The sequence below is a fragment of the Cnephaeus nilssonii genome (assembly GCF_951640355.1).
Source record: "Cnephaeus nilssonii genome assembly, chromosome: 18".
Taxonomy (NCBI): Eukaryota; Metazoa; Chordata; class Mammalia; order Chiroptera; family Vespertilionidae; genus Cnephaeus; species Cnephaeus nilssonii.
In genome coordinates this window covers 28,685,922-28,974,279 of record NC_137089.1, presented here as the reverse complement: position 1 = coordinate 28,974,279, position 288,358 = coordinate 28,685,922, and the positions used below count along the sequence as shown (strand labels likewise).

The 288,358-nt window shown below is 40.1% G+C and overlaps 4 protein-coding genes and 1 long non-coding RNA gene across 16 annotated transcripts; 2 read left to right on the top strand and 3 right to left on the bottom strand.

Moving 5' to 3' along the window:
• Positions 1-30,179: 30,179 nt before the first annotated feature.
• On the bottom strand, positions 30,180-37,846 carry MRPL15 (mitochondrial ribosomal protein L15). The gene is made up of 5 exons (XM_079795907.1): positions 37,665-37,846; positions 36,463-36,617; positions 35,721-35,886; positions 31,653-31,776; positions 30,180-30,959 (listed from the first exon to the last, which is right to left on the bottom strand). Exons 1-5 carry the CDS (start codon positions 37,770-37,772, stop codon positions 30,622-30,624), a joined length of 891 nt encoding a protein of 296 aa, XP_079652033.1. The 5' UTR covers positions 37,773-37,846; the 3' UTR covers positions 30,180-30,621.
• An 8,787-nt stretch (positions 37,847-46,633) lies between these two features.
• LOC307113874 lies at positions 46,634-81,972 on the bottom strand. 4 transcript variants are annotated; one of them, XR_013814910.1, is made up of 5 exons: positions 81,868-81,890; positions 72,504-72,585; positions 66,914-66,998; positions 65,629-65,745; positions 46,634-47,105 (listed from the first exon to the last, which is right to left on the bottom strand). It is a non-coding gene; the product is annotated as an uncharacterized lncRNA (long non-coding RNA). The 4 variants fall into 4 exon arrangements; XR_013814909.1 differs by lacking the exon at positions 72,504-72,585 and having other exon boundaries at positions 81,868-81,972; XR_013814911.1 differs by lacking the exon at positions 81,868-81,890 and having other exon boundaries at positions 72,504-74,263.
• LOC307113872 (transcription elongation factor A protein 1) lies at positions 51,167-115,119 on the top strand. 5 transcript variants are annotated; one of them, XM_079795859.1, is made up of 17 exons: positions 51,167-51,681; positions 52,589-52,620; positions 63,510-63,575; positions 64,948-64,995; positions 66,955-67,025; positions 68,409-68,482; positions 69,694-69,795; positions 71,463-71,639; positions 93,259-93,321; positions 93,416-93,521; positions 98,593-98,680; positions 101,523-101,668; positions 103,018-103,074; positions 104,252-104,406; positions 106,597-106,743; positions 110,747-110,818; positions 113,586-115,119. In XM_079795859.1, the coding sequence occupies exons 1-17, from the start codon at positions 51,625-51,627 to the stop codon at positions 113,592-113,594; spliced, it is 1,470 nt and encodes a 489-aa protein (XP_079651985.1). In that variant the 5' UTR covers positions 51,167-51,624; the 3' UTR covers positions 113,595-115,119. The 5 variants fall into 5 exon arrangements, with proteins under 5 accessions (XP_079651985.1, XP_079651983.1, XP_079651984.1 ...); XM_079795856.1 differs by lacking the exons at positions 51,167-51,681; positions 52,589-52,620; positions 63,510-63,575; ... (3 more) ...; positions 69,694-69,795; positions 71,463-71,639 and adding an exon at positions 82,169-82,413; XM_079795855.1 differs by lacking the exons at positions 51,167-51,681; positions 52,589-52,620; positions 63,510-63,575; ... (3 more) ...; positions 69,694-69,795; positions 71,463-71,639 and adding an exon at positions 82,219-82,413 and having other exon boundaries at positions 101,526-101,668.
• Positions 115,120-116,560: 1,441 nt separating this feature from the next.
• RGS20 (regulator of G protein signaling 20) lies at positions 116,561-163,694 on the bottom strand (the record flags this gene model as incomplete). Of its 5 annotated transcripts, none has more annotated exons than XM_079795914.1 (6): positions 116,561-117,552; positions 119,977-120,211; positions 122,857-122,940; positions 127,909-128,057; positions 149,471-149,770; positions 163,530-163,694. In XM_079795914.1, the coding sequence occupies 6 exons, from the start codon at positions 163,692-163,694 to the stop codon at positions 117,364-117,366; spliced, it is 1,122 nt and encodes a 373-aa protein (XP_079652040.1). In that variant the 3' UTR covers positions 116,561-117,363. The 5 variants fall into 5 exon arrangements, with proteins under 5 accessions (XP_079652040.1, XP_079652041.1, XP_079652042.1 ...); XM_079795915.1 differs by lacking the exons at positions 149,471-149,770; positions 163,530-163,694 and adding exons at positions 146,410-146,482; positions 147,989-148,153; XM_079795916.1 differs by lacking the exons at positions 149,471-149,770; positions 163,530-163,694 and adding an exon at positions 147,989-148,153.
• Positions 163,695-166,224: 2,530 nt separating this feature from the next.
• On the top strand, positions 166,225-244,394 carry ATP6V1H (ATPase H+ transporting V1 subunit H). The gene is made up of 14 exons (XM_079796392.1): positions 166,225-166,433; positions 167,777-167,927; positions 175,973-176,075; positions 177,381-177,470; positions 180,907-181,020; positions 183,564-183,668; positions 187,172-187,225; positions 196,400-196,497; positions 201,268-201,460; positions 207,193-207,371; positions 210,970-211,095; positions 216,336-216,437; positions 223,470-223,583; positions 244,057-244,394. Exons 2-14 carry the CDS (start codon positions 167,815-167,817, stop codon positions 244,115-244,117), a joined length of 1,452 nt encoding a protein of 483 aa, XP_079652518.1. The 5' UTR covers positions 166,225-166,433; positions 167,777-167,814; the 3' UTR covers positions 244,118-244,394.
• Positions 244,395-288,358: the final 43,964 nt, after the last annotated feature.

Here is a 288,358-nt window from a genome sequence, read left to right as displayed (position 1 = left end):
AATAGGTTTATGCTAGAAAATCCTGTAAGTATAATCTCCATAATCATCTATTGCATGTATTCTACACTTGGTACAAAATGATTTTGAAAATGTTCACCAAAAACGAGGACATTCGCACAGAAAGAGTAATAAGCTTTCGTAAGCATCAATCTTCTAAAGTCATTCTCGAATCTATGCAAAGTTGTTTCGAGAGAGAAAGGAGAAACCAAGAAATAAAGAAATTTCCAGAAATGACAAAAATAAAATCCTTTGATTATGTCCACAGAAAAAAAGTACTTTGAATTATGAAAGGAAGCTATGAGAAAGAAACTGAGCTCCATGATAGCAAATTTAAGTATTTAGCATTCAAGTCATTCTTAGATTGATTTCAGTTAAGGGCACCAATAAGTTACAGTGTGAACAAAGACTGCCGAATGGAGCTCAGGGTCCCAGCCTGGAGGTGCCCTCACACTTTCTGGGGGACCCCAGGAGCCCCTCCTTTCTGGCCCTCAGATGCCACATCTGCCTAGTGAGCCATTGAAATAAGTGTTCCTCCATCCTGCCACCCATTGGAATCACCTAGAGAGATGTTAAAACCCTAGAAGTTTCCAGAATTATTAAATTGGACTCAGGTCGTGGGTCTTTGGCATCAATCTTTTTAAAACTCCCCAAGTGATTCTTCTGCATTGCCAGAGTTGAGAGTTACTGGATGAGCTAAATGACTTCTGTGTTCACTTTAAAGAATTAGGTTTTTATTTCATGGGACACTTCTCCCTCATATTCCCATTCCAAAAAAGAAAATCCAGAATAGCACAAGCTTCCTTTTGGTTTCAGCTGTGATGCATACACACGCCAAAACACCACACACTGAGGTCAAAACCAACATTTCAAAGGGGAAATGCTTTCAGACTTTTAAGTCTGACTCTCAATATCATAATGGTTTGGCTTGTTTTAAGGAGAAATTCTAAATTGCTCCTATAAGGTATTTGGTGCTTTTAGCTCAAAGACAATGACGATGGGACAGAGTCCTTTGCCAGGAGTGAGTGTGATGCTGTGAAGCCAGCACTCACGTGGGAAACTGGCTCTCGGTGGTGGCGTTCCTGCTACTAACCTTTATGCCAGTGGAGTGAGCAGTTTCTCTAAATACAATGGAACCTCTGCCACTTTGAAGATAAGCTTGCACAGGCTGCTTAAAACAATAATTCTGTACTTTCTTTCCTGTTTCTAGATTTATTTTAAGTATTAGTATAAAATGTCAGAGCAGCTGATAGCAGCCAGATCAGTTTGTATAAAACTCAACTGCCTGTTTGTAGTATATTACAGCTATATTTGACACAGGAAAGCACTTAATCATGCCTGCTATCAGCACACCACACCCACCTTTGTGAGACCCTTGGAGGCTTCGAGATTTATCACTGTGAACTTGAACTGGATGGACAGGCCCTAATGGATAATGCAGGCTTGCTTCTGAGAAGTTAGGGCTAAAAGTGTACCATCCACAACCCAACTGCCAAGAGAAAGGTCAGGAATGCAAGCCACCTCCCAGGAATGGCCCGAGGGTGTTCCCCCTCTGCCCTGACTTTTATCTCAAGATGTTGAAATTTTATGAGTATAAATCTGATGACATTGTAAGAACCTTTCTATGCCCCATTTGGTGCCCAAAACTGCCTTTTCTGAAGTTCCCTTTACCACACTCTCCTCTTCATGCCAACTGATAAGGGATATAGCTTAAACAGAAAAGGCTTGCAAGTGGCTGGCGTTTCTGCAGTTAACCAACTCCTTTTCCCTTGCATCATTTTATTGGCACCGGAGAGTGCGGGCAGGGAATTCTCTCCATTTTACATATTGGACATCGGAGGCCCTTAGAGATAAGCTATTTGACTATGTTTGTAATATCATAAAAATTTTACCAGTTATTAGGTGATAAATCATTCTGAAAATGCACTAGGAAAATTATTTAAGTAGTCAGGTTGATATATGTCAATCATATATATATATATATATAATTCTGAAATATATATATATTTCAGAAAGGAAGGGAGAGAGAGAGATAGAAACATCAATGATGAGAGAGAATCATTGATCGCCTACCTCCTGCACGCCCCCGCTACTGGGGGGTCGAGCCTGCAACCTGATCCGGAATTGAACTGGGAATTGAACTGTGTAACACCCAACCACTGAGCCACGCCAGCCGGGCTCAATCTTCTTTTATACCACTATCCTCTTCCCTTTGGTTTATCCCTAGTTTTGTTTTGTTTGTTTCAAGTTCATGGACCCTTTTTACTTTCTCTTTACAAGTGAGCAATTTCTACTCTCAGTGTTGTTTGTGGTTCTTTCTTTCTTGTGTCTTAAGCCTCTAACCAATTATTTTCTTTGTCTTTCTTTCCTATTTTCTCATCACTAAGCACTCCCACCGCACTTGTTTTCTCTTTTATTCTCCTCCTTGGTACATTTTCTTTTTTTTCTTGTTCATTTCTTTCTTCTCTAATCTAGATGAAAGATCCAAAATTCCTGGGTACAACGATAGAATCACTTACAACATCCCAAAGCGATTTCATTCTGAAAAATCTCGGCTTAGCTTTTTCAGGCAAGAGCAGTAACATAGAAAGTTGCCTGGCTGGGAATGAAGACACAGGAGCTCAGCCTAGAACCACAGCTTTGCAGGTCTTTCCACATGCCCAGATTCTCTGCCTCACATCCGACAGAAAGCCATTTCTCCTCTGCTGGAATATTTCTGTCTGAGGGACAACTCTACTTGGCAGCTTGGCTAACAGGTGCATACACTGCCCGGGAAGGATGGTTGATGGTGGTGGTATTAAGTCAGGAGGAGATGCTGACGTGCAGGCCAGGAGAAAATGCAGCCTTTCATGACGTTGAGCATTGTGAGAAGAGTGATAATATACTTTCAGATCACCAGACACAGTTACTAATTGGGAAAAAATAAAGCCTGGAGTCTACCAAGTGTTCTTAATGTCTTCACGTTACTATTGCCGTAGTGAGAGGGGCTGAGGGCAGCTGCACTGGGAACGTGGGCAGAAGGAGAGACACTGAGCCTCCAGCAGTGGGGGGCATAGGGGCTGCCCAGGCCAGGGGACTGGAGATACTGGGCCATTGCTATGGCACCTTTAATTTCAGTTCCCATCCATCTGCTAGGTAGTCTTTCGATCTTGATTTAGCTTCCCTAGTAGACTTCTCTCCTGAAAAGACACAATTCCTTTTAGAAAAAAAGTACATGGCCTTCCTGTCTCAGACCAATGTTATTAGCTTGGACACTATAAGCCAGTTTTCCCATAGAACCTGATTACCCTGGATAGGCTGAAAAGACAAAGTAATATGACCAGAGCTTGGCAACTGTTCAGCTATGAGGGTTAGCAATGAGAGAGAATTTAAGACAATATCAAATATCTAAGTCAGAGTTCCTAGGAGGATGATATGTCACATATAGAATAGGAAGCGCTGCAGGACGGGGGCAATGAAAGCTTTGTGACAGAGGTGAAAGCCAGCCCAGTCCCATTTCAGATCAAAGCCCCTTCTCTTCCAGGATACATCTCTACTGCATACTTCCTGAGACAAACGTGTAGGAGCAGAGACTTTGGGTCTGTGTATGACAGAGGGTGGGGGAGGATAGTTTTATGCCCTCCCACAGGAACTGTACTGCTACATACTATGAGGCTTAAAGTTGGGGCAAAAGAAGCCCTAGAGAGCTTGTCCAGGGGAAGATGCTAGCATTTGAGGACCATCTGGCAATCAGGAGTTAGAGTGGATAGGGACTTCCTTCTCTTTCTGCCCAAGAAAGGTGAATGCGTGTCACACTGATTATAATGGGAGAAATGGGGCTGACTTGTAAAACTATCAGACAGATATGCCAAAAGAGACAGATTATTTCATGAAAGTTTCCTTTAGGAAATCTGGAATCTACTCTGCATCCATCCAAATTACAAGTCAAGGCTAATGACTTGTGGTGCACTTCAGAGTGTACAAAGTGCCCAAGTGCACCATCTCATCTGATATCTGAGGTTACTTCCCAGTCAGGTGATGAAGCTAAGCCTGTAGACCAGGGCAGTCCTAGAGAACTTTCCACAGGGATAGAAATGTTCTGTATCTTCCTGTCCAGTCCAGTAGCCACAAGCCATAGCTGTCGAGCACATGAAAGGTGAGTAGTATGGCTGAGGAACTGAATTTTTAGTTTATACTAATTGTTTAAAGAGCCAGAGCCACATGTGGCTAGTGGCTACTGTAGTGACATTGCAGTTGTAGATACTGAGTGACTTACTCAAGTTTATTGCTTTAGTAAGTTTCACCCCTCTGTTTGTGGTAACAGATTGCAACAGGAATTCTTCCTGGGTTCCTCAAGTTAATCAACAACTTGATTTAAATGCTGGGAATTAAATTCCATTGTGAAAACTTCTTAAGTATGAATTTAAGAAGGGAAAGAAACCAAAAACAGTGGAAATAAACTTTCCCTTATATCAATTAGGTTTGAATGGGTTGGGCAATGGAGGCATAATGTATATCCCATCACCTGAGTGAAATTTTCCATTCAGGCTGTGGGTAAAAGAATGAGCTTCTGAACTCAGTAATGCAGGCAATAGCATAAAATAGCTTATTCACTGAGGGGCGTGGCCATAACTGTCCTTTACCTTCTGGGAGAAAAAAAGAGTATGAAAGTCTCTCTTGTGAGTCACTCTCATAACCATAAATTCTGGAAGGTTCTAGGCACCAAACAGAAATTATTATCTGACACTATTCCTTCTTGCCAACACTAGTTGGGCCTCATGAGGGGACATTGAGAGAGCAGGAGAAGGAGTACAGGAAGGATGAGCCTTCGCAGCTTATGTTTTAATATAAAAGGGGGACAAAGGGATAAAAATGTATAGAAATTCCCAGGGAAAACATTTCATCTTTTTGAGGGTGTAAGTATAGTCCTCTATTCACTTAAACAAATACTTCATCCTGCAATGGATGAGGACTGTCGTCCCACTCTGTAAGGCCTCGGGTACTGTGCCTTTATCTGCACTCTTTGCCTACTAAGGGCTTTTGGAAATGGTTGGGAAAATCTGCCAATGACAACATTCACAGCTCCCGCCCAACCACGACCTTTAGGAGGCTTGGGTTGCCCTATCGCGTGAAGCTGAGGGATTCTCAGCTGTACATTCCTATCTTCACAGCCTGCCCTCAGATAGGTCCCTTCCTTCCTGCATAGATAGCAGGATAGGTTAGCCGGACAGGTGACCCTCACCTCCACCCCGGATTTAGTCAGAAACTTCATTTCATCATCATTATTAATAGCTGGGCGTGCTAATGTTTCCTGAAGGACATGATAAGAACCACAGAATCAGAAGGAAACAAATCCATGACTCAGCACTTTTCCCTCCTGTCCGACAGCCATGGAAGGTTCCTGTTTGACCTAAAGATATCTGTGAGGACTGGGACTCTTGCCCAATGTCTGCTTGAAGACCTAATATTGTGAAGGACACTGGTGTGCAGCCACCGAAATTCAGAAGAATAATAGATAGTCTCTGTCTAGCCACTCTAGCTCTCCGGCTACCTGAAGTCGATGAGCTGAACTGCCTCCTTAACGTCATTCCAGTGCTAGTTTCTGTTTCCTCATTTCCAAATAGTTTGCGAAAGGGAGGGGGCCTAAAGTTTACTGAGAATTGTGTTCAAGGTTTTTTATATTATCTCAGATTAGCCTCTTCATCTCCCTGTGTACTATTGACCTATGTTATTGATGGGGAGGCTGAGGTTCAGAGACAGTACGTAATTACCCAAGATCACAAAGCTCATTAGAGAGAGAACCAAAATCCATACGCTAATTCTCAGTGTTCTGGTACCAAGCTGTCATCAGGCAGCATGAGCTGAATAGAAGAGGGGTACCCACTGTTATGGACTCAATTGTGTCCCTCAAGATTCATATGTTGAAGCCTTAACCCTCAATGTGACTGTTTTTCAAGACATGGCCTTTAATGAGGTAAGTAAGGGTAAATGAGGTCACAAGGTTGGGGCCCTGACCCTATAGAACTGATATTCTTATATGAAGAAGAAGCGACACCAGAGATCTCTCTCTTGCCAGGTGACAACACAGAGAAGAAGCCATGTGAAAACACAGAGAGAAGACAGTTATCCACAAGCCAAGAGCCTCACCAGTGGGCACCTTGAACTCATATGCCTCCAGAACTGTGAGAAAATAAACGTTTGTAGTTTAAGGCACCCAGTCTGTGGAACTTTTCTTTGTTATAATAGCCCTTAATAACGAATACACCCAGCTTGGAGCCTTTAAGACTTTCTCTTCAAAGCTCCTCATGTAACACTCAAAAAAATGTCATGCCCCACACCCACATCCCTCAACACCTCACCTACCTGCCTCTCCAGCAGGGCCAGGGCAAGGGTGAGGTTGGTGAGGCAATTTCCCAGAGAACAAAGAACATAGCAATTTCCCAAGGACACCAAAAAACTCAGTAATTAAGATAAATAACATTATAACTAAAAATTTTTAAAAATCAAAATCAAGGCAAAAAGTCCAGGAGTTTTTGGCTACTTTGCAATTTTGCCCACAACTAACTATGGTTGAGAGCTATTCCTCCATGGCTTTTAAATATAAGTGGGGCCCTAGCCGGTTTGGCTCAGTGGATAGAGCATTGGCCTGCAGACTAAAGGGTCCCGGATTCTATTCCGGTCAAGGGCACGTTGCAGGCTCTTCCCCTGCCCCAGCCCCGGTCAAGGCTTGTGCAGGAGACAACCAATCGATGTGTTTCTCTCACATCAATGTTTCTCTGTCTTTCCCTTTCTCTTCCACACTCTCTCTAAAAATCAACAGAAAAATATCCTCGGGTGAGGATTTATTTTTTTAATGCTAAAAACAATGATAGATAGATAGATAGATAGATAGATAGATAGATAGATAGATAGATAGATGTAAGTGGAATCCCAGCGAATGAACCCAAACTCCATACTTGAGATGAAGGAACTTGTCCTTTTTCCCATGACAAATTATTATCAAGCAGTTAATAAGAAGGAACAGGTGTGGCCAAAACCGGTTTGGCTCAGTGGATAGAGCGTCGGCCTGCGGACTGAAAGGTCCCAGGTTCGATTCCGGTCAAGGGCATGTACCTTGGTTGCGGGCACATCCCCAGTAGGGGGTGTGCAAGAGGCAGCTGATCGATGTTTCTCTCTCATCGATGTTTCTAACTCTATCCCTCTCTCTTCCTCACTGTAAAAAATCAATAAAATATATTTAAAAATAAATAAATAAATAAAAAGAAGGAACAGGTGTGGGCTGAATGCCAGCTGTGTTGCAGACTTTGTCCTGGGTGCAGAGTATTCAATAATGAACAAGGGGGTGAAGCCCGCCTCCTGGAGAGGGCAGTCTGCAGAGGGACAGGAACAAGTAAGAGCGCTCAGGTTGCAGTGTGCATGTGCAAAGGAGGATGGGTGATGGAGGCACCTAAAAGACACTTAAGCCTGACCAAGAACATCAGGAAAGGATCCTCGGGAAAGTGGCACCTCAGTTTATCAAATGACAGGAGCAGGAAAACACGGCTGCAGGCAGAAGATAAGTGTGTGCAAATCCGAAGTTTACTCTTTACTGAGTTCTTACTATTAGTTGGCAAATCACAAGTGGTGTGGCATTAAAACTCTATGATATCCTGTAAGGAAGATGTGGTACTGTCTCACATTCGAAAGAGAGAGGCCAACTACCTCTTGACAAGTCCATTCCTACCCCCAGTCTGCTGGATTCCTCCTTGCTCTCTTCAGTCATTTCTCAATGCTGGTGCCAGAGTTAACCTATTAAATCATACATCTGACCATGCCACTTCTCTGGCCCAAACTTTTCAATTGCTTCTTATTCTTGCTCAGAGTAAAGTCAAATAAGTCAAATAATCTGCCCTGTAAAACCCCCTTCCCATTAGCTCTCACCACATCTCTTTATAACAACTCTACACTTACTTATCTTGTTTATTGTTTATATCCTCCCTTGACTGCCCAAACAACTACTAGAAAAACCTATTGATCGAGGAAAGCTGACTGTATTAGGTTTACTGCAATAAGGGAGAAAGCTATCTTGACAGAATCTTAGTATTATCTAAAAATGAGAACTTAGAGCACAGTGTTTATAGGAGTTTGGGGCTTGGGCTAGATGTTAAGGAAGATTTTGCAAGGTGGGAAATGGGCTAGAATTGGACAGTTTATAACATACCAGCTTAGGATTGGTGGGAAAACTGAGATGAGGCGCTGCAGGACTTGATAAATAAACTATTAGTCCTGATAAACAAGCACATAAATTGGGAATCATTTCTGTTTCAGTTCTCACATGACTAGAATGTAAGCTCCATGAGGGTATGGGTTTATTTTTCTGTGTTGTTCACTGATCCCATCTTACAGAAGAATGCCTGTGAGTTCAGAGTAGGTGTCAATAAATGCTTGTTGTACAAAAGAATGAATGCTACTATTCTAAATAGGGAAACTGAAGCTCAAATAACTTCCCTCAGTAACAACCCAACAGCAAGACATCTGAGATTTGGACACACGGCTATTTGATTCTAAAGCCAAACTCTTTCTCCTGTGCCACCTGGATTATGGTAATCAATATTTATTGAGGCTCTGTGCTGAGTGCTGTGAATACATTTTGTCATTTAACTCAATAACTCTACAATGCAGGTACCATCATTATCCCCCTTTTAAGGACGAGGAAACTAAAGTTTAAAGAAATTAAGTTACACAAGTTCAAAAAGTGTGCAGGTGCAGAGACAGTTCTCAAAGTTAGGTTACTGTGATTCAAAACACTAAGCTAGATAGCCCATGGGTGGGAGCAACCCAGGTGCGCATCGATGGATGAATGGATAAGCAAAGCATGGTATATACATACAATGGAATATCGTTCGGACTTAAAATGGGATGAAATTCTGGCACATGCTACAACATGAACTAACCTTAAAAACATATGCTACATGAAATAAGCCAGACACAAAAGAACAAATATTGTGTAATTCCACTTATACAAGATCCCTAGAATAGGCAAATTAATAGAGAGAGAAAGTAGAATGGTGTTTACCAGGAACTGGGGGAGGGGAGAATAGGGGATTATGGTTTAATGGATATACAGTTTCTCTGTAGGATGAAGAAAAAGTTCTGGAAATTGATAGTGGTGATGGCTTCACAACATTATGAATGTATTAGATGCCTCTGAATTGTACACTCAAAAGTGGTTGAAATGGTAAATTTTATGTTACGTATATATTACCATAATAAAATAACATTAAGAAGACCCTCTGGGTGAAAAATGTGAAGGCATTAAAAAGCAAAAATTGGTTGTTACAAAATTAGTCACAGGGATGTAAAGCACAGGATAGGGAATAGAGTCAATGATATTGTAATAACTATGTATGGCGTCAGGTGGGTACTAGACTTTTCAGGGGGATGACTTTTTTTCCAAATATTCCCCTATGTACACCAAGACCTTTCTCTTCAAGTACAAGAAGGACAAGGGCACTTTAAAAAAATGTATATAGAATGAGTCTGCTGAGGTTGCCATAACAAAATATTATGGACAGGGTGGTTTATACAATAGCCATCTATTTTCTCACCATTTTTGAAGCTGGGAAGTCCACAACCAAGGTGCCTAGGTTGGTTCCTGGCTTGCAGACATCCACCTTCTCAATATGTCTTTACATGGCATTCCCTCTGCATTGGAGGGAAGGGGAGGAGATTTGCTTTCTCTTTCTCTTCTTATAAGTATACCAGTCCTATTGATTAGGACCTACCCTTATAACCTTATTTAACCTTAATGATCTCCCTAAAGGCTCCATTTTCAAATACAGTTACATAGGGGGTTAGTACTTCAACATATGAATTAGTGTCGGGGATACAACTCAGTCCATCACAACACTATTCCCTCACTTTGGCCTGTGTGGGTCACTGCAGGAGGACTTGGCAAGCAATTTACTCAACCATGTGATCACTAGCTCTATGATCTAGGGCAGTGGTCGGCAAACTCATTAGTCAACAGAGCCAAATATCAACAGTACAACAATTGAAATTTCTTTTGAGAGCCAAATTTTTTAAACTTAAACTTCTTCTAATGCCACTTCTTCAAAATAGACTCGCCCAGGCCGTGGTATTTTGTGGAAGAGCCACACTCAAGGGGCCAAAGAGCCGCATGTGGCTCGCGAGCCACAGTTTGCCGACCATGAATGTAGGGCCATATTAACCCAACAAGAAAATCCAGGTAGCTGAACAAGAATTAAGTTTTAATTCCCTGTTGCCTGGGGTGCCCCCAGAGAGCTTACCACAGGCCAGCCTAGAACTGCTGTTAGGTGACAGAAAGGAGCTTCATGTCCATTTATCATAAGGGCAGGTCCCAAGTTTTCAAAATAGGTCCATGTAATTATTGGGAGACAATTTCCCAGGGTCTCTCTACACACCTTGTGAGCAAAAGCACTGGCTCTTTTTGTTCTGGACACTTTTTTTCCAGAGTGTTTGTCTAGCCTACAGACTTGGAAGATAACTATAATGTCTCCCTCCAGAACAAAGGGCATTATTAACTTTCCAGGTAATAATGTGTTTCTCTCAAAGATCAGGCAGGCTCATTGTCCACTATTAAAGGTGTGGGCTCCTTAAATTTGGGGCTCCTTTCCTGCATGCCACCCATTGCATGCACAGATTTAACCTTCCCTTCATCCTATTACCATGTGGGAACTGGGCTTGGGAACTCTGGCTACTGCTATTGCCTTGAGTGGCAAAGTCCCTTGTCTCTGACCCAGGAGTCTTGTGTCTTCTGCCAGCATCACTGAAATGATGACAGGCTAACTTGTTAGTATGCAAGTAGGACAAACCCTTCACAATTCTTGATGATCACCCCCACTTCTTTTGTCCTGATCGTTCCCCAAGAAGATGCTGAAAGAAGGCAGTTCCTTTCTGGGGACCTCCAAATTCAGTGACCAAACTGTCTCACTAATATGTACGGACTAGGAAAAGGTGAAGGAGTAGAGTCAGAATTTTTTGGTCAGTCAATTTTTGAGTAGGCTGTTTCCATAGACAACAACACAGAATGTCTGTGAATGGCAGAAAGCACGAAAACTCCATCAGATACTTGACTAGCAGCACATTGTTGAGAGCCTTTTGCAATAAAAGGCTCACCATTGTCAGAACGCAAATGGGCCAGAAAGCCAAACACAGTTGGCTTTGGATCAGTTTCACAAGCCACAATACTCTGGCAGGGGTTGCTGATCAGACTAGAACAACATGAAAAAGTATCAACGGCAGTGAGGCATCACCAACAGCCCCGAGGGAGGTCAGGGATCCAGTGTAGTTCACCTGCCAGGAGCAATGTCCCTCGTCACACGGTCCCCCACTTTGTGAGGAAAGGAAGGTTTGACAATTGAAGGATGAGAGACTGCAATGTAGTTCTGGAAAGGCTTCATTAAGGCTGACAAGGAGTACTAGAGCCAAAGTAATCTGTCACAGGCATCCCCGGAACAGGCCTCAGAATCCCTGGTGTGCTCAGCCATTGGCTGGGAGCAGCCATGAGCAGTATATCAATGGAGAGATAGACAGCAGAGCTCAGCAAATGCAGCCGTATCCAGCCACACTCTTTGCAAACAGAAAACCTATCAGGTACATTTAATGACCACCATAACCAACTGTGGTTAACAAAAAAAAACAACACCATGATAAATCATACTAAAAGGGACTAAGACTCTGGGATAGAAAAAATGGAATAGCAAAAATGTTAATATTCAAATATACATATATTATAAATATATAAAAGGAAAAGGATTAGACTGTCATATATAGTGTCAATTTGTAATATGTAAATATTTATACTTTTAAAAGATTCTATAAGAAACTAAAAACCATTTTTAAAGCTCTGGAGAGAGAGGTATACTAGTCAGTACAGATAGACCATATTTTTTTCCTCAATAACCAAAAACAGCCTGAGGGCTTTCTTTGGGTCTTTTCTCTCTCTGGGACTCAGCCAATTAGAAGGAGGCAGTAGAAAACACTGCTACCTCCCTTCTCACAGCCCAGCTGGGAAAGGCCTCCCTTTGGCTATCTGGGTCGAGGTTCTGGTGAGGGGAGAAGGGGATCATGGGGAGTAGCAGGCCTAGAGAGTGCAGCCACATCATAATGTCTTATCACCTACTTACCTACATGTCAGTTTTAAGGAGTCACTGAAATATAATTCACATATTGTAAAAGTCACCTGCGTGTGCCCTAACCTAGCCGATTTGGCTTAGTAGATAAGAGTGTCAGCCCACAAACTGAAGGGTCCTGGATTCAGTTCCAATCAAGGGCACATGCATTGGTTGCAGGCTCAGTCAGGAGGCAACCAATTAATGTGTCTCTCTCACATCAATGTTTTTTTCTCTCTTTCTCTGTCTCTCCCCACCCTTTCCACTCTCTCTAAAAAATAAAAATAAAAAAAAAGGAAAAAATATCACTGGGTGAGGATTAACAAAAAGATTCACCTGCATAACATATACAATTCAATGGTTTTAGTATCTATACAGACATGTACAACCATCTCCATGATATGAATTTAGGATAGTAATATCATCCCAAACAAAAAACCCATTAGCAGTCCTTCAGCCAACTCCCTCCTTCTCCCTCCTCCCTACCTACAGTCCTAGAAAACCACTATCTACTTCCTGTCTCTATAGATTTGTCCATTCTGAACACTCCATATAATGGAATCACATAATGTATGGTCTTTTGTACCTGGCTTTTTCACTTAGCACAATGTTTTCAAGGTTCATTCATGGTACACGTGTATTAGTACATTTTTCAATTTTATAGCTGAATAATATTGTAGGACTATATTACATTGTGTTTATCTATTCATTATATAATGGATACTTGGGTGGTTTTCATGTTTTTGGCTATATTATGAATAATGGTGCTTTGAACATTTATGTACAAGTTTATGTGTGAGGACATATGTTTTCAATTTTCTTGGGCATATACCTAGGACTGGAATTGATGACTCATATGGTAATTCTATGTTTAATGTTTTGAGAAGCTACAAAACTGCTTTCACACCAGCTATACAAATTTACCTTCCCACCTGCAATACATGAGAGTTCTAATGTCTCAATATTCTGGCCAACACTTGTTACTGTTGTCTTTTTTATTACAGTTACCCTAGTGGGCTTGAAGTTGTATTTCATTGCGATTTTGATTTGCATTTCTCTACTGTCTAATGAAGGTGAACATCTTTTCATGTGCTTATTTGGCCATCTATAAAGCTTATTTGGAGAAATATCTATTCAAATCCTTTGCACATTTTTTAAATTGGGTTGCTTGACTTTTTGTTTTTGACTTGTCAGAGTTCTTTATATATTCTCAACATCAGTTTCTTATTTGATATGTGATTTCCCAAAACTTTCACCCATTCTGTGGGTTGTCTTTTTATTTTTTTTTTAAATAAATTTGTATTGACTTTAGAGAGTGGAGAAGGGAGAAGGATAGAGAAATGGAAACATTGATGAGAGGGAAACATCGATTGGTTGCCTCCTGCACACCCCCCTACTTGGGTTTGAGCCCACAACCCAGGCATGTGCCCCTGCAGGGAATCAAACCAGTGACCTCTTGGTTCATGGGCTGATGCCCAACCACTGAGCCACACCAGCCTGGCATCTTTTTACTTTCTTGATATATCGTTTGTAGTACAAAAGGTTTAAATTTTGATGTAGTAAAATTTATCTATTTTTTCTTTGATTGCTTAGGCTTCTGGTGTCATATCTAAGCAACCACTGACTAATTAAAGGTCACAGAGATTTACTCTTATGTTTTCTTCTAAAAACGTAATAGTTTTAGCTCTTACATATAGGTCTATGATCTATTGTGAGTTAATTTTGTGTATGATGTAAGAAAAGGTTCAATTTAATCTTTTGCATGTGGATATCTACTTCATCCAGCACCATTTGTTGAAGACTATTCTTACCCCCATTGAACAGCACGTCAATTTTAAGCAAAAATGATGGTTTTTAAGACCCCAGTCTGAGAGGACAATCAGACTCATTAATTCAGTCTTCTCATATTCCAAAATTTCTACTTGGTATTTTGTGACACAAACCTCCTCTAAACACATGTGTTAACTAAACAAATACAAGGACCATGCTGAACCTTGCTGAACTATCTACAAACTTGAACCACTTCTGTTTGCTATAAATACTCAGTGCTGTGAAAGAGGTTGCTGGTTTCTATTGAAACTCGATCCCAAAGTATTTATCTGGGAAGCTGGGGGACTGATTTTCCTGTGTTATCCATGACCTCTCCCAATAAATGCATTTATTAATTTCCATGAATTGTTATGGCTGGTGGGAGGTGTGTAGCAGCCGCCAGTTGTGTGGTTAGAAACTGCAGGCTGCCAACAGAAGGCCACAAAGACTATTGAATCAGTCCTTCCCGACTTCATCATTGCCTTGGCTCCTATGAATTTCTGCCACTCCTTGGCCTTCCATCTTACTGCACGGAGAATCATGCAGACATTTAAATATTCTTCAGGCCAGTTCTATTGCAACAGTCCAAAAACATCAAATGAGATTTTTGCCTTTAAGGTGGAACAATTCAAGCAAGCCACTTGGTACATTGAAGGCACTCAAAACACATTGGTACAGAAGATTAAGGGTTTAATGCAAAACTTACATTGTTCTATGGGACTTCAGAAAAAAATAGCTATTGACGTGGCCTTCAAAGAGCCCAGACACAATCCCAAATGAAGGGTCATAATTATCTTAGAGAAGTCAATCCCTAATTCACCTGTACTGTTGTTTACTTTAGGCTGGTGTTGCTTATTCTAATTCTTACACCACAGTCAGAGCGAGAGATCTTCCAAGAAAAGGACACTTGCACCAAATCATGGGCATGACCCACAGTTCAGCTCCTCATCCATTGAGAGCAACAGATGGTGCCTGCTCCTTCCCCGAGGCAGGGACATGGAAAGGCTTTGAATATAGGACCTCAAATCTGGAAGAGCCCTTAGAGATTCATGACACTCCCCACTTACAGATGAGACAACTAAGGCCCAGAAAATGAAGGGATTTGGATTGTGTCACACAGTTGAGGTTGGTGAGGAAAAATCTGTAAGGTATTTAAAGCATGTTAATGTTCTGAGTCAAAATCACTGATGTAAGGCCGTTTTTCATTCAAAATCTGCTGCTTCAAGCATGCCACTGTCTTACCTTTCTTTTTCTTAAGATTTTTTTTTTTCTCTTTTTAGAGAGAAAAGAAAGGAGAGGGAGAGAGAAACATGGGTGTGAAAGTGAAACATACATCCATTGCCTCCTGCACACCCCCTTCCAGGAATCAAGCCCCAAACCCAGGCATGGGCCCTGACGGGGAATGGAACCAGCAACCTTTCCGTGCACAGGCGACGCCCAACCAGCTGAGCCACACCGGCCAGGGCTTACCTACACTTTCAAGCCGAGGTTTGACAATCAGCATCAGGTGATGGGAAAAAATGGGGCAGTGGGGCAGTTACGACAGCTTCAAGGAAACCAAAGTCAATATAACTCCTCACTACCTTGTTGGGCTACAAAAGACATCCTCTAGTACCTTCTTCTCAGCATTAAATGCATTACAATGAGAGGTCAGTTGACCTCTGTTCCTTGGATTATTGTGACATTGTTCAGAGTCTCCCAGTTTGCATTTCACTGAGCCCAGGTGCCGGCCACCCCTGCACACGGGTCCCCAGACTTACTGTCAAATCCAGCAGTAATTTTCTCTCTCTGCAGCTGCACTCCGAAGACTGCTTTTGTGGACCACCAGGAATTTCCTGTGATAGAATATCAGAAAGCTACTGGTGACTCGGAGGAGGTGACTTCACAGGGCAAAAGTTCCCTTTCTACAATAAACATTCTCAGTGTGGCCATGTCGGAGACTTCCTACACAGACCCCACACCTATGAGCCACTTGTCATCTTGACACCAAATAGCCAGAGAAAGAAATATAACCATTTGTAAGAGATTATCTTTTTTTAAAGTGACCTTGCGTCTGGCGTCTGAATATGTTAACATCATCATAAAAACCAATGAAGCAAAAGCTTACCTAAAAAAAAACACGATGTTAAGAGAACGTGCAGGTTTTATAAAGCAAGTAGGCAAGCCATTTCCCACCTCCTAAGTGAGGGGCGGAGGCTGGCAAATGACTAAAAGTCCCACAGGAGGCCTGGGAGCCTCAGGTTGTCATGTTCCAGGAGGCTTTACCTCTCCAACAGCCATTCCGAACGCCACCACTCAGAAGTGACTAAGAAGCCAGGCTGCTAGGTCATCAGCAGCGAGAGCTGACATACGCTTAAGAGGCATCCTGAAGGGGGCAGCCAGCACACTGGGCCCCTGCTTCCTCAGTGCCCAGGCACCTACCAGCTGCGAGAGGCGGCACCACAAGCCAGACTTCTTTGACGTTTCCTCTTCTATCCTCCAAATATTGCACCGGACTCTTGAACTTAGCCTTTATGTCTCAATAATGTGATGGATTCTCACCCTCAAACTCTCATTTTTAGAAGCTGCTAGTATTATTTGTAAATAAGAAAAACTATAATGGATGAGCTAACTTGCTAGCATGATAGAGGATGAATCCATCAAAAGCCGAAGGTGAGCTTCCACTCTTTTTGAGGATGTTAATAATAATCCGGATTCTTTGCAAGGACTCTTGCCAATACACTTGGCTGCCCCTTCCACCTAGTTTATAGCTTTGACCTCCCAATGTTCCTTGTTTCCATTGGTTAATGTTTCTCATTAGTAGGCTTAGTCTCCTTGGGTAGTTAATAAGCTCCTCTCTCCTTTTTGTTAAACAGGATCTAATTGTTTGATTAGGCTCACATTTTCCTAGGCTAGTGGTCGGCAAACTCATTAGTCAACAGAGCCAAATATCAACAGTACAACGACTGAAATTTCTTTTGAGAGCCAAATTTTTTAAACTTAAACTTCTTCTAACCCCACTTCTTCAAAATAGACTCGCCCAGGCCATGGTATTTTGTTGGAGAGCCACACTCAAGGGGCCAAAGAGCCACATGTGGCTCGCGAGCCGCGGTTTGCCGACCACTGTCCTAGGCTCTTGTAACTCAAGATCTCTCGATATCGCGCTCTCTCTCTCTCTCTCTCTCTCTCTCTCTCTCTCTCTCTCTCACACACACACACACACACACACACACACACACACACACACACACACACCTGCAGGAGGCCTAAGCTCCTTACCAGGCTTTCTGTAAAAAAGTGATAGCAGCTGGGTTGAGCTGCAGGTGGATTGGGCAGCTGTCCTCCCACATCCCCTAGCCAGTGGTCGGCAAACCGCGGCTCGTGAGCCACATGCGGCTCTTTGGCCCCTAGAGTGTGGCTCTTCCACAAAATACCACATGCAGGCGCACACGTACAGTGCGATTGAAACTTTGTGGCCCATGCGCAGAAGTCGGTTTTCAGCCTGGGCGAGTCTATTTTGAAGAAGTGGAGTTAGAATACTCAAGGGGCCAAAGAACCGCATGTGGCTCGCGAGCCGCGGTTTGCCGACCACTGCCCTAGACCCTATCTACCTTAGGGTCACACAGAAGGCCAGTAGGACAGCAGCTGAGTTATAAGCCTCTTCAGTACAGTTCCTTTATCTTCATGGAGCTGGAGGAATCATAGTTCTGAAGGGCTCCAAGTGTAAGAGAAGCACCTCAACCATCTCTAGCCTCTATCCCTGTTTCTCTGTGAATGGGGATTACAGGCAGAACTTTGTAGCCACATGTTGGCACCTCTTTCACCTTTTCTGAGGCATTTGCCAGTGACTCCTTTCTAGACTAGGGTGTGGGTGACCCATTCCAGGGCACTCTTGTCAAGCCTGTCATCATTTGCAGTGCGGCACCTCGCCTAAGGGTGGTGACTCTAAGGGGCAATGTTTAGAAAAGGGAATTAATCCCTCACATGATGGGATCTCAGACTCCATTCTTATCGGAACAGCAGCTTAAATCTTCAGAGATGTCTTCGTGTTTGAGCTCTCCACTCAGTAACCAGCCTAGGACTCGCCGCCCAGGCAAAACTCTGTCTCATATTGTAAGGTTTAGGGGAGAGGGCGAAGAGGCAGGCCAGTCTCCCCACTTCTCACAAGCCTACCCCTCCCATTCTGAGGGGTGGCCCCACTCTTGAACTGCAGCTCCGTTTTCTTGTTACCCACTATTTCTCCTTTCCCAGGATTCTGGGTTCAACCTTGACTTTCATCCATTGTTTAGCTTCCTCCTAGCCAGTCAATCTCCTAACCCATGACTGAACCATTACAAATTAACATTTACAAACACATTTGTTTGGGTATAATAAACTGGCACTGACTTCTTCTCTATAGAATATTCAGGAAGGATATATACAATGGGACCCAAACAGAAACCAAGGCCTAGAGGACAGAACTAAGACCTAAGAGTGAAGCAGTCTGGGTCCCAGAGCCGACCGCCCCTCCTCTGTGACAAAGAACAAGGTACAGCATCTCACCAGACCTCAGCCTGCTCCCTCATTTGTAAGCAAACAGGATATAATCAGAGGATCTCTGAGGCCCCCAGGCTCTAAATATGTGAAGGCATTAAGATGATTTCTGAGTACTTATCTAGTACCAGACACAAAACAGCCCAGATCCCTGCCCCATAAACATAGCATAATGGGGAAGGCAGATATCAAACAAATAATTATAAACAATAAACTTAGAAGTGTCTAAATTACTACAGAGGAAAACTCAAAGTGCTCTAAAGGCAAGTAATCCATTCCAAGTACTGTGATGGTATTAACTTTAACAACTACCCAGCAGCACTCACTTGTTTAAGGAAATGGTATCAATGTACATCGGAAGAAAACGTATAGAAAAGGTATGGATTTCATTTCAGTGGCAAATATGGAAGGCCCAATGGTGTCATCAAGATTGCAGAGCTTAAGAAAAAGGAAACTAAAGCATAGGATCCCATGTTGTCCCGTCCCCCCCCACCTCCCATGGTTCTTACTGCCCATGCCCACAGAGCTCATTCATTCACAACCAACCGAAGACCCCTCATAGGCACAGTCACTCCTGGTGAAATCTATGGCAGCAATCATTTGATGGTTTCGTCAGCAAAAGAAACTGACCTGGCTGATTCAAACAGAAAAGCCTGCACTAAACTTCTCAGGCTACCTGGGGAAGCTGGAAACTGGGTTCAGAAAATGGGCAGGAACAAAGGCAAGGCAGGGAGAAGGCCAGCCAAAATCACAGCACGGAAAACCAAGGTGGGTAATGAGCACACGCCTCAGTAGTTCAGAGTATATGCCCTCAAAGCAGCCTGTTTGGTTGATATCCTATCACCAACTAGCTGTGCAACCTTGAGCAAGTTGTTTAACCTCTCTGTGCTTCAATTCCTCATCTGTAAAATCAACCTTTTAAAATGCCATATTTTGCCCAGCCAGCATGGCTCAGTTGTTGAACATCGATCTGTGAACCAGTTCATGGTTCGATTCCCAGTCAGGGCACATGCCCGGGTTGCAGGCTAGATCCCCAATGTGGGGCGTGCAGGAGGCAGCCGATCAATAATTCTCTCTCATCATTGATGTTTCAGTCTCTCTCTCCCTTTCCCTTCCTCTCTGAAATCAATAAAAATATTTTAAATGCCATATTTCAAAACAAGTCTAAAATGTTTTCAGTTGCAAGATATATTGATATTTTATGAGCCACTAGGAAAAGAAAAAACGCTGCCAATTAAACTATGACACGGTCCTATCACTTCAACTTTTTATTTTATATGCCATAAAAAATCCTTATTAGATCTAGTTAAATACAGGTTTTATCGTGTCACTCATACATAAAAATAAATTAGTTACGATACTTCTAGATCTTTCTCAATTCAAAGCCCAACCCTCCCTACTGGCTTGTCAGCCAGGTCATTGTTGTCCACATGTCAACACACAGTGGCTGCTGTTCTCTGAACTATCGTAACTCACTGGGCAGCATTTCCTCAAAGATGGCTCCACTCTTCTCTTAGACTTTCATCAAACTTTGGACACCCCTTCTCCAAGGTCTAGTGCTTCTGCTTTCTTGGTCTTGCCAGAGGTATCAAGAAGCTTTCAGAACACAGCCATAGTCCTTTGCAGATGATCCTCAAGGGGTTTGTTGCCTGAAACAGGAAGGCCTATGGGTATCCTCTTATGCCATCAGGAAGACGGGGATGACGACTCTGGCAGGCAGTCATCATTCATTCAAGATGCCCGGGGGAGAGCAGTGTCTCAGAACCCGTGAACGTCGTTTCTATCAGCCCCCACGAGATTGCGGTGAGGCTTGCGTTGGCTTACACTATAAAGAACTTAGACCTAGGCCTGCACATTGTCAGTGCTCAATATGTGTCAGTTATTTGGTTTTGCTTTTAAGAAATACTTGTAGTAAATTATGAGTGTTTCATAAAGTTGTGCCTTTTTAGATTCGTTTTGTAGACTGAGCAGGGTACCTGGAAAACAAGGTAAAATGAGCTGAACTACTCTACCATTTACAGGCTTTGCAAAGACATTTGTAATGTAGGGGGGTATCCGGGAGGAGAAGCGAAACGATTTCTCTTTAGTTCTGCCTGGAAGCCTGAGATCTTGATGGCACTTAACATACATAACCACATAGCTAGGCTTCAGACCAGCGCAAAGGAGTCGCGGCAAGTGGAGGCATTCTTTACGGCTCAGTGCAAGTGACTAAAAAACGTTCCCCCCCTTTTTTTCATCTCTGATTATTTCAACTTGGCTCAGTTATCATGTAGTGTCCTTGGGGACCCCAAGGAGCCGCACTGGTTTTGTGTTCTGATAGGACCTGGAGCGCTGAATTCTATTTTGGACCATGACACCTCACACACCTTCCTCGCCCAGGGAGAGCTCCGTGGGAGACAGGAAGGGTTTCGCTGTGGAGGAGCTCCCAGAATAGGGGGTGGAACGAGGACCAGGACGCCCTCTTCCAGTTCCACCTGTGGGAGTAACCAGAGAGCGGGCAGGAGGCGATGGGGGCCAGCTGGCTGACCGGCACTCTGCCCAACTGGAAAAACCTCTATTTCACAATCCTTTAAAAAACTCTAAGACATTTTTAACCTTTAAATACCACCAGTCCCTTTCCATCACATTTGCTTTTGGTGCAATTTATTATTTCTAAGGGAGATATATGAAGCATATTTTGAAATCTTGATTTGACGACTCATTGGCTACACGGACCAAAGTTTTGTTCTCTTTGGTTTGATCTATGAGAACAGATACCATAGACCAGGGGTCCTCAAACTTTTTAAACAGGGGGCCAGTTCACTGTCCCTCAGACCGTTGGAGGGCCGGACTATAGTTTTTAAAAAAATATATGAACAAATTGCTATGCACGCTGCACATATCTTATTTTGAAGTAAAAAAAACAAAACGGCAAAAACACCCGCATGTGGCCCGCGGGCCGTAGTTTGAGGACGCCTGCCATAGACCCAAGTGGCAGGCACACAGGAAAACAAAAGGATGTGGCCACTGGCCTTCTCTCTGCATTTGCAGGCCAGTTTGTTGGGCTTCTAGGGTTCGAACACCACTTCTAGCTTAGAATATGGCTTTGAGCCAGAAAATATGAGTATTTTTTATTTGGGCAACTACTACCAAGCTGAACTCTAAAAGGCTGAACCAAAATCCATTCCCAACAATGGTGTCCTAGAGAACTCAGTTCTACACATTCTCCCCAACACTGAATTCTTTCATTATGACTTCGCCACCGGTAAGGCTGCGCAGATTCTGTACGCTATGACCTACTTCTCTGAATTTCCCATTTCTCTGTGGGGTTGTTTCATCCATCTATAGTCATGTGCGTCTTACAACCGTAACCTAAGTGATGAATATCCATGCTATCTGAAGGAGGACCATGAGCTGATAAACCGGTGCCATAGAAAAGATTCCTTTAATTCTCCAAGTACATTTAGGCACAACACATGCTGGAAAACTCTCTCCAAAAAGCCGGATCCGAAAACCTGGAGGTGGAGAAGATAAAAGTGCTACAAGGAGCTACTACATAAAAAGACTGGAGACGTGAGAAGCCAGAGAAGTGTGGCCCGTGGGAAAGGCTGTGGCCCAGGAGTGCAGAGCAACAAGCTGTTGTAAGTTCTCTCTTTTGTCATTTGGCGGAGCCTTACAGTTCCCTGTAGCTGGTAAGCCTGAAGTCTCAATTTATATATTTTTGTTTATTCTAAAGGAAAGAAGCAGGAAGTTCATTCTTAGCAGATGGCCTTGACTAGATGTCTTTGATGATGAGGTTTAATGGATTAAGGTTCATCGTAGTTTATTTATAGCATTATGAAATGACGCCATCCTTGTTTTTGTATTTTTTCATATTTCTTTAATGAGTCCACTTCTTAAAATAAAAAAATAAAAAATTATACGCACAAACACACACATCCATGTTTTAAAGCAAAAATTTTCCATTTATTTTACTTATTTTTGTTGTAGCTCCATCCCAACCTATAATACAAATATCATATCATTTTCAAATATATACCTGGATTTTTAAAATAATAATTGTTTTAGTCTTTCTAAAATGTTTTAGACTTTAAAAGAGAAATTTAAAAACATTTCTTTTCCACAACCATTCATTAATTACAACTTGTGTATCATACATAACATTTTGGTATTACCTTTATTTTCTCTTCATTCAAAGAACAAAATGTTATTCCAATGGAAAAAAATTTGATTGCAAAAAAAATGATTTAATGCAGTGGTTCAAAATGCACCCTTAAAAAGTACTATAGGAAATTTGATGAAATGGCTCCTCTTAGTGTTCTGGGTGTGGTACTGCAGTATGCAAGCACTGTAACTTGTCTCAGGCTCCTCAAACTTGAATGTGCACAGAAATGATCTGGGGTTCTTGTTAAAATGCAAATTCTTATTCAGAAGCTGATTCTGCATTACTAACAAGCTCCCATATCCATGGGTTCATGGAATTTCAATGAGTTTACCTACAAGTACAGTTGTCCAAATAGAATTAGTAAGTTGTAATTATATGTATAGATCTTTTTAAATGTTAAAAATTCCTAAGTCAAACTCCTTTTCTACAAGGGCAATACCTTAGTTTAAACAAACGGATGATGTTAAGTGACTAATTGCAGAAAAACAAATTGCCCTAAATAAATTTCCTTTCATGTTCAGCCCTTCTTTTGTAACTACAACATCCAAAAATATGCCCACTTACTTTTTCGCCCACTGCCTTACTGTGAAAGCAATTCTACGAGCAACAGTTCCCTGTTCTATTTTTGTCTCTCTAGTGGCTGGCACAGGGAGATGAATCTTCCAGGTGAGAGAAAGCAGGTGGCTACGAAATGACTTACCTTTGGCCAAAACAGTGGCATGGACACAAACCCAAGTAGTGTTTACTCCAAGATCCTGATGCATAAGGAAAGAAGTCTGTGTCATTAGAGACTGTCTCTCTTCAAGTGGTCCATATAATTTCCTCATAAGAATAGTGAGTGCCGAAACCGGTTTGGCTCGGTGCATAGAGCATCGGCCTGCGGACTGAAAGGTCCCAGGTTCGATTCCGGTCAAGGGCATGTACATTGGTTGCGGGCACATCCCCGGTAGGGGGTGTGCAGGAGGCAGCTGGTGGATGTTTCTCTCTCATCGATGTTTCTAGCTCTCTATCCCTCTCCCTTCCTCTCTGTAAAAAAATCAATAAAATATATTTATAAAAAAAAAAAAGAATAGTGAGTGTTCTTGCTTATTGGACCTTCACTCCACCCAGCACTTGCTAAATGAATTCTATACCTTCTTATATTCAGCACCACAGCCCAATGAAGAAGGTGTTACTGCTCTTGCCATTGTGCAGGGAAGGCTGTTGAGGCTTCGAGCTTTACTAGCCCTCCTGGGTAAGCAGCTGACTCTGCAAGTACAGGATCATCTATCCAAAAACCCAAGCTGAGCTGTAGACCACTTTGCCACCACATTTAACACTAGCTTGTGAGTGTACTAGCTTCTGGGGTGTCCTTTCTTAAACAGTTTGCTGATAACTTTCAAATGTGTATGTATAATATATACTCTCAAAAAGCAAGAGTTTGTTAAACAGTGAGTGGCCAGATTGTTATGATCTCTGAATGCATCATCTGGCCACTCAGTGTATATCCTATATAATAAAAGGTTAATATGCAAATTATCCCCTCAACCAGGAGTTAGTTCTACCAGCAGGCAGGCTGGCCAACCGCCCATGTCCCCTCCCCCTGGCCAGGCTGGACGGACCCCACCCATGCACGAATTCATGTACCGGGCCTCTAAAATATATATATTATACACACACACACACACACACACACACACACACACACACACATATATACTGAGTGACCATATTATTATACATTCATAGATCATAATAATCTGGCTACTCAGTGTATATGCTTTACCCTTAAGATGCAAGGAGATATTATAAATATAAGTTTAGGAAACTTAGTAAAGTTGACTTCTAAACAACTTTATAGTGTTTCTGAGAGTTAAATGAAAATAAATGTAAAAGTCATGTTGCTACCTTGGATTTGATTTCCTTTCTTCTTCTTTTTGTCACCAACTACAACCAATGAAGGACTTGGGTTTGCCATGCTCAACTCCTGTTCCAATGCCTTTAAACTTAAAGGTGGATCTGTGTTGGGAGTAGGTTACATATAGTATTTACCACAGGGTAATTTAATTATTCCTTTATTTAGTTATCTGATTCCATTTACTGGGTGTGTGCACCTGCAGGGCAGAACTCTGCCTTTCTGATTTTAGTATCTCCATTACCCAGCATTGTGTCTGGTGTATAAGCACTTCATGTTTGTTAAATTTATAAATCATGAATAATTAATGACCCTAATTAAGTCGGACTAAGATCAAACCTAGAAATTCCCTAAGAAATTTGCACATTTGGTCACTAGGTGGCGGTCTTGCCTAGTTTTAGATGGCTAGGGAGCACATGCCTTGACTATTGTCAATATTACTGCAACATGGGGGTGCATATATCTTTTTGACTTTTAAATACACAGAAGTGAAAATTCTGGGTCATATGGTAGCTCTACTTTTAATTTTTTGAGGAATTTCTATACTGGTTTTTCTTGGCGGTTGCACCAATTCATAAACCTAGCAACCAGTGTATGACGGTTCCCTTTTCTCCACATCCTCACCAGCACTTTTTACTTGCTGACTTACAGATAATAGCCACTCTGACAGGTGTGAAGTGATATTTCATTATGGTTTAATCTGCATTTCCCTCGTGATTTGTGATATGGAGCATCTTTTTATATATCTATTGGCCATCTGTATCTCCTCTTTGGAGAAACAAACATCTATTCAGGTCCTCTGCCCAATTTTTAAATTGGATTGGTTGTTTTTTGGGTGTTAGGTTGTATGAGTTCCTTATGTATTTTGGATATTAGCACCTTGTGTGAAGTATCATTTGAGAATATCTTCTCCCATATATTTGTTGTCTTTAATTTTGGTGATGGTTACCTTCACTATGCAGAAGCTTTTTAGTTTAATGTGGTCCCATTTACGTAATTTTTCCTTTGTTTCCCATGCCCAAGATGATCTATCCAAAAAGATTTCTAAGAGCAATGCCAGTTTACTGCCTATATTTTCCTTGCAGGAGTTTTATGATTTCGAGTCTTAGTTACGTCTTTGAGTTTATCTTTGTATATGGTATAAGAAAGAGGGTAGTTTCTTTTTTGGCATGTATCTGTCCAGTTTTCCATCATCACATTTTTTTGTTTGTTTGTTGTTGTTAATCCTCACTGGAGAGTATGTTTTCCATTGATTTTTTAGAGAGTGGAAAAGACAGAGAGAAGTATCAGTGTGATAAAGTCACATCGATTGGTTGCCTTGACCAGGGCTGGGGATCGAAACCTGCAATCGAGGTACATGCCCTTGACTGGAATCGAACCCATGACCCTTCAGTCCATGGGATGATGCTCTAACCACTGAGTCAAAGAGGCTAGGGTCCCATCACCACTTATTAAGAGACTGCCTTTACTCTATTGTATATCACTGTCTCCTTCATCGTAGATTAACTGTAAGCAAGGAATTCTTTCTGGGTGCTCTATTTTATTCTACTGATCAATTAATCTGTCTTTATACCAATACCATACTGTTTAGTTATTGCAGCTTTATAGTCTAGTTTGAAATTGGATGGTTGTTTGGGGCATATGATATCTCCCACTTTGTCCTTTCTCAAGATTGCTGTGCCTATTCAGGGTCTTTTGGGGTTCCATATAAATTAAAACTTCTTTGCATCAAAGGACACTATCAAAAAAAAGTGAAAAAGACAACCCACAGAATGTAAGGAAATACTTGCAAATCATATATGTAGTAAAGGTTAGTATCTTGAATATGTAAGGAACTATTACAACTCAACAATAAAAAGACAAGCACACATAAACTGGTGAACATAATAGAATCAGAGGCATAGAATGGGAGTGGATTGATAATTCTCAGGGGGAAAGGGGTGTCTGTGTGGGGGGTACGGGAAGAGACTGAACAAAAATCATACACCTATGGATAAGGACAACGGGGGGGAGGTAAGGGCAGAGGGGAGGGTGGGAACCGGGTGGTGGGGAGATATGGGGGGGGGGGGAAGGAGAAACAATTGTAATAATCTGAACAATAAAGATTTATTAAAAAAAAAAAAGATAAGCACACAGGCACTGTTATGTGCCAGGTGTTCTGGCAAGTGCTTACAAAACCTGACTTTTTTCAATCCTCGTCAAAACCATATGCATTAGGATCTATCATTATCCCTAATTTTCAAATGGTGAAACTGAGGCACAGAGTTTAAATAATGTGCCAAAATCACACGGCTAGTACTAGGACCTAAGCCCAAGTAAACCACTCTGGACAGCTCTGCAAACTGGTTCTCTATGTCTGATGCCTCTCCACAGGCATCGCTGAGTCCCCAACTACAGGACAAGGCAGATATTATCCCCACCTCACAGGAGACAACTGGGCGCACAGTGGGTAAATGCCCAAGGTCATTCACTTACTTTCATAGCCTGGATAAAACCCAAGTTTATGACATATAAGGCTGAGCTACTTCCATCATACTATGTTTCTCCAGCAAAGCATCTAGAGACACAGCCATTCTGGGATTTATATTAACTTTATATAACACAAACTAAATTTGGTTGCACTGCTGTTATCTGATATTTTTCTCTACTATTGAATAGCCACTCCATTTCCCAAAGAATAGAGTAACATTAAATAAACCCAGGAACTCAATAAACAGGTAATCCCTAGTAATTATTTCTCAGGTGTTAAAGAATCTTCTTAAATGTATATCAGCAGCTCAAACTTTTCTGGTTTTGGACACAAACAGAACATGCACACTGAAAACAGACTGAAGCCACACACCAGGAAAGGACTTCAATCTAGATTGAAGGTTTCTTGCTTTTATACACAGATTTCCAAGTGATGTGAGCAAGATAAAGCTACTGTCTACCCTTGTGTTCTCTTCCTCATTATCCTTGTAAATGACCAGCAGTACAAGCAGCACCTTAGAGTCCGGTGTTGTTACATAATGAAAACAAACTTGAATCTCCCTGCTATACAACAACTTAAGGATTGCCTTTATAAAACAAAATGTACAGATTCTGTGGAATGTGCCTGTTTTGGCTGAGAATTGCCTGCACAATTATAATATTAAGACCAGGATACAGCTGTTTGTGACTAAGCCCATGCTTAGTGAGTAAGTGCTATCGAGCATTCCAAGTCACCAGACATCTGTTTCCTGTTTTCATTCTTCCCTTGGTCATTCTATCACAATTTCCTTACACCTACAGACCACCTAAGACAGCAATTAAGCAACTCTGGTGTTTGCCTGTCTCCTTTCCCATCTTTAACTGTTGCTGGGGTAGCTTAATCATTCTGCTTGGAGGGGTAGGAGGAAGGGAACCTAAGATCCCTCAAAAGTACATTCTGAGATTAGAGGACTATTGCCCATGTACTCTACCTTGACCTAACTTCCTCCCTCGTTTCCAATTAAGAACTTTCGTGTTGAGGCAATACCAGCCCCTCCAAAACGACAATCGTAAACTGAATCACAAAAGGAAAACCTCCAGCAGCAAAAATAAATCAAGCCCTAACCAGTTTGACTCAGTAGATAGAGCATCGAGCCTGCGGACTGAAAAGTCCCAGGTTCGATTCCAGTCAAAGGCATGTACCTTGGTTGCGGGCACATCTCCAGTACGAGGTGTGCAGGAAGTAGCTGATCGATGTTTCTAACTCTCTATCCTTTTCTCTTCCTCTCTGTAAAAAATCAATAAAATATATATTTAAAAAAATAATAAAAGTAAATCAAGGCAATAACTTACCTGTAACAGTGGGGAACTGTAACCCACTCCACCATTCTTTTGACATTATTTCTGTAACTGCTGACTCTTATATGTAGCTTATAGATAAACAACATGTGTGTTTAAGAATCCTAGGAACTAACTTCAGAAGATAGATGCCGACCTTCAGGCATTCCAGCTCTGAAGATTTGCTGACCTTCAAACAAAAACCAGATGCACACTACACTATCCTTATCAGAACAGACTGTGCTGGCCTGTACATAAGAGAACTTTTCAACCCTCCCCCCTTGAATTCTTTGTTCTGTTTTCTCGCTCCTTCCCTATAAAAACCTCTGCCTGCACTGAGGTAGGGAGATGGACTTTGGGACAAGAGTCCCCCATTTTCTCAGGTTGCTGTCACTTGAATAAACCTCTTTTTCCTTTCTCACCCGCGCCTATCTCACGAGTCCGGCTTTCATTGCGGCTGGCAGCCAAACCTGGGTTTTCAGGTAAGCTACTTTATGCCAGAATACAGAACAAGATGTATTTACATTTAAGGCAGTTCATATCTATGCAAATAGATTGATGTTGAGGTTTTCTTCAGGCCAAAGTAGCATCTTTATCATCTTCCTTAGGAAAAGCTGACTCCTTGTTGATTTCTATTTGGATCATGAAGATATGCATCTCACTCTAGAGATGAGAAAGCTAAACAGGGAGAAACCACGGGCTCTGAGACTTTGTGGAGCAGAGCCAGCAATCAGCCCTGAACTGGTCTCTGTACTTTATCTCATTCAAGCAACTGTGATTTGGGGTACCTATCAATGGAGCCAAAACTAATTCAAACACCCCAACTCTGTCACTTGGGGTCCATAAAAAATAAAAACATGTTTTTAAATTTTCTAGGTGGCTATCATAGAAGATGGTCCTAATAGTGATTCTCCCAAGTTCTGTATTAAGGAATCTACCTAATAAAAGAGTAACATGCTAATTGGCTGTACCTTCGCGACACCCACCAGCCAATCAGGAGTGAGTATGCAAATCAACCCAACAAAGATGGTGGGTTAATTTGCATACACAGGCCCCGAGCAGCCAGGGGCAGGGCGGGATGCTTGCGTCATTGCCATGGCAACGACACAGTCGTTCCGCACCACCCCAGTTGCTCCAGGCCTCTGGGCAGCATGGGAAGGTGGAAAGGCGGCTCCAGGCTAGAGCGGAAAGGCAAATCCAGGCCAGAGTGTAAAGGGGGCTCTGGGCCGGAGTGGAAAGGCAGCTCTGGGCCAGAGCGAAGGCGGTGCCGGCAGCCAGGGGAAGGAAGGCCCATTCTTGCACGAATCTTCGTGCATTGGGCTTCTATTAGTTTAATAACAAGCCAAACTATACAATCTTAAATAAAAACTGAGATATATTATTGGTACATAGATTACTTTATAAATTGAAACTCAGGTCAGTAGTATATGACGTAAATAAGTTAACAAAACAAAATATTGCATCATTTAGATTTTTAAATTTTTTATTTTAAGAAAATACAGAGCTGGGAATCATTTTACTTCTACTGTGGTAGATATAACATATCTTTGAAAACCTAAATAATCTTACTGATTGCTGAATCTTTCACATTAATTAACTGTGCTTAATTTTCATATTACCAATTGTTTTTATGGCTTATATTCACACTGAACAATTTTTTTACATCATTTAAAATGACTGAAAGACAAAGATCTCCAATATCTATGAAATAAGTAAATGCATATTAATAAGAATTAGAACACTTACTTTCTTCAAGAAAAAAACATTAGTAACTTATTCCTTAATTGTCTATGCATCACTTAAGAAAATTCACTTGGAATTTTTGTTTCAATTTTGATAGCAAATATCATACTACTTAGAAGCCATTCACCAGTCTTAAACCTTAAACTCACATCCCATATCGTAATCTCCTTGAGTTGGAGGCTTACCATTTTAACCCTGGGTAGCAGGGCTTCTTCAGGGCTACTGATTAAGAGGGGCCATCAACTCACTAGTTCTAACCGTGACTGAGCAGGCCTGCAAATCAATACCATCCCACTTGCAAGTTCATTCTGATTTACAATAATAATACCTAGATGAAAAGATCATGAAAAAAATCGAGAAATACTCTAAATATTATAATCTTCCTTTGGCAGACCACCAGGGCATTTGTATCTTTGAGACAGAATCCATGTCATTTCAGTACCTCTATACAGTTCTAGTTTAGAACATTTTAATTTTAGATTAAAAAAAAAGATATGATCACACTGAAAACATTTTTTAAAAGGGCATCTGGAGAATCACAAATTAAGGAAATGCAAGGAGAAATATGTATGTTTCATTCCCCTTTCCAGTACTCTTTCAACTCTGCTTTCTTGGAAGGGAATTCATGAGCTATAATACTTGAGCAGATTCTCATCTGTAGGTTTTAAAATTTTCTTATCTGCCATATTCACCACCCACCCAGGAGCAAGACCAAAGAAAATCTGCCTTGGATCCTTTCGAGTACTGAGCATTTTGAAGAGTTCATCTTTAGTGATATCAGGTAAAATATAACCATACTTCTTGGCAAGTTCCAGTCTTGCTTCAGGAAATTTGGCAGGATCCGCCAGGTAACCACGATTCTTTGCATCAGTGTAATACGGGACCAAGGCTTCGGGTGGAAGCATTCTTTTTGGGATGGGTTGTCCCCGCAGAAAGAATGGAACAGGTTTGCATAGAATGTCTAAAAAACATTTTTAAATAAAAAAAGAAAGATGCAAATATTGGCTATATGCATAACGATCTTCTTTAATAATTATTTTCATTATTAAATTTTAAATATTACTAAGATCAGAACTTAATTCTAAGGACTTGTTTATAAATACACTTGTCTTAAGTAGTAAGCAAATGGAAACACTTCATTTTCAAAAGTTTGCATCTTAAAAATCAAAGTTACTCCTGGGTTACCAACGAATAATGAGTTTCTTACACAAAGGCAACATCATATTTAAGCCTCATGTTTAAAAACAAAAACTAAACCTCTTTATGATATACTGCAGGCGTCCTCAAACTACGGCCCGCGGGCCACATGCGGGTGTTTTTGCCGTTTTGTTTTTTTACTTCAAAATAAGATATGTGCAGTGTGCATAGGAATTTGTTCACAGTTTTTTTTAAACTATAGTCCAGCCCTCCAACGGTCTGAGGGACAGTGAACTGGCCCCCTGTTTAAAAAGTTTGAGGACCCCTGATACACTGGCTCAAGTAATTAAAAGAAGATGGAGCCTCACTAGCCACACCACTAATAAGAAATCCTAAAACAGAAAACCAAGGTGCCTGAACTGCAAGTCAAATAATCATGAGGATTTTTAAAATCCTCATATGGCAGCCAGGATTAGACAAAGAGGAAGAGAAGAAAATGACTGCAGAACAAGCTTACCTAGACTTCTTGGATCATAGAATGCTGTAGTAACAACACCACCATTTTTTTCAATTGCAGCAATGGCTAGTTCTGAAGCCAACTGTACTTCAATATTAATTTTTGCCTTAAAGATGTCAGCACCCTATAACATGTCAAAACAAAGTCTGTTAGTAGATATTTTGAATAAAAGTTAATATAGCAAACTTCCTTTTTATAGTATTTTCTCCTCCAAAGTGCCTACAATGTAACAGTCATTCCTACTTTTTTAAAAAAAATATGTTCTTTTTGACTTTAGAGAGGGAGAAGGGAGAGAGAGAAACATTGACTGGCTGCCTCCTGCACGCCCCCCATCAGAGATCCAGCCTGCAACCCAGGCATGTGTCCTGACCAGGAATTGAACTGGTAACTTCTCAGTGCATGGGATGATAATCAACTGAGCCATACCCAATAGGCCATTTCCTACTTTATTTTTTAATTTTATTTTTTTAGTCATTCCTACTTTAAATACCTCTGCTTTGACATCCTATCAACATCATCATCTTGTCTTACCAATTTTCATTTCCTATAAGTGGGGATGACTACATTTTCATTTGATGTATTTAGTGACACCAATATAACTACTCATTCCCCGTACTTCATTAATTATAGACTGTATTAAAAATCCTAACAACTCTATGACAGAATTACTGTTAAACCAATGTCATAGATCGGTACACTGAAGCAGAGAAGTAACTTGTCCAAGATCACAAAGCTAGGGTTAATCCAGGAGCTTAGTCACAAGTGTCTGTGTTCTGAACCACACTATGCCATCTATACATAAAAAAGGCTAAGCGACCGGCCAGTATGACACGCACTGACGACCAGGGGGCAGACACTCAAGAAGCTGCCAAGCGACAGCAACTTTGCAGAGTGCCCTCTCCCACTCCAGGACACCTCAGGGGATGTCAGAGAGCCACTTTCGGCCTGATCCCCGCAGGCCAGGCCGAAGAACCCCACCTGCCGGAGGGACCCTGCTCACTCCATAGACGCCCTTCGAGCCTCAGTGCCACCCCAGGTGCAGCCAGCCAGAGAGGGACCGCAGGAGGTTGGCTCCAGGGCGTGTCCAGACCCTCCCACCCCAACGGCCAACTTCTAATTAATTTCCTTTCAATGTGCACGAATCTGTGCACCAGGCCACTAGTATGATATAAAAACTTAACTTCCTTACCCCTAAATAAGCAAGAGGCTAAGAAATGGTTAAAGAGGGGGATGAGTGGGCTGGAACCAGCAAAAGAACAAAAGATCTGACAACCATATCTGAGCTTTGGAGGGGTCAGTCCCCTCTAGGGAAAAAGACAAAAGAGGATAACAGAAATTTACTTTGATTCACTACTGATTTTACTATAGTCTCTAAACTGATGATGATAATAATAATAATAGTCTATCTTTCCTGAGAATGGTCAACACTAAAAAATGCAGTACTAAAACTTTAAAGCTCTGTTTTGGGTCACTTTAGTTAGGATATACTATATTTTACTTTAATTTCAAAACATTATGACAAAATAAAAATATGGTAGCGTTACCTTTCTTTTTGTGGTGACAAAAATATTTAGCTAATTTGGTGTGGTTGAAATAAGCTGGCTCCCAATCAAGTTCCTTTCCTTAATTATAAATGTTTAATATATTTCAAAAATATTCCATCAATTTCAAGACATATTTTCTCACATTCTTTCCATGTATAATTCCGGTCTGCATTTGTATAATCACTGGCATCTTTGACTCAGTAAAACAACATTTTATCATATTATCTGTGAGTCTGTATTACTATGCCGTAAGTGCTGAACCATTTCCCTATCCTTGGGCATTGGGGTTAGCTCCATTGTTTCCAGTGATATATAAAGCATTTTTTTTAAAAATATATTTTTATTGATTTTTTAGAGAGGAAGGGAGAGGGATAGAGAGGCAGAAACATTGATGAGAGAGAAACATCGATCAGCTGCCTCCTGCACACTCCCTACTGGGTATGTGCCCGCAACCAAGGTACATGCCCTTGACCGGAATCGAACCTGGGACCCTTGAGTCCGCAGGCTGACGCTCTATTCACTGAGCCAAACCGGTTAGGGCTATAAAGCATTTTTAGGAATATCTTTGTTATCAATTAGGGTTTTTTTTGCTTTTCCTTTAGAATAGTGATTTTTAACCAGTGTGCTGTGGCACACTGGTGTGCCTCAAGAATTTTTAAAACATGCAATACCTAACTAGTTGGGGGAACCGACCTCTTTTCCCTTAGATTGTTAAATTAAAAAATAACAACAGCCAACACATTATCTGTCCATTGTGAATGAATCAAAATTATACCTATTTTTTGTGTGTGTCAGAGCGGCAAAAAATTTATTTTTCAGTGTGCAACAGAATTTTAGTAATTAGTTCATGTGTGCCATGAGATGAAAAAGGTTGAAAACTGCTGCTATAGAGCAGTGGTCGCCAACCAGCGGTCCGTGGACCACTGGTGGTCTGTGAGGACCAAAAGGTTGGCAACTGCTGCTTTAGAACATATATTCCCCAATTCATATTTTTGTGCTGAAGGTTAACAAGAGTCTTAATAGCTACTATCTATTCCAAATCTGAAGGTCAAACAATTTACAAAGCTGTAAATGATGTGTAATTGTGCTTATTCAACCACTGCACTGGTGCAGTTTTCAGAATTATTTCTGCTAGATTAATAGACACATGCTTAAAAGCTGTAGGGATTTGCAGTTTAATGGCTGATGAGGTCATGAATTTTTCCACAGGTTAATTACGCTCAGAGTAGAATACTGAAGCTTAATCATGTATTTGGTGTTCTCTTTTCAGATCATTTTATTTGGAACTAGAGGCCCAGTGCACGAAATCCGTACACTCGGGGGGGGGGGGGTGTCCCTCAGCCTGGCCTGCACCCTCACAGTCCGGGAGCCCTCAGGGGACGTCCGACTGCCTTAGCGCTGCCGTGGAGGTGGGAGAGGCTCCTGCCAGCGCTGCTGCCCTCGCCAGCCATGAGCCCAGCTTCTGGCTGAGCAGTGCTCCTCCTGTGGGAGCGCACTGACCACCAGGGGGCAGCTCCTGCGTTAAGCGTCTGCCCCCTGGTGGTCAGTGTGCATCATAGCGACCGGTCATTCTGCCGTTTGGTCAATTTGCATATTAGCCGTTTATTATATAGGATGCTTTTATCCATAAGGTTTACTTTTTCAAAGGAATCTTAAAAGGTTTTTCCATAAACATATGCTTCCCTCTAGTGAACACAGCCATGTTACTGACATATATATAAGAAACAGGAATAGTTGATTAATAACGTACAAGGGGGCGAGGTGGGATGTGTGAGTGCTCCCTCATGAAAGAATGCCAAGAAAGATCTTCCTGGTATGATGACATCTGAACAGAGAACCAAAGGAAGTGACGGAGCAAGCTGAATGGATAGATACACAGAACATGCCAGGAACAGGGGCCCCTCAATAAAAAATGCTGGCTTTCTAAATCACTACTACATACTGGTTATGACAACTCAAAGGGATAAAAGTAAAAGAAGGCAAAGTGTTGCCCTAACCGGTTTGGCTTGGTGGATAGAGCCTTGGCCTGCGAACTGAAAGGTCCCAGGTTCGATTTCGGTCAAGGGAATGTACCTTGGTTTCGGGCACATCCCCAGTAGGGGGTGTGCAGGAGGCAGCTGATCAATGTTTCTCTCTCATCGATGTTTCTAACTCTCTATCCCTCTCCCTTCCTCTCTGTAAAAAGTCAATAAAATATTTTTTAAAAAATAAGAAGGCGCAGAAACCGGTTTGGCTCAGTGGATAGAGCATCGGCCTGCAGACTCAAGGGTCCCAGGTTCGATTCCAGTCAAGGGCATGTACCTTGGTTGCGGGCACATCCCCAGTAGGGGGTGTGCAAGAGGCAGCTGATCGATGTTTCTCTCTCATCGATGTTTCTAACTCTCTTTCCCTCTCTCTTCCTCTCTGTAAAAAGTCAATAAAATATATTTAAAAAAATAAATAAATAAGAAGGCAAAGTGTTGATTAAATGGAAATCAGAAATAGTCTTCTATGTAACTCCAAAATAAATCGAATCCAGATTTACCTCCTCTACCAGCTGGACACCATAATCCCTTTTAAATGGCTGAATGTTCACACCTCTTCCATTGACAAGCTGGGTTAAGTCAATAGGTTGAGTAGGATCAACTCGACCCAAATCAATAAGATACTGCAGTCTGTTGAGACTCAAAGGCTGATATTGACGTCTGAAGCTACAAAACAAGAAAGTAACAATTGAAAAACTCAGTCAAACTTATTTTTTGTAAGTTCTCCATATCAACTCAAAGCTCTGTCCTATTTTCCTCCATCAATTCAGATGGTTTAACAAAATAAAACCCTCCGGAATACAACAAAAATATGTAATACTACTTGATTTTTGGTAATGAAACAAAACCAGTACTTTCTTTTTTCACTAAAAATAATTTACCTCTCTAAACATTTATTTCACTCATTTACACAAATAAATAACTTTGTGGAAAATGTAACCCATTATCTGAATTATGCATTAATTATTGTGTTATTACTATGGGCCACATGTTTATATATATTTTGCTAAGCCTCTGAACAACTACAAAAGCAGGCATTATCACCTCCATTTTGCAGGTCTGAGTGCAACGTCTGGGTTTTTGTTCCTACTAATCCAGGCTAAATTTCATTACCAAAAATGGTTCAGAGAAACAGTAGCAAAAGTTGGTTTCAAAGTGAATTTACATACCAAGCTATTTTTTTTTAGGTGATTCTCAGTGAAAACTAGTGATTTTTATTTTACAAAGCAAAAGGCACCTTACCTATGTCCTTCATTAAACCCATATTTGGGGATTCGGATGTAAAACGGGGTCTGGCCTCCCTCGAAGCCCAGTCGGGGCCGGGTTCCCCTCTGCCGTTCTCCTTTATGGCCTCGGCCACATTTTCTACCTCTTCTCCGACCTCTTGGTCGTCTTTCCTAAAACGAAAAGAGTTTTATAATCCACAGATGCATTTTTTAAATTTTTATTTTACCTTTTCACTGTATAGTTTGTATGCCATTTATTCATCCAAACAACCAGTACTAGCTACAATTCTAGCTGCTCTAATGTCTACACACTCTAAAGCAGTATCTTTGCTTCTGAAGTGCAGCTGATTCTTCTGAAGTCCAAGCTGTGTCTCAAAGGCAACGACCCCAGGATGGAACAGGGATAAGGATTCTATGACAATCTGGTATTGAAAAAAGCCTGGAATTAAACATCCACAACAATGATACAGGATATTCAAGAAAATTTATATTGCAACTAATTGTAAATATATCATTGTTACCTATGTTATTTTACTTAAAGGCTAACTTATAAAGAAAATATTATTGCCCTGACCAGTTTGGCTCAGTGGATGGAGCTTCGGCCTGCAGACTGAAAGGTCCCAGGTTCGCAAGGGCATGTACCCTGGTTGCGGGCGCATCCCCAGTAGGGGGTGTGCAGGAGGCAGCTGATGGATGATTCTAACTCTCTATCCCTCTCCCTTCCTCTCTGTAAAAAAATCAATAAAATAATTTTTTTAAATAGAAAATATTATTTCCTGTCACCTCACAAAAGCAAGTATTGATTTTCGAAATGGCAGTGTCAACTAAGAACTATTCAGAGCGGTATTCAGGGGTTTTCAAAAAAGACATTTAATGTAACAAATCAATTCAAATCTTCCCCGTGAAGACCAGACTATATTGGAAAAAAGCACTTCCATTTTAAATCCAATTCTGAATAAAGCAATCGTTTTTGCAGTTCTCGGGACTGCGCTCCTCCTCCTTAATCCACGCAATTATGCTTTTAAATGTAAACCTTAAGAAGAGTCGGGGCCCCGTGGGAAGACTTTCCTCTGAGCAATGAAGGACTGCAGGGGCTCCGCAACCCTACGTTCAGCCCAGCGCCCTTCGGGAAAGGAGTCTCCCGGCGCGACCCGCAGGGAGAGGCCGCTCTCCTCGCCCCGGCCGCAGCGCTCCCCCGCGCCGTCACCAGCCATTTACCGGTTTCTTGGAGCCCGGATTCGGCCTGAGGTTGGCCAGACTCACGCGGGGCAGGGCCCGGACCAAGTCCAGAGCCCCGACCCCGCCGACTCGCACGGGACCAGCCATGACCCGCCGGCCGGGAACCAGCACAGGGGCCCTCGGCCACCTCCGCGCCCACGTGATCTCAGGGCGCTGCTTTACGGCCGGGGCCCCGCCTCTGTCGTACTGCAGCGTCCGCTGAGCTGTCCGCCCCCGTCGCGCGTTGAAGCTGGAGTCCGGCTTTTGGGGGGGCGGGGAGGCGTGGACATGTGATCTTAGGTGGAGAGTTGGATCCTTAAGGTCGGACTTTTAACTTGGGTCCTCTTGCGCCACCCACTACAGACGCTGTCGTGAGAGAATCTCTGAGTTGGTGTTGGGTCTGGTAGTCCTTTTGGAGGGGGTCTTCTCTGAGCTCAACCTGGAGCCTGGAATAAAATAACGCTCTTCTAAATCCGTGGTGGGCAAACGGCGGCTCGCGAGCCACATGCGGCTCTTTGGCCCCTTGAGTGTGGGCTCTTCCACAAAATACCACGGCCTGGGCGAGACTATTTTGAAGAAGTGGCGTTAGAAGAAGTTTAAGTTTAAAAAATGTGGCTCTCAAAAGAAATTTCTATCGTTGTACTGTTGATATTTGGCTCTGTGGACGAATGAGTTTGCCGACCACTGATTGATGGTCTAAATGATTAGCTTTGAGCTTGGGTAATCACATTTGGTAAGATAAGAAAATAAAACTGACTATGTGCAAATAGGTACGGACAATTGTATGTTTTTAATATTTTTGGTCATTTTTATATGTTTTTGATGTTGTTTTTTTAATTTAAGTGAAAGACTCGGGGTCCGGCTATTAACATGCCTGGCTAATACCAGCCTGTGAATAAGATTCAAACTAAGCGTTCTCTTCCCGTATGCATCTGTATTGCTTTGACTGAGACACTGGGATACTAGCTTCACTTACTATGAAGAATGATAGGAGCATCCCGAGGCTTGGTAAATACATGTAGGACACTGTGTTAAATTGGTCTTATTCGATTATCTGACGAAACAGCCATTGGTAAATGTCACAGGATTCCAGGGCAGGAGGAATTGAGAAACTGAGACAGGAACGTTAAAACAAGGCCAAACAGTGTGGGCAATTTGCAGCAATTTATAACTAGCAAGCCATTATTTTCCCCAGCCAGGGACACCTGAGAGCAAATGGTTAAAAACCTCCCTACCAAGAGAATGCAGAAAGGGAGGGGGAAAGGAGAAAAGAAAAAAGGGCAGTTTTACTCCCTAAACAGAGAAGCCAGCAGTCTCAGGCTTGACAAGATAAAGTTACCAGGTGCTTCTCGGGAATTCTGGGGAGACCACAACAAAATGAAAAGAGACCTTGAGAATTAATCTGTACCAAAATAATTCAGCAAAGGAATTCTGAAACCTATAGACAGGAGGGTCTATAACGCCTCAGTCCCCCACCCAACTCGCTCTTCAGATTAGCTGAGAGCCTGTCTGTGCTTCATAAACCTGGTGTATAGGTTTGCTTGCATTGCTTTTTCAGTAAAGGTACATGTTTTAATAAACTGGTTTTTCACAACACAGCCAAGGTCTCTCGTATAAATTCATTTCTATGAGAAGACAAGGATTGAGATTGGGAACAGCCTTCTCCCACTGGCTATCTGGTAACACCTCTCTGGTGTCAGTGAGAGGTGCCTCTAACAGGAAAGGTAGATGTTAATACCTTTTAAGGCTTGGAAAGGTTGGTTGGGTAGCTTGACCAAAGCCTCTCAACCATCAGCAGAGCCAGGATTCAAACTTCCACTGCCTCCTATTATAAAACTAGTATTTTTATAATATAAAAATGGAATAGATGCAGCACAAAATACCTAACATTTTTACTCTAAAAATGTCAGCTTCTCAATGTTTGTCTTAGGTGAGGGTAATATAGAAGAACACCTTTTTCTTTCTTTTTGTGGATCTTTTTATATTTCACCATCTTCCTAGGGAGTTTTTCCTGCTGATCCCTATTAGTGATCACAAAGAGTAAAAGTGAGAAATAAATTTTTGGAGGGCAGTATTGACAGAAGAAACATCCAAATCTGTAGAGAATTTGTATAAGTTTGAGCCAAACTGATGACAATTGCCAGGAAGCAAAATCTCAACGGATTCAGAAAATGCTCCATAGAATGGCAGTTTTACAGCTTATTTTATACATTAGAATCAAAGGAAGTACGTGAAATTCATTGCTGGTAGATTAGGGAGGCAGGGGAAAGCAAAGTGGGGGGGGAATCTCTGACTTCGGATAAAGAGTAAAATGCAGAGACACATACTTCTTTTACATTGATGGATAGTTAACAATTTTTAATCTAATTTACAGCACGTAGAGATGGTATTTAGGAAACAAGATAACAATGAAGGGTTCTATAGTCTTGGGCTCTGGTGTGTGGGTGTGCCCTGAGGCATCTTGAAAAGATTTCTCTGAATTCCAAGGGTATGTTATCTTAAATGCAAAAGGACAATAAAATAAACAGGCTTATTTAAGGTAAAGATTGGCCTTTGTCAAGGCCAGGATTGTACCTTCAACCTGGGTATGGGCCCTGCCTGGGAATTGAATCTGAGACCCTTCAGTGCATGAGACAACGCTCCAACCAACTGAGCCACACGGGCCAGGGCTAATTGTTTTATCAATTTTTAAAAATATATATTTTATTGATTTTTTACAGAGAGGAAAGGAGAGGGATAGAGAGTTAAAAACATCGATCAGCTGCCTCCTGCACACCTCCTGCTGGGGATGTGCCTGAAACCAAGGTACATGCCCTTGACCGGAATCAAATCCGGGACCTTTCAGTCCACAGGCCAATGCTTTATCCACTGAGCCAAACCGGTTAGGGCTGTTTTATCAATTTTTGATGTTTATTTACTTATGATGGATGAAGATTTAGATAATTTGAACTATTTATTCCTAGTATTTTAGTTCTCTCATGGTAAACAATGCAATTTAAATAATGTAAGTACTTTAAATATACATTTATAGGGTTTTTCAACTTCCTTTGTTTTAAATTTTATTTTATTTTTTCCATCACCACTTATCCTCTATGCACTCTTCCACCTCCACCCTTACCCCCCAGTCACCACACTGTTGTCCATGTCAAATCATACAAACTATAATGTCTGACCACAATGGAATTAAATTAAAAAAGAATAACAGGAAGATATCAGAAAAATCCCTATATACATGAGATCTAAACATATTACTAAATAACTTGTGGATCAAATAAGAAATCACAGAAGAAATTTTAAAATATTTTGAACAGAATAAAAATGAAAGCATGACATATCAAAATTTGTGGCATGGAGCTAAATAGATCTTAGAGGGAAATTTATAGCATAAACACTCATATTGGGGGGGAGAAAAATCTCAAATCAGTGGTTAAAGCTAAGAAGCTAGAAAAAGAACAAAATAAATCCAAATAAGCAGAAAAAGGAGAAAAATGACAAATCAATGAAAATAACAAAAAAGAGAAAATCTGTTAAACAAAAAATGGTTGGTTTGAGGTCAAGGTAAATGATAAAGCTCAAGCAAGGCCAACCAGGATAAAAAGAGAAAAAAACATAAACTGCTAATATCAGGTAAGAGAGGAAGCATCACTACAGATCCTTCAAACATTGAAAGAGATGTAGGAATATAGTGGACACATTTATGCCAGTAAATTCAGCAACTTAAATAAACAAATTCTTTGAAAGCCACAAGAAGCAAGAGACAGGACTTCTGGGATGATGGTGTAAGGATTTGGCAAAACATTTCACCAGTGAAACAATCACTTCAGTGGTGAAAATGAATCTTTTTTAATATTTAATTTCTTTGTAAATAGTTCTGACATACAGCAAATGAAGAAACATTTATTCAAGAACATCTAATAAGTCTTGGTAAGAACAGCAAGAGTCTGTGCCGTTTGAGCCATGTCCCACTCCTAACATCAGCCCTCCCGCAACTTGGAAAGATATGAACTCTTCTTTTGGCAGCTATGAACAAGAAGATGGGATTTCCTCTCTCCTCCTAGCTCCCAGACTAGGTGACAGTTTTTTCCTGGGAAAGTAGGCTACAGGTATCTCTAATACTCTCAGCTTTGGGTTACAGAAGCTCTATTCCAGGCAAGTGCAGCCAAAAGAACTGAAGCCCTTTTACCCCAATTCGCCCTGACTCTTAGAGTGCTTCCATGGTTAGTGCCAGGTTGAAAATATTGGGCCAGCTTGCTAATAGGATGCAGGTTTCATGCCAAGAAGGATTGTTATGAGCTGAACTGTGTCCTGCAAAATTTGTATGTTGAAATCTTAACTCCCAGTACCTCATAAAGTGATTGTATTTGGAGAAAGTGTCTTTCATAAGGTAAGTTAAAATGGGGGCATTAGGGTGGGCCATAATGCACAATTACTCGTGTCCTGATAAGAAAATGATATTTGAACAAAAACCTGGATAAAGGAAAGACACTGTACCAGAAACACCAATCAGAAAGAATATATGCACCCCTATGTTCATAGCAGCACAATTTACAATAGCTAAGATTTGGAAACAGCCTAAGTGCCCATCAGCAGATGAGTGGATTAAAAAACTGTGGTACATCTACACAATGGAATACTATGCCGCTATAAAAAAGAAGGAACTTTTACCATTTGCAACAGCATAGGTGGAACTGGAGAGCATTATGCTAAGCGAAATAAGCCAGTCAGAGAAAGATAAATATCACATGATCTCACTCATTTGTGGGATATAATGATCAACATAATTTGATGAACGAGAATAGATGAATCTAGACATAAATGGTAGGGGAGGAGGGGGGGTTAGAGAGCAACCAAAGGACTTGTATACATACATATTAGCATAACCAATGGACACAGACACCGGGGCGGTGGGGGCTTGCCCGGGATGGGAATGGCTGGGGGAGGGCGGTCAACTGGGGGAAAAGGAGACTTATGTAAAACTTTAGATAATAAAAAAATAAAAATAAAGGAAAGACATTGTGAAAACACAGGAAGAAGAATAGTAATCCACAAGCCAAAACGAAAGGCCTCAGAAGAAACCAACCATGCTAACACCCTGTTCTCAGACTTCTCACTGTCAGAATTGTGAAAAAATAATAATTTATGTTGTTTAAGCCACCCAGTCTGTGGTTCTTTGTTATGGCAGCCTAAAAAACGAATAGATTTTGGTACCAAGAAGTAGGGTGTTGCTGTAAAAAATTCCTGAAATTGCAGAACTGGGTAATGAATTAGAAAAAGAAACCAAAACTAAAGTTTGGAAAATTCTCAGCATATCCATATTGCGAAGGTTTGAGAAAGCATGTTCTGGAAAGAACATCAAGGGTATGGCTGGATAATCATTCACAAGGGGAGCCCACCAGTAAATTTGAACTGAAAGATGGAAGAATCAGAAAATAGTAAATATAGATTGATAGAGATTATGAAATATGGGGAATGGAGAGAAAAAATAATGAATAAATATGAACAGAGCCTTAGAGAGTTGAGGGACACCATTAGGCACGAAAACATATGTGTAATGGGAGTAACAGAAGGAGAGGAGAGAGAAAAGCAGAAAACTATTGACTACTGGCTGAAAACTTCTGAAATATGATGAAATCATTACGTATACAAGAAGTTTCATACAATCTAAGTGGGATAAATTAAAGGAAGTCTACACCCAGACACATCATAATCAAGTATTGAAAGCTCAAGGTTTATATCAAAAGGAATTAAAAGCAGGGACTCAATAATTGTATGCCAATGTTCATTGCAGCATTGTTCACAAAAACCAAAAGGTTGAAATAACCCAAGTGTCCATCAAGAGATGAATGGATAAACAAAATGTAGTGTATAATGTAGTGTATAATACAAATGTAATCCTAAAAGGAAATGAAGATCTGCTACATGCTACAACATGGATGAATCTTGAAAACATGCTAAATGAAATAAGACAGATACAAAAGGACAAATATTGTATGTATCCACTTACATGAAGTTCCTAAAATAGGCAAATGTATACAGACAGAAAGTAGATTAGACATCGATGTGAGAGAGAAACATTGGTTGCTTCCCATACATGCCCCAGTGCCCCAGTGCCCCAACCGGGGATCAAACCAGCAACCCAGTTTTGTGCCCTGACCAGGAATCGAACTGGCAACCTTTTTGCGCACAGGACAACACTTAACCTACTGAGCCACTCTGGCCAGGCAAGCCAGCACTATCCTGATACCAAAACCAGATAAAAGCATTACAAGAAAAAAAAAAAAAAACACCTATAACCTAATACCCCTGTTGAAAATAGATTTAAAAATTCTTACCTTTTAACAAATTGACTCCAACTAGTTATACAAAGAAAAATATATCATAACTAACTGGGGTTTATCCCAGGAATGCAAGTTTGATTTAATATTAAAAATCAATCAATATAATTCACTACGTTAACCAACTACAAAAAAATCCTTTTAATAAATATAAAATTGTTTTGACATGATCAAAGGTTCATTCAGTACAACTCTCAGCAAATAAGGAATAAAAGGGAATTCTTTCGACCTGATAAAGACTAATTACAAAAACCCCACAGCTAACATTAAATATCAGGACAAAATACTGAATGCTTTTACCTTAAGATCTGGAATGAAGCAACAATGTTTATTTACCATTTATATTGGAGACTGTAGACAGTACCATAAGGCAAAAGGAAAAAAAATCAAAAATACTGATTGGAAAAGAAGTAAAACTATCTTTTTTTCAAGTATATAATCGTCTAGGGAAATCTTAAGGAATCTACAAAAAAGTTACTAGAACTTTTAAGTCAGTGTGGCAAGGTTGCAGATACAAGATCAATATGCAAAAATTACTTATACATATTTATATATCTAGCAATACATAGTCCAATTGAAATGTAATATACCATTAACAATAGCATAAGATATGGATTTTCTAGGGATAACTTTGACAAAAGATAGGCAGGCCTATACACTGAAAAGTATAGAGCATTGCTGACAGAAGTACAAGATTACTTAAATAAATGGAGAGATATATTGGTTCATGGATCAGAAGACTCATTTGTTAGTTTTCTTCACGTTGGTCTGTAGATTAAAGAGAATCTCAATGAAAATCACAAGAGGCTTTTTTGGAGAAATAGACAAGTCAATTCTAAAATGAATATGGAAATATAAAGCACACAGAATAGCCAAAACAACTTTGAAATAGAAAAGCAAGGTAGGGGGATTAACACTACTTGATTTCAAGCTTATTGTAAAGCTACAGTAACCCAGACATTATGGTATTAGAATAGGCACAGATCAGTGGAACATCATAGAGAATTTAAAAGTAGACTCATAAATTTAAAGACAATTGATTTTTGAAAATACAATTTACATACCACACAGTTACCATATTTCTTGATGTACATTTAAATGTTTTGTAGTATATTCGGACAGTTGTGCAACCATCATCACCCGCCAATTTTTGAAAATTTAGATCACCCACAAAGGAAACTCTGTATCCATTGGTAGTTGCTCTCCCTTTCTTCCTAAATTCCCTCACCCCCAGGCCCTAACGAACCATCCATTTGCTTTTTGTCTCTATGGACTTATCTATTCTGGTCATTTTACATAAATGGTGTTATGCAATGTGTGGCTTCTTCACTTAACACAATGTTTTCAATGTTACAGCATGTATCATTTCTTTTCATTTCTCAGTTATATTCCATTATATAGATATGCCACATTTTGTTTATTCATTCATTAGTAAAAAACCAATAAAATATATTTTTTAAAAAATATAAAAAATATGTACTTGACAAAGCACTCATATGTAGAATAAATATAAAATTTTTATAACTCAATAATAATGACAGCCCAGTTAAAACATAGACAAAAGATCTGATCAGATATACTAGCTTTCACTATAGTAGCTTTCTTCATAATATTCCCAAAATGGAAATAACTACAAAGTCCAGGAGCAGGTAAACAGGTCTACAAAATATACATAATGGAATGCTACCTGGCAATAATAAGTGAACAACTGATACAACAATATGGATGAGTCTCTAAACAATGATGCTGAATGAAAGAACTGCTAGAAAACACAAATGAATCTATTATGACAAAATAATCAGAGGTTTCCTTAGGATGTGTCTCTTCCCCACAGAGGAAAGAAGCAAGGATAAATAACAAAGGAGCCCAAGAAAACTTTTGTGTGTGATGTTCATTATTTTGACTGTGGTGATAGTTTTAGGAGTATATAGTAAGACAAAACTTATCAAATTGTATACTTTATGTGCAGTTCATTGTATGCCACATACCTAAATAAAACTGCAGAAAGAGATAAAATATTACTAATGTTTTTAAACTTCTTGTAAAGGTGTTTTTATAATTTGTTTATACATATTCACCTTTGTATAATAATAACTCATATGACTGTGACACAGTGAATTTATCCATTTTCCTGTGGATGAATGTTTAGGTTGCTCTGGGTTTTTCACTTTACAAAGAGCGCTGCTGTTAATATACCTATATGTTTCTCTGTGCACACATATGGGAGGGTTTCCAAAGTAGACCCCCAGAGTAGAGTTGTTGGGTCGTAGCTACACAGACCTGCAACTTTACTGGATCTTCCCTAATTGTTCTTTCACAGTCATTCAGTTTTGTACTCCCTTTAGCAGTGTATGCAATTTAACCTTGTTTTGTTCTGTCCAATGTCATGGGCCTGATACTGGTGAGATGATGAGACCTAGGTTCTTATCTTCTTAAAGGAAAGATTTCTATCAAGAGACAAAGTGCCCTTGACTGGCCACATGCGTCTCTCTCACATCGATGTTTTTCTCTCTCTCTTCCTTCCAGTCTCTCTAAAAAAAATAAAATTAATGGGGGGAGGGAGGGGAAGAGACAAAGTGCAGCAAAGCAAGCAAGAATTTATTGGCCACAGCAAAAACACACTCAGGACAGTGATCCAAGGAAGGACTTAGAAGTAACAACAGGAGAGCCTCGGCTGGGCTTCTTTGCTCGCTGGGCAGTTAGAGAAAAGGGGGCCTTGGAGACAGGTCCTGGGGTTAGCCCGAGATGAGCTGCCGCTGCTCATCATGGCTCCCCTGGTTGCAAGTCTCCTGGGGTCCCTTAGAGGGAAGAAGGGGGAAGGGAATGGAACGGGGGTCCTCTCCTTAGGGAGAGCACTCTCTGGGTGGGTATCTGTGTTCAGGGTATTCATCTCTCTCTTGCAGGTAGAAATTTTAGGGGAGGTTTCAGGAAAGGGTCTCAATAGAATATTCACCAGCTTTCCACGTGTGCTCTTTCAGGGCCGTGGTCTCCACCGATGGGTCAGTGCCAGGGCAGGGGGTCCTTAGTCCATGCGCTTGGTCCTGAATCAGCCACTGCGTCACTTGTCTGGTTTTGCTCCTTTTTTGGGCTAAGAGCTGAAAAACAACTGAGGCCTAGATGTTATCTTTAGGGAGGAAAAGGTCAGAGGGTTTAAACTGATGACCAGTGATATGCTAGGGGAGGAAAGGTTACCCTGGGCTCAAGGTCTTTGTCTTCCCGTTTCTGCCCCTTGCTAGGCACTCAGGTCTTTCCACTCTGGTGACCTCTGTACCTGGACCATCATCTTTGCGCTGCTCATGCCTGTCTAACTCAGTGGTCGGCAAACTCATTAGTCAACAGAGCCAAATATCAACAGTACAACGATTGAAATTTCTTTTGAGAGCCAAATTTTTTAAACTTAAACTTCTAACGCCACTTCTTCAAAATAGACTCGCCCAGGCCGTGGTATTTTGTGGAAGAGCCACACTCAAGGGGCCAAAGAGCCCTCACAGAAATGACATGAAAAGCCAGTCAGACATGGACACTTATGTACCATTTCAACAAAGGGAAATACATTTACAGAGAAATGACAAGACAAAAGAAAAGGGTTTTTAGCTTCTAATTCTCCCATGTTTATGAAGTTTAGAATTATTTTATTTTTAAAATATATTTTTATTTATTTCAGAGAGGAAGAGAGAGATAGAAACATCTATGATGAGAGAGAATCATTGATCGGCTGCCTCCTTCCGGCACGCCCGCTTCTGGGTATCGAGCCCACCACCCGGGCATGTGCCCAGGACCTTTCAGTCCGCAAGCCCATACTCTATCCACTGAGCCAAACCAGCTAGGGCTAGAGTTATTTTATAAAATTAAAAAAATCTTATTAGGATATTCAGAACAATTTTTATTAAAGTATAAGTTATTGAGGTTTTAATTGGGAGAAAATTGTATTGGTCAATTAGTTCTGAGGAAACTGATAACCTTATAATATTGCATCTTCCTATCCAATTACTTGTCTTTTCTGTATCTTGGCAGCTTCATACTTTTCCTTATATATGTCTGGTACATTCTTAAGTTTTGTCAAAATGTATATTTAAAAATTTCTACTGTGAATATTTTTTTCTTCCGTTAGATAGTCTCACCAGACTTTGTTTGTAGCTAGAAAAAAACATTCTTTTTTTCTATATTGATTTAGTAATTGGCTATATTTCTGAATTTTCTTGTTAGTAATTTTAAAATTACTTTTATTAAACTTTCCCTTTGTATAATCATCTGAAAATAATGGTAATTTTGTATTTTTTCAATTATTATATTTATTTCATTCTCTTACCTGGGAAAGAAAGAAAGAAATTATAGTTGACCCTTGAACAACACAGAGGTTGGGGGCATCCCCCTCCCCCACAGTAGAAAATCCACACATAACAATTGACTCTCCCCAAATTTAACAGAATCTCTCATCCATCAGTATCCAAGGGGATTAGTTCCAGAACCCCTGCGGATACCAAAATTCCAATCCTCAAGTTCTTTATATAAGATGGTGTAGATCAATGCATAAGGCCAGGCCGCCTCATATGTAGTTTCCTGAACAGTATTTTCCATCCCTAGCTAGTTGAATCCCCAGACGCTAAACTTGGAAGCACAGAGAGCCAATACTATGTTTATTGGGGGGAAAAAATCTGTGATAAGTAGACCCACCAGAGCAAACCTGTGTTGTTCAGTGGTCAACTGTAATTAAAACACTAAGGTTGCTTAAAGAATGTAGAACTTAGATGACCCTTGCAGGAATAGTAGTATTTGGACTTGGAAAGATGGGAGGATGACGGAAATACATCAACCTGAGCTGTCCTACTTCCCATTAATGGAAGTTAACTGATAGAACCAATTGGTGGCTCTTGATATTACATTATAGAAAAATTCACATTCTAGTGATTTGGAACGTCCTGTGTTCATAGTAAGAACTAAAGATAGTATTATTTTCTCTATTAACATCACAACTGTCACCTAAGACTGTCATCACCAACATTCAATGCCTACAGAAGTCCCCAATTTGCGATGCAGTGAGGGGAGAGAGACTTTATTTGGTGCAAACAGGTCGGTCAGTTGTGAGACATCACAGTTGGGGAACATCACAGCTGTGCTATATGCAGAAAAGGACATCTAGTCCCACGCTTAAATCAGCTCTATCTCATTATCCACCATTCATTCTGAGGGTCAACACAACCAAATACTTAAAAGTCAAAATATACACTTGGATGTGAAATGTGAGCCACATTATCATTGTCAATAAATCAGTATAAACTTTAAAATCTCTGAGAGCCCACAAAATTCTCAAATCCAAGCACTCAAATCCAAGACAAGAATAATACGACACAAATGAGACACCCTTCCCCTCACCCTCAATCCTCCAGCACTCTGGTTATCATGTGAATTAAAGTGAAGTGGCCTTTGTGTTGTCGTTGTTGTTCTTATGTTCACCAGCTTCCTTTCCTATCTTACACTGTACTACCTGAGGATTGTATATATCCTTTAAGTTTCTCTAGGGAATTGTAAACTCCTAAAGGTCAGAGCGATACCATTATAATTAGCAAGTTATTGATAACAGGAAAGGAGCGAAGGGAAGGCCAGGCATGATAGGCTTGTCATTTGGGCAGCTTCACCAGGAAGCTGCAACTTTGCTCTCCTCGGGAAACCATGGGCCTAGTCCTTGCAAAACACTGGGGAAAGGGATCCAACAAAGGGAAGATGGACTCATGCCCAGTAAAGTTGGGGTGACATAGGGAAGGTACTTGTCTGTCAGTCACACCTGGGAACAAAGATCATTTGCCAGAATGAGTGTGGCCACACAGCAAGTGCACAAAAACTTGGGAAGACATCATCTCCTAAACAAGGAGTTCACTCTCTTGGCTCTCTCTGTGCACTTGGCTCTCTTGCTGCTCTTGTGCTCTTGACTCACTCTTAGATTCCTTGAATTTGCCCATATGGCCCACGGCAATATGGACCTCACACGCATTGGACTAATGGATTGCAGCAGGAAACACAAGCTAAACTCGTCTGATGATGGACTGGACTCAGCTCCAACGTGGAAAGGAAACTCTGGACACTGGCTCTGATTTTAGCTCCACTGAAGCCCCAGCTACACATCTCCTATGAGGGAAATGGGACTTTGGAAACTCAGGGATTTGATTTCTGGGAAATAAAAATCACTTGTCCTCCCACGAGTCTCAGAAAATTATTTTTCTTGGGATATTGCAAGAATTCCACTCCCACTAGCAACTAGGGAGGGGCCCTCGTCCTTCCGTTAACAAGCATTTGCCTTTAGGTGCTTCTGTCTCAGACCCTGGCCTACCGTGTATTTGATATGCATTGAGATACCCATGCAGAAAAGGGACATCTGGTCTCACACTTGAATCAGCACTATCTCGTTACCCACCGATCATTAAGTGTGCATTCCCAGTGACAACTGAATGTTTTCCTTTCCAGCTTCAGTTAGATTATTAAAAAAATGTTTTTATTTATTTATTTTTTACAGGAGTAGCTATCTTTTTTTAAACAAAAAAACATTTTTATTGATTTCAGAGAGGGAGAGGGAGAAACGTCAATGATTAATCATTGATTGGTGGCCTCCTCACACACCACACTGGGGGATCTAGCCTGCAACCTGGGCACGTGCCCTTGGCTGGAATTGAACCCAAGCCCCTTCAGTCCGCAGGCCCACGCTTTATCCACTGAGCCAAACCAGCTAGGGCAAAAAAAAAGTATGTTTTTATTGATTTTAGAGCGCGGAAAGGCGAGGCGGGAGGGAGGAGAGAGAGAGAGAGAGAGAGAGAGAGAGAGAGAGAGAGAGAGAGAGAGAGACGGATTGCTTGCCTGTGGACCTAGACCAAACCCACATCCTGGAAATGTGCCCTGACCCGGAGTCAAACTGGCCATCTTTGGGTGCACAGGCCAATGCTCAACCCACTGAGCCACACTGGCCTGGGCTTCAGCTTGTTTTTAAAAGAGGCGGCCGGTCAACTTCAAAACTGCACCTGGGTGTAGCCCCCAGTGGAAATAAGCAAAAGTTGGACCCATCTCACTTGTACGAATGAGTACACCCTGGCTTTAGGAAACAAAGGAGTATCTGCGGTGGGGTCGGGGTGGCTTTGGGGCTCATTCTTTTCAGTTCGCTACAGCGCCCCAAGAGAGGAAGGCAAAGCCAGGCTCCAGGGACCACGCTCCCAGCCGGGGCCGGAGAGCGGCTTCCCCGCGGAGTCCCGGGCGCCCCGCGGGGAGAAGTGCCCGGGGGCCGGGCGCACCGCGCCAGTGGACGCGGGGAGCGGAGGGAGGTGCAGCGGGGAGGAGGGGATGAGAAGGTCAGTTCAGGCACCGGTTCCGTCACAGCCAATCGGGCGGGCAGAGAAGCAGGACATTGTGACGCGCCGAGGCGGGGAGAGCGGCGGGGGAGGGGCGGGACGACAGGTCCCTCGGACCCGGGGGCGCAGAGCTGGCGGAGGGCGGCGCGGCGCCTCGGGGGCGCGCACGCGCCTGAGCGCGCGCTCGGTGGGGCGGGCGGGACTCGCCGTTCTCACGCCCTTGGGCCGCTCCCCGGGCGCTGGCTTTATATTCCGCTTCCGACGCGCGCTCGGTCGGTGGAGCGGAGCCGGTGAATGTGCGGCAATAACATGTCTGCCTCGCTTCCCGCCGCCCGGAAGGCCACCGCTGCGGTGAGTGGCGGCGGCCGGAGCTCGGAGGGTCCCGCTCGGCCCGCTGTCGGCGACCGCCCCTCTGCCCCGGTGACTTCGCCGGCGGGTCGGCGACCCGTGCGTGGGGACGCTCCGCCCTGACGGGGTGAGGTGGAAGGGTCGGCACGTCCCGGGCCCCAGCTGTGTGGGGAGAGCACTGGGTTCGCGGCCCGGGCCCGGGGGTCAGCCCGCCACCCCTTCCCGGACCGCGACACCCCTTCCCCAGCCCCGAGCCCGAGCCCTCCGCATTGCGTAGCGAGTGCGGCGCGCGGGACCCCGGGACCCCGGGACCATCCCCGGGACCATCCCCGGGACCCCCGGCCGCCCGGCCCCAGCCTGGAATGACCTGCGTTAGTGCAGAGGCGCTCTCACTCGAGGTGGCTTTTTGGCATGTTTCTGTCTTGTTTGTGGATGCGGAAGACTTTATGTTCTTCCCTTGCATTCTCATCCTAAATTAAAGAAGTTCGGAGATTTCGTGTCTTATAAGATCAGAGGTGCTGGGTTTTTTTTTAGGAAACTTTACTTAAGGAGCTCAAACTTGTTTTTACCTCCGGAAGTTCCTTTTTTTGTGATGGAAAAGTTCTGCAGTATAAAGGAGATCTTTCATGGTTTGACTTGAAAGAGACTTTGTCTTAGAAAGGGATCATTTGCACTTAAAAATGTCTAAGTGGGACCTCTCTCTGTGCTGAAGCCCCACATGAATCACCTTAGGAACCACCAGGAGAGAAGTCAAGTATTTTTGCCGTGGAAGAGATGTCTGTCGAGATGAATTAACTTGCTGAAGGTGTTCTGTAATTCTGGCTTCTACCTTAACCAGAGTTGCAGTGTGTAACAGTGACGTGTGGATTTACCTAGGCATTGCTTATTCATTTTTCCTCTTTTCCTCCAGGTGATTTTCCTTCATGGATTGGGAGATACAGGGTAGGTACCATTATTTTAGCAACAGTAATAAAGTGGGGTTATGCAATCTACCTGAGCGATCAAAGGTTTCATATTTATGAACTCTAAGATTGTATAAAAGAAGATGGCTAGTAGTACTGTATTTCTTACAGTCCAGTAAGAAGACACAATCTTTTCATTTTTGAAAACCCTCCAGAATTTCCCCTCATCATCTTGAATTTGTCATTTTTCAACTCTTGTTTTTGGAACATACTTAAATTGCAAACTCCTCCTTGAGTTGCTATGGGTATTGGGTAGCAGAGAAGGATGGAATGTTTGAGCTTTCCAGAGGGTTAAAATTTCAGGGCAGGTTCAGAAGAACTGGTTGGTTTTGATAAGAGAGACAATAGCAATGTGCAGTCTACAGCATTCTGAATGAGAAGTTAGATGTTCCCTTAAGAGAAAAAAATCAGGTGAAGGGCAAGGGAGGCAACTTAAAGATTTATTTGGAGGCTTATCAAACCAGTTTTGTTGTGCTAACTTTAGATAAATGATTTATCTTTCACTTAGGCTTTTTCTACATTGAAAGATTTTGTTTTTAACTTAAATCAGTGAAACTTGGGTGTAAAGTTGTTACAATATTGTAGAATTCGCAAAAATCTGAAGGTAAATTTTGATAAAGTAGCTAAAAATTTTAAATCTTTACAGAGAGGTGTTGGGTTAAAATAATTTTTTTCTCATTTTTAGATTAAATTTTAAATGTTATTCCTAATAGTTTTTTTAATTTTAATTTAATTTTTTTCTTTATTGATAAAGGTATTACCTATGTGACCTTATCCTCCATTACCCCCCCCCTCCCCGCTCATGCCATCACCCCCCCTAGTGTCTGTGTCCATTGGTTATGCTTATATGCGTGCATAGAAGTCCTTTGGTTATCTCTCCCCCCTTCCCCCACCCTCCCCTGCCTTCCCTCTGCCTAATATTCTTTTATGCTTATTAAGTAGAGGTAACATGACATATACTTTGTATGGAGTAATAGAAAAGGTTGTAGCAACCAGGTGTGTTCTGGCAACCAGGTAGTCCTATGAAAATGACATTTATTTTACTAAAAAGAGGTGTAGAGAAATTTTTTAAAAATGTCTTTTGAAAATATGTCACCTTTTTTTTGGTGTGTATTATTCTTTCTCACTTTTAAGAAAATGTTTATTGTTGAGATTACAGATGTCCTCCCTTTTCCCCCCCATTGTCCCCTCCAACTGGTTCCCGCTCCACCAGACCTTCACTACCCTATTGTCTGTGTCCATAGGTAACGCATATCCTCCTTCCTATATAATAAAAGCCTAATATGCAAATCAACCAAACGGTGGAACGATCGGTGGAATGACCGGTTGCTAGGATGCACACTGACCACCAGGGGGCAGACACTTAACACAGGAGCTGCCCCCAGGCCAGCCAAGGCAGGTGCCAGTGGGTCCCCCCACCCCCCTGCAAATGGCATCACCGGGCCCTAACCGGTTTGGCTCAGTGAATAGAGCATCGGCCTGCGGACTGAAGGGTCCCAGGTTCGATTCCGGTCAAGGGCACATACCTTGGTTGCAGGCACATCCCCAGTAGGGGGTGTGCAGGAGGCAGCTGATAGATGTTTCTCTCTCATCGATGTTTCTAACTCTCTATCCCTCTCCTTTCCTCTATGTAAAAAAAATCAATAAAGTATTTTTTTAAAAATCGCATCACTGGTCTCCTCCTGCAGAAGGAGGCAACCAGCTGCAGTGGTGGAGGGGGCGGAGGGGGGTGGTGAGCAGGCAGTGCCAGGCCGGCCAAGGTGATTGCCCCGCCGGTCGCCCCACAGATCAACCCTGATCGCCAGCCAGGCTTAGGGACTGTAGCCATGCATGAATTTCGTGCACCGTGCCTCTAGTAAGCATATAAGATCTTTGGTTAATCTCTTCCCACCCCCTCCCAGCCTTCCCTCGGAGATTCATCAGTCTGTTTCATGTTTCTATGTCTCTGGTTCTGATTTATTTATCAGTTTATTTTGTGCATTAGATTCCTTGTTTATTTTGATTGTTGATAGATATGTATTTATTGTTTATATTTTTGATATTTTTTTTCATTTTCCTCTTCTTAAAGAATACCCTTCAACATTTCATGTAATACTGGTGATGAACTTCCTTAACTTTTTCTTGTCTGTGAAGCTCTTTATCTGACCTTCAATTCTAAATGAGTAATCTTGGTTGTAGGTCCTTGCTATCCATCACTTTGAATATTTCTTGCCACTCCCTTCCGCCCTGCAAAGTTTCTGTTGAGAAATCAGCTAACAGTCGTATGGGTACTTCCTTGTAGGTAACCAACTGCTTTTCTCTTGATGCTTTTAAGATTCTCTCTTTGTCTTTAACCCTTGGCATTTCAACTATGATGTGTCTTGGTGTGGGCCTCTTTGGGTTCCTCTGGTTTGGGACTCCGCGCTTCCTGGACTTGGAAGTCTATTTCTTTTGCGAGGTAGAAGTTTCTGTCATTATTTATTCAAATAGATTTTCAGTATCTTGCTCTCTCTCAAATGTTGGTACCCTTGAAGTTGTCCCAAAGGCTCTTTACATTATCTTCATATTTTTGGATTCTTTTTGCTCTTCTGATTGGGTGTTTTTTGCTTCCTCATATCCCAAATCATTGATTTGATTCTTGAAATCCTCTACTGTTGAATCTGTAAATTATTCTTCATTTCAGTTAGTGTATGCTTAATTTCTGACTGGTCCTTTTTCATGTCTTTGACATTCTCACTAAGTCCCTTGAAGCTCTCATTGAGTCTCTTGAAGCTCTCATTAAGATCCTTGAGCAACCTTATAACCTTTGTTTTGAAATCTATATCCAGTAGTCAAACCTCGATTCTCAAATGTCTCCCATCTTGAGCAACTTGCTTCTCAACCTGACAACCCTTTCATGCTGATAACTGATCAGTCGCAAGTCTCTCAGGCAACAAAGAAGTGAATGTGCGAGTATGCATCAGTTTACCACTGTTAAAATCTCTGGATATTGTACTGTGAATATTTTCGTGTTTTTCTGCTTTTGTTGTTATTAATTATTATTAAATTTTCATTTTTTATTGTATATTTTCTTTCCTTTTTGTTAAATTTTCATGTCCTTTTTGTTTTTAAAGTGTTTATAGATTAGACAGTACATTAGACATGTACTATAAGAAAGGTTAAAACAGAATTATTTGGGGGTCTGGAACAGATTAATTCAATTTACATTGTTTCTAATCGGAAAAAATGATTCGGTTTTTGAACAGACTTCTGGAATGAATTAAGTTTGAGAAACGAAGTTCCACTGTAGTTTGCTTGCTTCCATTTCATTTAATTCTTTTTCTGGAGATTTCTTCACTTGTTTCATTTGTGACATGTTTCTTCGTCTCCGTATTTTGACTGCTTCCCTGTGTTTGTTTATGTATTAGGTAGAGCTGCTATATCTCCTGGAATTGGTAGAGTGGCCTCGTGTAGCAGGTGTCCTGTAGGGCCCAGTGGTTCAGCCTTCCTAGTCCCCTGAACCTGGACACTTTAGGTGCGCCCCTGTGTAGGCTGTGTGCACAGTCTTGTTGTAGTTGAGCCTTGATTGCTGTTAGTGTCACTGGGAGGACTTGACCTCCAGGCCAATTGCTGTGAGAACCAGCTGCATCTACAGGGGAAGAGCCGCTGTGTAGGAGACACCACTATAGAGCAGGACTTACTTCAGTGGGGCTTTGATGCTCATTGAGTCTACCCCTTGAGGCGTCACTTGTGGATATGGAGGGTTGTAATCTGGTATGGTCTGAAGCTGTCCATCAGGTGCACTGGCTCTGGGGCCTCCTGGGAGATGCAAAGTCAGCCACTGCCTGGGGCCATAACAAATAACTACAAAATAGATGGCTTAAAAACAATAGGAATGTATTCCGGTAGTTCAAGAGGCTAGAAGTCCAAAATCAAAGTATCAGAAGGACTGTATACATTCCCTCCGAGAGCTCTAAGGAAGAATCCTTTGCCTTGTTGTTTGTGATGGCTCCTGGCATTCCTTGGCTTGTAGCAACGTATTTCTAATTTCCGCCTCTCTCTTTACATCAGCTTTTCAAATGCTGTTTATAAGTGTTCTCTGTTCTTGATAAGGACACTGTTTACTAGATTTAGAACCCACCCTACCTCACTATGATCTCATATTAACCAAATTACCTGTGTGAACAGCCTGTTTCCGAATAAGGTCGTATTCTGAGGTTCCTGGTGAATATGAATTTTGGGGTTATTGTTCAACCAACTACACAAAGGTATTCTCACTGCCTTTTGTGGCCTTGTGGTTTCTCACGTCTCCTTCTTTCTGTATTATTTGCACAATTTTCTCCCCTGACACACATTTTTAAGGTCTGTAATTTTCTTTCCTTGTAATGTCTTTGTCTGGCTCTAGTACAAGAGTAATGCTGGCCTCAAAGAATGAGTTAGATAGTGTTCCTTCCTCTCAAACTTTTTTGGAAGAGTTTCAGAAGGATTGGTATTCTTTAAATGTTTGGTAGAATTCACAAGTGAAGCCATCAGGTCCCTTTTCTTTTGGGGGAGAGTTTTGATTACTGATTCAATTTCCTTAATGGTTATAGGTCTTCAGATTTTATACTTTTTCATGATTTAGTCTCAGTAGGTTTTGTGTTTATAATATTTTATCCATTTTATCTAGGTTATCCAGTTCTTTGGCACACAATTGTTCATAATACTCTTATAATCATTTTTATTTCTGTTGAACCAGTAAAAACGTACTCACTGTTATTAATGATTTTAATAACTTGAGTCTTCTCATTATTTTGTCCATCTAATTAAAAGTTTGTCAATTTTGTTGATATTTTTGAAGAACCAATTTTTGGTTGCATTCATTTTCTCCATTGTTTTTCTATTCTCTATTTCGTATTATCTCAGCCCTAATTTTAAAGTATTTCCTTCCTTCTGCTGGCTTTGGATTTAGTTTTTGTTTTTTTTTCTATTTCCTTAAGTTGTAAATTTTAAATTGTTGGTTTGAGATACTTCTTTTTAACTAAAAAAAAATGAACTAATAACTGACAACACAGAAATACAAAGAATTATAAGAAAATGTTACAAACAACTATATGCGAACAAATCGGACAATCTGGAAGAAATGGATAAACACCTAGAAACATACAATCTTCTAAAACAATCAAGAAAATCTGAACACACTGATTACAACTAATGAAATCAAAGCAGTAATAAAAAGAAAAAATTCCCAACAAATGAAAGTCCTGGACCAGAAGGCTTCACAGGTGAATTTTACCAAACATTCCAAGAACTGACACCTATCTTTCTCAAATTATTGCAAAAAATTCAGGAGGTGGGAAGACTCCCAAGCATACTTTATAAGGCCAGCATTATCCTAATTTCACAACCAGATAAAAATACTACAAAGAAAAATATTATAGGCCTATATCCCTGATAAACATAGATGCAAAAATCCTCAGCAAACTATTGGCAAACCTATTCCAGCAATATATTAAAAATATCATACACCATGATCAAATAAGATTTATTATTGGGGTGTAAGGTTGGTACAATATCTGCAAACCAATTAACATAATACAAAATGAAGGATATAAACCACATGATCATGTTAGTAGATGCAGAAAAACATTTGACAAAGCCCAAAACCTATTTATGATAAAAACTCAGCATAGTGGGAATAGAGAGAATATACCTCCACATAATACAGGCCATATATGATGAACCCACAGCTAATATCATACTCAAAGGGGACAAACTAAAAGCATTTCCCTTAAGATTGGGAACAAGACTGGGAGGTCTGCTTTCACCACTCTTAATCAACATAGTACTGGAAGTCCTGGCCAAAATAATCAGACAAGAAGAAGAAATAAAAGGCACTCAAATTGGAATAGAAGTAAAACTCATTATTTGCAGATGACAATACTATATATAGAGAACCATAAAGATACCACAAAAAACCTACTAGATCTGATAAACTCAGTAAATTAGCAGGATACAAAATAAATATTCAGAAATCTGTTATATTTTTATAAACCAATAATGGACTATTAGGCAAACTGAGAAAATAATCCCATTTACAATTATATCAAAAAATAAAAAAAGTCCAGCCTGGTGGCTCAGTTAGTTGAGCGTCATCCAAACACCAAAAAGGTTGTGAGTTCAATTGCAGGTTAGGACAAATAGTTTGGTTGTGGGTTTGATCCCAAGTTAGGGTGCTTAGGGGAGGCAGCCGAGTGATGTTTCTCTTGCACATTGATGTTTCTCTTCCTCTCCCTCTCCCTTCCTCTCTCTCTCAAATCAATAAAAAAAAAATCCTCAAGTGAGGATTTAAAAAAAACAACTTAGGAATAAATTTAACCAAGGAGGTAAAAGACCTATACTCAGAAATTTATAAGACACTGAAAAAAGCAACTGAAGAAGATACAAATAAATGAAAGCATATACTATGCTCTTGCTCATGGATAGGAAGAATTAACATTGTTAAAATATCCAGATGACCCAAAGCAATTTATAGATGTAATGCAGTTCCTATCAAAATATAATTGGCGTATTTCACAGAACTAGAACAAATAATCCAAACATTTATATGGAACCACAAAAGACCTCGAATAGCCACTGCATTCTTGAGAAAAAACAAAGTTGGAGGTATCACACTACCTGATATGAAACTATATTATGAGGCTATCATAATCAAAACAGCATGATACTGGCATAAAAACAGACATATAGATCAATGGATCAGAATAGAGAGCCCAGAAATAAACCCATGCCTATATGGGCAATTAATATTTGACAAATGAGGCAAGAATATACAAGGGGGTAAAGACAGTCTATTCAGTAAATGGTGTTGGGAAAATTGGACAGAAACATGAGGGGGAAAAAAACACTAGTCCACCTTTTTACACTAGATTTTGATATCCATGTTGAGTTTATTATACAAGAGTAAACTCAAAATGGATTAAAGACTTAAATGTAAGACTTGATACCATAAAACTAGAAGAAAACAGGCAGTAAAATCTCAGACATTTCTCTTAGAAATATTGTTTGTTTATATATATATATATATATATATATTTCAGAGAGGAAGGAAGAGGGAGAGATAGAAACATCAATGATGAGAGGGAATCATTGATTGGCTGCCTCCTGCACGCCCCTTACTGGGGATCGATCCCACAACCCAGGCATGTGCCCGTGGCTGGAATCGAACCTGGGACCCTTCAGTCCACAGGCCGACGCTCTATCCACTGAGCCAAACTGGCTAGGGCAGAAATAATTGTTTTTTATATATCACCTAGGGCTGTGGTCGGCAAACTGCGGCTCACGAGCCACATGCAGCTCTTTGGCCCCTTGAGTGTGGCTCTTCCACAAAATACCACGGCCTGGGCGAGTCTATTTTGAAGAAGTGGCGTTAGAAGAAGTTTAAGTTTAAAAAATTTGGCTCTCAAAAGAAATTTCAATCGTTGTACTGTTGATATTTGGCTCTGTTAACGAATGAGTTTGCCAACCACTGACTTAGGGCAAGGGAAACAAGAAATTTTTAAAAAATGGGACTATATCAAACTAAAAAGGTTTTACACAGCAAACGATCAACAAAACAGAAAGCCTCCTGAATGGAAGAAGATAGTCACCAATGATACAGCTGATAAGGGTTTAATATCCAAAATTTCTAAAGAACTCCTATAACTCAATGCTAAAAAAAAAACCATCCAAATAAAAATTGGGCAGAGGATCTGAATGGATATTTCTTCAAAGAGAGCATACATATGGCCAATAGACATATGAAAAGATCAATGTCAGTAATCATCAGAGAATTGCAAATTAAAACCACAATGAGATAGCACCTCACACCTGTCAGAATGCCAATCAAATCCACCAACAAGAGTTGGTAAGGATATGGAAAAGGGGAACCCTTGCATACTGGCCTGCGCCCTCTCACAATCCAGGACACCTTGGGGGATGTTGGAAGCCCAGTGCATGGATTCAGCCTGATCCCCACAGGCCAGGCCGAGGGACCCCACCGGTGCACAGACCCGTGTACCGGGCCTCTAGTATGCATGTAAGATCTTTGATTAATATCTTCCTGCCCTCCCTCATCCCCCCTTCCCTCTGAGATTCATCAGTCTGTTCTATGTTTCCATGCCTGTACATTGAGCGCCTGCCGCCTGGTGGTGTGTGCGCGTCATAGCTACCAGTCGAATGGTTGAACAGTTGCTTAGGCTTTTATATATAGACTAGAGGCCCGGTGCATGAAATTCATGGGGGGGTCCCCTAAGCCCAGCCTGCACCTCTCCAATCCTGGACCGCTGGCTCCTAATCGTTCACCTGCTTGCCTGGTCGCCCCTCACTGCCTCTGCGTGCCGGCCTGATCACCACTAACTACCCCCCACCCCCTGCCGGCCTGGTCACCCCCAACTGCCTCCCCTGCTAGCCTGGTCTCCCCCAACTGTCCCCCTCTGCTGGCCTGGTCGCCCCCAACTGCCCCCTCTGCCGGCCTGGTCACCCCTCATGGCCCCCCCGCCAGCCTGGTCGCCCCATGCAGCCTGCTGTTCAGTTGTTTGGTCGTTCCTCACCCCTCTGCTGGCCTGGTCATAGGCAGCCATCTTGTGAGGGCGTGAGGGTTAATTTGCATATCACCTCTTTATTATATAGGATTACCAAGACATGGAAACCACCTAATTGTCCATCAGTGGATGAAGGAATAAAGAAATGCACACACACATGGGATATTATTCTGCTGTAAAGAGAAGGAAACCCTGCCATTTGGAACAACATGGGTGGAACTTAAGTCAGACAGGAAAGACAAATACTACATTATCTCACATGTGGAATCTAAGAAAACAGAATTGTGGTTGCCACAGGCAGCTGTTGGGGGTATGGGTGAAATAGGAGAAGGTGTTCCATTAGTCTAGTGTTGGCCAAAGACTATGTGTATAGCACAAAATAGAGATGAGTAATTCATACCAATAATTGTGAGATTCCAATTTTGGACACAAATAGTGGGTAGAATCACAAATAGTTAAGGTTTAATGTGACATATTGCTTCACTACATATTTGTGTTGCATAATTGAAAAGAAACTCATTAACAGCATCACCTCATACAGGAATCTACCTATATATATAAAAGCCTAAGCGACCGTTACCTGAATGACCGGTCGACCAGTCGCTAAGGTGTACACTGACCACCAGGGGGGGGCAGACGCTTAACGCAGGAGCTGCCCCCTGGTGGTCAGTGTGCTCCCACAGCCAACCTCTCGTGGCCAGCCAACCTCTCCCAGCCGCTCTCCCTGGCCGGCCAGCCAACCTCCCGTGGCCCCGATTAGGACTGGGCAAGACGTGCCGATCAGCCCAGATTGCTGGCTAGGCCGAGGGACCCCACCTGTGCATGAATTCGTGCACCGGGTCTCTAGTGTATGTATATAAAAACCTAATAGGTAAAGTGTCCCCTCAGGAGTTCAACTGACCAGGAGTTCAATTGCTCTCTATGATGTGTGCTTACCACCAGGGGGCGGTGCGGAATGAAGGGAGGCCCCGGCTGGCAGCCAGCCTGCAGCTGACAGGCACTAGGGACCCTACCTGTGCAGAAATTTCATGCACTGGGCCTCTAGTTAGTGAATAAACCAGATCTTTGAACTGTAGAGTCTATATCCTAAAGCTCTTATACTTTACCACACTGGACTCTAGCTTTTTTATTTTTAGCCAAATGTATGCATATATACATATGAGAGCTACATAATGGCATGAGTATTTAAAAAGTCAGCCTTAAGAACCCTTTGGTGTGGAAAAATAGCTGAGATTTTACTGTTTTAAGAAATTCTAAAATTAACATACAAAATTTAAAATTTTATTTTATTCTGTTTCTGTAGTCACCATTAACTTGTCTTTACTTCCTAATAAACTTTTAAAGTGGCTTTACTTTATAAAATATAAATGTGTGAGGATGTCAGCCTCGTTAAATCAAGCTTTTATTATATTGAGTAATGCTTTGAGGTACATAATTGCAACTATTCCAGTTTGGACTCTAATAGGTGGGAAATGGTGTTTTATAAGTGTTATCTTTAGTGACTACACATTCTCAAAGCTGTAATGAGCTAAAATAATAAAATGATGTTTAGGGCTTATTTAGTTTCCCCCAGTTATTGGCACAAAGCCTGAAATAGAAAACACAATAAACAAAAACAAAAGAGAGAAATTGAAACAGCATACATAAAATTAGTATTGACAATGACCAGGATGGCACATTTTATAATGTGCTATACTGTTATCTTTTGCAGGGGTAGTAGATAGGTTTTGTATTTTAAATGCTTGGAGTACCATGTTGAAAAGGTCTCTGAGTGGCACAGAGTGTGGTAAATTTCTGGTCTGGACCCAGAATCTGGTAGTGGCAGTTCATAAACCAGGTATTTATCATTGCTGCATAATATTGCTGCTTTTGTACATTAAAATCCAAGTATACTATTTGCAAAGCTAGTTAAGTTTATTTTTAATAGTGTAGTAACCATAGAGAGATACCAGACAACTGATTTACTTTACTCCTATGAGGCTTTTTTAAAAATGTAAAATGTGAATTATGTCTTGCCTAACTTGTTAGGCACATTATGAAGTTATAAAGAGATAAAATATATGTTTTATAAATTCTAAAGACCTGTGGAAATACATAAAAGAAAACAATTCTTTTCAAAAATCACAAGAAATTACCTTTATCCATAGATAAAGTTGAAACAATAGTCTTTGGGTTGTTTCTAGGTTGGTGCTGGTATTTTAATAGCATCGATGGCCCACACTTTTAAGATATTTTAAGGGGTTAACATTTATTTTCACAAACTTTTTAATAATACTGTTCTGATACTAGTTTATTAGGGCATTAACAAAAACAGTATCTAATGGCATTGTTCAAATAATTTCTCTACCAGGCATGGATGGGAAGAAGCCTTTGCACGTATCAGAAGATCACATATCAAATATATCTGCCCGCATGCGTAAGTGTTTTTAATCTTTAGGCTTGTGATTCAGAATCTGGAGAGGAATAATTATAATAGCTTTACTTTTCTAGAAAAGCATTTGAATATAATTAATTTTTATCTTTTAAATATTCAGTTTAAAAGTAACGATTAGAGTACACCTGAACTTAATACAAAGTAATAGTGAATGTAAACTGTAATTGAAAAATAAAATTTAAAAATGGTAAAAAAAAAAAAAAAAGATTAATGCCCAGCTGGGGTGGCTTAGTTAGAGCATTGTCCTGTACACCAAAAAGGCTGTGTTTTTTATTCCTGGTCAGGGCACATACCTAGGTTGCAGAGTCGATCAAGTCTACAATTGGGCATGTGCCCTGACCGGGAATGGAACGGTGACCTCCTGGTTAATGGGTCGACGCTCAACCACTGAGCCACACCGGTGGGGCAAGTCTGTAGATCAAAGGCTGCTGAGAAGACAAATGGGATTATATACATGTCAGTAGCTTAGTAATTAATTCTCAGAAGTAGTAGTAGCAGTCAAGGTGATAAATATGAAAGTGGAAATGGTAAGAGGAAAAATACCTGAGATTAGGTAAGAAAACAGTCCTGTTTCCAAGAAATAGAATTGTTGATTATATTGGAAATTTTGCTATATTGTTACTGCCCCAAGAATTGGATTTGGTTTAAGGCTGTTTCCCAACCTAGGAAAGTTTTATTTCTCCAAGAAATGTTGATAAGATTTTATAATCTCTAAGCTATACTTGTTTCATGACTCAGGAAAATAGCGGTGAGATGTAGTCCTAGTATATTTATTTTTCTTTTCTTTTGTACCTAGTTACATTCAGGTTGTCCAGCAAATTTTTCATCATAAAGTTGAATTGGGTGTAAAGAACACTTAGGCAAAAATTATATTTATCTTATTTAATGATCTCTTAAACAAGCAGATATATATCTAAGAACTAGAAAACAAGCAAAAAATTGTAATCTGAGCATATGGGAATTGATGCTCTAGTACCTGTTCAACAAATTGGTCATATCTTTAGCCCCTTAGCCAGAGTTTCATATTTTATTCATTTCCAACTGTCCTGGTTACTGGTTTTCCTTCTCATGTTGGGTTTGAAAGTACTAAGTGAGGGTGTTAAGAAAGGAAAAAGATTTTTTATTTGTCAAACTTAGATCTTTCCAGCTGCTGCTCTGTTTTCAGAACACACTTGAAGACTACTGGTATGCAAAACCGAACTGTACAGGTGTGGATGCAGTGAAACACCTCAGATGTTAAAATCGTAGCAGTTTTACATAAGCCTCAAGTAATTATCTTTAATTGATGGAATTTTATGAGGTTTTATGCTTTGTAAGTTACTCTAATTTTGCTATTTTTTTTCTTTCCATGTAGACCAGTTATGCCTGTGACATTAAATATGAACATGGCCATGACTTCTTGGTAAGTAAGAACTAACTTATTCAATAAGAACTTTTTATTTATTCTTAATTTTCTTGATCAGAGGTACTTTTGTGTATAGCAAATTTAAGTGGCAAAGTTGTATAATTCACTTTAAATTCAACCTTTATTTTATTACTTAAAGTTTTTATATTTTAGATTCAGGGGTAAACTTCAGGGACTGCACCAATAGGTAGAGAAACAGGAGAGAATGGGTGAATAGAAATACTGCTTAATAAACCTTTGTTGATTTCAGTAACCAAACATTGAATGACCCCAGGTAGCAATTACTCTGGTTAAGCAACAGCTTCCTTACACTTCTATTTCTTCCCTTTTTGGGAAGATTGATGAATTTTTTAAGGAAGCCATTTCCTCTTGGGCCCTCTTTCAATATTTTTGCTATTCCCCATAGTAGGTAGAGTCAGTTCTTTATTCCTCTGAACCACTTCTAAACTTTGATTTTGTTTCCTGCAGTTCTCTGAGACTCCTGCCACAGGTCTTTTAAAAAATGATGACTTTGACACCTGATTAGTATTTTCCTTTCCACTCTATTTCATGCCACCATTTTATCTTTTGAGTGACTACAGGATCCAGTGTAAATGACTCGTTCACAACCTTGACTGGCTTGTTACTTACTTCGTTGGCTCTTCTCTTCTACGATAACATTTTCTTCTCTCACTGTTGGTCATCCACAGTCATCCTTGGGCCTTGTCATCTGGAACTGTGCCATCTCTGAAGTCTCTTAATTCAAACCTGATATTAAGAATAATTACTCATCTCTTGAGTTTGCTTCCCTGTTCCCACAGCATTTTTTCTTAGACCTCATCAGGACTTCCAGTTTGCTGTCCTCCTCTCTGCTTGTTCCCACCCATCTCTGCTCTTTCTTTTTTATGAACTTTAGATTCTGTAGGGAGCAGTTATAGGGTTAAGCCTCGGACTGACCTGCTGGCAAAGCTGCAAACAAGTCCCAGCTTAGAGGGCACAGCCCTCTTAGCATAATTAAGCTTGATCTTGTGACTGCTCCCTAGATCTTTCCTGGGTAGCTAATGGGCTGGGGGAGGTGCAGCAAATGCTGCCAAAACAAGTAAAACTTACAACATTGTAAATTACCTTGTTTACCTCTGACTATAAAATAAAGCATCAGCTTGCAGTCTGGATCTGTTCTGTGGTCTCAGCCAGGCACAGAAGATCCACCTAGACCCAGCTTATTCTCTTTGTCTTTTTTTTTTTTTTCCTTCGCTGGCCCTCCCTCAGGCTCTCCGAACCCTTGGCTGTGCTGGCGTGGCACAGATTCCTTGGCGACTTTTACAGGTTCCTGCCTACCTTGGCCTTTGGTTTTTTTAAATCTTCTCTTTCTGGCAAAATTCCTGTCTAGAACCAGAATTTCTACCTAATGTCTCTAGAGACCATAATAAAAGCACATAATCTGATAGAGAAGTAGAAAGGGCCAAAGGAAAGCTTCTCTTGGTCTCTGGTTTGAAGTATCTACAATACGTAATGAAAAAGTTTTGCAGAGTATGGATAAAGATCAGTATAAATAACTATGTTCAAAAGGTATGAGGTAGTGCATGCAAAAGTGACATAATAAAGTAGGTCTATTCCATGGGGTTGACTTATACAATAGAAGAGGAAATGAGTAGCTGAAATTTATTGAAAACTTCTTAGGAGTATGGGTTGAGATTCCTGCTTGGGTGCAAGATTGGACTAGATTATCTCTTAGATATTCTTATCCTAAAATTATGTAGCACTGTGACTTAACATTAGAATCTATATCTAGTTGGATGAAAGGAACGATAGAATGTTAGTCATGCATTTAATTGTTTCACCTCTGAAGACATTTTAATTGAGTTTCATGTTCTAGAGAATATGTTTGCCAGCCCTTTTTATCCCAACTACCACGAGTTTAGTAAAACGCACTTACCATGAGTAGATATTCTTTTAAGATTTTGCCTTATTTTCCAGGTTTGATATTATTGGACTTTCACCAGATTCACAGGAGGATGAACCTGGAATTAAACATGCAGCAGAATATGGTAAGTACAGAGTAGTTTTATAAATAAGAGCATTCTTATATTTTTTTAGTAGACAATAGTTTTATTGATGTTGATGAATTATTACACAATTATGTGTACTTGGGGAGGTGGTGCTGTTTACTTCCTTTCTGATCACACTCTAACTTGTTTGCCATGATGGCCACATGGACTCAACTATGCTCAGTGAAGGTGAGGCGGACAGGGAGGAATGGCAGTTATTAAACTTTAACTGTTGGATAATTAATTTTGCTTTGGTTTACATATCAAATGGAGAAAAATAACAAAATGTTTAATAGCTGTGGCCAGTTATCTTCATTAAGGAGACTTGAAATAAGGATGAAAATAATGATATAATGATATATATAATGAAAATTATATAATGGTTAATTTTAGTGTGGTAATATTAAAAAAAGCTAGGTGATTCTTATAAATTATCTCATTTAACACTCCTATGAAACAAGTATTAGAATCTCCAAAGTCTGTTCTCTGGTTAGTATTCCATGCTGCCTTATGAATGTCTTAATTTTGCTTATTTTTTTGCATAACAAACACGGACTGCCCAGCTAGTGTGGCTCAGTGGTTGAGCATCGACCCATGAACCAGGAGGTCACAGGAAATTTTAGTCTTAAAAAAATGAAAGTCTTACATATATGTAAAAAATGAAAGAAGACAGTGGTTAAGGACAACAGGAGGGTGGGGGCATGCGTGGGGAGGGGTGTGGGATGGGAATGGGGAGATGAGGACAAATATGTGATACCTTAATCAATAAAGAAATTTAAACAAAAAAAAAAGAAAGAAGATAAATTTGTTAAAGGTGCAGTTATTCCCAAAATTCAGGACTGATTATAAAGAAAAGGACATTTGAGGAGGTATCAAGTCATATATTTAATGATGTGTGCCAACACAAATGTATTTTGCAGAAAGAAAAACTCATTTGTTTCTTTTACTGGCTATAGGAAAATATAATACTGTCTTTTAAAAAAAATAAACACTATAAATCACAAACCATGCAATCTGCTTAATTACTTAAAATTTTAAATTATAACTTTTAGGTACAAATGCCTATGGTCCCTTGAAGAGAGAAATATAAAACATATATGAGCAGAATTGGCCATGCATAAAAGAATATTCATATATTGATGAAATAACTGTTTTACAAATTATGTAACAAGAAACAATTGACCAGTGTAAGCACCACATGCAAAATCTGAGTTTTATCATGAAAATGCATTCTAATTTTCTATTTTAATAGAATGCTTCAAGTTTTTCACTTGTTCTGACCTTTAATATACTTTGTATTTTTCTGTCATTAAATCTTTTTTCTATTTAAATTGTATCAATGACCTGAAAGTTTTAGTAATATCACTTTCATGTTGTTTTTAGTAAAAACTTTGATAGACCAAGAGGTGAAGAATGGCATTCCTTCAGACAGAATTATTTTAGGAGGATTTTCTCAGGTAAGATAAAGTTTGGGTGGTATGTCAGTACTATCAGTATATTTATCTAGAAATCAGTGGCTTCAATCCTTTTCTATAACATCTCCTTTTTTTTAGATGTTATAAAAACTGATATACTACTTACCTTTAATGCTGGATTAAGTTCGAATGGACTAGAAATAACTATTAATTGAGAGAATACTTCATACTCTTTTGCTTTTCTGGTTTTCTCTTTTCAGCAATAGTTTTACTGTATGCAACAGTTGCCAACCGGTGGTCTGTGGACCACTGGTGGTCCGTGAGGTCCGAAAGGTTGGCAACTGCTGCTATAGAATATGTCTTGAAAATAGATTAATTGATTGGAATCTGGAATGTTAACTCTCTATAGCTCTTTAAACAAAACTCTAAATAGAGGTATAAGGCCCCTGTCTAGGAGAGACTACTGATAGGAACAGTAAGGTAGAAGACAAGAGAATTTCTTCCCTCTTTTTGTCGCAGATTCTCCTGCTATTACTGTGGAATTTTTGAGTTTATATATTTCAGTTCCAGCCACACTGACAGACTTGACAGTCACTGAGTCCCAATTTCAGAATCCTGGGAGAAAGAACATAGCTATCTCAGATGAGAAAGGATCTCACGTTTTCATGTGGCCTAGTGACTCGTGGGCGTGGCATCATCTAGATGACTGATGGGAATGCAGTTCCTAGAATGTAGGGTGTTGTGAGCTGGGTAGGCAGATACTTTTAACCTTTTGCACTCGGATGTCGAGTGTGACTCGACACGGTTAGCATTAGAATAAAGGAATCGAGAAAAAAGCAAGCGAGTGCAAAGGGTTAAAGGTGTCTGCTACATAGTCTTCATTATCTTGAATTACAGTTTTGGAAAATAAACTAGTTTAAGATGAGATTTGATTTTATACGAAGACTTTTCAGAGGAGAAAATAGTAACTATGAATCTATAATGCTTCTAAGGCAGTTGTAAGTTCAGCAGTTAACTCTGATTAACTGTGTCTTGACTGACTGGGTAGTTGCTAAGTTCTCACAGTGGTCTTCAGTGTAGGAATCGTGTGCTTTAGGACACAGTGGGGTGTATATGTATTTCTACTTGTTTGCCTGATTTGACATCAGCCACCCAGTTTGATTTGTTTATGTACATTATTAATAACAAGAAACTTCTTAAGTTGCTTTTAACAAAGGATGTGTTCCATTGACTTTCCCTGCTTGTTTTTCTAGGGAGGAGCTTTATCTTTGTACACTGCTCTGACCTCACAGCAGAAACTGGCAGGTGTCACTGCACTCAGTTGCTGGCTTCCACTTCGGTCTTCATTTCCACAGGTAGTCTGATTGCTTCATGCAACGTTAGATGACTGAGCTAAGAGATAGCAGATAACATTGGGGAGAGGGTCATTTTTTTAAATAAACTTTAGTTTTTTAGAGCAGTGTTAGGTTCACAGCAAAATCGAGTGGAAAGTACAGAAAGTTCCCACATACCCACTGTCTCTGTACATGCACAGCCAGCACAGTGACACATTGATTACAATCAATGAACCTACATTGATACATCATCACTCAAAATCCATAGTTTATATTATCATACTTTTTTAAAAATAATTTTCTTAAACTTTTAATAATATATATTTTTAATTGATTTCAGAGAGGAAGGGACAGGGAGAAAGAGAGAAACATCAGTGATGAGGGAGAATCCTTCATCGGCTGTCTCCTGCACGCCCCCTACTGGGGATTGAGCCGCAACCTGGTCATGTGCCCTGACTAGGAATCAAACTGTGACCTCCTGGTTTATAGGTCAATGTTCAACCACTGAGCCATGCTGCCCTGGCAGAATTTTCTTAGACTTTTGTGATGTATTACTAGGCTTTATGGGTACATTACATTGTCTTCATTGTGGATTACATAGAATGGAATAAGAAATAAGTCCTACTGTCCTAAATCTTATATTTAAAGTGGTTGAGCCCTAGCTGGTTTGGCTCAGTGGATAAAGCGTTGGCCTGCAGACTGAAAGGGTTCCAGGTTCAATTCCAGTCAAGGGCACATGCCCGGGTTGCGGGCTCGATCCCCTGTGGGGCGCAAGCAGGAGGCAGCCGATCAATGATTCTCTCTCATCATTGATGTTTCTATCTCTCTCTCCCTCTCCCTTCCTCTCTGAAATCAATAAAATATATTTAAAATAAATAAATAAAGTGGTTGATACATTTTAAGATATATAAAAATTAGGGCTATTTTTTATACATAGAAATATTTTTGAATGTGCAATATGCTCACTGATAGCAGATTTTGCAAAATAAAATATAATTACTAAATACCCAACAGGGTAGAGCAGTATATAGTATACATGAGTGGTGTAGACTATTTTATTTTCAAATTTGTCTTTAAATATAAGGTTTTTTTCTTGTCATTCTGTAGTAACTCTTTGGTTACATATTAAGTGCTATTTATTAACTTTGTTTATTTTATTTATTTATTGGAAAGGAGAGAGAGAGAGAAACATTAATTTGTTGTTCTACTTACTTATGCATTCATTGGTTGATTCTTGTGTGTGCTCTGACCTGGGGTTGAACCGGCAACCTTGGCTTATTGGGATGATGCTCTAACCAACTGAGCTACCTGGCCAGGGCTTAACCATCTTACTTAAGTCAATTAAATAAGAACTGAGAACAACATGGGTCAGCTAAAACATATCTCATGTCAGGACAGTATGAACAGATAAAGAATAGAATCTGCTTCAAGGAACCAATTTATTGGGAAAACATAAAATATATGACAGGGTGATCCATATGTCCTATAACAGTTTAAATAAAGAGATGTGGAGATTATAAGGATGGCAGGAATTTTATTTCTATGGCCAAATATAACCTATAAAATAAGTAATAACATGTTGTATGGACAGATCTATAGTTTTAAATGCCTGGCTTAATGTTCTATATATTTGAATAAATAATACTAGTTTTATTTTGTGGGTTTGTTTGTTTGTTTTGTTTTTGCAGGGTCCTATCAGTGGTGTTAATAGAGATATTCCTATTCTTCAGTGCCATGGAGATGCTGATCCTTTAGTTCCTCTAATGTTTGGTTCTCTTACTGCTGAAAAGCTAAAAACATTGGTAAATCCAGCCAATGTAACCTTCAAAGTCTATGAAGGCATGATGCATAGTTCATGTCCACAGGTAAATGTCTGGAAACAGTGACTATAGAGACGTAATTTGCTTCTTTTTCCATGTGATATTTCAAGATAAATAATATTGGACCATTTGGGGCTTTAAAAGAGTTAATGAATTCACTCTGAGTCATAGGTTAGCAGGACTTAGATAAAAGCTTCTTCAATTTAATTCAACAAACACTCACTGATTTCCTATTACATGCAAGCATTGTACATAATTCTAAGACCAAAAAAAAAAAATTCCTTTTATTAAAATTTAGAAAGGATTCATTAACATTAAAAATTTAATAGGGGAAAAGGATATCTATCTAAGTAACTGTATAGAAAGCATATGTGGTATGTGTTCTACTGGAAGTTTTAAAAAGTTACTTAAAAACTGAAGAGATTGAGATTAACTTTATCTTAGGAGACACTGGATCATGATGGAAGAGCTAGATTTTGAACAGGGTAGGATTTAGATAGTAAGTGTGCAGAGAAAAGACTGTAGGACAGGAGAAGCAAGCTGTCCCATTAGGCTGTAGACTCATGGAAAGCTACGTGTCATAGAATAGAGACAGAGAGGAAAGACTTGATTGTACAGAGCTTTTATGTTGTGTTGAGAATGGACTTGTTCTCTAAACAGCAGAAAGCCATTGACTTTTTTTTTTTAAGTTTTTTTTTTTAATATATTTTTTTTAAATCAAAGCAAGATATAATGTATATTCTGGAAACAAGTGAAGCAGAATCCATTAGGATTCAGTGATTAAGTCTATGGAATAGGAAAGTATCAACGAGGCCTTATATTTCTAGCTCAGATGATGAAGATGATGCCATTCATAAAGTATGTAGCACAAGGAACAGTTTTAGGGTAACAGGAAGGAGATATACTTACTGAGTTTAATGACCATATAGAGATTGGTGTGCTCCCATGATATCAGGATGGGATATTGGAAATACTTGTCTGAAGCTCAAGCCTGTAATTGAGGTTTAGAATAATTACCAATATTATTGGTCAATGAAGAATCACCATGGGAGGATATCATGAGAAAAAAATTCAAGGGATAGAACTTTGGGGGAGTTCAAAGGAGTTAAGTGTTGAGTTAGAGTACCGGAAGAGAGAATTTTTGAGTGGATGGGAACAATAACTGATGATTCAGAGAATGATGAAGGAGAAATAGGCCAGGAAGAAACTATCCAGTAAGAAGGCACCTCAGATGTTTGGGGAGATAGAGCCAAACTGCAATAGATTATGTGAAGTAGACAGGGAAATGAGGAAGTAGAGGCAACATGTATAATCCTTAAAAAAAAAAAATTTTGGTAAAATTGGAAAAGAGTAGGAAGGTTCTTTATTTAACAGGATGGAAGAAAGAGACCCTGATAGGTTGGGAACTGATAGTGGGAAGTCTTAGAGGGATGATATAATTAAGTCCTGAAATGGGTAGTGGTTGCCTTAAAAGAGGAGAAAAACCCTTTGGAATCAAGATAGAAGGGGATGGATGAACATGAATGGATTGTTGAGATATGGTAGAAAGTAGTTTCGAGCCTCTCAATCTTTTCAGTAAAATAGGGGAGAGATGGTGGTCACTTAATAAGAACGAAGGAGGCCTGGATAGATTTTGAGGCTTAGGGAGGCCTATACTAAAAATTGGTGGCTAAACATTGAGGCAGTTTATGTTACCATGGTTTGCAACTAACTGCTCAACCTGGCTAAATCATTTGCTTTAGGGCAGAGACAGCAGGTAGTAATAGGATTTATCCAGAAAGACAAGGGGCCTGAGATGCTAGGGTATTATTAAGGACATAGTTGAAACTGTCATAGTGGTTCTTTGCTTTTGTACTTGTGGGTCTCTAGGCTTTCTGTAATTAGAGTTATCAAACAGATGTCATACCCACAATTTTCTAGAAGTTCTTTTAACATAACCTTTTGTTTTTATAGAATCAATAACATAAAAAAAAAAAAAAAAAGAAAGGAACTGTCGTGAAGTATTGAATCCAGAAAGGAAGGTGGCACTGTGAGCATCCAGGAGGGACTGAGGATCTAGAGCAGTGGTTTTCCAAGTAGACTTTGTATCACAAGGACCCCAGAGCTTAATAAACATACAGACCTCCAAACTCCAAGTTCAGTGATTCGGATTCAGCACATTGGGGATTTGGGGTTGAACTCAGGCATCTGTGTTTGTATGGAGATGTTTTTTTAAATAAAAGCTCCTTAGATGATTTTTTTATGCGATCACATTGGAGAACACTGGATGAATAATTAGGAGCAGAAAGTGAGAAGAGTTAGAAAAGTAGGAGATGGTGTCACAGGAAACTTTTAAAGGACTTTTGAGTGTTGTAAAATAGATCACTTTCGTGCTGTGGCTTTTTTTTTCTGAGTAATTAAGGTATCAGGTTGAAGGCTCTCTGCATTGCTGATTTGTGGGGGCTAAGCCTTGAAATACTAGAGTTGATTGGAGGAAATGAAATGTGCTTGGGGGAAGTGAGACAACTGAGACAGATGCAGGGGTCTTTTATTACCCAGTTTGCTATAATATTTATATTTGGGTTATATGAATTTTCATATCTTTCCAGGCTTATCTTAGGTGCTTGCTATCTTTCTAATGGTTGATTATATCAAAATCCTGAGGCAAGGCCAAAAATATTTTATGCTGTGGATTTAGCATTTCATTCTCACGAGAGAATGTTAAAAGCTAGGCTTTTCCACGTATATGTAGTTGGCAGTCATTGTATACTTCTTAATACTTCTCGGTATAGGCTGTCACTTCTAAGCCCCCTTCATCCCTCCTCACCCCCATGTTTTATTTGTTCAAGTATAGCAAAATTCAGTCCATTTTCATGGGAGTAGATATTAGTGTGAGCCATATTGAATGTACAATAATCCGAAAATGATCTGAAATTTCTATTGGAGCCTCCTTTCTCTGTTACAACTTTTTATTTCATCGGATATTGGAAATACTTGTCTGAAGCTCAAGCCTGTAGTCGAGGTTTAGAATAATTATCAATATTATTGATCGGTGTTAAGTGAAATAAGTCAGTCAATGAAAGAAAAATACATGATCTCACTCATTTATGGATAATAAAGAACATTATAAACTTGAACAAAAAGATAGATACAGAGACAGTAACGCATCAAACAGACTGTCAAATTACAAGGGGAAGGTTAGGGAGAGATGGGGGAGATAAGAGATCAATCAAAGGACTTGTATGCATGCATATAAGCATAACCAATGGATGCAAAACTCTGGGGGGTGGGGGCATATATGGGAGTGGGGTGTGGGGAGGGCAATGGTAAGATATGTACACATATAATACCTTAATAAAAAAATTGAAAAAAAAAATATTGATCAGTGAAGAATCACCATGGGAGGGTATCATGAGGAAAAAATCCAAGGGACAGTAGTAGTAAAAATGTTGTTTCACCTTATGTACACACACCATGGATTTAGTTAGTGGTATTTTAGTGGGGATTTAATTTCTGATTTGTGTAACTGCTTATTAAATCACTTTGTTCCAAACAGGAAATGCTGGATATCAGGCAATTCATCGATAAAATCCTACCTCCAGTTGATTGACATCACTAAGGCGCCTTGTGTAGAAGTACACACCAGCATCATTGTAGTAGAGTATAAACCTCTTCCTGTGCCGGATCTTGAAAGTTATAATGTTTGCAATGTTAAAATCTTTTGCAATTACACACCAATGACACAGTCTAAATAATATCTCCTTGTGGAAAATTTATGATCTTTAAAGTTTCAATACATGAATTTGTATAACATGATCCAGAATATACTAGCATTAGCATAAGTGAAGCAGCTAGCTTCTTTCTCCCCTAATGTAATTCGGCAAAATAATAAAATACTACATCTAGATTTTTCTATTACATCATTTGAAAATTGTTAGTCTGCTTAATGAAAACTTGTTCGGGGGTAAATGAGCAGTTAAGATACAAACTATTTATGAATGCTGTGACTTAGTCTGTGGACTTATTCCAAAATTACTTAGTCATCATGCAGTATGTGTATTTTTTATATTTGTATTCAGATATACTTAATGATTATAATACATAAAAAGAATGAGGTGTTACTACATTATTCCTAATAATAGGGATATTGCTTTTAAGTGTCAATAAAGAGTAACATTACTCTCTTCAATGAATGGCCCTTTTATTTTGGGGACCAGGCTTTTCTTTCCCTATTACAATTTCTTTAAAATTGTATTTATTTATTGAATTTAGAGAGAGAGAGAGGAGGGGAGAAAGAGAGAGAGAGGGAGAAACATTGATTTGTTGTTCCATTTATTTATACATTTATTGGTTGATTCTTGTATGTGCCCTGATGGGATCAAAACCACAACCTTGGCATATCGGGACGATGCTCTCACCAACTGAGTTACCCAGCCGGAGCACAATTTCTTAATATTCTATTTTCCTCTCTAGAAAAAGAAATGTATTCTTTCCTTTTATCCTTCATAACAGACCAAATATTGCCTCCTTGCCATAGACATCTGCTATCAATATATGCTGTAATTTGACATTCTGAATCACAAACATGGTGGTATTTAAAATGTATTTACACTTATATAAAGAAACCAAACATCACTTCAGACTTCCTATATTACTTATTTTTTAAATTGTACCTTAGTCCAAAGTTAGACTTATATAGTTAATAGAATCTTCAGTCTAGGTAAGGAATAATTCTGTGGTTGTATTTTTCTGTAATTAACTCAAATAAAATAATTACTAGGTCATAGTCTAGTATGTTTTGGAAATTTTAAGACTGATCTTAAAAACTGTATTTCTAAGATGATTTGCTCTAAGATGATTCTCCTTGTAGCAGAAAATTTGAGTTTGCATATTTTGTACATACGTTTGAAATCAGCTACTGTAGGAAATGAACAGTCCATTAGAAAAATTTGCTTTACTTTCATCTGCCAATGAATTTATTTGAAATTTTCACTTTAGTCAGATGATTTAAAAAAAAACTTTGTGCAAACATAAAAGTAGCAATTATTTGATTTTAAATAGTTGGGAATTTTTAGATTATTGGTAAAAACTATTTGAAAACAAATTGATCGGCTATGAAGGTTAGTCAGAACTCAATGCATATGGTTAACACACAGTTTAATGTGTAACAAAAATGTATGCTTCATATTTCTGGACTGTTATAATTTTTCTTCTGTATTCCAACTGACTAAAACAATGTTAGGAGTGCAGCTTTATTATAATTTAGTAATGGACTATATAGAATGTTAATAATGAAGCCATATGTTTATGTCTGGATTTAAAATTTTTAAACAATCATTTAATAAGTCATTTTTATTTACCTTGAAAAATATAAATTTGTTTCAGTTATACAGATCAGCAAGATACGACTTATAGTAAGAGATAATATTCCGTTGAAATGTGCTGTAATGTGGGAAAAATGTAAATCTTTTCCACTGTTTCTATTAATGTGAAATAAAATGTAATTCTCACTTTTTTGTGACTGCTTTTTTGAAGATTGCTTTTAACATTTGGGTTTGCCTTGGAATGACTGTCTATAATGAAAAGGAGGAAAATGTCAATGTAATCACAAGAATATACATTCAGAGAGAAATGGAACCAGGCATGAGAAAAGCTCTTGCTATGCAATTTTAATAAGCTAAAAAAAAAATTCTTTATTTTTTAGCATTCCTAAACTAAGAAGTTTTGTTTGGTGTTTTCTTTTATCATCCTTTTATATAATACTAGAAACCCGTTGCACGAAGTTTCGTGCAATAGACTTTCACCTGGCTGCCGGCAGCAGTTTTCCGCCAGCACCAGTTTTCCTCTGGCCACCCGCCGATCAGAGCGCCTCCCACCAGCGCGATCGGCTACCCCGAGAGGAACTCCGATCCGGGGAGGCGCTCCGATCGGCGGGTGGCCAGAGGAAAACTGGTGCTGGCGGAAAACTGCTGCCAGCAGCCACGCAATCGGCCACCACCAGCGTCTTCCGCCGGCCCCATGGGTCCTTCCGCAGCATTGGCCTAACGGCCGGTGGGAGGAGCAGGAGTCGGGGACTCGCGAGTCCCCGCCCCCCGCTCCTACCGCCAGCCAATCGGCCACCCTGAGTCCCGCCCCCCGCGCCTCCAGCCGGCCCAATCGTGGGCGTAGCGGAGTGATGCAATTTGCATATTGCCTTTTTATTATGTAGGACTAGAGGCCCAGTGCACGAAATTCATGCACGGGGGGGGGGGGAGGTGTCCCACAGCCCAGCCTGCACCCTCTCCAATCTGGGACTCCTCGAGGGATGTCCAACTGCCCACAGGGATTGGGCCTAAACTGGCAGTCGGACATCCCTCTCACAATCCAGGACTGCTGGCTCCCAATCATTCACCTGCCTGATTGCCCCTAACTGCTTCTGCCTGCCAGCCTGATCACCCCCTAACCACTCCCCTGCCAGCCTGAATGACGCCTAACTGCTTCCCTGCTGGCCCAATTGCCCCTAATTGCCCTCCCCTGCCGGCCTAGTCGCCCCCAACTGCCCTCCCCTGCAGACCTGGTTTTCCCCAACTGCCCTCCCCTGCAGGCCTGGTTCCCCCAACTGCCCTCCCCTGCTGACCATCTTTTGGTGGCCAACTTGTGTCCACATGGGTGTGGCCATCTTTGACCACATGGGGCAGCCATCTTGTGTGTTTGGAGTGATGGTCAATTTGCATATTACCTCTTTATTATAAAGGATTCGTGGGATTTTTTAAATTGGTGTCATAAATCAGTTATTCAAATATTTTTTTCTCTTTTTAAAGAATTTTTTTCTTTTTCAATTACTGTTGACATTCAATATTGTATCAGTTTGAGGTATATAATATAGTGGTTAGACCTTTATATAACGCAGTGGTCAGCAAACTCATTAATCAACAGAGCCAAATATCAATAGTACAGTGATTGAAATTTCTTTTGAGAGCTGAAAACAGACTTCTGCGCATGGGCCACGAAGTTTCAATCACACTGTATGTGTGCGCCCGCACATGGTATTTTGTGGAAGAGCCACACTCAAGGGACCAAAGAGCGCATGTGGCTCGCGAGCCGCAGTTTGCCGACCACTGATATAACGTGTGAAATGATGCCCCCAATAAGTCTTGCACCCACCTGACATCATACATATAGTTATGACATCATTGACTATATTCCCTAAACTGTACTTTACATCACCATGACTATTTTGTAACTGCAAATTTGTATTTATTAATCCTTTCAATTTTTCCCACACAGCCTCCCAGTCCCCCTCCCATCTGGCAACCCATGTTTGTTCTCTGTACTTATGAGTTTATTTCTGTTTTGTTTGTTCATTTATTGTTTTTTATATTCCACAAGTAGATGAAATTATATGTTTGTCTTTCTCTTATTTCACTTACTATAATAGCCTCTAGATCCACCCATGTTGTTGCAAATGGTACGTTTTCGTTATTTTTTATGGCTGAATAATATTCCATTGTATATATGTACCACAACTTCTTAATTGAGCTGATATTGGTTAATAAAATTATATAGGTTTCAAGTATACAACCCTATAATACATAATTTATATATTGCATTGTGTGTTCACCATCCAAAGTCAAATCTCCTTCAGTCACCATATATATATATATATATATATATATATATATATACACACACACACACACACACACATATATATATATACATACACACACACACACACAATATATATATATATATATATATATATATATATATATATATATATATATATATATTTTTTTTTTTGGTAACAGCTTTGAGATATAATGAACATACCATGCAGTTCGCTCATTTAAAGTGTACAATTCAGTGGCTTTTTCTATATTCAAAATTATAGTCATCACAATCAATTTTAGAACATTTTCATCACCCTATAAAGTAGCCCTGTGCCCTTTAGCAACTATCCTGTGCCAGTTTCTACTTCCCCACCTTTCCAAGCCCTAGGAAACCACTACTGTACTTTTGGTCTCTATATTTGTCTATCCTAGACGTTTCATATCAATGGAATCATTCGTGACTGCCTTTTTTATTTAGCAAGATGTTTTCAAGGTACATAATATTTTGTAGCATGTATCATAAGTACTTCATTTCTGTTTATTGCTGAATTAACATTTCACTGTATGGAGTGACCACATTTTTTAATCTATTCATCATTTGGGTTGTTTCCACTTTTGGCATTAATAATGCTACAATGAACATTCATATCCAAGTGAACATGTTTTCATTCTCTTGGTAATATATTTATAAATAGAATTGCTGGATCTTATCTTTAGCCTTTTAAAAAACTGCCAGACTGTTTTACAAAGTGGTTGCACCATTTTGCATTTTCAGTCACAGTGTATGAGGGTTCCAATTTCTCCACATTCTTGCCAACACTTATCACCTGTCTTTTAAATTTTAATTTATTTTTATGTTCAGGGTATTACAGATGTCCCTCCCCCCCCGCCTTTATCCCCTACCAACCTGTTCCCACCCCACCACAGGAATTCACCACACTATTGCTACCCCAGCTTTTTTTCATTTGCATGAAATACTTTTTTCTGTCCCTTTACTTTTAGTCTGGGTGTATCTTTACTTCTGAGGTGGGTCTGTTGTAGGCAGTATATATATGGTTCTATATGGTTCTCGTTTTCTCATCCATTCAGCTACTATATTCTTTTTTGATTGGTGCATTTAAGCCATTTACATTTATTTTTTTATTTTTAATATATATTTTATTGACTTTTTACAGAGAGGAAGAGAAAGGGATAGAGAGTTAGAAACATCGATGAGAGAGAATCATTGATCAGCTGCCTCTTGCACACCCCCTATTGGGGATGTGCCCGCAACCAAGGTACATGCCCTTGACCGGAATCGAACCTGGGACCTTTCAGTCCGCAGGCCGACGCTCTATCCACTGAGCCAAACCGGTTTTGGCAAGCCATTTACATTTAAAGTGATTACTGATAGGTACATATATTTTGCCATTTTATTTTTTCACCTATTCATCTTTTCCTCTTCTTCTCTTTCTTCTTTTTTCCTCCTCCTGCATCTTCAAGAAGGTCTTATAACACTTCTTGTAGTACTACCTTAGTGGTAATGAAATCTGGCAAGATCTTTATTTCTCCTTCAATTTTATTTTAATTATTATTTTTTCAATTAGCAATAATCATGCCTTGGGTAAACCTCATTGGCCAAGATACTGCCACTGCGCAAAGCTTCTCCTTCAATTTTATTAAAATTTTTTTTTTCTCCTTCAATTTTAAAATGATAGCATCGTTGGGTAAAGTAATCTTGGTTCTAGGTCCTCAATTTTCATGACTGAATATTTCAAACTATTCCCTTCTGGCCTGAAATACTTCTGTGAAGATAAATATCAGCTGACAGTCTTATGGGAGCTCCCTTGTAGGTAACTGTCTTTCTCTGGTTGTTAAGACTGCCTCTTGCTCGGCCAGAGTGGCTCAGTGGTTAAGTGTCTATCAACAAGATCACAGATGGATTCCGGTCAGGGCACATGCTTGGGTTGCAATCTCCATTCCCAGTGTGGGACATGCAGGAGGCAGCCAATCAATGATTCTCAACATGGATGTTTCTCTCTGTCTTTAAACTCTGCCATTTTAATTATGATGTGTCTTGGTGTGGGCCTCTTTGTGTTCATCTTGATTGGGAGTTTCTTCCTGGCCTTATGTGTCTTTTTTTCTTCACCAAGTTGTGGAATTTTTTTGTTATTATTTCTTCCTAGGTTCTTCATCCCTTGTTCTCCCTCTTCTCCTCCCATTGCCACGATGCGGGTGTTGTTGTGCTTCATTTTGTTTGAAAGGTCCCTGAAACTATCCTAGGTGTTTCTGGGGCCTCTTGGGAGGGACTCTGGTGCAGGCCGCTGTCAGACACTACCTGTGAGTGCCCCTGGGCAATGTGTTTGTAGCTGCAAGAGATCCACAGTTTATGGTTGCCTCTCCCGGAGGATGGTGTGCACAGGAAGGACCAAAGCTGTGCACCAGGCAGGCTTTTGCCAGCCCCAGCCCCAGCCCCAGGGGATGACCTAGGGGGTGGGGGTGGGTAAGAGCTGGGAGGAAAATGGGAGATAATCTGTTAATACTATCAACAACAAGAAAAATGTTTAAAAACACGAAGGGAAAACTTAAGAGGATTAAACCCAGATGATAAACGGCTCTAGGGCTATAGGGAGGGGTGTCTGTTTTCCCAGGTCGTCTACGGAGAAGAGGCTTGGGTTTCACCGGTTTTAGAAAAAAAAACCAGTTCCATTCTGCAAACCCACCTCAGTTCAGAGCTCCGCGGGCCTCCGCAGGTTCCAGACCTTCGGGCTCCTCGGGAGACCAGCCCGGGGGGAAGCTTCCCTCTGCGAGGAGGCGGGCCCGGGAGGAACGCGCGCCAAAAGTCCGCCTCGCAGCCCGTAGGCTTTCCCGGCGGCCTGGCGGGAAACGCCGACGCCGGGCTCGCTCGCCGCCCCGCCGACGCGGCGCCGGCCGGCGCCCCGGCCCGCCCCTCCGCATCGATCCCCTGTCGATTGGTAGCGCCTGCACGGAGCGCGCGGAGCTTGATTGGCGCTGCCTGTGGGGGCGGAGCCGCCGCCGCCGCCGCCGCCGCCGCCGCCGGCTGGGTTCTGGGGGAAGGGCCTAGGCCGGGCCTGCCTTGTTGGGCTCGCCGAGCGCCCGAGCTCGCGTCCCGCCGACGTCCCTGCCCCAGTTTCACCCGCTCCCCGTCCCAAACGGGCCGGGCACGGCGAAGACCCGCCGGAGCCATGGAGGACGAGGTGGTCCGCATTGCCAAGAAGATGGACAAGATGGTGCAGAAGAAGAACGCGGTGAGCGCGGCGGGCGGCGGGCGGCGGGCGGCGCGGGCCGGCTGGGAGGTCGAAGGGAGGCCGGGCGGCGAGCGGAGGCCGCGGGGACGGGACGCGGTGGGTCCCCGGCCGGCCCGAGGAGGGTCCCCGGCCGGCCGACGGCAGCCCTCCTGGCGTGGGAAGCCGGCGTGGACGGCGCCCGCGTCCGGGAGAAGCGTCCCGGGGGAGGTCCCGCGGCCCCGCGGCTGCGGGCTTTGGGACCGGTTCTGGGTACTTGCAAGTCCCTCGTTGTTACTGCCGCGGATTTAAACCTAACCGAGGCAGTCTCCCCTTTTGTTGTAGGTTTTCATGGTAGTAAACCCTCACTAAGCTAGCTTAAGAATTGCACAGTACAGAAAGTCCTCACTTTGAAGACTTCATTCTCTTTCCCGTGATTGTGGGCCGACAGCTAGAACCGACATCCCACAGAGGTTCGTGATCTGCTTTAGAAACATCAAGCTGATCGAGTGTGAAATCCCGGGGATCTTCCAAAGGAGATCCCGGAACTTGTCAGGTGGTATAGTGTGTGCAGAGGAGCTGGGACTAACGCGTTAAAACTAGGGTGTGCGGGTCGGTGGATTTGGACAGATGGCATGGCTGGGCGTTAACGAAGTGGTTTACAGTTAATACCAGGGGGCGTTATCTTAATTTGTTTTTGATCATGTGTTTATGTGAACATGTTCTCTTGTGGCTCGTTTGAGGCTTGTCATCCAGTTCCTGCACTTTTGTCCACTTGTCTGTGCCACTTTCGATTCCTGGCTTCCGAGTCCCTACGTTTTCTTTGCTAAACTTCCACGGTTGTGGTTCCACCGGGCTCGGCGCATTTTCGTTATCAGCATACCTGAAATAACTCATTCCCACCTGTGAAATGAGTTCCATGTCAGACTAACGGGAAGTAGGAAAGGGATGCTGATTTGTACAGCACTGCGGAGCTGCCAACCAGATGTGCAAAAGGTATCTTTTTTTTTTACAGAAGAAGAAACTGAGTCAGAGCTAAGTAGCTAAGCAGTTTGGAGTTAGCCAGCATCCCATCCCGGCTTCCTACCGGACAGCATGCCAGAGCAGGAAGTAGTGTTTACACTGAATGCTTAAGACCCCATAGTCTGTTCCTCTTTTCCTTGAACAGGTGCATCACCCAGTATTTAATTTTGTGCTCTGTTCATCTGTATTTGCAATTTGGCCTTTTAAAGTATTTCCTGTTTGTTTTCTGTTCTAGACATGATTTCTGCTAGGTACGTTTCCTGTTGATTTCCCTTTCATTCCCTGCTGCAGGTTGTGAGTTCTGGTTATTTGATAGGCTGAACATTTCTGGAAAGTTTTTCTGCTTTCCTGGAGTTCTTCAGACACCCAAGGTAGAAGGTCCCAGGGAAAAAGACAGTTTGTTGTTTTGTGTTTTTTTTTTCTCTAACTCAGGCTATAATGTGTAACCTTTAATCATCTAACACCGTGGTCGGCAAACTGCTGCTCGCGATGCAGCTCTTTGGCCCCTTGAGTGTGGCTCTTCCACAAAATACCACGGCCTGGGCAAGTCTATTTTGAAGAAGTGGCGTTAGAAGAAGTTTAAGTTTAAAAAATTTGGCTCTCAAAAGAAATTTCAATCGTTGTACTGTTGATATTTGGCTCTGTTGACTAATGAGTTTGCCGACCACTGATCTAACACATTATTTTTTTATTGAGAGAGATGGAAGAGACCCCGTTGTTCCACCTACCCATTCATTCATTCATTGATTCCTGTGTGTGTGTGTGTGTGTGTGTGTGTGTGAGCGAGAGAGAGACCCAAACCCGAAGCCTTGGTATATTGGGAGGACACTCTAACCAACTGAGCTACCAGGCTAGGGCTCGATAGTTTTACCTGCAGTTCACAAGTTATAAATGCATTTTGAGATCTGTGAGAGAATGAGGATCAACTGTACAGATAATCCTCAAATCTCATTTTTCTAATAATTCAAAACTTTTAACAGTATGAAAACTTTAATTGCTTAAGACCTCATAGTCTGTTCCCAAAGGAAGGCAAAATTGAGTGGGTGTCTTACATTTTATTTTCTCCCTTTTTTATATTACAGAAATTCAACTAGGCAAATAAAATAAAGAGAAAGGGAAATGGTCTGACTACCACCCGCCCTCCCAAAGCAAGTGTTCATAGTTTAACACAGGCGTCCTCAAACTACGGCCCGCGGGCCACATGCGGGTGTTTTTGCCGTTTTGTTTTTTTACTTCAAAATAAGATATGTGCAGTGTGCATAGAATTTGTTCATAGTTTTTTTTAAAACTATAGTCCGGCCCTCCAACGGTCTGAGGGACAGTGAACTGGCCCCCTGTTTAAAAAGTTTGAGGACCTCTGGTTTAACAAGTTGTTCTGGGGGTTGTTGGATTATGATTATTTGTTTCTTTTCTTGTGGTTTCCAGCTTTTCTCTGTGAGTTATTTTTATATTATGGAAAAGTAAATCTTGCTTGAAAAATAATAGTCTTACTGACATGTGTAAGTGCTGTTACTGGATATTGTGTGTTTCTTTAAAATACGTTTTTATTGATTTCAGAGAGAGAAGAGAAAGAAATAGAAACATCAATGATGAGAAAATCATTGATTGGCTGCCTCCTGCACGCCCCACACTGGGGATCAAGCCTGCAACCCTGGGCATGTGCCCTGATCAGGAATCAAATCGTGACTTCCTGGATCATACATAGGTTGATACTCAACCACTGAACCACACCGGCTGGGCTGGATATTGTTTTATTTATTTATGAAATATATTTTTATTGATTTCAGAGAGGAAGGAAGAGGTAGAGAGAGAGAAACATCAACGATGAGAGAGAATCATGGATCACCTGCTTCCTGCATGCCCCCCATTGGGGATTGAGCCTGCAACCTGGGCATGTGCCCTTGGCTGGAATTGAACCCAGGATCCCTTAGCCACAGGCCAACGCTCTTTTAATCCACTGATCCAAAACAGTCAAGGCTGGATATTGTTTTAATAAAACTAGATGTCATATTTTAGTAATAATAAAAACAGCTATCATTTATTGAGCTATTACTCTGAGCCAGCATTCTACTAAGTACTTACCTACTATATCTCATTTATTCCTCTGACAGTTTTGCAAAATGAGGGTTATCCCCATTTTAAAAATGAGGAAACTAGCCCTGGCTGTGTAGGCCAGTAGATTAGAACATTGTCCCGATATGCCATGGTTGCAGGTTTGATCCCTGGTCAGGGCACATAAAGGAAACAACCAATGAAGGCATAAAAAGTGGAACAACAAATGGATTTTCCTCCATCTCCCTTCCCCTCTCTCTCAAATCAATCAATAAAAATTTTAAAAAGACTGCTAACTAAAAAATAAAAGAAAAATGAGGAAACTAAATATTTAGAGAGTTAAGATAGTGGCCAAATGAAGATGTGAATTGAAATATGTTTTGCTCCAACGCCAATACTTCTCTGTTAAGCTTCAATGCCTTTCTACAAGACCCTTGCATCTCTCTTTGAACTCGGCATGGTGTCAAAAAGTTTGTTGCCACCAGTGCAATGCCAACAGAATTCCCAATTTGTGGTGCTGTGAAGGGAGAAACTTGATTCAAGTGAAGCTGCTCCAGTGAAACAGCTCAGTTGACACAGTTTGAAAACCCTGGAAATGCAGTAGAAACTGAAAATGCCCTCCTGGAGACAAAGGGGAGGCTGTCTTATATAGAGAAAAATGCCCGCGCCCTGTTCCTGATAGGTCTAATTTCATGCAAATGAAGACTCCCAAGTTCTCCCTGTTCTGATTGGTAATTCTGGAGCTGCTCTGGTTGGTTGGTAAATATGCACGTGAGGATATAGCTGCCAGCTTTTGATTGGATGGGGAAGGTCTCAGTCCATTAAGTTAAAATGCAATAGCAGGAGTTTATAAGGGTCTGCTCAGTTGACAGGAACACAATGCAGGAGGTTTGGCTGCTCAGGCTATGGCTTTCCCCTGAGGTATAGCTAGTGTGAGAGGTCTCTAAACAATGGCTGTTAGACTTTTTATGAATTTGGGCCCAATTAACCACAGGAGTCCTCTGGACAGGTATATTCTTTCTTGGGGTTGACAATGGGTATAATTAAGTGAATTTAAGACTGGGAAGTAAGGGTATTTACTCTTCTGGGGCAGATAGGTTTCTCTAAATACCTAATCAATATCCTGACCTGTACTACCCAGAATATTGCCCCCTGGGTATACTTGATCAGTATTAGCAATTTTACAAGTGTCCTCTCCTGAGGCCATGATGAACCACATAAGTTATTGACATTTTCACATATTGGTTATTTTTATTTTTTAAAATATATTTTATTGATTTTTTACAGAGAGGAAGGGAGAGGGATAGAGAGTTAGAAACATCGATGAGAGAGAAACATCGATCAGCTGCCTCCTGCACACCCCTGACTGGGGATGTGCCCGCAAGCAAGGTACATGCCCTTGACCGGAATCGAACCTGGGACCCATGAGTCCTCAGGCCGACGCTCTATCCACTGAGCCAAACTGGTCAGGGCCATATTGGTTATTTTTCACTTAGCTTTCTTCTTGTAATTATGACTTCATGCCATTATGCAAGTCTAATTCTATGTGGGTTCAAATTCTGGTTCTTCTGAATGTTAGCTGTGTGTGATCTTAGTTAATTTCCTTAACATCTCTAAAATGTTTTTCTTGATGGTAAATTGGAGACAATTTAGTGAAGATTAGATGAATATAAAATTCTTACCAGTGCATAAGATACGGTAATAGCTAAAAAACTTGGATTGTCTTTGTAAGGGATTTATGGCGCTACATTGTAGAAGCAGTCAGGTAAGAACTTAGAATTTTCAAGTTCATGGAGAGATTTTGTGAGTTGTGTTGAGGTTAATTTTTAAATTTAGGCACAGGGCAGAGTGGGATTAAATTTCAGGGAGAGAAATTGAAATTAGATGTTAGAATTTCATAGGAGCTGAGATTCCTGAAATGTGTAGGTTTCTAAGTCTTAACATATCCCGTTGAAAAAAGAAGCTTTGGTTTCCATATTAGGGTTAGAGTGATTAGCATAAATCAAAATTTAGAATGACTACAGAATCTTTTATAACAGTTTTCTTGAGATATAAAGTAAAATTCACTCTTTTCAAGTGTTCAATTCAGTGGATTTTAGTATATTCACAGATTTGTGCAACTATCACCACTATCTAAATTTGGAACATTTTCATGGCTCCAAAAAAAGAAACCAGTACCCATAAAGTAACCCATGAAGAAGTCACCATGTCTCCCCACCTTCCCAGCCACCAATCTACTTCTATCTCTATGGATACCTGTTCTGGCATTTCATATAAATGAAACCATACAATATGTGGTCTGTGACTTGCTTTCTTCATTTAGTATTTTCAAGGCTCTCTCATGTTAATAGTATATATCAGTACTTCATTCCTTTGTATTGCTGAATAGCGCTCCAGTGTACTAGTGGTTTTATCACATTTTAAGCTCTTTCCATTTTGACTATTATGAGTAATGCTGCTAAGAACGTTCTTGTACAAGTTTTTGTGTGGACATAAGTTTTCATTTTTGTTCCGTATGTACCCAGGAGTCGAATTGTTGGGTCATATAACTATGGATAACCTTTTGAGAAACTGCTAGACTATTTTCCATAATTGCTGTACCATTTTACGTCCTCACCAGCAGTGTAGTGAGGGTTCCAATTTCACCACATTTTCAATACATGTTATTAGCTGTCTTTTTTATTATGATCATTGTAGTGACTGTAAAGTAGTATCTCACTGTGGTTTTGATTTGCATTTCTCTGATCACTAATGATTATGAACATTTTTCATTGTTGGCCATATCTTTGGAGAAATGTCTGCTCAAATCCTTTGCCTATTTTTAAATTGTGTATTTATATTTTTGAGTTGTAAGAATTCTTTATATTTTGAATACTAGACCCTTATCAGAGATGGGATTTGCATATATAGTCTCCCATTCTCTTGATACTTTTGATAGTATCTTTTGAGATAGAGAAACTTTTAATTTTGAAGGCAAATTTATATATTTTTTCTTTTGTCATTTGTGCTTTCAGTGTGGAGTAATTACAAATTTGAGATCACATAGTAAAATAAAAATTCCTGTTTATAGTGATGTTGAGCAGTAACTCAAATATTTATAATTGTGTTTCCTTTTTAAAAAATACGTTTTTATTGATTTCAAAGAGAAGAAGATGGAAGGGGAGAGAGATGGAAACATCAATGATGAGAGAATCATTGATCAGCTGCCTGCTGCTGCACATCCCCTACTGGGGATCGAGCCCGCAACCTGGGCATGTGCCCTGACTGACAATTGAACCATGACCTACTGGTTCATTGGTCGATGTTCAATCACTGAGCCACACTAGCCAGGCTATAATTGTGTATCCTTTTTAAAAAAATCTTAATTTTTAAATTTTTGAAATCTCATAATTCTTACTAAGAAGTGTTTGAGTTGATTGAGCTTCAATATTGCTCACTTCTTAAAATGCTGGCTTATGGTTCTTTGAGAATTATTATTATGGTAGAAATAGATAATTCTTGTTATATTTTTGTATTCCTTATCATCCATCTCCTGTGTCTCAGGCACTCTATTTTGATATTTCATATGTGTTTATTACCTTATATGACCATTTTAACTATTTGATGTCAGTGTATTGTCTCACCTACATATAGGAAACTGAAGCCTAAAAAGGACAAATAACATTCGCAAGGTCTTATAATTAGGAAATGATAGTATGTGGATTTGAATCTAGATCTGTCTTTTATATAGCCCATATTCTTAACTGTATATTCTATTTTGCTCCCTTCTTAATATCTCCCGGAGAAGGATGTTTGTATCCTATGTAGTCTTGTATATACTGGATGCTCAGTACAAGTTTGAATACCATATTTTGTAAAAGTACTTACTTCTATTGACAAATGGGAGTACCAATGATGTAATAAAGTAGTGTAAGAGCGGCTGTTTATTTTTCAGGCAGTACTGTGAACTAAATTTGACTCTGGAAGGTAAGGTAGAATCTTTCTTTCTCTTGCATCATTATCTCTAGGAGATGCTGCAATCTAATAGACTTGACCTTTAGAGGCAGGTGATGATTAAGAAAATCTAGGCTATGCTATTGACTTCTAGTTCACAGGGCAGAACTACCACCTGTGGACCTGTGCAAACACTTCTTAGTAAGAATTATGAGATTTCAAAAATTTAAAAATTAAGATTTTAAAGGTCAGGAGACAGTAGTTCTTGTCCTTTTGTATTACCCATCAGTATGATCTTGGGCAAGTCACTTTCTTTTTCTGAGTTGTTTCTTTCTTTGTATAATTGAGGGTTTAAAGAAGACGCTCAAAGATTTCTGTTTTAAAATTTCCTAAAGTCAAGAAGGGTTTCTGTCTTGCTCACAGTTTTATCTTCCAACACAGAGCAGAACTTGAGTATTTGTTGAGAGGCAATAGAGTGTAATTTGACACAACTACATAGATCTCACTTTTTCTAGTTAGTAATCATGTGACCTTGTACAGACTTCTTAATTTATTTGGACTTTAATTTCATCATCTGTAAAATGGGGATAATTAAAGTACTATAGGGTTTATTGTGAAGATGAAATAATATATGCAAAATATTTAACAATACTTGGCACATATTAACACAGATTTTTGTCACTGAATTAATATATGATAATCTGTTCTTTGTCTTTTCTTAATTTTGATCATAGTTGTTTATTTCTTAAAGAAGCTTAATTGAAATATTCATCTTATTTTGTTAGAATACAGTGTAATTATGATAAAGGTCATAGTTTTATCCCACGAGTATTATTTAGCTTTTTCTTCCTTCCATAGTCTGTATCTCTAACGCCATTGTCACCAAAGAGATCTGAGTGAAAAGAGAGAGTGTGATGAAATTAATGCAAAGCTATTGCTTCTACTTGGAAAACAATTTAAACCTTATGCCACATTGCTGATGTATTGAAAGTATCACCTTTATATGTGACAGGCAGCATTATGGAAGCCTAAGGAGGGAGATTGTGCTTTTTAAGGGATTCCTAGAAGTGTGATTTTTAAAAATCTTTTTTTTTCTAATTCATCCTTAATCAGAAATGGATCAGAAAGTCCATGGAGACATGGGTAGAAGAAAAATGTCCATGGTAAATATAGGATATAGGTCCACAATCTCTTAAAACCTTTAGAGTCTGATATATTTGAGAATTCCAAATTTTTCAGATTTGGTAAAGCTAATTTTGTACACATAGTGTATTATTACATAATATCCTCATTGAGGTCTGGGCAGTTTCCAGTAATCAGACATCATTTCTATAATGAAATGCAATTTAAGTGGGATAAGTAGAGCATAAATAGCTTTATATCTGTCATATCTACATGTTACTGTCAAATGAGTTTATTGAAAACCTATGAGATATTTTTTGGTTTTCAAAGGGTTTTTTGATTTGGGGATTTATAGATATGAAATTGAAGATCTTATTAACTCATAAGAATGCCAAGACTATAGAAATGCTTGGTAAGTGTAAATATAAAGCCAATGTTAGCTTTTTAAAAATATACATATTTTTATTGATTTCAGAGAGGAAGGAAGAGGGAGAAAGAGATAGAAACATGAATGATGAGAGAGAATCTTTGATCGGCTGCCTCCTGCACGCCCACTATTGGGGATTGAGCCCACAACCCTGGCATGTGCCCTTGACTGGAATCAGTCCAAGCCAATGCTCTATCCACTGAACCAAACCGGCTAGGGCGAAAGTCAATGATAGCTTTATTTAACAACTACAATGTTCCCCTTTTTTAGTTGCCTGCAATAAAAAAATATATATATAGAATTTTAAAGTCAGAAGCGAATCATTAAAATCCTTTATAATAACCTATATCATAGTTTCTATTAAACTTAAGTTTTTATTTGTGAAGTACTGGGTTAAATTTAAATGATGTGATCTGTTTGTTGCTAGAAGAAAAGTTAACACTGTTTTATTCTCCACAGCCAAGTCCAAGATCTGTCAACTTTAAATGGAAAAATTATGTAACTGGAAGCCTTTACTTGATTTTATGTTTAAGAAATAATGATGCCATGAGATTCCGTGCTTGTTTCTTCCTGTGGGTGCATAATGAGGGACATGCTCTGCGGCTTTCTGTTTTCCTGGGGTATCTGTATTTCACTGACCCATAGGGTACCTCGTTTTCACATTTCAGAAAACAAAATGAGTAACATATATCTTTGGCCAGATAGATGTTAGAATATACTTTCACAGGCAGAACATCAAACCCAGCGTCAACATTTGCATAATAAGTGTCATCATGGGCTTGGAATAAAATCTGGGAGACATTAGTGAAGTGCTCTTTGAACTTCAAGGAACCAAATGGTTAAAAAACAGGGGGAATGAAAACGGCTAGCTCCACACAATACAAAGCCAGCTAAGAGCTAAGAGCTTTTGATTCTTTTATGGATTCTTTTATGAAATGCTGCATTACTGGTATTTTTGATACAACTTTTTGTAGGATAAAAACATAAATGTGATTACCAATAGAGCAGAATTCCTTCCCCACGCCCTGCTCTATCCTCCCCTTCCTTCTTCTCCCACCCTCACTGGTGTGGATGCTTGTTTTTAAAGTCATGTTAATAAAAATGTAAAAGCAAAGAAATAAATATTAAAATCTGAGTCATAAAGTGATTCATAAGCATTGGACTCTGAATGCAAAGTAGTTTTAGAAGCACCAAAGGCACTTTGTTTTGTTTATGTTTTTCTCTTTATATATGTGAAAGGTTAATAGAAAAATTCCAAGTCTAAAAGAATCCTATCCTATATAATAAAAGCCTAATATGCAAATCGACTGAACAGTGGAATGACTGGTCAGCGGGGGACGCAGCTGGCAAGTGGCCGGCACCAGGCCAGCCAAGGCAGGTGCCAGTGGGCAGAGGGAGAGGACAGCAATGGGGGGTACAGCAGCAACCAGCGGCTGCGGAGGGGCGATCAGGAGGCGGGGCCAGCTGCCCGTCAGCCGGCGCTGTCCCCCCCCCAACACCCCGCCCGCCAGTCACCTCCCACAGAGGGCGGTGGGGCGATGAGGGGGGGTGGGACTGAAGCTGCCCCCTGGTGGTCAGTGCTGATGGCTGGCGAGCACAGTGGAGGTGGTGGGAGCCTCTCACGCCTCCGTGGCAGCGCCAAGGATGCCTGGCTACGGCTTAGGCTCACTCCCCTAAGCCATCAGTCAGACATCCCCCGAGGGCTCCCGGACTGCGTGAGGGCGCAGGCCGGGCTGAGGGACCCCCCCTCCCCCCAATATTTGGAAAACTTTCTTTTTCTCTTCCTCTCTTATTATACACACACTAGAAGCCCGTTGCACGAAGTTTCGTGCAATAGACCTTCCTTCACCTGGCTGCCGGCACCAGTTTTCCGCCAGCACCAGTTTTCCTCTGGCCACCCGCCGATCGGAGTGCCTCCCGCCAGCGTGAGTTCCGCCACCAGCGCCTTCTGCTGGCCCCATGGGTCCTCCCGCAGCGCCGGCCGTTAGGGCCGACGGGAGGAACGGGGGGTGGGGACTCGTGAGTCCCCGCCTCCCGCTTCTCCCATCAGCCCAATCAGCCACCCCGAGTCCCGCCCCCAGCCTCCCACCGGCCCAATCATGGGCGTAGCGGAGTGATGGTTATTTGCATACTTCCCTTTTATTAGGTAGGATGTGTGTACACATATACATATATATGTGTGTGTGTTTACCTTTCTCATATGAATAACTGAGCTATAATGAGTTGTGAATAGTAAACCATAAATTTAAATTTCTAGTTAGTTTTTGCTTTACTGTCTGGGAAATTCAATATGAAATTATTTTACTTTATAGGCTGGAGCATTGGATTTGCTGAAGGAGCTTAAGAATATTCCCATGACCCTGGAATTATTACAGGTATATACTGCTATGTGTCATAATTTTTTAATAGGTAATTGTCATAACGTACTCAAATGTCTTCAATACCAATTTTTTTGTCATTTCCTTGCAGTCCACAAGAATTGGAATGTCAGTAAATGCTATTCGCAAGCAGAGTACAGATGAAGAAGTTACATCTTTAGCAAAGTCTCTCATCAAGTCTTGGAAAAAGTTATTAGGTATAATTGATCTTCCCTTATGTATATTTATGATGTTCTGGTTTATTCAAACATTTGGTTGAATAAGTGTGAAGGGGTGCTTGTTTGAACTCTTGGAGGGTTTTGCTTTTTAAGTTAGCCAAATTTAGTTTTCTTGTCTTTCAATATTTATAACTAGATTTCCTCTTTAAATAAGAAGACAATTTCTCCACAAAGGGAAGGTTGCCATACTTAAAAAAAAAATTGTCATATTTATTTTGTCATGTTCTCTTTTTCTCTATATGTACTCAAACACAAATTATTTTTTCTGAAATATGTTGCATCTATCATGCTTTACCCTTTAATACTTATATGTCTTTTTCCTTATAACAAGTTTATTTTCTTATGTAATCATAATACAGCAAATTCAGGAAATGTAACATAAGAATAGTACTTTAATCTACAGGGAATACTCTATTTTTGTCAGTTGACCCAATGTCCTTTATATCTTTTATGACGTTGACATGAAGAATACAAGCATGCTGTGCCCTTGGGGTTTATCTGCAATTTTCTCATGATTAGATCAGACTATGCATCCACAGTTACAATGCTACTTAAGTGTGTTGGTTCCTTCTTGGGGTTTGAGACCCAGAGGCATTGATGATGTAAATTTTGATTATCCAGTCAAGGTATGCACTGTATCGTTTATTATTTTTCCTCTTGTATCTAATAGGCATTCTGTGGGAGATACTTTAAGATCTTGAAACTATCTTGCTCCTCATCAGACCTCCCTACCCTTCCCCCCAAACTGTTTTTCATAGTGACAGTTGCAAAATAGTGATTTTCTCTGTCACTTCCTTAATACCTATAAATCATCATTCTGCTATGAGAAAGAACCTTCCTTTTATACCTCCCAGTTATTTATCTACTAGAGGCCTGGTGCACGGATTCATGCACAGGTGGGGTCCCTCAGCCTGGCCTGCACCCTCGCACAATCCTCCTGGGAGGGCCGCGGGAGGTTGGCCAGCCGGGGAGGGACCGCGGGAGGTCTCCAGGGCTTGTCCGGCCCGTCTTGCCCAGTCCCGATCGGCTGGACCCCAGCAACAAGCTAACTTACCAGTTTGAGCGTCTGCTCCCTAGTGGTCAGTGCATGTCATTGCGACTGGTGGAACTATCAAACGGTCAGACACTTGGCATATTATGCTTTTACTAGAGGCCCAGTGCATGAAATTTGTGCGCACGGGGGAGCGGGGGCGGTTCCCTCAGCCCAGCCTGCACACTCTCCAATCTGGGACCCTTCAGGGGATGTCCAACTGCTGGTTTAGGCCCGATCCCTGTGGGCCTAAACCGCCAGTTGGACATCCCACTCACAATCGGGGACCACTGGCTCCTAACTGCTCGCCTGCATGCCTGCCTGATCACCCCTAACTGCCCCCCTGATGGCCTGGTCACCCCCAACTGTCCCCCCCCCTTCCTGGCCTGGTTGCCCCTAAACCACCCCCCCTGCCGGCCTGGTCGCCCCTTACTCCCCCCCCCCCCCCCCCGGCCAGCCTGGTTGCCCCCACTGTACCCCCTGCCAACCTGGTCGCCCCTCACTGCCCCCCTCTGCTGGTCTGGTTGCCCCACACAGCCTGCTGCTCAGTTGTTTGGTCGTCTCTCACTAACCCCCCTGCCGGCCTGGTCGCCCCACGCAGCCTGCTTGTTCAGTTGTTGGTCGGCCCGCACTAACCCCCCTGCCGGCCTGGTCACCCCACGCAGCATGTTCGGTCGTCCATTCGGTTGTTTCGGTTGTGACAGTTGCTTAGGCTTTTATATATATAGATTATATAGGATTCTTGGTGTGGACACATGCCTTCCTTTTCTATATAATGGACATACAATGGATTATAATCCATTATTCCTATTTATATTGATATATACATTGTCCCAAATTTGACCAGCGGGCAGTTCTTTAAGCTGGCTCCTTTGTCCCTTTGACGAGCCCTCTTCAATTTTTTTTTTTTTACTCTCACATTTTGGTACACAAAATGTATTGGTCTCATTCATCTTCCTTGTCCAAGCCCTGGAATTAGTCATTTCTCTGATCAGTTATTGGCCTTACATGGAAGAGAAAATAGCTGAACCTTTTAAAATTTCCGAGGCCACAATAGTAATAACAAAAAACATAAGAACTTGGTAACTAGAAACTAAAAATTGTTAAGCCTATAAAATTTTTTTTTGCCTATAAAATTTGTCTGTTCTTAGGATAACAAAATGTAATATAAGATTCTGTGAATATATTAGTGCTTTTTGGCTTTTGCTGCTGCTTATAATTATTAAATTCTCATTTTTATTCTATATTTTATTTACTTTTATTAAATTTTCCTTTATATTTCATGTCCTTTTTTAAAAAAGTGTTTAATTAAATTAGTACATTAGACATGTATATAAGAAAAGTTAAAACAAGGGATCTGGAATGGATTACTTCAATTTACATTATTTTTAATGAAAAATAATGGTTCAGTTTCAAGCAGCCTTTCGGAATGAATTAAGTTCTAGAACCGAGGTTCCACTGTATTTATATTGTATTTTTAATGAAAAAAAATTGTATTTTTAAATCATAACTCATTTTTATTGATTTCCGAATAATCAATCCATTGTGTGACTATACAACAATTTAATCCCTTGCCTGTTAGATTTGTTGTTTTTAACTTCATGGCTATTATAAATAATGTCTTGGTGAATATCTTTCTGACTAAAGCTTTTTCTTTAGGATGTTATTAGATTTCTAGAAGGTTTACTACTGCTGCTACTAGGTAGCACAATTTTGAATACTTAAGATGTGCCAAGCGTTGATCTTTATTAGTGCATTTAATCCTCCCAACAATCCAGTGTGCTAGGTACTATAATAATCCTCATTTTATGATGAGGAAATTGAGGCACTGAGAGATTAAGCACTTTATGCACAGTTGGATTGGGACCAGTAGGCAGATCTGTTCACAGAAAGTCTGAGACCAGAGCTGGAGCACTTCCTGCAGCTATGTTGTATTACCCACAGCACTATTCAGATAGTGGGAATGTTTTTAAGGCTGTTCATACTTCTTATTGCTCTGCTTTCTGATTTACACTGTGCTAATTTATACTGTGCTGGAGCAGCTTGTACGATCAGTTTTATTGCTCTTCTGAGAGCTTTGGATCGTTGGTAGATAATATTGCATTGTTATATCACCTTTCAAATGCTTTCTACACTATTAATTTTTTTTAATCCTCACATGATATTTTTCTCCATTGATTTTTTTTTTTTTTTGAGAGAATGGGAGGGAGCAGAGGGGGAGAGGGAGAGAGAGAGAGAGAGAAACACCCATGTGAAAGAGACACATGATTGGTTGCTTTCCGCATGTGCCCCAACTGGCCAGGAGTCAATCCTGCAACCCAGGTATGTGCTCTTGACCGGAAATTGCAGGCCAGTGCTCTAATCAGCGAGCACACTGGCCAGGGCTCTAACCTTTTACTTTTGAAATATTTCTTTTTTTTATATATATATTTTATTGATTTTTTACAGAGAGGAAGGGAGAGAGAGAGTTAGAAACATTGATGAGAGAGAAACATCAATCAGCTGCCTCCTGCACACCCCCTACTGAGAATGTGCCTACAACCAAGGTACATGCCCTGGACCGGAATCGAACCTGGGACCCTTCAGTCCGAAGGCCGATGCTCCTCTATCCATCAAACCAAAACTGGCTAGGGCTTGAAATGTTTCTTAATCTTTGCTGTATTCTTTAATGTCATTATTGATCTTTGTTTTCTTCATAACACTATAGCATCTTTTATGTTTGGGTTTTTTTTAGGTGAATTTTAGAGAACAATGGGGCAGTAAAATAAGTATGTGAAAACTAAAGCATACACTTAGCATAGGATATTTGAATTCAGGTTTGGTAACCCTAACCTTTATGAGATAAATTCTAGAATTGAGATTTGGACCAAACTCTTTCAGTTACTCATCCAGAATAGCTATTAGAATCATCTGAGGGACTTCAAAATTTTGATGCTCATGTCTCACTGCCAGAGATTTGGGTTGAATGGCTCGGGATGGGAGGATGATGAGGATATGCTTAAAAGTTGCCTCGGTGGTGCTAATATACAGCTGAATGTATGTTCTTCTGTATTTTCTACAGAGATGTGGAGAATCGAATTATTTGTATATTTCTTATTACTTAGGTAGAGATAAAAAATTATTCAGTAGATCCAAACATTTTCTGAACCCAGTTTCGAGGCTGTTTTGGTTGATTTAAAACCTGAGTGTTTCTTTTCTTTTTTTAAAAATATATTTTATTGATTTTTTACAGAGAGGAAGGGAGAGGGACAGAGAGTCAGAAACATTGATCAGCTGCCTCCTGCACACTCCCCACTGGGGATGTGCCCGCAACCAAGGCACATGACCCTGACCGGAATCGAACCCGGGACTCTTCAGTCGGCAGGCCGACGCTCTATCCACTGAGCCAAACCAGTCAGGGCTGAGTGTTTCTTTTCAGTTCTTAAATATTGCATTGGCCCAATCTATTTTATGTGCTTTATTACCCAGTTTTAATTGTTCACCTCCTTAAGTCTTAAAGCCAGAGCACTCTGTATTACCTTACATATTACTTAAGATTGAGGAAGTGCTGGGTAGGCTTTACTAATCATGAAAGACTTTCTATGAAAATGTTTTTGTTACTACCCCTGAAACCTTTATTTATGTTTTGGTACCACCTTAAATTTTTTGCCTTCATGAAAAATTATTAAAACAATATTGCTATATATACTTTGTATTTTCATTGTTATGACAGTGCTGCTATTTTTTTCCATATTTTCCTTCCCTTTGTATACTTTTCCTCTCTTTTAGGGTCCATTGACATACAAATATACAGTTTCCACCAGATGAGGGAGTTTATTTGGGAATGCTGACAAGCATTCATTGTAACAAATAAATACCCAAGTACATATGATAAAAGAATAGCTTACATAAATTTTATTTACTTGTTGAAAACTTAGGATTTTAGTTTTTTTGTTTCGTAAATAGCCTGATAACATGTAGTAGTTCAGTTTTGTTTTGTTTAACAAATGCTAACAACTTAAGGATTTCATAAATTTTTAGATGGACCATCAACTGATAAAGATCCTGAGGAAAAGAAAAAAGATACTACAATTACATCACAGAATAGCCCTGAAGCAAGAGAAGAAAGGTATTTTGCTCCATGGGAATTCATTTATGTTGAAAGTCATAGTTTTACGTCGTCCCACTTCCTTGGTCTTATGACCCCATATCTGTACTCCTTTGTTTTCTAATCTATTGGAATTAGCCATATATTTTGAAATTTCTTAGAAAACTTCTTGGAAGTTTAAAGAGAGTTAGAAGATCCTATATAACTAGAAGAAATTATTTGCATTGTACTCAACAAGTTTAATTGAATGGAATCTCTTGGGTAGTAGTACTACCAGAATTGGCAGTGAAGGTACTGATGAGGGATTCAAATGGTTTCATCCTCTATTTACCACATTTCTGTTTCAGATTTTTAAATTTTTTGTTCCTGGATCTAATTTTCCTTTTTATTATTTTATTTCTCTTTCCAGCTTAGCTATTTGTCATAAGAACTGAAAATGTGACGTTCAGTAATGAAGGATTAAAATTGTTTTGCAGATCTTAGGAGCCCTTTGCATTTATTCTTTCTTCTCACAGATATGAACTGTGATATCCAACACATTGACGTAAAATGTGATATGCCTCGTAGATTAAAAACAGTTCCTCTGTTCTTGGAAAGCTTATACTTAGTTCCACACCTGACACTGATTTTTAGGCAATAGTTCTCAAAGTGTGGTCCCTGGAAGAGCAGGGAACCTGGCAACTTCAGCAAAGCAAATTCTTGGGCGTTACCCTAGAACAGTGGTCGGCAAACTGTGGCTCGCGAGCCGCAGTTTGCCGCTCTATTGACTAATAAGTTTGCCGACCACTGCCCTAGAACTACTGAATTGGGAATTCTGGAAGTAGGGCCTAGAAATATGGTTTTGTTTTTGTTTTTGTTTTTGTTTTTTAAATATATTTTTATTGATTTCAGAAAGGATGGGAGAGAGAGATAGAAACATCAGTGATAAGAGCCAATCATTGATCGACTGCCTCCTGCACGCCCCCTACTGGGGATGGAGCCTGCAAATTGGGTATGTGTCCTGACTGGGAATTGAACCCATGACTTCCTGGTTCATAGGTTGACGCTCAACCACTGAGCCACGCCAGCCAGGCTAGAAATATGTTTTTAACAAACTTTTCAAGTGATTCTGATGCACTCAAATTTCAGGCTACCTTTTTAACTTCATTTATTTCTCAATATTTTCCCAAAATTGATAATGTACTCATTTTTTTTAGTAGCTAAAAATATATATCCCATACACTGCTATTTTACATATTAATACTAACTAAACTTGATAATAAAAGAGGTAAGCTAAGGGTAGGATTAAACACCAGTTAATAAAATTTATTAGTTTTTCTAATTATTTTGAGATAATTTTAAACTTTTAGAAAATTTGTAAGAGTAATACTGAGAACTACTAATTGCCCCAATATTTACACTGAGTGGCCAGATTATTATGATCTCTGAATGCATAATAATCTGGCCACTCAGTGTATGTGTGTGTGTATTAGAGGGGCCCGGTGCATGAATTTGTGCATGAGTGGGGTCCGGCCATCCTGGCCAGGGAGGGGACATGGGCGGTTGGCCGGCCTGCCTGCTGGTCGAATTCCTGGTCAAACTCCTGGTCGAGGGGACAATTTGCATATTAGCCTTTTATTATATAGGACTAGAAGCCCGGTGCACAAAATTTGTGCATGGGGGCAGGGGGTGTCCCTCAGCCTAGTTTGTACCCTCTACAATCTAGGACCCCTTGAGGGATGTCCGACTGCCCATTTGGCCTAAACGGGCAGTCGGACATCCCTCTCACAATCCAGGAGTGCTGGCTCCCAACTGCTCGCTTGCCTGCCTTCCTGATTGCCCCTAACCGCTTCTGCCTGCCAGGCTGATCACCCCCTAACCACTCCCCTGCCAGCCTGATTGATGCCTAACTGCTCCCCTGCCAGCCTGATTGCCCCTAACTTCCCTCCCCTGCTGGCCTGGTCACCCCTAACTGCCCTCCCCTGCAGGCCTGGTCACCCCCAACTGCTCTTCCCTGCAGGCCTGGGTCCCCCCAACTGCCCTTTACAGGCCCGGTTGCCCCCAACTTCCCTCCTCTCCTGGCCTGGTCACCCCCAACTGCCCTTCCTTGCAGGCCTGGTCCCTCCCAACTGCCCTCCCCTGCTGGCCATCTTGTGGCGGCCATCTTGTGTCCACATGGGGGCAGCCATCTTGTGTGTGGGAGTGACAGTCAATTTGCATATTACTCTTTTATTAGATAGGATATACACTGAGTGGCCAGATTATTAAGTGTTCAGAGATCATAATAATCTGGCCACTCAGTGTATATGCGTATGATACACACACACACACAAACTGGTGTTATTTTGAATAAAATAAGTCATTTGTAGGCATATGCTCTTTATGCCCCTAAATGCTAGCTACAGCAATGTGTGTTTTCTAAGATCAGGGACATTTTCTCACATGTAACCACAATAAAGCTATATATATCCAGAAATTAACATTGATACCTTTTTTTAATCCAAATACCTTATTCATATTTCAACAATGTCTTTTATTGCAAGAGAAAAAGATATCATATTCTCTGGAGCTGTCATATTCCCTTCAACCCTTTCCCAATAAGATCTTTGTTTTTCATTTATTGTATTGAACTATGTGTATTTTCTATATTAAAATATTGTTTAATTTTTAAAAGAATCAAGGTCAAATGTTTAGTTGGTTAAAAAAAGCAATGACTTCTCTTATCTTTACTAAAATTTTAACTTTTTAATTGATATGCAGGCAATTTTTGTAATGCAAGAGTCACTATCTCATTTATTTAGGCCAAAAAATTATTTTTAGAGAGTGATAGTAATGATGTTAATTTGAGTTTTATTTTTATTTATTGTGTGTGTGTGGATGTTAGTAGCTCCAGTGGCAATGTAAGCAGCAGAAAGGATGAGAGGAATGCTCGAGATACTTACGTGTCATCATTTCCTCGGGCACCAAGCACTTCCGACTCTGTACGGTTAAAGTGTAGGGAAATGCTTGCTGCAGCTCTTCGGACAGGAGGTAAGTTTCGTATATGTTATTTCAGTGCTCAGTCCTTTGATCATCATCACTACCAATGCCATGTGCACCTCCATATTTCTCTTTTACAAGCGGCATCCCATTGATAGCTGACCACCACTACTTAGCTTAGCTCAGGGAGTAGTAGTTGTTAGTAGGGGTTGCTAAAGGCAGAGAAGTAGGTATAGACATACTGAGGCCTTTCCCTATCACTTTATAATTCCAAGAAATGGATTCCTTCCAATGTATGGATGTTTCCTGATTCATAGTAATTGAAACTTTTTTTATAAATATTTCCCCCTCACGTTTTAGTCTACAGACTATTTCCCCCTTCCCCATAGACAGTTAATGATACTGTATTTTGGTGACATTGTTAAATGTTGGTATGACATATAGTATATCAGTTTTGTATTCATAATTTTATTTTCTACTTTTTTTTAATTTTTTTAATTTTTTTTATTGAGGTATTATATGTGTACATATCTTACCATTACCCCACCCCCCACCCCGCACCCATACATGCCCTCACCCCCCAGAGTTTTGCGTCCATTGTTTATGCTTATATGCATGCATACAAGTCCTTCGTTTGATTTCTTATCTCCCCCGCCTCTCCCTAACTTTCCCCCTGTAATTTGAAAGTCTGTTTGTTGCTTTACTGTCTCTGTATCTATCTATTTTCTACTTTTTTTAAAAAGGAAATGAATCTTGATTTATATATGAGAGCTCAAATTTAGTTTAAAGGTATTTTTATTATGTAAAAATTTGGCTTTAAAATGTCATATACAAGAATATTTACTTACCATCTTAAAGAAATTCTTTTTTTTTCTATTATACTGAGCCATAGTTAGTATGACCTACTTTTCTCCTTTCTCTGCCCTTTCTACATTGATTCCCTTATTTTTTATATATTTTTCTCTTTGTATTTCCTCCTATTCTTTTTAATATTTGCATAGAATTCTTCTGAGGGTGAACATATATGTGCGTGGCAGATGAAATGAATGGCTTCTTTTCATTGAAGCCTGAACCACAGGACATGAGACAGTTTTTTCTATAACTTTTTTCTACTCTTTGCTGGAGCCAGCCAGACTGTATGGAGTTATGAAATGAGGAATTACCTTCTAGATCACTTACCCACTCGTGCGGGATAAGGAGCACTGTGGACATTAGGTGAATCCAGAGGCGTCATTTAGTGGATAAAGAGACCAGATTCTAATGAAACTAAACTAAAAGGATTCTTTATAGACGGCAAATGGGTTGAAGAAATAGGAATGCAGTTTAATTTACTCTGTATTGATTTTTAAAAAATATGTTACAGTCACTTATTCTTGATAATTCTTTGTGTCTTCGTTTAGATGACTACATTGCTATTGGAGCTGATGAAGAAGAATTAGGATCTCAAATTGAGGAAGATATCCTTTGTGTCTATATGCATAATTGTTTAATCTGTTAGATGAATTATAAATTTTTCTTTCTGTATAAAATTTTTTATTTTTATTTTATTTGTGTTCTTGAGTTTCTATGTTGATTGTATTGTTTTGATCGCAAAGGTGAGGGTCATCCATGTCCTTTTTATTCTTTTTGTTTTCCTGTCATTCAAAAGTAAAGCACATAGTATTGATAGCGTTTTTATTTTTCTGCCATGCAAATGAAGTTGTGCAAAAGGGCAAGGAAACCACACACTACCTGTGTGAAATAGGATTTCACATTTTGGGGGAACTCAGTAAAGATACACAATCTCCTGAGCTCACTTTCCCAGGGAAAGGGCTCTGAGAGAGGAGCTTTCCATGTAAGTGCGGGAAGCAGGGGACATCTAGGTGACAGTGGTGGAAATAGCCTCGTTAGAAAGGGGCCTCCTTGGGCTCAGCCTCTGCTGTGGCCTAGTCTTTTGTTTTTTTAAATCCTCATCCAAGGATTTTCCATTGATTTTTAGAGAGAGTGGAAGAGAGAGAAACATCAATGCGAGAGTGGCACATTGATTGGTTGCCTCCTGCACACAGGATCGAGCCTTGCAATGGTGGTACGTGCTCTTGACCAGAATGAAACTCGGGACCCTTCAGTCCGCAGGCTGACAGTCTATCCATTAAGCCAGATCGGGTAAGGCTGTGGCCTGTTCTTGTGAGAACAATCTGCTAACCTAGCTTTTTGCTAAGCTGGGGGAGGAAATGAACCTTCAGGGCCACCATGAATGGTCTCTTATATGGTCCTCAAGAGAACTGTAGTGCTTAACACTTTTAGGATCCTCGGTAGAATTCATATTTGGGCAAGTTAAAGCTTGTATTAAGTTCAAGCTCTTTTTCAAAAGTTTTCTAAGATTGAATACTTGAGTTTCTTTTTGAAACAATTTTAATTTGTGTGCTTGTGGCAATAAACATTAAGAAGAAAGCATTGCTCATTCATAGCCTAAAGGTATAATCACTATTATTTGTCAGTTACAAATCGAGGAATCTGGTAGAAACAGCCTTGTTATTAACCTAATAGAAATTTGAAACGGATATTTGTAAACTTAAAAATTTCAGAAATTTTGGCAAAATAGGAAAAATTAATTTTACCTTTATAATTTAACATTTTTTCCTTAATGGTCTATACCTATATATCAAGAAATAAGGAATACAGACATGAAATACAAAAATAGAGTACGAAGTAGAATATCAAATCTTAAGGATGCGAAGAATCCAAATTTAAGGAAAAATGTGCTGTGTGGTAATATCTCTCCTGACTTATTTGCTAGAATGACGGCAGAGGTGAGTGTATCTGTATATAACGTTTCCATGATGCCAAGTGTAAAGTCTGTTTAATCATAAAGTGCTACATGAATACTGCCTGTACAAGAAATCATTAGCTATTCTGATGAACTTATTTATACAGTATATTAGACAAATACTTAAGGACATTGAATCTCTTGTCATCAATACTTTATCCTTTCCATGACTGTACCATGATTTTGCCTTAAATTATTGTCTGAAGACAAAGTGTTATAATTTATTATGGATTCATATAGAATCGGAAGTTGAATTTCTAATTGCAAACAGACTTTGAAATCACTAAGTTCTTTCTATGGTTAAACCCTACAAAATTGGTGACATCTTACTGACTTTTCTTTAAATTTCTATAGAGAATGATGGGGAAAATGAAATTTATAGTTGGCTATTTATAGACATAGCTATTCATAGATAAAAGCTGTAGTGTTTCTATAATCTCATTAAGCATTCAAGAGTGAATTTTTTTCTGTATAGCTAATAAAAATTGCTACATATTTTAATTGTATTAAAAACTCATTAAAAGTTATTTTAAACTTTCACAAAATAGGGAACATAGTGTAATGAAATCCCATATACCTGTCATCCAGGCTTCAAGTATTTTCAAGAATTTGTACCCTTTCATCTATCCTTTTTCTTCTTTTCTCCTGAATTATTTTCAAGCAGCTCTCAGACATGTTCTTTTACCTCTACATGCTTGAGAGGTATCTTTAAAAATATGATATTTTTCTTACATAGTGTCATCACCACTTCCAACAAAGCTATCGCTAATTCTTTGATATTACCTAATACCTAGTTCATATCCTATTTTTTCTGTATTAGGATCCAAAGTCTGCACATTACCTTTAGTTTATGAGTGTGTGTGTATGTGTGTGTGTGTTTGTGTATATCTAAAACAATTTCTTCTATCCCTGCCCCTGCTTTTTTCTTCATGACATTGACCTGTTGAAAAACCCAGTTTATTTCTTCTGTATCCTACAGTATGAATTGTCTGTTCTTCCTCATGAGGTTATTTAACTTTTCTGTCACACTTTCTGCTAAACAGGAAGCTAGTTCTATAGGCTTGACTATAAGTGGTGCTTTTTACTTTATATTGTATCACATCAGGAGTCACAATTTCTCATTGCTCTGCTCTTAGCATTCTGAGATTCATCAGTGAGTTTGGGTACTAACAGCCTGTTTCCTTCATTGTAAAGTTCTCCTTTGCCTTTTCAGTGGTTCCCAACATGGGGCACACGCCCCACAGGGAGGGCATTTTGATTTTTAAGGGGGGCAATTTGAGAATGAGTTATTAACAGTGAATTTTTTGCATTTCTTATGGTTATAGGGGCCTCATATACAGTATATAAGTATAAATTGTGACATATTTATGCATTTCATTTCTCTATTATGTTTTGAAACTTTATTTGCTATTTTTTCATATCACTTCATATTATTATTATTTTAACAATTTCTTAGTGATTTCTTCCTCAGTACTTCAACTGTCCTTTTGTTCTTTTATTTTCCTCTGTCGTGGATGCCATGTTCTTTGGAAGCTTGTTTAGATCAAGTCCAGCTATCAGAATGAGGAGTTGGTGTCCTAGTAACTGCCAGTGGGGGCTTTTCTTGCTGTTCTTGCAGTGATTGTGTGCTCTCCTTTCTTAAATATCATCATGTTCTTGTGATTTTATCCAGTCGGGATTGATTCTTTACAGTAATTTATTTTGATGGCTGGAGAAATTGTCCTGTCTTTGGCCAATGGGAGCTCCTTCATTGTAGCTCCTCTGTTTATTTGACTTGAAAGTCTTAGGTAACTTCTGTGCATTCCGGCACAAGAAAATGGCTTATCCTGTGCATTTCTTGACTCAAACCTGGAACCAGACATTTCTCTATAGGTCCTTGTGTCTTTTTGTGGGAAGGCAATGGTGCATCACAGTCTGACACTGGTGGTGCTTATTGCTACAGGATTGCATTGTTCATAAGCCTTTAAGTCATAATTAAAGGAAATTTTTACATTTGAAGAAATTTTAAAAGAAAGCAAACTCTAACTACTTTGAGGGAAAATATTAACATTTCACTTTTAAAACTTGAAAAGTTGATTTTGGTTTTATTATTATTAAGCTAATTGATCATAAAAAGCTTTCAAGATATATTAGAAGACACCTATAACTGAGTATTATGCCACCTTTCTAATAGGAAATGGCTAGTGATGAGCTCAAAGAAATGAGGAAAAACTTGACCAAAGAAGCCATCAGAGAGCATCAGATGGCCAAGACGGGCGGAACCCAGACTGACTTATTCACATGTGGCAAATGTAAAAAGAAGAATTGTACTTACACACAGGTTTGTGCTTGCTTATAAAGTCTTATTTTTATATTAAGAATCCTTGCAATTTGTTTCAAAATAACAAGTGATAATAATTATCAGTATACTTTGATATTTTTTAAGAGGAAATGTGATCTCAAGGGTAAGAATGCTTTTTTAATATTAACAGATTCCAATTAGTTATACTTTCATGGAAATTGTTACTGCGAAAGCTATATCAATTAAGTAAAATTTATAAAATATAGAATTTAGTAAAATGGCCATGTTCTTTCTCTAAGGTTAATAAATAGTTGGAAAAAAAATAGTTGATTACCTGTGTTGGTTAGTATATAAACAGGTTATCATTCTTTTTATTTGGTAGGCTCTTATCCTATATAATAAAAGGCTAATATGCAAATTGTCCCCTCAACCAGGAGTTCGACCAGGAGGCAGGGCCGGCCAACTGCCCGTGGCCCCTTCCCACGGCTGCCCCCGCCCCTGATTGGCCCCCCACCCGAATTGGGGGCGGGGCCAGCTGACCAACCTCCAAGGTCCCCTCCCCCTGGCCAGCCAGACCCCACCTGTGCATGAATTCATGCACCGGGCCTCTAGTAATTTAAAGAATGTTCTTTATTCTCCCTTACATAGACTTTGAGTACTTTTAGCTAAAGTGGTTTCCAAATAAAATCTTTAAAAATCATATTAGCTTATTTATTTACTAGAGGCCCAGTGCACGAAATTCGTGCACGGGGAGGGGGGGGGGGTTGGGGTGTCCCTCAGCCCAGCCTGCACCCTTTCCAATCTGGGACCCCTCGAGGGATGTCCAACTGCCCACTGGGATTGGGCCTAAATGGGCAGTTGGGTATCCCCCTCACAATCCGGGACTGCTGGCTCCCAACTGCTCACCTGCCTGCCTGCCTGATTGCCCCTAACTGCTTCTGCCTGCCAGCCTGATCAACCTCTAACCACTCCCCTGCCAGCCTGATCGATGCCTAACTGCTTTCCTGCTGGCCTGGTCACCCTAACTCCCCTCCCCTGCTGGCCTGGTCACCCTAATTCCCCTCCCCTGCAGGCCTGGTCACCCCTAACTGCCCTCCCCTGCTGGCCTGGTCCCTCCCAACTGCCCTCCCATGCAGGTCTCGTCCCTCCCAGCTGCCCTCCCTTGCAGGCCTGGTCCCCCCAAACTGCCCTCCCTTGCAGGCCTGGTCACCACCAACTGCCCTTCCCTGCCGGCCTGGTCACCCCTAACTTCCCTCCCTTGCCAGCATGGTCACCCCTAACTGCCCTCCCCTGCCGGTCCGATTGCCCACAGCTGCCCTCCCCTGCAGGCCTGATCGCCCACAGCTGCCCTCCCCTGCCAGCCATCTTGTGGTGGCCATCTTATGTGTTGGAGTGATGGTAAATTTGCATATTACCTCTTTATTATATAGGATTTTTGTTGCGTTATCTCTTTAATTTTTTAAATTAAATTTTTAAAAAATTTTAATTGTAAAAGAAACAACTTAAAATTTACCACGAGGCTCCAGAATGCTTCCTCTTGCAAAACTGAACCTCTATACCCATTAAACAGTAACAACTTCCCTTCCCCCCTTCTCCCCAGGTCATGGCAACCACCAATTTCTGAATTTGACTATTCTAGGTAGTCAAATGGATAAATGGAGTTACATAGAATCTGTATTTTTGTGACTGGCTTATTTCACTTAGCATAATGTTCATAAAAGTTTATCCATATTGTAGCATGTGCCAGAATTCCTTCTTAAGGCTGTATAATAATCCATTGTATTAGTGTAAAAATAACATCTTTTAGACATTGTTTTCAATTTTGAGAATATATATATTCAGAAGTGGGATTGCTGGATCATGTGATCATAGCAGACATTATGACCTATCACAAATAGGCCATCCTGCTCTACCATCCAATGCCCTCAATGGTCCACAGAGGTGACGTTGGCCATATAGATGCTCAAGGCATCATTGTTGTCTGTGTACCCATGGGTCATTCTCTCACCCCATAGGTCCACATTGGTTATCTGTCATCAGGCTATTCTCAGAGGTGCTTCACTCTTTCACTGAGTAGCTCGCCTACTTTCTTCTGTACCACCTGGCTGCTCGTTGGCTAGATTCTTTCCACTTTTCCCCTTTTTTTGTCCTGGGCATTTAATGAAATCATATATGGAACCAAGATGTTTCATTAGTAAAGACTAATAGTAGTATATGCCTTCCATTAAATGTTTTAATTTGTGGTAAAACAGAAATAGAAACAATGTTTGAAAGATGAAATCCAATTATTCTGAGATTTGGGTTTCCAAACATATTTTGAAACATTTTCTTTCTCCGTTTTCTAGTACAGCCTTCCTACATGAAATTTATATCATTTACAAAATCTATAAACATTTCCTACTTTGGACACTATTATCACTTAATGATGTTGGTATTTTATTTTAATTCATTGAATATGTTTTTATGTAAATTTTGATTAATGCTTTAATTTGTTTTAGTTATGTAAATTTTGATGATTTCTTATAAAATATTTTTAAATTATACTTTCTTGTTTATTGTTCAATGCATTTATGTGAAAAACATTCCAAATACTTTTTCTTTAACTTAAAAGAGAAACTTAAATTGTAAAAACATTGAGACTTCCAATTATTATATTGAGTATGATTTTATCATGCTTACCTTTCTTTAGGTCCTGAGAATATTTATTAAACCTTCCCATATGAATGTAATTTTTTGCCTTTTTACTACTACCTCTGTTGTTCTGTTTTTCTAACTTTTCCAGTCTTTTATTTCACTTGAGTATTAATATTACCACATTCCCTAAATATACAGATAGCTAGCAATCAATGTTTTGCTTTTAAAAATTAAAAGCAATATGAAGTACCTACTTATGGACACTTTGGAAAATACAGAAAAATCTGAACAAGAAATTTAAAATTGCCTTTCAATTTGCCATCCAGAAGGAATACGCTAACTATATGAGGTGATGAAACCTCTATACTGTTTGTTGTAATGGCTTTACCAGTTTATATTCCGACCAATATTGTACAAGAGTTCCCTTTTCTTCACATTCTCATTAACATTTGTTATCTCTTGTCTTTGATAATAGCCATTCTGACAGGTATGAGGTGACATTTCATTGTGATTTTGATTTGCATTTTCCTGATTATTAATGATGTTGAACTGTACATAGTATTTCTAATTACCATCTTAGAATAGAGGAGATAACAAGTTTCTAGGTCACAGAACGTGGATATTACCTTGTTGTTGCCTAACTTTTAGAAGCAGTTATATTTGTCAGAATGAAATATGCTTAATTTTCACATCTTTGCTAATTTGTAAGAGAAAATTGGTGTCTTTTAATTAACAGTTCTGTGATTCTTAGTGATGATGAAATTTTTTCGTATTAGTCATTTATAAAAAGTATAGGTGTGACATTAGATAATTTTCTACTTATCTGGAATAAATTAAACATGAAAAGACAAGGAAGGAAGAACTTAGAAAAATGAAGTTTGGAAATGTGTGCTCTTCTGACATTAGCTTTATTTGAACTTGTTTCAGGCTGTTATATATATTCTAGAGGCCCGGTGCACGAAATTCGTGCACTCGGTGGGGGGCTGGTCCCTGCGCCCTCTTGCAATCTGGGAGGCCTCGGAGGATGTCCAACTGATGACTTAGGCCCGTTCTCCTAAGCTGGAAGTCGGACGTCCTTAGTGCTGCTGCAGAGGCAGGAGAAGCTCCTGCCACTGCCCCTGCGCTTGCCAGCTGTGAGCCCGACTTCTGGCTGAGTGGCCCTCCTCCTGTGGGAGCACACTGACCACCAGGGGGCAGCTCGTGCATTGAGAGTCTGCCCCCTGGTGGTCAGTGTGCATCATAGCGACCGGTCGTTCTGCCGTTCAGTTGATTTGCATATTAGCCTTTTATTATATAGGATTTTGTCATACCATTGTGGTTATTATATATTTTCATGTAGAATGTTCTTATTTAGGTTAAACTTTATAGTATTGTAAAAAGTAATATTTTTCACTTGATTTTGCTGCAGGTACAAACTCGTAGTGCTGATGAACCAATGACAACATTTGTTGTCTGCAATGAATGTGGAAATCGATGGAAGGTATGGCGCCTTCTTTGATTCATATTTTACTCATGTATAATACAATGATTTCTTCAGGTCTTTTCATAGTTCTATGTAGATACCTAAATATATACATATGCTCACACTGTTCAATGCTATGGGAGTCTATGACTCACCATTTGTAATGGAATATACTACTTTGTACTCTGTTAGAAATAAAGAATCTTAACTTTCCTACCTTCATTTTGTTTTGGTTTAGGAATAACAGGATTGAATCTTATATGTTTGATTACTGTATCTTAGTCCTGTATATACTATACTCATGCATTTGCTCCCACTCTTGTACTCCAGAAAATTTGTTCATATGTATTACTTCTCTTCATAGATTTTGTTTCTGGAAAAATTACTTAGTTGAAATCCAGTCTAATGGTGTTAGTGTTATTTTAGGAATTACAGATGAGCACTGTCATGGTTTGGTAGGCTTTTCACTAAGCCCTCATATTGCCTATATGCTCTTGAATTAGCCACACACAGGCAAGTTTATGTTACTTCAATGATTCATGCTTGAGTGATTTTTGTGAGCCACAATAATATAATTTAAAATTGGGAGAAGAATTACAAATTTGTCCTAAGATCATTTTTATTGTTGTAGATATGAAGATGTTAGGGTATGGGGTTGGCAAGGTTCACATAGTAGGAATATAGTCTTTGGAGCCAAATAGATTTTTAGTTCCTTTGCCACTTATTCTTACTGAACTATTATTTTATCATATATTAAATGTAAATAATACCTACATTAAAGGTTGTGGTGAAGAGTAGAGGTAATATATTTAAAGTGCCTGATAATTGTTGGTGTTCCAAAAATACTGACTGCTTGTATTAATTTTTGTGAAGTTGGTACAAGATTTTTTTGTTGTTATATTTACATAGACGTTTAAGTCTAATGTTTATTTTTAATTATTCACATAAAGTATTTTCAGGTTAAAGCATTTTCTGAAAATCAGAAGTGAATTAAAAGCCAGACAGTGGGGGAATATCCTCCATAAATATGGAATGGGACTTTGGCCCTAGACACTATTTTAGGGGTTGATACCAATACCCATTTTATTATATACAAAGATTTAATTCTGAGCTGGGAAAGTTACTGGTATTGAGAGTATCTTCATGGTTTGAAATAGTGTCTCCTATCCTGAGTTGGCAGAAGATTTTACATTGCTCTAAGAGGGATATTCCCCCCCACCACCACCACCCTCTTATATTCCCCCCAGTTCTATTGAGCAAATCTGGCTTTTCCAGATAGCTCTCTTAGATTTGTTTTGTATGATGGATTATTATTTTATTAGTAGTAGTAATATTGGGTTTATAATGGTTTGTTTTGAATACAGGCAGTTTGCAGCATAAGTTCTGACATAGTACCTATTAGATTTAAGAAAGTTTATTTTAATATTAAAAGCTGATGCTATGATGGTTTACTCTAAAAGTTCAAATTTGGAATTAATGTTTTTAACCTGAAAACATTAAGAAGAGAGGTTCTTTTTATTATTATTTTTAAAATTAAATTTACTGGTATAACATTGATTAATATCTATATATATATAAAAGGCTAAGCAACCATCCAACCATCCTACCAATAGCTATGACACGCACTGACCACCAGGGGGCAAGTGCTCAACGCAGGAGCTGCCAAGCTGCGGTGACTTGGCAGCAGCGGTTCTCCGGTGATGCACCCCGAAACCAGAGAGTAGGGAGCCCAATTCTGGGGTGCATCACCCAAGAACTGCCCTCTCGCAATCCGGGACCCCTTGGGGGATGTCGGAGAGCCGGTTTTGGCCCGATCCTTGCAGGCCAGGCCAAGGGACCCCACCTGCTAGAGGGACCCCGCTCACTCTGCAGATGCCCTTCAAGCCACAGTGCCGCCCCAGGTGTGGACTGTCTCGCCCAGTCCCTCCCTGTCTCGCCCAATCCCGCCCCGCCAGCCACCTTCTAATTAATTTTCTTTCAATGTGCACCAATCCGTGCACCGGGGCACTAGTTGTTATATAACTTTCAGGTGTACAAGTCTATCTATCTATATATATAAAAGCCTAAGCAACCTTTCAGCCGTTTGATGTGCAATGACCATCAGGGGGCAGACACTCAACACAAAGGCATGGAAACATGGAACAGACGGATGAATCTCAGAGGGAACGGGGAAGAAGAGATTAACCAAAGATCTTATATGCATACTAGAAGCCTGGTGCACGGATTCGTGCACCAGTGAGGTCCCTTGGTCTGGCCTTTGGGGATCAGGCTGAAACCGGCCTGGTGCATGGATTCGTGCACCAGTGAGGTCCCTGGGCCTTGCCTGCGGGGATCGGGCCAAAACCGGCAGTCTGACATCCCCCAAGGGGTCCCAGATTGCGAGAGGGCACGGGCCTCTAGTAATATATAATACATCATCTGTATAGTGTGCTCACCACCCAAAGTCTAGTCTCCTCTGTCATCATATGTTTGACCCACGATACCCTTTTCATCCTCCTCCAAACCCCTTCTTTGGAACCTACCATACTGTTGTCTGTGTCTAAACTAGAGGTTCTTGATTTTTAACAATTTTATACTACTTTAGTTATATATTTCTACTAATTCTAAGTTGGAGAAGTCAAACACTTAAGAAAGGTGATTACTTATATCTGAAAAATATAGCGTCTTTTTAAAAAACATCTCTTTCTTAGCAATATAAAGGATGATGTGTTAAATGGGAGAAGGGATACACCCTATTGTCTGTATTTAATTTTCTTACAAAATATTTCTTCTTTTTTTTTGACAGTTCTGTTGAGTTGGAAGAATTGGGAAAATGTCTGGACCATTGAGAAAATGGATTTTATAACTGGCTTTAAAACTAGGCCAAGGAAGTAGTTTTTCTGCAAGTCAGATTTTTAAAGAAAATGCATCCGTTGGGTTAGTCTTTGTTTTTGACATAGTATCATCCTTTCTTAAATGCCTGTAGTTTCAGATCAGTAGGGAGACTACATAATAATTATATGGTATCTATTTCAATTTTTTTTCATTTTTATAAGTAATTGATATTAAACTTTTATCAATTAAATTTTTGGCAATTTATTTTTACCTTTTTTTCCTTCTTAAAGGAAAATTACCTTAACTTTTTTACAGTCTGAAACACAGTAGAAATGTTATTCTCCTCAGTTAATACATAAGTGAAAATTACATTTTTCCCCTTATTGGCATGTACCTGCAAATATTAAAGGAGGAAAGAGGTAATATAATTATAAGTTAAATAAATGTGGTGTATACTTGACCAGCTTATCTAAATTGTACATAATATTTGAACTAGCATATGAAATTGTTTTTAATTATTATATTCACAAGTCTGGGATAATTAGGTATTATTTTGCATTTGTAACTAACCATGATCATTATTTCTTATTTCTTGTACATGTTTATTTTTCTTAATGGATTTTACTTTTGGAAATACGACTTGGCTTTGTTGGAATCAGTTCAGTTTTGTTTTATGTACCTGTTTGAATTTATAGTATTTTAGTTTTGCAGAACACTGCAGTGGCAAAGAATGAAAGTGTCTAATTATTTTCCCCTCATAGGAAGATATACTGGGAAGGAAATGTTAGCGTTTTAGTATAGTGTAGTTATTATAAATAGCTCATAAGTAGATTTTGATTTGGAAATCTCTACTGGCCAAGGATTAAGTATAAAGATTATATAAATCTTTCCAACTTGAGGTTGATAGAAAGTATTTTTGTTCTGAGTCTAATAAGTTGACCTTTTCTGTTAATTAATGAGGTTGTTGAACAAACTGAATATATGGGCTATAAGGCAACTCGTTTTATAGTACAGATATTAGAATTAGGTTTTACTTTTTGTTTAAGTGTTTACCATTTATTCCATTAGGAATAAGAAAAATTGATTTTCACATAAATTCCTTAGTGTATGCTTGCTCTAGCACATCTTAAAGGCCACTGTTAACAAAGTCCACAACTTACCATGCTAAGTCTATATTCTATCAGACACCTACAGGAAGACCTCAGGACATACTTTCATTCCCCTTTGCTCCCATTTCTCATTGGAAATCAATTTGATATAATACAGAAGGCAACATTTAACGGTCCTTGTTAAGACCCCATATATAAGAATTGGCCCCTGGTATCATTCCATCTTTACTTTGTCAGTTCACAGATTAACTTTTTGTTTTAGCATTTGAAAAGTAAAATGCATTTTTGAAAAAATTGAGTTTTAAGAAGAATAAAAATTAAAATAGTTCCACTTTTAAATTAAGTGATGCATTTTAAAATTTGTAATTCAATAAAGTTTCTTGTTATTAAATTGTATCACATTTTGTCATTTTATTTAACATTGAAGCTTGCTTTTCTTTTTGTTTGCTTGCTTTTCCTCTCCCAACTAGTAAGGTGTTCTTAAAGTACAGTTTTAATTAAGTGATGCCTGCTGGTTTTAAGAAAAAGCTAGTGTTGAACAGTAGTACAGAGGATCTTTCTCTTCTCTTTTTCTGAATCCTTGGTTCTATTGGTTTTAGCTTTGGTGTCACCTCCAAAACTTTTCTGTAGCCCTAGCCAGTTTGGCTCAGTGGATAGAGTGTTGGCCTGTGGACTGAATGGTCCCGGGTTCGATTCTGGTCGAGTGCACATGCCCCGGTTGCAGGCTCAATCCCCAGGAGGGGGCATGCAGGAGGCAGCCAATCAGTGATTCTCATCGTTGATGTTTTTATCTCTTTCTCCCTCTCCCTTCCTCTCTGAAATCAATAAAAATGTATTTTTAAAAATAAAAGGTAACTCCTACTGCTAAAAAAAACTTTCCATAGCTCTTCAAGACTTCCATAGCTCAGTTCTTCACTGTTAGAGTGCTTACTACAGTTAGACTACTTACTGAGTTAGTACTTTAGATGCCATGGGCATGTCTGTCCTTACCTGAATGAAAACTACTAAAGGGCAGGGGTTATGCCTTAATCACAATTATGTCCTCTGTCTAATGAAAAAAATATGAGACCCCTAGGTAAGGGGTTGATGCCTTGAAAAGGAAAAAACACGTTATTCTCTGGAACAGGACTGAACGAGGCAGGAATAGATGCTGATCTATACATATTTATAAGTTACACAGGAAGTTGAAGGGAGTTAGGGACATAATTGTCATTATAGAGTAGGAGGTAAGATGGTTTGCTGAGAGAATAAGGGCGAGGGGGTTAGGTTTGGGGTTTGAACAGAGTAATTCAGAAATCGTCAGGCTGAAGAGCCAGGTGAGGATACACGGGAGAGTTGCCGGTTCGATTCCTGGTCAGGGCACATGCCTGGGTTGTGGGCTTGATTCCCAGTAAGAGTTATACAGGAGGCAGTCGATCGATGTTATGCTCTCACATTGATGTTTCTCTTTCTCCTCCCTCCCTCTTTTAAAGAAAAAAAAAATCAAATTTTTTTTAAAGCACCCCATTTAGGGCTGAAGTATGCTATAGGCTCTTGCCAATTTCTAACCCACTACTCAAACCATTCCAGATTTGGGTGTCTCTCGCAGTCACCTCATTTTAGATGTCTTTCCCATTCATTTTAGTGATGGGTTTCTTCAAGATTTTTAGGTCTATAGACCAGTATTTTTACCAGTAAACTATAAAGTTATTTCATTTGCCTATCATAAAAATAGTGGGATTTAAAAACAAAATCCTCATGTGGGAGCTGAAAGATATCTTGCATGTATCCCTACTTAATCTTCTATTTCCCAAGTATTTGCATGCGAAAAAAGTAAAGATTAAAGTCAAACTCTTGTGCTTTATTTTTTTAGAGTGAAAATGCCTGTATTTCTTTCAAGAATAAAATGGAAATATGCTTCTTTGAAAGTTTTGCTAAGAACATGACCAAGTTGTGAACTTAAAAATTCATTTGTTAGGTTGGCAGATTCTGATAAAATAATGGTAACTTTTCAACAAAATAATTTTCTAAGCACTGCTTCTCTTACCAAACATTGAGACTGATGCACTTCAGAGCACTGTGCTTTACGTTAACCATGGATAGATACACACGCACATATATGCATTACATACATATATTCTCAGATTAAGGGGGAGTCCATTTTTTTTACAAGAAGTGGTCACATCTTCATGAAATGGGAATTTGGGTCCTGTAATGGCCCTGGTAAGTGAAATATTCAAAACTGAGCTTGACTGAAGGAGTAGTTGAGAAACAGCTGAGTGTCTTTTCTTCAGGAAGAGAGTCATCAGGTACTGAACTCTCGCAGAACAGAAGCAGTCCTGGTGCCCCGTGGGTGTCCATGCTCCAGGAGGTGGAGTCTTATAGTGAATCCCTTGCCATTCAGAACATGCCACTGTTATTGTAAATGTAAATATACTATCTTTCTAAGACAGCCATGTCCATTTTTTCGTAAGTTGCACTAAAGGTGGCTGCAATTTACACTGTGAACATGTAGCCTTCTGTGGAAGGAAGCATCTGTTATTAAAATAGCCCCGTATTAGTCCAGCAGAAGACCCTGGCTGCTACCTCTAAATTCCCTGTACTAGACATAGTCCATGAGTCTTTATTATTTTAATAACAATAAATATAGTTGATAACATCCTATGTTTCATCAGATTTCTCAGATAAGGACTGGAGCAAATCTTTATAGACAGCAGAATTCATGAACCGGGGATACGAGTCTCTGTGCATTAAGGTGTAAATCTGAAGTTGTGCATCATCGAATATGTGTTGGGATGGCTCCACCATGTTCCTGTTGATGACTTCTCTGACTCGGGAGTCTAAGCTGACCTGTCAACAGAAACAAGAGTTGTATTAGATACATTTCTCTTTGGAAATCCATCCCCAACTCCCATAGCTTGATCTGGTTTTTAAAAATCCCAAACCAACCAAGGTCACCCAAAAATTGAGCCTGCCAAAGAGAAACAACACCAATGAACAGAGGTTCTCAAATTTCAGTGGCATCAAAAGCTCCTAGAAGGCTCCTTAAACAGATTCTGGGTCCATCTAATGCCTCTTCCAGTATGTCTCCCTCAGTCCTGTCCCACCCCACTGTTGATGGCTCACTGTACCAGCCCCTGAGGCATTGGCGGGGGTAGGGCTGGGGAGCTCCAAGTCACTCTGCCCCCTTATTTGTGAGTTCCCTGGCAGGAGAAGCAATGTTTCATGAACTTTATGTTCTTAGCACATACTAGGAAATAATGATTTTATAACTAGAGCTACAAGGCACTTAGTTTCGAGACCAACCTAACCTAGATTTTGGAATTGAAAGAACAAAAACTCAGAGATGAAAACTTGCTTGATTTCACTCATAATTTCTCTGATATTAAAAAAGGACACTCTGGGGGAAACCTTGGAAGAATCAATATCATGTTAGTGATGCTACCATATAAAATAAAGATACCAGGGGACATCTGTAATACTTTCAACAATAAAAATTAAAAAATAAAGATACCTATAAAAACATTTTGAATCAGAATAAAGGGATAATTTTATTTAAAGAAATGCTTATACTGGTACTATTTTTAAAAAATATATATTTTATTGATTTTTTACAGAGAGGAAGAGAGAGGGATAGAGAGTTAGAAACATCGATGAGAGAGAAACATCGATCAGCTGCCTCCTGCACACCCCTTACTGGGGATGTGCCCGCAACCAAGGTACATGTCCTTGACCGGAATCGAACCCGGGACCTTTGAGTACACAGGCCGACGCTCTATCCACTGAGCCAAACCGGTTTCGGCTATACTGGTACTATTTTTAAACAGTATTAATAGTAAAATGTATAGACTACCTTTTTTGGAAAATCTGATGAAAGTTATGGATATTTTCTCCAGAAAAATGGAAAAAATCTTTCCCAGACTTGGAGCCCATTGTGGGACCATGGTCAAAAGAATTAGAATACACTTGACCAGGGGTCCTCAAACTTTTTAAACGGGGCCAGTTCACTGTCCCTCAGACCATTGGAGGACCGGACTATAGTTTTAAAAAAACTGAACAAATTCCTATGTGCACTGCGCATATCTTATTTTGAAGTAAAAAAAAACAAAACGGCAAAAAAACCCACATGTGGCCCGCGGGCCGTAGTTTGAGGACGCCTGCACTTGACCCTTGAACTGAACACAAGGGGTAGAGGCTCTAACCCCATGCAGGTGAAAATCCATGTATAACCTTTGACTCCCCAAAACTTTACTAATAGCTGAACTGGAAGGCTTATTGGTAACATAAATAGTTGATTAGCACATATTTTGTACGTTATGTGTTTTATATACCACTAGAGGCCTGATGCACAAAATTCTTGCAAGGGGCTCGGCCCTCACAGCCATAGTAGCTTGCCTCGGCCCTCACAGCCCTGGCTTCACCCAGAAGGTCTGGAAGAACATCTGGAAAGTCATTTGGCTGTCTGGTCTAATTAGCTTGTTATGCTTTTATTATTATAGATATTCTTATAATAAATTAAGGTAGAGAAAAGAAAATGTTATTAAATGACAGGGAAGAGAAAATGTATTTACAGTACTCTCCTGTATTTATTAGGAAAAAACCTGCACACTTAAAATCAGGGTTGTTGCCCAGCCAATGTGGCTCAGTGGTTGAGCATCCACCTATGAACCAGAAGGTCACGGTTCCATTCCAGGTCGGGGTATATGCCCGGGTTGTGGGCTCAATCCCCTGTGTGGGGTGTGCAAGAGGCAGCTGATGGATGATTCTCTCTCATTATTGATGTTTCTATCTCTCTCTCCCTTCCTCTCTGAAATCAATAAATTCCTATATAATAAAAGGCTAATATGCAAATTGTCCCCTCAGGAGTTCGACCACCTGCTATGACATGTGCTGACCACCAGGGGGTGGCATGGAACAAAGGAAGGCCTGGCCAGCAGCTGGCAGCTGAGGGAAGGAAGGTGCCGGCTGGCAGCCGGAAGGCCCCGATCGGCCCTGATTGCCTGCCAGGCCTGGGAACCCTACCTGTGCACCAATTTTGTGCACTGGTCCTCATACACACACACACACACACACACACACACACATATATATATATATATATGATTCATTAAAAACAAAACAAAGCAGGGTTGTTCAAGGGTGACTGCACTATGGATAGGAGATAGAGTCACTTCCTATGTTTTGGAGTAGCTGTAACTGTGCCAGGTGACCAAACACGAAAGGGTTCATTTTATCCATGGGCTCCTGGAACAAAACCTTTCGGTAGGTACGTACCTCTTTAGGAGAAAGAATAGAAATGTAGTCTTCATATATTGTCCTTGCCTTTTCCTCAATAATGCTTTTATTAGCTTCTTTTTTCAGTTCCTCACATGCCATCCAGAAAAGCATATTGTCTTCACTGAATTCTGTCCGGAGGAATTCGCGGAAAGCGTTCCTTCCTGCTGGGGTGAGCATCAACTTGTCGAAGGACTGCGCCCAGGCACTGACCTCTTCCAGAGTAGGAGTTGGGCTTTGCAGAGACCAGAAGGAAGGGCAAAAGGGAGCCTTGTTATTGGTAGTCCATCTGGATTTCATCACTAGAAACCTATCTTTTTCCTCTCTGAGAATGAAAATGTGCACTTTGGACCTTTCAGGAAGGGAAAGAGCTGTTTTTGTTTCCTTAAGCCTTTAGCAAAAACACATGAGTTTGATACTTTCACATTGTTTAGCTGGATTGCATGGCTACTGCCCAAAGGCTGGCAAGCCAAATTGCTACAATAACTGCTCAGCACATACTTGTTTATGTCTCAGCACGTCCTGGAAAAGTTTTTAAATTATAGAGGAAAAGAAAAAATCCTATAATCATCTGAGCAAAAACTCCCTAGTCACATGACAGACCTGAATCAGCTCTGACCACACTGACTTCCAGCATAGCAGTGGGGCAGTATCTATTTAGTATGTTTTAACACGCAAAAGAATTTTAAAGAGGACAAAAGAATATGAGTTATATAACTGCAGGTTATGAAGGTTGACAACGAAAACGAGCATCCACGCCTGGCCGGGTGGCTCGGGGGTTGAGCGTCGACCTGTGAACCAGGAGGTCACTGTTCGATTCCCGGTCAGGGCACATGCCTGGGTTGCTGGCTCGATCCCCAGTGTGGGGCATGCAGGAGGCAGCCGACCCATGGTTCTCTCTCATCATTGATGTTTCTATCTCTCTATCCCTCTCCGTTCCTCTCTGAAGTCAATAAAAATATATTTAAAAACAAACAAAAGAAAAACGAGCATCCATGAATTCACCATTTACCTTAAGAACCAGGCCATCACCGATAGCTACGCTTACCTTGACACTACGCTCACACACTGTCCTCTGGGCTCCCCAGGTCTGAGGGAACCTCTATTCTTGATTTTGGGTTTTCCCTGTTCTAGTTGAATTTTTACTTACATTTCATTATACTGAGGTCAGAAAACACAGTCTGTTTAACAATAACCTTTATTATTTCTTTTCCATTCCCTATCCCTCTAGTTCTATGTATGTATGTATCCAGAACAATGTATTTTTTAGTTTAAAAAATATATATTTGTATTGATTTCAAAGAGGAAGGGAGAGGGAGAGAGAGATGGAAACATCATTGATGAGAGAGAATCATTGATCGTCTGCCTCTTGCACGTCCCACACTGAGGATTGAGCCTATAACCCGGTCATGTGCCCTGACTGGGAATCGAACAGTGACCTCCTGGTTCATAGGTCAACCACTGAGCCATGCTGGCTGGGCTAGTTGTTTTTTTTTTTCTTTTAAGTTTATAAAAATGTCTTCTGCAGCTTGCTTTTTCCACCCAACACTAAGTGTCTAAGATTCATGGGTGAGTTCCTGGGCAGGATTCATCTCTAATTTTCCATTCTGTACTGTCCTCATTTGATTTTGGTTTCACTGGTACACTGGCCTCTTAGACATTTGGGTAATTAGACGAGACTCGTGTAATCTTGGAATGATCAATTCCTGAAATGTTTTGTGGAACTAATCTGTGAAACCAACTGGATCCAGTGTTATTTTGTAGGTAGTTGTTATTGGGTTGAATTTTGTGCCCTAAAAAAGACATGTTGAAGTCCTAACCCTCAATATCTCTGGATGTGACCTTATTTGAAAATAGGATCCTTGTAGATGTACTCCATTATGAGGGGTGTTCTTACAAACAGAGACAGATATACACAACAACCCTTTGGCTTAGCAATAACAAACTATTATCATCCCCATTTTACACATAAGGAAGCTGAGACATAATTTGACTGCTAAGTCAAGTGCCCAAGGTCTCAAGGTTCCATTGGCAGGAGGGGTATAGCCAGGACTAGATGTAGGCATTGTGGTTTCTGATGTACCAGCCTGAAGCTTTGGTAGAGAACACATTATACTGGAATATGTAAGATAAAAGCTGTTTTAAGAAACTCATAAGTTGAGGAAGATTTTAATGTGCTTCCCAGACTTTTGAAAATCTGGGTAGGAATAACTAAGATAAAGAATGAAGAAAAATATTGAATCAACCTTTTAGGCTACTTCCCTTTTCTCTCTCAAAATAAATAAATCTCAAAAATAAACATTTAATACAAGACCTATTTGAACGGTGCTTTTAGGATATTGGTTTTGTATTTGCAATTATATAGGCAAAATTGCAAGAAAATATATAAGAATATGTAGGTAAAAGTAAGTCAATTGATACTACAGGTGGAAAAAGAGACAATATTAAAATCTGGCATTATGGAAAGTAATTTATGTGCATTTTCTTAAATTTTAAAAATAATACATTAATGGAAGTATAAATTAATAGTTAAGAAAAAGATGGACTTTTAAAACTTTCCTGAAAACCAATGTGTATGTTTTATTATAGTGTTTTTTAAAATCATACCGAATAAAAATAAAGTAACGTCATATGCTTTGTCAAGAAGCATCCATTTATATTTGAGATTAGCAGGTAATAGATTAATGATGGAACTGATTTTTCTCCCTGTCACACAATGAATTAAAAGGAAATCTGCAGTGAAAATTTGATGCTGAGTTATGACTTAGTATTACTAAATTGCAGTTACCAAAACTATGTGTTCATTAAAACATATAGTGAAAAAAAGTAATAAGATAGGCAATTCTGTCAATTTAGTGAGCTGCACACATGAGATCTTACCTTTCTTCCCAGGTTGGAAGGTCGTCTCTTCTGAGTTCATGGGAAGCCCTCCCAGGCCCTTGTTCTTGGTTTCTAACAGTGAGACTACACAAAACAAGACATTAACCTGTCAGTTGAGACCATTCTTGATCAAAGAAAGCTTTTTAACAGATATTCTAAAGAGAACTCCAGATTACCAAGTGGAACTTCTTTCTTTTCTTCAGTGACCCTGATTGGCTTTCTTAAGCAAACCATATGACAATAAAGTATCAGCAAAAATAAATTACATTTATAATATGGTGGTCTACACTAATCAAGAGAGAGCTTGCATATTTCTTTTCATAAAAACATACCCATTAAGAAATAATAAAAAGGTGAGATTACCAGGAATGTTTTGCTTTTTCTCTTTTTTCCAAATATTTTTATTTATTTATTTCATTTCTTGAACCTTGAAAAAAAAGTATATATTCTCCAGACTTTGTTTGCAGTCAAATGGAGGTTTTATATATTGATAGGTACACATACAAAAGTATCAGAGAGTACCAGGAAAGTAAATCAAAATCTATTGTATTGTTCAAGAGAGTTTAAGTTTCCTTATATATATTTGGTACATAACTTAGTAAATGTATTCCAAGTGTTTTTGTTATTATTGTAAATGGAATTTTCAGTTCTATCTCATCTCCTAACTGGTTATTATTTGTACATATGAAGGCTATTACTTTCTTGAGAGCTTTATTGAACCATCATTTATATATCACAAAGCTACAAGTTTAAAGTGTGCAATTAAGTGGTTTTTAGCATAATCACAAGGTTGTACAACTATCACTGATATCTAATTTTAGAACATTTTCATTACCCTAAAAAGAGGCCCAGCCAGCCCTGGCTGGTGTGGCTCAGTGGGTTGAAGCACCAAAGGGTTGCAGGTTCGATTCCCGGTTAGGGCACATACCCAGGTGCACAGGACAATGCCCAACCAATTGGGCCATACCGGCCAGGGCTTTATTGAATTCTTTTGTGTTTGCATCAGTTTAGCTATAATTCTCTTGGGGTTTCCGGGTATATTCTCATATCATCTGTAAAGAGGGAGAGTTACTTCTTATTTTCCAGTTTTTAGGCCTCCAGTCATTTTCTCTTGTCTAATGTCATTGACTAATGATATCTATAGTACAATGCTAAAGAGTAGGGGTATCATAGACATCCTCACATTGTTTTTGTTTTGTTGTGGGTTTTTTTTTTTTTAATATATTTTCATTGATTTCAGAGAGGAAGGAAGAAAGAGAGAAAGATAGAAACATCAATAATGAGAGAGAGTCATTGATTGGCTGCCTCCTGGATGCCCCACACTAGGGATCCAGCTTGCAACCTGGGAATATGCTCTGACCAGGAATTGAACCGTGACCTCCTGGTTCATAGGTCGATGCTCAACCACTGAACCATGCCAGTCAGGCCTCACCTTGTTTTTGATTTTAGCAGGAATGCTTTTAGTTTCCCATTAATATAAAAATGGATTTTTATCATTGCTTTTGAGTTTACTTTATCTTTCTATCACCACTGTATTATCTTTTCTATTCCTTTTATTACATCTTTCCTTAACTCTCTTTGCACCATTTCGTAAGCCTTTCAGTCTGTTTTCAGTGCATCTGCTTAAGAATTTTCAGTGATTGTGTGTGTGTTGCTCTATTTTTCTTTAAATGCAAAGTCATTAGGAACTCTTCCGACTTGTTGCTTTCATGATGCCAGAGCTAAAAAAATGTCACTAAATAATGGTTCCTTAAAACAAAACAAAAACAAACTTGAGAGGCATCTGGGTGGTATTCTCTCTGCGGGAGAACTAATACTGATTGACTGCCGAGGCTTTTTTTATAAGCAGAAAACATTACTGCACAGTAGGTATGAAAAAGCAAAGAGAAAGTGAAGGATGAATTTGATACAATATTCCTAAAAGAACTGGAAGTTCTATTGTGAACTAAATAAGCAATATTTATTTAAGCTTTGACATTTTTCCATGTCTCATTTTTTAAAAAGTAGAAATATCTAAGGAGACAATGTATTTTTTTAAAGCTGAAGAATATGTTTTGTGTCAAATTTTAAAACCAGAGTTAAATTATTATTGCTGCAGTAAAATAAGAAAACATTGATAGAAGCCAAAATAGTTGCTCACTATTCAGTAAAAGAAGACCCGTGGTTAGATACATTTTGGTAAATTTTTGAATTATAAAAAGGAAAAAAAAATCTTCAATTTTCTAGAAAGGCAAAAATTAGTTTATTGCCAAGAGATCAGCAGTCTGCATGACTTCTTTTATAAAATGAGATGCCAGAAGGCCATAAAGCAAAATTTTGAGAAAGATAATACAAAGGCTTAGAGAACATATTGCCATTTACCTCTTCTTAATAATTGACTTTACTATGTGTTATCAACATGGATAAATCTCTGGCTGTATACTTTTTCCATCCATTTCCCCTCTGTCTAAGCCAGAGATAAATATCATCCTTAATTTGTTGTTTATCATTACCATACATAGTTATGTTAGTCTCTCTATATACAAATGTATCTTACCTAATAATAGACAAACATGTAAATTGACCGTACCTCCGCTACACCATCAGCCAATCAGGAGTGATATGCAAATTAACCCAACAAAGATGATGGTTAATTTGCATATTCAGCCGCTGAGTGGCGGGGGGGCAGGATGCTTGCGTCGTCGTCATGGTGACGACCCAGGCATTCTGCCCCACCCCCGGTCTCTCAGGGCCTCTGGCAGCATGGGAAAGAGGGGCTTGAGCAGAAAGAGGTGGCTCACAGAGCAGAAAGAGGCGGCTCTGGGGCCTGAGCAGAAAGGGGCTGGGCCAGAGTGGAAAGGCGGTGTTGGCAGCCAGGGAAAGGAAAGCCCATTCTAGCAAGAATCTTCATGCATCGGGCTTCGAGTAAATGTATAAGTATAAACATAAATATACAAAGAGTTTCAATTTTGTAAAAATGTTATTACGCAATATGCTCTGCTTTACAATTTGCCTTTTCCCACTCTAGCACATGAGTTTATTATTTATTTATTTGTTTGTTTATTTTTAGCACATGAATTTAAATGCTGTGCGGTATTGCATTGTTTAACTATACCACAATATATGCTCCTGTTCATAAACTTTAGAGACATTTTCAATTTTCTCAGTCAGATTAATACTACAATGACTCCTTTCATACTTGTCTCTTTTTGCACGTGTGTGGTTTTTCTAGGGTAGGGTCTTATATTTAGAGCGTTTTTTTGTTGTTGTTGTTTGTTTGTTTTGCTTTATTTTTACCCAAGGAATGTTTTTCATTGATTCTAGAGAGAGAAAGGAAGAGAGAGGGAGAGAGAGAAAAACATTGATCAGTTACCTTCCATATGCACCCAGAGTGGGATCGAACCTGCAACCTGGGTATGTGCCCTGACCAAGAATCTAACCTTCTAATATTCAGTGCGCGGTATGATGCTTTAACCAACTGAGCCACATCGGCCAGGGCTAGAGGGTATATATTTAACTTTCATATAGCTGATCCTTGTTAGTAGAAGCACAAGTGAGTTATATTTCCTGTTTTATTTCATTTGCTAAGTTTTCTTTGTCATTCTTTTTTTATTTATCTCCTGAAGTTCTTCATTTGCATTCTTTGTTCAATGCATTATAACCCTCCCTAGGTGGGTATTTTTCCCACCTAGGGAGTGTCCTAGACAGTCACAGGGTGTGCCAATGTGTGCCACTCCTCCAGTTTCCTGCTGGTCCTCTAGATTCTTCTTGAGGATAAAGTCTTGCCTTGAACGTTAGACTACTTAGCTCTTGTCAGTCCTGTCTCTCCATATTCCCACTTACTACTGTCTGGCCTGTGTCCCAAATGGACACACCACCCAGCATCATGATTCCATCAGTCCTTGGAGTGTCATTTGCTGCATCTCATCCACCAGATTGGAACTTCATGGAAATGGACACTAGCCCAAGTGAAGCGGAGCAGACCAAACTTTTCTGGGCATTTCATCTTCAATCCTCACCCTACCCCCAATTCTGTCACTATTCTTTTTTTTTTTTTTTTTTGTTAAATATATTTTATTGATTTTTTTTTTTTTACAGAGAGGAAGAGAGAGGGATAGAGAGTTAGAAACATCGATGAGAGAGAAACATCGATCAGCTGCCTCTTGCACAACCCCTACTGGGGATGTGCCCGCAACCAAGGTACATGCCCTTGACCGGAATCGAACCTGGGACCTTTCAGTCCGCAGGCCGACGCTCTATCCACTGAGCCAAACCGGTTTCGGCTCTGTCACTATTCTTGATCAGTCCCTATATTAATTTTTCTTCTTCACTGGATAGTGAGCTCTTGGTTGAACTTGTAGTCAAGCCTACATAAATTTATGATGATTGAACTGCCTAAAGTTATGTACACAGTTAGCTGGCACTAAGCACTTTTTAAACCAATATTTTAGAAATACAATCTAATGTTCCTATGATTTCTAGGTATAAGTCATATACATTTCTCTAGACTTTTAACTGATTTACCGAAATGGACAAAGGTGTTTTATTTTTAAATTGTATACCTGTCTTAAAGCAATGATTGTGTGTTTTTTCTTCTCCCAGTAAGTTAGCCTATATTTTGACACTTTATTAAAAAACAAAAAAATTAATAAGGTAAACGCAGCAGAGGATAAAAATCTAGGCTCTTTGTACTTCACAGCCCTAACCTTTAAGACCCATCTTAAATTCTGGCTCCTCCTCAAAGCCTTTATTACCAAGTAGAGTTCCTTGAGTTCACTCCTTTCTAATCATCTGGGCATTGTTTCTGCCCAAATATTAATATCCAATCATCAACTGCCTTAGGTTCTTCTTTAGTGTTTTAACAACATCAGCTTGATTTCAGGAATTTGAATATAGGTCCCTCAAGAGCTAGGATGTAGCCTCCTCGATTTTGTTGCTGTCCTTCACAGAACCCAAATCGGTGTCAGACATATGGCAGTGGTTTAAAAAACACTATCGAATTAATCACAAGCTGGCACAAGAGGCAGCATTTCTCAACCAGGAGCACATTAACTACACAGCCCCAAACCTCACCATGAACAGCTACAACAGCAGCACCAGCAGAAGCAACAAGCGTTGGATCCTCGGTTCCCCACTCCGTGCTGGCCCGGGAGGGAGTCTGGTGTCTCCTGGGCTGCAGACATCTGTCGCTTCTGCCTCTCCCTCCGTTCTGAGCCCATTAGCTGCAACAATAAAAGGAAAATTGGTTTGGATGGGCAGAGTGACCACAACTTGAACTTGGAGATTCAGTTGTTTGGATCACTGAGAAAATGCAATGTGACTATATCCAGGTCATTTCCACTAAATCTGGTAAAATATGGTGCTCAGAATTAATTTATCAAACGTTCATTTAATGTCTAGCATCTGCCATACACTGTAATATATTTTAGGAATGAAATCATGAATGGAGGGTCCCTGCACCAAGGCACTCACAGTTGAGTAAAGGAGACACTGGCATCACATACATTGAAGACATGCAGTAAAGTGACAATAGGGTCATTTCCCAGCTCCAGAATTCCCGTTGGGTTGAACCGATGGGGAGCAGTTGAATTACAGTTGCCCACGAGGCCAGAGCATGGATATGGGAGGAAGCCACACCAAAAATGTCAGGCACAGTAACACAGCAGGCTGAGGAACCCTTAGGAGAGGAGCATGGCGGGGGTAGCTGCACTTAGTTATAAAATAAGTCAATAAATAAATAAATTAATAAATAAATCACAGAGATATAAAGTACAGCCCAGGGAATATAGTCAATAATCCTATATAATAAAAGGCTAATATGCAAATCGACCGAACGGCGGAACAACTGGTCGCTATGACACGCATTGACCACCAGGGGGCAGACGCTCAGCACAGGAGCTGCCTCCTGGTTGTCAGTGCGCTCTCACAGGGGAGCGCCTGTCAGCCAGAAGCCGGGCTAATGGCTGGTGAGCACAGCTGTGGTGGCAGGAGCCTCTCCTGCCTCCGCGGCAGCGCTAAGGATGTCCGACTGCCTAAGCCGGCAGTGGGACATCCCCCAAGGGCTCCCGGACTGTGAGAGGGTGCATGCTAGGCTGAGGAACCCCCTAGAGTGCAAGAATTTCATGCACCAGCCTCTAGTATTATAATAACTTTGTGGGTTTTAAAAAATATATTTTTATTGATTTCAGAGAAGAAGGGAGAGTGAGAGAGAGATAGAATCATCAATGATGAAGAGAGAATCATTTTTGCTGCCTCCTGCCTGCTCCCTATTGGGGATCGAGCCCACAACCCAGGCATGTGCTATGACCGGGAATCGAACTGTGACCTCCTGATTCATAGGTGGGTACTCAACCACTGAGCCATTCTAGTGGGGCTATTGTAATAACTTTGTACAGTGGTGACAGAAGGTTACTGGACAACGTGATGATGACTTTGTATGCTATATAAATGTCAAATTACTATGTTGTATACCTGAAACTAATATAATATTGTATGTCAACTATAATAATAATTTAAATAAAGATGGTGGAGGATGGAAGTCCTGGGGAAGCTGCCTGGTTCTGAGGCCCACAGATATTCCAATCTTCACTAGCTGCGAAACATTGAAGAAGTTACCCAACTCGGTAGTGCAAAGCACTTAGAACCCGCCTGATAGGTAGTGTTGCTCAGTTATTCTCAGGAAGAGAGGCAGGACTGTGGTCTGTGGCCTATTCCGGCCTGTCCTGCCATCTGCAGGGACCGTCACACTGGCCTACCTCACTGGAGATTAAGCCACTGGAAACGGTCTGTGCCATTCAGCCCCTCTCCTTTCTCTGAGGACTACAAGGATGATTGAAAGAGAGAAGCATAAAAGTGGTGTAAGAAACAAGAAATTGCTGAGTCCATTTTTACTTTTGATATTATCGTTGAATTGTCAGTGAAGTAAAGGCACAAAAAATATCAAATCTACATTAAATAACCTCAAATAGGACTGTGAAATTAAAATCTGGATGTTTCCTCTTTAAAAAAAAAATATTTTTATTGATTTCAGAGAAGAAGGGAAAGGGAAGGGGAGAGAGAGAAATAGAAGCATCAATGATGAGAGAGAATCCTTGATTGGCTGCCTCCTTCATGCCCCACACTGGGGATCAAGCTTGCAGCCAGGGCATGTGCACTGACCAGGAATTGAACTGTGACCTCCTGGTTCATAGATTAACGCTCAACCACTGAGCCACCCTGGCCGGACTGGGTTTGTTTTTCTAGTCCAGCATTGGGTTTATTTCTTCCTAGTATTACCTATTCTAATATGCTATTGGACTTTGTTTTAATTATTATAGTTTGATTATATATTTTTATATTAGGTAAGTAGAGTTCCTTTCATGAATTAGAAAAAAAAATTGGCTTTGTCTGTCCTTGTCTAGTTTTTCTTCCATTTGAATTTTGGAATCAGTTTGTCAAGGTCCAAAAAATACTACTTTGGGATTTTGACTAGGACACATCGAATTTATAGATTTATTTATGACAAATGTCATCTGTTTTAGTACCTGCCAAATCAGGGGTGACTCCTCTGGATTAGCTCTTTTAATTATACTGAGATGTAAGTTCGAGGACAGCAAGAGGGCCTGTCAGAGTGTTTTACTGTCCCTTCACCCACAGCCAGAACAACGCTCACAACACCTGTCCACAACACCTGTCCAAAGAGCCCAGCCTCCGAGCAGTCTAGGACCCTTGAGCTGGTGCAGTTCACTTGGCTAAAGGTGGAGGCAGGAACTCACAGCTGGAAGACAGACCCCCTTTGCTGCCTCAGGGGAGAAGCTTTGGGCTCCTCTGGACATCACCTTCTCACAACGTCGTTGGCAGCATTTCAGTGGGACACAGACCGACCTGGTTTCACCTCATTGAGGACACAGAGAGGCAGGGCCAACCCGCACCATCTCCAAAGAGGCCCTGAGCAAAATTCTTGAGTTTTCAAAAACTTCTGTTTTGGGGTTTTATTGTCTGAATAATTTGGGGGCTATTTTAAGAAAAAGCTAGTTCATTGTTCTAGTAGGGGAAGTCAACTGAAAGCTTAATGATAACAATGGGCTTTTTAGAATTAAAATTACTTCCAGATGGATGCTCATACATGTCGTTACCCTTTAAAAACTACTTAAGTATGTTACCATCTGTTTTAAAGGGACTTTGAATGGAAATCTTTACTCTTTTGTTTATATAGCTGTTGCCAAGTTTGTAACGTAAGCGACCAAAGATTTAAAACTATAATAGTAATGTCTTTCTCTTCTCTTCTGCTGTTACTAAATGAACATTTTGCAAAATAGCAAAAGGGAGTGAATGGGTAGGCTTTTTCAGGGAAATGATAGTTTGATTTTAGACATGAATTTTTCCATGTTGCAAACATTTTGTCCTGTTTCCCCCCTATAATCTGTAACCCAATTTTTACAAGTGCCTTTGGGAAATATTAGAAGTAAGGAAAGAGTCTGACCTTAAGGAAATTAATAAGTTATGCAAGTTTTGACTTGTTCTTTCTTAATACCAATCAACACTCGGGTGCATTTTGCAACTACTGCTGGAAATCTTTATCAGGGGATTTCCTTAGGCCAGAAGACCATGGGGATTTCTCAAGGTTATGGCAGATGTGTGAATTCCCAAGGACAACTTAGCCCAGGGGCACCTCTGAAAGTACTACAATCTTGTCTGTGGTGCTGCTTTAGTGAATCTCCAAATCGCTAAAAATGTGTCAGGCAGTCATTAACGGTTTGCATGAGACTCCTGCCAGCTTTTTCCTGTTTCACAGCTAGGAACAGGCTCTCTAGCAAGAATTTCTGAGCAATCATTACAAATTATAGGGGGGAAAAAACCAGGACAAAATATTTGCAACATGGAAAAACTCATCTCTAAAATCGAACTACCATTTCCCTGAATAAGCCTACCCATTCACTCCCTTTTTCTATTTTGGGAAGCAGCGTTATATCCATCCAGCCATCGAAGAAAGCCTGAAGTTACCCCCAGTTCCTCCCACTGCCACCTCATGGCAAACCATGTGTAGACTATCTGCCAGGATGTCTTTCATGTTTATCCCTGTCCTTTCTCCAGGGTCCATGTCAACATCCCGGGCCTTGAGTCATGAAGGAAGTCTCTACTAGTATATCATCGCTCTGCCTCAGTTCTTGCCTTGGATCCTTAGGAAAAGGGTAACGTTCTGGAAGGAACTATGAGAGAGTTTTGAAACCTACATAAATCTAGAGCCTAGAGGGTATCATGCATTATGCATGCTTCACTGTGACCCTACGAGTGTGAACTGGAATTTGGAGTTTATTAAATCCTCTACAAATCCACACTTCTATGAAAGTGCCTGAAGTGAGGATGGAAGCAATAGAGCATTAAAAATTAAATCAGTTTCCTCTTTGATTCTGAAGTGACCCAGGGAACATATCCGCCCAAGGGAGGCAAGGATAAAGCCCCTGCTGTGCTCCCCTAATCACCACCACATTTCTAGGTAAACTCTGAATACGCTTCAATACTAGGACAATGGTCTGGGAGCATCTGATAGCCTCATTTGCATTTAGGCAGTTTCCTCAACCTAGAACAATTCTCCAAATTAACAATGCAGAGGGGAAATGCAATATCATCATCACCACCATCACCAACATCATCATCATCGCTGCTCTTCAGGTCAGTCAGGGAAGCTGCAGCTAGAGGGAGGCGGGAGGTGCAAGGGGAGGGGTATATCAGGAGGCATTCCAGCCATAAAGAGGGATAGGGCTTCAAGGGCTGGTCTGGAGTGGATACTGTCAACACCTTTTGGCAAGCGGAGGCTCCGGTATAAGAACACCTGTTACCTCTGCAGCATGTGCTCAAACAGACCTTGTACCTAGCAACCACGTTGGAAATGAAGTGACCTATCCGATGTTCAGAACAGCCTTTACAAAGTAATGTTCTCAGCAAAAGTAAAAGTGGGGTGGTCGTGCAGACATGGTGGCCCTCTAATGGGATGGAGTAGGAAGTGCAAGTGCCACCCATGAGGTGGTCTGGTTGAGTCACTGAACCTAAGCCCATTGGAGCCTTTGAATCTAACAGCTAGTTTGCAGGAACTTAGGGAACCGAGGAATAAGTTAGCTTCAAGAGGAAGAAGCAAATGAATAAGCAAATGAATTCAGCATGTAGGTCAATCCCCAGGGCAATGGATCTAGTTTCTTTTCACAAGTTAGTGCATGAAAAAGAAGATGCAAAGTGGAAGAAGCAGTGATATAAAGAGACTACAAAGAGTGTGATATGGTTAATGTGATGGAGTAAACTGTGTTCCACCCAATTCATATGTTGAAGTCCTAACCCCCAAACTTTGGAATGTGACCATAGTTGGATAGGATCTTTCAATAGGTGACTAAGTTAAAATAAGGCCATAAGGGTGGGGGTCATAATCCAATCTGATTGGAAATTTGGATTCACAAAGACATCAGGGATATACATGCACAGAAGGCAGGCCATGTGAGGACACAGTGAGAAGACAGCTTATTAGTAAGCTAAGGAGAGAGGCCTCAAAAAGAAGCAAACCTACTGAAACCTTGATCTTGACCTTCTTGCTTCCAGACTGTGAGAAAATAAAATTTCTGTGGTTTAAGCCACTCAGTCTGTGGTATTTTGTTATAGCATCCCTAGGAAACTAATATAGTTAAGTATTAGATGATGCTGGAATATTATAAATTTGGTTGGACATCACAAAGGTATTGCAGTTATTATAGGGATATTATAAATACTTTCATTTTTAAATTGATTTTTAGAGAGAGAGGAAGGAGAGGGAGAGAGAAACATTGATGTGAGAGCCGAATATTGATGGGCTGCCTCCTGCATGCTCCCTACTGGGGATTGAGCCCACAACCCAGCCATGTGCCCTGACAGGGAATTCAACCTGCAACCTTTCAGTGCACCCGACAGTGCCCAACCAACTGAGCCACACCAGCCAGGGCTATGGATATTATATTTTTAAGTGTGCTTATCATAAGGTTATGCTTCTTAAATGTAACATTCATTTTTACCTTAACTGTCTTTAATGAGTGACATCTGTGATGATGCTTCCTATCATTACCTCTAAATTATTAGCTGAAACTACAGAAACTCTTATGGGCAAGGCATCCTTATTTGATCACAAATCAAAGTCCCCTTCCACTCTGGTCCAATCTACTGGGGCTCTACTAACCCATTCTGTTTGTGTTGGGAACAAGATATTTGCGGGTTGAAGAACTTCTTTTTCACCAATTGCAGCAGATGGGTCATGAAATACATTTATGCAAATTAAGGATAATAAATATGTACAATGTGTTCATAAGTAACTAACTAGCCTTCTCTACTCCTTAGAGGTCTGTCTGGGCAAATTTTCCCTCTACATCTCTCTCTCTCTCTCTCTCTCTCTCTCTCTCTCTCTCTCTCTCTCTCGCTTTTTCTTTTTTTTTCTTTTTTACAAATTCTATTTTTCTCCATAGAAAATCCTCCATGATCCCTCCTTAATAGATAATAGCATTGGCTCCTCAAATGTTGCCTTATGTCATCATTAGTTAGAATTTTTCATCCCATGATAATGAGCCTGTTATAAATGATATGACATAGCAAGCTCCCATCCTATTCAAAGCTTTTAGGCTGTAATCTGAATCCCTGAAAGCCTCTAGCATCTGAGCTCTCTTACATAAAAAACCTCTGTGCATATGATTTCCTTCTGGCCCTTCTTCATTAGCATTTTGGGGGTTTGTCGACTGTCATTAAGTTTGCCTGCTAGTAGGAAAAACTGGATGTTGAAATGGTAGAAAACAAAGGAACCTTAAATTAGATAGTTGGTATGGCAAACAGGTTCCTCAAAAAACGGAGAATAGAGCTACCATATGACCCAGCAATTCCTCTCCTGGGTATATACACAAAAAACTCAAAAACCTGTTTCCACAAAGATATATGCACCCCTATGTTCATTGCAGCATCAAACAGTGGCCAAGGCATAGAGATAATCAAGGTGCCCTTTTAAAAAATATATATTTTATTGATTTTTTACAGAGAGGGAGAGGGAGAGGGAGAGAGACTTAGAAACAACAATGAGAGAAACATAAATCAGCTGCCTCCTGCACACCCCCTACTGGGGATGTGCCCGCAACCAAGGTACATGCGCCTTGACCGGAATTGAACCTGGGACCCTTGAGTTTGCAGGCCGACACGCTATCCACCGAGCCAAACCGGTAAAGGCTCAAGATGCCCTTTGATACAGGACTGGATAAGGAAGTTGTGGTATATATACACAATGGAATACTACTCAGCTATAAGAAAAGATGAAATACTGCCATTTGCGACAACATGGCTGGACCTTGAGAATATTATGCTAAGTTAAACAAGTCAGGCAGAACAAGCTAAGAACCACATGATTTCACGCATATGTGGGAGATAAGACTGAAATTCGTGGACACAAACAGCAGTGTGGTGGTTGCCAGAGGGAAGGAGGTAGGGAGGTGGGGGATGAAGGGAGCCTAATACATGGTGACGGAAGATGATTTGACTTTGGGTGGTGGGCACACAGTGCAATATTGAAAGCTTGTAACATAGAAATCCACACTCGAAACCTATATGATCCTATTAACCAATGTCATCCCAATAGATTTAATAAAACCATTAAAGTAAAAAGAAAAAAGAAAAACCCTCTGTGCCTAGAATAGTAGTAAGCCCATATTGTACATAGCATGGCAGCATGCAGCATGTTGGGGTGGGGGTGGGTAGGGTAAGAGTAAAAATTTTAAAGTTAAAAAAACATTTTTTAAAAAATAAAGGAAGTATCCCTGGCTAGTTTTGCTCAGTGGATAGAGCATCAGCCTGGAACTGAAGGGCCCCGGGTCCAATTCCAATCAAGGGCACGTGGCCGAGTTGCAGGCTCCACCCCCAGTAGGGGGGGCGTGCAGGAGGCAGTCGATCAATGATTCTCTCTCATCATTGATGTTTCTATCTCTCTCTTCCCTCTCTCCTTTTCTCTCTGAAATCAATAAAAATATATTTAAAAAATAATAATAAAGGAAGTAATATTTGAAAAAAAGAAAAAAATTAACTTGGATTTTTATCTCCCATAGTAGATTGTCTTTAATTAGATTATTGGTTTGTCTTTTTTTCTTGGGAGTACACTATTTCCCTAAGGAATCACATGGTTATTGGTTGAACTTTATAATTACTTTCATATAGATTGCTCCCTATGAGAACCTAGGAAAACTCCACACTTACATTGAGGTTATAGTTGAAAGGTAGGAAAAGATTTTCTGTAAAAGATTAGAGAGTAAGTAGCCTTTGCAGGCCATATGGTCTCTGTTGCAATTACTCAACTCTGCCTCTACTAGTGCAAAAGCCGTCACAGACATCATGTGACTGGGTTCCACTGAAACTTTATGGACACTGAAATTTTAGTTTTGTAAAATGATCCTGCATCATGAAATGTTATTCTTTTTTTAAAATTTCCCACCCAACAATTTAAAAATATAAAACTTGAGCTTCTGTGTTGGTGAACACATCCAGGTGCTGGGAGGATGGAGCCCCCAGAGATGGCATGGAAGCTCCTTGCCCCTCCCCCAGACCTTGCCCTATGTATGGCTTCCTTTGGCTGTTCCTGAGTTACTCATTCCCCTCCTTTGCCGCCCCCCGCCCCCCCCCCCCCCCACACACACACACTCCAGGCAAGAATGATGAATCCTGCCAGCAGACGGCCTGCCTTTGGATTCAAACTGCAGCTCTTCCTGAGTCCCCAGCCGGCTTGCCTACCTCATCAAGATTTGGGACTTGCCAAGTTTCCACAATTGTGTGAGCCAAGTCCTCAAAATAAACCCCTGTGTCTATATAAAACATAAATAAATAAAAATGTTTGAAAATGTGAAAACTATTCTTAGTGCTCAGGCCATATAAAAACAGGCAGTGGTCTGGATTTGGCTCATGCGCCTTAGTTTGCTGATGTCTGTAATAAATATATAGAACATTTTAGTAGATTATTTACAGTTTTAGTAAAGGAAATGCACATTCTAGGGTGGTAGTAATACCCCATTGGTTATACTAAAGAATGTCCCACCATACCTGATGAATACTTAGTATACCACCGTGTAGCAAGCTACATGTCCTAAATAAATAATCTAACAAATTCACATTTCTGCCTCTAGCCCAGGCCAAGCCCTTCGTTTCAAAACACATCGGTCCAATCGCCTACTTGCCGCCACAATTGGAGCTCTCGTGGACATCTCAGACCTTAGGGTCTAAAACAGACTCTAGAGTCTCCTCTTCTTCCCCTGTTTCTGCTCCCATCTTCTCCAAGTCCATACACAGTGCCCACATCCTAGGAGTCACTCTGATTCCTCTCTCTGCATCTTACTCATTAAGCAAGCTTGCCAGATCTCCAGAGTGGACACTGTCGTGCCTGCTCATTTCTCTCCAACTCCACATCCCCCTCCGGCTCAGTTTGACCCCTTGCCTGGGCTGCTACAATGAGCCCCCAATCCATCCCCTTCTGCTCTACCCCCCACTGATTTTCCGCTATAGTGGTAATGTTGAGCAGTTGCAATAGAGACCATATGTCCCACAAACTAAAATTATTAGCGATTTAAAATAGAACCCAGATTCTGTTAGTCCACTGTGGCCTTCAATGGCAATCCATGACACCAGAATAACATTTCCTTTTTTTTTTTTTTCCTTAACATTTACTTTTTACCAGAGCCCTCTTTCTCCACAGTTTTTCAACTAATGCTCAGTGTGAGTAACGTAGTAGTACTCACACCTTACTCACATTTAACTTGTGACATTATTCTGTGGAGCAGATTTCAAGATCCCATTTTATCTACATCAGAGAGGTTGTGTGATATGCCCAATGTCTCAAAGTATGCCCCCCAAGAGACCTGAACCTACCCAGGCTGGGATCCATCCACCACCCTTGCTCTTAACACCACAGCTGTGCACAGGCCATGACTAGACAGATTGGGGTTATTTTTGGATGCCCATCAGGGGGAATGTCTCTGCAGTCCTTTTCCCAGCAGGGCTGCTGCTAATTAAAATGGACTAATAAAAACTCCAGCGCCTCACCTTGCTTCCACACTGCCTTAGTGTTCCCAAGACAGTCCTCTGGGGGCTAAGCTGATGGGATGTTCTTGTCTGCTTGTTTCTAGGGTGTGAGAGAGAATTTTTGTTCCTCAAGGTTTTGGTTTTCTACAATTTGTGCCAAAATATCTACTAAATTTTAAGACCCCATCCCCCTCGTCATGAAGTACTAAATAGCTAGATATGTTGAACAAACAGAACTAAAATTAAAAATTTTTTCAAAGAATTGACATGTTTAATGGTTTTACATTTTGGACTATCTATAGGGAATTATAGCTATTTGATAATTGCTCTCTCTCTCTCTCTCTCTCTCTCATTAATCCTCACCCAAGGATATTTTTCCCCATTGATTTTTAAAGAGAGTGGAAGGGAAGGGAGAGACAGAGAGACATGGATGTAAGAAACACATGGATACGTGCCCCCGACTGGCTGGTGGATTGAGCCTGCAACCGTGGTACAGGCCCTTGACTGGAATCAATCCCTTGACCTTTCGGTCTGCAGGCCGATGCTCTAACCACCAAGCAAAACTGGCTAGGGTTCTCTCCTTTTTTTGTGTTCGACAACATAAGGCAGTTAGACACAGAGATCTGGGATTAAAACTTCCATTCTCAGAGATACATAAAATGGCTCACAGAGGACCAGTTTCAATTAAAATGTAATCTATATGTAGTCTCCTGATTCTCAGAATAAACTTGATATATTTTGACATATATATGCTCTATCTAAATTAGTATTATAATTTTAACACCTTCATGATTACAAACATATCACAAGAGGTAGGGAAAAGAAATAGAGCTTTTTGTTTAGTTTATGACAGTTGTTTTACAAGGTGAGTTTTTCACTTTATTAGATTTTGCATAGTTTTACCTGTTTCGTACCCTTTCATTCACCTCCCTTTTACTTAAATTTATTTGACACTATATGGTTAGATGTTCAGATGTTTTTATTAATAAGTATTTCATTTTACCAACAGGGCAGGACAGCCTAACAGGTCATTTAAAGGGCCAGAAGTGACTTAATTTCTTTAGCAAAAAGTTAGCTCTCCTGAGAATTTGATCAATTCCATGTTGTTGCATAACTAGATCTCATAATTCTTGTGCTTTGCCTTAAATCTGCCCACAGACTGTAAGGAGTGTAGCCTTCCAAGAATATGGAAGCTAGACCAGTGGAGCTGACTCATGGCACTAAAGAAGCAAAGACGGAGGCCTGTCTGCAGCCTCAGGGACGCAGACATGCAGTGCTGTCCTACGTGCCCAGGTCTGGAGAGGCCTGTGCACTCCAAAGCACCAAACTGCCTCCAAGACTATTTTCACCTTATATTTAGAGGCAAATCTAACTGTTTCAATATGTTAATGTGGCATTTTTTTAAAGAAACAAATGCAGAAGTCAAAATAAAAGAGCAGCTCAGTAATAGAAAATTTAATGTGAAAATTAATTATATTCAAATCATTCATGGAGATCATGTTAAAATGACAGCCCCAACACAGACTCTCCTCTGCAAAGATCAACCAGCTGTTCTTTGCAGAGAGTACGGTTAATATTACTTAATGTTGTTTTCTTGTTGCCAACCTGTTCTAATAAACCCTACTAGATATAATACCAACTAGTTAGATGTGGATTTTACTGAGAGCAGGCTACTTTAAATGTAATTCTTTCTGCCACTAAATTTTACTTATTTATTTATTTATTGAGAAGACAAAAATGTTGTAAAATATGAGTTTATACACTAATTTAGTAATATTGTCATAGATATTAAGTCATAGGAATAGGCCTTTGATATTATAAAATTTTTTTCAGAACTTTTTTGAATGAAAAAATTTAGAATTTATACTAGATATGAGTATATCAAAATATAAGTGCTTAAAATCAAGTTTAAAATCAAGTTATCCATGTTCAGAGGCCTTTGATAATGATGGATCAATATTAGGAAAATAATGGTAATAGGTGCCACTTACTGAATACTCTCTTGAACTTTCTGCTATATATTTCTTACTTTATAGTAAGTGTAATTACCCCTGTTGTATATATTAAGAACTAGAGCATCACAAAACTAGTAAGTCAAAATTCAAACCAAGGTCTCTTTCATTCCAATGCTCATGCTTCTTACATCACACAATTGCAATTTGAAACATAAAGAGTTGCAAGGATTAGAACATACTTTGTTTCCTACTAACATTTTGAAACTCATAAAACATATATTACATTTTATAATTATAAATGGCAAAATATTTAATGTTCATTTTCTGAATTGCATTGGAAACAAATGTTATGATAGATAAAAATGTGATCCAAAAATAAAAGAAAAAGATATGTAAATCAAGAAAATATCTTTAAAAAAATGGTGATAGGTCAGGGCACATCCCTGTTACCATACAACAACTAAAAAAGTAAGATAAATAATTAAAATCACATTTCTAAAGACATCAGAGAGTTGTGGAAGCAAAAGGATTAAATTAACTGAAATTTCTGAGAGGGAGAGCTCTTCAAAAGTGAGCAGTCAGCCTGGCTGGCGTGGTTTAGTGGTTGAGTGTTGACCTATGAACCAGAAGATCACAGTTTGATTCCAGGTTGGGGCATATGCCTGGGTTGCTGCTCGATCCCCAGTGGGGGGCGTGCAGGAGGCAGCTGATCAATTATTCTCTCTGATCATTGATGTTTCTATCTTTCTCTTCCTCTCCCTTCCTCTAAAATAAAAAAAACAACAACAAACAAACAAAAAAACACGTGATCAGTCAATCTGTTACTATGTATTTTCATCCCTGAGGGCAATTGCTGACTCTGGGCATGGGCTGAAGACATAAAGAGTCTCTATTGTCTCATGTGGGAGAACAAGTCCCCCTTGAGTAACAGGTCTTCCTCAAATGCATGGCTGGCCTCCTCAAGACACTAACCAGATATGGAAGCCACCTGGGGAAGGTGGGGGCAGAAAGCAAAGCTCAAAATTTTTAAAGGTGGGACTGAGCCTCTCATTCTTTCAAGACTGAAGAGATAGAAACCAATGAGGCTCTAAATCCCAGGAGAAAATACATGAGAAATGGCAAATAACCAGAGATTACCTAAATCTTACTAAAACTGCAACCAGCTCCATACAAGCCGTTTCAATACCTGTTAAGAGTGAAGTGATCAGCCCCTCATCCTCACAGAGGAAATCCCTCCAAGGAAGATTCCTTGCTGATAGAAGACATCATCTAAATCTACAAAATCTCTGTATATTTAATGTCCTCATACAATAAAAATTACTAGCTGCATGAAGAGATAGAAAAATGTGATAAATATTCAAATTAAAGAGGAGAAGCAAAACAATGGACAAAACAGAACATAAAATAAGAGACATGAGGAAAAAAAGAAAAATGTCTAATAAATACATATATATATAATTTGAGTTCCAGAAGCAGGAGAGAAAGAGAGAAAACAGCCCAACTGGCGTGGCTCAGTGGTTGAGCATCAACCTAGGAACTAGAAGATCATGGTTTGATTCCCAGTTAGGGCATATGCCTAGGTTGCTGCTCAATCCCTAGTAGGGGGTGTACAGGAGGCAGCTGATCAATGATTCTCTCTCATCATTGATATTTCATCTCTCTCCTCCTCTCCCTTCTTCTCTGAAATCAATAAAAATATTTTTAAAAAAGAGAGAAAACAGGTAAGAAGCAATATCTGAAGAAATATTGAATGAAAAATTTCCATAGCTGATGCAAGATATCAATCTACAGACATAAGAAACTCAGTGAGTAGAAAGAAGTTCAAATATAAAACCACACCTAGCCACATTATATTCAAATTGTGGCAAGCCAAAAACAAAGAGAAAAAAATTAAATCAAATTGTGGCAAGCCAAAAACAAAGGGGAAAAATTTAAATCAGCCAGACGAAAAAGACATGTTACTTTCAGAGAAGCATGACATTCTATAGAAACTACAGAAGTCAGAAGATAATGGAATGAGAGTGTACAGGCAAGGCACAGATTGGGATTTGCAGCACACATATACACACACACATGCATACAGATTTTGGACAATAACTTATATCCCAAATGTATAAAGAACTCTTATAAATCAATAAGAAGACAGACAACATAATGGAAAAATGGGCCAAAAATGTAGAGGCAGTTTATAATAGGAGATATACAAATGGCCAAAAAAAAGGTGCTCAGCATCATTAGTAAGCATTAGAAATAAAAATTAAAGCCACAACGATGTACCTCTACACAAACAAGAGAATGACCAAAACTAAATGGAATGACAATTCTAAATGCTGATGAGGATGTGAAGATTACATATTTAATCTTGGTTCCCAGGAGCTTAAAAACAGTCTGAGAAACTGACTATATCTAATAAAGATATACTGAATCTGTTACTCAGTAATTTCACTCCTGGGAATCCAATAGAAATAAGGGCATATGTTTATCAAAAGACATGAATAAGACTGTTTATATTAGCATTATTCATAGTTTCACACTGGAAACAACTCAAAAATATCCTGTATCTGGTTCTAGAGCAGTGGTGAGTGATCCTGTGCCCCCCTCCCAACCCTTGGGGAACATATGGCAGTCTGGAGACATTTTTGGTTGTCACATCCAGGGAGGGGTGCTACTGGCATCTAGTGGGTAGAAGATAGGGATTCTACTAAACATCCTACGGTGCACAGGACAGTCCCCACAACAAGGAGATAGTCAATCCAAAAATGTCAATAAATCTGAGGTTGAGAAATCCTGATGGTTACATAAGGGTTTACTTATGTAAAGTTTATTAATCTGTATACTTTATTATGTTAAAACTCCAATAAACAAAGTTAAAAGCAATCCAGAATAAAAAATACCTCTAGCTCCTCACTGAAATTTAGCAAACTTATGTAGAAACGTCTATCAGTTTTATGAATACTCTAATTTATTAAACAGTCCCAATGATCTGAATTTTCCAGGAATTACATTGTCAGGAAGAACAAAACTCTTTACATATAGCCTCCATTAAATGCAAAGAAGTATCTATGCCTTTATATAGAGCAGAAGATATATAAATTACTATCTAGTTATCACTGGAAATGGATAGTTGTAGAAACACAAAAAGGCATATGTTCAAGTCCACACATCGGGGATTCTCTTGGGGCCATCAGAAGGTAAATAGAGAAAAGTATACATGTACCTTTAAACAGTAGTCTAGGTTCCAAGGATAATAACTTCTTACCACTAATTATCAACAAATTAAGAAATATATTCCCTTAAATCTCATTATCGCCCCACCCTGAGAAATAAAAGCCTTACAAAGGAGTGGGGTGAGGCATAGGTTGCACCATTCTTTCCACTGTCTTGCAAAAATGGAGCAACCATATAAGAGTTTTGATTTAGCCATTAGGCCCTAGGAGGGTTAGAAGTGCTGGGTGTTGTAGCCTTAGAACAGCACTACAAACTACAAGCTCTTGAGCAAATACTGTTCACTTAGTGTCAGAGGTGACAGAGGCACAAATGGAGACAAACCAGAGAACAAGGTGTTCTCTAGTTCACTCGTTGTGCTAAGTGTATGCTGTTCAACCCAGGACCTCGTAAAGTCGAACTGCTGGGTAACTTTGCATGAGATGTCGTTGTCAAACATTAAAATACTAAAGTATTTGAAAAGGATTTTGCTATTCAGAGTAAAATTAAATAATATGTAGATAATGAGCATTCCAAAACCAGAAAGTTTAACTGGCTTTAATAAGCATTGAGATAACTCAAGGAAAATATCACAGCTGGGCAACAGAGCATATTACTCATATTTCACAAATGATTTCCCAGTACAAATAGCTAGAATCTAATCAACTGGATTAGAATCAAGGTAAGTTGTCCTATGTATGCATAATCATGTAATATTGTCTTCAGCACTCAGTCACATCCAACTTTATTGTAAACGGCTGCTGCAAAAGCCCACTCAATCAGACCATGAACTGACTCACCCCATGCAGTGTTGTCCAAACTCTTGAGCTGCTCAAGGTAACATTCCGGAACCATCTCAGATAGTGCTGGGTAGTCAGTGACTCACACGTATTGTACTGAATGCTAGCTCTGACTCAGAGTCAACCCTATTAGCTGCTGACTGACACTGTATTTGAAAAGAAGCTCACACAGTGAGTCACCTGGTCGTGCACTGAAAACCAATCCACAATATTCACAACTGGACAGTGATTCACATTATAATCATTTTGGGGCCTGACTTAACACATATGATTTCAAAACTCAATTCTGCTGAACTGGCTTGGGAGCATGCTAGAAAGTCACTCCCCGCTTAATGCCCTGCATTTCTGTCTAGGAACATGCGGTGGGTATACAAAGATACAAAGTCAAGGATAAGACATCCAGTTTATGCACTCTAGAGAAAAATCAAGGTTTCCTGCTTCAAGGATGCAGGTACAGTTCCTAGAAATGCCTTTTCTGGAAGACACCATTCCTATAAATAACTTCGCAAAACCACATGCTCACTTGAAAGTGCCATGTAATTCCTAGACTGCTCATGTGAGGGCCTGGACCTTTAAGCCACTGCATCTGTCTGTGTGAGGTGAATGTCACTGCCACATGCAGGAATGGAAGAACACTAGGATTCCAGAAACTGCTATTCAAGTGCCTGGGATGAAACCAGTCACCAGGTTATTGCTCTAAAATAAGAAAGTTTTTTTTTTTTTCACTTTCACTCTTGCTTGTCCACAAAATCTGGAATAATAAAATCTCCTTCTTTGTAATTTTGAAGGCCTTTCCTAAAAAGCTCTTTTTACGGGAAAGACCTTCTAAGCCAGTAGGAAGGAGATTTAAAAACTTTCAGAAAAGCTCAAAAATGATTTTTTAAATGTAAAACTGTTACAAGGGGTTAAGAGAATATGCAACCAAATGTATATTCCGGTGAGACCTTACATTCTAATGCTGGCTCTACCTCTAGCTTGATCTATGACCTTAGCTTATCTTAGGCAAGCCATGCGGTCACATCTTCTGCTGTGAGGGACCATGATGAAGCCACATCATTGCCTGGTCTCACTTATGTTGGAGATAACACATTTGTATATTTTTCCTTATATAATACCTCTGATTTCCGATTTGCTAAAAGTTCATCAGTTTGTAGGAAATCATCAGTGTGGTGCTGAAGAGCCTGGAGAGTGACTCAGAAGACCTAATTCTAATGCTGTTTCAGCCCCCATTTAGCTGGAAATCTCTGGCCTGCCTGGGCCTTTGACCTTTCTGAATGTTTCCTCATGTGTAAAGTGAAGGAGGTGAAATAAGTAATCTGACTTTTATCATTCGGTATTCTTTTTTAAAAAATATATAGTTTTATTGATTTCAGAGAGGAAGGGAGAGGGAAAGAGAGATGAAAACATCAATGATGAGAGAAAATCATTGATTGGCTGCCTCACATTGAGGATCCAGCCTGCAACCCAGGAATGTGCCCTGACCTGGAATTGAACCGTGACCTCCTGGTTAATAGGTCTAAGCTCAACCACTGAGCCATGCAGGCCAGGCAGTATTCTTTTTTTTTTTTTTTAATATATTTTATTGATTTTTTACAGAGAGGAAGGCAGAGAGATAGAGAGCCAGAAACATCGATGAGAGAGAAACATCAATCAGCTGCCTCCTGCACACCTCCTACTGGGGATATGCCCACAACCAAGGTACATGCCCTTGACCGGAATCGAACCCGGGACCTTTCAGTCCGCAGGCTGATGCTCTATCCACTGAGCCAAACCGGTTTCAGTATTCTTGATATCAAGGGCATTTTGGCTAACATGTTTGAAATGATCTTAATGATGTCTGCATTTCTAGCTCCGAAGGTACAATATTTTAATGTAGATGTTGGATTTTTGTATATACCATGTCCTAATGTGTATTTTTTATGCATATCTGTTTTACAAAGTGAAATATATTCAAGGTTAGAGATAATTTTCTTAAAATGATGTTTAAACCTTCTATGTAAATATTTCATAATTATTTAAAAGAAAAGCATCCAGAAGATGTAGAAATGCATTGTTTTTTTTTAAATTCAGATACTGACATAGAAAGTATTTACTGTTTTTTCTAATTTTCCTAATGACCATGTAAGTAGGAATTTACATGGACATCCACTTCATTATAAGCATTTTCCCCTTATCTTTTTTATATTTTGAAGTTTACTTGGCTAATTTAGCATCAACATAATAATAGTAATAAAAGCTTGTGTTTGATATATACCAGAATTCTACTATATTAATTTACTGAATTCTGGCAGCTACCCTATGAGGTAGGTACTTTTATTATCCCCCAGCTTGCTGATGACAAAACTAAGGCACCTAGAGGTTAAGTAACTTGCCTAAGGTCACACAGCTGGGCTGGAATTTGAAACCAACCACACAGCCCAGGACTCTTACCCATTAGGCAATATTGCCTCTCATACGAGTTGCTGATATGTGATACAAAAGATGTCACTTAATGAACAGACGATAAACAGGATGAAACCCCGTATAAAATTAGGTTATGAGCAAAAAAGTAGGAATTTACAGAGTCATACTACAAGCGTCCTTACCAAGGCCTGGGAGGGATTCAGGCTGTTTTGTGAACTCGGACCGTTGTTTAGTTAATTCCACAATCTGGAACCCCTAGAACTGAAATGAAGGCCCCATGTGCGACTGTGCCCCAGGGAGGAGGGCTGACCACAGGAGGGGGACCGGAAAATGGTGCAGGAGCTCCCAGCTCCCTGCACTCCCCCCGGGCAGTGCGAAGTCCCGGTGGGCAAGCGACTGCTTCTGCTAGCCAGTGGGCGAGCGGCGTCCCTCCCCACCCTACGCGCCAGCTGCGGTGGGGGTGGACAGAGAGCAGTTGGCCTCTGCCAGGTGCCGAGAAGCCAGCGATGTGAGGAGACGCTCTCCTTCCCCCTGATAGAAACTGTATTCGCGCTCACTCCTCCACCCAGCGGGTCGCAGGTGGCGCGGATGCGGCGGCGGCACCCGGGGATCCCAGTCTACGCCTCCTCTCCCAGCGGCGGGCATTCCTCTCCTCCGCGCCCCGCCCGCCGCTGGGGTGGCTCGCGGGCCCTGGCTACGCGCCTGGGTTTTCCTCCAGACCCGGCGCGCCGCCTCTCCCAAGGCCCTTTCCCCGCCCCCTCCCCCCAACGCGGGAGGACGAGGGGCACCCAGACCTCCCCAGGCAAACGCCCACCCCTCCGGGCGCACCGCCTCTTCCCAGGCCCCCTCCCAGCCCCCACCCCCTCGGCAATAGTGGCAGGGGAAGTCACAGCGCACACCGACCCCCCAAAGCCCACCTTCCTGCGTGAGCGCCACCTTTCCTTAGGTCCCTCTCTCACCCACCTCCCCTCCCAGTCTCCAAGCCTGCGCGCCCAGACTCGTTCCAACTTGCTAAGAGCAACTCCAAGAGTGCGGGAGGGAGTCAGTTACCCGGGTTTGTTCCAGAAATACGCCCGCGACACCCGCTCCTCAGACGCCTAGGCGCGGGTTCCAGAGCGGACACCGAGTCACACTCACCGGGGTCCGCGTGCGGGAGCCCTTTCCTGGCCCTGCTCCGCGGGCCCCTCGCCTGCGCTGCGCTTCCCCTAAAGGGAGGTTCTGCGGTTCAGGGAGTGTCTCCGCTTCCTTTCCACCTGCGCTCCACCAGCCCGCCTCCGGCTCCCGGCCCCTTCCCGGCCCTCGCGATCCGGTGAGAACGCCCACGTTTCCACCCGCCCGGAGTTTCCCAAATACACTGCGGGGGCCCATATGCGTTTAGGCTTCAAGGGCTGGGCTCCGCGCCCCGCACCCACTCACTGACCCCAGGCCGTAAGAGGTGGAAAAGCGCTTACGCCCCGGGCGGCAGACCCGATGGAACTTGATTCTGGTGGCTAGATACCGCCCCCCCCACACACACCCCGCTTGAGACACGGGCACACCCTAAACCCGCACACCTCCCCAATACGCTCTGACTACTGAGCCCGGCTGCACCCGCGGAGTAGGCGGCCGACCCGCACCCGCTCGCGCCGTGTGGCCAGGCTGAGCGCTCCAGGTGTTGCCCCGCGCGCGCGCGCGCCCGGCTTGGCCAGGGCCCCTTCCCGGCCCGAGGTCTCAGGGCGAGCCCGAGAGGAAGACCGGAGGTTTAGGAAGCTCGGTACTCACGATTCCACCTTCCGCCTGGAGAGCCCGAGGGGAAGCTCCGGCAGGCTCGCCCCGGTCCGCCGGGTGTATTACTACTACTGTTATTCTTATTCAAAGAATACCAAACGAGATCCTGTCTACGTTCGCGACTGCTCTCTCCGGCTTTCCTCTTCCTCTGGCTCTGGGTCTCTCCTCTCGCCCACTTCTCCCTCCCTCTCCCTTCCTGGGCTCTGCCTCCTTCCCCAGTGGGGAATCCCAGGTCTCATCACCTCCCTCTGGCGGCCGCTCGCTCCGTTGCGGTGGGCTGGCGGGGGTCGCCCCAGGCCCCACGCGGGACCCAAACCACGCCCGGGCCGTAGCCTCCCTCCTTCAGCCGGGTATTAGGAAGTGATGAGAGTGTGGGTGCGGAGCAAGGCGGGCGCCGAGGGTACTAGCCGAGTCCGCCTCTGGGATCCCTACGCTCCGGCGCGCAGAGGCCCGGCGAGACCCCAGAGTGCGGGAATGCGTGCGCCAACCTTGTGAATGAAGAGGGCAGAAAGAGGTGCGTGTGTCGGGGATGCGCCTCACAAGGAGGGATTGCTCAGTCCCTGGAAAATCTTGCCGCGGATTGCAGCCTCCTACCTTCTCCCTTTCCCAGGGTGCTCCTTGGAGCTCTCCACCTCGGTGCAACCTCCGTCTCTAGCTGTCCCACCCGCGCTGGGAAGGGGGCTCCTCGCCCACTCTCGGCTAGCGGGAGCCAGAGGCTCCACCTATTTGTGTGGGTGTGGCGGGGGGGAGGGGACGAGGGGGGGCGGCAGGAAGGGCTATCTCCTTACTCCGGATCCTACTGAGACCCTCCGAAGCCTCCCTCCGTTCCCAGGGGACTCGAGAATCCGGGATAAGAGGAGGGGGGTGGGGGCCCGAGAGTGGAGGAGGAACCTTGCGGCTAGCTCTGCGGGCGCGGATCGCCGAGTGTCCCTATAGTCCTCAGGTTGCCCTCGGGAGCGAGATGCAGTCGGGCTGCCGGGGCCGTGCGCCCGAGCTTCCAGGGCTAAACTGAAGCTGGAAGCTGACCTGACACAAAAATAACATCACGTCATTTCCTCCCCGGCCTCTCCAGCCCGCAGCAGCCCAGAGGGCAGGGGAGTGGGCTTGCAAGAAGGGGGCGGAGGCCCATTTGAGGGAGGCTGGGAGGAGGGCGAGGAAAGCGACGCGCCGAGAACCAGAGTTTGAGAAGCAGCCTCGGGAAGGATAAGGGCTTCCTCCCGCTTCCAAGGACCCTGGAAGTAAATGGCCCAGGAAAAAGTAGCTCGGAGGGTTTCCAGAAGGGAGGGGTGTCAGGCGAGTCACCGGCGACTTTTCCTTGAACGTGCTCAGCCTGTCAGCCTGTCTCTGCTTGCTGGCAGGGCCGGAACCCCTGTTGGACCCGCGTGGAGTGGCTCAGTGGGGGGGTTAGGAAGGAGCTGGGGATGCAGGCGTCCGGGTGAGGCCAGGGTTGGGCACGGTGGAGTCAACGGTACTCACGGGCATGGATGAGCGCTGCCCAGCGCTGGCATCCTCTTCCCGGGGCGAGCGTCCCCCTGAGGGTCGGCCAGGCAGTGTCAGAGCTGCCCCGAGCAGGAGTGAGAGGCGGCCCGGCCGCTCCCCGCGCCCGCGCGCGCGTCCAGCTGCTGGCAGGGAGGGAAGCAGGAGAGAGAAGTACGGGCGCCGCTGGAGAGCCTCAGGAGGGGGTCTCCGGAGCAGGTGAGAGAAGAGCCGCTCGAGGTTGGAGAGCGTGCTAGAAAGGAGGCTGAGCAGCTTCGGGGCAGCGGGTGAATCTGGGATCTGTGCAGGGCCGGAGAAGGGAAGGGCGAGAGGTGGGGGAAGGAAACAAAACCAGCACACCATTACTGATGGGCCCAGCCAAATACAGACTGGAGAAAACGTGCACTGGGTGCCGTTAATTACAGCACTAGAGGCCCCGTGCACGAAATTCGTGCAAGGGGCTTGGCCCTCGCAGCCCCTCACAGCCCTGGCTTCGTCAGGAAGGTCCTCGGGAAGGACATCCGGAAGGTCGTTTGGCTGTTCCGTCTAATTAGCATATTAGCTCTTTATTATATAGGATTACTTTGGGGTGCTAGAGAAGGTTGGTGAGAGCAAAAGGAAAGTTCTTTCCCCTTACTTTCCTTTCCCCACTTTCTTCCCTCTTTCTTCACTTCCCTTTCTCCCTCCTCCCCTCTTTCTAACTCCGTGATATTCAAAGTGTGGTCCTTGGAGCAGCAGCTTCACTAAAAAGGACTTGCTAAAAATGCAGAATCGTTAAAAATGCAGAATCGTGGACCCTACTGGACCTACTGCGTCATTAACATTCTCAGGAGGTTCGGTAAATGTGAAGTGCAGTGTATAGATTCTTGATTCTTTAGAATTTGGGTGAAAATCTCCTAGTTCACTTTTGCAACTCTTGCTCTTCTATCTCTCATCCCCTCTCTCTGTCCTTGACCACGTAGAGCTCTACCCTCCAGAGGTACAGTAGGTGGAATAGGGTACCAATTTCCATTGGGATAGGTGTCTGGGATTCCAGACCCATCTCGCCTGGCTGAACCGACTTTGGTTGTGCTGGGTGAGGTCAGTGGGATGGCAGACCAGACCTGTGTTGGGACCCTTACGTGTACACTCTGCAGATACCCTTCACACACTTCGTGTGTCCATCTTATTCTCTGGAACACAGGCCTTTCCACCTTCCACTTGTTGCTTAGGAGACCTAAGCGGCCAGGGTGAAGATAAAATCCTTACTTTTTTTCCCCCCTTAGAAAGTAGAGGGAAGCGTTAATTTAGAAGTTAGGAGTCCAGGGTCCTGGGCTCCCACTTGCAACCAACTTGGCCAAGGCTCACCTCTGGGAAAGTCTCGTTACTCTTTGAGACTATCTGGTTCATTTATAAAGCAAAGGAATTGAACTCGGCGTTTTTGTTAGTTTTTTTTTAAGGTCACCTGCCTTGTCTAGGTTCTCATTTTTGAAAAGCTCTCAGGACTTCTTGGTCCACTAACATTTAGTGAAGCTTCGAACCGGAATCTAGCTCAGCCAATCCACACAGCCTCCTCAAGCAAAACAAAAAGGCACTTTAATCTGATGGTGAAAAGCTGGAGTGGCCCTTGCCAAGAAAAATGAAGGTGGAGGAGGGAAGCAGGGAATAAAAGTGACAGGAAGGCTGGGCTCGCGCGTGGGGGCGAGGCGCGCGTGGCGTGGCGTGGCGTGGTCTCCAGGGCACAGCGACCGCTCTCCAGGGTCCTGAAGACGGCTTGGCGCGGTTCCACCGCTCTGCAGTCGCCAAGTCCCCCATGTTTTCTTTCCTTGGTGGAAGTTTTGTGGGAAGTGATTGTCAAGAGGGAGGGAGGCAACCTAGCAACCCATTCTCATTCATGAGGCCCTTTCTGGGAAGCTGCCTAGCGCGTTGGCTGATTTGTCTTTAGTTCGTTTGTATGCGCCCTGGGAGAGATTGGAGCTCGGTTTGCATTTCCGAGTAAGTCTATACTGTTTGATTTCCCCTCATTACCTTTTCCTGGAGAATGAGGTCGTTCTCCTAGTATTTTCATTCTTCTCGTCCCCTCCCCCGCTTTTGGCATGGCACCTTTATTTTAGCGGTTGTTGCTGGGAGCTCTGAAGGCTTCTGGAGAAGCGCCAACAGATCACTCGAGGGCGGGACAAGAGCGATTCGGAAAACGTCTCAGAGCCAGCCTTGGTGCCCAGCGTTCATCTCAGGAGGACAAGGGACTCGCCCCTTTGGCTGGGGTTTGGGGTGGGGGTCAGCTGACCCTAAACAAGCTCGGCCGCTTTGGGGCCGCTGGACCTGGGCGGGTCTCGGCTAACCTGGTGCGCACTTGCGGGGGTTGGGGTGGGGGATCAGGTGGCAGGCTAGCGGCAGTAGCTGTGAGTGCCTCGCTCGAGCTCTGTGCCACGCAGCCTCACTCACCTCAGTGAGGTGGGCATCGGGCGACTCTAAGCCAAGGAAGTTAGGAGAGGATCAGCTATTCCCCAGCGACTCAGAGCTTGACTAAGCCTCCCCACGACCTTCCTGACTAGCCTTCACGCAAGGGCTTGAACGCGGAAAATGCTGAAAGTGAGCAGCAGGTACACTTCTGCGACACACGCCCCACTCCTCGAAACCTTCATGGGCCTTTCGCGGGTCCCAGAATTTGCGTCTTCATCTCTGTTTCCAAGTGGTTTTGTAAGAATGTGTGAACCTGTACTCTGACTCCTCACTTCTCCTCTTGCCCCAGCCCTTCTTTCTAAGACATTTGCAAACACACCCCGCCCCCTTCTTCCCATGCTTCATTAGGCATTTTGCTTCGGCCCTGTGCTTCAAGACAGAGACACTTGTGAGGGAGATGGAGGAAATGTCCAGGCAGAATTACAATCCCAGACTCAGTCCCAGAAACCCAAAGCCCGGGGTCTTTTGCTCTTCAGGAGACATTCTCCTTTCACCCTTCCCTAGATTGACTTTTCCCCTCCGGATCAGCAGCCTCTCCCCTATTCTGGCTCTAATTAGTGGGGGTGTGAAGCATGGTACCTGGAAGACGTAAAAATCAATTTACTTCCTTTGGCCCTTCTAGCAAGGGCAGAGCTACACCGTATTAATGCAGCCACAAAGTTCTACCTGAGCAAATTTATCTGAGGAAAGACCTTCATCTGCCCTCGATGCTGATCTTTCCTTTCTTTTAGGCCTCTAGATTCTAGATGACAGTCTGAGGATTTCAAAGATATTAGCTACAAAAAAAAAAAAAAAAAAAAAAGAATCATCTTGGAATCTGTGTTCCTGAAAGCACTGGTCCTTAGGGATCAAATGACTTTGGGAATACGTTATTCTGATGGAATGTCCACTTCCCTGATTAATCATGCTGGCTATTGAACCATGCAGAGGAGAAAAATCACAATGCCCCAAATCAATATAAACAAAGTCTCATCCCTTGAAAGGCACGTTGAAAACTTTCATTTACTCCTAAAAAGTACCATTTCTTAAAGGAAGCACCCTTAATGGAGTAGGGTGGGCCTCTAATCTAGCATGACTGGTGTCCTTATAAAAGGGGGAAATTTAAACACAGACATGTACATGTGAAGGTGGAGGCAGAGGCCACAGTGGTGCATCTACAGGCCAAGGGATGTCAAAGATTGCCAGCAGCACCAAAAGCCAGGAAGAGGCATGGAATAGATTCTCCCTCAGAAGGTATTTAACAACAAGACTGAAACATGGAAACCCCAACTGAGTGTCCAACCTCCTGGCTTGCCCTACAGATTTCAGACTTGCCAGCCTCCAATACATTCTATTTTTCTGGTTCTCTGGAGAACCTTGACTAATACTCTCTAATATAGGGTTTATCCTCTTTTACCTGGACTATTAGAATAGCCCCACAACTGGTACTTCTTTTCCTCCTTTGCCTCATTCTCCCTTGTAGTACAGTCTCAATACTGAAGCCAGATGTAGCCTTCAAAACGTAGGTCAGATGACGGCACTCTACAACTTCAAACTTTCTATTGGCTTCTTATTTCAGAGTAAAATCCAAAGTTCTTACACTAGCCCTCAAGGCACTATGTGAATGGTCCCACCCTACCTCTGAGATCTTTTCCTATATAGCTATCACTACAATATTGATTTTCCACTGATTGCCATCTGACATACAATATATTCACTTGTTTATTTGTATAATTTTGTTCATTGCTATATCAATAGTGCCTAGAACAGTGCTTGATCCTAAACAAAATGCTCAATAAATATAAATGAATTAATAAACTCAAATATCATTCAGCCATAAAAAGGAATGGAATTCTGATACACGCTACCACATGAATGAAACCTTGAAAACATTATACTAAGTGAAAAAAGCCAGACACAAAAGAACAAATATTGGCCCTGGCCAAGGTCACCAGTTGGATTCCCAATCAAGGCATATGCCTAGGGCTCGATCCCTGGTGCTGATCCGTTTCTCTCTCTCTCTCTCTCTCTCTCTCTCTCTCTCTCTCTCTCTCAAAATCACTGGGAAAAATATCCTCAGGTAAGGATTAACAACAACAAAAATATTTTTTTTTAATCAGAAAAAAAGAACAAATATTGTGATTCTATTTATATGAGGTACCAAAATTAGGCAAATTCATACAGGTAGAAGGCTGGGGGGAGAGGACAATGGGGAGTTATTGCTTAATGGATGCAGAGTGTTTGAATTAATGAAAAAGTTTTGGAAATAGATGGTGGTGATGGTTATATAATCTTATGACTGTATTTAATGCCACTGAATTATGCACTTAAAATAGTTAAAATTGTAAATTTATGTTATTTAATATGATACTCAAAACCCTTCAAAGTGTGAGCTTTGCAAAATTATTACAGTGTTATTGACTATACCCCTATGCTGTACTTTACATCCTCTAGCTTATTTTTTATAACTGAAAGTTTGTACCTCTTATTCCCCTTCACATATTCTTTTTTTTAAAAAAATATATTTTTTATTGATTTTTTTTACAGAGAGGAAGGGAGAGGGATAGAAAGTTAGAAACATCGATGAGAGAGAAACATCGATCAGCTGCCTCCTGCACACCTCCTACTGGGGATGTGCCCGAAACCAAGGTACATGCCCTTGACCGGAATCGAACCTGGGACCTTTCAGTCTGCAGGCCGACGCTCTATCCACTGAGCCAAACCGGTTAGGGCCCTTCACATATTCTTTAAAAAAAAAAAAAAAAAAAAAAAAAAAAAAAAAAATATATATATATATATATATATATATATATATATATATATATATAGTTGATTTCAGAGAGGAAGGGAAAGGGAGAGAGATATATAAACATCAATGATGAGAGAGAATCATTTATCAACTGCTTCCTCCATGCCCCCTACTGGGGATCAAGCCTGCAACTCTGGCATGTGCCCTTGACTGGAATTGAACCTGAGACCCTTCAGTCCACAGGCCAATGCTCTATCCACTGAACCAAACCATCTAGGACTTCCCCTTCACATTTTCCACTCATTCCTCCACCCATTCCCCTCTGGCAACCATCAGTTTGTTTTCTGTATTTATTAGTATCTTTCTGTTTTGTTTTGTTTATTCATTTGTATTGTTTTTTAGATTCCATATATGAGTGAAATATACAGTGTTTGTCTTTCTCTGTCTCTCTAGGTCCATCTATATTGTTGCAAATGGCAAGATTTTGTTATTTTTTATTGCTGAGCAATATTCCATTATATAGGTGGTATATATAATGGAATGTAGATATAGAATTTATATATATAAATTTATATATATATAATATGTATATTTTACATCTTCTTTATCCATTCATCTATCAATGGCCACCTAGTTTGCTTCTATATCTTGGCTATTGTAAATAATGCTGCAGTGAATACAGTGGTGCATATATCTTTTTAAATTAGTGTTTTCTTTCTTTTTTTTTTTTGGCTAAATACCCAGATATAGAATGGCTGAGTCAAATGGTAGTTCTATTTTTGTATGGTTAAGGAACCTTCAAATCTTGTTCTTTCTTCTGTAACATTCTGTATCTCCAGAGAAGGGGATTATTACAGCAGAGGATAACCCCCAGAGAGAGCTCCATGCACAGCCTGCCTCCCCAAGCATGCACTTAACAACATCCTCATGGTGACTTCCCCAGCTCTCTTAATTAAATCACAGCAGCCTCTCTAAACACTTCCTGCCCTGAGCCTACACAGCGCCTATGTCCACTGTAACCTGTCCCCATTCTGCAGATGGAGTGATCTTTCCAAAAGGCAAATGTGATCATGTTACTTTTCTCCCTCTAAATGTGAATTGGCTCCTTAGTTCTCTACAGGACTTAGTATGGCATAAAGACCTTTACTTGATTTGTTGATCTGCACTCTGTTTACTTACCCACATTTCTCATTATTCCTCTGTACTCAAAGCTCCAATCATATTAAGGTTCATTTAGTTCCTGAAATCCTCTTGTTCATTCTCATTCTAGGCACTTTGTTTTGTAAAACTGCTCCCTCTGCCCAAAGCACACCCCTTTCTCAATCTGCTCCTCCTCTTCTCTCCCAGGGCAAGCTCCTACTTAGCCCTCAAGCCTTCGCTGGGCTGCCATTTCCTTCGGCAGCCTTTCCCAAGCTGGCTTAGCTGCCTCAGTGTTTTTTTCTTAGCCTAACACTTCCTACACTGTATTGTGGTGTCTGATTCCTCCTTAGACTCTAAGCCCTGTGAGTATCAGAACTTTTCCTTATTCAGAACTGTCTCTCAAAAGCCTGAAGCAGTATTGCAACACAATGTGTACTCAAATTTTGTTATATGAATGAACTTAGAAAGGACATAATCTGGAGTTGATAATTATTAAAGCTGGATAATGGATACAGAGGGTTTTATTATGCTATTTTTCTTCATTTTATGTATATGTGAAATTTTCCATAACAAAAAGATGTAAAAATATATATTTTTTATTGATTTCAGAGATGAAGGGGGAGAGAGAGAGATAGAAACATCAATGATGAGAGAGCATCATTGATTGGCTGCCTCCTGCAGGCCCCACACTGGGTATTGAGCCCACAACCTGGGCATGTGCCCTGACCGGGAATCGAACCGTGTCCTCCTGGTTCATAGGTCGATGCTCAACCACTGAGCCTCGCTGGCTGGACCATAACAAAAAAGATTTTTAATAATACATTATTTTAAACACTGTATTCTTATCTCTTCTTAAATTCCAATAGATAAAAACTGTGAAGCCAAAACAGTATTTCATAAATGAATATTAAAACATAAATACAGGCTCATTGTATACCCATTGAATATTCTCATATGAATCATGCACACTTAAAAAGGGGCTGCGTGTACTTTGGTAATTGGAGTGAACAATTAAAAGATGATAAAATATATATATATATATATATATATATATATATATATATATATATATATATAAAAAGAAAGAAACTGTGGGATAGAAGCTGCCACATTCCATGTGCGAGCCTCATGGGAATGGGGTTTGTAAAATGGGTGTTGAAAGAGGCCTGATGCAAAAGGGAACATGGGCAGGACTTTCTTGAAGAGCCTGCACTGTATTTGTTCCCATCAGCCCCGTGACAGATCCACCAATTTCATGCTGGTGGGGCACAAAAATAAACAAACAAAACGGCAAGAACAAGGGAAGACATTGTTCTGTCCAAACTGGACAGTTTGTGACAGGGCTCAGGATGGCTGCATGGGCTTTGTAGCTTTTCCAGGGGTTCCTAATAAACTGGGCTTTGTGTGAGCCTCACTGAGGCTGTGCCGGCCCGTTGTTCTAAAGCTTTCTCCCTCTCTGGCCTGGCTGCCCCGGTGAACTTGTTGGCAGTCATTGATTTCTTTGAGTTGGACTTGACTGAATTAAATCGCTTTGCTTGGCATTTTAAAAGGGGCGTTTTTCTTGAGGAAGATGGAGTTTGGTACTGCCTTTCAGGATTTGTAACATTAAATTCCTTCAAGGCACAGGAGACATTTGGCTAAAGAAAGATCTTAATAATAATTGTAGCTTAAAAAGGTCATGAGAAAAATTAGTATCTTTAAGGTTTCACCCACATGGTGGGAATAAAGCAGGGAAATAATGCATTTCTAGCTACTAATCAATTGGCCAATCAATATTGTCTGGGCTCTTCCCATGTGCCCAGTAGGCCTGAGGCCCTGCCTGTAGGTTAAAATTAACTAGGCTAACAACTGTTGTGGGATAAATGTACTGCCAATCAAACACAGGGGTTCCAGGGGTTCCCCAGGACAGCAGCGCAGGATGAATGGGAAGCCTGGATCCCTGGATGCAGATTGACTTTTTAAAAAAATTCAACATATCTGATTAAAAACAACAACGAACGAAATTATATGTGACACGTATGTATTATTGTCTTGATTTTATAGATGATAAAACGAAACTCAGAGAATTAAACCCAACTTGGATCTGAATTATAAAAGCCGTTTTTTCCGGAGACAATTTGTATTTGGGATACAAACTGAAAGGATGCACATTACTGAACTTTTTCGGTTGAAAAAAGATGCTTTCAAGTCATCAGATTTCAGTTAGTTACAATTGAGTCTCGAGTTTTTACCAGTTTGAAATCCTGCAGTGCTTGAATTTCCACCAGATGTCACCATTTACCACCCTATCATTGCCTTCAGTCTTGCTCCTAAAAAAAGTAAGGGAGCCCAACCTGCATGGCTCAGAGGTTGAGTGTTGACCTATGAACCTGGAGGTCACAGTTCGATTCCTGGTCAGGGCACATGCCTGGATTGAGGGCTTGATCTCTAGTATGGGGCATGCAGGAGGCAGCTGATCAATGATTTAATAAAATTATATTTAAAAAAAGTAAAAAATATTAGGGAAAGTATTAGTCAAAGAAAGACAAGTATCACATGATCTTGCTTATATGTGGAATCTAAGTAACAAAATAAACTGATGAATGGAGTGGATCCAGAGACATGGAAGCCTGGAACAGAGTGCAGAATCTTGGAGGGAAGGTGGGGGAGGGTGGGTAGGTGTGAGGTAAACAACCAAGGACCTTGTTTGCATATATGCATGGCCCATGGACACAGACAATGGGGCGGTGAGGGCGTGGGGGGGTGGGTGGCAGGGGCAGGCTAGAGAAGGTCAATGGGGGAAAAGAGGGGACATATGTAATACTTTCAACAATAAAGAATTATTAAAAATAAAAAATAAAAAAATAAAATATTTTTTGAAAAGTATTAGGGAAGAAGAGCCCATCTTGCTCTTGGGTTCCTCAGGATGGTTATTGCATCTGGGTATGAGGTGGAGGGCTGTGAGCTCTGAACCTTGACTCACTGAGACGGAATTGGAAAATGTAGTGAGCCATTTGCTGCCCTGATTTCCTCTCCTTTGTGATTTAATATATCTAACAACCAGCCAATTTCTGATGGCTGTGCCAAGGAGAGTTACAACCTGGCCTTTGGCCAAGACTGCATGGACAAAGAGGAGGCTTTGAGGTGAAGGGGGATGCCAGGAATGCTGCAGCTTCTCAGTGATCCATAGTAGAAACCAGTGCCAGATGGGGCTGGGACTTGGACCAGGCTTGAGTGTGGCTTCTGAGAAAGGGCCAGAAACAGCCCTAAACACCAGGCCTCTCACCTGCTCAAATATCCCAAATTACACTGCTGGGAGTTCATTCCTTTGGATCTAATATTAGCATTCTCCATAGATTTTGTGAGGAACAAAATATTAATTCTTTTACATCTAAGTGCAAATAAATTTGAACTTTATTTTTTTTCCTAATGGGAAAAACCAGGCCAGAATGAGAGAATGAGGTGCCTTGGTGATGCCTGGGGATGTTGGGGAAGTGGATAAGGTGAGGGATGGGAGAGAAAGAGACAGAGAGAAGGAGGAAGACTTCTCTTAAATCCCAGTTTGGCCCAGACTAATGGGCATGGTGCCTGGGAGACCTTCCTTTGTTTCCTGTCCCTCACAGCCTGCACATCTTCACCTTGCCTGTCTCAAGTGTTGTAAAGAATGCACAAGGGACAACGATGCGCCTCCAAAGCCTGGACTCCTCCAGGAGCCAGCAAATGATGTAAGATGCCTGGCTTTCTTTTCTAAAGCTGCAGCTCAGGGAAAGGGGAAGTTTATAGACCTTAATGACACTATTAAGTTGCTAAAAACAGTCAGCTTGCAGCTATTTTTATTTTTTTAAAGATAAAAACAAAAAGGGAAGCAGTAGGACATGGCTTTTATTTGCTGATCATATGCTCATTTTTTCAAGCCAGCAACAAAAGTGTCTATATAATTGAGTGCATATCCTCCTTGGAAGGTGCTGATGCGAATAAAGCTCGCTCTTCAACTTCAAAAAGTATGTCCGTGCCAACATGTGACCTCCTGGGCAAAAGGTCACAGGGGAAAGTCTTAAATAAATGGGGCTAAATTAAACTTGCAGATGTGGAGAGAGCAGATCTGTTGTAGAATTGGAAGATGTGTGTGAAATTGCTTTCATCATTTCTTTCCAGTAATGTTTGACTCATCCCATTTGGTCTTAGTTTGCTCAACTATTTTTGCACAACCTCTAGCAACTTTTACTGATGACTTATAGGCAAAAATATTCACGTCCCAGTGTGTCTGGGTTATCAGATGATCACTCTGGCCTGACTCAAGGTAGCAGATGGAGTCATACAAAAGCTTCACAGTCCACCTATGTCCCCTGGGGTGGGGGCGTGTCTGGTGACTCTAAACTTTTAGTTGCTGTGGGGGCCCACCCACAGAACTTTGCTAAATAGGGAATAAACAGAGGAGTTGTGTGGATTTATCTCTAAGATATGTTTACAGACAATAAAGTGAGTCACATGACATTTTTGGTTTTCTAGTGCCAGCATTTGCTTTGTCACTATTTTTCATTTTTGCCATTCTGCTAGGTATGTACTGATATTTCACTGTTGTTTTAATTTGCGTTTTTCTAGTGGCTAATGATGTTAATTAGTCTTTCATGTGTTTATTTACCATCTCTATATGCTCTTAGAGGAAATGTCTGTTCATGTCTTTTGCCCATATTCTTAGTTAGGTTGTTGTTTGCTTTTTGACTCTTAAGTTTTAAGCGGTCTTTATATATTCTGGATACAAGTCCTTTGTCAGATATGGGGTTTGTCAACATTATCTTGAAGTCTGTATCTTATCTTTTCATCCTCTTAGATAAGGTCATTGGCAGAGCAAAATTTTTTATTTTTCATTAATCCAGTTTTTTCCGTTATGGATTTTTGCTTTTGATGTCTAAAACTGCCCAGCCTTAGGTCACAAAGATTTTCTATCATTTTTTTCCCCCAAAAGTTTTATAGTTTTACATAAAGTTGTACATTTAAGTTTGTGAACTATTTTGGTTTAATTTTTGTATTAGGTGTTAGGCTTAGGTGAAGGATTTTTGGAGGGTTTTATCACTGGGGCCTGGACATCTCGATGCATGTTAGCCCATATTCTCCCTGTCCATTTCTCTATTTTCCTAGACATTATATCAAGTCTACTTTAAATTTCACCTCTTTTACTCTTTCATTAGGTCTTTCTCCATATTGACATTTCATCCCTGATTTCTTACTGCCATACTGATTTAAAGAATGTAATTATGATGATAGATATCCTTTATTATTGACATGAGTCATGCCAATAATTTGATAATAGGATGCGATGAGAATGTCATTATGTTTGTCTTTCCCAATATATTGTAAGTCTGTAGAGAGGGAGGAGCATATTTTTCTCTTTCTCAAAACCTAGGCCAAGATTCTGCAGATAGTGAGAACTCAATGATATTAGCAGAATCAAAATGAACAGAGTTCTGCCAAGCTTAAATTTGCTAGAAGAGGGATATGCTCATTTATATGTTGCATCTGAGTTCAGATGCAACATAAAAATATTTTTTTAAAGGCAAAACTGAGTGGAGAGGCCAGTAGCATCCCAACTGGATCACTCCTGCCGGCTCCCACCTGCGGTGTACAGGTTGGAAGCTGTTTACTTGAGTTAATGAGGTCAGGATGGCAGCTCAAATTGCCCAGTGCCAGCAGTATGGTTGGTTCCAGGACACTGTGGGAAGGCATACTGCTGATTATTTATTTTATTTTATTTTATTTTATTTTATTTTATTTTATTTTATGTTTTTATTTTTTTATTGTCTACAGTTTTACATATGTCTCCTTTTTCCCCGATGGACCCCCCCCCTTCCCCCCAGCCATTCCCACCCCGGGCAAGCCCCCACCACCCAGTGTCGGTGTCCATTGGTTATGCTAATATGCATGCATACAAGTCCTTTGGTTGCTCTCTACACCCCCCTCCTCTGCCATTTGTCTCTGGATCTATTTTTGTTCATCAAATTATGTTGATCATTATATCCCACATATGAGTGAGGTCATGTGATATTTATCTTTCTCCGACGGGCTTACTAGTATTTCGCTTAGCATAATGCTCTCCAGTTCCATCCATGTTGCTGCAAATGGTAAAAGTGCCTTCTTTTTTATAGCGGCGTAGTATTCCATTGTGTAGGTGTACCAACGTTTTTTAATCTACTCATCTGCCCATGGGCACTTAGGTTGTTTCCAAATCTTAGCTATTGTAAATTGTGCTGCTATGAACATATATACTGCTGATTCTTAAATACTTTCCCAATCCATTTGCCTATGATTCAGCTTGAGCATATCCCTCAAGACAGTTAGAAGTTTGAAATTATATGTGTGTGCACATATTTTATACATATACATGCACACACTCAACATATGTATCCTGTTGCTGTCTGTTTCTTCAGAGTAGCCTCCAAATTCTACCTTAAGGACTTTTGGCCAGGATAGCCCATTTCATTCTAGTTTCCTGAAGACCTTGTGCTTAGGTGACAATAGGGGTGTGTGGATATTCATGTGTTATTTGTTCACATATGTCCGAAAGCTCAAAAGCACAGGTCAGTGTAGTTCTAGAGAAAAATTTTCCTAATGATTATAAAAGACTTTTATTCTTCTTATGAAAATTAAAATAACATGGAGGGAAAAGGGCAGATCCAGAGAATTAAATAAAGAGTTTGCAAATAAGTGATTCTTATTAGGATATGAGCCACAATACAGGGACAGGTAAGTTTTTTAGTGTTACAGTTATTTGGACAGGTTAGCTATAGTATGATTTTGCAGCACTTAATTCTGATCTCTGCTCATTATTTGTTAGACATTAACACATGCCCATTTCCCACCACACCAAATAACCTTCTAAGAGATAATTCTATTAATAGTTAAGAGGATTTACAGACTTAATCTGTACTTTGTGCAAAAATACACACCACACTAAGCAGGAAAATTGACTCTTTTTGGGGAAATAATGTTATCTAGTGGTAGAAATTCATTCTTAGGGAATTCTCTTTTCGAAACTATGATTTAAAGAAAAATACCCCTTTGCTCCTTAATGTTTTTTTTAAAACATATACCTTACTTTATTTTTTTATTTTTTATTTTTTAAATTGATTTCAGAGAGGAAGGGAGAGGGAGAGAGAGATAGAAACATCAATGATGAGAGAGAATCATTGATTGGCTGCCTCCTGCATGCCCCTCACTGGGGATCGAGCCAGTAACCCAGGCATGTGCCCTTGGTCTGAATCAAACCAGGGAACCTTCAATCCACAGGCCAACACTCTATCCGCAGGGCCAAACCAGCTAGGGCCTTAATGTTCTTTTGCTCCTTCTTTAGTATATTAATTTTTTTCTCTAGCAATTTTTGTAGAAAGCAGTCTATAATTTTTTCTTTTATTACTATATGAGATATAACCTTAATATCAGAGAAAAATATTCAATGGTTAATAGCAATAGACATAAAAATTTGTTAAAGTTTCTTGCTTTTTTAAAACATTATCTCCGGAAACAAACAAACAAAACATAAACAGTCATTTGTCTTCGTAAAGGGAAGTTGTTCAGGTTGGAGAAAATTGCACAGATCAGGTAATTATCATCAAGGTTCTTAGGGTTTCTCTTGAAAAATTTGAAAACAACTTTGATATAACATCAGTAAGATAAAGTGAGCAATGGCTCTGAAACTTGCTTAGGTTTTATATTCCTTATGGATAAACTCTTTCCTTGTCAAGAAAGGGTCATGGATCGAGGAGATTGTCTTACCTTGCTATCATACACAGCCTTGGTGGCCCCTTCTTTTTCGGTGGTTTGGTGAATGTTTGCAGTATATGCCTCAGCCCTCTGCAGGGGCAGAAATGGCTTCCACATGGATGGCCTGCAGAAATGTTTCTGGAGGCATTCTTGGTTATCTTGGGAAAGCCTGGTCATGGTTTTACAATAAAGGCTCCAAATGAGTCCTGGAGCCTGGTTTTAACAACACCAGCCAAGGTCCCCTCTATTTCTCTTCATTTGGCTAATGCTGAGCTCTCTCTCAGTTCCCTGGGGACTGCCCTGGAAAGTGACACAAATCCAAGCAAAGGATTATCTGTTTTATGGATCAGCAGCTTATCCACAGATCTGTAGTGTTCTATTTCAGGTAGGGCCTCCTATTTTGACTGTCTAGGTATGTTAGGACTGCCCTCTACAGGTAGTAATGTATTCCTAATTAAAATTTAATCCTAAATCAAAACTGAAATGATTCAAGTGATATATTGCTTAGTATATAATGATAAAGGAAATAGGTTGCTTGGCAGAATTCTGTACTAGCAGTGTGTGGTAAGGAATAGTACTTGGCAATCTTGGGCTATGCAATTGAGGGGCAGATGGTTTTCCTAATCTATTTAGGTTTCTTAAAACATCATTTTAGTACCAGTCAGATTTGTGGCTAGAAATGTATTCTAAACTCAGACCCAAACTTAAGGCCAAGGATTATCACTCTTTTTATTTGTCATGTAGAATTAGTTAAAATGAAATTTCTTAGGAAGTAACCAGTCATCTAATGATTAAGGTAAAATTTGGCTTGTAACATCGTACTTCATATTTGTACTCAATGGGCAAAAGCATTTCCCTTAAAAACAGGAACAAGACAGGGGTGTCGATTTTCACCACTCTTATTCAACATAGTACTGGAAGTGCTAGCCATAGCAATCAGACAAGAAGAAAAAATAAAAGGCATCCAAATTGGAAAGGAGGAAGTGAAACTGTCGTTATTTGCAGATGACATGATATTGTACATAGTAATCCCTAAAAGGCTCCACTAAAAAACTACTACTAGATTTAATAAATGAATTCAGCAAAGTAGCAGGATAAAAAAAATTAACATCCAGCAATTGATGGATGACATTTTTATACACCAATAATGAACTCTCAGAAAGAGAAACTAAAAATCGCATTTATCATTGCAACAACAACAACAAAAAAAGATACCTTGCAATAAATTTAACTAAGGAGATAAAAGACCTGTACTCTCTCTACATGACATATTAGTAGAAAAAAGAAATAGAGGCAAATACAAACAAATGGAAGAATTTGTTCATGGATTGGAAAAATTAACACCATTAAAATGTCCATACTACCTAAAGCAGTCTATAGATTCAACTCAATCCCTATGAAAATACCAATGGCATATTTCATATTTAGAATACTCCAAAAAGAAAGCATAGGCTGCAAAAATCTCAGACATCTCTTATAGCAATATGTTTGCTGAAACATCTCCTAGGGCAAGGGAAACAAAGGAAAAAATAAACAAATGTGGCTACATCAAAATAAAAAGCTTCTGCACAGCAGAAGAAACGGCCAACAAAATGAAAAGGGAACGCACTGTATGGGAGAACATATTTGCCAATGTTACCACAGATAAGGGATTACTTTCCAAAATATATAAAGAACTCATACAATATAACAAAAGGAAGACAAACAATCATCATCATCATCATTATTATTTTTTTATCATCATTATTTTTTAAAGAATAATTTATTGATTTTTAGAGAGAGAAGAAGGGAGAGGGAGAAAGAAACATCAATGTGAGAGCGCAACAGCCATTGGCTGCCTCCTGCATGCCCCCTACCAGGTATCCGAAAACAGGGCTGTGCCTTTGATTGGATATCAAGCTGGCAACCTCCCAGCGCACGAGAGCCAACTAAGCCACACTGGCCAGGGCAACACGAATTATTTTTCTTTAGTATAATCGCCAATATTGCATGGAACATTCATTGTTGGCTAAACCTGCAACCCCAGGGCAAGATAACTTTTATGACCCACGTCTCAGCATCAGGTTCACATACAATCAAGAACACCTGCTTCACTGACCTGTTAAATCCAAATGAAAGTCAATCTATCTAAAAGCACTGAATTAAACTTTTGAAAAGAATGACGGTTAAGATAAACGAGTTTTGCCAACAGGAGGTCACAGTTCCATTCCAGGTCAGGGCACTGCCTGGATTTCAGGCTTGGTCCTGGGTGTGGGGGGGTGCAGAAGGCAGCCAATCAATGATTCTCATCATTGATGTTTCCATCTCTCTCTTCCTTTCCCTTCCGCTCTAAAATAATAATAATAATAATAATAATAATAATAATAATAATAATAATAATAATAAATAATAGTAATAGTAATTGTGATAATAATAATATATATGTGATAAACGAGTTTTGGCCTGGTTCTCGGGCTCCAGCGGGTACCCTGGCACCGGAGCGGCCTGCTGGGTTTCGGGTCCCCCCCATCCCCTCCCTCGGGACAGGCCAGTCCGGGCTGGCGGTGAGGGTCAGGGGAGGTGGCCTGTCTTAGGACCCTTTTGAGCGCAGCAACCTGATCGGAGCAATTCCCTCCTAAGCGCCCGCCCCTCGGCTGCTGTTTTGAACCCTCCCGGCTTCCGCCTTCCGGGTGGTCACATGCCTCTGCTCACGTGACCGGCACTCCTGTCATTCGACTGCCGCCACCCCGGCTGCCGGCTGCCTGCTGCCTGCGCTGCCCTCAACGTCTCCGCGGTGGTGGGACCTCTTCACTCCCCGGCGCCCGAGTCTCCCGCCGTCGCTCAGGCCTCCGGACCCGCCGGAGAGGTTCCGACTCGGCGCCCCAGCTCGGCGGGGCCCCGACACCCGGACCGCCGCCCCCTCCCAGCCGCCTTCGGGTGCGTTGTGGGCTCCCCCAGGGTTCGCGCAGTAAGGCCGCACTCCGCTCGTTTCCTTGGGGACACCTGCCCAAGTGAGGCGACCCCGCGGCTTCCCCAGAGCCCCCGGTGCGCGCTGCTGTCCCACCGCCCAGGCCCTCCGCCCCCTCCGGTGCCGGGGTCCCGGGGTCCCGGGGTCCTGGCTTCTTTCCTTTGGGGCCTGCACCAGTTTAGGAACCTGCAGAGCCTTCCCCGCGGGGGCCGGGAACCCAAAGGGCGGGCAGGGGAGGGGAGGAGGATGGATGAAAGGAATGCGCTCCCCGGGATGGGCCACCGCCCTGTCCAGCTGGAGGTCCGAGTTGTCCGGGGGCTTCGATGACCGCGCGGAGACACCCGCAGCCTCCCCTGGACGGGCCGCCGGGCTGGGTCCGCCTGGTCCCAGGGCCGCAGGTTGGGCCGGAAGGAGCCAGTTTCTGCCTGGGCCCTGCCAGGCCACCTCGCTCTTGCTTGTTTAGGCAGCAGCCCTCAGATGTAGAGATTAAGTTCCAACCTGACTGAGGGCATTGGGGCCCTTTTCGCTTCTCTGTATATAAGCGTGAGCTTATGTTTTATGAAAAGGAACCTCAGTGTTTTGTGTCGTGATAAAATCAGGCTTAAACTTTTATCTGTTCGTTTGGGTGTGAGAATTACTTAAAAGGCTCATGATTGTAGGTTCTTGTCGTCAGACTAGACTCCCATTGTTGGCTGTACCTAAGATGTAATTGGTATTTGTTCCAAAAATTTCTCCTAAAGTTGATTTTGAAAATACCGTGAACTTTGGTTGAAAAAAAATCAAGCGCTATCTTCTAAGAAATTGCATTCCCACGTTGGTTATTTTAATTCGAATGAGAATTTAAGAAAGGACTTACAGCGTTTTCATATGTCATTGCAAAAAATAATGCTTATGTAAATAAAATAATTGATCCTAACTGTACTTTGCAGGTTCTTATTTTTCTTCTGTCAGAGGAGGCGAGTTGATCCCAATTGTATACAATTAAAATACTTTACTATTTTGTATGCCTATTCTATTTAAGCATGATTTCTGATGTCAATTTCTTCAATGGTTACTTTACAAATCTTACCGCGACATTGTGCCAGTAATTAAGAAAAACCTTTCCTGGAAAAGTACAGACCTATAGAGAGCGCTTTTATGGAGCAGCTTATAATTGGTGGACAAGATTTGAAGTATAATAATATTAACATTAATGATATTTAATATATGTGTTGAATGCCTGGAGAGATGAAGGTGATAATGATATTATTATTAATAATTGTAGTAGTTGTTAAAAAATAATAACATCTAGTATTCTGGTTTTACCTTACAGCAAAATTGTTGGAAAACTTCCAAGAGCATAAAATTTAGATGACGAAAATGGATATCCGTGGTGCCGTGGATGCTGCTGTTCCAACCAACATCATTGCTGCCAAGGCTGCAGAAGTTCGCGCGAACAAAGTGAACTGGCTGTCCTACCTTCAGTAAGTACGGATTTGCTGTGAATCATGGGTAATCATGTGCTTTTGCATCAGACTTTTTCATGGTCATGCTTCTGTGAGAGAAATATTGGAAAAATACTAATAAATGTGGAAGAAAACACTTCCTTCTTAGAGCTTGCGGCTCTAGTGAGCAAAGCGTCTCAGAGCGCTTTTGACCTCTGTCTGGAAAGTTGTGCTTTTTTAGTGAGTGAGAAACCATGGGATGAGCATTCATGGACTATGGAGGGAGGAAGAGGATAATGTGCAGAGCCTGCTGCGGGCTCAGTGTGCCTTGGTGATCAGTGTGGGGACAGATGGTGTTGCAGAATAGTTCATACAGCTAGTAAAAAGCGTAGATGTTTGAGTTCAAGACCTGGGTTTGCCTTCTGGTTCTGTGTACTAGTTTGGTGATCTTAGGCAAATCTCTTCTTGAGGTTCATTAAAGTAAATCTGAAATGGGGATACATATACCACAAGTTTTTATTTTTCTGAAATAATGTACTTAAAGTATTAGCACAGTAGAATACAAGCATTAGTATGTTGAATACACTCGCAGTAAATTTCAGTTTTTCCCCTTCCTTCTTGTGTATATTAAGACTTAAATGCTGTTGTTCTGTATTTATCTGTAACATAAGTGTTCATTTATTCTTGACCATATTTTATCATATTGACTTTACTTCATATCTGTTTACTCTGATATATTTATAACAGTGAGTTATTAGGAAATTCACTTTAGATTTGCATATACATTTTGAAAAATAATGTGAGGAATCTTTAGGTTTACTAGTATATTTAGCAGTTTGCTTTATTGAAAGGTTATACAGTGTACAAAAATGATCCGTTTAGTTCTGTTAATCTCATCACTTATCAAATATTTATTAACTGCCAAGTTTGAGGCATTTTCCTGGGCTTTGGGGCTAAACTCATAATTTATGAGGAAAGTCAGATATTTAAACAGATAATTTTAATTTAGTATGTTAATTGGGTTAATAGAAAAGTGCACAGAGAATGATGAATGCACAGAAAAAGAACAGCTCATCCTACCTCTAGGAAGTTTTCCTGAAGGGGATTTTCAAAGGTAGGGAATTAAAAATAGCATTCTGGGTGGGGAATAATTCATGTTTTGGAAACAGGCTATGGGGAGAGCTGAGGCCGGAGAGGCAGCAGGAGCCAATCGGAAGGTCCTGTGGGCTATCAGAAGGAGTTTGGATTTGATTCTGTCAGTGCTTTTCAAGCTGATTCTTAAGCTGTGAAATCCATAGTTGTTGTGAAGTTCAATAAGGAAGCTCAGCATGTAAAACAGATAAAAGTGATGATTGAATGGAGGTAGGAGTGTATGTCTTAGAGTCATCTTTTGAGACCACACTTAGTAGACTTATTTGTGGAATCTAATGAACAAAATGAATTGACCAACAAAATAAGACTAGAAGCATGGAGGAATGGAACAGACTGACATACCTCAATGTGGGGTTGGAGGGATGAGAGAAGAAAAAAGCAAAGAACTTACATGCTTATATGCATAGCCCATGGACATGGGCCATTAGTGTAGTGAAGATCTGTGAGGGTGGGTAGGGGTTGGGAGGAAGGGGGTAAAGGGGAGGGGGAAATGGGAGATATCTATAATACTATAAGCAATAAAAATATATTAAAAATAAAATTACTGTTGTGGTTATTAGAAACAGCTGAAGTGTGTAAAGTGGGAGTTAGATGATCAGATTTACCTTTTGGTTGGATTGTTCTACTGACAATGTAGAGGATAGATTTGGGGATAATAAGCCCAGAGCTAGGGAGACACTGTGGCAGTATTCGGGTTCTTGGTATGCATAGAATTGGATAGATTTGAGAAAGTCTTTGTGATTAATTTGATGTGTGAGGATGAAAAAGAATCCAGGCTGACTTCTGGCTTCTTGGAAGGGAATGGATTATTGTAGGCCTACAGACTCCAGGGCAGCAGGAGGAGGGACTTTCTGATGTTTCCTTTGTTCACCTGTATCTGTGTAATTGTTTAAATTCCCTGTAAAATTAGGATTGTGAGCTCTGTGTCCTAATTTTATTTCGGAGTATATTTAGACTAGAGCACAATGAGTTTCATGTTTATAAAGCCTGATTCTGTTTATAACCTAAATAGAATAATGTTGCTGTTGAGCATAAAGCACTGGCTGACTGGCAGAAGTTGTGTAGTGTTGGAATTTGGAACGTTTTTAGTTACATGGAGATTTTTAATTGCTTTCCCTTCTTTTCCTCTTGTTCCAACTTTATAAGTTGGATTATCCCTTTTTCCTATTTTCTGTCTGTTACTCAGTTGTCCATCTCATGAATTTCTTTTCTAAAACTCCTCTGCTCTGTATTAGTATGTCTGCGCACACATGTTCACCAAATGTTAACTGTGTGCCTGCTGTCAAGCTGTTGGTTGTAGGGACACCAGTGGGTGTGAAATGTGCCTCCCTTAAAGAGCTTACAGATTAGTAGGGGCTGGATACAACATATGAATTATCAGTGAATCTTACATCACATTATATTCTGATAAAATAAAACCTGTGGGAGAGTTACCCAATGTCAGGAAGCTATAATAATATAATAATGCTTCATCCCTCACAAATTAACATGTTATTATGAAGATACATTGTTTAAAAAATGTATTTACATTTGATCGGACCTTTCTTTATCCTTCACCTAGACAGTACAGACAATGGAACCTCGGTTCCCCAACTTAATTCATTCTGAAAGGCTATTCGAGAAGCTATTTATTTGAAAATGTAATCATTTTTCCCATTAGAAATAATGTAAATTGAATTAAGTCACTCCAGATCACAATGATTCCCTGCTTTAACCTTTCTTATATATAGTACATGTCTATACCATTTAATCTATAACAGTGGTCGGCAAACTCATTAGTCAACAGAGCCAAATATCAACAGTACAACAATTGAAATTTCTTTTGAGAGCCAAATTTTTTAAACTTAAACTTCTTCTAATGCCACTTCTTCAAAATAGACTCGCCCAGGCCGTGGTATTTTGTGGAAGAGCCACACTCAAGGGGCCAAAGAGCCGCATGTGGCTCGCGAGCCGCAGTTTGCCGACCACGGATCTATAAAAAAACACTTTAAAAACAAAAAGGATCCTGGGGGGATGAGGACAAATATGTGATACCTTAATCAATAAAGAAATTAAAAAAAAAAAAACAACAAAAAAACCCCAAAAAGGATTCTATCTAATAAAAGAGCAATATGCAAATTGACCGTACCCACGACACACAAGCCACGCCTACCAGCCAATCAGGAGTGAGTATGCAAACTAACCCAACAAAGATGGCTGCGGCCACAGAGGGAGCAGGAGGCTTGGGTTTCCCTAGCAATGGAGGAAGCCAAGCTCCTGCAGCCCTGGCCTCTGCTCAAGGCTACAAAGTTTCAATTATAGAAGATAAATAAATCTCAGATACCAGGGCCTCCGCTTGGGTCACCGGGGGGCGTGGTTGGCCTGCAAACCCCCACAGGCCCCTCGCCCAGGCCACTCCACACCCCAAGGCAACCCCCAACCTGATCCGGGACACCCTTCAGGGCAAACCAGCTGGCCCCAACCGGTGCACCAGGCCTCTATCCTATCTAATAAAAGAGTAATATGCAAATTGACCATCACTCCAGCACACAAGATGGCTACCCCCATGTGGACACAAGATGGCCACCACAAGATGGCCAGCAGGGGAGGGCAGTTGGGAGGGACCAGGTCTGCAAGGGAGGGCAGTTGTGGGAGATCAGGCCAGCAGGGGAGGGCAGTTGGGAGGGACCAAGCCTGCAAGGGAGGGCAGTTGGAGGCGATCAAGCCTGCAGGGGAGGGCAGTTAGGGGTGACCAGGCTGGCAGAGGAGGGAAGTTGGGGGCTACTGGGCCTGCAGGGAAGGGCAGTTGGGGGGGGGACCCAGGCCTGCAGGGGAGAGCAGTTGGGGGGTACCAGGCCTGCAGGGAAGGGCAGTTTTGGGGGACCCAGGCCTGCAGGGGAGAGCAGTTGGGGGGTACCAGGCCTGCAGGGGAGGGCAGTTAGGGGTAATCAGGCTGGCAGGGGAGCAGTTAGGCATCAATCAGGCTGGCAGGGGAGTGGTTAGGGAGTGATCAGGCTGGCAGGCAGAAGCGGTTAGGGGCAATCAGGAAGGCAGGCAGGCGAGCAGTTGGGAGCCAGCAGTCCTGGATTGTGAGAGGGATGTCTGACTGCCCGTTTAGGCCTGATCGGGCCTAAACGGGCAGTCGGACATCCCTTGAGGGGTCCCAGATTGGAGAGGGTGCAGGCTGGGCTGAGGGACCCCCCCCTCCCCGTGCATGAATTTCGTGCACCGGGCCTCTAGTATGAAATATAAATGAAAATTTAACAAAGGACATGAAATATAAATAAAAATTTAACAAAAAGGAAATGAAATGTACAGTAAAAAATGAAAATTTACATACACACTAGAACTTACCTTTAATGCTGAGAGCTGTTGATGACTGAATGTGGAGAGGAGGGATGGAGGGATGTTATTGTTTGGAAGGGGAGTCCCCTTTCATAAAGACACCAGGTAGCTGTTCCTCTGGGTTCTTTCTCTCTTTTGTCCCCTTGCTCCACTAGAACAGTGAGGAAGCTGTCCTCTTCCACCACCTTGGCCTCCAAGCCTTGGAAATGGGCAAGAGCATTGTCCATTATGAGAAGTGCCTGGAATGGCAATTGTTTTTCCCAGAGGTATTTCTTCACACTTGGGGCAAACAATTCATGAATCCACTCACTGTTTACCCAGGCTTTGCTATTAGCTCTCCACATCACATTCCACTTGTTTTTCATGACATTATTTTTTCTTGAAAACTCACGGGTATTCAGAAAGGTAAATGAGTAGAGGCTTCCTTTAGAAGTCCCCACTTGCATTCCCACACAGCACTGACGTCAGCCGGTCCTTCATTGGCTTATGTCCTGGCAGTGAATTCTCCTCCTGTATAATGTAGGTCTTCTTTGGTGTTTTCTTCCAGAAGAGGCCTGTCTCATCACACTTGAATACTTGTTGGGGAACAAATCCCTTGGCCTCTATGTATTCTTGAAATTCTGTCACAAAATTATCAGCAGCTACTTTGTTAGAACTGGCAGCCTCCCCATGCCTCACTACACTTTTCTTAAAAATGCCACCTCTTTTCCTAAATTTATTGAACCACCCCCTACTGGCCTTAAACCAATCACTTCCAGCACTCATTTCAGGGGTGTCTTTCAGGAGGTTCGTGTGCAGCATCTTTGCTTTTTCACATATCATTGCCTTCGAAATGCTGTCACTGGCTAACTGCTTTTCATTTATCCAAATCAACATTAATTTTTATGCCTCTTAAATTGCCTGTAATTATTGTTTTGCGAGCACTTTCACACACCTAGCAAAATCAGCACTCTTGATGGCCTCTTTGTTTTAAAATTGTGCTAATCATAGATTTTACCTTGCCATACTCAGTAGCCAGATCAGACACATGGACACTTCTATCATACTTTGCAATTATTTCTTTTTAAAGCTCTATTGTTCTCATAACTTTCCTTTTTATTTTGCTCCTATAACTTACCATGGTGATTTACTATCTATATATATAAAAGCCTAAGTGACCGGTACGACCCGTCGACAGCTTGACCGGTCGCTATGATGCGCACTGACCACCAGGGGGCAGATGCTCAACACAGGAGCTGCCCCCTGGTTGTCAGTGCGCTCCCATAGCCAACCTCCCGTGGCCGGCCAATCTCCCCAGGTCCCTTCCCCTCAGCCAGCCGGCCCTGATTGGGACTGGTTGAGACTGCCCCAATAGGCCCCGATCGCTGGCCAGGCCAAGGGACCCCACCCGTGCATGAATTCATGCACCAGACCTCTAGTATTTAATAATAATAAACAGCAACAAAAGCAAAAAACCATGAAAATATTCACAGGACAATTTCCTGAGATGTTAACAACTTGAGGTGTAGCAGTAAACTGACTCATATTCATGCATTCTCTTCTTTGTCACTTGAGGGTTGTTGGGTTGAGAACCGAAGTTTTATTCAACAACCAAGACATTTTTCCATGAACATCTTGGTCGAGAACTGAATTGTTCGAGATGGGAGATGTTTGAGAACTGAAGTTTGACTGATAAAGGAATAGGTGTGGCTATATTCCAGTCAAACTAGAATCCAGTAAAACTATATCCTGAGAATATGCGAATCATAAAATATTGTCCTTCCTCTTCATATTAAAGTTTAATAAAGAAACAAGCCTTTAACTAAAAAATTAAATAATAAATGTGGTAAGCATTAAAATGGAGAGATTATATAAGGTTTTCTCACACAAGAAAAGAGGGAGCACATAGTGGCCTGGGAGCAGTGGTGACGTCTTCACAGAACACATCAAGATACTTGGAGTTGTCTAAGCAGAGGAGCTGGGGGCTGCTGTGGCGGAAACCCAGGCGGGGAGCTGAGAGTAGGAAGAACTTGCAGTGCTGGGGGCTGTCGGTAGTTTGGTGTGGCTCCCTGCAGGCTGCTACGGGCCAGTTTGCGGCACCTGCATTCACCAGTTTCGTAGGTCAAAAACCCAGGAGTCATCTTGACTCTTCTATTTTCCTAACAACCCATATCCCATACATTAACAGATTCATTTAGTTGTACATCCAAAACACGTCCCGGATCTGACCATCTTTCTCTCGTTCCAGTGCAGGCTGTCATCACATCTCATGTGCTCTCTTGTTAGAGTTCACCGGGTGGGTGGCTCCGCTTTAACTGTTCTCCCAAAGCAGCAGTTCTTTACATAGGTGTGAGATGAGAGTCATTTCAAAACATATTAATCAGATCAGGTCCCACTGCTCAAACCCTCTAGCTTACTAGTACTCTGCCGTTCTTGCTCTTTTTCACACAGCAAGCTAATTGCTGCTCCAAGGTCTTTGGACTGGCACTTCTGTCTCTCTGGAAGTTCCTCCCCAGATTACTTGGCTCATTAAGTCAGTTCATTCAGTTGTCTGTGCAGGTAACTTCAGAAAGGCCTTCTCTGAAATGCAACTAAAATATGTTATTTTCTAGCTTCTTACTGGCCTTAGTTTTTTTTCATAGTGTTTACAATTCTGGCATTATGATGGTGTGTGTGTATTTTTTTTTAAAGTATTTATTTTTGTCTTTGTATATTTTCCCCTCTGGAATGCAAGCACAAAGAGGGATGTCTAATTTATTACTATGTTGCCTATTCTTAAAGGTATCTGGCATATAGTAGGCTGCCAATTAATATTGGCTGATTCTATCATAAATGAGCAGAGTACTTGTTGGAAAGTGGTGGAGATGAGTGTTTGGAAATGGGAGTAACATACTTGGTAAATAACATACTCTTTCACATAATTCTTAAAAAATATGTTTGTATTGATTTCAGAGAGTAAGGGAGGGGAAGAGAGAGATAGAAACATCAATGATGAGAGAGAATCATCAATCGGCTGCCTCCTGCACACCTTGAAGAGTACAGATCCATTGACGAAGGGATCCCTGAAGTAGGAGGACACAGGATAGTGTAGGGTGATTGCTGGGAGGACAGGGGTCAGGAGGGAGAAGTTATTTTTTTTCCGAGAGGAGGAGGATCACATTTTCCTGAGTCTGGAGGAAAAGAGTATGCTGGAGAAAATTAATAGTAGAAGTGTATATTAAAGTATCTTTAGTCTTGATGAATTAGAGGGCCAAGTAAATTGTTTGGCTTGGGAGGGGACTAAAGGTGAGGCTTTGAGTAGTGCTAAGAGGTGGCATGTTATTAAGTTATTACTATGGGCCAGGCATTGTACTAACCACCCCATGTGAATTGTGTAATTTCTTCTGCAGTTCAATCCCTTAAAAGCCATGTGGTTATTGTTGCCATTTTGCAGGTAAATTAACTCACTCCCAGAGAGGTCACATGATCAGTAAGTGGTGGAACTGGGCTTTGAACTCAGGTCTCTTTGATGACAGGGCCCGTGTGTCAACCCTCATGCCTACTACTAAGGAGAGAGGAGAAAGTCTGAAATTCCTCATAGTGGCTATTCAACTCTTACTGAACAAAAACAACTTGTTCTTACTTTCTAGGGGACAGATGATTTCTGCTGAAGATTGTGAATTCATTCAAAGGTTTGAAATGAAAAGAAGTCCTGAGGAGAAGCAAGAAATGCTTCAAACTGAAGGCAGTCAGGTGATTGATGTAAACGTTATATCATGAAAACTTCCCCATGTCATTAAAAATTCTAGAAATGTTTTTTAATGAGTACATGATATTCCATTGAAGTTTCCCATCATAATTTAACTACAGATCCTTTTTTTTATTGGAAAGTTTTTGAGTAACTCCCAGTTTTCTTTGTTAATTTTGGAAAAAGTGTTATATTGTGTATATTTAGTCTTTTATCCTTTTTTGCATTTCTGAAAATCTTCTTAGAATAGATTTCTAGACGGGAAATTACTGTTTTAAAGTATATGATACTTTTAAAGTTCCTGAACTTTTTTTGTAGAAAAAATTTGTACTTTGTATTCTCATTAGAATAATAAACAACTCTGCATTCCATCAGATATTCTGATATGGGACCTTGATTGGCTGAAGGAGTGCATATACAACTCAGTCTGATTCTCACAACAATTTGTCATGCAAATTTCTGGGAAGTTTGGGAAGGAATGTATTGTTACCAGTTTTATTTATTTTTATTTTTTGGTTAATCCTCACCTGAGGATATTTTTCCATTGAATTTTAGAGAGAGTGGAAGGGAGGGGAAGAGACAGAGAAAAACATCAGTGTGAGAAAGACACATTGATTGGTTGCCTCCCACATGCACCCCAACCAGGGCTGGGATGGAGCCTGCAACTGAGGTAGTGCCCTGGACCCTTCAGTCCGCAAGCTGATGCTCTATCCACTGAGCCAAATCGGCCAGGGCTATTGGTACCAGTTTTTGTTGAATTCCAGAGAGATTGTTACATAGTTGATAACTTGAAGAATAGAGATAGGTCAAAGCCTTCTGATTCCAATTCTCAGCACCCTTGTTCTGCTTTCTAATAAACACCAAAATAATATTTCATTGTCTGCGTAACTTAATCTTTATGTTGTCTTGGGTAATCAAGAGTTGATAGTGACTAGGCCTGTCTATTTAAAAATGGTAAACATTTTGAAATTTATCACTAGAAATGAGTAAAAATCTGATGCTATTCATAGTATGGGTTTCCTATACCTCATCATAATATTTGTAAAAGGTATACAGTTTTTGTAATCGAAATCTGTTAGTGAATAGCTTTTGTACCCTAATTTAGACAAGCAAAATACAGGGGTTGGCAAAAGTAGGTTTACAGTTGTGAATATGTGAAACATAGAGTTTATTCTTGTATTATTATTTATTATTTACCATATAAACAACTATAAACATTCTTTTGTCCACCCCATGTTATACTGAAATTTCATTAATATGTTGTGTTTGTAGTTGAAGACAATAATTAACATTGATTTTATTTTTTCTAGTGTGCTAAAACATTTATAAACCTGATGACTCATATCTCCAAAGAACAGACAGTTCAGTACATACTAACTATGGTCGATGATATGTTGCAGGTAGGTATATTCTTTACTTAATACATTTGGTGACTTCATCTTTTTGTGTACTGCACAGTGATAACATTTTTGTAATCTTTCACTTACAACACTGGTTCTCTTTCAGAATGTAATAATACATTTTTCTTCATTATATGAGTTGTAACTTGCTAATAGTGATAAAGATGGGAAAGATGAAAAAATACAGGCTATTTTTGTTGTTTTTCAGTACAGGAAGTAATCCATAGGCATTTTTCCTCCCGCAACACTTCAGAGTTCTTTGTGAGCACCAGTAATGTTTGGTGAGTCACTTGAGGCTTTTTGGATGTCTGAGTAATTACAGATGATAAGGGTCCTTCTCTTTCAGGACCCATATCATTCAGCAGATTTCTCTGTCCCTATGTTCCAGGCCAGTGTGAGGCCCTGGGTCTTCAGTGCTGAATGTAGGCAAGGTTTTTGCCCTCAAAAGCGTGGTCCCTTTGAAGAATGTTTTGCTAATCGTCTGAGACTTTTCTAGTTGTATAAAATTTCTACTTACTGCCTACTGTCCCTGAACACAGAAGAGCCTCCTTTATTCACAATTTTGTATTTTACACTAGAGTATAATCTAGGTTTAGATTATTGGCATACAGAGTAGTTCTTTTTGAAACAGGCTGTCTAGCTGTAAAACCCAATGCCTGTCTGCATGTCTTATGAAACTTGAAGAAGAATGTCAGTCTGGCTGCTTAGGGGCCATTCTGTCAGTTTACAAGGAAAAACATATATTGATGGCCTACTATGTGCCAAGCACTATACTAACAGATTGAGAATACAAAGGTTAGGAAGAATGGTGCTGTCTACCTATGGGCCACCATGTCATCTATGGGAATGAAGTGATTTGATAATGTGAGTGAGGATTAGTATCCAGCCTTGGGTGAAGCAGGCCTGTATGAGAATGACCTTGGTCCTCTGAGCACTTTTTCCTTTAAAAACTAAAGTTAAGAAAAATGGGGAATGTTGTGGTCTGCCTCGGCTATCCAGGTTGTTATATGGGACTACACCTAGAATGAGGAGGCTGTGAGTTTGTATGCAGACCTTGGTTTTATTTATGTCATACACACACACACACACACACACACACACACACAACACATACACAAAGGCACACACAAAAATGTCCTCAATTTTTATGCTTATCCACGTGTCTATAAATTAAAAGCCATGAGTTCACACTCTGTCCAATTTCATTTTATCTCAATATTATAGACTTCATTCTTGCCTCCTCTTTTCATACTTGTAATCTCTTCTGACAGTGAGATTGTGAGATCCTCTTATCCTCCATCTATTAACTCATTTATTCTACCCTATAATATAAAGAAAGTAATTTTTTTACTTATATAGCTGTGAAAATCAAAATCTTTTCCTAGAGATCAGTGTTTGTTTGCAGTATTTTATCTTTAAACTGCGGGTATGTAGGTCAGAGTATAGTGCTCAAGTTTTGTTCAGAGTGATTAAATTATTTTTCTTTAAATACATTTGGATTTATTTGTTTGTATTCTGCTCTAGTTTTTTTCTCATCCTTGTTTATTTTACTTTACTATTTTTGATTATGTAAAACATTAATATGCTTCCAGAAGTTAAAACTAAATACAGAAAAGTATACTCAGAAATGTCACCAACCACTATCCTGTCCCTTTTACCCCATTCCCACCTATCTCTTGTGGGTAACCAATATCCTAGATTTCTGGTTTATTTTTCCTGTTTTTCTCTTTTGCAAAAATAGGTAGGTACGTGTGTATTGTCTTATATTCTCCTTTTTAAAAAAAAAATACAAAAATATGTACTTTCAGAAGAAGGGCTTTATCCATATTTTCTTAATCGTTTGTAACTAGGGCTCCTGGGACATTGATGGCTGGAAATACATTGTGGTGTTTTGTTTTTTTTAAATGTTTTTATTGATTTCAGAGAGAGGAAGGGAGAAGGAGTGAGGGATAGAAACATCAATGATGAGAGAGAATTATTGCATACCCCCAACTGGGGATCAAGCCCGCAAACCAGGCATGTGCTGTGACCCGGAATCGAACTGTGACTTCCTGGTTCATAGGTCAATACTCAACCACAGCCACGCTGGCCGGGCTGGCAGTACATTTTTAAGCAGGAATTGAGACCACAAAAGACTGGTAGAGGAAGATGGGTTTTAAAGTTATTTAAAATGTATAAAATATTTTCTGCTCTTTATGTATGTAAGGTACTTTGCTCATTTACATGCACAATTAAAATTTTAACTTTGGAAATTATCTACCAATGGAGTTAATGATGACCTGAATTTTGAGTCCTTTCATAAAGTCATCAGCATAACCATTTTCATTGTTACTCTAGATTATAGTGTTTATTATTTAAGGAATGGTAGTCTGTCCCTTAATTGGGGTAACTGTTAGCACAGACCAAAATTAAAATCAGGGTATTTAAAAAGAATTAAATATTGATCTGAAAATTAAAATTATTGTTTGTGTGGTTATTTGTGCTTTTACCAAATATTGCTACTTAGAAATCACACTCAGTGAACCAGAAAGTGTATTTCAGCCAATAATATGCAGAGAAAATTTAGGGGAGCGGTAGAGTTTGTATGATTTGAACTAAAAAGTAATTGTTTCTCAATTCCTAAATCCACTTGCTAGTATGAAATACTGTTTTTTGGCTCTCTTTATATGCCCTTATTTTTCCATCATGATATTCTAAGAGTAACTTTGCACATTTGAGATTTCTCTAATACCCCATTTCCCTTGCCTGCTTGTACATAGCATGAGATTCTTCCTGCCGATCCTTCCATCTACAGCTAACTTTCTGCCCTCTTCCTATTTCGTTTGTGTGGAAGCAGGGTAGAGGGGTGTAGATAACAGTGGGGAAGTCAGATCAGCAGTGCAGGCTGAGAAGAAAGTAACTTAGAATGCTACACTTTGCAGGGCTGGGGTCTGCTATCTTGACTCACTTGAATTAAACTAATCATAATTAAAGGTGATTTTATTTTATTTTTATTTTACTTTATTTTTTAAAATATATTTTTATTGATTTTTTACAGACAGGAAGGGAGAGGGATAGAAAGTTAGAAACATCAATGAGAGAGAAACATCGATCAGCTGCCTCCTGCACACTTCCTACTGGGTATGTGCCAGCAACCAAGGTACATGCCCTTGACCGGAAATTGAACCTGGGACCCTTGAGTCCACAGGCCGACGCTTTATCCACTGAGCCAAAATGGTTAGGGCAAGGTGATTTTATTTTTAAAATATCCCTGCCCCCAGCAATATTCCCCCTCCCCATAATAATAACAACAGGGAGGCAAATCTGATACACACTGGAAAAAGAAAGCAAACGAATTGATGGGACATAAAATGAAAGGTTGAGTAGTAGTGCATGGTTGCCACATTCTTTAGGAAAATACATTCTGATGAGTGACATCATTCCTCTTCTTTTTTAGGAAAATCATCAGCGTGTTAGCATTTTTTTTGACTATGCTAAACGGAGCAAGAACACTGCCTGGTCCTACTTTCTGCCAATGTTGAATCGCCAGGATCTCTTTACTGTTCATATGGTAAATTTGAATTGATCAAATTTCTGGTTTAGGGAAGAAACACACCTGGGCCATTTATGACTTGATAACCTCCCAGTTCCCAGAGGAGTAATTGCTGTGATAACTTTGCAAAGCAGTGTTTTCTTATTGGTGTTCAATAATGTGGGGATAAGGGGAAAGTACAAGAGATAGGCTTGCTTTGATACAGTTAAAGTTTTGTAGAGTGTAATGATGAGTCATTAGAATAAGAGCCTTGTAATTCACATGTGCAAATGCCTCTGGACCTCTATGACAGGATTAACTGAATTTTACTTTAGAAACTAAATTTTGCTTTGAAGTAGCTATTGTGTTTAATTTTAATTTATTTATTTTTTATTTTTTTCAATTAGCAATAATCGCACCTCGATAAACCTCATTGGCTACGATACTGCCACTGTGTAAAGCTTTAATTTTTATTTTAATTAAGCAGCTACTTAATTGCTTTATAATATTTTTGAATACAATGCGGTTTTAAACTTAACATTGAAGAATTGTTTAAGGAGTGTGTGGAGAATGTATGAGAAGAGGGTTGACAGAATAAGTCTTTGGCCAAGCCTTTTCTATTCTCAGCGTGGAGTGAGCCATGGGGCGGGAGAGCTCCTGAGATTGCTCATCTTAGTAGACGACTTTAGGTTTTCCAAGTCAAAAACACTGTCAGTGAAATAATATTGAGCATGCGACTTCTCTCTCTCTCCTTATATATCCATATTCATTTATGTACAAATGTACTCATATTTTGTATGTATTTTAATCCATGACAAGAGAAATAAAAAAGGGGGACTCATGAAATAAACTACATTTTAAATAATACTTTAAAAAATAATGTATTTTATTTTTTTCAGATTGTAGAAGCTTGTTTTCACTATCTGGATACTGGTTTAAAAATCTTCCTAATATTGATGGTTTTATAATAAAATTGACAAATATTTTAAAGAACAAATCTAAAGTTAGGGTAAAGTTCATCATTGGTAATTGTGTACCCAAATCCATGTTTTAATTTCTTTATGATTTCAATTTTTTTTGGCTAATCTTTAAAATTTTGAGGGTCAGATTGTTATTGGTTTATCACATGCAGATGGAGGAGCTTTATGCCAGGAGTAGAACCCTTAGGTCTCTCTCTCTCTTTTTAATACATTTTTATTAATTTCAGAGAGGGAGAGAGAGATTGAAACATCAATGATGAGAGAGAATCATTGATCGGCTGTCTCCTGCATTCCTCCTACTGGGGATCGAGCCCAAAACTTGGGCATGTGCCCTGACTGGGAATCGAACTGTGACCTCCTAGTTCATAGGTCAACATTCAACCACTGAGCCATGCCGGCCAGGCATCCTCAGGTCTCTTGTCCCTTTGCCTTTTCCATTTTGATTGTGCTTTCATTGCTGATTATATTTTCAATTCCTGGTTTCCTTACAGGAACCTTTTCAAGTCACTTATCTATTTTGTGGAAGTTAGGTCAGTTTAAAATAGGTAATGTATCTGTAAATTTACTTAGCTAGGCACATGAAAATGTCAGTATGTCAACTCAGTGAATTAGTTGTGGTACTCCTGTTAGCCCTCCATGGTGTAGAATTCCAGATATGTCATGACACTTGAATGCTTGACCTACTGACCTTAAAAGCGTGCCTTCATCACCTGGCTCAGCTGTATCCAAGTATAAGAACAAATATCAATCCACCAGCATAGGAATTATTTGGGAGTTAGCTAACCTGAGCCTTCTGTTCTCTACTAGGATTAATTATCGCTGAATAATTGGAGTTTTGACTTGCTTTCAGAAAGTTCTGAAAAAATATGAAATTGGATTTGTGTGTGGAGAAGTAGTATTTTATACTGCCTATTTTGTTTGTACATATACATATATATATTCAGATTTATTGTGTAGTTATTCAGGTATAATTGACAAAATTTTAAGATATTTAGGTGTACAACAATGATTTTACACACATATATTTATAATACTTATTCAATAAAAAATTCATGATTAATTTTATAGCTTGAAAAAAATTGAGAAATGTTTGAATGAGGAGAACATGGTATATTTTTATATATCAAGAGAGATGGCTGTTTAATACCAGGATATGTTTTATACCAAGATAAAGACTTTTAAGTGTGAGAACTCACAAGAGGCTTTGAATGAGTAAGGTACTGGCTGGCGATTTGTTCTAGATTGCTCAGGACTCTGGCAGGTGATTTGGTGAAAGTCTGCTGATAGAAAGATTTCTGTGTTCTTTGGATTTTGCTCGTCTTATAATGAATCTCAGTCTTACTTTTGAAACTCAGAATAATATAGAGAATGTCATGAAATTCTTAATTTAACAACTAATTTTGGTTCACATTATTGGAAATATTTGAAAATACATTTTAACTATATTTAAAGATATATTTTAAAAAAATGAGGTGTAAACTATTTTTGGAGGAGTTGAGTGTTAAAAAAATGCAGCAAAATGGTTACGCATCCTGGTTTTTAAGGTATTTGATGTGATTTTTAGAATCAATATAGTATTCAACTGTATTTCTTGTTTTTTAGGCAGCAAGAATTATTGCCAAGTTAGCAGCTTGGGGAAAAGAACTGATGGAAGGCAGTGACTTAAATTACTATTTTAATTGGATAAAAACTCAGCTGAGTTCACAGGTAAAAGACATTTCTTTTAGTATCTTTGCAAGGAATGTAACATCCATGCTCTCTCAAGCTATTTATGGTAATTATGGGAAATGACAAAAAGAGTCATATATTAAAATAATGCCATTTTGAACTCGATGAGTAAGCCAAATTACTCTTAGGTATGGTACTCTGCTTCACTTTTTCTTTCTTTGACTGGCTTCAGCTCAACCCTTTCTGTCCTTTCTGCCACTTGGGATTTTCCATTCTAGATGGAAGTACCTTCTTTCTAGGAGGCTGCCAGGATCACACAGGTCGGAGGACTGAGAGGATTCACACAACTCCAAAGAGCATACTCCTGTCAGGCTTATGTGACAGGAAAAGAAGCTGCATCGTGGGGAGAGTGCAGGCAAACTTTGGGGCTGAGAGACTTCCGGGGGCAGCACACACATCTGTCTGAGCTGGATCATCAATTGTGGGAGAAATCTTGGTTTTGGGAGAGGTCTCCAGATATTTCTAGTGGGATCTTTCATGCCCTTTTAGTCACTTAATTAGGCTGACTGTCTAACTAGTTACACCAATAAACAAATTGGCTTTGGGTGCCACCAGGGAGTTTCAATCTGTGAACAGCACTTAATACATCATTAGTCAATCTTCTCATTCTAGTCCCGGCCAAGAGTCCATACCAGGTTTCTAGGCACTCCTGGGTGAGCATGGAGCTGCTGGCCCAGCTGTGAGATAACAGCCTCACAGTGACTCCTCAGGATTTCACTGTATCCTTGTGGGATTGAACATTTAGGTCTAAGGTTAAATATGAAGCCTGCTTATTGGCTGTCTTGTTGCTTTCAGACCTCTCTAGCTCTACTTCCCCCTGGAGGAAATAGCTTGCTGTTTTAATGGCTGGGAAAATGACAAGTTTTCTGTTTTTGTCTTCATAGTTCCCTAGAACAGGGCAAAAGACAAGATACTTAGGATGGCTCAGTGGAGTGTTTCTTTTAGGCTTCCAGTATTAGGTGGTAAGGGGGAGACTTGGTGGGAATGGTCATCAGAAAAGGAGTGAAATGAAGGAGGAGGGGAGGAGTATTCTGGGGAAGAAAAGGTAGAAGAGAATGAGATTTGGGTGTTGGGATGGTTTACATGAAGGAACGGGCCAGGAGAAGTAATACAGGAGAAGCAATATTGGTTGCTATTGTGTTGTAAGTGTTAGATTTCAAATAAATGTCTATTGGAAATACATTTTTGGAAAGTTGACATTTAGATTTCAGCGACTGTTATTTTAATAGATTTTAATTTGAAGCATAAAGGAGACACCAGGACATTTGGCTTAGATTGATTTTTTTTTTTTTTTTTTACTTATTGCCTGCCTTTATAGGGGAGCCAAATTGCTTTATACTTGGATAGGGATATTTTGGAGTGTCTTGAATAATTTTTTTTTTGTCAGTAGCATAATTAACACTTTTTGGCTTAGTTTTTAAAGTATTTTTACAAGAGCCACAAATTTATAGATTTTAGTGAGTTTGTGAGGCACTTAAAAACCAAGATATTTAGAACAAGAAAATATTTTACAGTTTTTTTTCCAATGTATTTCATTTGGGATCAGAATACTTAGTTAAATAGGTACATCCCTTTTTTTTTTCTTGTATTTGAATTTACTTTTTCTTTGAGCAAACTTCATTCTGCTTTAGTGTTAGCTTTATGGTATAGTGGTAATGGGGCTCTATTGCAGCTGAATTCATAAAATAAAAATTGGCAGGAAAAAATGTGTAGTTTGCCACTAACATTTTGGGTTGTTTCATCTTAGACTTTTCTTCATAGGAATAACATTTATATTGTGTCTCAGATGATTAGTCACTTTTGGAATGATTAACTATGGTTGTAATCTTATTGAGCAACTGGGGGAAATATTTCCTTCTTTCTTTAAATGTTTTTTCCCCAGTTTTAAGTATTTTTCTTTTTTTTAATTAAAAAATTTTTTATGTTGACACAATTGCAGGTGTCCCCCACTCCCCCATCCTTTGCCCAACTCCACCCACCCCTGTCTCCCTCTCCCTTGGTCTTCACCAAACAAACTATTGTCTGTGTTCATGGGGAATGCAAATTGATTTGAGAAAGGGAGAGGGAGAGGGTGAGGGAGAGGGAGAGAGGGAGAGAGGGAGAGAGGGGGAGAGATAGATAGATAGATAGATAAATAGATAGATAGATAGGTAGATAGAGAGAGAGACAGAGAGACATTGATTTGACTCATTGGTTGACTACGTGGACTTATGTATGTGCCTTGACTAGGGATCAAACCCGCAAGGTTGGCATATTGGGATGATGCTCCAACTAACTGAGCCACCCGGCCAAGGCATGGGGGAAATATGTCTGTCATCACTAGTGGGAGCAAATATTTCGATGTCTAGAACTGTTTTCATTAGAGTTGGTATTAGATAAGTGCTCTTAAGGACCTTTACTGTATCTTTCTGGAGTACTCTTTTTATCACTGAGTCTTTGGCTTTGTTTACCGTATGGCATTTCTGCTTTGCAAGTCCTTCTGCTTACAGAATGACTCTTCAGGGTTCCCTGGCCCAGTCCGGCTTTGCTTCGCAGAATCTGGCCTCTGCTTCTGCTAGGCCCTGGATGGCACTCTCTCTGTTACTGTGGGCAGCCACCTCTTCCATAGAGATTTATCAGATTTAAATTATAGACTTCTTGTTAAGAGAAAGAAACATAGGACTATTTGGGATTTTATTTTCTACTTTGCTTAAATGTCATTTGATAACATTATATCTCTGGAAGATCTCTTTTTCTTCAATGTGTTTTCTCTGTCAAAAAGGGACCACATTTTATGATTCTAATAGAAATAAATTTTTAAAAGTCCAGGTTAGTTGTAAGTTTAGATATTTTACTCTTTGATTTATAGAGACATTTAGGAGTATTATACTTGGTTATGGGGGTATGACACTTAGTAGATAATAGTTATTGCATAAAACATAATAAAAATTTCCTTTCAGAAATTTATTATCACTTTTCTTTTGCATATTCAGCCTTTAACTTTCTACCTTAAAATTTCTTTGGTCATTTCTATATAACATGTAAGATTTTGATTTTCATTGTAACTTGTTAGCATTGTTGCTATAACCAAATTTTAAGTTCTGTGTAGTATCTTCCCATCATCAGGCACCTATTTCAAAAACTTGGCACAGAATATAGGGTGGATAGCTCAGCTTAAGATAGTTGTCCTATTGGAGAAACAATTTAGTAAATAAATCCTGAGACTTGGAAATTTGTGCCAGCTTCACTCATGAAATTTAGCTGGGGCTTAATTACTATTGCTCCATTTTTTTTATAATATATTGACTAAGATATTATATGGATGAGTGTTAAGACATTTAGAATATTTCATATCATCCCCATTCTTTTTATTAGTTGATGTACTCCATTAAGTAGGATTAGGAAAAAAAACTATAAAATTTGCTTAGCTCCCTTTCATACACTGATAAATTAGGATAAAATTAAAAACAAAACTAAGTAATAAGTTATTTATTTTGTAATAGAAACTGCGTGGTAGCGGTGTTGCTGTTGAAACAGGAACAGTCTCTTCAAGTGATGTAAGTACATTCCTTCTTAATTCACTAGCCTCCTAACGCCCTGCATATAAGCTATTTTGAGTCATAAACATTTACAGTTTTGAAGATGTTTACCAGTGCCCCAGATGGAAACTCATGGGTTTGATGTCACCTCCAGTTAGGTTAATGGTATTGTAAACACTGTGTCTAAATATTTATGGTCTCCGGTGAGCACTGTTCAGTGGGTACACATGAGACTTGTGCTTCCCTGTTGCTCTTCTTGGGCCACTTTGTGTCAGACCTGAGAATCAAAGCAAGAGTGAATTCAGATATGCAGCTGGAGCAAATACTCATAACATTACTCTCTTCAAGCTTCAGTTGTCGAATCAACTAATATCTTTCTAATAGATGCGTGAACATTGCATCAAGCAGTTGAAAACAGTTCAGTAACCTTGTGCACTAAAACTCGCTGCGTGCACTGTGTTGCTCAAAGCTTTATATGGGGCTACATGATGGGCAGAACCCTTTTCCCCGTTTGTTGGACCAATCTCTCCCCATATTTTTGTAGAGCCAAAACTTAAAAGTTAAAAGTTAAATCATGTCTCTTAAGTTCCTTTTTGGTTATAGCTATTTTCCCCATTTGGGATTGGTTTAACTTCATTGTACTCAGAATAGCGCCAAAACTGGCAATAAGTTTGGACAATAGGGCTGGAATGATTGGAACCAGTTGAGAGAAAGATAAGGGGACAAAAGTTAGAAATGAAGGTGAAGTGCATCTAGCTTTATTTGTTGGAAACATCTCTGAAAACCTGGAAAGCATCTTTAGAGGATAGTGTCTACAGCCTGCCTATAAGAGACCTAAATGAAGCTCTGTAGAAGCCATTGAATGTCCATATTAATTACTGATACTTCCATATATTGCATGGAACATACCTGTATGTATGCTCTGAGATTATAGATGGCAGCAGAACCCACTTTGAAAGCCAGAGATGAGGCTTCTCTTGGTTGAAGGTTTTATAAAATAGAGTGTTAGGCCAGAAAATGGCCATTAGCCTTCTGAAATGAAATCAGAACAAGGTGTAGAACTAGATGAGCAATCTTGGGGCCGGGGTGGTGGGAGGTGGTGGGTATTCAGCCATAAGTAGATGTTTAAATTGGGAATCTTTATTTTACCAACTTGAATTTCTGCCAGTTGTAATTTGAAAAAATGTTTTTAACTCATGCATTAGACTTATTGGTAGATTTTTAAAAAGGTGTTTTTAGAATCATGCCTTATAAACTAATTTGAGTGGTTGTTAAAGTGTTTGTAAGTTATTAAAGCTTAGATGATGAAATGCAAGTTCTGGTGACATGAAATTCTGACTTTGCTTTTCCTATCCTATTTTTGGAAAGACAAAACTGATTAATTGAATTGACTGTGCATTAGTCAAAATGATTTATCTAGTGGACTCATGCATGTACATCCCAAATGGAATTAGCATCAGGGTTAATTGTAAGGAAACGATGGCGTTTGATTTCCCACTTTCTTCCCTTTAGTACCTTTCAAACCTGAACATACTCTTTGTCTTTTACCTAAGGTTCTTACTGTTTCAAATGGCTATCAACTTTAATAAGTTCAGAGTAGTATGTTAGCCTTCCTTTGATATTTATATTTTAACTAGAGGCCTGATGCACGAAATTTGTGCAAGAGTAGGCCTTCCTTTCCCCGGCTGCTGGCACTGGCTTCCCTCTGGCACCTAGGACCCAGGCTTCCCTCGCAGCCCTGGCTTTGTCCAGGAGGAGGTCTGGTCTAATTAGCATATTATGCTTTTATTATTTTTTACTAGGGAAATCTGAATTGGTAGCCAATATTTACTGAGCTTTTACTGACATTGTTTTAGTTATTTTACATTTACATCTTCTTGAATATTTACACTCCTTGTTTGATATAGGTCTTAATATAAGCCATGTTTTATGGATATGAATAGTGAGGCTGTGCAGAAAGGCATACCAGCTTGCCTAAGATCATTCAGCTAATGAGTGGCAAAAACCTCAAAGAAACGAATTGCTTACTGAGAGAATTACTTTCGAGGCGACTGAACTGGAGTTGGATCTTTAGGCATTCCCATCTCATAGGCTGTTCAGATTTGTGAAAACATCGACATTATTTCTTAAAATCCCTTTAGTTTTCAGAGAGCATAGACAAGCAGTTCGGTAAACTGCATTACATGATATCGCCACTTGATGTCAGTATAGAACAAATTAAAAAAGGTTTACACTGCAAAATGAGAAATAAATATGACCTAACAGTCTTAACTTTTAAAATTGTCATGGAAGCATCATAAGTTATGAGTGGATTATTACAGACATTTTTATTACATAAGTGGAATTTCCTTAAGAGGAATACTGTGCTCTCTCAGAAATTTGGAGGCTTTAGAAAGAATCTGGGAATTTTTTGTTTGTTTGTTTTGCCTGATCTTGAATTTCATGTAAGTGGAATCATATGCAGTATGAAGTCTTATGTGTTCGAGTTCTCTTGCCCAGGATTGTGTCAATGAGATTCATTTGTATTGCATTTAGTAGCAATTCATTCTTTTTATTGGTACGTAGTAATCTGTTAAATGAATGAATATACTATATATTCATAAAATATACTATTTTATTGCTATATAAATATCCATTCTCTATTGATGGATATTTGAGTTACTTCTAGTTTTTGACTATTCTGAATAATTTTGCTATGAATATTTTGAAAAAAAAATTATTTATTTATTTTTTGTAGATAGTCTGGAGCACTTAGTTCTAGAATGGAATTGCTGGGTTATTTGTAAATTTAGTAGATATTGCCAATCAGTTTAAAAAACCAATTTACTTATCCATGAAAAAAGTATGAGCATTCCAGTTGTTCCATTTCTTACTGACACTTGATATTGTCCTATTATTTTTTAAGGTGAATGATAGAAGTAAAGATCATGCAAACATGTGTGCACATTCACTTTTTAGTTTCACAAAAAAGAGATTCCTTTAGTAGTCGTGAAACATTAAATATGTTAGGGACTGTTAATTAGCAGTCCTCCATTTCATGTAAAACTGGCTTCTGGAATTTATTTTAGTCAATTAAGTGTTTTAAAAGTTCAATTTTGAGCTTCACTGATACCACTATACTGTGCATTTTCATTCTCTGTGGGACAGATGTCTTTTAATGCAGTGTAGACTTATTTTTTCAAGTGCCCACAATTCTAAAATTTAGTGAATATTATCTTTATTCCTTATGTAGTTTGTACTTAAATCCCAGATTTATGGAGATGAGTATTGAAACATTTTTGTAACATTAGTTTTCCTTTGGTACAAAGTCACTGAAGTTTTTATGTTTATCTTTTGTTGCCTGCCAACTTTGTAATTCCTTAATTCTTGAATTCCCTTGTAATTTTGTAGAATATGGTTCTCTGAGACCATATTCACCAGGAAGGTGAGTTCTGTCAGTTGCTATTTCCCCTGTGAAGTGAATATAGGAGAGTTTGCATTTCCAGCAACACTGGAAAGTTTATCCAAATGGTATTTTCTTAAATGTACTGAGAAATAGAAATAGTTTTTCTCTACCATTGGAGTTTGCTGAAAAGGGTGCATGTGGTGGCCAGTTCTCAAACCCGGGATATGTGGCGCCACCAGGAGAGCTCCTGCTCAAGCATGAAGAGAGTGGATTCCTATTGCCCATGCAAGATTAGCTCACTATTTTAATTTCAGCAAATTACATCACCTTTTTAAACTTTGGGTTCCTCATCTAAAAAAAAGGGGGGGGGGCGTATCATAATATTTTCCTTTTGCTTCTTTATTAAAAATTTTAGTTTTTAATTTGTTTGAAAGTATGCTGAAAAATATATATGTTAATTGTTTTTATAAAAAGAAATGCTTTTTTCTTTCTTGTTTAGACAGTGTTTGGTTAGTTATTGAGGGTTATAAGATCCATTTTGATTATTGAAAAAAACAGAAAAACTTTACATCAAAGAAAAACTATGGTTGAATGACATTTAAGCAAGTAGTATTTGGGAAACAAGACAAATATTTATCTAATACATTTTTTTTGTGTGTGTATGTATTTTTGTTAAGTCAGTCCAAATATAGGTAGTTCTCCCCCCCCAACACTAGATATAAATGAATTACTTTAGCAATTTAAATGGACACTATTTTCTGGCTGAATGAGCTCTTTTACCATAAATATATTCTAGGAAAACAGGATGGCATAAGGAGTAGCCAAAATTGATTAACAATTTATGTAAATTCTCAAATTTAGATGACTTAAATAAAAAAAATAAGCAATTATATAAGATTTATAATTACAAAACAGATTTATTTGGGGCTTCAAAAAGAAATAGGATAATAATGCTATGTTGTATATATTTCTGCAGTATTGATTATTATCAGTAGAAATATTTTTGTCAAACTTGTAATTATCAAACTGTATCTATTAGAGCCCCATTCCTTTGGTATCAATGTAAAATATGAACTTCGTTTATATTTCTTTTTGTTCATTCAAGAGATTTTTATTGAGTGCTTGCTATGTACAGTGAGTTTGTGTTTGGAAGGTGCAATATTTGATCACCACAAATACTACCTCATCAGTTTAGTGGTTCTTTTTAAAAAATATATATTTTTATTGATTTCAGAGAGGAAAGGAGAGGGGGAGAGAGATAGAAACATCAATGATGAGAGAGAACCATTGATTGGCTGCCTTCTGCACGACATTCACTGAAGGCAGTGAGTGTCGTGCAGAAGGCAGGATCAAGCCTGCATCCTGGGCATATGCCCAGACCGGGATTGAACCATGGCCTCCTGGTTCATAGGTCATTGCTCAACCACTAAGCCACACATGCTGGGCAGTTTGGTGGTTCTTGATATTGTCCTGTAAGTTAGACTATTTTTCTACTTCTCAGTTCTTGTTTGGCTTGTCTTTGTTTGAAATCCTATGAGATTTCAGGATTTCCTATTAATATTTATAGCTCTTTCATAGAGTTCTTTTCAAATTAATGTCTGTGAATAGAATAGGAAATTCCAGCAAAAAGAAAATTAATACACCAAGAAAAGATTAAGTTAGTGTCTATATTGAACAATATGGAGGACAGTAGTACATTTACATGTAATTATCATGGAAGTCAGATTAAGGGAAATGATAATATGGAATTTGGGGGTTTCTATGTGTTGTCTTTTTAAAAAAACAGTATCTTGCTAGGCAGAAAACAAAAATGACTTCACTTGAAGAAAATATACAGGGTCGGGAAAAGTAGGTTTGCAGTTGTTCATATGGAAAATAATACAATCTATATATATAAAAGCCTAAGCGACTGTTCGACCGATAGCTATGACACACAATTACACCCAGGGGGCGGGTGCTCAACGCACAGGCATGGAAACATGGAACAGACTGATGAATATCAGAGGGAAGGGGTCATAGGGGAGGGTGGGAAGAGATTAACCAAAGCTCTTATATGCATACTAGAGGCCCGGTGCACGGGTCTGTGCACAGGTGGGGTCCCCTGGCCTGTGGGGATTGGGCTGAAACCGGCTCTCTGACATCCCTCAAGGGCTCCCAGATTGTGAGAGGACACAGGCCAGGCCGAGGGACGCCACGGGTGCACGAATTCGTGCACTGGGCCTCCAGTAATTAATTAATAATGCAAGAATAAAATAAACTCTGTGTTTCGTGTACTCACAACTGTAAATCTACTTTTGCCCCTCCCATATTTTAAAATGTTAGGTTCTCCTTTTTTCCCTTCTAAAGCCAAATGGCAAAATAGAAAAAAATAAGATCAAATACAATGAATATTTAATTATTCACTTAGCAAACAAGCATTTTTAAAGTGCTGTTATTTACCAGGGACTGTGCTAATGTGCTGAGTTTAAAAAAGACTCCTCTTTTGCTTGTTGGTGTAATGGGGAATCACACACACACACACACACACACACACACACACACACACACGCAAGAATAGAGATTTATATGTGACATTATGAAAGGAATTAATTCCACCTGGAGAAATCAGAATACAATAGTAGATGCAGCATCAAACAGTTGTTGAATATCATATGATACTAGCTCATACATTAACTAATGAAAATATCCCTACACCCAAGGAGATTTGTCCCTGTTATCCCCATTTTATAGATAGGAAGCTCATACATACCTCGTAAGAGGGTGAGTGTCATAGTCTGGTTCCAGAGCCTTTGTTCTTCAACATTGTGACACTGAAACTTTCTTTCATGGTGGAGGAGTTAACATTTGATTTAGGACTTGCAGCAGCAGGTGAGTCATTTCAGGTGGAGAGGAGAATGGGGAAAGAGCTTTCCAGTAAGTAGTTGTAGATATAAATCTGGTTCTCAGGTGAAAGTAACTGTTGGAATTGGCAGGTTTAGGTCAATGGTGATCCTAGAATATACCATGTTAAGTAGGGTGATAAGATATAAGACAGGATGCCCTGGCCGGTTTGGCTCAGTGGATGGAGCGTAGGCCTGCGGACTGAAGGGTCCCGGGTTCAGTTCCGGCCAAGGGCACATGCCTGGGTTGTGGGCTCTATCCCCAGTGGGGGGCGTGCAGGAGGCAGCCGATCAGTGATTCTCTCTCATCATTGATGTTTCTATCTCTCTACCCCTCTCCCTTCCTCTCTGAAATCAATAAAGAAATATATATATTTTTTAAAAAAGATATAAGACAGGTAAAAATTTGGTGATAATTCTTTCAAGAAACCTTCATGTATTGGGAAGAAAAGATGCAGAGGTTGGTACAAGATTTAAGGAGAGTATAAAAATGGGTAAGAATTGAGTATATTTAGAAGCTGAGGAAAGGAAACCAATCAAACAGAGAGATTGAAGATATAGGAGAGGGGTCTGATAGATGGATCATTCATTATGTGGGAGGACTGGGATACAGACCTTGCTGGGGCATTGGGTCTTGGACAGGAAGATGTCTACCTTCTCCTAGGTGAGAGAGAAGTAACAATGGGTATAAATGAAGTTCAGTTTGGGGAATGAGATGTTGAACGCTGAGTGAATCTCTTACTAATCATCGCTGTTTTTTCTCTTACTTCTGAGAGTGAGGGCAGAGACTAGGAAGGAGGATAGTGGTGAATAAGTGGCAGTGACTCTGGGGAATGGCAGAACAGACTAGAATCGCTTGATGGCTTTGCATGATTGTACAATTTTCTGCAGCAGTATCGTATTACCGTTGTGTAGTATTAGAGATGGTGACTGGTTGGATTGATTAAAGGCTGATTACTTTCTTTAAAAGTATTGAATAGTTTATACATGAGATTACTGGAACAATATAAGTGAAAGACAAAGAAGTGATACAATTTACTTCGTTTAATTGAAGGCAATAATTCAGTCATTTACCAGTGTTGCCATCACTATATCCTTTGAAAGTAATTTCTAGAATGGTATTTGGATTACCTCATAATGTATAATAGGAGAGAGCATAGTTTTAGAACCAGCATCTTTTATATATTCATTTATAATATGAATCCTGAAGCTATACATAACAATGAAGAGTCCATATTTGAAATGTGTCATATATTTCAAAAGGTATGGTAAATGGACACAGAAAAGAAAGGCATACAATGAACCAAGAAGTTTTTGTGTTGAGAGGAATTGTTGCTAAATGGAAGAGAAGAGAATACCCTAAGTTGCCTTTTAATTGATGATCTGTAGAAACCTTGCTAAGTCTGTCTAAATAGGAAAGGTGGAATTCCTCTTTCACAGAGGATTACTATCTGCTTACTTAATTGGAAGATAAACATTTTTTTTTCCCATTAAGGAATATTGTTTTAGAACTGAAGATTCACTTTTATTTTGGTCATTAATTTCTGCTAATGTCTTGGGTTTTCAGGCAAATCATATTACTGGGTATATTGTGCTTTTGGGCAACTATGTTCACTATGTTTTAGGTAAAAATTTAAGATAACCTTTTCTGATAACTTTTGATTAATCTGCCAAATATACTTTTATCATTGTGGTTTTGTATTTGAGTGCCTGGAATTTCTTTGAAGTGTTAGGTTTTAACAAACGTTTAAGTTAAAACATTGTGTATTAGTATATTAGTGAATTTATAGAACATCCATGAGTCTCTCTTTTCTTCCTCTTTTTAAAAATTATTTATTAGCATGTTCTTTAAAGCTAGAGTCTGAAATTATCTCTTGTCTCTTCATTTCTTATAGATGTAAGGCTCACGGTAAATATGTAGAGTAGAGCCCAAGCCAGATGTTACTACTAGCTTTGCTAAAATGGAGGAGCCTATATATTCCTGGGGATATTATACCTTTCATTTGTAGTTTCAGATTTAACCACAATCTCTCTAAGACAGTGCTTTAAACTAATAGCTTTTAAAAATTATAGAGTCTTTTTCAAGTGTTTAATTAGACTTTTTATATGCTGTATAGTTTTTTTTTAAGGTTCTTATTTATTGAGTTTCTATGAAATGTCTAGCTGTATGCTAAATGAATTACTTTATTAGTTCTAACAATACTTTTTCAGGTGCTTGGAGAAGGCATCCTCTTTAAGGGTGAAGAAACTGAGTATTGAAAAGGTTCAGTAGCCCTAGCTGGTTTGGCTCAGTGGCTAGAGCGTCGGCCTATGGACCAAAGGGTCCCAGGTTCGATTCCAGTCAAGGACACATACCTCGGTTGCAGACTCCTCCTCAGGAGGCAACTTATCTATATGTTTCTCTCTGTCTTTTCTCCTCTCTCTTCCACTCTCTCTCAAAATCAATGGAAAAATATCCTCGGGTGAGAATTAAAAAAAAAAAAAGTTCAGTAACTTGACCAAGATCATTCAAATATAGGCCTGTCTCAAAGTATACACTTTTAGCTTTTTATTTTATTGTTTATCTTTCTCTAATTATAAAGAATAGTATTCTCCATATAGTGCCTCTATTCATGGGAAATGAAATATTGCAAAGTAATTATCAAACCATATCAAAGATATAATTACTATATTCCTTAATTTCTCTAACTATGTTAAGTAGTCTTGACCTGTGTAGATTTAATTTGGCAGAGAAGATCAGCTTTATTTCTAAAAGGCAGAGAGAAATGCAAAAATGTGGATTGACTTTTGAAAAAACATTAGGGGTTTTTGAATGTTCTAATGGTAAGAGATTCTGGTAAAAAAAAAAATCCAGACTTTTTGTATATGCATGGTCTCATGACTTTCAGTGCTTTCCAATCTTAAAACCTTGTACTTCTCCTTGCGTAGAGCTCTCAGTATGTGCAGTGTGTTGCTGGGTGTCTGCAGCTGATGCTTCGGGTCAATGAGTACCGCTTTGCCTGGGTAGAAGCAGATGGGGTAAACTGGTGAGTGCTCTTTTACTTTAAATGTAGAATAACATTTAAAAGCATCTATCCTTGACATTTGCAAAGAAATTAATAGTATTAATCATCCAAAAGAAGTATTTAACTTTTTTTTTATGTCTGTTTAACAGTGAACTATGCTAACCTTCAGAGAAATCAATAACTAATAACTACCAGATGGAATGTTTCTCCTTTTCCTTGCTTGGTCTGTGCTATTATAAGAGGTTAAGGACTCCTAAAAACCTTATCTTGATAGAACGAATTCCAGGTACTCAGAATAGAAAAGCAATCATAAAGGCATCTTGTGGTAAATGCAGGCAAAAATCAACAAGAAAAGGTCTTATGCAGAAAAGAGTGAATATAAGCGATTCTTTGTAATGCTGTATAATTAGTCCATTTTTTGTGGGGTCCTCATTTGCAGGTCCAGAAACTTTGAGGAACTTTCTCAGGTTTAACAAGTGTATTTATACAAAGAATCCCTCAAGCCCCCCAAACAAACGAAATCCTCTTTTACTATTAGAAGGCCAATTTATTTATTCATAGTGAGATAACTCACTGTTCTTAAACCAAATACTCTTTTAAATTAGTGAAGACATTGTTTCTCTCACATGTTGGAAAAATCTATAGAGGAAGCTAGTTTATCAACAGAAGGTTGCTTAGTGAACAAGGCTTCAGAGTAAGAAGAGTTGACTGAACAATTCAGCCTAAACAGATTGTTAGTGAGAACCTTTTAGGTACAGTGAGCCACCCTTATCATTTAGGAGAAGTTTTGTGTCAGTGCAGGGAACTGTTTACCATCAAGTTCCCAGAAGCCAGGCGAGGGCCAGCCAGTTTTGTAGGCAGACCTTTTTAAGGATAGCAGTCACAGGATGATGATGTTAATAAAGGTAGACAAAAACGATGATGTTTTCAGGCTGTTTATCTTTTTTAAAAAATGATGCAATATTTTGCCAATACATTAGAAAGGATAATTATTTATGTCACTATTGATATTATTTTCCGAGGCAATTTCATTTAGCTGTTAATTGTTTTTAGCCATAGTTGGGAATAATAAATGGATATTTATCAAATATTGTCTAGGATGATGAAATAGAGTAAATCTTCAAATCATAGACAACATAAAAGCACTAATCTCCCATATTGTGTCTTAGATTTCAAAGACCTGTGTGGTAATAGCAAAATAAATTGAATTTTATTCTATTAAACAAAAAGTAGGTATTATTTTTTTTCCCTTTTGGAAGACTAGCAAGAGAGAATAAAAGTCACAAAACGGCAGGGCGCCCCCACCCCCGCCATCCCCACCCTCATAATTTAAGCATTTTTTATTGTTGGTCATTTATGTTAAGACTTTCCTTTTATTTATTTATATTAAAATTTTTTAATGTTGACATTATTGCAAGTGTCTTGCCTTTTGCCCCCTTTTGCTCACCTCCACCCACTCCAAGGTATCTTTCTGTTGTTGTTGTATTGGTAAATGGGATTGTTTTTTAAATTTCTCTTTCTGAGAGTTCATTATTGGTATATAAAAATGGCATTGAGCCGAAACCGGTTTGGCTCAGTGGATAGAGCGTCGGCCTGCGGACTGAAAGGTCCCAGGTTTGATTCCGGTCAAGGGCATGTACCTTGGTTGCGGGCACATCCCCAGTAGGGGTTGTGCAAGAGGCAGCTGATCGATGTTTCTAACTCTCTATCCCTCTCTCTTCCTCTCTGTAAAAAATCAATAAAATATATTAAAAAAAATGCCATTGATTTCGGTATATTGATTTTGTATCCTGCAACTTTGCTGAATTCATTTATTATATCCAATAGTTTTTTTGGTAGAGTCTTTAGGGTTTTCTATGTACAATATTATGTCATCTACAAATAATGACAGTTTTACTTCCTCCTTTCCAATTTGAGTCAGCTTCTTTTAGCTTAGAACTAGGGGTAGATTTGTGGTTGGGCCGAGGCTCCCTGAGGTCAGTCTCCACCTGTCAGCTCCTCTGCTTCCCCTTAGGGTTCCTGGTCTTCCTCCAGAGCCTTCCGAAGAGAGACTATAGGATGGATACAGGCTAGTCTAGCTCAGGCTAGTCGGCGCCCTGCTTAGAGATTACGGAGCCAGGCACTCAATGAGGGTAAATTACTCTGTGCTTCAAAGGCAAACTCCTCATTCTCTACCAGAGACTCCAACTCTAATCCCCCCTAAGGGGACTGGCTGCAGGTTTGGGTTGAGAACAGCCTGCAGTCTCCTCTGCAGTAGCAGGTTCAGCCAGCTTTGCTTGGGTTCCACACTCCACAGTGTGGGCCAAAATCCCAGACCTGCACCGCTCCCCCTTGCTGCTAACCCAGCAGTCAGAGTCCTGAGCGAACTGCTCAAGCTGGGCTGCTAACAATAGGAGTGCTTATCCACTGGGAAGGTGCGGTACCAGTCTCCCAGGAAGACAGAGTTGCCCTGGTTCCCTCTGTTCGATGCTACGTATTTGTTAAATTACTATGTTTAGGTTTCTCTTGGGCCGTTGTGTCCTTTGCATCTCCTTAGTATGCCCTTCATGCTTCACTGTATTTATTCAGGGCTCTTGCCCTAAAGCAGTGGTCAGCAAACTCATTAGTCAACAGAGCCAAATATCAACAGTACAACGATTGAAATTTCTTTTGAGAGTCAAATTTTTTAAACTTAAACTTCTTCTAACGCCACTTCTTCAAAATAGACTCGCCCAGGCCGTGGTATTTTGTGGAAGAGCCACACTCAAGGGGCCAAAGAGCCGCATGTGGCTCGCGAGCCGCAGTTTGCCGACCACGGCCCTAAAGGAATCCCTTATTTTGGTGAACAAGAGCTTTATTTTGCTTCATTAGGGTATTTCTTGTGGTTAATATTTGGATATAGAAGACTTCTCTTTTCAACAGAATTATATATCTTATAGGCAATTTTAAACTCTTTTCAACTTCTTGGCGGTGCTCATCTTTGTTGAGCATGCCTCCTTTAAAACGTTTCTGTCTTGGTTTCAGCAACAGTGTATTATCGGCCCTGAGCGCTCCTTAAACCCTCTATTCATTTAATTTTTATTTTATTTTAATAGAGGTAATTCAATATGAAGAAGTGTTAACTAGGTATACATTTGTTAAATAGGTTTCTGAAAACAAGCATAGAAAATGACTCTCAAGAGTCAGAAAGGTAGCAAGTGCAGATACGCCTAAAGCTGGGGAACAAAGGTAAGAGGTTGTAATAACTAAATTTACATGTTTTTCAAGGAGGGGCAGATGAAACTCCCATTTGACCATAGAGGGGGGTTGTACTATTCATCCGGGGCTTGTTCCCCTGAGCTCAAAGCAGAGGACTCATAGGTCAGGGACCCAGACAGTTGGTGCTGGTGTCTCTGAGGGTGAGCGGTGAGGCTTGTTCTGCCAGAGCTGTTGCTAAATGTATTCAGCTGCTGCCATGGGAAAGCACAGTTGCTACCAGGGTGAAGAAATGCTGCTGAGTAATATTCACAAGAATGGGAAGCCAACAGGAGACACTCCCCTCTTCCTCCATGCTGCAGTCAGCCTCTAGCACCTCCTACTGGCAGAACCAGCTGGTAAAGTCTCAGCCACAGTATCACAACGTGTAGAAGGCTTACCTTAGTAACTGGAAGAATCAGAGAGAACAGGAAACCAGATATTAGGGTGTTAATAAAATAAAATGGCATGATTTTACAGTTGTTGAAATACTGATATTAATATTAAATAAATGCAAGTCTTAAATAACCAAAATAGAAAAAACTCAAGGGAGAAATCATGCATGAGAAAATGAAAGGCAACTCAGCAATTTATAACTGCATACAAATCACAGAAATGGAGAAATGGTGCAAATATAAACCTTCCAGTAAGTTAGTAGTAACAGATTATAAAATTAGATTTACAATTTATTTATATTAATAGACTTTTATTTTGTAGAGCAGTTTTTAGGTTGACAGAAAAATTGAAAGTGCAGAGAGTTCTCATATATACCTGTCCTTCCATAGTTTTCCCTATTATTAACATCTTGTATTAGTTTTCTACATTTGTTTTAATTGGTGAACCAATAATGACCTATTCTTATTAACCATCGTCCATAGTTTACATTAGAGTTCATTCTTTGTGTTGTATATTCTGGTCCTTCTTTAGTGGCCTAATTTGATGGTTTCTGTTCCTCCTTGTGAGAATGAGACATTCCCCATGGAAATTACCTTAGTGCTCTTTCTTGGTGTAACCTCTTTCACTTCCATTTAGCTTTCCAAGTTTTCATGTCAGTAAAATGGGAGGTTGAACTAGAAGCTTCTGAAGTTCTAACCCCCCAATTCAGTGACTGGCTATGTCAAATTTAGACTCATAGTGGGTTTTTTGCCAAGCTAATTCCTTCTTTTCTTTCTGAGTTTCCTAAATATTTTTAAAGCTATACATCATCCTCGTTGTCATCCAGACTCAAAATCTTGATATAACATCTGACTTCACCAAGATGTACATCCATTGTGTCACCAATCCTGTTGATTTTAGCTTCTTTAATGTCTGTCAGATTCTTTTTACCCTTCCTTCTGTTGTATTACAAGTTGGTGTTTCCTTTCTCATTGCTTCCCTGCAGGCCTGTAAGTTTTGGAGAGACTTAAGTGAAGCTGTGCTGCAAATGATCCTGAGTAGGAATCAAGCTTGCTTGTTATTGCTGGCAGAAAAGATACTGAGGACATGATTTTGTTCCATTATTACAAAAAGAATAGTCAATTATTTCTTCTTTCTTGTTACACTGTCATATTAAATGTTTTAATATGTGTTCCTTTTCAGCATAATGGGAGTTTTGAGCAACAAATGTGGCTTTCAACTCCAGTATCAAATGATTTTTTCAATATGGCTCCTGGCGTTCAGTCCTCAAATGTGTGAGCACCTGCGGCGCTATAATATCATTCCTGTCCTGTCCGATATCCTGCAAGAATCTGTCAAAGAGAAAGTGACAAGAATCATCCTTGCAGCATTCCGTGTAAGTGGTTTGTGGCATTTTTTTATGGTGTGTGTGTGTGTGTGTGCACGGCATTTTCACTGAGTATGTTCCAGGGCTTTTAGCAGGTTGGAAAAACTTAGTTCTTCATGTAGTTATGAAACTATGGTATCTTGGTGGACATAGAATAAAAAAACCCCCACTAATTTGTATTTATGCCATGGGGGAATGGGACAGGTGGGAGGAAACCATTTAAATGGATGAAATGTATGAGTTATATAATGCTTGTAAGAAAATGTAATTGCATTGAATTTAGATAGAGGAAGTCCCTTTTTAAAAATATATAACACATAGATACAGACAACAGTATGGTGATTGCCTAGCCAGAGAGAAAGGGGTGTGGGAGGTGGAAAAGGGTAAAGGGGGAATAAAGGAGAGCAGAAAGAGACTTTACTTTGGGCAATGGATGCATGGTGCAGTGTGCAGATGTTTTGTTGAGTTGTACACTCAGTATCACCCCAATAAACTCAATAAAAAAAGGAAGTCTTTTTTGTTGTTGTTATTACAGTGTTTTCCAAGAGACTATGTTTGAGGCTTTTCTCTTATGGGACCCTTATTTTGGTATGGAATTGTATTTCAGATTTTGGATCTACTGACTAGCAGTATTTCTGAGGCAACTATAAAATATGTGGTAGACATGCAAATCCAAGCTATTGCTTCAGAATCTGCTTTTAACTAATATCACTAACATCTTCCTAATTTTTCTAAGTATGTAGAAATAAATATATAAATAGGTGTGTAATTTTGTTTTGTATTTAAAGATAAAAATGTCATCTTATGATAAATACTATTCTATAGCTTTACTCTTAACAATATCTAATGAGTATGTTTTCAGTTTTATATGTGTAGATCTTCAGTCTTCTTTTTAATGACTATATTCTGCTGTGTTGATGTAAAGCAGTTTATTTAACCAGTGTTCTGTTGATGGGCATGAAGGATTTTTCTACATATGTTTGCCCGCTTTGATGAGAATTTCTGTTGGATATAGTTCTAGAGATGGAATTGCTGAGCCAAAGAGTATACTTTTCTACAGTTTTGATAGATAATATTAAATCACGTTTTAAAAATGTGCAAATTTACATTTTTCTCAACTCTCTATTGGGAATGCATGTTTTTCCATTCTTTTCCTTGCATTTCATATAATCTTTCGGTTGTTACAAAAATTAGGTGAAAAATGACATTATTGTTTTAAATTTGTATTCTATTAATAATGAGTGAAGCTGACCATCTTTTAATATTTTTATCAGGCATTTATATTCCTCCAATAAATTGCTAATTCATAGCATTTGTCACATTTTAATTTTTAAAATATGATGTGTAATAACTTCTCTAGATGTTTTTAGTTAATAATAATAGTAATAACTAATGTTTATTAAGAGTTTATTCTCTGTCAGGCACTGTTTTAATTGCTTTAAATGTGTTATGCATTCAGTCTCCCCAAGAGGTCCATGCAATGGGCATGAGGCTACAAGAGGTTACGTCATTTGCCAAACCAGCCCGGAAGCAGCAGAGCTGGAATTCAGACGCAGGCAGTCTGACTCATGCTCTTAGCCACTATGCTAACCTGTCTTTGATATTGAGAATAATAAGTGTTATAATTTATTGAGTTTTTTATGCGTTGCCTTATTTAATCTTTATAATAATCCAATAGGTGCTATTATTATTTTTTATTTTATGGATGAAGAAACCAAGACTTGGAGATTAATTCCTCAGCTACTAAGTGATAGAATTAGAATGTCAGTGAGATCTGTCTGGCTCCAAAGCCATCTTCTTAACCACTCTGGCATCTTCTTTTTTCTTTTCTTGGGGCATTTTCTCAGGAACCTCTAGAGTGGCATTAAAAGGAGAAAAAAAACCATAAAAAGGAGAATTATGAGTCATGTGACAAGGAATTTCGTTTTCCTTGCTGAAAATACCAGCTGTGAAAGCATCAAACTCCATGTTTTTCCTAGTTGCCTAACAAGGGTTGAATGAGTGGCTAAAGGCATTGAGGAGTGAAGTTCAGTGTAAATTTCATTGAAAGAGTGGAAAGTGAAATAAAAGTGGGAATGTCTAGATATGATAAATGCCAGTCATCTGTTGACCAAGTGTTGTTCTATGTATTATTTTTGCTTTTGATTATCCTTATTTATAAAATGTAACATTTTTTCATGTAAAAAATTGTTCTGTGGCCTTTGAGAGGTTTATTCTTAAGAAATAGGTAAATGTGGTACTTCTCTACTCTTCTGCCAGTGTATTGGCTCTGCCATTAGTTTCTTTACAAACTGTCTACATGAGGTAAATTTCAGTCTCGTCCAGATAAAGCGGTAATCAATCCTTAAATCAGAGTAGGTTGTATTAATGAGACTCTGAAGTCTTTTAGTAGCTAAGGTGAACATATTTTTTCTTCTACTTGAATGTTTCATTATCCATATTCTCATTTATTTAATAAAGATGAAATTCTAGAAATAGAATCTTCTGACACTCTCCTTCCATGGCTAGAGTTCAGTTAATTCACAAACAAGTTTTGAATCCCATTTATATTCCAGCTCCATTATGTTAATTGTTAAAGAACTCAAATGCCCAAGATACAGCTTGACACATAAGGGCTTGTTGTTTAGTAAAGACAGAATATGTAAATATATAATTTCACGATCAGTAATGCAATGCAATGATCATAATATACAAGAGTAACGGTAACATAAGAGAGGTGGAGGGTAAGAATAAGGGGTTTTGCCCTTCTTAGCAACTTTCAAATATACAATCTATAATAATAAAAGTGTAATATGCTAATTAGACTGGACAGCCAAACATACTTCCAGACGTCCTTCCGGACGACCTTCCAGACAAAGCCAAGGCTGCAAGGGCCGAGGCAGGTGGGGCTGTGAGGGCCAAGCCCCTTGCACGAATTTTGTGCATCGGGCCTCTACTCTAGTACAGTATAATTGACTATAGTTACCATGCTGTACATTATTACATCCACAGAACTTATTTATTTTATAATTGGAAGTTTGTACCTTTTGACCACCTTCACCCATTTCACTCACTTCTCACTTCCTTCTTCTTGGAATTATCAATCTGTTTTTTATATTTATGAGTTCATTTTTTTAATTTTAATTTTTTTTTGTTTTTAGGTTCCACATATAAGTGAGATCATACATTTGTTTTTCTCTGCCTGACTTATTTCACTTAGAATAATGCCTTAAAGATCCATCCATGTTGTTGCAAATGGCAAGATTTCTTGCATATTTATGGCTGAGTAATTTTCTTTATTTTTAAAAAATATATATATTTTATTGATTTTTTAGAGAGAGGAAGGGAGAGGAATAGAGAGTTAGAAACATCCATGAGAGAGAAACATCGATCAGTTGTTGCCTCCTGCACACCCCCCACTGGTGATGTGCCCGCAACCAAGGTACATGCCCTTGACCAGAATCGAATCTGGGACCCCCGAGTCCGCAGGCCGGCGCTCTATCCACTGTGCCAAACCAGTCAGGGCAGTAATTTTCTTTTATACATGGATACTTAGATTGTTTTCATATCTTAGATTGTGAATAATACTGCAATGAACATAGGTGCATATTATCTTTTCAAGTTACTGGTTTTTTCTTCTTCAAGTAAATACTAGAAGTGAAATTGCTATATCAACTGGTAGATCTATTTTTAATTTTTTGAGGAACCCCTGTACTGTTTTCCATAGTGACTGTAGTCAGTTTACATTACCATTAACAGAGCATTGGTGCTCCCTTTTCTCCAGATCTTCCCCAACACTTGTTATCTCTTGTCTTTTTGATGATAGCCATTCTGATAGGTGTTAGGTGATACCGCATTGTGCTTTTATTTATTTTTTTAAAATATATCTTTATTGATTTCAGAGAAGAAGGGAGAGGGAAAGAGAGATAGAAATATCAGTGATGAGAGAGAATCATTGATTGGCTGCCTCCTGCACATCCCCTACTGGGGATCAAGCCCACAACCCAGGCATGTGCCCTTGACCGGAATCGAAACTGGGACCCTTCAGTCCAGCCACTGAGCCAAACCAGTTAGGGCCCTCATTGTGTTTTTGATTTGCATTTCTCTGGTGCTTACTGGTGTCAAGCACCTTTTAATGAGCCTGTTGGCCATCTGAATGCCTTCTTTGGAAAAATATTCAGATCCTCTGCCCATTTTTAAATTGCCTTTTGTTGTTGGGTTGTATGAGTTCTTTATACATTCTGGATATTAACCCTCTTATCAGATATATGGTTTGCAGATATTTTCTCCCATTTTATAGGATGCTTTTTCACTCTATTCTTTTGCTGTGTAGAAGCTTTTAGTTTGATGTAGTTCTACTTGCTGATTTTTGCTTTTTTTGCTGTGACTTTGGTATCCTAAACAAAAAATTGTTGTCAAGACTAGTGCCAAGGAGCCTTTTCTCTGTTTTTTTTCCTAGGAGTTTGACAGTTTCATGTTTCTAATCAATCTTAAGTGAATTATTGTGAGCTGTATAATATAGTAGTCTAATTTCATTTTTCTGCATGTGGTTATCCAATTTTCCTAGTGCAATTTATTGAAGAACTATTCCCATGGAGTATCCTTGACTCCTTTGTCAAATATTAGTTGACTATATATGTGGGGGCTTATTTCTAGGTGCTTATTCTGTTCCATTACTCTATGAGACTGTTTTATGCCATTTCCATACAGTTTTGATTACTATAGCTTTGTAGTTTAGTTTGAAATCTGGAAGCATGATGCCTTCAGCTTCCTTGTTCTTTCTCAAGATTGCTTTGGCTATTTGAGGTCTTTGTGATTCCATATAAATTTTAGGATTGTTTTTTCATATATATGTGAAAAATGCAGTTATAATTTTGTTAGGGATTAGTCACACTAATTTCCATATACTAAGCTAAATCTCTTTCTGTGTTTATTTGGCATAATTAATAGAAATATAACTTTCTTACAAAAATAAGTAAATTTCAAATTTTAGTACAGTTGATTTGGAATTAATTATCACAGGCTTTGTTTGTTTGTTTGTTTGTTTAACGGAAGGCATATACCAACTTGGTGAAGGGTAGCTTTCTTGAGAGCTTGTTCTTTCTTGTCCCTACGCCTGAACATGTTCTTTGCTTAAAAATATTGGTTGATTCAGTGAACACTTGATCTTTATAAATATCTAGATTACTTTGCTGTTTTCATAAATACTCTTAAAAACAGAAAAATCATAGGAGAAAAACTAGGGACTTTGCCTGAATGTCAAAACTTTTTTGACAATTGTTCAAGCAGGAGACTTCTTTATTGCTGACTTTTCTGTACCTATCAGTTGATTGGAGGGGGTTGAGGGGAAGGTGACTGACTGGAAACTAGAGAAATACTTAAGAAACATTCGTTCTTAGTATCCTAAGTGATCTTGGTGGCCAGTGAATGGAGAGTTCGCTGTGGTGTGCTCAGGAGCAGGCTGTGAGAAAGGATTGTGATGGATTTAATTGTAAATGTGTTCAGTGTTTGAGACTTACATGGATCAATTGTTTAAAATGTTTAGGAAGCCAAATAAGTAAGCAAGGAGTCAGAAGTACATTTCTGATATGGACAGATGCTTAGGAAAGAAGTAAGGATTTGCAATACAGTCATCCACTTAAAGGTGATAGTTAACCTGTCAATAGGAGGAGGAGGAGAAACGGTGTAAAAGGAAGTGCAGAGGTCTGAGAATATCACATAACAAATTATGTAGCTTCTTATTATATCTTTGTCTAACCCAGAACTTTTTAGAAAAATCAACTGAAAGAGAAACTCGCCAAGAATATGCTTTGGCTATGATTCAGTGCAAAGTTCTCAAACAGTTGGAGAACTTGGAACAGCAAAAGTACGATGATGAAGACATCAGCGAAGATATAAAATTTCTTTTGGAAAAACTTGGGGAGAGTGTTCAGGATCTTAGGTATGTTATTTTTAATTCTCACAGACTGGCTATTTTGGGTTTTGTTTTACTTGGTTAGTATTTTAAGGAAATTTAAATTTGTTACTAAATATAAACTCAAAAGATTTCACTAAAATATTATGTCTTCTATTAAATATTTGGAGAATATGGAAAAACTGGCTCATTACCATGGTAACAGTTGGTCAGAGCTGTGTGTTATTTCTTCTCTTTGGGGAGAGTTCCATCATTTTCTTTTTAAAGTTGGACTGACTATACTACCTTAGGTGGTTGGCACTATCATGGAAACCTTGAAGAATATCTCTCTGGTTTAGAATTTTTTAAAGCAATGATGCTTGTTAATTTTTGGAGGACTTTTGTCCACATATGGAAATTATATTTTTCCTGCTTTTCTGAAGTTCCTATTGGTTTATTTTTTTATTTTATTTTAAACATTATGTAAATGATATACATGAAGTAAACATAAAGAAAATGCTTACACAGCACAGAAGGGACTCCATGCCACTCCCACCATCTTCCCAGCCTATTCCCATGCATACACACCGAGACAGACACACAGACAAACGGGGTTTTACGTATTCTTCTAGACCTTGGTGGGTTTTTTTTGTTTGTTTGTTTAATAATATCTTGCTGTTCTTTCACATTAACCCAGATGTTTGTTTTTTAATTATTGATACATTTTTAAAAGAGTTACTCTTAAGAAATACATCTTTTTCTGTAGTTGGACTGAGTTTGGGAGGCTGACTCCAGTTTGAATTGTTTGGCTACTTTTTCCACATATAACCTTGAGCAGTATTCTTGACATTTTAACATCTCAGTTTCCCTTTTGGTAAATTAGCAATAAAAAGTCTAACCTTGTAGGATTGTTGTGAGGTTTCAAGTGTTCAGCAGATGCCTTCAGTATAATAAGTTTTCCAGAAATGTATTTACCAGGTAATTCAATGCGGCCCATAATCCCAATGCCCAAATGCTGTTGTGGAGATGAGAGAGGAGGTATCACCCACATTAGTGGTTTGTAATGGAGTTTTGTGGAGGGAGACAAGTGGTTTTTGTCTTTCTATAATTTCAAATATGAATAAGTTTATTGTAATAAAATAGGCTAGCAATAGGCTTGCAGTTTTTTAAATTTTATAATGATTATTTACAAAAGTTTATCATCATCAGTTCTTTATAAAAATCCTTTACAATCCTTTTAAAAAGTAAATGCTAGTGATAGTTAGCTTTATAAATTATTTAATGTACATTGCTGATTATAAATATCTAGATTACCGTATTTTCCGGCATATAAGACGACTTTTTAACCCAGGAAAATCTTCTATACGCCCAGTCGTCTTATACGCCGGAAAATACGATACTTTGCTCTTTTCATAAGTACTCTAAAAAATAGAAAAATCAAAGGAGAAAAACCAGGGACTTTGCCTGAATGTCAAAACTTTTCTGACAATTGTTCAAGCAAGAGAGTTCCTTATTGCTGACCTTTCTGCACCTATCGGTTGATTGGGTGGGGTGGGGTGGGGAAAGGTGACTGACTGGAAACTAGAGAAATACTTAAGAAACATTCTTTCTTAGTATCCTAAGTGATCTTGGTGGCCAGTGAATGGAGAGTTCGCTGTGGTGTGCTCAGGAGCAGGCTGTGAGAAAGGATTGTGATGGATTTAATTGTAAATGTGTTCAGTGTTTGAGACTTATATGGGTCAATCAGTACTAATTATTACTTATTGATTTTTCATTTTGAATTTGGAAATTTCAAAAATATTTCTATTTACATAAAGCTAAGCTAATAGGATGATGGGTGCAGTTGAAAGATTTTTTTTCTGTTTTTGCTCTTATAGGTTTAGGACATTACTGTTAAAAATACTAGTTTACTTCTTATACTGACTGGGATTACATTCAAGTAAATTACTACTTTATTCAAACAGGACACTCTGATCAATTTAATAAATCCTGGTTATACTAAATTACCATTGGGTATTAAATGGCCATGTCTTTTAAAAATTTTTACTTGAAAGTCCAGGCATGTCTTGTCACTGTGTTTGTCCACTGGCTAATTGAATAATGAAGTATCTTGATACATAGTGAATGATGATTACAAAGTGCATTGCAGTTTATTATATTTACAGAGATTTTTGTTTTTAATTCATCTGTAGTGGGTTAATTCAACCAAAGAATTACCTCTTTATTGTTGGTAATCACATTGTAGCATATCTATATACATAAAAGCCTAAAATGTAAAGTGTCCCCTCAGGAGTTTGACCGACCCAGAGTTTGATTGCTCACAATGATGTGCGCTGACCACCAGGGGCAGCACGGAATGAAGGAAGGCCTTAGCCGGCAGTCGGGGAAGGGAGGCCCCGGCCGGCAGCCAGCAGCTGGCAGCCGCTAGGGACCCTACCCATGCATGAATTTCGTGCACTGGGTCTCTGGTTGTACAGATATGTGTTTTTGTTTTTTTAATGCAATATAGTAGTTTATGACATTTGTAGTAAATAATATCAGAATATACTATTTTATTTTATGTTAAAGTCACATACTTTTACATTTGTATTAATGAATCTAGTGGTCTGGCAAATACAGTATGTATGGGTGTGTATGAAAGGAAGGGAGAGAAAAAGAGAGAAACATCTATGTGAGAGAGAAACATTGGTTGCCTCCCATAGACACCCCAACTGGGGATCAAACCCGCAACCTAGGTATGTGCCCTGACCCGGAATCAAACTCACAATCTTTTGGTATATGGGATGATGTTCCAACTGATTGAGCCACCCGCCTGGGGCACAGATACCGTATTTTAAGTGGCAAGGTAGAAACTCTGCTAGATTATCAGATATTTTACTGATATACATTTATGTATACACTAGAGGCCTGGTGCACAGATTCGTGCACTGGTGGGGTCCCTCAGCCTGGCCTGCACCTTTTTGCAATCCAGGACTCTTTGGGGAATGTCAGACTGCCGGTTTCGGGTGGGGATCGGGCTGAAACTGGCAATCCGACATCCCCCAAGGGATGTAGTAGTGCGCAAAGTGGCAGGCAGCCAGGGAGGAGCCCAAGCTTGCCCTGGGTGCCTCATCTCGGCCTGCTTTGCCTGCCACTGCCACCCCTTGGTAACGCTGCCATGGAGACGGGAGAGGCTTGTGTCGCTGCAGCTGCGCTTGCCAGCCGTGAGCCCAGCATCTGGCGCTTGTCGGTCAGCTGAGCGGTGCTGTGGGAGTGCACTGACCACCACGGGGCAGCTCCTGCATTGAGCGTCTGCCCCCTGGTGGTCAGTGCACATCATAGTGACCGGTCGACTGGTCGTTCAGTCACTTAGGCTTTTATATATATAGAAGATATATTAGGGTAGGGATTTTGAAAGCAAGTACTCCTTTTAATATCTTATGATGAGTATTCAAATTTTACAGTACTGGACCTGAGTACTCTGAATAAATGTCACATGATTTATAAAGCTTATTTAAGCTCTTTAAACTTTGTTTAGTGGAATTTTGTTAATTTACAAAGGATGGTCAGTCTTTGTAGTTAAATCATTAATGGAGATGTTATTGTGCTTAATTTGGAGGATCATTGAGGTTTGTATAAACTCTGAATTCTTTAAAAATTTTTATAGCTCATTTGATGAATACAGTTCAGAACTTAAATCTGGAAGATTGGAATGGAGTCCTGTGCACAAATCTGAGAAATTTTGGAGAGAAAATGCTGTAAGGTTAAATGAAAAGAATTATGAACTTTTGAAGTAAGTTTTAAATTCCAGTTTATACTCTAATATCTGTTGTTCTACATCTTCACAGACATGTTTCTGTTAGTCTAAATTTAGATATTCTATGGTTTTAATTTAGATTTTCTTGCTTATTAATGTGGTTGAATACCTTTTCATATGCTTATTGGGAGTTTATATATCTTTTTTCTAGAAGTACCTGAAGTATTTTTTTTTTCATTTTATAGGAGTTCTATATATATTCTGAACATCCGTGTTATATATATATATATATATATATATATATATATATATATATATATATATAACAACTATTATATATATATATATTTTATATATATATTTTATATATATATTCATCACAACTATTTTTTCCTACTTTGTCACATACTATTTCACTCTTTAGTTTTAATGTAGTTCAATTTATTAATATTTTTCTTAATGGCTAGTGATTTTTTTGTGTCCTGTTTAAGATGTTTTTGCATACCCAAGGTCATGAAGATATATTTCTGTGTTATCTGATAGAAGCTTTGTTGTTTAACCTCTCATATTTTGATCTCCATTTCATATGGAATTGCTTTTTGAGTAAAGTATAAAGTAGGGGTCAAGATTCATTTTTTTCATTACAGGGATATCTGATTGAACCAGCACTTTTAATTGAAAGTAACATTTTCCCCACAGCTTTGAGGGTTCCCTTTCTTGTAATAAGATGTGCAAGTGTTTGCCTTTCTACCCCCACTTGCTTTTTTATTGAGATACGAGAGGCCCAGTGCATGAATTCGTGCACCTTGAAAGGAACTGTGGGCCGTGAGGCTGCAGTGGGCACAGGGGCAGGTCTCGGCCCATCCTCCACGCCCCCACCTGACCCCTCCCGCCACGGCCCCCTGGGTTCCCTGTCTGCCAGCAGCCCTGCTCCCACTGCCACCGCTCCCACACGCTCATGGCACTGGCTGACAGCGTGGAGCACTTGGGGCCAGCGACAGCAGCGGGTGCGAGCAGGGCCAGTGCTGTCAGCTGGTGCCAGCAGCAGCTGCTGCCCCAATTGCCCCTCAGGAGCAGGGGGAGGTAGAGAAGCCCCCAGGGACGATCGGAGCCTGCAGCTGCTGCTCACACCCACTGATGGCGCTGAGCAATCAAGACTGGCGCCGGGCGCCAGCAGTGGGTGTGAGTGGCGGCTCCTGCAGCGGGTGCAACTGGGGCCGGTGCTGGCAGTAGGTGCAAGCGCCAGGCACGACTGCAGGGGGCAGGAGCAAAGAATTTTCAGTAACCACCAGAGGCTTGCCCCAGTGACAGCGACTGGAGCCCTGCCTTGGTCTGGTGCCCCCACTCACTTGCTCCACCATCCCACTGTTCCCGACACCTGCTATGTTCTGTGCGCCCCCCTGGTGGTCAGCGCACATCATAGTGATATGTTGTTCGGTTATTACGCTGTTCGGTCTATTTGCATGTTAGGGTTTTATATATATAGATGTTATATACCATACAATTCACCCATTTAACCCTTTGCACTCGCTTGCTTTTTTCTCGATTCCTGCTACCGATGCTAACCGTGTCGAGTCACACTCGACATCCGAGTGCAAAAGGTTAAAGTATAAAAATCAGTAGTTTTTAGTATATTCACAATGTATGTAATCATTAACACAGTCAATTTTAGAACATTTTCATCACTTCAAAAGAAACCTCATATTCTTTAGCTATAACCTCTCTATTAACCCATCCACTCAACCCTAAGCAACCACTCATTTATTTTCTATTTCTATGGATGTGCATATTTCTGTTGTTTAGACTTTGTTTTCTGTGAATTACTCCAAATAATATATTTTTACTTAAAAGCCAAAGTGAATGGATGGTAGATGTTGGAGGACTGATGGAGAATAAGTAGAGGGAAGGAGTGAATGATCTTTTCAGCATGCCACTTTAGTTTTTAACAACAAAATGAGCTCAAATGGAAGGAGCTTTTCACAAAGTATTATTGAAGCACTACATGCATTTTTGTTATGACAAACTTAAAGGGCCTTTTGAAGTGCATGTTTTGTTTTCTAACATTAGGTTTTTTATTATATTGCTTTCTTAAATTACTTCCTTTACCTTTGTATGACCCTTTGTGATTTTTCTGAATAACCAGAAACAATGGCATGTGGCACTATACTTTTATTCTATGCTAATGTGATGAGAAATTTGAAGTAGTTGCTTGTCTTTAGTTTTCATTCCCTTAGATTATCTGCATGGGGATGATTGACAGGCGGGGCATACTCATGCTGCCCTTCAAACTAGCTGATAAAATAGGTACAGATGGAATCTTTATTTTATTTTGCTATTAAAAAACATAGTACTTGTTATCTGTGGAGAACTGCACTTATGTCAGGCTCTAACCTATTTTTCAGGTAATTCCAAACTTAGCAAGTATGTGATATAAGTTCATTTTTGCCTTTATCACTCTTGAGTATAATAATTTTTAGAAAATACTTTCTAATCTTGTATGTTATAATTTTGAAATAAATATGTAATTTGAATAAGGAAATATTCTGAAGTACAAGAAACCATGCTGTTTATAATTAAATTTTTTTTTTTTGTTGTTGAGAATATTACAGAGGTCCCCTCCATTTTTTCCCCATTGTCCCCCTCCACCCGATTACCACCCAAGCCCAGCCCAGGCCTTCATCACTCTATTGTCTGGGTCCATAGGTAAATGCATATATGCATATAAATTTTTTGGTTAATCTCTTCCCGCCCTTCCCACTTCCCTCAGAGATTCGTCAGTCTGTTCCATGTTTCCATGCCTCTGGTTCTATTTTATTCATCAGTTTATTTGGTTCATTAGATTCCTTGTTTGTTTATTTTGATTTTTAGATTCAATTGTTGATAGATGTGTATTTATTACCATTTTATTCATATTTTTTAAAAATATATTTTTATTGATTTCAGAGAGGAAGGGAGAGGGAGAGGGAGAGAGAGATAGAAACATCAATGATGAGAGAGAATCATTGATCAACTGCCTCCTGGATGCCCCACACTGGGGATCAGGCCCACAACCCGGGCATGTGCCCTGACCGGGAATCGAACATGCCTTCCTGGTTCAAAAGTCCATGCTCAACCACTGAGCCATGCCAGCCAGGCATGTTCATATTTTTCTTTTTTCTTCTTCTTTTTTAGTAGATTATAATTAAGAGAAATGCAAAAGCTGAGGGAACAAGTTTGTAAAATAGAGGAAAAATATTGTGAAGGAGAACAAGAGCAAAAATTGGGAGTGATCAGTTAGAATAATAATGGTGAATTCTATTTTGGATTTGTATAGACACTTTTCATGATTACCTTTTTAGCAAATATCAAAGTCAACATTCACATTTGATCTAATTCCAAAGCTGTGATATGTTGCTGTGTTGATCCCATTGGAGTGTCTGACAGAATCTTGGCTTGAGGTCGATGTGGTGATACAGATTTGGGTTGTGAAGAATTCATTGTTGATATAACAGCTGTGTTCAGGCATAAATTAGAGAAAGCTCTCTCTTTGTTTACCACAAGAATCTTTTTTCTGGAACTTATTTTCCTGGACATTTTTATTGACGATTCTAAGTGTATGCTTTTAAATGTGTATGGTGATCTCGTTAAAATGCAGATTCTAAGTAGGTCTAGGGTTGGGTCTGTGATTCAGCTTTTTAATAACTGGCTCAAGGTTTCTCTGCCTACCTTTTTCTATCATCACCTGAGCCTGTCAAATATCTAACTCTATAAACAACAGGAAGCACTGATAAAGAAGCTATTATCAGTCTAGGAATCATTTCATTATGAAATAATTCCACACCTTCTTCCAGGCTAACTGGGAAATTAGTCTCTGTCACCAGCTACTCAGCTCTGTCCTCCTGGTGCCAAAACAGACATGGACAGTGAGCAAACTAACGAGTGTGGCTGCATTCCCATAAAACTTTATTTATAAAAACAGTGGCTGCTGAGTTTATACTTCAGCTCTAATTTGCTGACCTCTGGTTTAAGGTATTCATAACAAATATTCTGTTATGCTTTTAAAGTCTCCCATGTTAATAATATTTTCTTACTGTTTCATAAAGTAATTTCTTAATAAAATGTCAAAGTAAAATGTCATTGAAATAATTTAATCTTTTGAAATCATTTGAATTGTTTCAGTTGAATTAAACTTAATTTCAGAATAATTTGCAAGTTGGCCTTTTAAAAAGAACATAGTTTGAAATTTAAAAAATATAAATGTGTGGGACATTGAATGTATTTTTTGCTTTTCCCCAGTGGGTTTTCATGTGCTTGGGCTGGATGAACTGCCACCAGGGTGTGCTTTGTGCTTTGTGTGGGCTAGAGTCAGCAAGTAATAATTCACATCTCAGTTTCAACATTTGCTGTGTCCTTAGCAGATTACCTAACTTCTCTGGCTCTCATTTCCTCATTTATGGATTGTTGTGAGGAATATGATTTACACAGGGTTTGGAACATGCATGTGTATAGTAAATGCTCATTCCTTTCCCCTCTCTTATTTGGAAATGCAGATTGCCCACTTAGCTTAGAAGAAGCGTGGAATCCTATCTAATAAAAGGGCAATATGCAAATTAACTGTCACTCCATCACAAAGATGGCGGCACCCATAGCCACAAGATGGCGGCGCCTAGTCCTCTCAGCCCCGCCGGAGTCCCCCAGTCCCAGGGGGTGGCCGCTGAGAGTGGGCAGCATGAGAGGCCTGGCGGAACGCTTGCTTCGTCGCCACGGCGATGAGGCAAGCGTTCCACCTCAGCTGCGGAGGGCCTCTGGGCAGCGGGCATGGAACAGCCGGGGGTGAGAGGGAAGGGGAACACTTGCGTCGTTGCCCCAGCAACGAGGCAAGCGTTCCGCGCCTGGCCATGGATGGGCTCTGGGCCGCGGAGAGCCTCTGGGCAGTGGACGTGGAGCAGTAAGGCCCCGCAGAGAGCTACTGGCACACAGATTTGTGTGCAGGGCTACTAGTTACTTTATAATGAAATGATTCCTGGATTGACAAAAGGTTCTTTATCAGCACTTCCTGTTGTTTTTAGAGTTTAGCTATTTGACAGGGTGACATGTGATAGAAAAAGGTAGACAGAGAAAACTTGAGCCACAGTCTTAAGTGATGCTTCAGAATCTAAGTAAGCAAGCTTCATAAATTCATACATATTTTGAACAAAATGTTTATTTTGGGGAAGATATCCTTGTTATACCTGTACTCTGTTGTACTCTATAGAAGAATCAAAAATTGATATATTTTTGCATTAAATTTATTTCAGAATTTTGACAAAACTTCTGGAAGTATCAGATGATCCACAAGTCTTAGCTGTTGCTGCTCATGATGTTGGAGAATATGTGCGGCATTATCCACGAGGCAAACGGTAACAGACAAACCATTAGTATCATTTGGGTTTTCTGAAACAGTCAACATAGAATCCTAATGTACTTGTCTAAAATAGGGTAGTTTAGCAGAGGAATTAACGGAGTATGTGAAATCAAGATTAACATAATACTGGGAATTATGATAAACCTAGTTAAAATGGGTAGTATAAAAATACTAGCGTTCCCGTTGCAGGAAAAATCCTGCAATAGGGTTTCCTGCTGCACTCTACCCCGCCCTGCCTGCTCCCCTCCCTTGTCCCCCGCCCCCCTGCTTTTCTAACTTCTCCGCCAGCCCGCTCTCCTTCCTTCTCCCCTGGCCCCGCCTCCGCTCCTCCCTTCTCCCCCGCCTCGCCTTCTCCGCCAGCCCGCTCTCCTTCCTTCTCCCCCGGCCCCGCCTCCGCTCCTCCCTTCTCCCCCGGCCCCGCCTGCTCAACTTCCTTCTCCCCCGGCCCCGCCTCCGCTCCTCCCTTCTCCTCCCCCTGGCTTGCTTGCTTCTCCGCAGCTTTGCTCCCTTCTGCAGCTCTTGGCTTCTTTCTAGGCTGTCTTGATAAGCAAATTAGCCTCCATCTTTGTTGAGGTAATTTGCATATTCGTCCTGATTGATTGGTGGGCGTGACTTGGGCGTAGCGAAGGTGCGGTCAATTTGCATATTTGTCTATTATTAGATAGGATAAGTACACCTATATACTACTATAGTGTAGTAGCCAACAGAGATCACAGAAATTTCATATTGAGGATTTTCTTTGGTTTATGTGAGTTAATTCAATAGCTATTTTATGAGCTATTTTTCAACTACTATTTGTACTAACTTTGAACTCAGCAGGTTTAAAGTATAAAAGGATATATTACACCTGAAAGAAAGGTTACAGGAGATGTATAATAATGGAATTAATGTATGTATTTAAAAATATTAAAGAAATTGCATGTGGGAGGAGACAGGTAAGGCTTTACAGAGGAGGTGAGGCTGACCTCATAATTTAAAATCACTTAGCTTCATTAACAATGAAAAGATAGTTAGGATTTTTTTTTTTCTTTTGAAAAATAAGAGGTCAAGGTGCCAATAGAAGGGATAAGGCATTAAATGGGACAAAGGGCTGTTTTTTGTTGTTTGGGAAAGTGCCTTGGTTTGAATTGTTGCTTTTCCACTTGCTAGTTGGTTTCCTAATTTATAAAATTGGGATGATAATCATATTCCTTTCTGGTGAGGGTGATATGAAGATTAAATGAGTTAATCTAAGTACAGTTATTAGAACAGTGCCGTTGGTACATAGTAAGTTCTCAATAAGTACTAGCTACTTTTATTATTATTAATGTTAATATTTTATATTCATTAAAGCTATATATAAGGAAGACATGTTTACCTTATTTATCATAAAAAAGTATCATATAAACCCAGAACATCTTAGAACGTGAGGAAAAATTGGCAGAGCCACCATTGTAGTTGCAGACTTTCACATTCCATAATTACTTCATAACTTCTTTGTCCTTATTGTGTATAAATATTTAAACACTGGGAGCCTGGTGCATGAAATTTATGCACAGGTAGGGTCCCTAGGCCTGGGCAGCCATCAGGGCCGATCTGTGGGGCGACTAGCGGGGTGATTGCAGGGCCCCCGCTGGCACCTGCCTTCACTGGCCTGGGGCCTGCAGGCTGGGGGCAGCTCCTGCATTGAGCATCTGCTCCCTGGTGGTCAGTGTGTGTCATAGTGACCAGTTGTTCCGCCATTTGGTCAATTTGTATATTAGGCTTTTATATATAGGATCATATAACATCATGTCAATGACTAGATGGAGAGGTATTCCTTCAAGTAGAGAAATTACCTTTTCTCCCAAAGTGTCCATGCAACCTATTATTTTTTATCTTTACCTTGTTTTTTAAAATACCTGATTTGTTGTAGCTCAGGCTGCCTTATATTGATGGATTCCAAAAAATTATGACAGTTCACCTAAAGCAGAATTTGATGTCAGTGTGTTCTATTATCTATGTCAGTCTGCTTTTATTTCTATTTTGTTTGTTAAATTATTTTGTTGATTAGATTCCACATATAAATGAAATCATACAGTATTTGTCATTCTCTGACTGGCTTATTTTACTTAGCATAATAATTTCCAGGTTTATCCATGTTGTCGCAAAAGCTAAGATTTTCTTCTATTATTAAGGCCAACTAGTAGTATTCCACTTTGTAAATGCACCACAGCTTTTTTATCTACTGATGGGCATTTGGACTGTTTCCAGATCTTGGTTATCCTATATAATAAAAGCCTACTATGCAAATTGATTGAACGGTGGAACAACCAGCTGCTATGATGCACACTGACTACCAGGGGGCAGACGCAGGAGCTGCCCCCTGGTGGTCAGTGCGCTCCCACAGGGAGAGTGCTGCTCAGCCAGAAGCCTGAGCCGGGCTCACGGCTGGCAAGCGCAGTGGCGGTGGTGGGAGCCTCTCCCACCTCTGTGGCAGTGCTACAGATGCCCAACTGACGGCTTAGACCCCCTCCCCGCCATCAGTCAGACATCCCCCGAGGACTCCTGGACTGCGAGAGGGCACAGGCCGGGCTGAGGGACCCTCCCCCCCCGCCCCCCCCCGCCGAGTGCACAAATTTCGTGCACCGGGCCTCTAGTTGTAAATATATTCTTTCTGATTGGTGTTTCAGGTTTCTTAGGATATATTCCCAGAAGTGGGATTGCTGGGTTAAAATGTACTTCCATTTTTAATTTTTTGAGGAAACTCCATACTGTTTTCCACAGTGGCTGCACAGTCTGTATTCCCAATAGTTCACGCGGGTTCCCTTTTCTGCACATCATTGCCAGCACTTGTTGTTTGTTGATTTATTGATGATAACCATTCTGACAGGTGTGAGGTGATATCTCATTGTATTTAACATTTGCATTTCATTGATGATTAGTGACATTGAGCATTTTTTCATATGTCTTTTGACCATGCGTATGTCCTCTTTGGAGAAGTGTCTATTCAGGTCCTTTGCCCATTTTTTAATTGGATCTTTTTTTTTTTTCTTTTGGTGTTGACTTACGAAAGTTCTTTATAAATTTTGGATATTAACCCCTTATCTGATGTATCATTGGCAAATATGTTCTCCCACTCAGTGGGTTTCTTTTCATTTTGTTGATGGTTTCCTTTGTTGTGCAAAACTTTTTAGGTGTAGTCTCAATTGTTTATTTTTTCTTTTGCTTCCCTTGCCCAAGGCAATGTATCAGAAAAAATATTGCTGAAATGGCAGAGATTTTGCTGCCTACCTGATATCAAACTATACTTTATATCATATTATAGAACCATATTAACAGGGAAAAAGACCTTTAGAACAAAAAAAATAGTGCTGTGCTTTTTAGGATATTTGAAAAATTTACTCTAAAATTATGTTTCTCTGTTTTACCAGCTGGTACATTCTTTAAATGTTATTACCAGTATTGAGCTTGTTAACTGTGTATTATAATATTACAAGTCTTTAAGGCTTAACATGCTATTGACTTGATTTGTTTTGAAATATGTTTAGCAAGGTTTTTTTCTATTAGGCAGTAGCTATTAAAGTACTAGAATGTAGCTCTAAATTAAATTATCTAAATATTCGGTCTTTTAAATGATATCTTGTCTTAATCTGCCAACTGGAAAGATCCTTTTTCACCACTTTTTCAAGCATTTATGATTTTGGACATCTGTATAATCTGAAAGTAATAGGTGGTTCATTTGCACCTTAAATTTAGAAGAGGGGAAATGTCTTTGTTTTTATAGCATTGTGTATCAGTGGAGTGGAGATTGTTTATTCCTCTTTGACACCCATTGGAATCTCTGGGGTGGAGGACAGTAATATGTATAGTTTGAAAATGAATGTGTAGTAAATAAATATAATAATAAATTATTAAAAGCAAATTTTAAAAATTTTCTTGGCTGGTGTTAATATGAGCAGATACAAGGGGCAAGGGTTTAAAATGTCAAAAACCATGACTTTCTAGAGGCAGTACGTTTGTTGTAAAGATTACATGAGAGAAAAATAGGAAGCATTTAGCATAGTGCCCAGCAAGTAAAAAAATTGCTATCATCATCATCATCATCAATGGTGTGTGATCTCTGTGTTTTTTTAGTTTCACTAAAATGGTACCTTCCTGCGATTATACTTATTCATATACAGTTGATCCTCATTATTTCTGAATTCTAGATTTGTGAATTTGCCTACTTGTTAAAATTTATTTTCTAACCCCCAAATCAATACTTCATGCTTTCACAATTGTTGGTGGACATGCACAGAGCAAAATTTGAGTCACCTGATTCACACATTCCCAGCTGAAGGCAAACAAGGCGATACTCTGCCTTCTTGTTTTAGCTTTGTACTATAAACAAGTATTCCTGTGTGGTCTGTTTAGTGTCATTGTTTTTGTATTTTTGTGCACTTTGTTGGTGATTTCACTGTTTCACTAACTCTAAGCCAAGGGCTAAAGTGCTGTGTAGAGTCCTCAGCACAAGAAGGCTGTGATGTGCTTTACAGAGAAAATATGTGTATTAGATAAGCTTCCTGCAGGCACGAGTTATGGTGCTGTTGGCTATGAGTTCAGTGCTAATGAATTAATAATATATATTAAGTAAGTTGTCTTTACACAGACACACATAAAACAGGGTTATGTATTGATTGGTTAATGACAGTGTTGTGACCAGAGGCTTGGAGGAACCTAACCTTGGATTTCCCCTAGGATTTTAGTATTAACTAAATCATTGTTAGTGATGACTGTATAGAACATAACTACTGTGGATAATGATAATCAACTGTATCTCCATGTGTTGGAGGTGTCCAGCAGGGTCCCAATAAATAATGCCCCTCCTGCCTGCCTAAATTCTAAATTATTTGAGAAACATGTCAAAGGAGATAACAGATGGAGGCCAAAGTAGAATTCTTACTGATAAAGCCAATATTGAAAAACGTGGTATATGTACAATACACAGATGGCCTTCCTAATACTGAACTCTGAATTGGACTAACCCATTAATTCCAGGGAACACTGGACTAACATGGAAGAGAAAGGAGGGGGTGTATCTGTGCATATGGATTCCTTTTTCCAAATTCCCAATTACAGAGGTCCACCCTGGAGGAGTAAGCAAGGGCAGGGGGAGACAGGGGTGTTAAGCTAAAGAGAAAAGGTAAGAAGCCAGTCCTGCCAACCCCTCAAAGTCGCTCATACACATGAACACAGTCAGTTGAGTAAGCAGTTTGTGGTGAAATAAGAATGACTTTATGGCCCTGGCTAGTGTGGCTCAGTTGGTTCATTGTCCTATGCACCGAAGGTTCGATTCCCAGTCAGGGCACATACCCAGGTCGTGGGTTCGATCCCCAGTCAGGCGTGTACGGGGAGGCAACTGACCGATGTTTCTCTCTCCCTTTCTCTACCTCTCTCTCTAAAAATCAATAAAAACGTATCGGGTGAGGATTAAAAAAATTGAGAATGACTTAATGACTTTATGTTTGTTCCTCAAATTTCCCTTTAAAATTTATCCAGTGACGATCATCTTTCCATGCCTCTGGTTGAAAACTACACGAAGAGGAGTGGGAAAGCTTCAGGAACAGAAGGCAGCATTTGCCAAGACTCTGTGACTGGGGGACCCAGAGGGGCCAGTGGAGTCAGTGCACAGAGTCCAGGGTGTAGGCCTGGGCTCTGTGAAGCGAGAGAAGGCTCCAAGTCAGACTGTGAAGGGCCTTGTCAGCCAGTGTTGTATGCAGAACAAGTGATAATTCAGATTTTTGGAAGGTCACTTTGACTGGATTGAAGGGGAGCAGCCCCTGTCTCCTTCTCCTCCTCCTCCTCATGGCAGTAGACTTGGGCTTTTATGTCCCTTAGTCTTCACAGCAGCACCATAAAGAAGGCATCCTTGTTATTCTCATGTGGCAGGAAGGAATTTACATGGTTAAATGACTTCCCTAATGTAACTTATCTGATAGAGAGCAGAGCTGATATACGTATTAGATAAAATAACGTTTTAAAGCACAGTACCTGGCACATAACAAGCACTCAGTTAATGTTTGGTAATAATTATACTGTAATTTTTTTCCTCAATTCAATACAATAAAAAAAGATGCTTTAAAAAATAAGGTTTAAAAGGTATAAACATAAAAGCCTCTCTCTCATCTTTGATCCCCATCCATCCGTCTGTGAGGTTGTCTTAAACCACCAAAGCCCTATTGCTGTCACTTGTCACTGACTATGTGATAGTTATATCTCCCACTAGGCAGTACAGACTGGAGAATCCATACTGTTGTGCTGGAATTAAGAGACTCCACAGCTCTATCCATAGCCACGTCCTTGCAAAGGAACAGAGAATCTCTTTCCATTCATGAAGGAAATAACCATTTTCACTTTACGTTTACATCTGTGGTAACTGGAGTTTTTAGGGTGTCAGGTGCAGTGATAGAAAGCAATGCCAGTTGTCAGTCATCACGGTGCTCTTGACAAGAGGAATTTTCTCCTCTGGTTCATTGCCCAGGAGGTCATGTGGTATATCCTATTGTTACAAGAAAGAGCAGATATCTTAAAAATCAATAGTCTTTTTTTCAGGAAATTAACATGGCTTCTACTGGGTGCTTTTAACTCTGTGTTCCCTGAAATCTGTACTTGAGCCCATATCTGTCTCATAGCACAGCCACTGGTGAACTTAATATTGATTGATATTATGGATATTAGATGATATTCAATATACTGATTTTAAGCAGGCCAGAAATACTAGAAATAAAGAAGTTGATACTCAACTACCTAGAAAATTATAATCAGGAATATTATGTGAGATATTCAGGTAGGTGAAACTTGCCTGGATTGGGAAAGGAGAATAGCAATTAGATTTATTCTTAGAAATTCAAAAGAGGAAATATTTGAATGCCTTAAAACTATGATTTGGAGAAAATGATAGAAAAAGGCATGTGTTGGTTTACTTACGTGTATTGTAACTTTCCTTAGGATTTGGGCTTTCTGCTGACTAACAGCATGAGTTTGAAAGTAATTGCAGTATCTTCACACAGTGGCTTCTGTTCCGCAGGGTCATTGAGCAGCTTGGTGGGAAGCAACTGGTGATGAACCACATGCACCACGAAGACCAGCAGGTTCGCTACAACGCTCTCCTGGCTGTGCAGAAACTCATGGTGCACAACTGGTATGTGCCGGTTCTCCTCCCCTCACACACTGGTCTGCGAAGTCTCACTTGTCCAGAAGTTCTTATGCAATTGTTCTGATGAATGATAGTTTTTAAAATCAGTGATATTTTTTATTTAAAAAAATTTTTAAAAATTTTTTTCCTGTTTATTGAATTTATTGGGGTGACACTAGTTAACAATATTATATAGGTGTCAGGTGCACAGTTCCACAACACATCATCTGTACACTGCATTGTGTGTTTATTATTTTAAATATCTAGAAATGTATTTTAGCAATTCAGAGCAATGACATAATTTTTTAAAAACTGTATTATTTTCTGAAGAAATGTATATTTATTCAAAGGGCTGATATCAAAAACACATCTCTAGAAGTAACTAAAAGGCCCCTTGTGACATGAGTGAACCAACCTTTACGGAATTAATGAAATCCAGTTGGACTATTCTGATCAGAGACTACAATTTTGCCAGGTTTAACTACTCAGCATAGGGTTCACCTGACTGGATTTTATCAGTTCACACGAAAACATAAAGTGATTACGATTTAACTCTCATATTTCCTTTTTATTCATTATAGCTGTTTGCTTTTGAAATAACTGAAGTCATGTTTTTCTGTCTTTAAAAAAGAATCAAAGGTATTGACCTTTGCGTGTCCACTTAAAACAAGATAAATGAAAGAGTGACTGCTTAGATAAAAATGGTTAGCCATTTATGTACATGATGGAACAAACTGGGATCCTCTGTCATGGCTACTTTTAGCCGGAGGTTGGATGTTCAGTGCTTTCAGCAGCATAGCATCTTCTGAACAGTTCAAATGCCTCTCTGTTCCCACTCTGTGGAAGCAAGCTCTGGCGTTGGACTATTTTTGTTAATGCACAATGAGCAAATATACATTCCCTATAACTGACAATAATATTACCAGAAAGAATTTTGGTGCATTAGGATGTATACATTTGAAAGATGAAGCAAATACAGTATAGGGGAATATCCAGGTACTGTTGTGGCATTATACATAACTATTATCATCTTACCACTTAAGCATTTTCTCATAAATACTGACATTTATGCATTTTTCCAGTGATTATGTTTTGAGCACTTACTCTGTACTCTATTAAGTATTGGGCTGTAGCTATGATGGAAATGGGCACAACTTTATGTAGGATGATTAGAGATGGCCTGTGAGTAGACAAACACAGCTGAGATAATAATGAAAGGAACCAGTCATAGAGCTCAAGTATTGGGAGTAATTATTTCACCTAGAGGGAATGAGAGGGTAAAAGACCAGGAAGCAGGAATGAGCTTGGCTTCTTTAAAAGAAATGTCTGGAAACATATTGTTATGTGACAACTGAGGGTGATGGTGCTACAGGCACCTAGTGGGTAGAGGCGAAGGATGCTGCTAAACATCCTACAATGCAGACAGTTCCCACAATGAACAACTGTCTTGCCCAATGTACCGAAGGTGCCAAGGTTGAGAAACTAATTTGAAGAATGGAATGAGGCCAGCGTGAAGAAAGTGGGCAAGGAGAGTTTGGCAGACATCCAATTGCATAGGCTGTCCTTTGACTCTTACTTTTATAAGATGAGATGAAAGCCATTGAGAAATTTTTTAAAACAGGGAAATGACAAGGTTTGATTTATGTTTTAAAAAGATTGTTTAGGCTACTCTGTGGAGAATGGATTGCACAGGGGTAAGTGTAAAAGCAAGAAGACTGTTTTAGTAAGTTCTCATTGTGGTCTAGACTAGAGATGGTTAGTAGCTGGGACCACAGCTATACTAGTAAAAGTTAGGAAGTAGATGGACTTAGGACAGATTTCAGAGCTAGCGCTGGCAACATTTGATGGGCTGAAAATATTTTTACTTTGTTCATAACCTCAATGCAAAAAGAATGGGATCAGTAGAGGGCACTCAAAGTAGTTTTTATCTGTTCAGCAGGAGGAAAATCCTTGCAAGTCTGTCAGTAAAATATGGGATAATCCACTGGGTTTCCCCACTTTTCACTTCAACCCGAGCCACATTTTCCTTTTCTGTTTTATTTTTTCCATCAGCATTTATCCCTTCTATGTCCTCTTCCACCTCCACAACACCCCCCCTGCAATCCCCACACTGTTGTCCATGTCCATGAGTTCTCTCTCTTTTTTTTCTTTTTTGCTCAATCCCTCCACTCTGCCTTTGAGTCCCCTCTGTCCTTCCCCACCCCCACCCCCAGCGAATGCCTGCTCTCTATCTATGAGTCTGTCTCTATTTCCTTGGTAGTTGGGTTTGCTCATTAAATTTCACAAATGAATGAGATCATATGGTACTTTTCTTTCTCTGACTGGCTTATTTCACTTAGCATAATGTTCTCCAGTTCCAGTTGCTTGAGTGTTGTTCCTTGCACCAAAGCACATTTTTCAACATAAATGAATTATTTAGTAATTTTATCTCTCTTGGTTTATGTCTCCATCATGAAATTAGTTTAAAGAATGTTGGCATTCAAGACTGTTGCAGCCAATGAGCTTCTATTTGCCAGGTGTTTTTCTAAAGTTTCTGTGAAAAACAGTTTTATTTTCCCTTTTTGTTGAAATTATGGTTGCTGAAGTATAATTCTTGTTTTAATTTCTCTTGGAGCATTTATTGTTGGGTTTAGCTTTTTAAAAATGTATATTTCTTATATGAAAGGAAAGATAGGTATAAAATAGGATGTTGACCTTTTCCCTTTGCTAGTAGAGAAACATTTTTTTATATATATATTTTAATGATTTTTTACAGAGAGGAAGAGAGAGGGATAGAGAGTTAGAAACATTGATGAGAGAGAAACATCGATCAGCTGCCTCCTGCACACCCCCCTACTGGGGATGTGCCCGCAACCAAGGTACATGCCCTTGACCAGAATCGAACCTGGGACCCTTGAGTCCGCAGGCCGATGCTCTATCCACTGAGCCAAACCGGTTTCGGCTAGAGAAACATTTTTGGTTGAAAATTTGTTTTTTATATGATCATATATTGAAGGAAACATTTAAAATTTGAATTTGATTATTTCCCCCGCTGAATTTAGGAACTTGATTTAGTCTTAAGAGTATATTTTTTGATGTACGTGTACAAAAGGAAAAGTAAATATCTTTATAGCCAGAAACTAGTTTATTCACTCTTCATCATTAACAGGAATAAGAGAATATCCTTACCTGCTAATTATGTGCCAAGCTATTTTAACTTAATGTTTTAGTTATAATAGACCCCCTTTAATCGACAGGCTTAGTGTCAGTGTTTTCTTATACTTTCTTTTTTTAAAAAAATATATTTTTATTGATTTTTTACAGAGAGGAAGGGAGAGGGATAGAGAGTTAGAAACATCGATGAGAGAGAAACATCGATCAGCTGCCTCCTGCACAACCCCCACTGGGGATGTGCCCGCAACCAAGGTACATGCCCTTGACCGGAATCGAACCTGGGACCTTTCAGTCCGAAGGCCGACGCTCTATCCACTGAGCCAAACCGGTTTTGGCCTTATACTTTATTTATAAAGGAATTTTCACATAAAGAAAGATTAGAATTCACATGTAACCTGTAGATTTTGTTGTGACATATATAATTCTTTGGCTCTTTGTGCCAGAGAATGAAAATTGCTCAAGTAACAGCAATTTATTTAACCTTCGATCAATAAGAAACCAAATAGAATGCCACTTGGAAGGTAAAATCTTCTGCAACATGATCTACAAATGTGAAAGGATTTTGAATAAAAATCTTTATGCAGGTAACCAAGTTGTCCTTATTAAATCATGCTGGTAAAGACTGCCTTTCTACTTACCTAACATAGAGGCTTTTATTACCTAAAATATGGTTCTAAAATGTTTCACACCAAATAAAAACATGGAAACACAGTTGACTTTGTGTCCTCTTAACATTTGTTTGGATTTAATTAAAATTAATTTTTATGGGTGATAATATTTTAGTTGAAAATTGTTAAAATATAATCATGGATAAAAGCAAAATAAAAGTCTGCCTGAATGACAACAGCAGCAGCTTTCCATGGCAGTTTTGCTCGTTATCTGTAGTAATTGTTTTGCTCCTAAGCTGTGCTGAAAAGATTTCTAGCACATTCTTTTGATTTTCTTTTACTTTTCTATAATAAATGATTTTTAGATATTTGATATTGTATTATTACTAAAGTATCTGTTTATGTATTAGAATACATTATAATTTTAGGTATAAAGTAAACATTTTTTACTGCAGGGAATATTTTTTGTTTTAAGTATAAGTTTAGAATTACATTTTAAGTATAAATTGTACAATTTAAAAATAGAGCGAGGCTGTCTTTGGATGTTGATTTTGATTCTTTTTTAAGGAGTTAAATATTATGTTTCTTGATAATATAGAGATGGATTTATTTCTAGTTTACATAATATGGAATATAATTATATATGATGTGGACATATTTTTTTACGAGTTTATGATTAATTTCAAAATTATTTCCATAAATTACAATTCTTCATAGAGTAGCCAGTTTCTCCCCTACTCCTTTACATCTGCATTTGCATGGAATAATGGCTTACAAATAACCCTAACTGATTCGGTGGGGAAATAATCAGGGTGAGCAGAATAGAGTTGCTAGGGGACGGTTGGCACACACTGGCGCCTCCTCTGTCCAGGAGCCTGGAGCAGGTCATTCCTCCTCACAGCCCTCCTAAATGACATGCGCAGCTCTCCGATCTTCCTGTACCCACTGTGCATTCCTGCACGCCCCTTGTTCTTTAGCAGTGCTGGATTTTTATATTCATAAGTTTGGCAGAATATATAAACAATGACAACTTATTCTAGAGAACTTTTATATAACCCTCATTTTATACTTTCTAATGTAACATCATAAAATGTCACCATTTTTCTCCTACAGAATGATTTTATATGTAATCAGCTTGTAATTCAGAAGCAGCAATATGTGCATATGGACAGCTCAAGACTTCAGGAAAGAAACACTGAATTTTGTAGGTAGAGGATCTCATGTAGAACTTGCTATTTGTTTCTGGATTCTTTTTCACCCTTATTTCAAGCAGAATAATAAGTGCTAAAGAGTATTACCCTCTTTAGATATTTTATGTGTAGGAAATAATGTAACAGAAGAACTCACCAAGCCAAGGGTATGTGTGATACTGCTCTCTGAGGTTATATCTGCTTAGGATATTTGAGTTACTCTGTTAGTACACAGTCATAAATACAGTGATTAAAATAGTTACTTATGAACTGAATTGAAGAAAAAAAAACACCCCAATGTAAGTTTTAACCTTTTAGTGCTAAAATACTCCATGTGATTTTAAATAAACATATATATCATTTCCAGATTTAACATTTTCCAGAATTAATTTAGAAAATTGAGTTCTCTCTTTGAGTGCCTGGAATTTCCCACATTATTCTTATGATATTTTTAGTGGTGGAACCTTTGAAAATGTCTTCAAGGGCATATATTATTATTATTATTATTATTATTATTATTATTTTAAAAATATTTTTATTGATTTCAGAGAGGAAGGGAGAGATAGAAAGAGATAGAAACATCAATGGTGAGAGAATCATTGATCTGTTGCCTCCTGCACACCCCCTAATGGGGACTGAGCCCACAACCCAGGCATGTGCCCTTGACTGGAATCCAACCCAGGACTCTTCAGTCCGCAGCCCAACGCTTTGTCCACTGAGCCAAACCAGCAAGGGCGAAAGTACTTCCTTTTTTTTTTTTTTTTAATCCTCATCCGAGGTTATTTTTCATTGATTTTTAGAGAGAGTGGCAGAGAGGGAAAGATACAGAGAATCATCCATGTGAGAGAAACACATCAATTGGTTGCCTCCTGCATAAGCCCCGACCAGTGGGCTGGGGAGGAGCATGCAACCGAGGAATGTGCCCTTGACTGGAATAGAACCTGGGACCCTTTGGTCTGCAGGCCGATGCTCTATCCACTGAGCCAAACCGGCTAGGGCTTGATTATTTAATTTAAAAAATAAATAAAATACAACATAATAAATTAAAAAGCTATTAAATGGTTACCAAAAAACCAACAATCACCACCAACAAAAAACTCCCCCACACAAATATAACATGAGTTTAAAAAATATATTAAAACCAATTCCAAGTAAAAAGGAATTCTTAAAGCTGTTGTCTCACTATTAGTCAAGCAACTCCAGGTCTCCCAGTCTAAAGTTGCTTCTACTTTGCTAGTTAGAGATGCTTTGAGGCTGTACTAACTTCTTATTTTTCTGGACACTGTGTATCACTTAGTTACAATTGATTTGGAAATGCTAGCATAACATAAACCTTAGATTATTGTAGAGTACCAGCCTAAATAAACGTTGGAGGAGGTGGATAATGAGCATTTCTATAGTAAAGAAAATAAAACCACTGATGGGTAATAGAATCTATGTAATTTATAATTAAATAAAATATCAAATTCAGATTCCAGACATTGGTGCGTGTGACTAAGGTGTAAGTATCTATGGATCAAGTTCATGTTGTGGTTTTGTTTGATTAGATCAGCTTCTTAGATGTACAGATACCTGAATTGGGTTTTGCATAGTTGAAAATAGTTAAAATAGAATCATGGATAAAAATCAAATAAAAGTCTTTCTGAACAGCAACAGCAGCAGCAGCTTTCCATGGCAATTTTGCTCCTTACCTGTAGCCACTGTTTTGCTTCTAAGCAAATTTGGTATTCCTCTACCATGCTGTTCCCTAAGGCATACTTAGAGGCCTAATGGGTGTACTTGCTCATACTCCCTCCCCATGTACGGTCAAAGTTCTTTGTAAGATACTTGTAGGGCTTAGCTTTGCTATTCAGATGGCATTGCTGTGCAGCTAGCCCATCTTCTGTCTCGTCTCTGTTTTCATTGTCAGTGTTTATTGCTTTCTGTCCCGGTTATTCTTTCTCTTCTTCACCCCAAGTTCTTGTCATTTCTATCTGATTTCAGCTACCACGTCTGCAGTTGGCTGAATTACTTAATTTTTAAAAATCTCTTCTGCCCTTTTGTTCCTACCACACCCTGGCTTTTGTGCAGAAAAGCAGGCTATATGTAGCTCTTGCCCAGCAATCAGACGCTCCTTTCCTGCACTGGGAACTAATGGATCGGCCCCAGTAGGTTGATTGCCTGGCTGTCCCTTCTTTTTGCTTCATTCAATCACGGCCTACTGCTCCTGGATCTTTGTCGATGGAAAGCGGTGCCTTCCACCTCCATTTCCCCACTTCAGTTAGAGTGATGATTCTGTTTCCACTGACAGGGAAAGTGACATTTCATTGGTGTTTAAGAAAATGACTTCTAAGGAAAACTTTGCCTGACTCCTAAGACTTAAGCATCTTCCCCATTTTTTTTTTTAAGGAATAGACAGAATATGAGTTATAATTATTTTGATAAGGTAAATATAGCTTTCATCATAGCCTTTACATTTTACAGACTAAATTAATACTATTTGCTTATTTTATTTTGGGTATTTTGGCTTTTTAAGTGATATGGGTGATTTCTCTCTATCATTTAATCACTTTGCTTGTTATGTCCATTTAATGGTGAAGTCATGAAAATGATTTGTATAACATATTAAATATAGTAGTTTAAAACATTTAAAAATCTATATTAAATATCTATTTTTAAGTGTTTTTTTTTTTTTTACAAGTATTGATATATTACCTGGCAATTTTAAGATCTTTTTTCCTTCCCCAAGTACCTTTGTTTGGAATTATCTGTTTTATTACTTATCATCACACCTTTTTATCATTTGTAGTTTCTGTGAAGTAATGTTTCTCATACCTTTCTTTTTTTTTTCTTTTAATGCTTTAGAATTTCTAGTATACAGAATTTATTTGTTGGGTGATAGCAGAATATGTTATTTGTTTGGGCCGCTCTGTTCTTTAAATAATATACTGAAGTTCCTCTTGGTAGTATGGTAAAATAGTATCTACTCAGAATTTGGTAGCATGGTTTACTTTAACCTTGTTGATTTATTTTCTCTATAGAAAAAAAAATTTAAATAACTTGGATTTAAATGATTAAATATATACATTTTAAAAGTTGGAGCTATCAGAATAGTCTTTTTTTTTTTTTTAATTGATTTCAGAAAGGAATGGAGAGAAACATCAATGATGAGAGAGAATCATTGAGTGGCTGCCTCCTGCAGGCCCCCTTGTGGGGATCAAGCCTGCAACCCAGGCATGTGCCCTTGACCGGAATTGAACCTGGGACCCTTCAGTCCGCAGACCAACGCTCTATCCACTGAGCCAAACTGGCTAGGGCTAAGAATAGTCTTTTTATGTTTGACAAATACGAACCATTTAGTTTCCTGAAACTTTAGAATAGGAAATTGAGCCTCCAATTTGGAAAAAATTTCTAGTAGAAATTATTTTGTCTTAAAATCATGTTAAATTAGAGCAAATAGAAATTATAGGTAAATAAACAGATTGATTATTATATATAAAAGAAAATGTAAAGGTTTGTCTACAGAACAAAATATTAACTGTTAGTGAAAGTGTTCTCATTTTTGGAAAAATAGCTAACTTTTTTGTTGTTGCTTTTTTTAAAACTTGAATTATCTTTGGCATAGTTTTTGAGAATAAGTTGTGGTCTAAAATGTTAAAACAGTTTTGTTTTAATCTATGTTTTGCTAATTAAAAGTTTTACCTTGTTTTCCCTCCACTAACAAATGATTTCTTGTCAGTGATGAGTGCTCTTTAGACCAAGTTGTTCATATATTTTGCTTTTAGATACATCATCAACATTTAATTTGAAACAGAGATCTCTTTCCAGAGGACAATATAAAAGCAAATCATCTCATTCTACCTGTTTATTTGTGTGTTTTTAAAAATATTTTATTGATTTTTTTACGGAGAGAAAGGGAGAGGAATAGAGAGTTAGAAACATCAATGAGAGAGAAACATCGATCAGCTGCCTCCTGCACACTCCCTACTGGGTATGTGCCTGCACCCAATGTACATGCCCTTGACTGGAATCGAACCTGGGACCCTTGAGTCTGCAGGCCGACGCTCTAGCCACTGAGCCAAACCGGTTAGAGCTATTTGTTTTGTTTTTTACTCTCTTGTTTATTTGCTTAAACTAGTCTTGGATGATTAGCCTCTCAGTGGGATAGATAATATTATCATGTGTTCATAATTTACTTTGACTTTGCTGGCTATTTTCTTGCTGCTCAAGATTTTCTATGTTGTTTGTCGTTAAACTTTATTTTGTTAGTTTTGGACTGATATCATAGCCTTTCTACTCATCTGCATGGATAAGAATTAGAAAAAAACAGACCACAAATAATAGATGAGCTGTCAGGTGGAAATTATGTTAGGACTGCTGGATACTGAGGAATTGCGATATTGTAAAAAAAAAAAAAAATTGGAGTTCTACTGCCATCTGTTTGGATTTATTTAAGTTTGTAGTAAGCTGTTACCTAGCATATTTTAAATGCCACATGATTGACTGAGACACATACACTTGCATTAAAACCAGTGTATATCTAGTATAGTATAGATAATATGTTTATTCAAGAGAAGAAATGATTGGTAGGATAGTTTCAGCTAACAATATACAGCTTTAACTGCTGGTACCTTTGTCTCTCCTGGTGTTTCAGTACATTTCCCTATAGGAGAAAAATGTATCCTTTCTCAGGTTCTAACTTCCCTGTAGGACTCTTCAACTACTTTTCACTTGACAGTTATCAAGCTCCTAGAATATGCCAGTCACTGAGCTAAAAACTGGAGAAAGATAAATCAGACACCCTATCCTCCCTCACTTGAGTCTTATATTCTAAGTATAATTCTAGAAAAAGGAGCCAATCATAAGCCTTAAATATGGGCTTTGCTTACATCAGTGATGGGCAACCTTTTGAGCTTGGTGTGTCAAACTTCGCCAAAAAACTGAGCATAACTCGGGTAGTGTGTCACTTTGAGGAAAAAATATTATTTCGCAGATGTTTCATCCTCAGGAGCAGCAAATGTTTCATCCTTGGCATGCAGCCGCCTCAGCGGCCGCGTGTCATTAGAAATGGCTACGCGTGTCAGTGCTGACACGTGTCATAGGTTCGCCATCGCTGGCTTACGTACTATCTTTGTAACTAATCCTATATAATAAAAGCCTAATATGCTAAGTGTCCGTTTGTCCATTCAACCAATCAAAGCATAATATGCTAATGATATGCTAAGTCCGCTCAATCTCTCACTATGATGTGCACTGACCACCAGGGGGTAGACAGTTTACCAGTTGCTTTGACATGCACTGACGACCAGGGGGCAGACGCTCTGACCAGTAGGTTAGCTTGCTGCTGGGGTCCGGCTGAGCGAGATGGGCTGGACATGCCCTGGAGCCCTCCTGCAGTCGCTCCCTGGCTGGCCAACCTCCCACATCCCTCCCTGGCCCTGATCATGCACCGGTGGGGTCCCTTGGTCTGGCCTGCACCCTCTCGCAATATGGACCCCTTGGGGGATGTCGGAGAGCTGGTTTCGGCCCGATCCCGCAGACCAGGCTGAGGGACCCCACTGGTGCACAAATTCATGCACCGGGCCTCTAGTATAAAATAAACTCTATTCTTAAAAGTCCTTATAACAACACAGACATTTCTCCCATACTGCACTTGTGTAACTAGATTTGTATGTAATGCAGTCACTTAGGGGTTATACTCTGCCTTGTAGATTGCTTTGGGTTGTAACTACTTGCTGATCAGGAACCAGCATTTAAAAGAAAAGGAGGGACTTCTGGTTTCCAGTTCTGCATGTAATGAGCTTGGAAGTCACTACTCCATTGTAACAAGTAAAAAGTTGGACAGACTGAAAAATCAACAACTCTTCTTGGATCCATAAGAGAGGGAAGACACAAAGTAAACTACTGTCCTATGATATTGGAGAGTCAGGTGAATACAGGGAGTCAAGGCTTACTGGAGCAGAGACTCACAAGCAGAAACTAATGTGGGAACTAGTGCCTGGGTAGGAAAACCTGAACTGTAATTGACAAAATTCAGGAGGCTCAGTGTGGACAAATCTGAGACTTAAAAACTCCAAGGGGACCAAATTATAGGGGGTCTCCATTATAGAGTGAGATTAGTTCCAGAAGCTAGACCAGGTCCTCACAGTAAATATTGGAGAAAAATCTCTTCGGCTTCTGGCAGGGGGTAGGAAAAAGGAATCATTTTGAAATAAACCAGGGCACTCTGTTGTTCTTAACAAGATGCTTATTTTTAGTGAAATAAATGACAACAATGTCACTTTCAGACCACAATGAAATTAAACTAGAAATAAATACAGAAAGGTAACTGGAAAATCCCAAAACATATGTGCCAGAAGCCAATTCCAGCATGTCATAATTACAAGAGTTTCATCAAAAGGTTGATGAAACTTGGGGGCTCAACAAGGGCTGAGTCACATATGTAATCACCTGTTGGAATGGCTGAAAGGCATTTCCCCCAAACCTGAATAGGATAATTGTTTGCTGCCAGACAGCTCAGGGCATCTCAGCCAAATACCTGAACAGCCGTAGGCTATTCCCCAATCTGACAATGCTTCTGTACCCTACACTTTGAAGTGTATTATCTCCACCTTGCCTTAGGACAAATTGTGTTAATAAATAGCAAGGGTCCTGAGACAAGGAAAGAACTTCAGCTCCTTTAGCTGAAGCTCCTCTGACCCCCAGTGCCTTTCAAAATTATCTTTTGTCTTTGGATTCTTATTTAATCTATGCACAGCCTTTCTCCAGATTGCTGAACCCTTTGTAATGCTGGAACAAGAACCCCGGCACATGTGGGGATTAAAGAACACACTTTTAAGTAGTACATGGGTCAAAGAAGAAATTTCAAGAAAAAATATTTTGAATTAAATGAAAATGAAAGCACAACTTTTCATTTTTGTGGGATAGGGTGAAAGCAGTGCTTAGAGGGAAATTTATAGCATTGAATGCATATATAAGTAAAGAAGAAAGCCTGAAAATCAATAATCTAAATTTTCAGTGTCAGAAATGAGAAAAAGAAGAGCAAATTACATTCAAGCAAGCAAAAGAAAAGAAATAAGAAATCAAAGAAAGTGAAAATGGGAAATCAACATCAATGAAACCAAAAGTTGGTTCTTTGAAAAAGTCAATAATATAAGCCTCAAGCCAGGCTAACTAAGGGAAAAAAGAAGACACGAATTCCTAACATCAGACATGAAAGAGGGGACATCACTACCAATCCCATGGAAATAGAAAGGATAGAAAAGAAATCCTATGACTAAATATGCCTATGAATATGATATCATAGATGAAATGGACTGGTTCCTTGAAAGAAAATATCTGCCTGTTCAGATTGTCTATATCTTGTTGTGTGAGTTTCGGCAGATTGTGGATATGACATATTGATCCTAAGCTTTATATGTAGAGGTAAAAGTCATACAGTAGTCAACTCAACATTAAAAGAGAAGAACAAAGTTGGAGGGCTGACATTACCTTACTTGAAGACGAACTACAAAGCTACAGTAATCAAGATAGTGTGGTACTGGTGAAAGAATAGACAAATAGATTAGTGGAACAGAAGAGAAAGCCCAGACATAGAACCCCATAAACAAAGTCAACTGATCTTTGACAAAGGCAATTTTATTGCAAAGGCAATACAATGGAGCAAAGATAGTTTCCTCAATAAATGGTGCTAGAACAACTGGACATCCACATGCAAAAAAATGAATCAGACACAGACTTCACATTATTCACAAAAAATAACTCCAAATGGACCATAGACCTAAATGTAAAATGCAAAAACTATAAAACTCCTAGTTGATAATATAGGAAAAAACCTGGATGACCTTGGTATATCTGTATGGTATATCTTCTTAGATAGATACACCAAAGGTTTGATTCATGAAAGAAATAATTGTGAAGTTTAAAAATGTCTGTTCTGTGAAGACTGTTTGGTGGTTTCTTACAAAACTAAGCATATGACACAGCATTTGTGTGCCTTGGTATATACCCACAGGAGTTGAAAACCTACATCCACACAAAACTTGCACAAAGCTATTTATACCAGCTTTATTCATATTGCCAAACTTGGAAACTGCCAAGATACCCTTCAGTAATTTGAATGGATAAACAAACTGTGGTACATCCAGACAACAGAATATTATTCCTTGCTACAAAGAAATGAACTATCAGGACATGAAAAGGCATGGAGGAACCATAAATGTATACTACTAAGTGAAAGAAGCCAATCTCGAAAGGCTACCTACTGTATGATTCCAACTGTCTGACATCTGGAAAAGGCAAAACTATGGAGACAATTAAAAAACAAAAAACAAAAAAAAACAACAAAACTCAGTTGGGAAGGGCTGTTGGGGGAGGGATGAACAGGTGGAGAACAGAGGATTTTTAGGCCGGTGAAAATACTCTGTATAATATTAAAATGATGTATGGATGTCATTTTACATTTGTCCAATTCCATAGACTGAACAACACCAAGAGTGAACCCTAATGTGACCAATGGGTTGGATGATTATGATATGTCAATGTAGGTTCATCTTTGATCACAAATGTACCACTGTAGTGGGGCATGTTGATAAATAGAGGAAGCTATGCATGCACATACACACACACACACACACACACACACACACACACACACACACATATATATATATATACATATATATATATATATATATATATATATATATGAAACCTCTGTACCCTCCTCTCAATTTTGTGAACCTAAAACTGTTCTAAAATATAAAATCTTCAAATATAAAAGACAAATAAAAGGAAAGGGGCATTTGCTGCCTACCCTGATGCTTTGAGTGGCTCACCACTTCACATATCATAACCGTATGTTAGAAAAATGATAACGTGTGTAAGACACTGCTGATCTAATGATTAAGCTGGTAGAGACAGGTCTGGGACTATTTTTGAACATAGCAAGAGATAAAGAAACTCTAGATTTGGCTATTTGATATTTAGATTTTGTAGCTAGTTTAAGAAGATTTGATTATTGGAATTCCTATAGGAGAAATAACTTTGTTATTGCAAATTTTGCCTAAATTGCTTTTATAGACGTCTCAGTAGACTCTGATGCAATTGCTTTTAAAATGTACATTTTCCCTCCCCCTCTGCTTTAGGACTAAAACTCACATAAATAGACTATATTTTTAGAATCACTGACTTCTTTGTTTTTGTTTTTTTTTGTTTCCATCATCACTCTTGAGGGGCACTGCTAATCTGTTCATCTTTGAATTTAGCTACTGTTGGAGAATGAAGTGGCAATCCTGCAGCTGTTAAAGACAGATTTTCCAAATGAATACACTTAGGGTTTCAGGATATTTATTCTCTGTGCGTTTTCAGCCCTAAGGCATAGATAGGATAATGCCTTACTTTGCTTTTCATGGTGGGGGGAGGGGATTGCTAACTAAGTGGCTCTTCGGAGACAGTAATTTTTACAAAAGGTACCGCCATGGGAAAGGGTCTCCCTGTGTGGATGTCCAGGTCTTCAGCTCTTACAGGATCTCCCTACAGTGACAGAAAGGAGGTGCCATTTAAATGTACACTTGAGCTCCTATGAAAGCTCTGTCAGCATGCTTTAGAGTGAGTGATATTGGAGAGAATGATGTTGCAAGGAGAAAAAACCCTGGGGTGCAGAAAGTTGAAGAGGTTTGTTTACTTAAATCATAGGCTATTAATGAAGGTGTCCATTTGTTTTTTAAAAAAGAAATGAAGTGGCTAGTGATTATGAAAATATTTTTGAGAAAATAAATTAAGGACTCACATTATGATGTTGTTAAGCTCTTTTCTCTTATATCTGGACAACAATATATCTTCAGCCAGTGAGAGGTAGAATGTACAATGAGGGAGTATTATAAATAGTTATTAAAAATCTTGATTTCTAGAATTAGACAGATTTGAGTACAAATATCCTCCCTGCCACTAACGAGGTGTCCTAACGTTGCAACATGTCATTTATCATTAATAAACTCCAGTTCCTTATCTATAAAATGGGGCTCCTCTGTGCCTTTTATGCATATTCTTGTGAAGAGCAATTGAGAACATGTGTATCGAGCAGTTAGTGCTGCAACGCTTAGTCAATAGCAGGCACTAAGAAATAGTGCATGTTGTGCCATTGATCACTGCTTTCCCAGGCTGAGATTTTAAAGTATTGAGGAGACGATTTGACTACGTGTACTTACTTTTGGAATTTAAATGTTTCTGTAAATTAGATGCAGATGAGAGAGCACTGTGATTTTTACATGGTTCAGTCATTACATAGGAAAATAAGTTCATAAAACAAAATTTGATTTCTTTGTATATAATATTCAAAATCATGATATCAGTTGGAAGGATAACTCAATCTATAACTACAGTGAGTTCACATTAAAGAAAATAGGACTGTATAAAATACTTGTTTTATTTTTGCTCTTTACCAAATAGAAATCTGTATTGTAAACAACAGTAAAGTCCATGTTTTCTAAGATGAATTGTTTTTATATATTCAGAGGAATATTTCATTAATGATTAATATTACACCCACTTGTTTTCCAAAACAAGATAAGTAAAGGTTAAGAGAACGATAATTATGACTCAGTTGTACTTTTAATAATTATAATAAACTCAGAAAGACCTGGGATATAGAATTCTAGTTTCATTATAATTTTAGATATGAAAATTTACACACACTGAAAGACTAGAGAAAATAATACAAAATTGATAGTAACAGATTTTCTACTAAGCTTCTTGGCAGCCAAGGCAAAAAGGAAAAAAGGGGAACCGTAGTTTTCATAGATTAATATGTTGGTCAGGAGAAAATTCACTTTTTTCTTGCCACTAAATTATGTAGGTGAAGTTACCATGTGGTTTCTGGCACTAAATTACATAGCTGAAGTTACCATGTGTTTCAATTATATAGGTGAAATTTGTATGTTGAATGGGTAACATAGTGTCTTCCAACCACAGCTTTAAAGAAAGAATAATCATTTTGGACCTTATAAACAACCATAAATATAGTGAAGTTTGGCGATTAATTATAATGTGTTGAAGGCCTTTCTGTTGCTGTAGGTATTAATACAGGCCAGGTGTAAATGCTTCCTGGGGTCCTTGCTTCTAACAGGATAGAACCTAGGCAGCTAATGTCATCTTCAGACCACCTCTGTCAGATCTGTGCTCTTTCAGGGATGCCTGGTAGGAACTGGAAAGCAGTTTGTCAGTATTTTAATAGAAGTGGAAGTATAGAATTTTATGGCCATTGGCAAGAGAATAAAATAGGTATTTCTTAGTCACATGTAAACTCTTTCTTAGCATACAACATAATCTCCTTTGTAAGTTGTTTTGTAGTTGGATTTTTCAGACTGCTTCTTTTTTTTTTTAGTTTCAGAGATAGTGGAATCCCAAGTGATTTAAGTTATGAATGAAGTCAAAGAAGGGAAAATATTATACTTCTCAAGTTTGCTTTGTAGGTAATAGAAGCCAAGATTTAATGTCAAGCTTCTGTAAATTGCTGGAGTAAATTGGGCACTTTATGAGTGAATAAGTTGAATTTTTATTGTTGTATTGATCTTCATGTATAAAGAGGAATACTGAGTAAATAGATTGATTCATTTAAAATAGCTCTTCTGGAGTTCTTTGTTATAGATGCATTATAATCCTTTGAAATAAAATTTATAATAGTTTTTCCTTTTGCCTGACAGTAATGTAACTTTAACCTGAAGACATTATTCATATTGCTTATTATTTTCTACTCTATCAAAATAGGAAGCGTCTGTTTTCTGCGCCTTCGAGGCTCTTATTGGAGGCTAGGCAGCCTCACAGCAGAAGAGAATAAGACTGAGCCAGGCCATTTGCTCACTTTGCACCTGAGCAAGTTATTGATGTTTTCCCAGGCTCCATTGTCTCCCTGTAAATGGCAGTAACACCCACCTCACAAGGATGCTGTCCAGATGGAGGGTAAAACATGGATATACCGCTATCATGTTGTCATGATGGCGTGTAAAGTGTGGAATGCAGCAACCGTTCTGTGTTCCCAGCCCCAGGCACTTGGTGTCAGGACTTCCCACAGAGCATTCAGAGGCAGCCTTGAATCTTGGGAATGTTTTCATTGAATACATGTTGCCATTTGACATCAGAAGTGCAGACTGACAACATTTTACCAGCCACGTTCAAAGAAGGAGATTTCCCCCAAAGCTTTGTATAGGCTAGGTCTCCTTCTGGAATAAATACCTTTTGCAGTTGAGCTCTCTCTGATATTTTAACAACCCACATTGTGGGGTGCGGCTACAGTGTTTTGGACAGGTTCAAGCCTCGGACTGATGAGAGGGCACAGTCCTCTCATGGCCACGTGCAAGTCCCAGCTTGGGGGGCAGAGCCCGCCCAGCACAATTATAGCCAACAGCTGTAGTTGTGAGCGTGAACCTATGGCCCAAACACGAGGCCCCACATGCCTAAGTGATAGAGGCTGCAAGTAAACAAAGCTTGATCAGGTGCATGTCATTGAGTAGGATCGAAACCCACGAGAATGTTGTAAACATCTTGACCACGCCCTTACTTTGCCTCGTGGCATCTGCTATAAAATAAAGACACGGCTTGTAGTCCGTGGCGCTGTCTCTCAGGGAGCAGCGTCCCACTGAGGCCCAGCCTTCATTCTCCTGTCTGTCTTTTCTAAGCCTTGCACCACCCCCTCTCAGGGTTGCCCTTGGCCGTGCTGGCGCGGCACACCACATGCATAGCAAACATACTAATTTCAAGAAAGCCTGAGGAGGAGATTTGATTCTTTTCCCCAGGAGTCCTGTCTGGGCTCTTCTGTTAGACTTCTGGCATTTTGTGACCCGCAATACCTCACCTTAGGCTCACAAAGTTCCATCTGGGGCCCCTGATGTGCAAGTTCTCAGTTGAACAATTTACAGCTATATGTGTCCTTTGCCTTAACCCTAAATTGCATAATCCCGAGCAGACAGGAAAGGAGGCCCTGGTTTCTACACACCAGGCACCAGGCCACGAAGAAGTGAATGCCTCACGGCTGCCTTGTATGTAGCAAGGAAATGAGTGTATAGTAGAGCATATACCCATAATAATTACCTTGACCAGGAAGACAAAGGAGCAGGAGTCGGGTGGGAAGAAGCCATGGCTGGGCATGTTTTTCTGTTCTCGGCCAGGACAACTCCCCTTCGCTCTGTTTTAATATCCTTCTACTTTGACCCTATGTCTCTCTTGTGAAGAAGTCAGCCATCTTCCTTACCTCCAAGTGTCCATGAAATATTAGTTAAATCTGGTATGGGAAATGAACCACCCTTCATGTCTCTGAAAGAGATGGAGCAGATGCGACCCTTGGGTGGCATGGTGCCTTTGCGTACACCTTTCAAATGTTTCCTAAGATCACCCTGACATGGGAGAAAAATTATTTTTCCTCTACGCCTCTGAGTTCTGAGCTGAGGCACCTGGAATAAAAGACAGATAAACAAGAGAAAAATAGTTTATTAACATGTATACCTCTTGTACACATGGGAAATACCCAGGAACTAAATGAGTAACTCAAAAAGATAGATTTAGAATTTAGGCTTAAATTACATCTTAATAGGAAAAAGAAGGAGGCAGAATAATTTTTAGGAAACATGGGTGATCGGTGGGAGGCAGTTTGTGACGAAGTTTGTATGGGTGTGGTGTGGACTTCTAGTCTCTTGTGATGAGCCAGTCCTCTCTGGTTGAAGAAACTCCTGAGGAGGGGTTAGGACGTTGAGTCCTTTGTGGAGCACCTGTCTTGGCAGATGAGGGGAGTTCAGAGAAAGCCTGCACCTGCATTTGCTGTTTTTCAGGTGCCTTTGGCTTAAAATGATCAATACACCAAGAGTGGGGTGGCATTTTCTGCTGCCCTTTGCACTGAGTAGTCCAACATTCAAAATTGGCATATATGAAGGTCCTCTTGAAATGAAGCACTTCTCATTTTAGCTCAATTCCTTAGGTATATGTAGAAAAATGTATAAGATCTGGAAATTTTATAATAAATATTCTACTTCTCCTTCCCCCTGAACAAAACAGATCTATGCAGTCACAGGCATTCCCTAGTTGCAGGCTTCCCCACAGTGGCAGCATTGATAGTAACCATAGACTCCTGCTTTTTCCTGTCCAGTGAAATTTATAGGATGGCTTTCCTTTAGGCCTTTGCATAAATTAGAACTATTTAAGTCAGTGATAAGAACTTCCCTGTAAGGCTTTTTAAAAGATCATTATCCATTTCCATGTCACATGAAGTTCCAGTTAGTCGCACAGTATTTTAAATCATAGTTCACTTTTGTACATTTTGGGGGGATGGTTCCCTGACGCCTCACCCACTCTAGTTCATTTTCTATTCTAATCTTGCTTCACCTCTTTGATAACTTGCGGCTAAGGCTGTGATATCTGAGGGGAAGGGAGGGCAGTAAAACAACTTAGATCATCCCTCTCCCCTTACTCCGTGGCTCTGTGGACAAAGGCAGGATCACATTTACTAGTAGATGCCGGTGGCACCCAAAGGTTGTTTCCTGGAGGCCCTCAGACCAGGAGAGGTTGAAAGACCAGTTGAGGAGAGGAGGGGGTGACATGATGCCCACTGCTCGTCCCTGGGCCAGCTGCCTTCACACCCAGTGCCTCCGTTAGCCTTTGTGTTAACATGAAGAGTCTTCATCCCACAACTGCTGGCGTCAATGAAGTGGTGGCGCTGGAATGCAAACCCCTATCTCTGTGCTAAAACGCATGCTCTGTTCTTATTAGAGGGGGAAACATGTCGATAATCTCGTCCTTATCAGATAGTTCAAAAACCAGAGTTTGGGCAAGTCACTCGCAGAAAATAGGGTAAAGCTTGTTTTCTGTCCTGAAATTAACAGTGATATCTGTATGTAATGGAGAGCGAAGCATGTGCACGTTGTGGGAGTGTGTGCCATTTATTTTCTGGAGGAGAGCATCGTGCCCTGTCTGTACAATGAGAATAGTACGTCTCTGCTCTGTGATTGTTCTGTGGGTTCCGTGCAGCCACCTCGGCAGGTTTGCGGCTGTGCCAGGGCAGAGTGCGTGCTCCATAACAAGCCGCTCTACCAGGTGTGGTGACTCTTGTTATTTTCGGGGGTTTGTTTTCATGTGCTCGTGTGTCACCTTCAGATATAGATACCTGTATTCTCTGACATCAGGGAGTGTGTTTTCATGTATCAGTCCACGGGCATGGAATCATACTTACGTTGATGTTTCAACTTCTTAGATTGCAGAAGAGGCAGCACCAGTAAACAAGGCTTTCCCCAAACAGTAAAGTACAGGTCCCCCATAACTAATTACATTGCTTTGTGATCGAATGCAGAATTACTTGTTCGTGGGTGTAATGACTTGTGTATTTTAAATAGAGCGTTTGAAATTCATACAGTATAGGCACTTTTGAAATTGGGAACAGTTTTGTTTTCTAGGACTAGTTTATTAATTTTTAGATATTAAAGCATATGACAGTATATATTTTACTTCAATTTTAAAAGAGATTCTTTGTCGTTTAAATGCAAATTTACCTTGTTATTTTATTTTTAGGGAATATCTTGGTAAACAGCTCCAATCGGAGCAACCTCAGACTACTGCTGCCCGAAGCTGAACCAACCTCCCATGTCACCTGTGATGCGGAACACCTGGAGTGCGAATTTCAGTAGTTAAATTTTTCATTTTATGTGTAATTTTCTTCTGTTGTGTAGCTGTTTCCACTGCTGATTCTAGTAAAAGTGTTTGCCCATTAATCTGTATAAAAGTAAATGCTTTCTGTACCTAAGGAAAAGATTACTGTTACATATATTGCTTGTATTTCTATATTTATTATTCTCTGGAAATGAATATAGTTATTAAAGGATTCTCACTCCAAATAGGTTTTCAGGTTTTCTCTTTACTCTTTCTTACTTGGACTTTAATAAGCTGTGGATCACTGATAGATCCAAACAGGTTGCCCAGAGCCAGTGACAGACAGCATCTGACATTGGCCTGCACCAGAATCCTTGTGAAGAGCCCAGAACCAATACAACCAGTGGCCAGTTCCAGACAGAAAGAGAGCAGGATTCAGAAGGCTTCTCAAGCAGCTTATCCACAGGGAGATGTTGGCAGCTTATCCACAGGGAGATGTTAGCAGCTTATCCACAGGGAGATGTTAGCAGGTACCAAAACCTGTTGAGGCAAATTCAGCTTCCTGTGATCAGCACTGGCATAACAGCTTGCACGCCTGTTGGGTGTTGAGCCTCACTGGCAGCCAGCCTGAGGGTTGATCCCGTGCACAAAAGGGCCAATAGCAATCAAGACTCAATTACAACAGGAGGGCCCACAAAACATGCACAAGGGGCATTCTCGGAGTACCCAGCTCGGTGATCAAGGAGACTGCACCACTGGGTCCACGGGTCACCTACTACATAAGGCTACTCCTACCAAGGCGGAGTCATAGCAGATCTTCCTGATACATAGAAACAAACACAAAGAGGCAACCAGAATGGGGAGACAAATAAAAGCCCTGGAATGGATGGCTTTACAGGTGAATTTTCACCAAACATGCAAAAAAGAACTAATACCTATCCTTGAACTATTCCCAAAAATTCAAGAGGTGGGAAGACTTCCAAGCTCATTTTCTAGGCCAGCATTATCCTAATTCCAAAACCAGATAAAGAGAAAATTATAGGCCAAGATCTCTGTTGAACATAGATGCAAATCCTCAACAAAATATTAGCAAACTGAATCCAGCAATACATTAAAAAGATTATACACCATCATCAAGTGGGATTTTTTCTGGGGATGCAAGGTTGTTAAAATATCTGCAATTCAATAAATGTGACACACCATATAAACAAAATGTAAGATAAAAAATCACATGATCATGTTAATAGATGCAGAAAAAGCATTTGATAAAATCTAGTACCTATTTATAACTCTCAGCAAAGTTGGAATAGAGAGAATGTACCTCCCATAATAAAGGTCATATATGACAAATCCACAGCCAACGTCCTCAATGGACAAAAACTACAAGTGTTCCTCTTAAGATCAGGGACAAATCAAGCATGTCCGTCTTCACCACTCTTATTCAACATAGTACTGGAAGTCTAGTCACAACAATCAGACAAGGAGAAATAAAAGGCATCCAAATTGGAAAGGAAGAAGTAAAACTATCATTTTTGCAGATATGATATTGTATGTAGAAAACTCTAAAGATTACATAAAAATATTACTAGAACTGATAAATGAATTCAGTAAAGTAACAGGATACAAAATAAATATCTAGAAATCAGTTGCATTTTTATATACCAATAATGAACTATCAGAAAGGCAAAAAAATAAAAACCCCAATCCCATTCACAATTGCTTCAAAAGAATAAAATACCTAGGAATAAACTTAACCAAAGATGTAAAAGGCCTGTACTCAAAAAAATGATAAGACATAAAGAAATTGAGTAAGATACAAATAACGAAGCATATACTGTTCGTGGATATGATGAATTAACATAATTAAAAGTCCATACTACCCAAAGCAATCTATAGATTCAATGTAATTCCTATTGAGAAACCAATGGCATATTTCATAGAACTAGAACAAATATTCCAAAAATTTATATGGAACCACCAAAAGACCCTGAGTAGTACAGCAATCTTGAGAAAGAAAGTTGGAGGAATCATGCTACCTGATATCAAACTATATGACAAGACCATAGTAATCAAAACAGCATGGTACTAGCATAAAAACAGACATAGATCAATGGAATAGAATGGAGAGCCCAGAAATAAACCCATGCCTTTGTAATCAATATTTGACAAAGGAGGCAAAAACATACAGTGGGGTAAAGACAGTCTATTCAACAGATGGTATTGGGAAAATTGGACAGATACATGCAAAAAAAAAATGACACTAGACCTACCTTCTTACACCCAATAAAAGAATAAACTCAAATGGATCAAAAACTTAAGTGTTAGACTAGAAAATAAAAATCATAGAGGAAAACATAGACAAATCTTGGACATTTCTGGTAGCAATATTTTTTCTGATGTATCTCTTCAGGCAAGGGAAACAAAAGTAAAAAAATGGGACTACATAAAAATAAATGGTTTTGCATAACAAAGGAAACCATCAAAATGAAGAGATAGCCCACTGAATGGGAGAACATATTCGCTGATACAGCTATTAAGGGGTTAATATCCAAAATTTAGAAAAACTTATGAAACAACCCCCAAAACCCCAAACAATCCAATTAATAAATGGGCCAAGGACCTGAAAGACACTTCTCCAAAGAGGACATACCGATGGACATATTTAAAGATGCTAAGGGTCACTAATCATCAGAGAAATGCAAATTAAAACCACAATGACATATCATCTCACACCTATCGGAATGTCTATTAATAAATCAACAGACAACAAGTGTTGGCGAGGATGTGCAGAAAAAGGAACCCTACATAGTGCACTGCCGGTGGGACTGCAGATTGAAGTCACTGTGGAAAACAGTACGGAGTTACCTCAAAAACTTAAAAATGGAACTGCCCTATGACCCAGCAATTCCACTTCTTGGAATTGATTCAAAGAAACGTAAAACACTAATTTGAAAGAATATGTACACCTCTATGTTCATTACAGCATTATTTACAATAGCCAAGATTTGGAAGCAGCCCAAGTGTCCATCAATAGATGAATGAATAGAACAGCCATAGTACATTTACATGATGGAATACTACTCCACTAGAAAAGAAAAAATAAAATTAAGAATAGAGTTGCCATATGACCCAGCAATCCCTCTCCTGGTTATCTACCCGAATAACTCAAAAACATGTATTCGCAAAGATATATGCACCCCTGTGAGCATTGCAGCACTATTCACAGTGGCCAAGACCGGCCCTTCCCAAGTGCTGGCCGGCTTGTGCGGAGGCTGTCTCCCTTCTGGTCAACCTGAGCATCCCTTTGAAGGAGTCGGACCCACTCCGGAAGATGTGCGTACACAGTGTCTTTTGTGTGGATTAATGCACCTTAGGTCGGTGAGAAGATGCTGTGCTCCGGTTTGACTGGTGAAACATGGAGTAAATTTGGCTGGGGAAAACCAGATTTTTGTCGCTTGCAAATGCAAGGTTCAGGATGGTTTGGAAAGAGAATGAATTTTGCAGGGACACAGTAGAAAGAGTTCAAAACCCTTCCTTGCCACCGAGGGAGCTATATTCCCTGGCCAATCCATCTTTCTGTTTACACGTCCGTCTGTGTATCCCCATCTGAGCCATTGAATTGAGGTTTTTAAATCGTTACTGAGACCTAAGTGCTTCCGAGGCTTTGCAGAGGTTGTGGAGAGGACTGGCTGGCCCCCAGTCTCCTCAGGTTTAAGAGAAGGTGGAGATTTTGATTTAACTCCTGAATACAGAGCTTTATCCTTTCCCTCATCGGATACACCGTGGCAATGCTTCCAGCTCCCTCTACCCAGGCGCCCGCCCCATTCCCACGCGATGGAGGAGCCCTGGCCCCTAAGTGGGTACTTCACATGCCCGTCATGCTGTCCCAAGTGACCAATTCCTATGGTAACTGCTCTCAGGGACCGTGGAGTTGTGATTCATTCAGACGCATGAATTAGTCTCTGCAGAGCAATAGACTCAGGTGTTGATTGATTCTGATACAATATTAGTCTTTATTTTGATACGGAAAAGTAGCACAAATGGCACCAAGGGCTCTCTTATGTCTCTATTCAAGTTCACGCTGGCTTGATTATGGATACTTGAAAATCCATTGTAATATTTGCTATGCTTTTTTAGGCTATTTTTTTTGCCAGTTTATTTTTCTAGGTGAGGTTTGAATTATTTCTTTAAGGTTCCATCAAGATTGTGATGTGATTTATTTTAATCTATACATTAATGTGAGAAGGCTCTTACAGTACTAATTTTTTTGATCTGAAAAATAGAGTCTCTCTCCATTTAGTCAACATGTCTAAAGTTATTGTAGCTTCCACAAATTTTGTTAAAGTTTTTTTCTACCAGTTCTTTTACTTTAGTTGTTGTGAAAAGGATTTTCTCATTATACTTTCTAACCATGATTGCTAGCATATAGAGACATTATATATATATATATAATTGTCCTGTGTCTAGTCACTTTACCATGTAGTTATTAACAATCTTTCAGTCTCATATATTTTCTGGGTATATAATCACATATCATATAAGTAATGACATTATTTCCTTCTTTCCAATAGCTGTGCAGGTCCTTTCTGTTCCATGTTAATAATGGAGAGAGCTAGGTTAAATGTAAGCTCTGACTCATACTCTGTCAGATATTATGAAATTTTCTTAGGCTTCAGCTTGTTTATCTATAAAATAGAAATGATAGTACCTGCTTCATGGAGTTGTCAGAGTTAAAGGAGAAGGTGCTTGAGTCTCTATATAATAAGCTCCTTATTACTTATAGTACTGGTCTGAACTCCCAGGACAGAGCTGCTTCATAGAGTATACTTTGTGGGTCTTAATCTTAAAGGTGATACCCCCAGTGTAATGATCTCATGCAAGATTCAGCTGTTGGTCTGAGATGATTACTGTGTTAAGGAGAAACACTTCTGTTCCTGGCTTACTCCAAACTTTCCCCTGCCAATGCCCTTGAGTGGCATCTATTGGGATATTAATTGAAGTTCATATTTGACCCATGGATGTGATCTTCTAAGGTCACTCTCAAATTAATCTATGGATTTCCCAAGGTTAAGATATCCTTGTAGTTCTGGAATAAATAAATCTCACTTAGTCATGACATATTATTCTTTTAATATGTAAGTAAGTTCCATTCATATTTTTCAAATCCTTAATCTGTTATTTAGTTTAGTAGCAATTCCTCTCAGTTTGACCACCTGACACTAAAACTTTAGGTCTTCATCCAAAGATTGATTAAAGTGTTGACCAGACCATGACCAGGGTTAGAACCTGGAAATGGAATGAAGGACCCCCAAATTCAATGAGAACCTCAGTTTTCATAGTTGCCTCTTCCATATTGTACAGGTCACTAACTGAAAGCCCAAGGTGAACAGGATTGGAACTTTTGGGCTGTTTGAACAATGTTGGCTGCAAGGTATTTATTGTTGGGTAATGAGGTCCAATCTTACACAGACCTTGCATAGATGGGTCCAATAAGATGCTTTTGGCTCAAGAAATAGAAAAATTGACTCAAACTAGCTTAAAATCAACAAACCAGTTCCATGTGAGAAGTCGAGGGAGAACCTGTCCCCAGGGGGCGCTCTTAGCTCTATCCTGTGCTGTGCATCTGCTCACCATGGACCTGCATCCCCAGGCATCACAATGGACTCCTTCATGTGTTGCTTTTTCTAGTAGACATCCTCTCACTTCTCATGGCCAAAAGCAGTGCACAGCCAATGGCGGGTTAACTGGGATGACCTTGCTCGCTTCATAACCACCATCCTGCCCCGGACAAAAGGAGAAGTGAGGAGGCAGATGGGGACACTGGGCTAGCACCCGTGTCTGCTGTGCCGTGATCGGATAAAGCAGGACTCCAGCTTGCGGGATGCCAGAAAGCGTGACCTACACAGAGCCCTTGGGAGATAGGAAGGAAGACCTGGAATTGTAACTTACACTATTACAGTCTAAGGAACAAGTCACCAGAACAACCACTACTTAAAGTGAATGCTAATGCGTTCACCTGTCCTTCTCAAGCAGGCCATGCTGTCAGTAATTCAGACAAAATCATTATTTCATATTCCTATCTATAATCATCACTTTGTCCTATATTTATTCAGTATGCGCTGTACTTATCTTAGGTGAACAGGCCCACAGGATTTCAAGTCTGAGGCCAGAAGCTGTCAGCCTGATCCTTTGGGCTTTCCAAAAGGGACTCTCCATCACGAGTTTCTCTATCAGGAAGGTTTGTCTGGGAACCAGTGGTTAAGAAAGTGAAGTGCTGGGTGTGTAAGAAGAATGACCGTAAAATGGAAGTTGATCTAGCCATGCCTAAAGCTTATCCTAAAAATACTACGGCCCTCCCCTGCCTGGCAGCCCTGGAGGCGATGCTGCTGGCCATGGCCTTCTGCCAACGTGCCCTGAGCAGTAAGAGCCCCAAGAACATAGTGGGGACCGAGAGCAAGAGAGAGCCAGTTTCTTTGTTCTGAAAACAGGCAGCTCCAGAGAAGGACTCCATGGATACAGATTCCTGCAGAGCAGCTGGGTATCCCTGAGGCTGAGGCTTGGCATTTGGCAACCCTACTCTGAACTTTTGGTCTTTTACATGGTGCAGTTGTACTGAGGGAAATCTATTCCTGTGTTTTTGTTGTTTTTTTTTTGGGGGGGGGGAGGGAAGGAACTCAGACATACATTTCAAGTTAGGTGAATATAATCCACAAACATCAAGATGTTTTACTGGATTAGGCTCTTAACATAATCCCTCCTCCTTACTGCCTTGAATACTATTCTCAGACGTTTGTCTTGTGCCACTGTGACAGCATGCCCAGGGGCATAGAGGTGGGGCAGGGGGTTTAAATAAAAAACAGCCCTTCAAAAAGCATTCTCATAGAATGTACATGTTGGAGCCATATTTACATATAAAGATCTCCTTTTACTAAATGCCATTTTAATAAAAATTGTTTGGAGAGGAAGATGTCTGAGTGAATCCACATATTCAAATTATGCAGTTACTATGCAGTTTTTATTGGTGCATTGAAATTTTGAAAGTAAGAAATGTTTCCTAAACTCTGGCTAATGTTGTTTTTTTCCTGCCAAGTTGCTGCTAAATATAAATGACTATCAAGGAATGAATATTTATCATATGCTAAGTACCATGCTGAGCTCGAACAGAAAACAATCCAACCAGAGGCTAGAACTTACTTCCTAATACCCATGAACCTAAAATACGTTTATCTCTCAAAAGGCACATACATAGTTTTTTTCCTAAACAAAATTTACTTCGTTTTCCAAAATAAGATGTAGGAAGGAGGCCTTTCGTGAGCATCGGTTGAGAATTGGCTGTGTATCTTGCTTAGAGTTCAAGGGAGGTGTGAAAACTGGACTTGGAGAGCAGCTGGGGGGCGCCCCGCCCACACGGTCTGGGTGGGTCTGGGTGAGCCTGGGATTGCCCTGCGCTGGCCAGCAACTGTGAATAAAGTGGGCATGGAGTTCGTCAACAGCTGATGCATGGGGGCCATTTCTCTGCCCTGTACTCTGATATTTGAGGCCGGGTCCAGCATCAGCAGTGGCTTCCTGAGATGGGGCTCTAGCTTCAAAAACCTCCCACCTCACAGTGCCAAAGACCAAGTGGCATCTAAAAAAAGTGAGAAGGCACAATAGTTTCTTGTAAGAAAACCACACTCCCCTTTGGAGGCTAGTAGCTGAAATGATATGTGGAAAGTTAAGCATCTCCAAAAAGGCAATGGTGAGTGTAGAATAAAAAAAGGCACAGACCAAACAGCTCTTCACAGTTGGGGGCACCCTTTTGATATCGGATGAAGTGGGGTGTGTGGGGCGCGGCTGCAGTGTTTGGACAGGTTCAAGCCTTGGACTGATGAGAGGGCACAGTCCTCTCATGGCCACGTGCAAGTCCCAGCTCGGAGGGCAGAGCCCTCCCGACACAATTATAGCCAACAGCTGTAGTTGTGAGCTTGAACCTATGGTCCGAACACGTGGCCCCACGTGCCTAAGTGATAGAGGCTGCAAGTAAACAAAGCTTGATCAGGTGCATGTCATTGAGTAGGATCGAAACCCACGAGAATGTTGTAAACATCTTGGCCACGCCCTTACTTTGCCTCATGGAATCTGCTACAAAATAAAGACATGGCTTGTAGTCCATGTCGCTGTCTCTCCATCAGAGAGGCAGCATCCCACCGAGACCCAGCTTTCATCCTCTTGTCTGTCTTTTCTAAGCCTTTCACCACCCCCTCTCAGGTTTACCCTTGGCCATGCTGGCGCGGCACAGTGAACCTTTTTATGACACTGTTGGGAGAGGACTCAGAGCAGGAGAAACAGGAATGGATGCACATGTAAAGCAGGAGGTGGCTAATAGGATTGGAAAGTAGAGTCAGCTGTGACAAGAAGGAGAGCAGAGACCTGGTTTGGAGACAGTGAGAGCAGTGGTGTGAAGGTGGGGACATGCAGAGGAGTAAAGCCCTCCCTCCCTTTCTTTCTTCATTTCGGTTCTTTATAAGATTGAGTGTAATTTCTGTTTGGATAATTTCTCACTGTTGTACATTAGATCATCTAGGGGGACTCACTGAGACAGTTTGGGGTGAAATAAATCTATCACCGATCAACAGCTATGAAAGAAAGCCGAAGGAGGCAGTTCGGGTAGAGAAAGAAAGTGAGCTGTGGTGCAGCCCCCCATAGCCCTGCCTACCCACCGGGGAGTCTGAAGCAAGCATTGCCCCAAATGCCTTGCCCGGTCTGGCTGTGACGCTGTGTTTCTCTGCCGCTGAGCCAGGCCCTAACATAGCGAGCTGGATGCTGCCTGCTCACCACACTCCCTGACGCTGGACTGCGTGCTGTCCCTGAAGGAGAACCAGGCATTTCATTGTGGGTCTGACACAGGCCACTCATACTCATTTTCTCATGTGTGTCTAGGGAGCAAAATCCTCCTGGATCTCTCTTGCTGAGGGGAAACTGAAAGAGGTATGGGGGACAGGGGATGCCCCTGCTGCTGCAGCTGGTCTTGGAGCACACTTGGTATTCATCGCCTCCCTCCTCCATTCCCCATCCCAGGTGCTCCTCACGCCCAGAGGCCACCTCTGCTGGCCTCAGTCACGCACTAGTTCTATGACCCAGACCCTCGTCCCTGGGTGACCCAGGTCTTTCTCAGGTTGGGAGTGCTCCTTCTGTCCATTTGCAGTCACAACCAGGCAAGAGACAGCGGAACATCTCTGTGAGAGAGCTTGGCTCCCTCCAGGCCCACGATCAGCTACTGTTCCCAGGAAACAGCATATATTTCCCAAAGCTGACGAAGTTCCCCTTTTCTGCCATTGAGGATGATGTGAGGTGAGGTTGGAATATCTGGAACATTCAAGGACAAGACAAGGCGCCTGGACCAGTCGGCGGCAGAAACCTCTGTTCCTGTCCAGCTCCGCTTTGAGAACTACAGCAGACTTGGGGAGGGGGTGCTCCTTGGAAGGACCTGGCTTCTCCCCAGTCAGGATCAGTTTGAGATTTACCTGATGCTCATGGGGTGGCGATGACATGTGCTGATAAAATCTCCTGCAGTTGCAGCGAGCAGTCTCTGTTTCAGTTTACGTCACTCCATGCCCCCAGTGGGCTACAGAGTTGGAGGAATGTTTGGGCTACATGGTGAGTGTTTTCAGTAGTCTTGGAAACCACCTTCCATTCCTGCCTCAGGACATGCCATGATTTATTCCACAAGAAGTACAGATTGTTGGTGTCACCTCAGGAAAGAAGCTGGTGCAGGGATGAAAAAAATGTAGCCAGACTTTACCATGTTTGAGTGTAGCTGTCAGTGGGGGCCGCAGAAAGCGCTGACCAGGGTGGACCATCCAGTCCGGATGCTGTTGGCATAGAAAGTAACCGATAATGCTGGGGACTAAATCGCCCCTTTTTAAAATAGTCACGGCATAGGGAATGAGTTGCCTTCTTCCTTCTACGGGCAGGAGGTCCGGCAGACATGAGATGGGTTAGTGAGATGCATCCAAAAATGGGCGGTAATTTACATTGTGCTTCCTGGAGCAGGGCACCTTTTGGAGCTAAAAATTCCCATCAATAAAATGGTGTTCAGAATGTCTCACTGATAGCATTGTTATGAAGAGGAAACTAGATGATGAATTTGAGGAAAGGGCATATTACGGGCCTTTACACATAGTTGGTGCTCAATTACTTACTTTGATAACCAGGAACAAGTTTTGGGATCATCTCCCTACAAGAGAGAGGCTTGCCAAGATTGGATGGCCCTCCACGACTCTCATGCACAATTCAGGTTAGAATCAGATTTCAGAGCTATTACCTTGAAGCACTCACTGGTTTGTAATTATCAATCCTAAACTTCTTCATGACCCAAATTTTCAAGCTGTGTGGTTGTTTTCCTCGTTACCTGCCAATATCTGCTTTTCAAATACCACTCAGCCATTACCGTTGCTACGTTAATTTAGGTGAATAAAACACAAGATGGATTCTTTAAAAAATTTCCATGCATGCAAACAGGTTTCCGGAGTTGAATATCACGGCCTTGTTTCGGTCACTGATGGTGGGAGGATGTCGTGAAATGTCATTTCCACTAGCTGGTCTGTTTTTTTCTAGAACCCGGACAATAAGTGAAGCCTCTGCTCTTCCTTTCGGGAAGAAGACAATGGAAATGATGCTGTACGCTTGCTCGCTTGCCTTTATGTGCACATCTGGACAGACTGAAAGCAGACTGGAAAGCTACCCTTTCTTGCACTTTTCAAAGGTGCGCTGAAGGTAAACATCATCTTAGTTGTCAAGCCAATTCCACGCTAGAGGAAGGAAACGGTAGCAGCCCAGAAGGAGAATTGGGGCAAGCGGACAGAAACGCACGGTGTGGCTGAGTCGGGGCCCTGCTCCCTCTGGATTTGCACATGAAAGACAGAGGACAGAGGCCGGGCAGTGACAGCAGGCTCTTGGCTGAATCCTTTGATTCTGGCTTGAGATTCTGAATGCTTGTACAGCCCCTTGTTCATCAGTTTCACAAATAAGTAAATAACTCATAAAGACACATTATTTATGCCAGTAAATAACACATAATTTCAGGCCCACCAGTAAGCACATTCTATTTTAGTAGTATTTCTAACATAAGCATCAAATAGAGCCCATCCCACCCCTGCTTGGCAGTGTGGAGTGTTTATGGAGCACCTCTAGTAGCTTTACAGTCGTTTCATCTGCTCTCTCATATGCACTCGGATGCCCAGGCCAGCAGGGGAGGGTTGGAGGTATGGGGTGGCGTGGAGGCATCCAACTCAGTTCTGCAGGCACTGCTGTAATCAAGAGATTAGGTAAAGTTGGGGGGTGTGGAGGAGAGGGCTGGGGAGACAGATCACAAAAGTGAGGGGATGTAGTCTAAATGGATCTTTAAAATAAAGGCCATTTGGAGAATTCAGCTTTTGAAGACAAGAGACGGAGATCAGGAAGGAGAGACAGAACACCTGGGGTCAGGCATTGCCTGTGGAGTTTGCTATGGGCTCCCAGCAGGGAGGTGGGTGAGTGGGATAGCTGTGCTCAAAAGGCCAGGATGGGAGCCAGGGGTGCCTCCCCAGTCACAGAAGCTGGAAGGCAAAAAGTTATACATGCTTATGACCAGGGTGTTTCTGTCCAGCCGAGTGGGGCTCACCAGAAATGCTCTACTTGCTTTGTGTGGTGGTCTCCTCACCCAGGGGCCTCTCAGGAGCATTCTTGGGCATCAGTGAGGCATTGTAATACCCAGTGACTGGTGGCCCTGCAGCTGGCTAGCATTTGCATTTGTACCGACACCACTGTATCAACCCCAAGGATGCTGCAAGATTAAACTGTTCCCCCACCCTCACCCCCACCGTGCACCGTCACACATTTTATTCTTTGCCAAAGAGGTGTGTTAAAAGCCTGGGCAGTACAGGCAGTGGATCTGGGCATAGGTCCTGGCTCTGCCACTTACTAGCTCTGTGACCTTGGGCAAGTGACTCAACCTCTCCGTGCTGCTACTTTTGCTTCTGTAAAATGGTGATAGTGAGAGTACCAAACTCAATGGTGTTTATAAGGAACACATACAATAATATTTATAGGAACTTAGAATGGAGCTGTGTAAGTGTTAAATAAACCCCACCCACCAATGGCTGATGGTCCTGCCAGTTTTTGGATTCTTTGAAGTATACATCATCAATAACAGCTGACACCTCCAGCATGCATGACCAGTAAGAGTCCCAGGTTGAAGATCGGAGTTCAACCAGGACATAAAGCTGTGTTCTTTTTCATACAGTCCCAAATCCAGGGCTGCATTCCCATCAGCCATTTTATTCTGTCCCTGCTTCCAAGCCCAGCTGCCTCTAACCCATTTCGAAGCGGTAATTTGTCTCCACAATCTTGGGGAATGATCCTCTGCTTCCTCCCGCTATAATTTATTCTAATCACATTGGCTTGTTTGGGTTCTCTGCTGCTAAGCAACACTTGCTGAACTCTTTCTCTTTGTTCTTTTTTCTACCCAGCGCAGTACAAGAAGCTCCTTTTGAACCAAGCATGGCACAGTTCACAAAAGCAGGCAACAAAAGAGAACGAGAGAATGTGGAGGCGAGTGAGAGGGTCCCAACCCCACACTTTGGGAAACCCTAAACATAATATAATAAATGTGCCAGAGGCACTTCCTCAAGCCCCACCTAGCAGGATGTACTAAATACACAGGAGGGTTTAATACCATGAGGTCTTCATTTGGCTGCCCATTGGCAACACCTATCCAGGCGGCACGCAGCTGAGAGAGGAGGGGCAGGAAGGCAGTTCTGTGTGAGGAGGCTCGGCAGGTGCTCAGACATGCAAGCTCAGCCCATGGCCAGCCGCACCGTCACGGTGGCGATGCTGAGCACAGCCTTAGCCTCGCACCCCATCTTCTCTGCGCATCTCCTCTCCTGTCCCGGGCCTTGCGTGAGCAGGAGGGATGGGACAGGGCAGGCACCTGGCCCTGGAATTTGTGTGGCAGAAATGTGATGTAAAGGTTATTTCAAGAGTTTGTAGGAAAGCTTTGAGACCAGGCACTGTTATGGCCTCAACTCAAACGCTGCAAGGCGGTCATTTTACTTCTGGTTCTGTCCCAGCTCTGAGCCAGCCACCAGAGGAGCTATGCTCACTGCACAGCTCTCCAACCAGCAGGTGAGCTGAGTGCTGCCCCTCCTTCCAGAGCACCAATGGGGCTGCTTTCCTGGTGGAAAGACACTGCTCTGAGGTCATACTTGTTCTAATATTTTTTTTCTCTAAAGCTCTTAGAAAGTCAGGGCCAGGAGCCACCTAAGGGCACTCACTCACAATGTTTTTGCTAATGGGTCCGATGGGTTTGCATCTTCCCCGGGACTAACCTTGTTTCCGGAGCATCACCTGGCCTATCTCACTTGTCTGTAAAACAAGAAGACGGAAGGGTTCCAGGCCTGGGCAGCCAGGCAGAAGGCACTAGCATTTTCTGCCTTCCTAATGATGCAGCAAACAGCGCTAGGAACCAACACAGCACCTTCACCTGCATGGGGTCTGGCATCTCTCTGTCTTTGTTTTTTAATCGTAAACATTTTTACTTATATCCATCAGTATTTACCACATCAAAAATTTAACAGTGAATGCTTTAACTCATTGAAAAATAACTAGAACACACATATATACATGGTACCATGAATAACATTTTAATGAAAATAACTTTTCCAAAATAAAAACAATAGAAGAGTATCACTGTTTTACATTTTTACAAATCTCTTGAATGCTTTTCTGAATAGAAGGCAGCTGGATTCTCATATCAACTTCTGCATTTAGTCAGTTGCAATTTATTGTTTCAGTTGAAATATGTGAAGAAAATCCAGCTTCACACAGATATGGAGTTGGAATAGGCAGAAACATCTTAATGAACTTTTTTAAGAATTGTGGATATTTTTTGATACTATACCAAAACTAGATAAGAGGTCATTTCTCAAAGATTAGTTTCAATGTGGAATCCGAAATACTTCAATGACAGATACCTCTCCCAAGAAGACAGACAAACAGCCAACAGATATATGAAAAGATGTTCAACCTCACTAGCAATTAGGGAAATGCAAATCAAACCTACAATGAGATACCACCTTACACCTGTAAGAATGGCTATTATCAATAAGACAAGTGAACTAGTGTTGGAGAGGTGGTGGAGAAAAGGGAACCCTCATTCACTGTTGGTGAGAATGTGGACTGGTACAGCCACTACGGAAAACAGTCTGGAGATTCCTCAAAAATTAAGAATAGAGCTACCATACGACTCAGCAATTCCTCTCCTGGGTATGTACCTGAAAAACTAAAAAACATGTATTCACAAAGATATATGCACCCCTATGTTCATTGCAGAACTATTCACAGTGGCCAAGACATGGCAACAACCAAAGTGTCCTTTGATAGAGGATTGGATAAATAAGATGTGGTACACATTCACAATGGAATACTACTCAGCCATAAGAAAAAGATGAAGTACTGCGATTTGTGACAACATGGATGGACCATGAGACTATTATGCTACGTGAGTAAGTCAGGCAGGAAAACTAGGAACAGATAGGGGTCTGTCATATGATGTTGCTCATGTGTGGGATATAAAATTGAAACTTATGGACACAAACAGCAGTATGATGGTTTCTAGAGGGAAGGGGTTGGGGCGTATAGAGGGCCTAATATATGGTGATGGAAGATGGTTTGACTTTAGGTGGAGGCACACAGTGCAATATACAGATCTTGTAACATAGAAATCTACACCTAACACCTACATGATCCTATTAATCAATGTCATTAATCAATGACAAGAAATTTAATAAACACACAAAAACCTTAAAAAAAATAGAGGAATTGTAGGTTTAGAAACCTCAAAATACACTCATAAAATTAACTTGAAAGGTGATATCCAGCTCTAAGGTTTTTTCAGTGTCTAAAGAATCATGTCAAAGATAACCCTCTTATACAAGAAACCTGTGTAGAGGGAAGACCTCTTTTCACCACTGATAGCTTATAGCTGATACAGTCCTAGAGAGATCTCTCAGCAAGTGAGTAGGAGCCAAAGTTTAATCATTATCTGTGCTGTGCCTGATCAATGCATAGGTCTGAGCAGGTCAGGAGGTGGCTAATGGAAGTCACAGAGATGCTCCTGAGACACCGTGTGGTCTGGGAGTCCCTCTTCCTCTGTCTCAACTCTTGACTGCCACATTGAGCAAGAAGGATATTGATTTGGAGGAACAGGACTCAGTGATCTGAGGATGCTCAATATGGAGGATTTTATTTCATCTTCAGAAGCAGTAGTAAATCGTCTATTGGGGTTACTGATAATTATCAGATGAAACTTTTAAAAACATAGGTCAAAATAACCCTTTGCATCAATATTTCTACTCTCCCTCTCAGTCCACTGTCCTCTTATCCGAAGCAAGAACTTGGACTAAGGGGTCCTGACCATATTTGCCTTAAACAAGTCAGACATGGAGCCAGAGACTAGGAGAGCAGACTCAGAGACAATGTGGAAAAATGGTGGTTGTCTTCTTACATTTCAATCTGAGATCACTCATCCCCCAATACCTTGTCGTGTCCTCACTTCAAAGACCTTTCCAAATGAGGCTTTATCACTTTTCTAAAAGCCATATGGAGTGTTTCAAGAGATCGCACAATAACAATGCCATGAAAATATTTACTTAGGTGTTCATGTTGCCTCTGAAAATGCAAAGTTTTTGTTTTTAATTGTTTCATTTTTCTCCTTTGTTTTTTATGATTATTTTTGGTGCTTTCACACTCACAGCCGCTCAGTTTTAAAGAATATTGGGTGGACTGCCCATTACTTAAATTATCCTCTCCAAGGCAAAGCCCTGTGTCTGAGTTATTCTGGGTTGAGGTTGGGAGATAAAGTAATTCAATTTCTTTTTTTGCATACAGTTTCTTGACATGTTAATAAAACAATCCTGAATGACTAATAATCTTTTCAAGTTATAATGTATATATGTCATAGCGGTAGTCATTAGTGCCAAGTGAAAATGAGGGCTAAATGAAGATTTTAGCCATAATTCCATTGTTGAGTTCCTCAGGGGTATACATTATACTTTAATAAAGCAATAACTTGGGAGAATTTCATGATTTCAATAAATTTTGGTGTAGTATTATTGCTTTAGAGAAAATTTAGTTCTAAGAATCTTATTTCCCATTCACACATCTGAAAATATGTTTAGACTTATTACGTTTATTCTCAAATTTGGTTATCAACTTTTAATTATTAACCCTTATTAGCCTTATTCCTAAAACCATGTGCTTTATACTAGTACATACCTCGGTGCCTCTGTCCTTGAATTCTCTTGTCCTTAGGAGTCAACTTCCCCTTACTATCTAAGCAAAATAATCGGTCCCTGATCTTACATGACTACAACAAGTTTGTTCCCTTCCCAAAGAGTGTCTTTGAATGTCCCGGGTTGTGGTTAGGGTTTTTCCTGGTTGTTACTTGTTCTTTCTTCAAGTGAGTTCTAGTTGTTTGCCTTCCAGTTTTGGCCACCCATGATGTCACTATATCTGTGAATCTCTTCATTTAATCTCTGTCCCAAATACTGAACCAGTCCCATTCCCTTAGTCCGCAAAACAGAGCGAGTGAGCACAGGCTGGTGTGGAGACTGGGAGGTACCACAACAGAATTGTAACCCAGAACAGGAGACAGTTTACACCTCTCTAGCCTCATGATTACTGCCTGCACCCTTAGAATCCTCCCCTTCTGATGCTTTTCCCCCTCGAATGCCTCCTCAGGGGTAGTAAGGATGGGTGGTGTGCCTTCTACTCATGTCTGTCTTCCCCACAAAACACCAGGACCCCAAACTCCCTGTTTATGGTCTGTCAGTGGAAACCCTAAATCTCTTACCTCATAATCATCCTTATAGTTAGACAGTCTATGGTAACTTAAAAAAAATTTTAACCCTAATAAAATGAACATTGTCAGAAGTGTCTGCAGTTAGATTACTTTACCAAAGTTCAAGACCAACTTTTACCTGTATGAGCAAAATTGCTCATAAAAATTGCTCCTCCCAGGACAAAATGAAGTTCCCCCCTGGATAAATTTCAGCTTCTAGCCTGGATGCAAAAATAACTGGAGTTTTACAAATAACCCATGTTGGAAGTTATCCATCTATTGATTGATAGATCAATCTACCAACCTACCTACTTACCTACCTACCTGCCTACCTCCCTATCTATCCATATAATGGAGGCATATCTATATACATATGTAGTAAGGATATACCTATAGTGGTAGAAATCTTTTATTGCAGTGGTCAATATCCACTATTGGAGTTGTGGAGTGTACCTTTTGCACATACCGAGGAGTGTTGCATAAACTATAGATGACTTAGGATAAAAACTTACAGTTAACAGTGAAGTAAACTTGGATAATAGTGATATATTTTGAATAAATAAAAGGTTTTATTTGTCTCACATAATGTTCAGAGGTGGGCAGTTTAAAACAGTGAGAGAACTCAACATCCCCCCTACCCCCCGTTTCCATCATCCCTAGTGTGTTGCCACGTGGCAAGATTACTGGAAATCCCTAGCCCATACTCAAGGAGGGGGAACTAAAACTGGAAAAGGAGGAAGGAAGGAGGTGGTACCAGTGGAGTTCCTATTCTTGAGCCAATTTTAATAGTTTTGATTTTATTTCTATATCAGTTACCTATTGCTCTGTGACAAATCACCCGAAAACAAAGTGGTTGTAAACAACCACATACCATTGCTAATGATTCTTTGGGTCAGCTTAGAAATTCTGCTTATCTGAGCCAGGCTTGGCTGATCTCATCTGGGCTTACTCACTTGTCTACATCAGCTGGTAAGTAGGTAGGGATGATGACCAATCTCAAATGGTCCAGTGGATGGTCATGGGATGATCTGGGATGACCCCACTTCGTGTCTGGCATTGGCAGCTGTCACCTGGGTCAATGGGAGATGTGTCCCATCATCTAGCAGGCTAGCCCAGGCTCGTTCACAGGGTGGCTGGGCCGGGTTCCAAGAGAGAGAGTGAAAACATGTGAGGGTTCTTGAGGGGTAGGCTCAGAACTGGCACAGTGTCACTCCTATTGCCCCAAAGTTATGAGGTCAGCTCAGATTCAAGGTGGAGAAATATAGTCCATCATTTTTGTTGTTTTGATTTTTTTATTGAGGTATCATTGACATATGACATTATATTAGTTTTAGATATAAGATAGTAACGATTTAATAATTACATTTAATGAAACAAACAGGATATGAACCATATTTACTAGATAAACATGAAGTTGTGTTAAAAGAGGTAGTATAGTGTGGTGATAAGACTATAGACTGTATTTAAATCTAGGCTCTATCATTGATTAGCTTTGCAAGCTTGGAAAATAGACTCAGATTCTCTGAGCTTCAGATCCTTCATTAGAAATGATGTTGATGATGATGATGATGACGGTGATATCTGCCCCATATTTGTTGGGAAGCTTATATGAGATAAAACCCACAGCACAGTGCCTGGTATATAACTCATATCATAATACATCTGGACACATGTTAATCCCACATTTCAGAACATATGATCCTTGACTTGCTTCAGAAATACATTTCAGTTGATAGTCATGAGCTTCCTTATATCACCAATTGAAGACCTTTTCAAGTTTCACTACAGTTTTCATCTTTCATGTAGTAGGCAGGTTTTTCTTTGGCTTGAGAACTTCTTGAGCCAGTTTCAATAATTCTGTCCTATTGTCTTTATAAAGCATGTGGTGACTTTAGTGGAGAAATGTAAGCCATGGATCAATGTCAATTTGATTTTATTTGTTTACCTACAACCTCCACTTTCTGGCTCTTTAATATGAATCATCTTATTAATAAACCTCATCTTTTCCATCAACAACCTAAAAGTTTGGAGGCTATTTTAGAAGGAATTAAATCTCCCTTGACAAGAGTTGCTAAATCTGGTGATTTGCAAAGAACAATGAGTCAATATTGAGGTGTACTTATCAACCAGGTACATGCACCCCACCAGCTGAGTGAATCCTGCAACCCCCTGGCAATTTAAAACCATGCTTTAAGAAAGATGAAATTCTCCATTTTTGGATACTCAAGAAACTTTGTTAATATTATAGTGGAAAACCTTGCAAAGAAAAAGACTTAGATTTTTTGTATATGAAATGTATATAAGAATAAAAGTAGTATGATTTGCTATTTTTTTTCTGGATGCTTAGCACATTCTTCTCAGGATCTTTAGGAAGAATACATACGTATGTATACATGTACACTGAGAGAGAGAGAGAGAGAGAGAGAGAGAGAGAGAGAGAGAGAGAGAGGTTGAAAAGAGTATTATTATTTTAAGGAATTAGTTCACATGATTGTGGGGATTGGCAAGTTCAAAATCCACAGGCTAGCTAGAGATTCAGATAAGAGCTGATCTTACAGTCTTGAGTCCAAAGGCTATAAACTTTGGCAAAATTTCTATATGCAGTCTCAAGACAGATATTCATCTTTCTCTTCCTTGGAGACCTTATTCTTTTCTCTTAAGACCTTCAATGATTGCATGAGGTGAACCTACATTATGGAGGGTAACTGCTTTTCTCATAAAATACCTTCAGAGCAACAACTATATTGGTGTTTGACCAAACAAACGGGCCGTGTAGCCTAGCCAAATTGACATATAAAGTTAACCATCACCAGGACCTAGACTTTTTCTATCACAAGCACTTGGGCTAGTCTTTGGCTTAGGATATGGTGTCCAAAAGAATCAGGGGTCACAGGAATTTCTTCCTAGTAAGGGCAGCAGCATGGGAAGTGTCCACATCCAAGGATAGTAGTGTGTGTTGGCGGGGGGTTTCCGGTAGAGAGGGTCAGGGGCCTGGTGTTGGGGATGGCAGCTGGGAAGGCAGTGGCAGTGGGGAGGTATTCACAGGGACAGTTTGTGGCATAATTCTGGTCTATTTCCTTGGGCGTGTAAAGTTACACACCCACTGGTTCTCCAGCCCCCGAGAGATACTTTGAGCAACTCAATATCATTTACTAAATTTCTCTGAATTAGTCAAATTTTATTTCTATAATTTCCAACTGATTCAGGAGGTCATAAGAAATTGAGCCTGAAAATTGTTTGTGATGTTTTGAATTTGCTTCTATGGGTGTCTGGTGAATTGGATAAGGGAGTCATTTTAGGGGGGAGGGGGGAGGAGAACTCAGATAGAGATATAAATGTGAGCTGATGGAAATGCAACGGAGGGAGCCATGTAGAGGGGATGGATGAGGTCATAGGGAGACAGCCCAGGCCACTGGGAGTGATTTATGATAGACATGCAAAGGCAGATGTCTGGTCTCCAATTAGCCTAACACATGAGAATCATACATCCTCTTTTTTTGAAACATATATTTATTGTTGAAAGTATTATAGATGACCCCCTTTTTTCCCATTGACCTTCCCATCCCCCGACCCCTCCCAGCCTTCACCACACTTTGTCTGTGTCCATGGGCTATCCATATATGCATATAAGTTCCCCAGTTAATCTCTCCCCACCTACCCCCCCGTACACCTTCCTTCTGAGATTTGTCAGTCTGTTCCGTGCTTCTGTGTATTTGGATCTATAGATCCAGAAGCATGGAACAGACTCTTGCCCTCCTCTTGATTTAGGACAGACTACCTTCTACATTAGCGTAAATTTTGCACCCATTTCAACAGAAAGAGTGAAAGGATGTTCCAGCATATAGAAGTTCATATGGCACTGGCTTCTGCACAAAGCAGATGTGATTTCTGGCTGAAAAATCTAGAGAAAGAGGACTCCCTTAAAATAGGTTAGCCACATTTTCAATGCCCCTGAAGCATACAATATAATTATTTCTTCCTGCAGAAGGATATATATATATTGCTCTGGGTACAATAGTTCTTTAACTACTTACCTTCAAATACTCATGTGACTCTAATACAAAAACTATGAGTTTTTCCATCTTTTGTGAGTTTATCAGAGTTCTCAGGATTAATTACTTGTCCAGATACCACAGAGAGGACAATGCGAGACAATAGCAGCATAATGAACTGTCATCCTTTGAATGACTCAGCCCTTTGTATTTTCATGTAACTTTGCAACACGTTTTACTTACTCTTCCTCCCAATTTCTGTAGTGAACTTTTTTTTTCACACATGGAATCAACCCGAGAAAGTGCTAGATGCCCAAGCCTACATGAGTAGCATAACAATGTGTTAAAATAACAAGTTGTCGACCCTGAGCTTGGCAGGTATTCTTCATCTCTCACATAGAATAGATAATTGACCCAGGAAGAATTTAGCTTGCTTCTGTTAGATGTAATAAATCTCCAGAAACAATAAACAGCGATAACCAGATAAATCAAAACTGTTAAAAATGAGAAAAATGGGACTTAAAAACATTATATCCACAAGGAATCTTTGCAGATGGATAACCGAGCCAGAGGAAAGTGTTTGAGCCAGTTACTAGGAAAACGGGGGAAACATAGCAGCTTTATCAGGCAGTGTTTAGGTGAGGCGAAGGGGCGTCACTGTGGTGGCTTTGTCTCCACAGGTGAGGAGGGTGGCGCTGTGCTTTTATTAAGTAGTGGTGAGGAAAGGACAGGGAAGGAAGGGGAGGGAGGAGTTATAGCAGAAGGGTTGAAGTATGGACAGAGCTGGACAAAGGAGGTAAAGCTGGGAGGGGATTCATAGACTGGGTTAAGTCAGAGGGGTCAGCAGCCTGGACATTGTAATGCGGTAATGAAGTAGGTGTAGTGGAAATAACAGAGGGATGACTCTGCAGGTAAAGTCAACACACTCAGAGGGACGCAAGATTCAAGTTATGGTCCAAAAGTGGAACAGTTATAAGTGGTGACAATTCTTGGGTGTCTTCATGGTGTGAAAGTGAATGAGGAGAAAGAGCAAAGGGCACATGAAGTTGCAGGTTAGGGAACAGAGAAGCCAGCTTGTTGGCTGGCTGGCCTCCTGCACATACAGAACAGCCAGGATGATAGATGGGGATGGAGAGAAGGTTCTGAGACATGTGTCTTTGGGGTGGAACCAGAAGGTGTTACTAATTGCCTGCTGGTAAAGCGATTTCCAATCCTGGGTCAACTTGAATTAGTTAGTAAAGGCAGCCTGGAGTGCTGTATTAAATGGGCTTTTGAGATTGGGTCTACCCGTTTAACCACACAAATTTAATTGAGCACCTACAACGTGCAGGTAGTACATTAGATATTGAGGATAGGATGACACCATCCCAGTGTCTGCCCTCAGAGAACTGAGAATCTGGTAAGGAAAACAATTAACCTAGTTATTCCAATAGAGGTGGCAATGCCATAGCAGTACAGGTCTGAAGCATCCCCCCTGGTCTGGGTTGGGGGTGTCTTGGATAGCTCCTTGTAGAAAGCAATGGTTGAAGATTTGTGGGGGTGAAGAGGAAATGGACAGGTGATGATTGCACTGGGCAGGGGAGGAGCAGTGATATATTGTGTTCCATAGATTTTTTAACTCATCCAGAAGTAGACTTCTAACCAGTTTTCAAGATATTTAACATGGTTTGGAGGTGTTTTGTAACTGCCTCTATCAGTCAGTCAAAATGGGAGCCTGGGGTAATAAAAAATCAATGGCAGGACAAACTGGTGGGAATGTAAAATGGTACAGCCACCCTGGCAAGCAATTTGGTAGCTTCTAACAAACTAAACATACAACCACCATCTGACCCAGCAATTGCACTCCTGGGCTTGCATTCCAGAGAAATAAAAACCTGTTTTTATAGTTGAAGGGGTCTTTCAGCCTTGTAAGCAGGCCTTTCAAAAATTAGCAGCCAGGCCTGTATCTTGACTCTTTTCTGCACAAAGACCAATAAAACTCTCTAGATATAGAGATAGATGTAGAGATATATCATATTTACACCTACTCTATATATTATTCAGAGCTAGCATGCCCTTAAAGCCTCTTACAAAAAGGCCAGTGGCAGACAGTGGTCTGTGCAGAGGGCTGGGTGGTGAGCAGGATGTTCTCCTGTCTGCTGACGAGCTGAGGGAGACCCTCTGCTCCGAGGCACAGGCGGTGGAGTGGGTTAGACTATCAGGAATGAAATCCTAACTCCACCACTCTAGCGGTGGAACCTCAGGCAAATTATGTACCAATATTGAGCCTTAATTTCTTCATCTTTAAATGCAGATAATTACTTCCTTAGGTTATCATCGTACAAATTAAATGAAAGGAGGTGTGTAATGTGCCTGGAACATTGTAGGCTCTCAATCAATGCTTGTTCTACCAACCCTCAGAATGAACTATGGTTTCCCGAGGAAAGATTTAAGTAAAATCCTGAAATGTTGATTAGCAGGCCACATTCTTATACAAAAGTTAAATTGTATGCTACATAATATGTTTGTGTCATCTGACATTTTTGTGAAAATAGTTTTCATTGTAGCATATTAGTCATGATGTAGAGTTAGACCATTAGGCTATTTATTAGTTATAATGAGCACATCTCACCAATGTATACATATATATTTTTTATTCCTCAGCTGAGGATTTTTTTTTTCATTGATTCTAGAGAGAGAGGAAGGGAGAGGGAAAAATATCGATGTGAGAGAGAAATATTGATTGGTTTTCTCCTATACATGCCCCAACTAGGGATCAAATCTGCAACCTGGGTATGTACCCTGACCAGGAATTGAACGCGTTACTCTTTAGTGCATGGGACAACAGCTCTAACCACTTAGCACACCAGCCAGGGCCCAATATTTTTTAAAAATTACATATATTGACATTCATGCACATTGATTGAAATCTTGAATGTTTATGTGAAGAAATATTTTAACCAAGTATAAATCACTAGAATAATAAAAAATGTCCTGAAGGTTCCTGATATATTAAACTTATAGAAATCAATTGTTTTTTTCTTTATCAGATTGAAGTGTTAGAAAAATAAAAAAAGGGTTCTATTTATTAAAGTGTCAAAGAGGATAAAGAATCTAGGAATAGAAATAGCAAAAGATGGGTGTCTATGTAGCAAACTAGACAACTTTAATTTATTTAAATCAATGGAGAGATTACTATACTCTTGAGTTAGAAGACTCAATGTTGATATATAGACTCTGTATAATTCTAATAAAAAAACTATCAGAACATTAAAAAACTTTTGACAGACTGATTCTAAGATATATATGGAAATACAAAAGACTAAGAACAGCCAAGACAAACTTGTAGAAGTAGAGGAGGTAGAATAACTGGTCCTATGAGGTACTAGGAAACAGGTATAATTAAGTAATAAAGGAGCTGCTGGTACAGAGATAAACTTGAATTAAAAATTCAGAATAGAGGGTCCAGAAAGATGCCAAGGCTGCCACTGTCACTTGATGTGTGAGAGAGCTCAGGTCCTTTTATCTCCTTATGAGGGCACCATCCACTTAACCTAATCACATCCCAAAGGCCCCACCTCCAAATACCACCACATTGGAGATAAGGGTTCTTACTAATAATTCCATGTTTTACTCATATTTACAAAACATGACTTGAGAATATTCAATGTACTTATCCAGTAGTTTTTTCACCAAGGAACGGTGTGCACCCCTGAGACACCATCATCATGGAACCGGAGAACCCCAAAGTTTTAAAAATCAGGGTAATAGTTTCAAAACCCCTATATTCCTATTTTTTCTTTCAGTAGAGTGAGAAATAGCTTCCCATTACCATCCATAGAACATCTTGGAGACATTTATTGGAGTCTCCTTAGCACCCACATTTTCATAAAGCATAGAGCACCCCTTATTCCTGGATTGTTCTCAGTGAGCCCATTTCCTTCCGGCCATGTTTGGCCCTCTCCTGGGGCTACATCACATCTCCCAGTTTTGCTCACTTCTGGATTCCGGACTCAGGGCTCTGCCCAACACACCAGGGTGTCTCAGTGTCACAAACACCATCGCCTCCTTCCCCCACAAAGAGTTCAACCAAAGATGCTCGATCAGTTGACAGCCTCACCTACTCCACTGTGAAGGATCAGGAAGGATAGAGATAAAAGACAGCACATTTCAGAGAAATATTAGGTCAAACAGTGGGCGTCTGAAAAAAATGAAAAAGTAGGTGCAATCAATCTTCTGGGTCTGTTCATCTGTGGCTTTCTGAGAATTTGGCTGCCTCAGACAGGCAGGGGTGTGAGCAGAATCTCTGCCAGTTGCTCTTGCTCCCATCTGCCAGGTTCTCTCTGCTTCTCCCAGGTGCTCCCAAGTGCTGCTAGAAGCTCTAGCTGAGCTGAAGCTCAACTGACATTAATTTCATTTGGCAAATTTAGATGCCTGGGTGGTTCCTCCAACTCCTCTGCTAAGGATGAAAATACTGTGTGATGAGTTATTGTTCATGGTCTCTTCTAATTAATTCTGTGACTTTGGACAAGTCCCTTTACCCCTCTGGGCCTCAGTTTCCCTTCCAGTAAAATGAAGGATTGGATTGGGCGATCTTTAAATTCCCACCTCACTTTAAAGTGCTTGATTTTATGAAGCTGCTGCCGTGCGCTTTCTGCAGCAGCACCCTGAAGAGCCCATGGGTATGGAAGCAGCAAGCCTGTGTGACAACTTGAGTTGGGCATCAGTTTAATAAACAATGGGCTTGAAGGAGTCGACTAGTAAAAATCCTTTCCTGCACATCTACTCCTTGACCCTATTGCTCTTCTTCCCTGGATGACTCTGAGTGCAAAACTATCTGTAATTCGAAACTTTGAAAATTATTTCTAACTCACTGTTTGCTGACATTCTTCCCTTTTTTTAAAAAAAATATATTTTATTGATTTTTTTTTTTTTTTTTTTTTACAGAGAGGAAGGGAGAGGGATAGAGAGAAACATCGATGAGAGAGAAACATCGACCAGCTGCCTCCTGCACACCCCCACCAGGGATGTGCCCGCAACCAAGGCACATACCCTTGACCGGAATCGAACCTGGGACCCTTCAGTCCACAGGCCGACGCTCTATCCACTGAGCCAAACCAGTCCTGGCACATTCTTCCCTTTTAAAGCAATTAAAAAATAGTAGGATTTTCCTATAATAGAGCTTAGCTGTTGAAAACTGCTTTCTGGATAGAAGGGATGAGGACCAAACGCAGGGTTGGCCCAGATCACAAAGCCCCCAGGTGGCAAAGAGAGCTTATCTGGAAGCATCCCTGGAGTCACCACCCCTTCTCACGAGCTGGGTTTTCTGAACCAGTAGATGGCCCAGAGGCGGAGGCCATGAACCCAGGCCCATTTGCAGTAGAAGACATGTTCTTGGGTGCACAGCCATCTGCCATTCGAAAATGTTAACGTCCACATGCTACCTGTGTGTTAATAGGGTTTGACGGGGAGGGAAAGTAGCCGATTCCACCTCTATTAGTGGAGATGAGGGCAATCAGCCATGCTGCTCCCTAATTTTTCCAACCGAGATAAATAATCTCTCACTATCCCTTCTTTTCCTTTAAAGGGCTCTTGGTTTTGTGTTATAATAGTGAGTGTAGGGCTTGTGCTCAACTCAGAGGCAATGAGTGGCATTTGAGAATGGATTAAAATCGAGCCTCATCCCGTCAACCAGGAGAAAATCTCATTGTATGTCTGTGACTCGGCCAGCTCCCCCAGGGGTGGCATTTCCACTTGAGAACACGAGAGGTCCTGCCCACCGGCTGTCTTGAAGGACTTGTCTGTGTTTCCTTTGTGTCCGTGCAGGGTTGGCCAACTTGGTAGAAAGGAGAGTTTCACTTGGTGGCCTGTGGTGAGTGACAACTGCACATTTCACCCATTGTGGGGGTGGAGAGGGAGAGGGAGGAACGGCCATGTATTTTGCTGTGGCATCTTGGGAATTTGTGTCATCTGCTTGGAGAGTCTTTTGTTCCGTCTTTTACCATCCGAGGGCGAAAGCACATTGCAATCAGAAGTCTGAAGCTGATGGCTCCAGCAGAGGGAAATGGGTGTGAGGACAAATAAAACCCGTTGGGGATAGAGAATCACGTTGACAGCTTGTCATGATTTGGAGAACTGAAGTAAGAACTTTGCAATCCTCCTTCAACCTCCTGAAAGCTTCCAGCAAAGCACCTAAACGGAAAGCAATGTTTAATGGCTTGCAGACATGCCATTTCTCACTGCCATTTTGGTGAAAGCTACTCCCATGATTTATTTTTATTGCCAGGAGTATAGAGCTTTGATAAAAAAAAAAAAAAAGCACAGTCAGGACAAAGATATAAGCAGTGAGTATTGGAATACTTAACTTTTCTACCGTCTTTTGATGTTCTCATGAGAAGGTGTTGGTTGAGAAGGAGAATATTCGTGGCTTCCTGAAAATGCAAACATCCTAGCACCAGACCCAGAGTCCTAGGCATCGGTGGTGAGTCCTGGCCTGGGCACTTCCAGCTCTGTGCTTGTAGCCAAACAGCAGTCACTCTGTCTCCGAAGGTGACAGCACTAGGTCTGCCTCTAGCTCAGTATGGCTGTGTAGGCTGTGATGTCCTATGCTATCTAAGCAAAGTACATTAATATTAATTTCCTAAGTTACAAAGAATTTACTTTTCCTATGCTCATCAATTTTTTTCATTTTGCTAAAATTCTGAAAATGGTGCCCACAGTATTTGCTAATAGCTATTGGGTTGTCAATGGTCAGTCTCTCTACAGTCTGCAACTGTCAGCTCTCCATATCATTTTTCAACAATACAATGAAAAACTTTTCAATGTGGTTTCCTTCAAAGTTGAGAAAATTTTATTTCCTTCTCCGTTTATTTATTCATGCTGTCCTACTAACTAGCCAGTAGGCACTGGGGGATTTAAAGTGCAATTTAAATGGTGGTACCATATTTCATGTGTTATGTGCAGTGATTTAAAATAATTAATCCCAATGAAATACAAAGGTACATAAATTTAAAGAAATATATGCTATTTTGGATTTTCCAAGTCACTACCTACCGCCCAATTACTTGCGTTATTGATGATTAATTTGAAGTCATTTCTCTACACCTGAAAATGATGTGTGTTTTTTTAATCTTTCTTCTATAAAATTAGGATAAAGGATGACATCATGTAAATGAACAGGCATCACAATGATAATTACTAATATTACATTTCGCATCAGAAATTAGTTTTATTCCTAAGAAACATTGATTTGGAATTTTGGAATTTATGAACTTGAAATGACTTAGTGACTCTAGGCATGTTTTTTGTTTTTGTTTTTGTTTTTTACCTTAAATCTTGGAGGGAGAATTACATTGATGTGATGTAAAATATAGTAGAAATTATGACTAGTTCATATCCTATCTACACATGAGAAGACTATATGTGAACTTGAGAGAGGAAGACCGGTACACCAACTGCTCCCCTGGGTAGTTTTGCACAATCAGTTGCTACCCATGGTTGATTGTCTACTTGAATGATTATCAGGTCTGTTTTTTTGGTACCTTATTTCTAAACCTATCTTCAATTTTTGCAAACTCCCTTCTGTGGTTCACCACTGAGTGAATGGAATGATCTTCCCATTCACTCAGTAGCGGAATATGCTTGATCGATGCCTTTGAATAACTCCCCAAAGACCTTTTGGAGGCTAGTAAATATTAAGTGGGGCTTAGAACAAGAAACCAGGTGAGGCCGTACCTCTCTCCAAATTCTAGGAGTTTTCATTTGGCAAAAGAGAAAGAACGCCCAGGGCCAACAAGTTGGCTTTATCACAAGAGCTATTTTTCTGCCTTAAATACTTTGACCTTCCCACACCCCCTCTCTAGGGAGCTCAATAGCTACACATCTTTTCTGGGGCACATCTTTTAGAACCGCCGTTCAGAGAACAGGCACAGGGTGAGGGCTCATCCGTTTAGATTAGGCTTTTCAAGTGGTTGCTGTCAGCCTCTTCTCAGAGGAAGATTACTCACCATCCCCCGGGGACCCTGCTGCTTCCGCTGCCGCCCGCTGTGCAACATTTACTTTCTGTCATGATGGCTGAGCCGGCAGTGTGGGCTCTGATCTATGGGTGCCTCCGGGTTTCCAGCAGAAAATTCCATGTGTGGTTATCCATAAAACCCACGCAATCTGTGGAGAGCAACAGACTTAAAGAAATCTCTATTTTCATGTGTTTAGAGTTAATTTTTAAACAGCATCTTCTATTATTTAGCATTCCTGGATTTTCTGCTCAGAATTTATTCCTATTTTCCCACATTTGTTAAGCTGGGAGAAAGTGGGGGGGAAAAAAAAAACCTAAGCTTTTAATGTCTAGAAACGGTTCAAATCCTTTTGGTCAAGCTCACAGATAAAACTTCCACGGATAGGAAGCCTTTGTGGCATTGCACACTTGGAAACGGACTGGGGAAATCCTTGATTATCCCTGTACTTAAGGTGACAGAAGTCAGGGAAGGCAACAAGGACTATTGGAAATGTTTGTTTGGCATTAGGGGCTCATTAATCCTGTCTTGCAGTTGAGACCAGTGGTTCTCAAAGTGGAGTGCACACAGCATTAGGAAACTGTTTAAAACGCACAGTCCTGTGCTCACCCTAGAAATCTGAATCCTGAGATCTGGTTGCAACCTGGGACTCTGCACATTTAACAGACACTCCAGATGTTTCTGCAGCAAGCCTTCTAAAGGCCACCCTCTAGAAAACATTGGTCTAGAGAACCATGTACCAAATATCTAGACATGGAGCAGTGGCTCATGTTTTAGGGGTTTTCAGATTTTCTAGAACAGCTTCATATATATACTAGAGGCCCGGTGCATGAAATTCATGCACGGGGGTGGGGGGGTATGTCCCTCAGCCCAGCCTGCACCCTCTCCAATCTGGGACCCCTCGAGGGAGTTTAGGCAGTTGGACATCCTTCTCACAATCCAGGACTGCTGGCTCCCAACTGTTCGCCTGCCTGCCTTCCTGATTGCCCCTAACCTCTTCTGCCTGCCAGCCTGATCACCCCCTAACCACTCCCCTGCCAGCCTGATTGATGCCTAACTGCTCCCCTGCCAGCCTGATTGCTCCTAACTGCCCTCCCCTGCTGGCCTGGTCACACCTAACTGTCCTTCCCTGCCAGCCTGGTCACCCCTAACTGCCCTCCCTTGCCAGCCTCATTGTCCCTAACTGCTTTCCCCTGCTGGTCTAGTCCCCCCACAACTGCCCTCCCCTGCAGGCCTGGTCCCCCCCAACTGCCCTTCCCTGCAGGCTTGATCGCCCATAACTGCCCTCCCTTGCAGGCCTGGTCCCTCCCAACTGCCCTCCCCTGCTAGCCATCTTGTGGCAGTCATCTTGTGTCCACATGGGGGCAGCCATCTTTGACAACATGGGGGCAGCCATATTGTGTGTTGGAGTGACAGTCAATTAGCACATTACTCTTTTATTAGATAGGATAGAGGCCTGGTGCACAGGTGGGGGCCAGCTGGTTTGCCCTGAAGGGTGTCCCGGATCAGGGTGGGGGTTCCCTTGGGGCATGGGGCGGCCTGGGTGAGGGGCCTGTGGTGGTTTGCAGGCCGACCATGCCCCTCAGTGACCCAAGCATAGTCTGGAAGCAGGTATCTGAGATTTATTTATCTTCCATAATCGAAACTTTGTAGCCTTGAGTGGAAGCCAGGGCAGGCCAGGATGGGGGAAGCTTGGCTTCCTCCATCGCTGGGGGCAACCCAAGCCTCCTTCTTGCTCCAGCTCCATGGCCACCGCCATATTGGTTGTGTTACTTTGCATACTTGCTCCTGATTGGCTGGTGGGCATGGCTTGTGGGTGTAGCATAGGTACGTTCAATTTGCAGTTTCTCTTTTATTAGATAGGATCGAGTTATACTGAAATGAGTTTAGTCAAATTTAAGTTCAGCTGCTGGTTTTCCACTCTGTGGCGCTCCTGCCCCCTTCCCTCCCTGTCCTTAGCTCCCTGAGCCCAGTCTCCAAGGACTTCCTTCTGCTTCCCCCATTTCTCTGCAAAACCCCTATTTTCAAACATTCACTACGCATCACTCTATTTTGTTTCATTCCTGCTATGTGACAACCATTGGCCTGGCATTGGGATAGGTGCTTTACCATCCTCCAAACCTCTTCTCACAGGTACTAAATGGCTTACATTGTTATCTTCAACTTATTGAGCAAGAATTTAAGGCCAGGGAGCTCAAAATAATAAAGTGCTAAGCAGAAGAGCAGAATTTTCTGGAACTCCAAACCCCATGGCCTTTCTCTCTGGCAAGAAAGGTCAATTAATATTCAGGGAGATAATCACTGGATTCCAGTGTTGCAAAACCTCTGAGACAATCAAATCCAAGCCTATTACTCCAAATAAGGGAAACTGAGGCACACGTTGGTAAAATTACTTTCTAGCTCACATGAATTTTAAACATTAGACTCAAACCCAAAGTCCACATTTTTTACACACTATTGCTTCATTGCCTCTTAAATACTTTAATTTTTATCAACTAGGAACAGTAAAGTTGAGGATGAGTAACACCTTGTGTTTACTTCATTTCAGTAACGCTGTATATAGGACCAGGGAGACAAGATAATTTTGTTACTATTTTCAAGATTGTACAAGCATGTCAACAGCTTTAACAAGAAAGAGAAATTGGAGGTATTTCTATAATGGAGAGGGCTATATTAGATGCGGAGCTGTTTATTTCCAACAATTGTAAGGGGAAAATATATCACTTTTCTGTCAGGAACTCAGTTTTCTCCCTACACATTTTATATTTCTGGTTGCAAACCTCATTTTTTTTTTTTTTTTTGATGGGCCTGAGATTTCTATAGACCTCGTATGTCTGAAACCCAGTACATTTACCTTTGTAGTTATGCACTGCTTTTGTGGGCGTCTTCACATATGTGCACACACATGCAGTTTACTGGAGACTGCCTTTATCTTCCATGGGCATGAAGCTCAAATACTGGCAACTCTGATCTAAAAGCAGGAGGCTTGCCAAAACCGGTTTGGCTCAGTGGATAGAGCGTCGGCCTGCGGACTGAAAGGTCCCAGGTTCGATTCCGGTCAAGGGCATGTATCTTGGTTGCGGGCACATCCCCAGTAGGGGGTGTGCAGGAGGCAGCTGATCGATGTTTCTCTCTCATCTATGTTTCTAACTCTCTATCCCTCTCCCTTACTCTCTGTAAAAAAAAAATCAATAAAATATATTAAAAAATAAAAATAAAAGCAGGAGGCTTTTCTGGGTCCTCTGTTAAAAACAAAACAAAAAAACATCCCTGGCCTGTGTGGCTCAGTTGGTTGGAGTGTCATCCAGTACACCAAGAGGTCACGGGTTCAATCCCTGGTCAGGGTGGGTATTGGAGGCAACTGGTCTGTTTCTCTCTCACATGGATGCCTCTCTCTGTTTCTCTCTCTCTAAAATCAATTTTTTAAAAACCACAAGTAAAATGAAAAAAAAAAAAAAAAAACAGCACAAAAAACCACCGGTGTAAATCTTATTGCTTCTACAAGGCTCATTAGTGCACTTATAAGTGGTTCAAGTGAAGACTGATGGGGAGTAAACTGCCTGGTGCTAGCTGGCTGATCCTAGTGATACTAAGGTTTGTGGTGCACTTTGTCCCAGATTGAGTTTAATTGGCCTCCAAACTCAAACCTTGAATGGTCTCCTCAAGCTGAGTTAAATTTCAGCCACGAGTCAAGGTGTACATGCATGTATGCACATGTGTGTGTGTGTGTGCATATGTGTTTGTATATGTGTGTTGTGTGTGAGTGCATGTGTACCACTGAAGATAGTTGAAACTGCCTAAAGTGCCATTTCAAAAGCCAGGAACACTCTGCAAAATATGGCATCTCCTGGGTGATACTGCTGATTGCCTTTCTGTGCACAAGGAAACTTGAATTTGCTGGGTAGGCTGTGCGGGCTGGTGTTTGTAGGCTTGGCTCTGGAGCTGGACTGCCTGGAATCAAATACCTGCTCCATAACTTATTCACGACCTAACCTTGGGAAATGGCTTAATCAGTCACTTTCTCATTTTCCACAGCTGCAAAATGGGTATATTATCTTCCCTATCCAATATGATTACTGTGAGGACTAGTTAAATGAGTGAATAATTATAAGTACTTGGAACAGTGTGTGGACACATAGTAAGTGCTCAAAATCTAAGCTTTATTATTTTTACTGAGAAATATCAAAGTTCATGTGGACAGCCAGCCACTAAGAGATAAAAGTTAAACTAGACCAACATAACACCTAAGGGAAATGTTATGTATTCTGTTAGGCAGGCATCTGAGAATAAAAAATGCCAATGTTGATGGAACTTCTTCAAGGGCAAAGGAAGAAGAAGAAGAATTGATGACTGGTGACTTCACATTTTTAGCCTCAGTCACAGGCAGTCTTCATTGGCCAAGGGAGTGGGAGTCGTGTGATATCAGTATGTCAGCAAGGGCCCTGGCCGGTTTGGCTCAGTGGATAGAGCATCAGCCTGTGGACTGAAAGGTCCCAGGTTCGATTCCGGTCAAAGGCATATGCCCAGGTTGCGGGCTCGATCCCCAGTAGCGGGCATGTAGGAGGCAGCCAATCAATGGTTCTCTGTCATCATTGTTGTTTCTCTCTCTCTCTCCCTCTTTCTTCCTCCCTGAAATCAATAAAAAAAAATTTTTTTAAAGTTTAAAATTGATTAAAAAAAATATTTCAGTAAGGCACCAACCTCAAGTCTTAGAGGAGCTCCACTGGGCAGAAAGGGCCTTCACACTATACTCCGCCAAGCACATTGTGGACATGGTCCACAGTGGCCTCCTGAATGGGAATGCTCACTTCTTTATTTGAAGTCAGTATGTATTTAAATCAATATCCCACAACAATTTAACCATATTAAATATGTCACTTGCACTTTTTGAAGTAATGCCATTTAATTAAGCAGGTCTGTTCTATGGAAGATCAACTTCATTATCTTGACAGCATGTCTTTTCTTCACTTCCCTGGAAGTTTTTTTCAGTAGCAATGTATTTTTCAGCTGTGGGAGTTATCTAGTCTCTAAGACTGTATTCCTGTGGGTGTGTCCATCCTGCATGTGTCTCGAGGTGAAGCGAATTGAGGCACCCAGTTCTTGTCCAGGTGCTTTGCTTTATCTTAGACTTTGCTACTTTTCTTCATCCCATCTGATATAATAATTTTCTCAGGTTAGTGTCACTGGGGGACTTCAGTTTTCAAGTGAATGCCATTTGTGGGTAAAAGAGCTCCATAATTCATGATTACTATTGCAACACTGGGACTCTTTTTTTCTGGGTGATTGCTGCTTCTATAACCCACAAGATTATGTATGGTCTTCCACATTTTTGGAATATGTATTGAAAGGAAAAGGTAAGAAACTTTAAACAATACATTTCATCACCACCCTTTCAGATGGGGATCACGTGATACAGCCAGGTGGTGTGCTTCAGGAAATTATGATAACATTTGCATTTCTTTCCCACATCTAGCACTTCTCTTATTAAATGTGCCAAGAATATATGGGCTGTAATTATAAAGTTTTAGTGCTCAGATTGAGCGTTTTATTTTTCTTCTAATATTATACAAGAAAAGTTTAACAACATTTAAAAGTCACCAATAGATCCTTAAGGACTTAGAATTTTGCCTGTTCAATGAGAGCAATCAGCAGCAAAATGATGGTTTGACTAACTTTCACGCTCAACATCTTTTTTCTTTTTAATGATAGTTTATTGATTTTTAGAGAGAGGAAGGGAATAAGAGAGAAACATCAATGTGAATGGCTGCCTTCTGCATACCCCCTAAGGGGGCTGGAGCCCACAACCTGGGTATGTGCCCTGACTGGGAATCGAACTGGCAACCTTTTGGTACACAGGACTATACCCAACCAACTGAGCCACACTGGCCAGGGCCACACTCACATCCTTTTTATACTCCTTTGTATTACCTTGACTATCACACTGATGGCTAGCGCAGCAGTGTTTTAACATATTTATTGATTAATTGATATTAACCAGCTTCAGTTACTACCTACATATTTCCTTTAAATTCCCACCCTCTATGGTTCTCATCCGAGGATTCACCCAGAGAGAAAAGAAGAGACAAGGTCTGAGGTTGCTGCAGCACAAGTAGGAAGGATGTGAGGCTAGGACAGAAGGTCAACCTTATCCAGTTGGGTCACCTGTGTGCCTTTCTCTGGTTTCCATTTCTGTGCTTTGAGGATTTAGTAATAGATGCTGCCCTCAAGGGTCTTTCCAGACCTCGATTTCAGTAGTCTGTTCTAATATTTCTGCCAGTAGTGAAGCCAGCACATGTGAGATATGATTGCGCTCATGATTATTTATTCCTCGGGCCTATTTTAGCTTCTTTTTTGCCTCTATTTTATGTCTGGAATGTTGTTTTCTCCCTCTCTTTTTTTTAATGCCTCCCATTTTGATTTATATTATGTGGTTAGATTTTATATGTCCATTTAGGCTATCTTAAATCCTTTCTGGGACAAGGCAGGGAATAATGAAAAAATATATTTATATATAATCACAGTGTCTTGAATGATTACTTAATTTCTCTGTACTTGAACCATCCTCTATTTCCTCTGTTTCTGAAGCTAATTTTATTTGTATAGATACACACTGTCGCTGCTATGGATATTTATGTCCCTGAAAGAGGGATTTATGGTTTTAGAATGCTCTTTCTAAGTCACTTGGAGGAAAAAGAGATATTTCGTTTAAGAAGCTTGCTGCTTTAAGATTATTTCTTCTTTGAAGTATACAGTATTTTAAAACACCTTGCGTTAAGCATATAATTTCTTTAGTTTCTTCTATTTGGCAGGAGCTGTTGTCCATTCTCGTTTCGTGTTTGTTTTCTGTTGGTAAGAAGTTTTTACTTGCAAAGCAGTTGCCAGAGTAATTAGAATGCAGTGACCTCTTGGACTTGGACCCTATTAAATGTGTCACTTGGACTTGCACACATTTGATGGGCTAACTGCTTTTTGAATGATCCCCCCTGAGCCTTTTAAACTTCAAGTAACACTGACCCTGAGTGTCAGCCAGTGTAGCTAACATTTTTACTTCTGTAAATCGGCAGTTAGCTTCCTTGAGGAGAAATCATTTTCTGGATAAAGAAGCTAATTGGGGAGTTAGCAGTTTATTAGGAGTGAAAATAAATCGTCATTCATAGCTAACTGGTTTTGGCTCTGAGCTCCTTCCGGGCCTCCATATCCATAGGCCAGAAAAGGATGAACACTGCCCTCCACCCTGGAGACAGAGCAGCCATCCAGGGAGGGGGCGGAGCATGGGCAGAGCCCGTGTCCTCAGGGCACAGATAATTCCTCCAGAACCTGGGCAGCCTGGCTCCAGCCAGACACCTAATCACGAAAACCCCCAAATTAGCAAACACTTTCTCAGGAGGAGTAATTTTGTAAGTTACTGTCACAGATTTGAGAAAAATACAATCCTATACTGCTTCTTTGGAAGGAAAGAAAATATCCTGGAAAAAGAAATAGCAACTCTCAGAAGTTTACCTGAGTTCAGGCTCTCTGACCAGAGCCTTGGTGAGCCTGGGAGAGAGCCACCCACTCCCAAGCCAGATGGCCTCCTTGTTGGCTGACTTGCAGGGCCAGGACTACGGTGAGGCACTGGCCTGGCGAGTGAAACGTAAAGAGGCTGCCAAAAATGCTATCATCAAGATAAATCCTATTTTATTTCAACATTTTTTAAAAATGAAAATTAATGCAAAGAAACAGGACAATGAGCACGCCAGTGTTGACTTATATGGACAGATGAATCATTAGGGCCCTTGCAATGGGCTGATACCTCATGGCCCCTGGGAACCCTGACTCGAGCATGCCGGAGGATGGCAGGAAACTGCCCACATGACTGAGGTCCATTTCTTTTGCCTATTTGAAGGGGATGGGGACTCAAAATAGTAATTAAGTGCATTTCTTAAAAAATAACCCTGTATAATGCTTCTCACATACTTTATTGTGTGAACTAAGGTTCAAATGCATTAGATTGTACAATCGTATTTTGCCAATATGGAGTTTAACATGATTGTCTCTATTCTTTTTTTTTTTTTTTAAATATATTTTATTGATTTTTTACAGAGAGGAAGAGAGAGGGATAGACAGTTAGAAACATCGATGATAGAGAAACATCGATCAGCTGCCTCCTGCACACCCCCCACTGGGGATGTGCCCGCAACCAAGGTACATGCCCTTGACCGGAATCGAACCCGGGACCCTTCAGTCCGCAGACCGATACTCTATCCACTGAGCCAAACCGGTTTCGGCGATTGTCTCTATTCTTGTCACCTGAATACACTGGGTAGGAGAGCAGGACTGTGTAGGTCCCATGCACTGCTGTTTCCTCTGTGTCGAGTATCTGCTTGATCAATGATGTGAATAAGTGAAGGACTCTATCCAAGATGGTGGTTTACATAGTAGAAGAGACAGCAAGCTTCCAGTTCACATTTTTAGGAATTAAATAATGTTTAATATTAATATATGTCTTTATGTGTGCATATACCATAATAATAGTAATAATAGTGTTGCAGGCAGTTAGACAGACATGTGCAGAGCAAGGATGATGGGCCTGGTACAGAAGGTCACCAGGGTGAAAAGCCCGCAGGTGCCTAGCAATGGACAATCAATTGGAGGGTGGGACCTTGCCCCAGGCTGACTTTTCCTCTCCTACAGTGGTCGGCAAACTGCGGCTCCAGAGACACATGAGGCTTGCGAGCCCCGGTTTGCCGCTCTGTTGACTGATGAGTTTGCTGACCACTGCCCTAGGGGCTTAATCACAAGGAACAACAACAGCCTGTAATTATTGGAATTGAGAGTCTAGGTCAGTGGTCGGCAAACTCATTAGTCAACAGAGCGGCAAACCGGGGCTCGAGAGCCGCAGTTTGCCGACCACTGCCCTAGCATATGGCTGGTGAAGCAGTTTGGACCCCCTGACCTTCCCTCCCTAGAGATAACATCTAGGCCTCAATTGTATTCCAGCTCCAGGCCCAGAAAAGCAGCAAAATCTGCCACTGCTGACAACAGGACCAGCTGCATGAAATAATGACCCCTGCCCTAGTGCCTGCCAATCAATCAGTGCAGACCACAACTCTGAACGGAGACACCTGGAAAGCTACTGAATATTCTATTAAGATCTTTTCCCTGGAAACTCCCCTAAACTCTCTGCCCTTAAAACCCTTAGGATGGAGGACACAGTGCGCTCTCCCTCTTAGGAGCTTGCCCGTGCCTTTCCCTCCCCCCCTGCTCCCCCGCTCCTCCCCCCAGGCTTGTTACCATTAGCTTCCTTACTTCCAAGCTCCAAGGGCCCTTCCTTTACCTCCATACTTCATTTACCTCCACTTCTTCTAGGAATGACTTTTTATACCTCTGTAATTTACCCAATAAATGTTCTCTTACAGCAAGCACGTCAAACTCGCAGCCCGCGGGCCGCATGCAGCCCACAAGGAATATTTTTTGCGGCCCAGCCAATATAACGGTATGTAAGAAACGTTTTAGTATCCTGTTATACATAATTATTAATAACGAGCTACAACGTTCGCTAATGACTGATTACTATAATCGTGTTGCATTCATTTCCCTTACGTGCCTAACGTGCCTTACGTACGCGCAGGCGCACCATGTCTCTCCACTAATACTAGCAGCGAGTATTTTAGCCGCCCATGGCCACGTCATTCGCCTTGGACTGACTTGTTCGGTGTGCGCAACAGGAAATATTACGCTTATTAATTTGTGCAGTTATTGAGTCTGGTAAGTTAATGTTCAAGCAAAAATATTAATTTTTATTAAAATGTTTTATTATTTTATGTTAACGATTACTCATTTGTTTCAGCCCTTTGTATTCAGCATGCCTCTATCGAAATAAGCCTGCGTTTCTATGAAAATTGAAGCTTTTGTTTTTTTTGTTTTTTTTTACTTAAGCTTCAACCTTGTTTACTTGGCCCGTGTTAGCCTCGGAGTTTGACATGCTTGTCTTACAGTTTGGGTCGGGACTTTGAATTGTTTCCTAGCCAGAACCGAAATACCCAGGTTGCTGAGCCCAGGTTTGGTCTGACCCCCACCAGTCAGACACATGGTGCTGTTCTGGCAATGAAACAGTTTGCTATGGACGGAATATTTGTGTTACCCCAAATTCAGATGTTGAAGCCCCAGTGTGATGCTACTTGGAAGTGGGGATTTTGGGAGGTAATTAGGTTATGAGAGTGGAGGCCCCCCACCCCCCATGATGGGATTAGCATTCTTAGAAGGAAGAAAACTAGCCCTTTCTGCTGCCTTGAGCATGGACTTCCCAGTTCCCAGAGCTGTGAGAAATCAACTAAATGTCTATTGTTTAAGCCCGTGGTCGGCCAACCGCGGCTCGCGAGCCACATGCGGCTCTTTGGCCCCCTTGAGTGTGGCTCTTCCACAAAATACCACGGCCTGGGTGAGTCTATTTTGAAGAAGTGGCATTAGAAGAAGTTTAAGTTTAAAAAATTGGTCTCTCAAAAGAAATTTCAATCGTTGTACTGTTGATATTTGGCTCTGTTGACTAATGAGTTTGCCAACCACTGGTTTAAGCTATCCAGTCTATGGTCTTCTGTGACAGCAGCCTGAATTCACACAAGAACTTTGAAAATTATGAAGTGCTCTACATGCGTAAGGCGCCAGTAGCATATTAGTATTACCAAAATGTATCTTCCAATGAGTTCCAGGGTGTATCAACATTGAGACCTGTGGAAAATTAGCCTGCATCTGGAGGAAATTTGAGTCCAGGGGAAGTGGAGGCATGTTTGGGAACACTGACAGTTGTGCAAAGGAGGTAGTCATTTCAGTGTGCTTGAAATATAGGTGATGGGGTTGGGACAAGTAGTTGAGCTGGGAAGTAATGAATGGGATTGGGAAGACTTTGTTGGTCAGCTCTGCCCAATCGGGTTGAGCTGAACACCCTGCGACATGAGTTCCGGAAGATGTCAGCAGATGTAAAAACAAGGTATGCTGCTCACACTTGCTATATGTTTATTTTCCTATTTTGGCATAGTGACCCTCCTGACTACACTCCCAAGCCTCAATTTGGGGCTGAGACTTGTAGTGTTCTCTCATCAGCCACCAAATTCCATGGTCTGTGGGTTTATAAGGAGTTTGGAGCACATAGTGCCTGGCTGCTTTGTAAAGCAATGACTCAGAGGAACCTTAAATTTTACATGCCACTGTGGGAGGAGATGAAATTGCTTACCTGCCTGGTGGGAATGTGGGGAGCATTAATGAGATGAGCTCTTTGAAAGGAAGATTGCTATATAAATACAAATCAGGGCTGGGATAATTGCCTTAGTAGTTAAACAGTGACAAGTATATTAGTGTGACATTATAACTGTCTATAGCAGTTTCCCAAGCCTGTTAAGTTTAGCCCACCTTCATGATTTTTGTTATAACTGGATACCATGTGTACTATGATGACCAAATAGTTTTAAAATGGACCCAACCAATTTTTAATTTTTCACCTAGAAAATTAAAAAAATCATATAACAGTAGGAAAAAGTATAATGGAGCCTATTTACCCAGAACCAAACTTCAACAACCAGTAACTCATGGTCAACTCCATTTCTTCCATATTTTTGTCCATTTCTACCTTCATATCCCTCCTTCCTCTGTATTCTTTTGAAGTAAATTTCAGACATCATATTATTTGATCCATAAGTAATTAAGGTTATATCTCTAAAAGAACTGGTATCTTTAAAAATTTATAATCATAATAGCATCATCAAATCATCAAACAAAAATTAACAGTAATTTCATAATATTCAATAATATTAAGTTTTCTATCAGTGTTCAAATATTCATAAATAGTTTCTGCAGTCTTTTAAAATATAAATCCAGAAAAGTCTATATGTTGCAATTGGTCGATATGTCTCATAAAATTTCTTTATTCTTTTTTTAAAAATATTTTTTTATTGATTTCAGAGAGAAAGGGAGAGGGAGAGAGAAATAGAAACATCAGTGATGAGAGAGAATCATTGATTGGCTGCCTCCTGCATGCCCCCTACTGGGGATCAAGTCTGCAACCCTGGCGTGTGCCCTTAACTGGAATCGAACCCAGGACCCTTCAGTTCGTAGGCCAACACTCTATCCACTGAGCTAAACCAGCTAGGGTGAATTTCTTTATTCTATAGGTTCCCTCTTCCCTTCTTTTACCCTCACAATTTATTTGTTGCTAATACTTCATCATTTGTGCTATAGAGATTCCTTTCGCCTGAATTTTGCTGTTTGCATGCCCAAGTAAAGATACTTTTCTGTCTTCAGTACTTATAATTACTCAGCTACCCCTTCCACCACCCAAAATGAATTCTTCCTAGGTGGTATGTGCTTTCATCAGGTGGAACAATGATTTTTATTAGTATCATTATTAATTCATGGATTTAACATTTTTGGCATGTTTCAATCCATTTTAATCACCATCATCATCATTGTCATCATCACCATCAAGGCTCAAATTGGCCTTTTTGGAGCCGTTTTTGAGTCCTTCTGACATGACCCCAATGGTCCTACATAGCTTCCTTGCCTTCTGGTGGGAAGATATTACCATGGGGATTTGGGTTCTAGAGGTGATCGTAGCTGCTGACCTACTCACAGTTTCTATGCCTTTTTGTACTGAACATAATGACAAAGATAAAACTTTTCTTGAGTTTATATTGATATTTTCAACTAAAGAATTTAGAACTAAAGATTTTAATTCGACCTCATCGATGTAAAATGCCTATTTCTCTGTTCCCAGGCCAAGAATATAAATTTCCAATGACACTAATGCAATAACACATTTGTGTGTTCCCACAATACACATGCAACTGTCTCAGAAAAATAACAACTTTACCACCAACCATATGATTATTAGAAACAGCTGCAGATTTTGTTTGGCTGATCTTTTATCTTTAGGATATATTCCTCTAAGGATACACAGTCAAATTACTAGTTGTGAAGTTTTTTGAAATAATATCTCTATGTGTGATTATGCCACTTAGTTGCTGTACATTTAGGTTCATTTTACTTAATTTGGCTCTAAGATTTTAGGAATTATCTTTTCCCTTTAATTAAAAAACTTTATATTTTGAAATAAGTATAAATTCACAGGAATTTACAAATATAGTATAGAGAGTTTGCATGTATCTGTCACCCAGTTTCTTCTGATGGTTTCATGTTATATAATCATAGTACAGTATTAAAATTAGGAATATGACATTGATAAAATGTATGTGTATAGTTTAATGGTATTTTATCACATGGGCAGATTTGTGTAACCACCACCATAATCCAGATAGTCCATCCACAAAGATCTACCCCATACTATTTCTTTACAGTAATACTCACCTCCTCTTCCAACCATGCTAATCTCTGACAATCAGTAATCTGTTTTCAATCTGTATAAATTTTTCATTTTGAAATACGTTGTATAAATGGAATTATACATTATCTGAGCTTTTGTATTGGCTTTTAAAAAAACAGCTTAATGTTCTTGAAATACATTCAAGTTCTGTGTATCAATAGTTTCTTTTTACTGCTGAGTGCTGTTCCTTGGTATGGATATTCCTGTTTGTTTAACCATTCATCTACTGAGGAACATTTTGGTTGTTTTCAGTTTTTGGTCAGTTCGAATAAAGCTGCTATAAACAATTATGTATAGGTGTTTGTGACATAAGTTTTCATTTCTCTGGGATAAATACCCAAGAGTGCAATTGCTAGGTTGTATGGCAAGCATTAAGTTTAGTTTTTAAAGAAATTGCAAAACTATTTTACACAGTGACTGTATCATTTTACATTTTCACCAGCAATATATGAGAGATCCAGTTACTCTGCCTCCTCACCAGCATTTGGTACGGTCACTTTCTCTTTAACTGTCCTAAGAAGTGTGTAGTGACATTTCACTGTGGTGTTAATTTTTATTTCCGTAGTGGCTAGTGATGTTGCACATCTTTTTATGTGCTTATTTGCCATTTGTGTACCATTTTTTGTAAGACATATTTTTACATCCTTTGCCCATGTTCTAATTGAGCTGTGGTTTTACTGTTGAGATTTGAAGGGAAAGATATGAGTCCCTTGTTTCCAAATATTTTCTCTCAGTATCTAGCTTGTCTTTCCAGCTCATAATGTAACCGGATAATCAATGGGTCTGGGCTGCCTGTCACTACTTGAGCCAATTGAGCAGATATGAGCGTTTATTCCAATAATGCCGGCAGTCTGGGAAAGCAGCTGGTCATCCACAAAAATCTGCTCTCCCCCCACCATAAACCAGCTGCTTATATTTGGATGAAGATTATATGGGGAAGTAGGCAAAAGGTTATGCCAAAGGACAGTTTATAGGTAATGCGGGCTGGGATTTGCAAAGGCCTGCGGGTATGCAAAGGGCTAGGGGTTTTCAAAGGGCCAGTAAGTACCTCTGGTTTCTGCAACAAGGTTGTTAATCTTCCCATGATAATAGGCAGCTTCTGGATGTAGAAAATGGGCCCCATGTTCAGGTGAGCTCCCAGGTCCCATGTGCAACTCCCAGCCAGGTTAGTATGTGCTTTCTTTGATTAGAACAAAACGATCACGGTTAACAGAGCATGATTAATATTTCTTATAATTATAGCTGGTCCCCAGTATTTTATTTCTGCCCCTAACAGTAACAGGATCTTTCATAGAGCAAATATTTTCCATTTAAGTCCAATTTATCAGGATTTTGTTTTAGGGGTCATGCTTTTGGTATTATGTCTAAAAATTCTTAACAAAGCCCTAAGCCCTGATTTTCTCCTGTATATCTTTTAAAATTTTATAGTTTTACATTTAAATTTAATGATCAAGTTTGAGTCAATTTTTGTATAAGATGTGAAGTGTTTGAGTTCCTGTGTGTGTTGTGTGTGTGCCTGTGGATGTCAAATAGCTCTAGCTCCATTTATTAAAAAGGCTATCCTTCCTTCACTGAATTGCTTTTCCACCTTTGTAAAAAATCAGTTAGTTGTACTTGTATGGATTTATTTCTCAAGTTTCTATTCTGTTCCATTGATCTTTGTGTGTACTTCTCAGTCAATAGCACACTGTTTGATTGCTGTGACTATACAAGTCTTAAAATTGAGAAGAGTAATTCTTCCCACTTTTTTAATTTTCAGAATTTTCCTTACTATTCTAGTTCATTTGCCTTTCCATATAAAATTTAGAATAATCTTATATATATCTCTATACAAATATCACTGCCATTCTGATAGATTGTTTACACCATTATATCATTTTGGAGAAAATTGACACCTTTACTTTGTCAAGTCTTCCAATTAATAAACATGGCATGCATTTACATTTATTCAGATGTGCTTTTTCATTTATTGAAAATGGTATTGTGCTTTTAATGTCAGTTTCCATATGTTCATTGCCAGTATATAGAAATA

Excerpts from the sequence above, each read along its gene's own strand:
- MRPL15 (XM_079795907.1), bottom strand. The coding sequence starts at position 37,772 with ATGGCTGGTCCCGTGCGAGTCGGCGGGGTCGGGGCTCTGGACTTGGTC. Across the intron at positions 36,618-37,664 it reads ATCCGGGCTCCAAGAAACCG|GAAAGACGACCAAGAGGTCG; the intron begins GTAAATGGCTGG and ends TTTTCGTTTTAG. Across the intron at positions 30,960-31,652 it reads CTATGATCCAAGAAGTCTAG|ACATTCTATGCAAACCTGTT; the intron begins GTAAGCTTGTTC and ends AATGTTTTTTAG.
- ATP6V1H (XM_079796392.1), top strand. The coding sequence starts at position 167,815 with ATGACGAAAATGGATATCCGTGGTGCCGTGGATGCTGCTGTTCCAACC. Across the intron at positions 181,021-183,563 it reads ATCTCTTTACTGTTCATATG|GCAGCAAGAATTATTGCCAA; the intron begins GTAAATTTGAAT and ends CTTGTTTTTTAG. Across the intron at positions 196,498-201,267 it reads GAAGCAGATGGGGTAAACTG|CATAATGGGAGTTTTGAGCA; the intron begins GTGAGTGCTCTT and ends GTTCCTTTTCAG.
- LOC307113872 (XM_079795859.1), top strand. The coding sequence starts at position 51,625 with ATGTGCGGCAATAACATGTCTGCCTCGCTTCCCGCCGCCCGGAAGGCC. Across the intron at positions 52,621-63,509 it reads CATGGATTGGGAGATACAGG|GCATGGATGGGAAGAAGCCT; the intron begins GTAGGTACCATT and ends TTTCTCTACCAG. Across the intron at positions 106,744-110,746 it reads AGAATTGTACTTACACACAG|GTACAAACTCGTAGTGCTGA; the intron begins GTTTGTGCTTGC and ends ATTTTGCTGCAG.